Here is a 288358-nt window from a genome sequence, read left to right as displayed (position 1 = left end):
ACAGTCTCTAAAAATCCAAAATGGATGAATCTGATTTTTGGAGGAGAGATCTGGCTGAGCCCACCCACTGGTGTGGCTAAAAATCATAAACACACCCCTCTCCTGCCCTCTCCTAATCTAATCAAGGGGGCACCTAGCTGTCTGGGGTTGCAGGATGTGGGGGTGTTGCTGGGTGCTCCAGATGTCCTTCTCTGCCTTTGAAGACCAGTTTGGCAGCCCTCCCCCTTCCTGCCTCACCATCTGCTGAGGGGAGATTCTCTCCCCCAAGCACATTCCTTTGTGTGAAGCCCGGCCACTTCACACCTCATCAAGGCAGCCTGTCAGAAGCTGCTGCAGGCTGGCCAATCAGAGCACAGCAGCAAAAACAATGCAGAGCTGAAATTGGCAACTTTTTAGGTAAAGTCTAAACTTTTTACCTGGACAAGTTATATTAAATCCAACAACTGGAAGTTGTGGGATTTATTACAACAATCAATTTGATACCAAATTCTTGGTATGTAACATTTAAGGAGACTTTAAAATTTAAAATAAAGTCTGCCCATTCTAGCCTATGAAGGCCATTTACTTCAATGAGGGAAAAACGAATTTGGCTGTTTTTACCTCACCAGGGCTTATAAATCTATTTTTATAAAGTCCCTGCTTATAGTTACATGGCACCCAGCCCTAGGGGCACATAGGGCACACCTTAGGGGTGACTTATATGTAAAAATAAGGTAGTTTAAGACTTTGGAAGTACCTTTAATTCCAAAGTCGAATTTGCATATAACTTTAATTTAAAAGCAGCCAGCAAAGCAGGCCTGCCTTTAAAATGACACTGGGCACCTCAGCAGTGCACCTAGGTGTGCACCACCTATGCTGTGGTCCCTAAACCTACATGCCCTACCATATACTAGGGACTTATAGGTAGGTTAACTTAGCCAATTATAATTAGCCTAATTTGCATATTGATTTTACACAGAGCACAGGCCCTGGGACTGGTTAGCAGTACCCAGGGCACCATCAAAGTCAGGAAAACACCAGCAAAAAGAGGAAAATGGGGGCAAAAAGTTATGGGGCCTCTGCAATCAGCCCTGTTTTCTCACACAACCCCCCCCCCCAGCCCACACGCCCAGGAGACTCAGCCCAACCCTGGGAGAGTCTTCCTGGCTTGTTAGGCGAGGAAGACAGTAAAGAAAACTGGCTGTCCCTTTGCAGGGCCTACTCTGCCTTATATCCTCCTGTCAGGGTCACTCCCTATGGGTAGTGAAGCCATCCCAACAGTAAAAGGACCCAACTCAAACTGAAACTTCCCTCTAGGGGGGTCTTCCTCCTTTCTCTCTGCCAACTTGGGTAGTGAGGTGCCCATCTCCCCTACTCCAAACTTTGCTAGGGCAACACCTAGCTTACCCAAAGAGGTCACCCAACACTTGAGCAACCCCACCATGACCAATAGGGTCAGGGGGCCTACTTTGCTATTGGCTTTGGGGTCTGCCTCCCAGGCCAAGTACAGTGCTGCCAGGAAGGCTAGCACCCAGCAGAGGCTACTGACAGCTGTCAGTACCCAGAACCACACCCTAAGCTCTCCACTGACAGGTGGCTGAGCTGCTTTAGGGGCAACTTTGGGGTCCTGGCACCCCTCTTGCTGTCTAGAGTGGGGGGCTACCACCTCCTGTGGCAGACACCCTCCTTCCACTCTCCCTTCTGTCAGTGCAGGGGCAACACCTTGCATCTGGACAGCTGGCTGACTACTCAGGACTTCCTTGGGGTCAGGTGAGGCCTCACCAGTGCCAACTCTGGGCTCCCCCCCACTGGGGCAGAAGGCCCTTGGCTCCCTGGAACTCTCTTTAAGAGGGGCCTACCCTTCCTTTTCTTGGGGACCCCTGTCTCCTAACTGTAGGGACTGACTCCCCAGGACTTTGGGTTGGGGGGGCGCCCTGGGCGACCACCCCATCTGTGACCAGACTCACCTCTGGGAGGTCATTGCCCAGGATACAATCTAGGGGAAGGTCAGCACTGACTACCACCCTAATCCAGTCAAGGATACCCTCCCTCTCTAGGGGCACTATGGCTACAGGTTTGGAGGTGACCTCCCCTGTGGCTATCCTGACTTTCTTTGTCTTTCCTGGGACATACATGTCTGGGGTCACTAACCGGTCACTCACTATAGTGTGACTGGCACAGGTGTCTCTCAGGCCAGTGGTAGGGATCCCATTCACTTGAATGTGGTGGAAGTGCCTACTCCCACCCTCAGGGATCACCAGCTTACCATCTGGTCCTGTCTCCCAGCACAATGCTAGGAGGACTTCATCATCTGAGGAATCCTCCTCTATGGCTACACTGGACAGCCCAGTGCTAACCACCTTTCTTGGACAGGCTGCATCTCCTCTGAAGTGACCTGTCTGCTGACAGTCAAAGCAAGCCCTACTGTCCAAGAGTTTTTTTAACCCTGGGTCTCCCTGTCTCTGCTTGTCAGAGTGGGAGTGGGATTTACTCTCCTCCTTCTTAGGGTTCTGGGGTACAGAGGGAGTCTCTGTGGTGGGCTTACCACCTCCCTCCTTAGGTTTTTGGGGACCTATCCCCCCCTTCTTGGAGTCTCCCCCCTGGGACTTGACAACCACCCTGGTTCTCAACCACTCATCAGCTGCCTCCCCTAGCTCTCTAGGGTTGGTCTGCTTAGAGTCCACTAGATGCTGGCGTAACCTTTCTTGGATACAATTGGTCAAGATGTGCTCTCTCATGATCAGATTGTATAACCCCTCATAAGTATCTACTTTGTTACCAATAATCCAGCCCTCTAGTGCCTTTAGTGAAATGTCCACAAAGTCAACCCAAGACTGGATACTGACCTTCTGGGTGTCCCTGAACTTCATTCTATATTGCTCTGGGGTCAGACCAAACTTCTTGGCTAAGCACCTCTTCATACTAGGGTATGAATCTGCCTCCTCCCCCCTTAAGGTCAGAAGCCTATCCCTCCCTGAGTTGGGGACCAACTCCCACAAAAGGGAACCCCAGTATTGAGGCCTAACCCTTCTCATTTGGAGTGCCCTCTCAAAGGCCCCCAGTCACTTATCTATGTCATCCCCCTCTACATAAGCAGGAACTACCCCCTTGGGTAATCTGGGGCAAACTCCCCCACCCATGGACACCTCAGCTTCTTTATCGCTGCTTCCATCTCTTTTTTCTTTGTATGCCCACTTTTTCTTTTCTATGGCCAGCTTCTCTGCTTCCAAAGCTATGTATGCTAGCTGGGCCTCCAGCTCTCTTTCTCTGATGGATGGGTTCTCTCCTCCTGAAAGGACCCCCTTCCCACCACTAGCTTTGGGCCTGCCCCTAGTGACTGTATCTACTGAGGACCGTTCCTCCTCTTCCTCACTTAGGCTCGGATGCCTTCCCTCCCCTGAGTGGTTAGAGTTAGCATCTTCCCCCTTTTCTTCTCCCTCTGGAGCTTCCTCTGTGCCTAGCTCTTGGGCCTCAGCCCATGCTGTCAGGGATTTAATCAGGATTTGCTTCCTGAGATCAGTGGTTGCAGGCAACCCTCTTTCAAGACATAACCCCCTAAGCTGGACTACTGTCAGTGTGGGTAGGCTAGCCAGATCAAGCTCCATGGTTCCCTAGTTTTGTGTCAACAAAAACCTTTTGCAAAAATTGGAAACAAGAATTTAGAAAAATTACAAAAATTCAATAATTGAAATTAATCCAAATTAATAAAAAAAAAAAATTCAAAATTAAAAACAATTTTTGCACTAGGACAATTTAAAGGATTTTTAATTTGTTTTACTCAAAACTGTAACGTGATACTGAACACAAGTACAGGATCCCGTCGCTGCTTCCAATTATGTTGGAAAATGGGTTATTGGTAGGGCAGGTAGGTACCTACACCTAGCAACAAGCCACTAACCTCCACATAGGTACAGTTAGGTCTCAGTAAATTAATCCCAGCTCTACCCTTGGTAGCTTGGCATCGAGCGTCAAGGCTTAACTTAGGAGACAAAGTGTAAAGCATTCAAATATCACAAAACAGTAATTAAATAAAACACAGGAAACAGTTTAAAAATCCAAAACCAATTTATAAAAATAGCTTATATTTTTATCTTTAAAATGACACAAAAACGATTAAAATCGTTTCAGGGGAACCGGAGATATGAATTTTTAAAGTATTATTATTTTCTAGCGCTTAGAAACAAAAAGTGCCAATCGGGTCATCTGGTTGCACCAGGACCGGGGCAAAGTCAAACTTTCAGGCCGACCGCGATGGAGCCCTGCTCGGCTACAAGTCGCGGGAGGCCTCGGTTAAAAAGTTGCCTTCTGACTTAGTCTTTATTTTGAAGTTTTTCTTCACCGGGACGAACCTGCCAGTTGAATCCGACCTCCTGGAGCCCTTGTCCGGATACGCGAAGTCGGTTTCCTCGGTGGTGATTTTTACCTTCGGACTTAGTCGTTTTTTCGAGATGAAAATCCTTCGACCGGGGTAAACATGGATCTTGATCCGACGTCCATGGAGCCCTTCTCGGATACGATGGCTGGGAGGTCCCGGTCAACTTTTTACGTTCGGACTTAGTCTCTTTTTTGGATGTTTTTCTTTACCGGGACGAACCACGAAGTCAGGCCGGGTCGCGGTTGAGGCAAGCCGGCTAGAATTTCCGCGTCGGGTCGGTCACTTTATGGAGCTTTTTTTCAAAAATTCTCCAATCTTTTCCAAACTTCTGGGGCTTCACCCAGATGTTCTTTCAAGGTTCTTTTGGGGTCCACAGCTCACCCCAAGGGTCCAGAAGTTCTGTGATGGTCCTTGGGGGTGCGGTCTTCAACTCCCAGAATGCACCTGGCGCAAACTCCTTTTTGGCCACTGGACAGTGGTCAGCTGGTCGCTTTCTTCAGGAGTTGGTGCAGGGGACTCTGGTTTAGCAATTTTTCACCTGTAGCAAACAGGGAGTCCCTCCTTGAACCAGTTGAAGCCAGGCAAAGTCCTTGTGGTGAAGCCCAAGTGTGCAGCTGGTGCAGTCCTTCTGAGTGCAGGGTCCAGGTGCAGGCCAGGGGTCCAGCAGGGCAGTCCTTCTTCTCCTTTAGTTCCTTTCTTGTTGAATTCTGGAGGGGATCTGAGGCGTGGGTGCAGGTCTGCCAGTTTTATCCTTGCTCCTGGGTGAAAAGCAGGGGGGCCCTGGTTCTCCAATCAGGGACAGGGTCGTCCCCCTGTGATGACCACTTCCTGGGAAGTGTGGCAAAAATCCATCCCAGAAGGCAACAGTCTCTAAAAATCCAAAATGGATGAATCTGATTTTTGGAGGAGAGATCTGGCTGAGCCCACCCACTGGTGTGGCTAAAAATCATAAACACACCCCTCTCCTGCCCTCTCCTAATCTAATCAAGGGGGCACCTAGCTGTCTGGGGTTGCAGGATGTGGGGGTGTTGCTGGGTGCTCCAGATGTCCTTCTCTGCCTTTGAAGACCAGTTTGGCAGCCCTCCCCCTTCCTGCCTCACCATCTGCTGAGGGGAGATTCTCTCCCCCAAGCACATTCCTTTGTGTGAAGCCCGGCCACTTCACACCTCATCAAGGCAGCCTGGCAGAAGCTGCTGCAGGCTGGCCAATCAGAGCACAGCAGCAAAAACAATGCAGAGCTGAAATTGGCAACTTTTTAGGTAAAGTCTAAACTTTTTACCTGGACAAGTTATATTAAATCCAACAACTGGAAGTTGTGGGATTTATTACAACAATCAATTTGATACCAAATTCTTGGTATGTAACATTTAAGGAGACTTTAAAATTTAAAATAAAGTCTGCCCATTCTAGCCTATGAAGGCCATTTACTTCAATGAGGGAAAAACGAATTTGGCTGTTTTTACCTCACCAGGGCTTATAAATCTATTTTTATAAAGTCCCTGCTTATAGTTACATGGCACCCAGCCCTAGGGGCACATAGGGCACACCTTAGGGGTGAATTATATGTAAAAATAAGGTAGTTTAAGACTTTGGAAGTACCTTTAATTCCAAAGTCGAATTTGCATATAACTTTAATTTAAAAGCAGCCAGCAAAGCAGGCCAGCCTTAAAAATGACACTGGGCACCTCAGCAGTGCACCTAGGTGTGCACCACCTATGCTGTGGTCCCTAAACCTACATGCCCTACCATATACTAGGGACTTATAGGTACGTTAACTTAGCCAATTATAATTAGCCTAATTTGCATATTGATTTTACACAGAGCACAGGCCCTGGGACTGGTTAGCAGTACCCAGGGCACCATCAAAGTCAGGAAAACACCAGCAAAAAGAGGAAAATGGGGGCAAAAAGTTATGGGGCCTCTGCAATCAGCCCTGTTTTCTCACAGGTAATATCAGTGATACAGGTAGGTGTTTGTACTTACGGTTGCTTTTGTCCACGCCAGCATTGAATTCGTTGTCTTTCGGCGAGCAGGAGCAGCGACATGATGTTTAGAAATGGCTCCATGGTGGCTTTGGATGTTTATGGCTGTATTCAGGTAAGTCCGATTAATCTGTCTGTTTCTGCCTTCTGCTACATGGTGGTTGGACCGCCACAGTCACATTGGTGGTGTACAACCTTCTAAAAGGTCCAGCGGAAACATGGTCTCCACCAGCCTATTTGTGCTTGCAGGGGAACCATGGTAGTCTGTGCTGCCTGGCTGTGGCGGCAGACTGCTGGCAGTCTTCTATTTGCTACACCGGCCAACTAATACTGCGGTCCGCTCCGCCAGCCCTATGGCAGTCCTTGGACCGCCAAACTCATAATGAGGCCTTTAGTGCCTTGCACACTGCCCTACACAAATTATTTAAAACATTTTTACAAGTTGCTTTTGCTTCAAGGTCATTAGATTTCCCCCACCTACGTTCATGGATTTTACAGTGTGTTCTTTCCTTTCTTAACTCAGCAGTAAGCCAAGGACGAGACATGGTTGATATCCATTGGGAAAAGCAATGGTTACTGGAATATGGAGGATTCAGCTGAACATAAACACAGTTGACAACATGGAAGAGTGCAGATTCAGTTGACTGAAAGACTGCAAGAAATTCAAGAGACTTCGAATATGTGTAGTAGGACTGTTAAATAACAGATATTACACACAATGTTCGACCCTGTCACGTGCCACTGTAAGCAACACTACCAGCAGCAAACTGAGCAGAGCTGAATGATTTCCATAGAAAAAATAAAAAACGAATACTAATCTTCTACGCTGCAAATAACTTACTCAAATTATCCCAATGCAAAGCCTGGATGATGGATGGGACCTTCAAAATGTGTCCCAAACCATTCAATCAAATATACACCACACATAGTAAATTTCAGAACACCAACATGCCTTTTATATACAATTTACCTTCGAATAAACAATGAAGTACCTACATGGAACCCCTAACCCAAGTAAAACAAAAACTACTATTACTCCCAAAATTAATCCTAGACTTTGAACAAGCTATGATCCATTCTATCCTAAAAGTATACCCCCCACACAGCCATGTAATGCTGTTACTACCACTTTAACCAAAGTATATGGTGCCACCTACAAAAATCATGCCATGGGCATGGGCAATGCAGGGTCCTCTCTGTGGCCACCTACACTGCGTTTCCACCAGCCTTTCAATGGCGCAGTCCCCTGTCAAGCACTAACCTGTTTTTCCCAAGGAGACACAATGTTGACCAAACTGCTTATTCCCAATCCCTCCTAGACGTTACGTGCCTCCCACTTAAAAGCACATGATCAGCATCGGAATGCCCAGGGGGAAAAGAGATGGATGAGAGAGAGCGAGATGCACTAGAGGTCTGGATCCGATCGAATGGTGATGTTCCTTGAAGAGCTGCAATTTCCTATGACAAATTACATATCAGTCAAACAGCTCATATCTTGTAACCTTGTATATACTAGTCTCTGACTACTATGTGCAAGCTAGGTGTACCTGCTAGGTTTTCCTTTCCTGCTTTAGATAGCTCTCCCTCTCTAGGAATTTTTCGGGAAACAATGTGGATTACCTAAATGTATTTGAAGTTCCATGGATATCTTGTTTGATGACGTTGCTGACATTTCCTAAGATGCGGACTCACTCAACTCCATAGACATTTAAATAGGTAACACATAATGGCAACACATTCTCAGGGAATTAGGTTTGCAGACATTCATGGTTTAATGTATGCACTGTACTTGGAATTCCTAGGAACACACATTCGGTGTCTTTTGATACCACTGAAAACATAAGGTTAATATCAAAGATTACGGTGCAAAGTTTGCATCACTCTAGAAACAGGGTTATAACCAAAAGAACAGGGCAATGTTTGCACCACTCTGGGAACACAGGGTTTAATATCAAAAGATCACAGTGCAATGTTTGTAACACTCTGGGAACAAAGGATTAATATCAATAACACTAGCAATTGGTTTTATTACTGTTCCATCACAGCGTAAGTTGAGCATAGCAATGAAACTTTCAGGCCATTCACAAATGTTTCTTATCGCCAGCAACAATTATGCAAAAGTCATTAAACTTAGCGATAACAAACGTATTCACAATACATAGTTTTTATGATAATTGCATGAAAGAATTTCCTTTCTGCGATATATAGCAAACAATAAGCGTTATTACGTGACTAGCAGCGAGCATCCAAGTGACCTTAAATGCCAAGGATGTGCCTTCTTGGGTGCATAACGCTCTGAAACATCCGACTTCCAAATATCAAGTCAGCAGGTGTCAACTTTTCACTTTAAATGATTTTCGGGAGCACGCAGCACGTTACCACCTTTTTAGTAGTCAATTCTCTTGATATCTTCAGCTTCCCAGAAGCGGCATCCAGGAGACAGCTCTGAACAAGAAGATCAAACATGGAGAAGCAGAGACTCCTTCTCTGCAGCCGGTGACCTTTACAGCAAGCAAATCACTCAGGCCAGGTGTGTTTTAAATATCTGTTGCATCCAGCCACACCCAGTCTGTCATAGGGAGCCACACCCAGTGTGAGTCATAGGGATGCAGGACGCTTGAGCAACACGTGTCCTAAATAAGCATTGGTTCCAGCAAGCATTGGTCTTTATAAACAAGCATTGTTATCTGTAAAACATTCTTATGGGGTTTACAACAAACATTGGTCCCTGCAAAGGCAGATGATTGGTTTAAGAGTTCTTTACTGGAGCACATCCAGGTTTGCAGGCCCAACAGCTATGGAGAGGCTAGTGGAAACAGGAGTGGTGATCAGCACAGCGGCACTGAGTTCAGCGCCGCAGTGGCTGACCACAAGTCTGCCCGCCGTCAGCCCTTCAGGAACCTTATTCCCAGCTGGTCCGACTGGCAGGGTCGCAATGTGGGGGTCAGGCCACCTGTAGTGCAGCAGTCCAACCGTCACCGCAGGGCTGGTGGTCTCAAGCCTGCCAGCCTTGTAATGAGGGCCTAAGTGTGGAATACACCACCAACAGCCAATTTGCCTTTAAGGTTAAGAAAAGAAAAAAAAAAAGGATAGCAATCACCTATATCTCTGTCACAGAAGTAGCCAAACACTAACATCCTAATAGAAAGCCCCTACTATCAACCCAAAATCAATACACCTTGGTGGAATGTTTGACTGCACCTTGGCACAAGAAGCCAAAACAAACAGTGGAAGGATGGCATAATGCATTTCAATCCACTAGGCAAAACTCAACTTACACTACACAAATAAATTGAAGCACTACAAAAAAGAACAAAGCTACCAATAATGAAGACTAGAACAATCTGTTAGCGAAATTGGCCCTAAGCGAACTAAAAAAGACTAAACAAATGTATGAGATGCTAGAAAGCAAAGTCAAAATATTTATAAATAACAAAATTAGACTACTTAGAAGGAATAGCCAAATCTATCCTCTGAGACAGAAACCTCAGAATCCACAACATACTCCACCACAACAAATATAATTTTAAGAATATTAATATAATAATCCTTTTAAGCCCTCAGGTGCCTTGCAGGAGCTGGGCTCATTCTCGGCCATGGTTGCATTGTGCGGAGGACGAGCCCAGCTCATCCTGTACCCGGCCCATTGGGGGAGCGCTAGCACTAGCACTCCCACCCCCCGGGCCTCCCACCCACACCCCCGTCAGGGATGGAAGGGGAATCGCTTTCCCTTCCACCCCTGATCCCCCCCTCCCAGTGACGTCGGCACGCGATCGCGTGCTGACCTCAGAGGTCGCCTCCCATCGCTAAGCATTTCTCTTCCGCTCGGGAGGAGGGGGTAGGCAGAGACATCAAAAAGAAAGGAAATGTTTTTTCCTTTTTTTGGATGTAATTCTGAGCATTTCTGCACCCCGATCGTGATGCGATCCGGCTGCAAAAATGCCCACTAGACCAGGGACTTTTTTGTTTTTTATTTATGTAATAAGGGGAGCAGCCCCTTGGGCAAGGGCCGCTCCACAGGGAGACAAATAATTATTAGACCTCTTCTGCCCCCCCGGGGCCAGATCGGCCTATATTGATTAGGCCGATATGCTCCCAGGGGGAGGGGGCAGAATCCACTAGACACCAGGGATTGTTTTTTTTTTTCTTTCTTGTTTTGTGTCATAAGTGGAGCGACCCCTTAGGCAGGGGTCGCTCCCCTGGGGGCAATAATTTTGTTAGGCCTATTCTGCCCCCTCCCCCCCCGGGGGCAGATCGGCATATATGGATTAGGCCGATCCGGGGAGGCAGAAGCCACTAGACACCAGAGATTTTGTTTTTTATTTTTGTTATGAAATTGGCATAAGGGGAGCAACCCCTTAAGCAAGGGTCACTCCCCAAGGGGCAGTTTTTTTATTAGCCCTTTTCTGCCCCTTCTGGGGCAGATCAGCCGATATTAATCCGATCTGTCCCCGGGGGCAGAAGCCACTAGACACCAGGGATTTTTGAACTTTTTTTACAGTGGTAAGGGGAGCGACCCCTTAAGCAGGGGTCACTCCCTTGGGAGGAAAATTTATTTTAGGCCATTTCTGCCCTCCTTGGGGGGCAGATTGGCCTATTTTTGTAAGGCGCATCTACCCCTCCCACCCACCCCCCCGGGCAAAAACTCAACCAGACACCAGGGAAGAATTTGTTTGGGGACAAAGCTGTTCTGCCCACCAGTAGGCGGATGGGGAAATTACCCTGGATCCACTTCTTGGGGGTGGGGGAGCAAAAGCATACTAGATGTCAGGGAATTAAAAAAAAAATATTGGGGTGGTGGCTACCAACTAATATGGGCCTGGTTATGCCCCCCATCCCAACTGAAGGGGGTAACAGTCTTTCAGCTCTCCCCCGCACACTAAAACATCTTATCCAATGGCAAGCAAGAGGACATTTGATTATTTTGGGTTTTGGTTTTACATTTGGGCCATGAGAGCTTGGCTAACTTTCAAAATCGTCCCACTTGGAATGGTGAGGGCTGCACTTTTTGGCCTTTGGGACGCTGCCATGTAGAAAAATCCACCAGACCTAGACACATCTGAAAACTAAACATCTGGGTGAATCCAGGGTGGTGTGCTTCGCATGCATCGCACACCATTTTCTTACCCACAATGCCCTGCAAACCTCCAACTTTGCGGAAATCACACATTTTGCCCACATTTTGGAGATGGAACCTTCCGGAATCTGCAAGAATCCCCAAAATTCCAACCACCCAGCATTGTCTCACCTATACCGATAAAAATTCCGCCCCACTTGTCAGCCTAAATTTTTTTTTTTCAAACTGCCCTTTCGGACCCGCTTTGGTTCCCCCTCAATATCGACATGTTTTTGGCTCTTCCCTGTCACAGGCACTTGGCCCACCACACAAGTGAGGTATTATTTTTACCCGGAGACTGAGGGGAATGTTGGGTGGTAGGAAGTTTTTCCCGGTGCGGTGATCCCAGACAGAAATTTTGGGAAAAAAGTGATTTTTTCACTAAATTTGAGGTTTGCTGAGAATTCGGGGTAAGAAAACATTGGGGGATCCACACAAGTCACACCTCCCTGGATTCCCTCTGGTGTCTAGTTTTCAGAAATGTTTGGGTTTGGTAGGTTTCCCTACATGGCTGCTGAGCCCAGGACCAAAAACGCAGGTTCACCCCCCCCCACAAGCAAGAACAGGTAGTTTAGTATTTGATAATTTTGATGTGTCCACATAGTGTTTTGGGGCATTTCCTTTCACGGGCACTAGGCCTACCCACACAAGTGAGGTACCATTTTTATCGGTTGACTTGGGGGAACGTTGGGTAGAAGGAAATTTGTAGCTCCTCTCCGATTCCAGAACTTTCTGTCACCGAAATGTGAGGAAAAAGTGTTTTTTTGAGGTTTGCAAAGGATTCGAGGTAACAGAACCTGGTGAGAGCCCCACAAGTCACCCCATCCTGGATTGCCCCAGGTGTCTAGTTTTCAAAAATGCATAGGTTTGGTAGGTTTCCCTGGGTGCCGGCTGATCTAGATGCCAAAATCTACAGCTAGGCACTTTGCAAAAAACAGGTCAGATTTCAATGTAAAAATGTGATGTGCCCATGTTGTGTTTCCTGTCGCGAGCATTAGGCCTACCTATGCAAGTGAGGTTCCATTTTTATCGGGAGACTTGGGGAATACATAATAGCAAAACAAGTGTTATTTCCCTTTGTCTTTCTCTACAATTTTTCCTTCCAAGTGTAAGACAGTGTGTAAAAAATACATCTATTTGAGAAATGCCCTGTAATTCACATGCTAGTATGGGCACCCCAGAATTCAGAGATGTGGAAATATCCACTGCTTTTCAACACCTTATCCTGTGCCCATTTTGGAAATACAAAGGTTTCGTTGATACCTATTTTTCAGTCTTTATATTCACCAAATGAATTGCTGTATACCAGGTATACAATGAAAACCCATTGCAAGGTGCAGCTCATTTATTGGCTCTGGGTACCTAGGGTACTTGATGAACCTACAAGCCCTATAAATCCCCGCAACTAGAAGAGTCCAACAGACGTAATGGTATATTGCTTTCAAAAATCTGACATCGCAGGAAATTTACAGAGGAAAATGTAGAGAAAAATGGCTGCTTTTTTCACCTCAATTTGCATGTTTTTTTATTTCAGCTGTTATTTTCTGTAGGAAAACCTTGTAGGATCTACACATTACCCCTTGCTGAATGCAGAATTTTGTCTATGTTTCAGACATGTTTAGCCTTCTGGGATCCAGCACTGGTTTCACACCCATTTCTATCACTAACTGGAAGGAGGCTGAAAGCACAAAAAACAGTAAAAATGGGGTATGTCCCAGTAAAATGCCAAAATTGTGTTGAAAAATGTGGTTTTCTAATTCAAGTCTGCCTGTCCCTGAAAGCTGGGATGCTGGTGATTTTAGCACCGCTAACCCTTTGTTGATGCCATTTTTTTAAGGAAAAAAACACAAGCCGTCTTCTGCAGCCCCTTTTCAAATTTTTTGGGAGAAAGAAAATGAAATTTTCGCTGTATTTTGACTATTTTTTTTGTCTCCTTCAGGAAAACCCACAGACTCTGGGTACCTCTAGAATCCCTAGGATGTTGGGAAAAAAAGGACGGAAATTTGGCGTGGGTAGCTTATGTGGACAAAAAGCTATGAGGCCTAAGTGTGAACTGCTCCAAATAGCCAAAAAAAGGCCTGGCACCTGAGGGGAAAAAGACCTGGCAGCAACGGCGTTAAGGCAGTGCCAAAACTATACAAAGAGAAATATACTACTCACTGATGATAAAAATATAAAAAATTGAAATAAAAAAATAATATCTAACACTATCAAACCAAGTAAACTCAATCCATAGCATCATATAAATACAGCACATTAACAACAAATTAAGCATAACATTTATAAAATAATGTTACATTATTCCCCACCCACAGTAAAAAAAAAAAAAAAGATTTTGTAGCTGCAGATCTCTGGCCAAATCGCCATACTAAAAATTAGCACTCTACCAAAAAATAATTAAAACAAATTCCAAAAGTCCCCATAAAATGCAAAAATAGAAAATCATTGGAAATCATTCAAAGCAATTCACAGTCCGTAGCTCCCATAAAAAAAATACTAAAAATGATTTTAAAAATGAACCACTACAGGAAGCATGAAAAATAAGGAAATCTATATTAAGATTGGCGTATAACAAACCAAAACAGATTTCCTTTAAAAAATTAAAAAACAGAATCTCCAACTTCCCACTGAAATAGCTCAGTAACACAAACCTCTAACAGAACAAAACACCCTCCCGTACAAAACAGGAGATTCCCAAATAAATACATACCATTTACATTTCAAAACACATTTACCAACCCATATGTTAAAGATAACATAACCATTCATTAACATTTCATAAAAGAACGTAATACAACTTCAAATTCAAAACAGTATAACAAAAATAAAATAGAACACTCCTTAACAACAACACACCCATCTTTTACACAACTATATTATATCCCCCATAACCTAGAAACGCAACTCTAAAAAGTGACTTACCTATTCGGATTAACAGGAGCACCCAACCGCGACCTCTTTCTTCCGAAAACACCCCAAAATAACACAAATAGTGTACAAAATATAGCTAGCGGAAAAAAATGGGCACTCAATAATAGTAAAAAAAAAAAAAGGGGAAAAATAGTAAAAATGTTTAAAAAAATTTATTGTACATGTAAAACAGTGATATAACAAATATTACAAAAATTGTAAAGTATAGAATAGTATGACATGTATACAATTGTATATAATAATTGTTATACAACACTTACTAAATGTATATAAAACAGTTTAAAAAATGTGCAAAAATATGTACAATGCTAAATATGAACATGTATATTATGCAAACAGTAAAACTAATTTTTACTGTGCAATTTGTTCTGTTTTGTACAATTACAAAATTGTGATGTATTTACGTTAAAAAAACCTATTTTAACAAATGTATTTAACTACTAAAAATATGCAATAAATGTCATTGAAAAATGTGTGTGCTTTATTTATCATACTTAATAATAGTACAAAAATAAAACTTAATATTCCCATTCCAATCCAAAGAAACTCTTAGAAGGTATTTGACACTACAAAGATAAAATGTATTATTACCTCTTGACTAAAGACCAACTCAGGAAAGGTGTTGGACACTAAAGGAATGACATTTACTATTCCCACGTCCACTCCAAACAAAGTCAGGGAAGGTATCGAACACTAAAGGGGTGGCATTCACTATTCCCACTCCACTACAAATCCAATCGGGAGAGGTGTTGGACACTCAAAGGGCAACATTTACTATTGCCAAAACAAAATCGCTGCCTGCCAGCTGCACTACAGCCTGCAATCTTTGAGGTGCGCACTCAGTCATCATTATGGCTGCGTGAAACTGCAGAGCCCATTACAAAAATTGAGTCAATGCGGCAGTCTCCCTGCAGTGATCAGCAAAGCAAAAGGCAGGTGGCCATTGGATGGATTCAAAAACAACACTGCTGACATATTTGCCAGTGGACACACCTGCAGAACACACTATAAAACACACTCCTTCTCAGACAATGATTCTTTGGCTCTCCACTGTAAGAAAGACCAGAGCCCACTGTTTTTCACGTCCGTGACAGATAGGCACCCCATTTTTCACCATCCCATTTAACACCTTTAACACACTTTTGTCTGTTTGCTCCCTATATATATATTTTTTAAAGTAATTCCCTGACACCCACTTAATTTTACACCCATGTCACATTCCAAAAATACCTGTTTTGCGGAAGATGAGTTGTCATGGTAGATGAAATAAGAGTAGAGCAACCATTGTTTGGATCTCAAGTCCAGCAAACTCCTCTCAGTAGGAAAATGGAAATGTGGTAAAGGATAGTCAACAGAGTGAATGCTGTAGGCACCACCTTGTGCACCAAGGTGGACATTAGGAGGAGGTGGAACAACCTGAGGGTTAAGATGCATTCCCTGGTCTCCAGGCAACACATGGAGGCCAATAAGACTAGTGGTGGTCCTCCCAGTGCCCCAATACAAATCCTATCTTGGGAGGGGAAGGTCTTGGCCATTCTGCATCCTGAGGGCTTGACAGGAATAGCTGGGGGAGTGAAGTCTGGTAAGTTACAACACAAAACCTGTCACAAATTTTCAGTGTCCTGCATGCTCATATCTCACCTTTTGCCACTGTGTGCCACATCTACTTTCCCAACATGAAATACCCAGAGTTGCAGAGATGTAAGCTCGTCAGTGTGCATTGTCGAACGTAACATGTATCAATCCCCATTACATGCCATATGTTGGAATGTTGTCTAAGTGTTTCAACATCAAATGATCATCCCATGACCCATGATGTGTGTCAACATGTAAATGTGTGGGTGAACTTAACTGCACTGTGGAAACAGATATGCAAGACTAAACATTTGTCAAGTGTTGGGACATACAGAGAGTGACATGACTACAGCTAGCAGGAGGCCCTGATCCTGTACATCTAACCAACAAGATTTCCTGCATTTGTTCACATACACCTGTGTGTCATCTCTTAAATGATGTACCCTCCCATGGGAGTTTAGCATTTGCATACGTTAGGGAGGCAGCAAGTGACATTACTACAACTAGCAGGAGGCTCAGTTTCTGTATCTCTAACCAATAGGCCTTCCTGCACTTGTCCAAATACACCTGTGCTGTCTCTCAAATGATGCACCTTCCCTTGGGAGTTTAGCATTTGTGTAGTGTAGGGAGGCAGCAAGTGATGACTACAAGTAGCAGGAGGCCCTGTTTTTGTATCTCAAACCAACAGGCCTTCCTGCACTTGTCCAAATACACCTGTGTGCCATCCCTCAAATAATGTACCCTCATGTGGGAGTTAGCAATCTACATATCATGCTCAACTAAGAGACGTATCTGTGTGCCTGGCTTTCTCTTGTCCTGGTATCCCAAAATGAAACTGCTGAGGACAGGAATGACACCTTATCAAGTGTGTACATCAAGTATTCCTAAGGCATTAAGCAGCTTTATCAGATTGGTAATGGCAGTTAACACATTGGTTTAGCACTGCTCATATGATGGCTACAGCTACATATACCACACAGTTGTGTGTTTGCCTGTATTTCACACACCTAGGTCTTGGAATGGCCAAATACACATTTCCTCTCCACTGTATTGGTTTAACTGTTTGAGATGTCATGTTCAGTCTCTCATCTGAAGTGCAACTGATCACCATATCTAATGAGCTGCTTGAGTTTAATAGTTTCTGCAAGCTTCAAACAGGTCATGTCAACAAATTCAATACCATGGTAAGATAGCACAATCAGCAAACCTACCACTTAAGAGTGTCCACGGTCTCTACTTACAATCACACAAAACCTTTGGATGGAGATGCCACACCACATTGTACTCTATTTTTCAACAGCTCAAGCTGCCAGAGCACCTAGACAGATATTGTCCACAAACCAGACTCTCAACCCATCTCTGGATGAAGCCTTCAGTGATGACACTTCTGGACCTGTGGACGACGGTACTGGCCCATCTGGGTAACCTGGTCAAACGGCAACAGTGAGTTTCACTGTGCCCACAACATCTCCCACCAAAGTTGCTTTACCATCTTGTGCACCCCTCCCCCCGTCTTGGATCCTGAGGTTCAAGTCAACAATCTTGACACGGAGGGTCCAGAACCTATTTGGAGTGGGCATCCTGTATCAAGGGCACAGGCTCGTGGGGGGTAGGGTTCATTGGAGGGATGCTGTGGGCCACCAGAGTGAGGGCACCATGGCCACTCATGATCAGGATACCATCAGCCAAGTCTTGGGGGTCTATCATGAGTCCCAAGGCGTGATGGGCCAGGTGATAACCAAACTCTGGAAAATCAAGCAGCTGTAGATGGACAAACTCCAACATGTGCACCCTAACAAGGGTTCTGAGGGACATCCATACAACCCTGAGCAGGACTTTTCTCCCCGAACATCTACCCTTTCCTGTGGGCCAAGTGCATCTGCGGCAGACACAGGAAGGGAGGCCGTGCCAAAGAACCAACCACTCTGACTCCCCTGCCTCTGTGCAGCAGCTAAACCTCCCACCCCTGGCCTCACAAGCGGGGACATCCATGTAAACATCCAGGAGATGCAGATGAAGACACCCACCACTGCCAGCAAGAAACCTCATCCTTAATGTCCCTTGTTTGGACTGATCCTGAATCCCATTCCATTTCTGATGGGAGGAGTACTCTGGACTTTGAAATTCTGATGGTGTGGCATCTACTCTTATGATTTTATTCGCCATGAATGACCCCTTCAACTTTCATTTATGTTACTTTTTGCCACAAGTTTGTTTTTACCCATAGCACTATAATACATTCATAAGTCACAAACTCATTGTCTGCTGTCTTAAATTTCCACATTTATCTATGTAGATATGTTAGCACATGTGAGCCATACAATGGAAAAAAAAAAAAAAACTACTTGTGGAAGCTGGGATATGTTGCATGTACACGGTGTCCAGCTCAGAATACAACCATTCTATACAAACATACATAGAAGTGTCTTGTCAAAGAAGAAAATATATTACGTTGTTCGGCTCATAGGCTGGCAATATGTCTGAAACTTAGCAAATCATACATGAGTGAATCATAATGGGTAAATGATCAAATTCACAGATAGAGACCTTCAGACAATGGAAGTAAGGGATATATCAGACATTGTCCTGTAGAATAGGTAGACATGAAATTGGTTGACGCCATCAGCTGGAGCTACATTGCCTACCTCCAAAAGGAATCCAACATCATCTTATGCAAGACTCAGGCAGATAACAGTACAACAATTTCTGATCACAGCGTCATTATGCTCCATTGCTTCTGCATCTGGTGGTATGACAAACAAACGTCAGTGATGTGCGGCAGGCACTTTGGCCTACAATGATGAAACACAAACCACTACATACAGTTCATACAAAATGAATAGTTACCCAATGTGAAGGGAAAGTAACATGAATTTGGCCTAGGACCACATATTTCCTGACCACATGATGCATCAGGGCAATCACACGGCAAGGAACAAGTCCAATGGAGTCTTCCAAAATTCCCTCCAGTCACTCTGCAAGCTGTCTTGCCATAGGTCTTTTACACCCAAAGTCTGTGACCCACATTCCCATGTCCACTTCGTATGTCCAAACAGCCTCATACACCTGCCAATGTCAAAACTCAGAAGTGTCCTAATGATGATGTCATGGTGGAGGTACCAAATCAAATGCAAAAACAAGCAGTATAGTTATGAAACATACATATGACAATTCATATAACAGCGATCTGGAGAATGCAGTCCACTTAAGAACTCTCAAACAAAGCAACATCTCCTAAATGTTATTGTGTCAAACAGTTCCTCATCAGACACACTTTGCCAGTACTTGCCAGAACTTTAGCTTTAGAAAGGTTTAAAAAAATACTCCTCACATCACAACAAAAGTTTATTGTACAGTCATGACATCTCATGACATACATGAATAAGTTGTTGAGATCTTCACAGTTAAACAAAGATTTGTCTGATGGTAAATAACACAGTATATGTATTTGCAATACAGCATGAGCTGTGTATGTATACAGTCTGAATCAGTTGAGGAAGTTGTTAGCAAAGGGTAAAGTCCCACAATCACTCAGTCCAGATCAGGGCTTGGCAAACTGCAGTATGAGACCTGTGTCAAACTCACTGAGCCCTACGGAGTGCCACACAACCCTGAACTCACATATAGGATGGACGAAGGATGTACTGTCATGCATGGAAGGGATGGTACTGTGTTGTTGATGTAGGTTGTGTATGCTCAGCCTGGAAAGAGCAAGGCTGATCAAAACCTTTCCACATTATGGGACAGACTGGCGCACAGTCACTGTGGCTATGCAACAAAGGCACTGGGCCCACTCCCTTTAGACCTTCTGATCTTTGGATGTGGCTAAAATGTGTCTTCTGAAGCATGATTCAGCCTACGTGCTTTTACATTGGCTACATTAAGAATAGGGACTGAGGTACCTCCATGACCTGGTACTCATTTCCATTGACCCTCATTGTCAATGTGCGTCATTGCCTAATGACAGGCCCCTTATTCCCACACGTCTGTGGTCACCTTTTCAGAAGTCATGTTTGTACAGTAGAGGCCTATTGCACAAGTGAAAACCCCACAGTGCAGATAGTTGGTTGATGCAGGGGAGATCATGTCATGTAAATCACTAGCTTTGTTACATGCAGCCAATCAGACCAAACATACTTTGGTATGTTGAATATCAGCTCTGAAGGAGTGACACATATGGTAAGACCAGTCTTCTGTGATACCAGTACATACCATGCAAAGCCACTCAGAATTTGGATGAGATTCCATTATGTAGACCACATTTTCACACATCCACAGAGCAGCAGCTTCCAGTGACTCCCGTGCCAGCCCTTTCATTGTCATCTAAGTCTTAGGATGTACACTACCATGGTAGTTGCCTGTATGGATCGTATGCAGCGAGTCAGTGCACCTGGATGTAGAGGTGTCTGTACAGTCATGCACAAGTGGTTTACCCTCCCACCTGTCTCCATGGGATGATGTCTGATTCCATCACATGTGCATGACAAAATCTCTTGTTAAATAGTTTCATATGATGGGTATGCAGTTCATGTGATACCACATACAGGAGTGTCAACATTGTTTGTTGGGTCACACATATCCTAACCCATTGCTCCTTGTCATTTATCATGAACAATTGCAGAAGCAATGAAGGACATGACAGGTAGACCTGCAGTACTTGTTTGCTCACAATGTGCATTTCCACGCCATTGATGTTAAATCATTTGTCTAAGTGCTTTGCGCATGTAAATTGTTGAATGTTCATTACCTGATGTTGACATGCACCAGCGAGTGACAATCAGAAATGTTGGAATCATATTTGAGTTTGTACTCAGTAATCCAATGGAATCTGTGTTTGCATGGCAGAGGTACAGAGATGTGCCTTCCCACTGAGCAACAGGTTAAAGGCCATATTCAGATTTTGGAGATTCCCTGAGTCATGACAACATTCAATGGACTATTGCCTTTCAATAATGCAATGTTAGAAGGGTGTTCTGAGCAGTACCAATCGAAACAGGTGATTTCCCTAGCCGTAGCTGATTCATTGTGCTGTGGATATTTCTCGACAAATCTCCCAGACATTTGACCAGATTGTCTCCAGTATACTTTTCTGTGCAAGATGTTATCTAGCAAATCAACATTAGTACAGCTTCCATTACACTATTTTGGCAGTGTACATATCATGAAATTACCATTGGTGACTTTACAGTGTGACATAGATGTTTCCATGTCACCTTCTTAGGGCTACTATAATTACTGCAACATGGCTGGATTATTTGCCCATAATTTCATCCTGATGTGGTATTGTGTATATGAACATTTGCTGATTGCTGGACCTTGTGTGGAATCTGTAAGAATGCCCTTGGCTTTGCCATTATATTTGATGCCAACAGGTTGGTAAGGGGTGGTTCAAGAGCCAAATAATTCAAGGTGACAAGGTATCCTACATGATTCATGGGTATTGTGCAGTGCTTAATTTCTAAATAAATACGTGCCGGTGCACAAAGCCCTCTTCTTAAACACTCAGCTGCTGCAATTAAATGTGTGAACACAGAATACTGAGGCAGCATAATCCTGAAGCCATTTCGGGCCTCTTTAATCCATTTACAGCCACTCGCTGCCCATTCATCTCACTCTTGCAAGCTTTCTGCTTTCTCCCTTTGTGACACATTTTCGTTTTTCTCTTCCTCCGTCTTTCCCATATGTGTCTTTTGCTCACAGTAAATGCTTGAGGCAGAAAAATAAGTGCCAGCCCTCAGAAATAAGTGCTGGTGCCCCGCACTGAAAACAACAGCACAAATAGAGCACTGGTATTGTGATTGGATAATGTCACTCATGCAACTAAAGTTGTAATTCTGATTTTCCTCTGTGCAAATGTTTACAGTTCATGTAGCATGCATGCATGTGGTGTTGGAGTCACTTTGGTGGACCTTGAGGGTGCGGCTACTGTACATTATGGTAATGGTTTGTAATCAAAACTGTTCAAGTATGTTCCGGTAATTTCAGCACCGTCACAGGCAAGTGGAGGAGATGGGGCTGACAACCGTGGGGAATCAGCTGGCCACAGTTCCTCTGGTCACGAGACATCCGATATGGAGGGACCCAGTGCACGCTCACCCCCCTCTGCCCCAGGGTGTGAGGAGTGCCAGGGAGACCACCACCTCCACATCATCTTTTTCTGAATCAGCCGCCAGGGGACATTTCCTAGTGGGGGTGGAACACTCAGGACCTGCACCTGCTTCATCTTTGTCTGCCACCCCCAGTTACATCTCTACCCTCCCTGTTGCTCCCGACCCAGTTGGCCAGGCCCCTCCCCCAAGAGGGTCGCCATCTCCTCCATGCCAAGCACCTCACTCCCCTTCCTCAGTCACCCCTGCTGCCCTGAATGAGCAGACCGTTGACCGCATGAGGAGCATCTGTGTGGGTCAGACTGCCATTCTGAATGCCATCCTGGTACAGAACACCCAGCACCAACAGATGGTTGCGTACCTGAAAGGCATTCACAGTTGTATGTCTGGCCTACAGAGATCTTTTCAGGCTTTAGCATCCTACCTCACAGCAGACTTTCATCCCCCATATTCCTTCCCCCGACAACCTTCCGCTTCTCCATCTAATTTCTGCTATTCCCATACCTGTCTAGAGTGCGCAGGCACACAACTCAACAGCCACAAGCAGCAAATAAACAAGACACGTGTGGAAGCACTCACCAGTCACTCAACCTACGTCGTTCATACCCCACCCAACAGACACTTTATGCACCATACCTCCAGACTCCACCCATCCAGACATCCACCACTCCCACCATACCCATCACATCTACATCACAGGCCACCAAGAGACACAAACGCCAATGCACACGCAATAGACACCAAGTAAGCTCAAACATACGTAAGACACACTAACACCCAAAGCCACACCTGAAACAGGCACTTCCTCAAATACCAAACCCTTAATCCCTCCTGTACACTCTCCCCATTTTCCCCAAGAAAGTTTTAGGTTTGTCCTTGCTCCTGTAGAACCTCCCCAAGCAAAAAAGGGCCCAACCACACCTCAACCCATCCAAGTCCTCCCCTGTGGCACCTGCTCCTCCTGCCCCCACAGACCCCACCCATATACTAGAAGAAACCAACCCCCCCTCCCAAGTGAAGCCCACCCTCCCAAAACCAAACCCATCCATCCAAAACCAGACTCGCCACTCTAGGGTGATTATTGAGGTGCCTGGAATGCCTACTAAATGTCCATTCCTGTGGAGGTTTCTGTGAGGCAAGTTGGGCAGCACCACAGTGTGCTCAGCACACCTTTTCCTAATGACTGGCCATTGGCCTGGTCTCCATTTTTGAAGGCTTGTAAATAAAGTTTAATAGTTTGCTTTGCCAATCATTGGTTCTGCCACATTTCCACCTTTTTAATGTTCATGAATATTAGGCGAGGTATGACTATAGTTGTGTTTGTTTCACCCTGATTGATGATCCATTTGCTGAGGTTCGTAATATCCAATTTTGGACCCAGTGCTTGAGTCACGCAGGACAAGGGAAAATGTTCTATGGATGGATATGTGGGATGTGATCCAATTGGGTTGGCATTGCATTGGGTGTTTCATAGGGTAAGTGTTTCTTACTGGCTTGGCTATTCTCAACATCTATTATGTTACATTTCCCCACCGGATGTAGATTGGACTTTTGTTTAATGTTGCTTTCTAGATTTGCACTTACACATTTGCCACTTGGTTATGCTATTGGTTATGCTGGATATTCATCATGGCACAGTTCCTGAGCAAATAGTGTTTTTTGAGGCATGTGAAATGTGTCCCAGGGCATCAGCCTTTCTGGGGTCCCCCTGATGCCACCACACCAATTCTGCAGGGATTGGTTACATTGTGTGCTTTGGATGTTTGTCACACAAATCATTCTGCATCCCATTTACCTTGCATTCTCTTGCAATGTGTGTGAGTTCATTACAAGGATTTTGCAGGGACGTTGTTTGGTTCAATAACATCTATACAAATGTAGGTGTTCTATTGACAGGCCATGGCATGTGCACAATCATCTAGCAGGTGTGATATTGATGTGGCTTTGCTGTTGTGTGACACAATGTTATGAACATATCACTATCCCTGAAACTGGGATGTGTACACAAATTTTGTAGAGTGGGGCTGTGCAGTGTCAGTGACCATGGCCAAAGCAGGTGCCATGGGGCTGTGTTGAGACATATGTTGTATACAACTTGGAACCGGACCACATTAAATATATTTGGGGCACATGCCAGATACCAGGTCATTGGCGGCCCGTCGAGTTGCCGTGGAGTTGGAGGAAACAGGAAGGTGTTTAACTTGCTGTCAGTTGCATCCACAACGTCTATTTTGTGTGCCATCAAGCAGCACGAGCATCAGCAGGACATGTAAGATCAACTCCAGAGCAGCACCATGTGAGTTTTGGCCTTATAACCCTCCATTTCCGCCAGCTCAAATGTGGTTGGACCGCCATGGTCATGTCAGCAGGAAGCAACATCATAATTGGGATGGCAGTTGCACTGGCGAACCCGCCCTCCAGGAGACACTTTGGCCCATCTCGCCAAAACAGCGGTCTAGATTTGCTAGCGGTGTGGGTGGGGACCACAATGGTCTTTCATCTATGGAATCGCATGTATCAACAGTCCACCGACCGCTAAACTCATAATCAGGCCCAAAGTCAGGAAAGGTGTTAAACACTAAAGGGGTTACATTTACTATTCACACTGCAATGTAAACAAATTTGAGACATAACAAAATAAAAGTACCAATTAAATAATTTAAAATCAATACAAAAAATTTCCTTAACTTAGTCTTTAAAAAATACATAATTTATACTACACATTATCCAATTACATCTTTCCAATTTTACTACACTCATCTTATAACACTTTAAAACTATTAAAAATATAGATATAAAATTTAAATTGTATTTTTTTTTAATTTACAAAACTATTTCCCAAATATTTTAAAATTATTTTCTACCACTTATTTTTTAAAATACTACATAAAAAAACGATTTATTCTAATAAAACGAATTCTTTTTTAAATTAATTATAATTGTGTTTCCAAATTCATATTCTTTATACATTTGAACAAAATAATGTAATTTCCCACAAAAATTATTTCATATTTACATACATTTTTATATGGTTTACATTTTACAATAATATTTAATAAAATTGTAGTAATTCCTTAAATACATTTTCTCAAATTAAATATGTTTATTACAATTATAAAATGTATTTTTTCAAATAAATAAAATTCACAGGAAAATATTTAACGTAAAACTGAAATTATGAAGGAATAATATTTAAAAATCTCCCCTCTTTTATTCCCTATGAAGCAAACATCCCTTACTAAAAATTTCTAAAATTCCAAAACATTAACATTTTAAATTAAAAACTAACTACATCCTTTAAAAAAAAAAAATCTCCACCATTTTCCCCTATAAATCTAGCTTCCCCTTTACTAAAAGAAAATATCTAAATATCAAAAACATTAACATTAAAACATTTTAAATTACAAGCTAAACATGTTTATAAATGAAATTTAAAAATGATAAAATACCAAATATTTAATATAAAAAATAAAATATTTATCTAACCATTTACCACTAATGGTATCACCAAAGATGTATACCAGTTGTTCCCAACCTGTGGTCTGGGGACCCCTGGGGCTCCGCGACTGCTTAGGAAAATAAATATTAGGTCCCCAGCTTTAACTAATGACTATCTGGGGGGTCCCCACATTCAAATAATGATTCAGTGAGGGTCCCTTGGTTCCAGTAATGATGAAATGAGGGTCCACAGAAGTCAAAAGGTTGAGAACCACTGATGTATACTACATCAATATTAAAAAAAAAAAAAAAGATTTTAAACAAAAAAATTTTTACGATATTCTAGACACTATTTTTTGTAACAATATTTTTGATTCAGTATTTTGTCCAATTACCAGAAGGAGATGCAACTGTACTGGTAGAACAGGCCTACATTATGTAGTGCTTTAAATGTGTGAGAGGAGTTTAAAATGAATGTTTGTGAGTTGTGTGTGGGATGTGGAGGATGAGTCATGCTGCCAGGTTCTGGATGGTTTGTAGTCTTCTAGTGAGTTGCTTGGTGATCCCACAGCCCAACTCACTGGTGACTACAGCATGAGTGACTTTTTTCTACTTTTGCTTGGGAGCCACTTGAACATTTTCCTCAACGTTTTCAGGGTGTAGACGCATAATTCAGTGATAGCGTTAACTCATGTGCTCATGTCCAATGTGCTGTCTATCATTATTCAAAGGTTTCTGGCTTGGATGATGGATGTGGGTCCAGGTTCAGTCAGCCACCATTTGGAGTCTCCTAGTGTTCTTGCCGAAGATCACTACATCCGTCTTGTCAGTGTTGAACTTGAGACAGTAGGCTTTCATCCAGCTAGTGATTTTCAGTCATGCAGACAGTGAACTTGTTTCTTGTGTTGGGGTTCTTGTCCAAGAAAGAGAGCAAGAGAATACGAGTTATGCGTCACTGGCGTAGGAGAGGATGTTATTGTGTAGCGATTACATTGGCCAGAGTGATCATATATGCTTTTAGAGGTGGGACTGAGCAATGAACATTGAGGTACTCCACAGATGAGTTTGTTGGTTTCCGAGGAATAGGTGCCAGGTTGACAGCTTGTGTTCTATCCATTGAGAAGAAGCATTAAGAAGCACATTTTGCGGTGAGCAGGTCTTTGGATGCTAATCTTCCAGGTGCCTGAAAAAGATGGTGTGTGTGTGTTAAATGCTACAGAGAGGTCCAGGAGAATGAGCGTTGTTGTCTCTCCTCTGTCAAGCTTCATGCGTCTGTTGCAGCAAGGAGTGCTATTTCTCTACTAGCTCAATCCAGACTGTGGCGTCGATATGAGGTAGTCAGTGATTCATTGGTTGATTAGTTTCTATAAGCCCTTTGCCAAGTTTGGTAGGAGGGAGGTGAATCTGTAGTTGGAAAGTGTGTCTGGGATAGCAGATGGTTTCTTGAGCAGGAGCGTGACAATGGCATGTTTTCAGGTATCAGGAAATCTGGTTGATTCGATGGGTAATTGAAGATGGGTGTTAGTGCTTCACTGCTCAGTAGGTGTCTTTTGGTGAAGGCATGGTTGTGGCAATGGTCAGCTGGTGCAGTGCCCAGAGTGGATAGTCTTGATGGTAGCAGCGATTGCGACAGTGGTGACAGCAGGCAACAAGATTATAGTTTGTTCTTTGGCTCTGATGGGAAGTCAAGCTACAGTCAAGCTACAGCAGTAATAGTACAGCAGCCATGTATAGACGTGATTTTGTTACAAAAGAACTGAGAGGGCTTGTTGCAAAGGTCTTGTGATGACAAAGTCTCGAAGGTTTGACTCATCTGACCTTACTTCAGGTAGGCTCCATCGCCATTTTAGATCATCTTTCTCTGTTTATGCAGAATCATTACCATGTCTGCCATTTGACAAAGATGTCGACATACCTTCTCTTTCTAAGGACTCAAAGCGTCAGGTCATCCAAATGATGATAGATATAAAACCTGATGCAACATAAGTCTGGGTCAAGTGTCTACTGATCACCAGGTGTAGGTCAAATAACAAGTCAAGACAATCAAAATAGTGTAGTTTGAATTGATGTTCTCATGGCCAAAATTCCAGTCTGATAAGATGAAGCATATAATGACCACCATTTGATCACTTTTAGAGGGCCTTCACCCAGATTATAACCAGAGATTGCCAGAAGATGGTCTCACCTACTGCTGGCACACTGAAGAATTCAACATCTCGCTCAATGCTGAAAAATCCAAGTTCAGAGGAAGGCTGCATCCACTGCACGTGTGGGCTGTTCACAGGGAACACTGCCTTTAAACCTCCACTGATAACAGCTTTAGCTGTCAACAAGGTATGCCGTGCATCTCTTCACCCTAAAAAAAAAAAAAAACACATTAGATGGCAAGTTGCTCTTCTTCCCATGCTCTGTCAGTGTAGCACATAGTAGTAGGTTTTAAGGTGTTAAATCATAAATGACATTTTAACCATGTTAGATATGATAATTTTATTCTGGTTGCTCGCAAAATAACTTCTTGCTATTTTTATGATATCCTGTGTAGTTGTTTTAGATATACTGAGAAACAGGTTATTCCTATCACAATAAATGTTTTTTATTCAAAGTGTCTTTTCTTATTGCAGTGTGTGTGTGATATTGTGATTAACAAAATACATTTGTTACCACAGTGCCCTTCATAGGGACTGTTAGTAACCCAAAAGCAATAACTATTTCAACAATGTATTGGATAGGGTTCTGCAGGGCTACAGCAGCCAGTCTTTCACATTCAGCACCTGCGCATTGAACCAAGCTCACTGGTGTCACCCGTGAGTGGGCAAGCAAACCTTGTAGAACTACACCAAAGTCATAGTTTATGCAAAGGTTGGCACCCAATGCAGGGCTTATGTCTTTACTGAGATGTATGTAGAAATCATGGGTTTCTCCTACTGGGGATAAGTGAAAACATTTCTGTACATTTGTCAAGCTTGAGCTATCCAATGGGCTATCCGATTTTTTTATTCCATACTCAGTTGGAACTGTTTACTATGGCAGCACCTATTGTGATGTGGCCAATTACAGGGAAGCAGTTACTCAACATCGCCAAGAACAAGGCGCCCTCGGTGTCAGAGCAGTTACATTTGTAACAGCTGCACATGCAGCATATGCCTTTAAACATTTTCCTGATGGGTTGAGTTTGAGCATATCTATGATGCCACAGGGCAGGTTCATACCTACATAGAAGTATACTCACTGGCACATTATAAAGCTTACCAAGATTTGGAAATCCTCTGACCTACCAGGAGCATCAGAACTGGTTTGCTGTCCAATTGCCACACATGCACAGAAATGTCTGCTTGGAACCTCTGAGCAACGATGGGGCTATGTGGCCAGTCTTGGCCGGCCACAGGCCTGTTCTTTGTCCCAGCATCCTATCACTCACTGAGGTGGTTGGGAACTGGACAGTTGACTTACACAGGAGACTCGTACAATGAGCTCCAGACCAGCTCTCAAAGCAGGACCTACTGCTCCTACATAAATTCAAGCCATTCGTCCCCAAACTATTAACTATCATGGGAAAAACATCCACTGAGCATGATGAAATGGCCTTCTGGATTGCCCTCAATATCAACCATGTATCTCTGCACTTCACCCCAAGACAAGCATAGAATACAGAGTAGAACTTTTCCTCTTGGGTTAGTGTCACCCATAGAAGAATGTAACACCTGGGGAAACACCCACCATATATATATATATATGCAATCACCTGTTGTACCATATTGCTTTGTTCCTTTCACTATTGAGTCCGGCCTCGGTCTCCATATGCTCCAATGTCTTTGCCAACTTCATGTACTTTGCATTTCCACTGGTATACAAGAGTATTTTTTTATTTATACTATGCATTTTCATACTCTCCTTACCAATTCTTTACCATCACTTTCCTCCATTATTACACCCACAGGACCCACTTTTCTATCTACTCAATTATTACTCTTGCCTGCTACTACCTTGACTCACTGTACCTAATTACACTCTGCATAACACACCTTACTACCTCAACCTGGAATTACTCTCTAATCTAATCTTTATATAGCCTGCCTTTCTCTCTACCTTTTCTTCATCTTACATTCCGTCACCTGTTGTTTACATTATGCCAGGCCCAGGCTTTCGCCACTTGCCTGGACCTTACTGCAGGCTTCCACTACTTGCCTGGACCTTACAACATGGCCAACACACCCCACCGACCGTCTCGGACGTTCCCACTCTTATGCTTTCGAACCGCCCTTTTATACACTCAAGATGGCCGCCGTTGTGCCCTCTATCTTACTCTCCAGTCCCTCTTCTATCTCTATACCATTCCCATTTACGATCTTATAACGAATGCCATGGTCTCCTTCGACCAGTATACTATCTGACGACTTGGTGCTACACGCTACTACGCGTCTCAACAGGTATGCCTGCGCCACCTTTCTTAGTTTCATCGCCCTTACTGCTAATATTCCAACTGAACTTTTCCGTAGTGTTGCATTATTTGTCTTTATCGCGGGTTTACTATTTGGTATTCCTGTCTTATACTACGGCCTGATTTTTACTTTCCTCACGGTTATACGTAATACTGTTTGGACCATTGTTGATTAGCGCTGTGGACACAACTTTTTACCGCGCGCTCTACTTATATTACTTTTTTCACCTTATCCTCGCCTTTGCCGCTAAATATCCCAACTTAGCTTCACCTTAGCGGTTTCTTATTTGTTTACATCGCGGTTTTGTTAGCTTCTAGTCCTTTCATGTACCACGGCCTGAATTTTACTATCTTTACGGATATACTTTAATGGTTTTTAGACAAATGTTTATTAGCGCTGTGGACACATCATACCGCGCATTTTAACTTACCCCACAGTTTCACCTCACTTTGGTCTCTCTTGCAGCTACATTAGCTTCTTCGCTGTGCAGCATAGCCCTTTACACAAGGGCTCATTTGTAACGTATGCTTCCCCACTCAAGCTGCAGTACGCATATACTTCGCACACTTTTATTATTTTTTCGGACGCAACTTTCCCCAGCCTTTGGGGACGCGCACAGCTTACTTTAACTTCTTGTTCCTAGTGTAGTACTAGGACAAGCTTTACCGGACATGCACGCCTCTCAGCCCCTCAACGAGAGGGTTATAAGCTATCTTTTCGTGACCATCTTGCCCCACATGGTGGCTCCCGATTTCATTACAAATCAACGTTCCCATTTTCCTTCACTTACGATCTACTGGCTCATTTCTCTTTTCTTTTTCCCTTTATCCGGCGCGCACTTAGGTTATCACCACAGGCTTATCAGGGCCTGCTACACCTGCCTTTTCTTTCATATCCATGACCCCACTCTGCCATACTTTTAAATGGCTCACTCCTAGAAGGAATGTATGGTGTGACTCATCTTTTTCGTTTATCTCTCTATTTACTGTCTATATCCCACTCCTCTTAACTTTATTTTCTTTCTTCTTTCTTGCCTCTCTTCCCAGCTCCAATTGACCTTCCAATAGCCCATACAACCGTTTACGGGGCACCCTCACTACTTACCCTCGTTACGTACCACTCTGGCCGAATGGCCCAGGTATGTTCTTACGCATTCGGGCCTCTTCCTTCGTTACAGTTATCAATCTGTCTTCATTGACCTCTCAAATTCTATGTTGTACTCTTTCTCACCTGCCTGTGGAATAGTTTTCTCTCAGCCCTTCGTAAGTCATCCACTTGTCTCACCTCACTTCACAGTCTCCCTTTTTTCTTACACCAATCAAGGTTCAACGTTACTTCTATCAAACCATGGACTATGGGTTTATACCTCTCACTACTTTGGTCCTAGATTATTTAGCACTCGGTTACGGTGACTCACTTCCTCTCTCTCATACTTCACACTATGGGTTTTAATCACGAATACTGTTTGCCGTGCTTTATTGATGCTCACCCACTCATCTGCTAAGGCCCACACAACTCACTTATGAATCATTGGTCACTTAGATCCAATTTTTGGAGTCTTTTTCCACATGCTCATCTTTGATCTTACTTTTGAATATTTACATCTTTCGATGCCACCAACAAAATTCTGTGCTTTGATTACTGTTTTGCAGCCTTGATAAAGTCACTTGTGTGACGAAACACGTGTTGGCTGTATCTCGTTGATGGCACTCTGATTTCTAGTTGCCACAAATAAAGACACCTTCTGCAAACCAGACCTGAGACTCCATTCAACTCTTTCACTTCGACAACACACCACCAGGAATTCCTATCCCTGCAACACTATTGAACTTTATATTCTGTGTGCTGTTGGCCTTCTTGTATAAGTTTGTCCTTGGGTACTCTGTTACCCATTCTTTGTGCCTACTGGGTAGTAAGGCACTGGGCCAGGTTGCACCAGATTCTATGTTTACTTGGACATTTGTCTCAAAATCATTGTTTTACTGTTTAGATGAGCGGCGTCCTTTCACCCTTACTACCCTTGTGTGCTGTTTCTAGATTTTGTTCTGTCTGAATAGGGTGAGCCGCACTCTAATAACATTTACTGTTTCTTTGTACTATTTGTTTATCTTTCAAGCAGAGAGAACCCTCTTTCCTTAGGCTTTATAATATGGCTTCATTTGACGATAACCGAGACACCTTACCTGCTGAGCTCTTCTCTATGAAAACATTAGCAACACGCATCATAGACCACACACCTTCCAAAGAAGGACTGAGACAGAAATTCATAAAACTAGAAAGACTTAGAAAACAAGAACTAGCCCGCTGGTGGGACATCACCACCCTCAAACGCTATCTGGAACTCAAACAAGTCCCCAGGGGACTGCGGGTAATAATATTCCCATCTTTTGAAGACCTTGACCCTGATCTACTTGGGGAATGGGAACACCTTATCTCCTCCACATCTTTCGGCATGATTAACATACTTATCAAGCATGCAGATAGAAAACGTAATAAACTACTCCAGGACATTACGTCTCTGGAGGAAGAGATTAAGAATCTCAAACTCGCTGAAGCTACTGACAAAAACTACACTATTATGAGGGAGATACTCGCAGGGTATCAACTATACATTAAGGATAAGAAAATGCGCAAACTTATCAGAGACGACAACGACTACAAAAATGGCAGGATTTGCACGAAGGTTTGATCAGATTAACAAAGACTCTAACAACAGACCAACTAAGGTCACTACTCCTGCTGGTTCAATCGCAGGCAGTCTATCTGACATTTCCAATCTATCCAGTGACGGCTTAGAGTCACCTGTAGATGGGTCATCTACCAGCACACATCCACAAAACATAACCCAACAATCAAATTCTTTTTTAGAGGAACTTGGTCGATACAGGAAGGGACTTCGACAGAATTACAACAGGTCAGGTACAAACATAAACCCACCCGCAGGGGGGGCAGGAAACACCACAGTAAACACCAGGGAGGGCATGACAACTCGCTCGACCACAAAAATCCAAAGGATATGAGAGTTCCCTCCTTGGATCACAACCTCTTTGCTTCAGAGGATACAGTACAGGTCATGAACCTTTCCAATTTGAAATTGTCTGTACATGAAATAAATGTCTTGAAAAAGGGCTTGGGCTTCTGTCCTACTTCTAAACCGGACTACACCAACATACACATAGATCTCTTCAAGTTCATACGTAATCTCAAATTGAAAACGTTTTTCCAGAACAAACCAGACATCAACAGTACTGCCCGCATCTCACAACCAACCTGCAACCAATCCATTAAGGACATACAAGACATCCATACAATTCTTACCCTTGACAACACATCGTCACCACCACCTAGTTTTGACGAACTACTGACTCAACTTGACATTATACCTAATTTGGACACCAATAGTGGGCTCAAACCCAGCTCCACGTTTATCCCCACTTTGCCACCAGACAATCATATTGATGTCTTCTACAAAGCTGTCAGCACGGAACTACACAAATTTGAAGATAAGAGTAACACCTGCACCCACAGATCACATAAAAATCTTAACCCTAATGAACTCCAAGGGTTGCACAAACTCTCTACCTGCACGGACATAGTCATCAGGGAGGCAGACAAAGAGGGTAACGTTGTCATTATGAACAAAATTGACTACATTGCAGAAATCAACAGACAACTCAATGACACACAGGCCTACTCTGCGCTGCATACTAATCCTCTTTCTGGCATCACTAGTCTTATTGAAAAGAAACTGACGTCTTGGAAGAACCTTTATCTTCTAACCAATCTAGAATACAGATTTTTGTACACCAAGGCTCCCTGTATATACATCCTACCCAAGGTCCACAAACCGGGGGGCTTTCCCCCTGGTAGACCCATTATCTCAGGGATTGGTTCTCCTACGGAACAAATTTCTGAATACATTGATTATTTTCTCCAACCATTGGTACACAACTTACCCTCGTACATACAAGATACTAGGGATTTGTTGTGTCAACTTGAGGACATCGAATGGACTGAAGACTGTGTGTTTGTCTGCCTTGATGTTAGCTCTCTCTATACTTCCATTCCCTTGGAAAAAGGTCTGGAAATGCTCCAACTTACACTCAGTACCCGTGATGCCACACTTTATGAACACACACGTATGCTTCTTGATCTTGCACGATTAGTACTAGAAAACAATGTTTTCCTACATGATGGTAGATGGTTTCGCCAGTGCCAGGGTGTAGCCATGGGAGCCAAATTCTCCCCATCATATGCTAACCTCTACATGGGCCAATTTGAGAAAATCCATCTGTGGTCCAACTGTCCGACAAACATCACAGAACATATCCTGTACTGGGGAAGATATATTGATGATATTCTTGTTATCTGGACTGGCAACATCCCCGACCTTAATAGACTTATTGAACACCTCAACACCAATGAGTTCAATCTAGTGTTCACTCACAAAGTAAATACCACCCAAATTGAGTTTCTGGACTAACTGCTGTATATCACCAACAATAAGATTATGTTGAGACTCTATAGGAAACCCACTGCCTGCAATTCCATATTGCATGCACAGAGCGCACATCCCCACACACAGATCAGGGCCATTCCTTACGGTGAAATGGTCAGGATCAGACGCAACTGTACTGACACTGACGTTTTCAAGCAGGAACTCAGTAATCTGACTCATCGCTTCCGAGCTAGGGGTTACACTATCAAACTCATCTCGGTAGCTAGTAAACGTATCTCTGACAAGAACCAACACACCTTACTGATTAAAAGCCCCAAAGAACCCGCCACCAGGGGTTCCCTTAACAGGAGACGGGTCGCTTTTATCACCCAGTACAGCCCTGCAAGTAAGGCAGTACTGCGTATTCTCAAGAAACATTGGCATTTGTTGATGCTGGACACCTGTCTCAAAAACTCAGTAGGTTTATTACCTACCATCGTGCATACTAGAGGTCGCACGCTCAGGAATATTCTGTGCCCCAGCTTTCTCTGTCCCTCCCCTCTCTCTCGCCCACTGAGTTGGATTCCAGAAAAATCCAATGGTTTTTATAAATGTGGCTGTTGCATATCCTGTCAATTGGCCTTAAACAAAACGTTATCGTTCACCTACAATACTGGGACTACATAACATATCAAGACCTTTATGAACTGCAACACTAAGTTCACTGTCTACTGCCTAATTTGTGTATGCGGTCTGATTTACATTGGAAGCTCCATACGCCCACTCAAGGAACGTATTCAGGAACATGTCAGAGCCATCAGAAATGACAACACCAACTATCCCCTTGCTGTGCACTTCAACACCCTGCACGGGGAAAAAGACCTTTTAAACATCAGATTCCACGGTATCATGCATGTCTCCAACTCACCTAGATGGGGTGACAGAACAAGGGACCTGCGCAGATGCGAGGCCAAATGGATCTTGAAACTCCGTACGGTTGAATTTGGCCTGAACACAGATCATGAACTACATTATTTTCTAACATGATTGCTATTTTCCACTCCTCCTCTGTTTGAATATGACCCACTGGACCCCCTCTAAGGGCAATACTCATGGAATACTGTCTGTCTAAATTTTACGTCACAATGTTTTATTTTCCTACTATGTTGTTTTAACCATGTGTCCAAACACCCACCGCATATACTGTATATATATATATGCAATCACCTGTTGTACCATATTGCTTTGTTCCTTTCACTATTGAGTCCGGCCTCGGTCTCCATATGCTCCAATGTCTTTGCCAACTTCATGTACTTTGCATTTCCACTGGTATACAAGAGTATTTTTTTATTTATACTATGCATTTTCATACTCTCCTTACCAATTCTTTACCATCACTTTCCTCCATTATTACACCCACGGGACCCACTTTTCTATCTACTCAATTATTACTCTTGCCTGCTACTACCTTGACTCACTGTACCTAATTACACTCTGCATAACACACCTTACTACCTCAACCTGGAATTACTCTCTAATCTAATCTTTATATAGCCTGCCTTTCTCTCTACCTTTTCTTCATCTTACATTCCGTCACCTGTTGTTTACATTATGCCAGGCCCAGGCTTTCGCCACTTGCCTGGACCTTACTACAGGCTTCCACTACTTGCCTGGACCTTACAACATGGCCAACACACCCCACCGACCGTCTCGGACGTTCCCACTCTTATGCTTTCGAACCGCCCTTTTATACACTCAAGATGGCCGCCGTTATGCCCTCTATCTTACTCTCCAGTCCCTCTTCTATCTCTATACCATTCCTATTTACGATCTTATAACGAATGCCATGGTCTCCTTCGACCAGTATACTATCTGACGACTTGGTGCTACACGCTACTACGCGTCTCAACAGGTATGCCTGCGCCACCTTTCTTAGTTTCATCGCCCTTACTGCTAATATTCCAACGGAACTTTTCCGTAGTGTTGCATTATTTGTCTTTATCGCGGGTTTACTATTTGGTATTCCTGTCTTATACTACGGCCTGATTTTTACTTTCCTCACAGTTATACGTAATACTGTTTGGACCATTGTTGATTAGCGCTGTGGACACAACTTTTTACCGCGCGCTCTACTTATATGACTTTTTTCACCTTATCCTCGCCTTTACCGCCAAATATCCCAACTTAGCTTCACCTTAGCGGTTTTTTATTTGTTTACATCGCGGTTTTGTTAGCTTCTAGTCCTTTCATGTACCACGGCCTGAATTTTACTATCTTTACGGATATACTTTAATGGTTTTTAGACAAATGTTTATTAGCGCTGTGGACACATCATACCGCGCATTTTAACTTACCCCACAGTTTCACCTCACTTTGGTCTCTCTTGCAGCTACATCAGCTTCTTCGCTGTGCAGCATAGCCCTTTACACAAGGGCTCATTTGTAACGTATGCTTCCCCACTCAAGCTGCAGTACGCATATACTTCGCACACTTTTATTATTTTTTCGGACGCAACTTTCCCCAGCCTTTGGGGACGCGCACAGCTTACTTTAACTTCTTGTTCCTAGTGTAGTACTAGGACAAGCTTTACCGGACATGCACGCCTCTCAGCCCCTCAACGAGAGGTTATAAGCTATCTTTTCGTGACCATCTTGCCCCACATGGTGGCTCCCGATTTCATTACGAATCAACGTTCCCATTTTCCTTCACTTACGATCTACTGGCTCATTTCTCTTTTCTTTTTCCCTTTATCCGGCGCGCACTTAGGTTATCACCACAGGCTTATCACGGCCTGCTACACCTGCCTTTTCTTTCATATCCATGACCCCACTCAGCCATACTTTTAAATGGCTCACTCCTAGAAGGTATGTATGGTGGGACTCATCTTTTTCATTTATCTCTCTATTTACTGTCTATATCCCACTTCTCTTAATATTATTTTCTTTCTTCTTTCTTGCCTCTCTTCCCAGCTCCAATTGACCTTCCAATAGCCCATACAACCGTTTACGGGGCACCCTCACTACTTACCCTCGTTACGTACCACTCTGGCCGAATGGCCCAGGTATGTTCTTACGCATTCAGGCCCCGCTTGCCTCTTCCTTCGTTACAGTTATTAATCTGTCTTCATTGACCTCTCAAATTCTATGTTGTACTCTTTCTCACCTGCCTGTCGAATAGTTTTCTCTCAGCCCTTCGTCAGTCATCCACTTGTCTCACCTCACTTCACAGTCTCCCTTTTTTCTTACACCAATCAAGGTTCAACGTTACTTCTATCAAACCATGGACTATGGGTTTATACCTCTCACTACTTTGGTCCTAGATTATTTAGCACTCGGTTACGGTGACTCACTTCCTCTCTCTCATACTTCACACTATGGGTTTTAATCACGAATACTGTTTGCCGTGCTTTATTGATGCTCACCCACTCATCTGCTAAGACCCACACAACTCACTTATGAATCATTGGTCACTTAGATCCAATTTTTGGAGTCTTTTTCCACATGCTCATCTTTGAGCTTACTTTTGAATATTTACATCTTTCGATGCCACCAACAAAATTCTGTGCTTTGATTACTGTATTGCAGCCTTGATAAAGTCACTTGTGTGACGAAACACGTGTTGGCTGTATCTCGTTGATGGCACTCTGATTTCTAGTTGCCACAAATAAAGACACCTTCTGCAAACCAGACCTGAGACTCCATTCAACTCTTTCACTTCGACAACACACCACCAGGAATACCTATCCCTGCAACACTATTGAACTTTATATTCTGTGTGCTGTTGGCCTTCTTGTATAAACCTGGGGAAACATCTTTGCATGCATTTACAGCAGCATTCATGGCATTCCTTCTTTGGTAGTTTTCCCTGATGTTTTTAGGCAGGTTCAAAATGAACACTGAGCTCCATCAACTCCGGATTTAGGAATAAAATTAAAGGGGCCCACTTCCACGTTTTTCTCTTTCATCGTAAGCAATATGATGGGAGAAGCTTCAGTTCTGGCCATCTGCCAGAGATTAGAAGCAGTTCTAGTTCAAGATCATGAACGGGAACTACCAAACATAATTGTAGAAGTTTATACCCCTGTGGAGAGAATTACCTTGGGTACTCGACTCATTAAACCACATTTAAAATGTAAGGTGGACACTGAGGGTTCCATTAAGGAGAAATGTGCAATGGAAGGGAAGACGAAACAGCGAGACAAAGGAAAAAGATGACCTAAATCATCTGCCTCTCAGAAGTCCTGTGAGGTGGTTACAATTTAAGAGTTCAAGAAAGAAAGAAAAAAAAAAAAACCTGAACAGCATCAGAATTCTGAGAGTTGTTCTTCACTTTCTTTTCAGGGCACAGACATGAAAAGAACAGAGAGTTGATCCTGGGACCAAAGAAAAGAGGAGTACAGTAGGAAAAGTGAAGCAGGACTCAAGACTGATGTCAGTGTAAAGAGAAGAGAAAGGATGAGACTATGAAACCCCAGTTAAGAAGAAAGAAGCAAGACGTTAGGAAACATGCAGATACAGCTACAAGTCCTCTTGCAAAACAGGACTTTGGCTAGAGTGCTTCTAGACGTCACAACAGGGGTCACAATAGTGCATCAGACCCATCAGGGGTTCCTGGATGCAAATCAAACTAATATGAGTTGAGACTCTAGATAAACATTGAAATACTTCAGATTCAGATAGGATTTACAATTTAAACATACAAATTGAAGGGGATATATCCAGTGGGCTGTCTTCTGGTCAAAATTGTCCGATATCCTATCAAGAGAAGGCCAAGCTCTAGTCTATTAGGGAAGTGCCACAGGGATATCATAAGGGTAGCTTTTTTCCCCATAGTATCTGAAGATACAAAGGAGATTTACACCTGTGAATGGGCTGTAAGATTGTCTCACGCCACTTAGTTTCTGTATATGGACAGAGCCTAAGACTCAAATCCACATGTCATTCCCTTACGTAGTCAACCACAGGCATAATACAATTTAAAGCCAGAAGCAAAATGTGATATAAATGCAGTGTTAGATCAATTGCAATATCAGGGCAAAATAGCCCCTTATTTTTCACCAGTAAACAAACCCCTTTTGCCCAGCTCTAAACCAGGCAGCTCCTGTAGAATAGTTTTAGACTATAGGAATCTTAATAAACATACACTAACCTATGTGGTACAAAGCACACCTAGCACATGTTCCGTGATCAACCTGGTGCAGAAAAATTATGACCACTATGAACCTTGATATTTCCAGTACGTTTTTTTAGTTAAAATATAGCACCTGAGAGTGAGTACCTAAATGCCATTAGTTTCGACGGGGTGCAATTCTCATTACAACATTTGTCTATGGGCTTTAAGGAAAGTCCTAGGTTATTTTCCACAAGTGATCAAGATATTACAACCAGATTCAGAGGTATTATAATGCATTGATATGTCTTACCAATGATGATTTAGATCTACACCTAACATGTTAGGAAATCAGTTTCAAGAAATCAAAAATTGCCTACCTGCTGTTGACCTTCCCAGGATGCACATTTCTTAGCGAGGGCAAGGGTGTAGCCCTGGACTTCCTGCAGAAGTGTGCTACCTTCCAGCCTTACAGTACACTGAAAAGTTGTAAAACTTGCGACGGTTTCTTAACTTTGGATGTACTGCCTTGCCTCACTATTGAGTGAGGTAAGCCCTTATGGCCTGATTTTGCTCATGTGTTCCTCTAAACAATGTGCACACTGATATCCTGTGTGTTCTGCAAGTAGACATGTTCAAGACTAATATTTACAGACTAGGAATCAAAACTAGTTATCAGTTATACCCAGTTATGTTTAAACCTATGTGAGTTACAATGAAGGGAAGACCATTCCAGTTGCTTACAAGTCCCACTTCTATGCTTTAGCTGAAGCATGGTTCGCTTTAATTCAAAAGACCCATACAACTGTACAGACCACTATTTTGAAGGAGCACAGTTTGGCTCATGGAAAACTAGAGACTTTCTCCGATACAAGCACTAGAAGTGGCCACCAAGCATTCCCAATGCTCATGCAATACACCCAAGGTAGGTGCAGTGTGCCTCTTATATGCAGTGGATGTAACATTTCAGTATGATTTCACTCTTCGTAATTAAGCTTTTCTTCAATATGAAGAACACGTTGCTCCAACTACCTTGCCTATTGAGTCTTACCAGAGCATATTGTATAAGATGGTTGTGCTCAACCGGTGGTAAAAACAAAATATAAGTACTCTCCAGCTTGTGCGGCAGGGTGTAGTGAAGCGTGGTGAATTCCTTCCACAGCACCCCCACACTAAAATCACAGGTGACAGAACTACACAACATACAGAATTACATGCCCTGTTTTTGCAGTACAAAAGGCGGATTCCTCAGTTCCCACACACCACTTCTCACTCATGTTTTTGTGTGCAGGGCTACAATGTTGATTTGTAGCATTGAAGTACAAATGGACTCAAGGAAAACCTATTAAAAAAACTACTTTAGGGAAAGGTCACTGTTATGATTTATCTGGATCACATTAGTCTCCACTGAGCCAACCGGTAGAAGTACTATTAGAAATTGGGTTTCTGGTTGGCAGAGGTATACACCCTGTCCAAGCAGGAACTACAATCCTAGTCAGGGTAGGTCACGCACACACCCTAAATTAACCTGTACTCACCCCCTGGTAGCTTGGCACAGAGAAGTCAGGCTTAACTTGAGAGGCAATGTGTAAAGTATTTGTACAAAACTTAAAATAGTAAAACAGGGAAAATACCACACAAAAAAATCCACACCAGGTTAGAAGAATAGAGCTTCATTTAATGAACAAAACAAGGCCAAATTAACAATAGTTTGTTAAGTCAAGATATTTTTTAAAGAATATCTGCGAATAAAGTGCTTAGAATCTTAAAGTTACAACCGGGGCACTCTGTTTGCGCTAGACTGGGGTAAATCCAAAAGTTCAGGCAAGCTGTGCTGGAGTGCAGGCTGGCTACAGGGACCAACCTTGTCCTGCTGAAAAATACTTTATGTCAAAGACTCAATGCGCTGAGCAGAGAGGAAGATGCAAAGGTGATGCATCGGACCTGGTCCATGATCCTCGAGCAGTGGTGCAGTATCAAACCTTTTGTGATGAAAGCGAAGAGTCATCGAGCCGAGCAGCTGGCAATGCACAGGTGATGCGTCGGGCTAAGGGTGATGTGCTGGTTTCGAGCCATGCAGTTGGTGCTGTGATGTTTGTCCTCAGCGGCGATGCCCCAGTGTCAGGAAGAGATGCAGCATTTCCGATCTACACAGTGAACGATGCGTGGATTTCTGTAGTGAACCACTGCAGAACCCACCTCCAAGGGCCCAAGACTGGATTGGCACCACTTGGCAGGGTAGAACTCAGTTGGCAGAGTCCAGAAGCTGTAGCAGAGCGAAGTCTGATGTCCAATACTTCAAAACAGGAGCCAAGACCTTGGAGTCTCTTTGGTACTGGGGCTGTAGAGATGCAGGTCCAGTCCTTCTCACTTCTAGGAAAGGAGGGCAGCAGGGCAAGCAAAGCAGGGCAGGCAAAGTAGGAGTTTAGCAAAGTCCAGCAGAGTTCCACCGGAATGGCAGTCCCTTCAGCAGCACAGCAGTAGTTCCTTGCAGAATGTCCACCGGTCCAAAAGTGTACTGATTTGTAGGGTCAAAAGGCCAGCCCTTATACCCAGTGGTGCCTTTGAAGTAGGGAAGACTTCAAAGAGACCTTTGAAGTGCAGAAAGTCCCTGCCTCTCCTGCCCTGGATCCAGACACAGCAGGGAGGTATGCAGCCCTTTATGAGGGCTCAGGATCCAACCCATTCAGGTGAGTCAACTCCTCCCTCCTATTCTCCTAAACTCTATATGTGACAGAGGGAATGCACAAGAGCCCAGCTGTCACCCAGCCAGGCATGTATTCAGTGAGGCAGAAAGCTCTATATGATTTAAAGTAAAAAAATTCCACATTTCTAAAAGTCACTAATGAAAATGTTCTTCGTAAGTGTTATTTATGCACAATTCAACATACTCTGGCGCATTGGTTAAACAAAATCCAGTATCCACAAATAAAAAAATTTAACTGTACATATGTACTGTAAAGAACAAACTTTATTGAAATCAGAATATGCATAAATAATTCAACTCATTACATGAACAATAATGCATTAGTACTTCCATCAACACTGTGCAACCCCGCATAGATCCCACACAATTGGTATTAAGATAAACTCCAAAGATCCTGGGAGTTGTGACCTCCTGACAATTTTATAGTTCAATGTTCAAGATACTGCTTCCTTGTTTCCGTCGTATCAATGGGGAAAAACTGTTGACGTTTGTCTTCAAATGGCCAAGAGGTCTGCAAAGCCCTCATCAGGACTCACTGTTGAGTATACGTCCACCACACGATCACACCTCCACAAAATAAATACATAACTAAGACAGTACGTACAACAAAGTCCAAAAACACCATGTGTACCACCTGTCAACACCCAAATGAGTGTCCAAAAAAGCATGCTACAAATGTGGACACCACAAAACCTAATGGTGAAAAAACACACCTGTGTGTAGTTGCCCCAATACACAACCAAGAAGAATATCAAAAAGCTTTGAATTTAACAGATAGTCCTTACAAAGTGAACTAATTCAAAAGTGCCACAGAAGTAAGACGTGGTAGCATGCTTGCTTCTTATGGTTGTTGATCGTAATTTGGGAAGGTAAGTGATTTCTCTTCTCACTCTATTGGTACACACAATAGTTTGATTTGGCACGAGGGTGAGTGAAGGTTCAGAATGTAAACTTAAGAGATGTCAGAAAAATGAAACTTAATAATTGAAAGGTCAAAAAACTGGCCAGTGACTCAAAGCTCTTGAGCTTTAAAGCTGCGTCAAGGAATCAACCTCTTTACAGTCCATACACACACCTTTCATAAATGACACATATGACACATACAAGACCATTCATTCCACCAGCCATGGGCCCAGCACATTACAATCCACACATCAGACAGTGCCATTGAAGAGCCTATCATTTTCATATGCCCACATGCCTAACACAGCAATCACACAGGCTGACCCTGTGGACTAATGTTTGGCTAGCAGTGTGTGTAGTGACCAGCTGCAAGTCACTACTCTCACCACCAACCAATCACCAGCTCTCACACACCGCCAGCCAAGCACCAGTCCACACACCACCAAGTGCCAGTCCACGCACGCCCACCAGCCAGTCAAGCGCCAGTCCACGCACGCCAGCCAGGCACCAGTCCACACACACCGCCAGCCCACGCATGCACACCAGCCAGCCAAGCGCCAGTCCACGCATGCCCACCAGCCAGCCAAGCGCCAGTCCACGCACACCCACCAGCCAGCCGCCAGTCCACGCACACCCACCAGCCAGACAAGCGCCAGTCCACGCACACCCACCAGCCAGACAAGCGCCAGTCCACGCACGCCAGCCAAGCGCCAGTCCACGCACGCCAGCCAAGCGCCAGTCCACGCACGCCAGCCAAGCGCCAGTCCACACACACCGCCAGCCCACGCATGCACACCAGCCAGTCCATGCATGCCCACCAGCCAGCCAAGCGCCAGTCCACACACACCCACCAGCCAGCCAAGCGCCAGTCCACGCACGCACACCCACCAGCCAGCCAAGCGCCAGTCCACGCACGCACACCCACCAGCCAGCCAAGCGCCAGTCCACGCACACCCAGCCAGCTAAGCACCAGTCCATGCACGCCCACCCGCCAGCCAAGCGCCAGTCCACACGCCCAGCCAGCCAAGTGCCAGTCCACGCACGCCCACAGTCCACACGCCCAGCCAGCCAAGTGCCAGTCCACGCACGCCCACCAGCCAGCCGCCAGTCCACACGCCCAGCCAGCCAAGCGCCAGTCCACCTATGCCTACTAGCCAGCCAAGCGCCAGTCCACGCACACCACCCAGCCAAGCACCAGTCCACACACACTGCCAGCCAAGAGCCAGTCCCCACACACTGCCAGCCAAGCGCCAGTCCACACACACTGCCAGCCAAGCGCCAGTCCACACACACTGCTAGCCAAGCGCCAGTCCACGCATGCACACCAGCCAGCTAAGCGCCAGTCCACGCATGCACACCAGCCAGCCATATGCCAGTCCACACAGCCAGGCAAGCGCCAGTCCACACACACAGCTAAGAGCCAGTAGACTTACACCGCCATTTTTTTTTAAGCAAAAAAGAAACAAACCAAAAGTAAATGCAAAACTACAATCAAAACAGCTCTAACTAAATACATCACGCTAATGTCTGCCATGAAACTGAGCAAAAAAATATAAACTGATACAGACCAGGAAGTTGACCTCTACACTCACGGATGCTCCCAAAAATGTTAGCGTGTGGTACAATGTAAAACATGCGGGGACACAGCCCAGGTTTAGAAGGACACTCAGGTCAGTGCATACAACTCCTTCTGCTTGCCTTCACATACAGATTCTACATCTTTTACAGGGATTTTTGTTTTTGGCTGTGGAAGGAATGTAATCAGCAAAGTGGCAATCTTTCAATCTAGTCACCACTCCAACTCTAGGAACATTTGCCTGCTCCACTACAACAAGGCTGCCTATCACAGACTCCTTTAACTTAACAAATGTCAACGGACTCTGGAGAACAATTCTTGAACATAGCAAAAGCCCACATAACACAAATACCTGTAGTAGTTACCAAACAGTGTAGGTAAGCTATGCCTGTGCTGGTTGGAACATTCCAATCTCTCAGCTGTAAAAACAACTAATTACCTAAAACGTGGACTTTTGACTTTCTTGGACCTCGTCCTAAAAGAAATACAAGAATTAATAGATTTTTGGCTACAGCAATATATGCCATTGATAATGAATTAAGTAAATATTCAGAAGGAAGCTGCAGAAATCAGGCAAATAGATCGAGAAAACGGTTTTTAAAGTTTGACAATGAGATGCATGCGCCCTTTCTAAAAGTGTATTCATGAAATCATTCTGTCCTCAGCCTAATCAATCAGGATTTATAAAATGCGGCAAATTACCTGTGAGGGTCTCAGTGCACTTTAGACCTCAAAAGAGGAGATCTGGTTTTGTTACATGGGAATGTTCAATTAAGAGCTATTATACAATGACATCGAGCATTACAAACACAAGCTTGTTTCGTGCCTTGGCAACTTCATTGAAACAGTCATGTTGACCATATAATATGACACGTACTCAGGAAAAAATGGCAAAGAAAGAATCCGCATACACACCGAGCATAGAACAAACCAAAGATGCACCATTTAGTTACATTCTACCTAGTACCTGGTTAAATCAGGATATAATTTCTTTACCCATTGCAATGTTCCATTTTCACAACTGCCAAAACTACTAATCTATTGATTGGTATGAGACTACGCACAATTGTTCCATTCACGGAATCCCCTTTTTCTACATTTGCTTGAATAAAATGATGACCCTGTGTACAGTAGCACTGCAAACTTCTAAAATCCCCACGGACATTCCCTTCTATGTGACACTCCGTGTCACTACATGGATGGTGTAGCTCTTTGATGGCAGGGTTAAGTTATGTTCTACCCATCCCCTTCCCCACACAGTTTCCTACGCATCAATAATCTCTTGAACAAAGGTTTTCATTTATATCTAACATGTTAATTGCTGTGGATTGTAACCCGGCCTGCCACACTTGATAAATTTCTGAAACAATACAGTGTTTTGGAAGGACCTTGTATCCACCACCTCTAAACAATCAGAAACATACCTTGGCCTGCTATAGATATGAAATCCATGAGCTTTCATGATCTAAACACGATATTGTCTATTTTTTATAATAATAATTTTCTTTTTTTTTTTTTTACAAAAAGGTCCCTTTCACTTCAGGAGTTGAGACCTATAACCCTGCAGATGGCCAAAACAGCCTTGCAAAATCAGAAGCTGTTAAATACTAATACCAGACACATTTTGCCGATATCTTAAACTATATTTAATTCCTATATGATGACTGGTGTACATGTTTTTAAGATCATTGGGTCTGGTGACTGGATTTAAAGCTGTCACCATATTGCTAATCAACTATGGCATCTTTCTCTGGTTCCAACAAGAGAATCTGTTGGAGTATGTGTATCCAGCTGAGCAAAGGTACAGAGAGACTAGCACAATATAAGGGATATGCTTGGCTGCCTGAATACAGAGCACTGAATTCGCACCTTTCGCAAATTGGACAATACCCAAAGTGAAATCTGTTCTGGTGCATAAACTATTAGACTGAAATCATATTGGACTTAGAGGTAGAACAGCCCTCAGTAGCTTATCTCACTATGGATGCAAAAATACAGCTTTTACATGAGCAGCAGAAATAATGTCAAACAATGCACATGTACCTTCTACAGAATACTGCCTAGACAGAGCAATGTAATCAGCGGCACTTAGGCACAGCTCTTGATGAGTGGCTTGATTCACTGTTATAAGAGTCTCATGGAGAAGAGCCACAATCACCTTCAAGTGCCTCAGATGCACAACCAATTGTTAATCCAATATGTGTTAATGACAATGAACATGTCATATGATTTTTAGAATTTCACTAAAGATCAGTATGCACCCAATGATGACCATATTTTCTTTGATGAGAATTGAGCTCACCATATATGCCACAAAGCCTGCATGAAAATGGACTTAAAGAAAGTTTTATTTATCAAGCCCTTGACTTTTTCCAATTTATTATACCACATATTTTAATTCGGCCTAATCCATATCATCACTGGTCCCTCCATGTTAGGTATGTCTTGACGACCTCACATTCAGACGTGCAAGCAGGAGATGATGTAAAGCCCTAAGGTCTGACTCATCTGACTTACTTCAGGTAGGCCAGTCATGATTTGAGATTGTGGAGGTCACCACCTTTCTCCCTTTATGCAGAATCATTGTCATGTCTGCCAATTGACGAAGATGTTATCTGACCTAGTCTTTCTAAGAACTGTGGAAGTGTCAGGTTGTGCAACTGATGATATGCCTGATGTGACATGTCTGGTTTGAGTGTCTACTTATCACTGCGTCAAGATTAAATAAGAACAAGTTCAGACAGTCAAAATAGTGTAGTCTGAATTGATATCATGTCAGAAATTCGACTCCAATAAGATTTAGTATATATGGACCACCATGTGACCACTTAATTGAGATGCCCTTTACCCAGATTATCGCCCAAGATTCTGACAGAAGATGGTCTGACCTACTGCTGGCACACTGATTTATCATCATTGAGCAAGATGTTGCATCTTCAACGTCTCAGAGGAAGGTTGTTACCGCAGCACCTGTACGGCTTTCGCAAGGAACACTGCCTTCACACCTCCACTGATGACCGATTTGCTGTCAATAAGGTATGAAGTGTCTCTCTTCTCCCTAAGAAACACTAGATTGCAAGTTGCTCTGTTTTTCATGCTGTGTGTAGCACATAGAAGTAGGTTTAAGGTGTTAGGTTTTAGATGACATTTTAACCATGTTAGAAATGTTCATTTTATTCTTATTGCTCGCATTGTGCCTTTTTGCTATTTATGACATTCTATGTAGTTGTCTTAGGTGTACTGAGAAACAGGTAATTCGTGTCACAACTAATACGTCTATTCTTAGTGCTACGGGAACAGTCCAGCCCAAACTGCCAGGCCATGGGACCCACATCTGGGCATTCTCTTTTGTTGCCCTAAGTGGGAAGGGTATGCCCAGATGTGGGCCCTGGGCTCACATCAGCCAGGCTAGCTTGAATCCAGTGGTGCAGAGGGGCGATATCACGAAACCAGTCCCAGGATGCTGGTTGCCGGTCCTTGCAAGTTCGGGCTGGACTGTTCACATGGGGAACAGGATCAAGACTGATTTGCACATGGCTGGGACCACACTGGGGTGGCGTGGTGGTCAAAAGATGGATTAAACCCATATCGATGACTGGGGGGAATATTTGCATTGTTCAGCATTCCATCAGTCATCTGTTCTTTTTTGCTCAGGACATTGGAAGGTCAACTTTACTATTCTAACTCCAGTCCTAGAATATTTTGTGAAAGCGCAACTAGCCCTCAAATATTCCAGGAGGCTTATTTACTATTTATCTCCAGTCCGGGAACGCTTTCGGGGAAGTTACAAATTTCCCTAGTATTTTAGGAAGGGTTGAAAAGTAATTTTGAAATACAGGAAGTGCTGCCCTGAGGGCGCAGGGCACAAAACTTGGAATACCAGATGTCCATCTGCACAAGAAGTGACGTTGGATTTCCCATCACCTATTTGCAGGAAGTGACAATGGGATATCTAGTGGCTGAGGGCAGCAGTGAGCGTGAGACATTGGAAGGCCAAACTTACTATTGGAACTCCAGCCCTGGAATATTTTGCAGCAAGCTATAAATTCCCCAAGTATTTTTAAGACTAGAAAAATAGTTAATTTTGAATTGCAAAAAATGCTGCCCCGAAGGGACAGCTCGGGGAAAAACACTAGGAATATAGATTTATGCCACTGCCCTGACTCCAAACACCTGGAACACTCCCCACCCACCCACAGTTCCAACTAGGTCTGAGCTCCACATGCATTTGCATTTCACAGCTCATCCCTTGATCGCTAGGAGCCAAATTGCTACACTGGCTCACAAAGGCCTTGTGCCTAACAACCAGAGACCGAGGAAGTTGAACTAGAACACAGTGTAAGATCTAAGCATATTTTCTTTCAAGAGTCAAGATAATTTCTGTTACTTCGTGTCAGGTTGTGAGATGTGATCCTAAAGTTAGACAAGGCTTGAATAGAGGCTCCTTGAACGACTCACTTTTCAAATGTATTTTTGGGAATTGTAGGCACAGATTCCTTGAAGACTTTCCAATATAACTGCCATTTCAATGCCATCTTCAACCCAGACTCAGCCTGGTGAGCACCCAATTACTGCACTGAGAGAAGCAAGGCATAGGATGTCACTACCAATTTGAAACTTGCTAGATTATGTCTGCCTTGGTATCACCATTTTAGTCAGAGCGTTTGAGATTATCCTCCCACAGTCAGAATAGTGGCTCATCAAGCACATACAGATAGGAGTGTCACCCAAAGTTGATTCAGAACAGACCTTCGGTCAGCATGTTTGACCAATGCCTTGATAAAGTTAGGTATGGAGGTCCATGTGTACTGATAAGTCCTAAAAAAACAATGAACCCAACACCAGACATAATAAACAAAACTTGGGGGTTGGGGGGTGAACTTTAGTCATGTCAATGTTTGAAAGTTGTTTTTTTGGGGGGGAAGGGGTGGGAGGTGTTAGACCTGGCATCCCTGATGTGGTCTCCCCGTCTTGTTTGCCTCTCCTTCCCATGTTTTGACTGTGCTGGACTCTTTTTGGTACTCTGGGCACTTTAACACCTATGACCAGTGCTAAAGTGCAAGTGCTCCTGTGTAAAGTGTATGTGAAATTGGCTTTTCCATGAATGGCATATTTGATTTACTAGTAAGTCCCAAGTAAAGTGCACTAGAGGTGCCCAGGGCCTGTAAATCAAATGCTACTAGTGGGCCTGCAGCACTGGTTGTGCCACCCACATTAGTAGCCCTGTAAACATGGCTCAGACCTGCCACTGCAGCATGTGTGTGTGCAGTTTTAAACTGACAATTTGACTTGGCAAATATTCCTAGTTGCCAGGCCTAAACCTTCCCTTTTTATACATGTAAGGCACCCTTAAGTAGGCTCTAGGTAGCCCATGGGCAGGGGACGGTGTATGTCTAAGGTAGGACATACACTAGTGTGTTTACATGTCCTAACAGTGAAATACTGCCAAATTCAGTTTTAATTTTTACAAGTCCTCTCTCTTAGGTTAACATGGGGGCTGCCTTCAAATAGTCTTAAAGATAGATTCCCTTTGACAGCAGCTAGAAATATGGAGTTTGGTGTCTTAACTCACAATTTAAAAATACATCTTTTAGTAAAGTTGTTTTTTAGATTGGTAGTTTGAAAATGCCACTTTTAGAAAGTAGGCATTTTCTTGCTTAAACCATTCTGTGACTACCCATTTGCGAATTCCCTGTCTGGGTCAGACTGACAGTTGGGCTGTTTGTGAATCTCTTCCAGACAGTAACACAAAGGGAGCTGGGGTGTAGCCTGCATATCCTGATGAGCCATCTGAGCTAGAGTGGAGGGAGGAGTGGTCACTCACACCTGAATGGGCTATGTCTGCCCTCAAACAATGTAGTCCCCAACCCTCTGGTGTGTGTCTGGGGCCTAGCCTTGGCAAGGCAGGATCTTGTAAACAGACTTTAATTTGAAGTTTGCCTACTTCAGAGGCAGAAAGGGGCATAGGTAGTGGACCCCAAGCCCAAGACATAAATCATTCTGGAACCAAAAGGAACCTCTGCTGAGGAGAAGAGCTGAAGAGAAGTGCTGCCCCTGCCTGTGACTGCTTTGTTGGGCTATCCTGCAGTTGCTGCTTCTGCCGGTGAAAGGGGACAAAGACTGGACTTTGTTGTGCATTCCTGCTTGAGAAGAACCTCCAAGGGCTTGAACTGAGCTTGCCTCCTGTTTTGAAGTCTAAGGGCCATCAATGATTTCCTTTGCCAGCACCTGGACTCTGCTGAGACTCCTGCCCTGCCAAGTGGTGCCCTATCCAGTCTCAGGGCCCTTGAAAGGAAGTTGGCAGAGCAAATGCTGAAATCTGTGCACAGAACACCGTGCGGGAAAATGTTTGACGCACCATCTGCAACAGATGATAAATGATGTGCCACCCACTTTGAGGCAAGAATCAACGCCCTACCTGCCATGTGGCTGGGAGATTGATACATCATGGCTGGACAAACGCAGCACCCTCTTGCGGCTGCTGATTACGGCGCAAACCCCACACAGTACGGTTTTCTAACACTGTGCGATTCGATTTCTCACGCACAGTCCCTGGGCATCAGTCATTGTGAATCAGCGCATATCAGAGATGCCCTGTCCTGAAATATAACTCATTGCTCTCTTGTGAGGGAGAAAAAATTATGCATCGTCTACACGACCAGAGAAGAAACAATGCACGGCCTCACTTGCGGGTAAGGAATTGACACATCTGACTTTTCCAATGCACAACGCAAACCAGGTACTTTGGGTAAAATCAATGTTTCCATTGTTTTCTATGGCCGAAGACTTCTTTTGAAATTCATATCTTGACTTGTGTATGTTGGATGCAGTTTTGACCTTGTTTGATTTAGATAAATATTACCTATTTTTCTAAACTGGTGTGGTATCTATTTTGTAGTGTTTTCACTGTATTACTGTGTATGGTGGTACAAATACTTTACACATTGCTCCTGTGATAAGTCTGACTGATTGTGCCAAGCTACCAATGGGGTAAGCAGTGGTTATCTAAGTGTGTATCTCCATTACCCTGACTAGAGTGAGGGTCCCTGCTTGAACAGAGTTCAAACAGACTGCCAACCAGAGACCCCATTTCCAACTAGGGGGTGTTCAGCTGTAGGACAAATAGTATTCTCAAACTTAGGCCCAAATTTACAAGGTATTTGTGCCGCTGTAACAGCAACTTTTGGCGCAACGGTAGGGAAAAAATGTGCACTCTATTTACAAAGTGGAGTTATATATGTTTAGCGCCACTTTTCTGAATCTCGCACCATTTTTTAGTAGGGCTGCCTAACCCTGCTCCGTTTAACGAAAATCATATGCAGGGTAGGTGTTCCCTACACAAAAAAAAAACTCTAGGCACCTAACACCCTATCTACAAGCGTGCTTAAATTGCACGTGAATTGGAAAAACAGCACAAATGCCCATTGGAGTTAAAATTATAAAGCCTGGTCAGGCTCTCATTAAACACTGACAACCACCAGAGAAACATGGACCCATTACTGCTCCAGCTAGGCATGAGGAGAAGACAGCAACACCAAGCACTGCCAGCCTCACTGCAGGACCCTCCATCACCATTACACTAACCACAAAGGCAGCACAGGAGTTCCCCAACACCTAGCATCGGCAGCAGGAGACCAAATAGGGAGTTTATGCAGTTGCCTGCTTCCTACTTGTGCTGGGTGCCATGGACTGCACACGTGCTACTTGCCCCTCCTAATGAAACCAAATACCTGCACATGAACAGGAAGCACATGCACTCAATGTGCAGGCCATTGTGGACCACAAGGGATTATTCATCAATGTGCTGGTAAAGTATCCTGGAAGTGTGCATGATGCCTACATCTTCCGGCATTCCACCATCAACCAACATTTCCAGGATGGACAATATGGAAATGGCCTACTAGTAGGTAAGCAGACAGCTACCACTTAACACCTGCAGCATACACACAACACTCCCCACACAGATAGGGACACAATGCTCAGCAAGCAGCAACACACATGCAACATCCATCACAGCAACCTTCCAGTATGCATCTCAAACACATAAGGACCAGTGTACAAGCCCCTACTGCCACTTGAGTGTCATTGTCAATGACGCTCACATATAGTAGTGCCTGCTCTGCATTCACAAGGGGGTGTTCAGCAACTCATTTGGCTCTAAGCCGGTGTGTCAACATAGCCATATCACATGCATCCCTGGAGTGTGGAAGGGCCTTACATTGTGTCATGTGGGTGTGCCACCAAAATATATTGTGTATTGGCACACATTTACAGCAATACATACACCCGAGGCAAGACCACAAATTAATCCCACCATAGGGGTGCAAACAGTATTGTGCAAAAAGGAGAAACACTCCACACTTAAATTGTTTTTGATCTCCCAATGTGTACAGCAGTGGTTTCCAACCTGTGGTCCGCGGACCCCCTGGGGTCTGTGACATTCCCAGGGGGTCTGCAGGCCTGGGCTGGGAGGAAGGCACTTCTCCAGCTGGGGCCTCTGACAAACATATGCGTGCTTGTTTTCATACTTATTACTTCCTTTATTGACCAGTTTTAAACACACTGCAAAGCTCCTTGTACTGCAAAAATAAAAGCATCAAGCAAACTCAAGTGATTAATGTATCTGCTGGAGAGAGAGATGGGAGTTTTGGGCAGTGGCAGTTTTGACTACAAGGTAGTGCAGTTAGTTAATATACCTGCTGCAAAGAATGTGTATCATGCAAAGAAAAGTATTTTATGTGCATGGCATAGTGGGTTACTGCTTTTGTCACAGATTTTGTTACTATGCAGTTCATAATCGTAATCTAGCACAGTGAGCTGTGAACTGCCATTAAAGAGCTGCATGCAAACCGCATGGCACAAATTAGAAAGTTGTTTTCCTAGTCTTTCATTTTCCATATGCTGCTATAAAAGGTTTGCTTGTGTAGAAACACATTCCTATTGCTAACGTAGTGCTTAATTTGTGCTTGTTATTTTTGAGGACTGGGGCTTATTCTTCTGCCTCAAGCATTTGCTGCGAGCAAAAGACATATGGGAAAGACAGAGGAAGGGAAAAACGAAAAAGCGTCACAAAGGGAGAAAGAAGAAAGCTGCTGAAGTGGCACGGAGTGACTTTATATGGATTGAAGTCACGAGATGGCTTCAGGATTATGCTGCCTCAGTATTCCGTGTGCCCACATTTAATTGCAGCAGCCGCGGGAACCAACACATTTTTATTTACAAATTAAGCACTGTGCTAGCGTCATCGCTAATCACTGTGCGGTGTTCTGAATCCTAAGTTTGTGCTTCTCCAGACCAAACACTCATAGAAAATGCCAACCAGTGTGGATGACGTGTATCCTACACCTTGTAGTCCCCTGTGAAGTGCCCTGACACCCTACAGTGGTATGAGAGGTGCTATAAAACAAATGAAGTACATGTGGCAGAGGCTAGGGAGAGATGAACGGCCCTTATGGTTTACTTCCTTTCCCCTTCACTTATTTATGTGAATCTGGGCTTTGAGAGCTTTCGCAGATTTGCATACCTAAAAAATAAAAACCGAAATCGCTCCGGAAATGTACAATCTGACCTGAGGATTCACCTTTCCTAAATAAAACCAAACATTGAAAAGGTAGTTGCCGATATGCAGCGCCAACCTTCCCAATAAAATGTTTAGATTTTTGCATATTTTTTCATTATAAAATAATTCTCTTTAGTAATTGGAGTATTTGTTTGGTGTGTACTGGTTATATTTTTTGTGCATTACTGTTTTAATGTTTGAAAATTAAATCATACAAAGTGCTGGGGGTCCCCGGCTTCCAGTAATGATTCATTGGGGGTCCTCAGGAGTCAAAAGGTTGGGAACCACTGGTCTACAGCACACATAGAATTAGCTAATTTAACATTGATACGTCATGTGCAGTAAAGGAAACATTCATACACAATAAATCAAGGCTGCAATGCAGGCATCATAGTATCAAGGTGCTAGGGTGCCCATGTTGCAACTTGGCAGCTGAACAAGTGTTAGCACAGTGGCTGAGGACAGCAGTGCTCCATATCTAGCAGTCACAGCACACTGCTATGTCCCAGTGGTGTAGGGAAGCAAGACAATTCCTGTCACATCCTGTGCCACAGGGGCTGCTCCAAAATCCACAAACATGCCAATACATCCCAAGCTACTATGCCACGCTTTGCATGATAACCACACATGCATGTGAGTCAGACAATATGGAAAAAAGATTTTGGGTAGGGGGAAGAGTACCATGACCAAGGGGGTGTGGTTTGCAGGCTATAAACAGGGCACAACACCTGTCTTTTGGCACAGAACACACACAAAGGGGTCAAACTCACAACATGGCACTTTGGTAGGTCAGGTTACAAGAAATTGCATCTAAATACATCTACATAACATCCTTCATGGGCAATCTGTAATGCCATTCAAACAACCCCCATGCCCCAGAGGCTGCACACTCACCTGGAAGGACTGCCACAGCACACCAATATCATTTATGCAAACAAGAACACACAAGGTGAGAAGTCTGATCCCCTAATTTGTGCACCAATACTGTGCCAGGCCAGTCGAAAAGATACACAAGGGCGAGTCTAACACGGTCTCTCCGATTGCAGCGGATCAGGGATATTGCATCCAACTGTGGGGGATGACCCCATTTGCCAATCGAAAAACAGACTGAGAAAGCATATGAGGCACACAAAAAGACCAGGAATGTGGTGGCGAGGACATTTGGCATTCTAAAGGCCTACCTCAGATGTCTTGATTTATCTGGAAGCAAACTGTTGTACTCACCACCACTTGTGTGCAAAATTTGTTGTGTGCCATATTGTACAATGTATGTGTGAGGACCAATGTCCCCTTGGAGGAACAGGTGGTGTTTCCCAGGGAGGAGGATGAGGACAATGATGCCCCACAACACGAGGACTACTTAATACTGCTGTTGGGGCACACAGAAGGGCAGTATTAGTGCAAAATCTTTTTCATGATTACTGCTAACATATAGCCACTAATCACCATTGCTGTAAATAAATCACTTTCCCTCACAGCGGTCTTGGATTAATTTTAGATATTAGTATGCTACAGTAAGTCATCCACAAATCTGAAACCATGAGTAGACCACAACAGTTGGCAGACCAGGACACTCAAAAGTCCCAACATATACACACAATGCACTGAGGAAGGAATGTGCAAGTGAAACGTAAACGCTGCCCTTTGAATATGGTTATCACATAGCTACACTCATGTCACATACATGTCAGAATAAAACATGACAATAGAAAAAATTAGGATCCAAGTGATGAATGCCATCCACAGGATAATCAAAGGTAGGATAGCAGTAGGCAGTGCCAGCATCAGTGGGTCACTGTGAGCTATGTGACAATGTCTGACTGGCACTATCACAGGTGGAACATACCAACACACCCCTCAGTGGCAACCAAGTGTGACAAATAGTGACTGAAATACAAAAGGACAACACCACAATGTCTAGCCCTTTTCACTCAAGTCAGTTGTCATCTTGCACGCAAGTAAAAGTATTAGGTTTCATGTTCAAAATCCTAGGAAATGTGCATGTGGCACACAAGATACAGACATTACCACAGGCATGTTGCATTCATATGTCAGAACTAATACATGCAATCTACACTGTGCATTTGATAAAGGATGTTGGCAGCAGCTGTGTGGTAGTACACATGTGAAACCCACACATTTTGTAGGACATCTGAAAACACTCCTCTACCAAACTGGTAGAGCCATTTTGTGGAGGCCACTCAGACTGGACAAGGGTTGTGGCTGAAGTTTGTAAATGTGTGGGAGTCAGCCACCAATCCTGCATACAATGTAAATGCCACAGCAAATAGTGATAATCCTGAAGCTGAACCAAAGTGTATAAGCAGGTTGTGTTAATCAAATACAGTAACATGCATGAAGGGCTGGACATTGCAGATTTGTAATTAGCTCCTCATCTTACTCATCCTCAAACAGTGGCAACCAAGTGACACCTACAGTATGCAAGGTAGCTGCAACTTGTGTGAACCACAGAATGTCAAATGTAGTCTACAAATGAACATGAGCCCACACACACAAGCTTACACATTGGTTATGCTACTTTACATCACACTGCCACAGTTAGCAATTCCCCAGTGTGATAGCCCAGCCCTAACAAGTATGAGTGAGGCATGTTGGCACTGACTTTGTACCCCAGGTTGCAACACATGTAAATGTCCCAGACATGAAATGCCATCAAGTACATGCCATCCATGGGTGTGACAGGCATTGGAATTTGACAACACAATGTCAGCACATGAAACAAATACCTGTAGTGCACATGTACAATATAACAAAATGTAGCCTAAGCCTGTACATATCCTTGTAAGGCATGTATCATCACCCCTTTAAACAGTTGACACACATTTAACATGTGTAGAGAGCAGTATATGCCATACGTAAGTGTATAAGCAGAACATCAATCCACAAGGCATGGAAAATGTGAACACGTGTACTACATGACACCATACATCTACAAACATTTAACATTTCTAGCCAAAAAATGACATTGGTCATATTGCACGTGAAAAATAGGACCCATCCTATGCGACGTATATGTTCTACCTTATGTTTTACTATTGTGACAACATGGGAAAGTGACTTGAGCCTTGTGTATAAAAAAAAACACAAAACGCATTCACAAAAACGTGTTGCATGTGAACCGTTAAGTGATGTCAGATGTGGCATGATGCAAAACTGGACCTGCAAACATTTTTCATTTTCTACTCTTTTTGTCCGTCATGGAGGGAGGTTCTGGTTTTGTGGAGAGATTGAGCGCATTTGGAGAGGTTTGTTGTGCTGTGTTGTATCACTATTGTTCCTTCTGTCCATTTGGTGTGGAATTGTTTTGTCTACTGTGTGGTCACTATATTGTGGTGTGTTTGTATTGGGGTAGTTAAGTAGCTGTGTCAGGGTAGTGTTTGTATAGTTTGGGGAGCATAAGGTGGTGTGGGAGGATAGAATGTCAGGGAAGGGTAAGATGTGTCATTTTGGAGCTGATCGGGTGGGGGTTTATCTGGTTGGTCCTGCACTACCTCCCCATATGGTGTCCCAAGATGGCAGGGTGATCCAGGGTTACTGCACAGAGGCCAGAAAGCTGCATTGGGGCAAGGGTCTGGCCCATATGAACTGGATCTTTCAAAGTTAGAGGACGGTCTGGCAATTTAAACATCAATGGGCAGACCAGATTGTGTGTGAGCGTGACCTGCTGGACTTAATTGGAACATTTGAGTACAAGTACTTTGTGGGTTACTCTAGTTGTGTGAATGCTACTGCAGGTCTGTTTGACATGACCAAATTTACAAAGTGAAGCATCAGAGCTGCCTAGTGGGTGGAGTCCCATTTGAACATATGCAACCATGAAAAGGCCAGTGAAGCAACATGGTGGCAAATAGCGCACTCACTTTATCCCCAGTAAAGTATGTATTATCTTTGACACAGATAAGAAGTGTTGGCACAACTGGGTCATGAATGTATAGAACACTTACTGGAAGATATGTCCTTGACCAATAAGGAATTGACAGGTCATGTGTTGCATAGTCATGTACATGTGATGGAAGTGATGCAGGTGTAAAGGAAGCATTCCAGAGTGTCCCTTGAGTGGCATATGTGCTGGGTTGACTGTCAATGACTGGCAAATGATGCACTGATGACTTTCACAAAATATGTAAAGGTGGCTGAGACACGTATGTATTGTTCCTGCACACATTAACATGTCAAGCTGGCCTATGCAATTTATGTTCCCTATGTACTTCAGGTAAATCTGTGTGATGTGCAATATGTAACTATGCTATTAAGTGAAAAACATCCACAATGCTAGGTCTCATGCTTACTCTTGCAGGTGGTCCCCCTCCCTATACCATCGGAGAAGTCTCCACTTTTATACCCCAATATTGCCAGTATCAAAATGTTTACATCTTATGTGGTGAGAGTATCGTGAGATGTGTCATGGTCATCTGTGATGCGCTTGAACAATTGCATGTATGCCATTACAGTCCTCATGCAAAACATGGATGTGGACTGATTTGTTGCATGTGTTTGAGATGTAAATCCCTAGTACACAATGCACTGGTGTCTACATTTACTGGTAGAGACTTATAAATATTTGTCATGGTACAAGAGTCCCAATAACAGTGTTGACTGTTGGTAAATGTGCAGGATTATGACATTTGGACAATGTCCATATGTTTTCTGAAGATGTGATTGCACTGTGTGCCCCATGCGGACTCTGTACATGGTGAGATTTTTCAATGTGATTACTACCCACATGATGCTGTATAGTGAGCAGGGTCCAACAATTCAGTACTACCCAGATCTCAACTAGCATGACAGTGTCATCCTCAATACTGTTGTTAGTCACTACATTGCCATCACGTCACTAATAGACCTGTGTGTGGGCTGAGTTGTCCATACAAACTTGTCAGACCAGATTCCATTACATCATGCATTCTCTGTTAGTGCTGTACTTGCAAGTGTCCATGATGTGAATCAAACAGCTTCACACCATGTACAGCATTAGTTGGTGCTGACAACTTCACAGTGAAGACTAGGCCTTTGACATGTGTGCACCCACATATGATAATGTGGCACTGAGTGCTGTAGTGCTACATGCAATTAATATGTTTTTGACCTGTATACAAAGTATGCTAAACTGTGCTAGACCTAAAGGTACTCTTGGACTCTCCCTTAAGTTATGGCACAATGAACCTGGTACAGAGCTGCGTGGATATTTGTATTATGTCATCCTCCTCTGTGTGGCATGTGCAACTACGGTTTCCATCAATCTCCCATATTATACCCGTCAGACCTTTTCCATGCAGCAAGTGGTCAGACACTACCTCTGCCTTGTCAGGCAGTAACTGTTGTGAGCCTACCTGTCGGTAGTGCTTTGCTCAGATGGGTTTTGTACAGGCAATAAGAGCAGGGGTCTATAATACATGAATGAGGGTCAAAGAAGAGCTATCCCACATGAAGAGGCTGACATACCATGGTCATATGGATGTGTATGACAATAGTTGTCAATGGTCTCATGGTCCTTAGGAGATAAAGGACCATGATTTTTTATCTGTCCACAGTGGATAGCTGTGAAACCCTGAACAAGTCCCATTTCTAGAGAGGCTGGAGATGGGTCAAATTGTCAATACCTTGCCCATAAGAGCAAATTTAAATGTGCACATAGTTGTCAGAGCTTTGCAATTGCTGTTTTCACTGCATGTCTGTCTTTTGCCTGACAAACAGTAGCCTAATATGTTCCATTTTTCATGCAGCTACCAACCTAAACTACTGAAAAACACATTTTGGTAAATTGGCAGAATGTTATTGCCACATCAGGCAGGGCTGCAAGGGGTACAGGAAAATGGAGGCCCTCTAGGAACATGAAATGGGCTCGGGTGGAGGGTATTCTCGCTTGACAGAACAGGGAGAGTGGTAGTGCTGCTACCCAACCAGCAGGCAGGTCAGCTACAACCAATGTTAGAGGACCATCAGGAGCAGGACCATCCGACACTTATGCCACCTACTGAACAACCACCACCTGCAGGATACCAGCCAGGGCAGCACCATGTGGAGCTACCATACATCCAGGACCTGCGAACTGAACTGGCAGATCAGAAATACAGGATTGCTCGGCTGGAGCATAAGATGGAACAAATATTGACAATAGTTGAGGACATACAGACCAACCAGAAGACATTGATCTGGAAGATCTGAGATTGTGACAGTTTTCCCTTCCCCTTGTTTCAACTGTTTCTCTTATTTGGGGGTGTCATATGGTATAGTTATGTTAGTTTAGCGTAGGTATTTTTAGGCCATAGTTGTACATTAGTAGGGGGTGGGGTTGGCGGCCATCAGTGTGATAGTGAGGGGTGGGAAGGTGATGTTTTAAAATAAAATAAATACAAATATGAACATTTATGCTAAATATAATGTTTAACTTTAGTCACTGTTGCACTCGTCAATGGATGTACTTAAAGGGGCTGAGGATTGATGTTCAATTGTGGCATCTGATTTTAGAATAGGTTAGGCTAAGATAGTTGTAGTTATAAGGAAGGGTAAGTTGGTGTAGGTTAGCATAGTTTAGTTAGGTAATGTAGTGTGCCCATAGACTTAAGTATGTTCAATAAATCTTGTTGTCCCACACAGCTTCCTCTCCATGTCTATTATGTAAGTGATATCATGTCTATGTAGGATTTTTTTTTTTTTTTTTTTTTTTTAAACACATTCCAGTTACCTGACCAACAGTACTTTGTGACATGTGACAATGTGTATCACCTGTGCTGAGGTTCCGGTCAGGTTGCCAATAGTGTGATGTCCGCTCTTGAAGACACATTTTTGCCAGGTACATGGTTCTCTGGTTGTGGATTGATACGCATCTGGACACTGGTCATCTAATTGAAGACTTTTACGGTATGTGACTTGCCTAGTCAATGGAATATTTGTCAATGATTTCCCCCTACATCAAGGTTTTGGGACAGGGTGACTCATGCCTGGCCCTCAATGTTATACATGCATTAGGTCTTGGTCATATAGATGGTGTGATGTAACTAACAGACTTGCTTAGCTCAGCCACGTGTTATATTCGGTATCTGGTGTCAATGCATGCTCCAGGACACATGAAATGCTTGGATGCCTCATGTCTTCATAATTCTCAGTCACCTTAATCATGTTGCTGTCGGTATATGTGGCATTGTTTCAGACAGACATATCCCTTTGGTAGGTACTCCGTGGCATATGTGCAATGCACTGACACTACCATGCCGTAATTTATTGCGACAATTCAATGGTGATTATTTTACACATATGTACAGATGGGCACTGTGGGTGCCACAACACTTTTACAGATGTAGCTCTCCTGCAGCAAGGTGATGCATTAGAAGAGCATTCAATGGGTGGTGATTTGGCCATTCCAAAGCAAATATCATGACTGACAGCATCAGCCATACCATGATAGGTGTACCTGAGGCAATGGATAATTTACTGACACCAGCCCAGGATGGTGGTTTGCATGGCACATTTCAGTAATAAGATTATTGCTTCGCAGATTAGCTTTCACTATGTGTGCCCATTTTCCAACACACATGGTGTAAAGATGCATTAAGGACTGCTGTCCTTTTGAAAGGGACACATTCCTGCACATACTACGACCTGCAGGCCTGCCACAAATTGCAGCATGGTGCTAGGATTCCTGCATTAGGGCTGGGCTGTAGACCGTACACATCATACTGTAGGCACACACTGACTTTACTCCTTCATATGTCCCCACCCCGCACTTTGTGAATGACACCTCAGGATATTTACTTCACTTGTAGAAACGCACAGCTCCATTTCTATGTACATAGGCCCGCATTGTTTTAGCGTCACATGATGCATTCTGTTCACTTAGTTTTAGCCTAAGATACTGATGGACACAGATCATGTGTAACATGCATTTATTTACATGTGCTATTGTGGGTTATTGATTCAGTTAATTGCACAGGAGATGGACCCCATGAGAGATCTCAGTTAATTGGACGCTCAATGAGCTACAAGAGATGGGGGACCATACAACCAGAGGTGTGGAAGAAGAGTGCTTCAGTCAGGAGGTGGTCACATTGCCATTATGTAGGATGGGGCACGTTGAGAGTCCCTAGGTCTGATTTGTCAACAGTGGGTAAGAGAAATGGAGACCTAGATTGTTCTAGTAAAACTGGCACGATCTTAAATACAGAGTTAAAGAAGAATGGTCCATAGGCCAGACAGCTACCAGGATGTTTTACGGGTGAAATTTAGGTCTTCTACATCTTCATCCTCCGTGTGCAGTGCACCCTGTGCCAAGGATTGTGCTGAAGTTGGAGTTGAGGGAGAGACATCAGGGACAGAAGTTGAATTGTAGGTCCCAGTAGTGGTTCTGTGTAGGAAGATGTGAGGCATCACAGCAGCAAGGAGAAACTGCTTGTTTCTCAACACAGCAGCAACATCCCGGAGGTAGGCAGCCAAGTACTCCTTGATGGATACCAGCTCCTGCTGCATGGACTGCAGGACAGTAAGCATTTCCTCCAGCCTGTTGGCAACCTCGCTGGTGCAACTTTGGTAGGGAATTTGTTCATGCCTCTGCCAAAGAACGACAGCGATTATGGCCAGGGACTGCTTCAGTCCATGCAGTGGGGAGTGTCTGCCTCCAATGGCAGTAGATTTCTCCCTGTTAGGACTGAGGCACCGCTGTACTTCAGCTAAGCTGCCTGCCATGATCGCCATCCCCACCTGCAAATTTTGTGCCAGCTCCCGCTGGACTCCTACCACTCTACTTTCAACAACGATGTCTGGGTCCTGGGAGTCCAGGGCTCAGTGAGAGCTGGCAGGTGGTGTGCGCTCTGTTGGGTGAGCCATCTGGAGACCCCGCATTACTGTGTGTCCTCCCTGCAACCAGTGATGGTGACCAGATGGAACCCAGGATCTGCTGGGTGGTGTCTGAATTGATGGTTGCTAGCTGGTCATCAAGATGGTCTTGGAAGTGAGCTGGCCAGGCAGGATTTCTTCAGTCTCTGCAATGAGATATGTCACTGTTGTCCTGAACTAATTAATCTATTTAGTCCTATGCTTTGACTTTTTTTTGCCTAATTTTAATGGCATTGAGCCATACATCAAGTCCCCCATTCACAGGCCCCGGGCTGCACACAGGACATTAATTTGGATAACCCTCTGTTGACACATTGAGAGGTGACATGATTTGGACATGTGAACTTGGACAGTTTTAATTTGCGTCTACATATGACCCATTTCTTGGTGTACAGTAGATGGCATTTGGACGTCATGGGTGTTTGTGCCTGATTCCATGGGTCTTTCATGGGTACACTACAATCTGTTACATTGCCAGATCTGCATTTTAGGGACTGTTGGGTCCCCACGAGGGGGCGGGGGTACCTGTCAACATGCATCCTCCATGGGATCTTTGTGTGCAATATCCTACACCATTCATAGCAAGACGCACCCACCCTGTGTGTCCATACAAAGTGGTATCTCTTCATGCCCAAAAGGAATCATCCCCTCAACACAGGCCCCCCCCTTGCAGTACGGTGCTGATGTGTCTGCATAGGCAGATGGGCAGCTGCACATTTTTCTGCTAAGTAGTGAGGATAGTGGAGCCCCATCTGTTGTGTGCAAGTTGCATATGTGTCCTTTCCTAGTGGTACAGGCAGACCTCTCCCAGCCCTTGGTGCTCCCCCACCCCTCACCACCAAGCACAACATGCCTGGTCCACGCTTCCCATTGAGTTGGAAATGGGTAGATGGTACAGTTGACAAAAGTAGTGAAGTGGTATGTCCATATATGGGGGTGGAGGGGCCCAGTGGACATTACATGCATTGGATGTTTAGCCATTAATGTGCCCCAATGTCACCCATTAGCATGTATACAGTGCCACCCCCTTATGTCAGTTGTGGGTTACAGTGCCACCCCCTTATGTCAGTTGTGGGTTACATTGTCCCCTCCCCCAATACAACTTACCTTGTGTTTGTTGTAGCTTCTTAATTGCTGCAGTGTCCTGACCTTGGACTCCTTCCACCACCTCATCTGGGATGACCGCTGCCACCTTCTCCAGCTGCTCCTGGAGTGCGGGGCTTCCACCTCCAGTCTGCAGGGCTGCCTTGGTTTCTGGCCACTTTCTCTTTGTAAGAAGCACTGGCATGATTTCAAGCGCAGAACTAGTCTGCTACAGTTCTTCTGACCTCAGCCACACTGTTGACTACTATGGACTGCCAAATGGCCTCCCTACCTATTGGCAATTTAGAGGTGACGGAGCTGGTGTTGGTGCACTGTCACCTCTGATCAGTATTTTATTTTCCTCCTGACAACCTTCCCTTGCTCCTTATGTGACTCTGCATGGGCATCCTGGCTGTACCTGGCTCAAAGGGGGTCTTCCTGTCCAGGATTCAAAATTTTTCAATTTTCAGGCATTTTCGCAAGCTTTTTCTGGATACTTTTAGCCGAAAAGGGACACTATTCGGATTAGCGTCACATAACTTACCACAAATCAGGTTAGCACCACTTTTGCAGCAATAGCGTCCTTTACTTTTGTGACACGTCTCTTAAGTTAGTGCCACTTTGCGCCACGAAGCTTTCCTTGGCACCACGTTGCGCAATACTATAAATATGGCGCTAATGTGACGCAAGGAAATTTAGTACGGCATTACATTTTAGGTAAACCTGGGCTTTAGTTTGCTATGGTGTTTGAGTGAGGAGGAAGAATTCAGTAACGGAAATATGTAGAATGAAAGCAGTCACGTAGGTCCCACAGAAGTGCATTCTAGAAAATGTCATTCCAAATCTGAAGACGAACGGAAAATATAATGCATTCTTTTACAGTATCTGTATAGCACATTATAACTGACAAAGGAGAAAGCATAACGGAGGATGTCGGATGTGCGTTCAAATGATACAATTCCGCCACAGACGTTTGAGAGGGTGTTGTAAATAGCTTAGAGGTAGATTACAGGGCTACGTTTTGGCTTTACCAATAGTTTGTATTCATGCATTATTCTAGGTTTAAAAAATGTTTTCATCCTTGTAGGATTTATAGTAATGTTTTTTTACTACAAGATAGTGCGATATGCTATTTGTGGCAAATGGCAGCGAGCTTGGACTGCCCCATTGACTGGTTCTAAATGAGCTAAGGCGCTCAAGTACAAGAACGTCTCTAGTACTGCTTTTTGCGTGGTTCAATTTCAGAGGTTACACCGGGCACATCTACCCCATAAAGATGCAGTAAATCACATTCAACACAATCAGATGCGTGCCCCACCTGTAGATGTAGCAGGGCAGATTTTACAAACGATTCGGACCTGCTCAGTGGTTTGTGAATATTGGGCAGAGATGGCGGCGGCACTGTGCCATTAGTGCGAGTGGACTGCTCTTACACTGCATATTGGGATTACACCCTCTGCACACAAAAAAAGTAACATTTATTCATCACAAGTTCTCATATTTCACACTATTGCTGGCCAAACGTAAGACTTGATAGACACAAGGTCCCTCCTTAAAACTGATACCAAGATGTTGGAGTGGTGGTTAGCCGACGATAACTGCACAGATGAAAAGCTGCACGCAGATGTGCGAGAGACGACATGTAGAAGGAGAGGCGGAGTATGGGGGAGTCCATGTCGAAGCCTCCCCATGATTTACAAACACGTAACTCCTTATAAATGTAGATCTATGTGTACTTCTGCTTTCTTATAGAGCCGTCAGAAAATGTATTCTTACAGTTATGTTGACATTGTCTCCCCCCGATATTACATTTTTTTCGTGAAGAGTATAAAATGTTTAAAAAGCAATACCCGTGTAGCTGATGAAAAATAAAGTCACTAACGCTTTGAATATGAACCAGTTTATAGTAGTTTAGAAAATACATTTGGGTTCAAATTCATAGCTAAGCTTTAAAACTGTTTCAGCACCACTGAATTTGCCTTTTAAATTCACATGATAAAAAGTCACAAGATGGTTGCTGAATTCAGAGTGTAATCTGAGAATTAATTTAAATAAACTCACTCAAATGGAGCCGAGACCATTTCCTTTAACTACCTTTTTAAGTCTCACAAGACATTGGATGCTGTTGTGTGCTTTTTAGGTTAGGCCAAAAAGGACATTTACTCTGCAGTTCACTTAAGGCTTCTAATGCCAACGAGGGCATTGAATAAGCACATTCAAGGGATGAACGCAAACATACAGCATGGCCATCCCAGCAACAAAAGGTTGTCTTTAAGCCTCTAGGGACAGGTAATGGTTCTGAAATTTGGTGTACGCTTTACAACAGTTCCGAGAGTAATTTTCTGTATAACTTCCTATGATGGGCTTCTTCCACAATAGTTCAAAAGATATCAAAGGTTTTAGTCTTCAGTTGCAAAGACATTTGTTGTGTAGTGGATTCCAGTTTAAAAACAAAGTCTAATCCCAGTAGCAAAAATGGGCACCATCAAAACTCCGCCATGTTTATTCCTTAAGTGAGCCAGATCTAGGCAACCTGTGAAACCCAAAACGTTCTTTTTAAGTAATTATAACATTTAGGAAAATTGTGGGAGAACTTTAAACCCAAATATACTTAACATCTTACCTGTGAGAATTTACAGATGCGAACAGCAATATGAAGAAATGGAATTAAGATACGGGATATAACAGCACTACTAAGTTTTATAAACACTGCTACGTAAAGGGAATAAAAAAAAGTCTACAGATAAAGGTGGCTAGGAAGATTGAAATGATTACCAAAAAATAAAGCTACATAATTTGTAAACAACCACCTTGGTGACTAACTCCTTATCAAGCCATCACTTTCACCTGCCCTGCCACCTTACCCCCGGACATGATTTGTTACATATTTTATTCATCATCCAAACCTTGCATAATTGTACATAACCACATTTTCTTTAAAAAGATTGGAAAATGTAGAGCAACTTGTCCACTTTCCAAAATTCCTTCAAGCACATACATCTTTCCTCATTTTCCCTTTTTACATTATTCTTTGAACAGGCCTGGTTTTGAACTCCTGCTGGCATTTCTGTATTTTGCAGGGTTTGTATTGCTTCCCTCTCTCAGGTACAACTCCTTTTACCAGTTATCAAAGAGGAAACATTTTTAATCTTACTCTTCCTCTCAAATGAAAGGTACAGTATTAAGAGTGTCTACAGTCTTCACAGCCACCTCATTATCCAGTGATGAGCACAAAAACTCAAATTAAATTCATTGTTTTTACCGACTGAGAATCTATACACTGTCCTCCAATGCATTTTAATCTTAAATACACACATTTGGGACAAATTGCATACCATTGTCAGTTAATATGACTCGATTAGTAACCTCTTATGGTTATACAATGACCAGTCCTAACTGTTTCATGTTCCATAGTGCCCCTCAGTGACCAAGGGAAGCTATTTTCCCTTGGTCACTGGACTCACTACACATTTCACGACAAGACCCTCCATAATTCAGAGTATCCATTGTAGGCCACCAAAATCTTTGATCATTTCTTTAGTTGTACTTCAAGTGATAAATTTAACTGACTGCAAATGGCATACCCCAAAGAAAAACTTAACCCAAGAACCACAAGGAATGGACTTCTGTAGAGTAACTAATCATAATCCTTGGTTGCACCTTCTCTTAGCAAAGGGTTGGTTAGAGTCACAATGAAGATGTATCTGGTTGGATGGCTGGATTGAGAATACAATTTTGCAGTTGAAGTTCTGCCTGGGCTCAAATAAAGCAGCTGATTGTCAGGGTTGTCAGTGGAGCAGGACATTGGAGAAAAGATGGAGAATGGTTTGGCTATGTGGGTGTGTAAAGTGGCTTCAGACAAATGGGGAAACTAGGCAAGAAAGCTGTTCGAGAGGATTAAGAGTTTAATTGGTGAAGGATGGTGTGCTAGATCTGCAAAGGGAATATTGAAGGAATTTTTACAGTTTCCTGTTTAACTTTGTATTGAGGGTTGACTGGGCACTTCTTCCACTGTTATTGTAGGAAGTTCACAACTGCAATATTCCAGACAGTATACATAACACCAGAGTAAGTACAAACATTATGCAAAACCTTTTGGCCAGATTAATCTGTAAGCAACTTGCTAATTGTTTTAGATGGTGAAATGATTGAGGTGGTGAAGACCAAAGCTAAGTCCTTTAGTTGAGGACCAGAACAACGAAGACCCCATTTGTGTATAGCCTATACTTCAAGAAAGTGTTTGGATGTCTACTGCAATATGCAAGTAAAGGAGTGATAGACCACACTGGTTGTCCATGAGTAATAATGGCTAGTACCCTCGTTGCCCATATTAAACATTGCAAGGGTGCTTGGTGCAAAACAAGCCTACCTTTGCTGTAAAGCCATTTAAGTCATGTCTTTTAGGCACATTTTAGAAACTAGACCTGATGCTTGTGCCTTTTAGCAGTTATTTTATTCGGCTTCATTTTTATTATTTTAGCCTAGGCCACATTTGTGGTGATGTTTTATTTTCTTTATCTAGTTGTTCTTTCGCTTAGGGAAGCATTCTGTTTGTAGCAAGACATTCTCACTTTGCGATTCCCTCAAGGCTGGAGCAAGAGAGTTACCAGCAAAGTGGTACACTGCGTCTCAAATATTCACAGAAACAAACATTCTTACTTGGGGACATTCTCAGAACAAGCTGTTTTATTATAAAAACAGCTCTGTCCCATACACGTTAGAGGGAGATTCCTGCCTGATGACCATAACTGCATGCTGATTGACTTTGCTACAGCTGCTTGCTGAGACTACAGGTTCCCTGGCCTACATGGGGATGGTGTTTAGACAACAGGCTTCCTTGCTCGGCTATGGAGGTCTTCCTAGGGGGGAAAACCTGAAGGGCAGATTAGGGTTTAGCACACTGTGCTCTAACAGCTTAGGTAGGAACAATATTACGATTAGTGACAGGATGGTGGGGCATTTGTGTTTCACTCGGTCATCATTTTGCTTCTAGTATGTTTCCATCATCCTAATTATTGTATTTAATGCCTTTTTTTTATAAGATGCAGTTGTTTCAATAAATATTTGAACTATTCTTTGCCTCAGTTTGTCCTTGCAGGTGTGAGACTAATTGACTTCAGGGAAATCATGGTATCAGATCTTTTTCTCTGTTAATCTTGACATGTGCCCGGTTGCCACATCTCTCCCCTGCTCTTGGGCAGAGGTGAGGTGCTGTTAGCCAGAAAACCAGATTAGGCTGACAGGTGTCAGTGTGGGATTGGACTCAGTTTCCCACAATTCAGGTGATATTGTCACCCAAATCCAGCAGCCTCATTAGGATGAGTTTATGAGTCATCTTATGCTGATGAGCAACAATGGACTGAAATGCTAGGACCAGTTTTTACCTTCATAATGTTGGAGTGATTTTTTTTGTTTTTAAAATCAAAGATGAAATAGTGGAATACAGACTAATGTCTTCAACTGAGAAGTCTGAGGTCATCCAAGATGGAGGGATTTAGGAAGATTTTAGTGGAAGAGTTTGCACCTAGGCCTATAGGGACGTTGCACAAGGACACTAAGCAATGCCAAATGTTCAGAGTAGGTCCATTGATAAGGTACATTAGCTATAGTCTACTACTCGACTTGCTGATACAACGGAGTATTAAACCATGAGACCTAGTCCCCTACGACTGGACAGTCTTCTGTATGGGCTTAAAAGGCTGCAATCCTCGAAACCGATATTTATTAGTATGGCAACAATCGGTTTCTGAAAGATTGGTCTTGCATATAGTTTTCCCTTATTATGTAATGTGTCCTGGTCAAAGGATTGATGCTGGAATTAAGGCATTATGCACTGGCCTTTGGATAGATCTTGAATCTAAATTAATTCAGCCAAAGCACCGCCAGGGTAATGTGGGTCTGTATAGTTGGGAGTGTTCTACAAACTAAAGGAATTATACAAACTGCTCCAGTCCCAAAGTCAACTGATCTTGGTGTCTAGGAAAAAAAAAAGTCTGCAAATAGCTTTCTTTTTTGCATTATATATTGTCTAGTTTCACATTCTCATAGGATCAAATTTAGAAACTCATTCTCAAGTACAAGAGACAGTTTGTTAATACTGAAGCGATTTCCCATACTGTAGAATGCGAACACAAAAATACAACAAAAATTGCACAGTATTTATATTCATCACTCTTATCAAAACCATTAAACTTCGTCAAGTTCTGTCAACTAAACTTTTTTTGTTTTTACAGATTACATTATCTTAATTAAATTGCACACAAAACAAAATCTTATAATGCATAAATATTTCCTTATTACACATGGTACAAAAATACTTATATTTTTGCTCTGTATTCCCATAAGGATGGCATGATATTTGGCAAGATTGGAATCTCTCCAATCAAAAGGAATTAAATAGTCTGGTGCAAGAATACTGAGCCAGACAAACGAGGAAAGAACCAGTGAATGATACTGAAAGATTTTGGATTTCTGTTATGGCTGGAAATCCAACAACAGTATAGCATAACAGTGTAGACAGGGAACAGTTGAACATACTTAAGCTACGTCTTCACAGAAGCAAGTAAAACAAACTTGGATCAATGACTAGGCCGAGGCCTGCAGCTATGATTACACATTGCACTAGAAAAACCACACAAGTTACGTTTTCTTAATTCATGCCAGAAATTTTAACATGCAAAACGGATTGTCTTTCGTTTCCTTTCAGATTTGCATTTACGTTTCTCAGGACTAAGTTCTGAAACCAGTGCTGTGGTACAAAAGAGCCATCCAGGACAGAGCCTCTGAAGTTAGATCGCATGTTCAACCAACATTGCTGCAACGGAAAAATTTGTCCATTTGAAGAATGATAACTGAAAGTTCACCATGGTTTCAATCCAGTGCCTGAGAGGACAGACACGTGGCACAAGTTACTGTTCTTGGAGGAAATTGATGTTTTGACAGCAAAAATCGGCACCTGTGTACACAAAGATTGATCGTTTCTGTCCTGGCACGTAGCTCCTCCGAGACCAAATGAATAAGGGAACTCAAGGCAAGAAGAGAATCTGTAAAAAAACAAATGACAAAAAAATAAGTTACTTGCATGCAGCCAATCGTAGCACACATTAAGCACAGGCAACAAAATACAGGCTTGTCCTCTTTAAGGCTGCAGATTTTCACAATGCGTTCATTAGTCGGTAGTGATGGTTTCAATGTTTGGTTTCCTACCATTAGAAACACTCAATTTCTGCAGAGACCACAATTACTAAATAGTGATTTTGCCAAATTCTGGTTTCAGATCACCCAGCACCGCCTGACAAAACACTTTGCTGTAACATTTTGCTACATCAAGATAAATCAATCAGGAACCTTAGAGTGCGGCTATTCATCCGTTCGGGCCTCAAGGTGCAGGGGGAGGAGTACCGGGGAGGGGTGGTGATGAGGGATGTACTACAGCTCAGTCCAGGTGCTTGATGGCTGGTTCAGTCAAAGAGCCAGGTCTTAAGGTCCTTTCTGAATTGAGGCAGAGGATTGCCTGAGATGAAGAGGAAAAGAGTTCCAGGTCTTAGTGGAGAGGTAGAAGTCTCTTCCTCCGGCTGTGGTCTTGCAGGTCTGCAGAATGGTGGCCAGGGCCAGATGAGCAGAACAGAGCTGTCTGATGGGCATGTGGAAAGCGAGGTGGTGGTTGAGGTATGCAGGTCTAAGGTTGTAGAGGACCTTGAAGGAGATTCTTTCACTGATAGGGAGCCAGTGGAGTGCTCAGGTGCCTAGCAATGTGGCTGCGGCAAGGGATGTCCAGGGTAAGTCTAGCAGTGGCATTCTGGATTCTTTGCAGCTTCTTTTGGCGCTTCTGGAAGGTGCCGGCGTAGTGTTGCTGTAGTCAAGCTTGCTGCTGATGAGCACCTGGCGGGCTGCTGTTCTGGATTTGACTGGGATCCACTTGAAGACCTTTCAGAGCATGTGGAAGCATGAGGAGAGACCGAGTTGTCTTTTTGGCTCACAGCGAGAAGTTGAGGGTGATGCAGAGGTTAAAAGCGTGGTCAGTGTGGGGGGGCTCCGGACACTGCGGTCCACCAGGAGTTGGCCCAGGCAGAGGGGGTGGTGCCCAAAATGAGGAGCTCTGCCTTGTCGGAGTTGAGCCAGGCAGCGACTACTCTGCAGTCCACAACGTCAGGTGGGGTGTTGCAGTGTAGTCCAAGTCAACCTTAGTGCTCATGTACACTGGTGCTCCAGGGTCTGAGAAACACTTTTGACACTTCTGTTGGCCAGTATGCTGTGCAGGGGGTGGGAGCTGCTAAGTGCAGGTGGTGTAGAAGAACACATTTGCCAGTTTCAAAACTTAAGACAACTTCAATAACTATGAATTAGGCTTTATTTGCCACAATGAACGGCATCTTAATACATTAAACTGCAGTTCATAATGCAAGGTCCCCTCTACAGTTGCAGTTAGAAAGATCTCAAAACAATATACCCAGTTATGGTACAAATTGCCCCTGCATTGTTTGAGGAGCTCCGCAATCTATTTAGAGTCCCCTGGGAAGGAATTGTGCAGACATTCTAGTGCCTGGTAAATCATGGAGGCTTCCACAGTATCTATATCTCAAACTAGCCTCAGTAGAATGTATGAGCAATTTAGCAGAGGATTTTTCCTTTTCTATCCAACAGTTGATTATGTAAGGTCTCCAAGGACATTAAACACCATTTGTTCGTAAGCAGTCCTCTGGAAAGTTACAAAAGGTCTGTGTTCATTGCTATTATAAAACTTATTTTAAAGTGATCACGCAATTTTGTAACAGCCAAACACATACATAAAAAATAGATGTCTCCAACTTGTAGGATATTTAATAGGATATACATTTAATACAATGCCTGTCCTCCGAGGGTTAACACTATGCTATGTAGGTTATTATAGCATATGAATTGTGTTACTGTGCAACTGTAAGTAGTACTCTAATCTCCAATGTGTTATGTATTTGCTTCTACACCAAATAAAATTAATGTTGCTAAATCAACGGGTTGTGGATTAAAAAAAAATAGATGCCACTTTCAACAAAATAATATGGGTTCTGTGAGCACAGAGATTGTTGTGAATAATTTGTCTTCACGTAATCATACTTATGTGCTAATGTGTGAAATAATTAGATTATAAACGTATGTTAACACAAAAATTGTGCTCTTAGTGGCCACCATCAAGCAAAAGGCCTGCATATGTTTTCTAATGTCATTAATATTGCAATGAAAAAATATTCTGGTCTCTAAGAGCATGTTCTCTGCTAAAATAAATGCTGAAATAGAGTATTTCTTGGTCTTTGCCGAGTCTGAAGCAGAGCAAGGCCACTTTGTGATATCTGTATTAAATGTTTCTAGTGTACTGTTATTATGACTTCATGTCCATTGCTTAACAGAGTTCATTTATTGAACTTGCATATTTGTCTGTAGTTTGGTTTCTAACTAATGTTTTTCTGAACTGAATGGTGCGGAAGAAATGTTTCCATGTTTTTGTATTCACTGTCCAGCAACAGCGTATTCGGAAGGTACCAAACAATGGATCTACAGATGAAGCCGGAGAAGGAAGGGTACAAGATACATTTTGTATTAGAGTTTCATCAATAGAGCAATAACCCATGAAACTTTATGGAGCTAACATTTAATATAAGTGACATCCAATAACTGTCTCATTGGTTAAAATATAAGGTGAAAAGAATATATCCAATCACATGAGTTTGGCAAGTTTAATTCAGTTACCATTGGTATGGGCATTTTTACTTTCCTGGGTTCCAGACACTTTACTCCGTACATTAGGTGTGATCTGTCACTTTGACACTTCATGCTTTGCCAGACAGTCTGGCATTCGGGTGTTTTCTTATTTTTAGAGTTTGTCAGTTCAGTACTGAACTTCTGCTTTAATTGTTTAGTGATCTTATAGTCCAAATTCTAAACCATTCCCTTACCTTGTTCCTGTCCAATGCTGATGTTGCTGTCCCCAGGACAAAGTTATAATCTGATTGCTGAGTACCTTAAGGGCAGGTAAATTTATAGATATGTATACTACGTTTTTTTGTTTCTCAGGTACCAACTGTTATTGTTCTAATACTGCCTCTTATTTTGATAGTGCCATAGCTAGGTGTTTTCTAAATGTGTTACTAAACCTTGAAGCCCAACATGTTAATGCTAAGTAGTGGTTAGTGAGGTGTTACTCATACTCCTGAATGGTCGATTATTTTAATTTGTTGATTCAATGTATTCAATTTCTCTTGCTCAAATTCTATTGCTATGGTTGTGAATTTTCTATTGAATGAATACTTTTTGCTGCTTTGAATAAGCTTGGGTTCATTTGCCGATTCAATCAGCCTTTGTTTCTTTACATGTATCAATTGAACTTAATATTCAGGACTTTAGCATTGTTAATATATAGAGAAACAAATATTATAATTTCTTAATAAACTGGTGGGGGTATTAATGTTCGTGTGTTTACTTTGGGTTTATAATGATGTATAGTGTATTTTTTTATATTTAACTATGCTTCTGATGTTTTCTTTAAAGCAAATTCGGTTCATCGACCTGTAGTATGAAATCCGCTATCTAGTCTATTGTGACTAAAATACAGCAGAGATTTCTGCTTTAACAGTTCTAATGACAGTGCGGAATAACCACTTACTGAGTAACGCTTTCCTCCGCCGTAGGAAAATCAAAGCATTCTTCCCCAAAAGTAATTGAACTCTGTCCATTAAAGGCAACCATGAAATCCTTTTGTGCTTAGACTGCTGTACGTTCTGAACAGGGGATTTCCATGCCTATTTGCACAAGCCATATTGGCACTTCTCATTTCCAAGTGGAGTGAATTGTGGCTTTTTATATTTAACTTGCAACAAACCGAAGCCCAAAAGGTACACTAGTGGAATTGTGAATTGGTGCTGTTCTGCCAGTGGTGAAAGTAGCTGCCTTTCACTAACCAATCTAGGTAGGGGGGGCTAATGCATAGCTTTAGCTCGTAGATGCAATTATTTTCTGAACTCTAAATGCCACCTTCATTCTGAAGGGTAACACAAAGATCATGCCCCCTCCCCCAACCACAAACTTGAGTTGTATAGGGTGCATTGATGTGAAAGGTCAAGCTGTCCGTCCAGCATGTTGAATGTGAATACCGAATATGGATTTATGTAGTGCAGCAGTTGCCTGTGCTAGGACTTTAAGGCAATGAGGAGTTTGCCAACTGAAAATTAATCCAATAGGGGAAAATGAAAATGTCACTTACCCAGTGTACATCTGTTCGTGGCATTAGTCGCTGCAGATTCACATGTTTGGCACAGTCCGCTGCCTGGTGTTGGGCTCGGAGTATTACAAGTTGTTTTTCTTCGAAGAAGTCTTTTTGGTCACGGGACCGAAGGACTCCTCCCTCCTCGGCTCCATTGCGCATGGGCGTCGACTCCATCTTAGATTGTTTTCCCCGCAGAGGGTGAGGATGGAGTTGTTTGGTATAAATAGTGCCCATGCAATGGAGTGAATATGTAAGTACGTTAAGAGTTTCTAATAATTATTTACAAATGTTCAGATGTTTAAGATTTATGATCTACTTCTAAACGGCTACAGGCTTCCCGGGGAGGTGGGAGGGTACATGTGAATCTGCAGCGACTAATGCCACGAACAGATGTACACTGGGTAAGTGACATTTTCAGTTCGATGGCATATGTTGCTGCAGATACACATGTTTGGCATAGACTATAAAGCAGTTACCTCCCCTAAAAGCGGTGGTTTAGCCTGTAGGAGTTGAAGTAGTTTGGAATAATGTTCTTAGTACAGCTTGGCCCACTGTAGCTTGTTGTGCATTTAGTACGTCTACACAGTAGTGTTTAGTAAACGTATGAGGCGTAGACCAGGTTGCAGCCTTACATATTTCGCTCATAGGAATGTTTCCTAGAAAGGCCATTGTAGCACCTTTCTTTCTGGTTGAGTGTGCCTTTGGTGTAATAGGCAATTCTCTTTTGGCTTTAAGATAGCATGTTTGAATGCATCTGACTATCCATCTAGCAATGCCTTGTTTAGAGATTGGATTTCCTATGTGTGGTTTTTGAAAAGCTATGAACAGTTGTTTTGTTTTCCTGATTAGCTTTGTTCTGTCAATGTAATACATTAGTGCTCTTTTGATGTCTAATGTATGTAGTGCCCTTTCAGCCACAGAATTTGGTTGTGGGAAGAACACTGGCAATTCTACTGTTTGATTTAAATGGAATGGTGAGATTACTTTTGGCAGAAATTTTGGATTTGTTCTTAGAACTATTTTATTGTTGTGTATTTGAATAAATGGTTCTTGTATGGTAAATGCCTGTATTTCACTTACTCTTCTGAGGGATGTGATTGCAATGAGAAATGCGACCTTCCAGGTTAGATATTGCATTTCACAGGAATGCATGGGTTCGAAAGGTGGACCCATGAGTCTTGTTAAGACGATGTTAAGATTCCATGAAGGAACTGGTGGTGTTCTTGGTGGTATAATTCTTTTTAGCCCTTCCATGAATGCTTTAATAACTGGTATTCTAAATAGAGACGATGAATGAGTAGTTTGTAGGTAAGCAGATATTGCTGCGAGGTGTATTTTTATAGATGAAAAAGCGAGATTTGCTTTTTGCAAATGTAGTAAGTATCCTACTATGTCTTTAGTAGAGGCATGTAATGGTTGTATTTGATTGGCATGGCAGTAGTAAACAAATCTTTTCCACTTAGATGCATAGCAGTGTCTAGTGGAAGGTTTTCTAGCTTGTTTTATGACCTCCATGCATTCTTGTGTGAGGTCTAAGTGTCCGAATTCTAGGATTTCAGGAGCCAAATTGCCAGATTCAATGATGCTGGGTTTGGATGCCTGATCTGTTGTTTGTGTTGTGTTAACAGATCTGGCCTGTTGGGTAGTTTGACATGCGGTACTAGTGAAAGGTCTAGTAGAGTTGTATACCAAGGTTGTCTTGCCCATGTGGGTGCTATCAGTATGAGTTTGAGTTGGTTTTGACTCAACCAGGTCATGGACATTACACTGGCACATGGCTTGCGGGCCTGTAATGGTCGCTCCCGTTCGGACCCTAATCTCCACCCTACATTTAGGCGCGGGTCACAGAAGAGCCAAATAGATTATATCTTGCTCGATATCCGCTTGTGGGGCCATATGGTCGACATGAACATTGTAGAACATGAGGAAAGTGACCACGAACCACTGATTTTATCGCTTAGGAATTTATTACCCCTTCCTGAAGTCTCTTGTCCCAAGACCTACGGACAACAGCTCGCACTGTCCAATAATAGACGTAATGTTAGATGGGAATCCCTGAACACTGACACAACCATTTTGACAACGGCGTATAGGCAGCTGGCAGATCATATGGACCATATATCTCAATTTCCAGAAGATAGTGGTGGGCTTATAGCAGCCCACACACAATTTTTTAACTCCTTAAAAAATCTATTTACCAAAGAGTCGGTGAGAGAACCTAAAAAGAAATGTAATGCAAGATGGTTCAACGCCGCATGTAGAGAAGCACAGCACAAATTGCTGAGAGCTCTAAGAGGAGGTCAGATAGACTTTATAAGGGAAACTAGGAAAGCCTATAAACAGGAACAAGCTAGAGCCCGTAGGAAATGGGACGAATCAAGATGGGTCTCCCTTCTGGAATCTGCTAAAATAAACGACACCTCTAAATTTTGGAAATTGGTGGCTGATGCCAGCGATGAACCTAACTGTTTGCCTGGCGCCTCAATACTCCCTGTAGAGTGGACCGATCATTTTTCCCGATTATATCTTGGGACCATTGGTGCCACCGCCAGGGAACTGACCCACATCATGACCACTGAGACCCCCAAAATTGAATTTTCCCTGGCAGAAACCAAGGCTGCGATTGTCTCACTTAAATGGGGAAAGGCCCCCGGCCTTGACAAAATACCAGGTGATCTCTACAAGACTGACCCAGATGTTTGGGCTCCATATTTAAACCTCATCTCTAATGTGATAGCTGCAGGAGCACCTGTTCCGAGCTCCTGGTTAGGCGCAGAGATGGTTCCCATTTTTAAGAAAGGCAACCCCTCTAACCCTGCTAACTACCGCCCAATCTCCTTACTCGACAACTTCCCAAAAATTTTTGCAAAGCAAACTTTGTCTTGTCTAGAGGAATGGATTTTGGAAAACAATGCCATTTCTGATCTACAAGCAGGGTTTAGACCAGCAATCAGTACCATAGATCAAGTACTAAGATTTCTAACAATAAAATGGAATACTGTAGAAGTAGGAGGGGGCAACCTTTATGTAGTTTTTATCGATCTTAGAGCCGCGTTTGATCTGGTCCCTAGAAATCAGTTATGGCTGACACTAGCCAACATGGGTGTCCCGCATGGCCTTTTGAAACTTATCGCCCGACTACATGAGAATACCTATGCCCAAATTAGGAATGGCAAGAATGGTGATCTTACTGAACCAGTGGCTATCGAGAGAGGAGTCAGACAGGGGTGTGTGTTGGCCCCAACTCTTTTTCTTTTATATATTAATAACTGTATCAAGTACTTAGTAAATTGCACAAATGACTCCCCCATGCAGGCTGGAACCAAAGTCCCTTGCTTACTCTATGCAGACGACACTATTCTTCTGTCTAAATCATCTATGGGAATACAAAATCTGGTCAACCAGTTCGGTGCATACTGCAGAGACTTTGGGTTAGACATTAATCTTAAGAAAACCAAACTCATGATATACAGCGCCAGGAAAAAGAAGCTCAGCGCAAACACAAAGATGGATTCAATCCTTGTGGAGAGAGTAATGGAATATGATTCTCTGGGCATCAGACTATCTGACAAGGGCGGTTGGGATCCAGCTATAAGGAAAGGGGCATTAACAATCAGCCAAAGATGTGGAGTAATAGGACGTAAAGCTAGCACCGCAACAAGCCCCCCTCTGATCCTCATCTCTGAAATTTACAAAGTACAAATCCGTGCTGCGGCCCTGTATGGAGCTGAACTTTGGGGATCCCACAGACAAATGGATACTCTTCAAACCAAAGAAAATAACTTCTTCAGACACATAGCCAGACTGGGGAGGGGTACACCAATGCTCCCCCTCAGACTGGACCTGGGTCTACACAGTATCAAAGACATAGCATATCTAAGACCACTCCTGTACTGGGTCAGACTATGGAAAACGGATGAACTCGAACCCTACAGGGCAGCAGTTAAAGAACTACTGCCACCTCGTCATGGATGGGAAAAAGTATGGTGGCTTAGGGAGATGAAAGCAGCATGGACCAAACTGAGTCTATCCCATTATTGGGAGAATCGCGAGATGATTCCTGGCAATGCTAAACGCCTGATCAAAGACCACTATTGGGAAAAGATCTATGAGGAATCCCTCGGCTCAAATAGTTCAGGTCGGCTGACAGCAGAGTTCCTGCTGGTAAAGCATGTTCCTCTGTCTGAAAGCTTCCTGGACCTCCCTATACCAGCCCACGCTCGCTCCTTATTACTCCAACTTAGGTACGGAACATTGGCAGTCAACAGTTTCACGGCCGGCTGGTCGACCAACAGTTCTCCATCGGACAAATGTATAAACTGTCACCTATGTAAGGAAACTTATGAACACGTTCTATTTTTTTGCCCTCTGTATAAATGTCCTCGAGGGAAGTGGATTACCCCTCTGTGCAGAACACTGCCCTCGCCATCTCGCAATAATGTACTCAGAATATGTAAATATGATACTTCCATACTGACAGTGTGCTCTGTTTCCAAATATTTGGCAGCAGCATGGAAAATTCGCAGCAGGATTATTTCAGATCCCAATCCATCAGTTGAAGAGCGGTCTAGCAGCCAGTAAACCAGCATTCGATCATATTAGTCTGGGACTCTAACGAAAACCGAGACCTATCATGGATATTAGATTGTATCCCCGAGTATGCTGTTTAGTGGGTTACCACAACTATATAATTTTATAAATGCTAAGTTATATCCTATTCTGACCAATCTATTTAATAGAACTGACCAATCATGGGTACCATTCCTTATGGCCCGACCTCTTAACTTTCTTTTTTTTTTAATCTGTGCTATTTTCTGGAGTTTTAATGTCTGATTTTATATAGTGATTGGTCTTAGAACAGTTTTTATCTTTTTAATAATCGATTAGTATTATTTTAGTGTCCAGCATTATGTACAGGGCAAGATCCGGAGACCACCCTGAGTATTCTTTTTACAACTATTTATGGAAATATTTTAGCTATACGACCCCTTTTTATCCTTTCTCTTACTATACATTGGTTTATGGTTTTTATTTCTATGTATGTATGTTTACTTTTAAAAATGGCCTAAATTTGGACCGAATAAACTATTGATTGATTGATTCAACTTGTTTACTAGATATGGAAGGAGAGGGAGAGGGGGAAAAGCGTACGCAAATATCCCTGACCAACTCATCCATAGAGCATTGCCTTGTGATTCGCGGTGTGGGTACCTGGATGCGAAGTTTTGGCATTTTGAGTTTTCTTTTGTTGCGAACAAATCTATCTGGGGTGTTCCCCAAATTTGAAAGTACTTGTTCAGAACTTGGGGGTGAATTTCCCATTCGTGGACTTGTTGGTGGTCTCGCGAAAGGTTGTCTGCTAGTTGGTTTTGTATTCCTGGAATAAATTGTGCTATTAGGCGAATGTTGTTGTGAATCGCCCACTGCCAAATTTTTTGTGTTAGGAGGCACAATTGTGTTGTGTGTTCCTCCTTGTTTGTTTAAATAATACATTGTTGTCATGTTGTCTGTTTTGACAAGAATGTATTTGTGTGTTATTATGGGTTGGAAGGCTTTTAACGCTAGAAATACTGCTAACAGTTCTAGGTAATTGATATGAAATTTTGTTTCGTGTATATCCCATTGTCCTTGAATGCTGTGGTGATTGAGGTGTGCTCCCCACCCTGTCATGGAAGCATCTGTTATAACGTATTGAGGCACTGGGTCCTGAAATGTCCGCCCTTTGTTTAAATTTTTGCTGTTCCACCATAGAAGCGAGAGGTATGTTTGGCGGTCTACCAACACCAGATTTTGAAGTTGACCCTGTGCTTGTGACCATTGTGATGCTAGACACTGTTGTAAGGGTCGCATGTGTAGTCTTGCGTTTGGGACAATGGCTATGCATGATGACATCATGCCTAGAAGTTTTAGCACAAATTTTGCTTGTATCTTTTGGTTTGGAAACATAGCACTTATTACCTTGTGGAATGCCTGCACTCTTTGTGGACTTGGAGTGGCAATTCCTTTTGATGTGTTGATGGTTGCTCCTAGATATTGTTGTGTTTGACACGGTTCTAGGTGTGATTTTGTATAGTTGATGGAAAACCCCAGTTTGTATGACAAATGTGGTGTCGTTTGCGCATTCTTTTACTGTGTTGGTCTTGATTAGCCAATCGTCTAGTTAAGGGAACACATGCATCTGTTGTCTCCTGATGTGTGCTGCTACTACTGCTAGACATTTTGTGAACACTCTTGGTGCAGTTATTCCGAATGGCAACACCTTGAATTGGTAATGTATTCCTTTGAATACGAACCGTATGTACTTTCTGTGAGAAGGGTGTATTGGTATATGAAAGTACGCATCCTTTAGGTCTAATGTGGTCATGTAATCTTGCTGTTTGAGCAGTGGAATGATGTCTTGTAGTGTGACCATGTGAAAATGGTCCGATATGATGTAGGTATTTAGTGTCCTGAGATCTAATATTGGTCTTAATGTTTTGTCTTTTTTTGGAATTAGAAAGTACAGGGAGTAAACTCCTGTGTTTTTTTGTTGTACTGGTACTAACTCTATTGCATCCTTTTGCAGTAGTGCTTGAACTTCTAGTCCTAAAAGTTCTAAATGTTGTGGTGACATTTTGCGTGTTTTGGGGGGGATGTTTGGTGGGAAGTTGTGGAATTCTATGCAATAGCCATGTTGGATTATTGCTAATACCCAATTGTCTGTTGTAATCTGTTGCCAAGATTGGTAGAATTGGCTTAGTCTTCCCCCCCACTGGTGTTGAGTGAAGGGGTTGCGTGACTTGAAAGTCACTGTTTAGGTGGAGGTGTTTTTGGAGTCTGGAATCTTCCCCTACTCCTTGGGAATTGACCCCCCCCGATATCCCCTGAAACCTCCCCTTTGGAAGGAACCCTGATATGGTGTGGTTCTTGTTTGTTGGCTGGTGGTGTCTGTGGGTTGGCCACGAAACCCCCCTCTAAATGGAGTTTTTCTGAAAGAGCCTCTGCTCTGCGGGGAGTAGAGTGCGCCCATGGCCTTGGCCGTGTCTGTGTCCTTTAAGTTTTTCAATGGCTGTATCCACTTCAGAGCCAAAAAGTTGTTTCTCGTTGAAGGGCATATTAAGGACAGCCTGCTGGATTTCAGGTTTGAAGCCTGAAGTGCGTAGCCAAGCGTGTCTCCTTATGGTGACAGCAGTGTTGACTGTTCTTGCTGCAGTATCGGCTGCGTCTAGTGAAGAGCGGATTTGATTGTTTGAGATCGTTTGTCCCTCTTCCACTATTTGCTGCGCCCTTTTTTGGTATTCCTGGGGAAGATGGTCTACGAGAAGTTGCATCTCGTCCCAGTGTGCGCGGTCATATCTGGCCAGCAGCGCTTGTGAATTTGCGATGCGCCACTGGTTGGCTGCCTGTGATGCTACTCTTTTCCCTGCCGCATCAAATTTTCGGCTTTCTTTGTCCGGAGGTGGGGCATCGCCAGATGTATGTGAATTTGCTCTCTTGCGAGCTGCCCCTACTACCACGGAGTCAGGTGGTAACTGCGAAGTAATAAACACTGGGTCTGTGGGTGGTGGTTTGTATTTCTTATCCACCCTTGGGTTGATGGCTCTTGATTTTACGGGCTCTTCAAAAATTTGTTTTGCGTGCCGTAACATCCCTGGTAGCATTGGGAGACATTGATATTGGCTGTGTGTAGCCGAGAGGGTGTTAAATAAAAAATCATCCTCTATAGGATCGGAATGCAGTTGGACATTGTGGAATTCTGCTGCCCTAGCCACCAGTTGCGAGTATGAGGTACTGTCCTCTGGCGGTGACGGCTTTGTGGGGTATGACTCGGGATCATTGTCCGGCACTGGGGTGTCATACAGGTCCCAAGCGTCTTGATCCTGATCGTCATGACTTATGGTAGTTTGCGCTGGTGAGTGCATTTGTGGCGGTGTTTGTGCCGGCGATGCCTGTGGTGGAGAGGGCGGAGGCGTGACTTTTTTAACCACTTTGGCTTGTGGTTGTGCGTCATCCTTTGGAAGTCCGATCCTTCTTTTCCTCATGATTGGGGGAAGGGTTGATATCTTCCCTGTGTCGTGCTGGATGCACAGTCTCTTTTGTGTGTAGTCCGATTCTACACTTTGGAGCTCTTGTCCAAATCTGTGCATTTGGCCACTTATTCCTTGTTCCTCTGAGTAGGATGAAGGTGTGGTATTTTTCGGCGCCGAGAGAGAATCTTTTTTCGGTTTCGGCACCAACAGAATTTTTGTTCCTTTCGGCATGGATTCTCGGTGCCGATGTTTTTCGGTGCCGGTATCTTGTTTTTGTCTCTCGGAGCCGCTTTCTCGGCTCCGAGGTTGCTCCATGGCGGTCCCTCGACCGGAGTCGGGTGTCTTCGCTATGGGCGTGCCCTTTTTCGGCGCCTTCGACGGGTCGCCTGTTTTATGGGTCGAGCCATGGCCTGTTGGCAGTGGCGTCCCCTGGGCTTTCGGTTTGTCGATGGATTTACTTTTCGACGTCTTACTCACAGTTTGTTGCTGTTGTTCGACGTCTGAGTCTCCGGATTCTGATTCCGGAACCGAGAATGTTTCCTCTTCCTCGTCGAAACGTTGTTTTGTCGACGTGGACGCCATTTGTGGACGCCTGGCTCTTCGGTCCCGGAGTGTTTTTCTGGACCGGAAGGCTCGACAGGCTTCACAGGTATCCTCCTTGTGCTCGGGGGACAAGCACAAGTTACAGACCAAGTGCTGATCTGTATAAGGATACTTACTGTGACATTTTGGGCAGAAACGAAACGGGGTCCGTTCCATCGGCTTCGATGTCGCACGCGGTCGGGCCGACCAGGCCCCGATGGGGGATCGAAACTACCCCAAAGTCTTCCGATGATCGGTGTCGATGTACCTAACTATCCCGATACCGAACGGAACAATACCGACGCTTTCTTCCGAGATTCTGACTAACTTTCCGAACCGAAACACGGAGCGAAAAGGAATACGTCCGAACCCGACAGCGGAAAAAAACAATCTAAGATGGAGTCGACGCCCATGCGCAATGGAGCCGAGGAGGGAGGAGTCCTTCGGTCCCGTGACCAAAAAGACTTCTTCGAAGAAAAACAACTTGTAATACTCCGAGCCCAACACCAGGCAGTGGACTGTGCCAAACATGTGTATCTGCAGCAACATATGCCATCGAACATATGTTTTACCATTTGCCTATTTTTCAGTGATGTTGGACTGGACATTGGGCGAGGAAGGACATTCCACTATTTGCCACAAGTTAAAAGACCAACCTCTCCACCTCTGCCCCTCAGTGCGAACCCGCCCCCCCCACCCAGAATGTTTGAACTAAATGATGATCAGTAATATGATATTAGTTAGAATCCTCGAGTTATATAATGGACCAAGGTACTCTACATATTTTGGACCATTTGCTAGTGCACATGGTCAGTACTGAAGTTTTAAAGATTATTCTTTCATGGATGGGCAACCAATGAAGATGAGCTGAAAAGCAATAGATGTCTGTATGTTCAAGATAATTCTGGCTGGAGCATTATGCACAAACTGCAGTTGTTCAATGGAGTATTTAGGGAGTTATGAAAGCAGACTGTAGTTTTGCAGATTAACAGTAAAATGTCAAATGTTTTCCTTGGAGCTTTTAGCAAAGTAAGAAATGTGGTGGCAACTTACAATCTGAACTTTGAAAGACAAAATTAAATGAATACTATTTATTAAATGCACTAATGCCTAAAGGAGTCTAGGCACTGTCAAAACCGAAGGAAAGTTGAAGTTATAAAATCCACTAAAAGACTAAGACGGCTACTAACTGAAAAGTCACGTTTTAAGTTCGTTCCTAGAGGGAAGGAGACCTGTCATCTTCTTCAGATTGGAAGGGAGAGTTCGTTTGTCCATGCATACAGTAAAACTTCTGCTGCCCTGATTATCTCTCTTGAACCTCGAAGCAACTGTTTGCCATGGATGAGCGTAGTGGCCTGGAAGGGTATACCCTGCAAAACATTCAGGATTAGTCAAGAGTGCCCTAAACGCAATGCAGTGCTTTAAAGTCAACTCGCTTCCTCGCCAGAAGCCAGTGAACTGCCATTTGATTAGTACTTGTGAGGCTGACTGATGCCTGGGAATCCCTACCAAAAAACGAGCTGCAGCATTTTGCACAATCTGCAGATGAAGAATTTTTTTGTAACTTAAAAGCATTGCAACAGCCAAGTTTAGACAATACAAGAACAGAGACCAGTCTTCTGCAATTCCCATGGAATCAAGGGAAACACATTTCTAAGGATCCTTAAGGTAAGAAGAGAGGATGAAGTGATAAACTTTTGTTTGAAAATCAGATCAATGTTGTCATTAAAGGTAAGACCCTAGGGATCTCATTCAGTGACAGGTTTTGCAAGGGTGTCAAGGTTCCGTGGCCATGAACTAGGGCACCAGAAAGTTTTTTTTTTTCCCCTGAACAGCACTTCGATTTTCCCCAAAGTTTAGTTTCAGGCAATTCTCACTCATCCACTTGCCAATGTGTGCCATACAGTTGTGGAACTGGCTTGCAGTGTCCTCTGTGTTACTAGCCACTGATATGACAATCACCGTATCAGCATAGCATACCACAGAAAAGCCTTAAGTTTTTATAAGGCTGGCCAGAGGGGTGATGTAAAGATTGAAAAGGGCAGGCCTTAATATGGACCCCTGCAGCACTCCACATGGTAGTGAGAAAGGGGGTGATGTGAAATCATAAAGAGTGATAAATGTTTCACTCTGAAAGAAAGGATTTAAGGAGAGCAAGCGCTGCTCCCTTTATTCCATTTGAGTAAACAGCTAGAAGAGCAGATTCTGTACTAGAAAGTCAAAAACCAGATTGATTTATCTAGTAGTTATTTTGCAGATCGGGTGATATTTTCTGACTGTTCTTTCCAGTATTTTGGAAGCAAGCAGTAAGAGATAGGTCTGAGACAAACTGGAAGCTCATCTCGACTTTAGAGGTGCATATTCTGGGATTCATTTGACTCCATTGGTGTCAAGTAAACAATACACTGCTTGATCCCTCAATTTAAGGGCACCTTTCCTTTTAGGCATGCCTTGACCTCCAAAAGAAGAGAATATGGATTAAGTGCATATAGTTTTATCTTACCTAATGTACGTTTATTAATTAAACACAATTAGCAGAAGCACCCATTGATCTAAGGATATGTAGCCTGATTGGTGGACTTTAGATATCTCCAGACATGTTTTAATGGGTGGAGTGAACACTGGTTTGTGGAGCCTGAGCCCTTGGGGTTCTAGCCTCAATCTAGTCTCTAGCCTGGCAAGATCACCTATTTCAGTGTAGCTTCTCTCCTTAATACCTCCTGAAACAGAAGTTACCATGGTTGCAAAATTGCAATGTATCAGGGCATACCATTGGAAATGTACTTCTCTGCAAAAGGATGGCCAGTGTTGGAGCACTCCATGGTAAATTCACTCCAGGGCACCTGTAATCAGAGGTGTCTCCTTCCCCCTAATATCTTGCATACAAATTACACCAAGTTAACAAAAATAAGCAGCTGAGGGATATTTTCTTCTAAAAAATAAAATACAGGAATATTGTAAAAGTTATATAAAATGACAAACTGCACTTGGCAGTTTGCCCCTTTTCACTTGTCCCCATTACATTGACCCAGTTTGGTGGTAAACCATCATCCCATAGAAAAAGCCTTACAAGTTGTAGTGGCCATGAAGGCTGGGGTCTACCTTTTTAGATTTTGTAAAGAACCACCATTTAACTATTTTTATAGCCAGCAGAAGGCAAAGGATGTAATCCTTTTGTAATCCTGGTGCATTCTCCCAAGATTGAGTCAAAGGACCTTAAAATGCACCATAATTCAGATGGGTTTTAGAAAGATTACCCAACCTTCTAGCATAAGAACTACTAAAATTAGGAGCAATTCTCTGTTGCATGTAGCATGTCAGAATCCTGTTTAGACTGGCACAGGGCTAGCAGGACTTAATGGGCTTGTGGGCTGAGTCCTTTCACTCCTGATGTCCCCAGCCTACTATGGGTCGTGAGCAACTGGCCCAAGTGGCGGTTCAGCACTTAACTCTCAGTAATGGCATGGTTTGAGCAGTCCAATTCTCCCTAAGTGACTTTGGGGCAGGGAGATACACAAGGGGTGAAAACCGGTGCAACTCAAAATACAGGCAGCAATAAGTTGTCCAGGCAAATACTTTTATGAAAGAATAGTATTGTAATTTACTGCTACCAACACAAAGGAAAATAAGACATTCACAAACAACTTCCACAGACTCCAAAGTTAGAGCTTGTGTTTTAGGCAGTTCCCCCATGTCCCATTCCCTCCAGCGATAGTTGTTATTCCTCATTCACCATAGTCAACATCCAGGGTAGTTAGTCTCGAGTTCTACTCTAACTTAGTCACAAAAGTGCTATCTAGCAAGCAAGTTCCCCCCCCGGACGGACTGGCCTGAAATCTTTCTTTCCAATCCAGCAGGTGCAGGGTATGACCAGAGTTAAGCACATCCCCTCTACGGGTGCTGGAATGGCAGCAGATGGTTCAGGCAAGTGGCCTGAGCTCAGCAGTCCTAAAGTTCTTCACGTACGGTTGTGTATCCACAGCAACTGGCAATGCGTGTTGTGGGGAGTGTTGGGAGGGGGGGGGGGGGGGGGAGGGAGTGCAAAGGTCCAGACGCTGATCCTCTGTCAAGGTGCAGGTCCCCAGGAGTCTCTCCTCTGGTGACAATCACAAACAGGATACAATTCTAGCATGGCCCCGGTGAAGCAACTCCCCTCCCTCCCCCTATGTCATACAGAGGTTGTCCCAAAAAGCAAAAGGCATTAATTACAGCCCCTCCTGGCATTCAGGAGTCACTGTAACCACAACACACTGGATATAGCCCAGTCATCACAACAGTCTAACACAGCAGCTCCTCCTGGCATAGGGGAGGGGGGGGGGGGGGGTGTTCAGCTGTCCCACACTGTATACAGGCAGTGGTGACCAGCTTGGCACAGTGATTATCACAATTCACTTCACAGCTGCTCGCATTGGTGTAAGAGGTGCTGAAGGGGAGGGTCTTCAGTTTCTCCCTGTACACAGACAAGTCTTGTTACAGCAACTATCATAGCTTACCTTATGGGAGCCCCCCTCTGGCATACGAGGGTTGCCAACTTTTTCCTGCACAACGGGCAACTATGGTGCAGCAGAGGTCCCCTTATACTTTGCTAGTGGAGTCCATGTGACAGGATTCGTCAACTGGACCTCACTCAAACGCTGTAAAGCTCCCAATTCATAGTTCATTTAGACACCAAATGTGACGGAGTCAGAGTTAAGTTTATGTTGGGGCCAGATTCCTTTTGAAGTACCCATTCCTATGCCCTCTCCCTCTGAAAAGAGGTATGGCACAGCAAGAGCAACTCCAAAGCTGATAGCCCCACAGCAGGACATTGGAGTGAATATAGTTCACACCTGGATTTTAGCCTCAGTTGTGTATCCAAAGGCTAGTTCTGGGCCTCTGCCCTGCTCCTTATGACTCAACAGCCCCATATCCTTCCTGATATGTGCCCAGGACCCTTCCTTGCAACCTCATGGAATCAAAGAGCACCCTTTGAAGTGTACAGAGGGAGCCTGGCGCTCTCTCTCTCTCCCCAGTGTAACACCCAGTTTACAGGAACACAGAAATGCATAAATCTGTCTACCTCCTCCATGTTTCACCACACAGATCTGGATCTTCCAAAATGGAACGCCGAGCACACAATGTAATGTACCATTCACAGGCACACACCCAGCACATGTATACAGCATACACACAGCATTAGATCCTTAATGTACTGTAGCAGTCAGGCAAATACACCAAGCACATGCATACACCATACACTGCAGAGTACTGCATTAGCCCTGTGTTGTAACATTCACAGGCACCATACATCAGTACATGTACAACAATATTATGTACTGTGCAGCACTACACCAAATCGATGAAGGCCAAGGGTGAGTTAAGCACACAACAGCAGAACTTCAACTAAGTGAGCCTATAGGCATCACTCCAGTGACAGGTAAAAAGGACTTGTTCACGCTTACTGATCACTGCATGGTATACTGCCACCACTGCACTTGTGCTGCTAAAGTCCTGGTAAAGGCAGTAGCCTTTCACCACCAAGTGTAGTGCTTTGGGCATCACTTCCAGCCCAACAAGACCATCGAAGAGACCAGCCTGGGCAATGGCATACATGATTCATGTTTACCCTACAACAAAAAGCATTTGGGGCCCAGACATCCGTGCTGTTGGGGCACTCTGGGAAGGAGTGCAATTCCATTACTTTTCTGTAGAAGTAAGTCATCCGCAAGGTAAAGTTGATTCAGTGGAATGAACCACATCACTGGCAAAAAAACATTGTTTAATAGTTGGCATGAGGCAAGAACTTTAGTAGCTAAGGCAGGTCTACATAGATTGTACAAGGTAGGGACAAAACAAAAAAGACAAGGCTATCAACTTTCAGAATGTGGAAAGGTTGAGATGTACAACCAGTGGTAGAGATAATGTGGTATTATTAAAGTTCTCCTACCCACCTGATAAAGCTTGTGTGCTACCAGGTTGAATGGCAACTGGTGGCTGTATTTGTTTTTATACCCCAAAATGGAATATGTTGCTCTACAGTATTGTCAATGAGACCAGAAACAGATCCCAGTAAGCTTAGCTGTTGGCAGGGGGATGTCCATCTCTAGATAAGTTATATGAAATGTCATGAACAGTGATGTTTTAACTATTCAAAAAACCTTACTGAGCAGTACATAATGCAAGAGTGCCCCCTCAATCTAGATTGTGTTAAACATGGAAGAAATGTTGGTTATTCATCAGGAATTTAACCTGAATTCTAAGTTTATGAACTGCAAAAAACGTATTTCCTGCAGCACTGGCCAAGTAAGGAATGGGAATGAGTCCAAAAATCAGCATACACTACTCTTTGGCACACAATATGTAGTAACTCTTGAACTTTTTCACTACGTCCATGTCCTTTGTTGTAGGTGAAAAGATTTGGATGGCGTTTTAAAGGTGTATATCTTGTCACCCATGGGTATTGCACCACAAACATGCAATACCTCTACAGGAAGTCATTTTCGTCTGGTGGCAATCATAACCGTGCGCCAATTTAGAGGGGGCAGCCAAAGATCATCCCTCAGTGATGGTAACTACTGTCCCTTCTACACAGCTTTCAGAGACTGACAGCCGGTGTACCAATCTGTAGTGATGAATATGGACCTTTACCTGTACCAGGAGACTGGCCCCTGCCATGTATTCTGAAATCTCCCATACCTGTGGTCATGTGCCTTTATGTCTGGGATAATAATGGTAACCTACATGTATGTTTTCACATGGGTTTTTGTGCCATGTGCTCATGCAAGTACACATGCATAGATACAAATATGTACACATGCGTGTATCAGGATGGGTAAAGAGGACCATTGGACTCAACATATGCACAAGATGGTAGACTTGTGCAGGCTGTCAATATCCTTTGCGGCACAGTCCCAATCTGCAAAACCATTTGAGTGAGAGCAGCTTGCCTAGTCCCTTCAAAGTAGCCAGTTCTCCTGCCAGAGGAGAACATAACCATGATTGTAGGGGCTCCTTGAAATCCAAAGGTGGTGACCACCTGGTTTTCCAGGTCTAGGCAATGGAATAATACTTGCCCCTTTTGACCAGAACTTCATTCAGCTTAATAGTTCAAGCAAGGAGGTCCTTTCCCCAATCCAAGAGACAATGACAATATTAAGCAGGGTAGGATTTGGACAAATCCATGAAGACTGGGATAGACCCCTTGCCGGAAGCTGTGGAGAAGGAAGAATGCCCCAGCTTGCAAAAAGCTGGTTGTCCTAAGGAGGTACTCTGCTTCATAGACAACTGCCATGGCCCAGGTGTCTAGAAGGACCTGTGTGAGACATGCCGAACAGGTACTGTTCCATAGAAGTCATCCCATCCAGCTGCCCAGGAGAAGCTGAAAGCTAGATTGCACTTGACATTCCATTGCTATTATCCCTTGAGAAGTTGACTATTCCATCCCAGACACAGGTTCTAGTGTGCCTGCACCAGCCTACTAAGCAACCAGTGGTGGCCATGAGAAATTGCTAGACCCTGGCCTTCTGCTGTGGGATGTTATTAAAGTTTCAGAACCATTGTAATTTTAATTAAAACAATCCAGGAGATAGTGGTTTGAAGACCCAGTCTAGATCCCACTGTCCAGACTTTGCCAAGTTGTCATTAACTTTGCATTGCCCAGCATGGGTGCCTTTGTACTTAGAAAAGTATAAAAATATGAAATTGCAAACTTATTTTCTGACCACTCCTCTCCAGCAGAATGGGTGTGCTATACTTCAGATGAAATGTTACCTAGAAAGGATTACATTCTCGCAATTTAACCAACTATTAAGATCAGTAGATTTGTAGAGCTGATCACCTGTGAGGGTATCCAGGCTCTGGCAGGGTTCAGCTGATTAGCTGAAAAGCTAGACCCTAAAGTACTTTTGGAACTTTAAAAGATAGGGAGGTCTGGAGATTAAAGCGTAGGGTGTGACATGTCTGTGGTACCACGTAGAAGGAACAACCTTCTCATCTGCTAGGTCTGATACAGGGGTAAGGATTTGAGAAAGGGAAGCAGAGTCGAGGTGTCTGGTGGGCTGATGGAAATTCAGCCAGTGGTTCAAGTAAGTGGCTCTGCAGTTATGTAGGGCCTTGTATGTATAGGTCAACAGCTTAAACTGGCATATTTTCTGTACAGGGAGCCAGTGGAATTTCAGGTAGGGAGTAATGTGGGTTTGTCTAGGGAGATCCAGGACGGGTCTAGCTGTGGTATTTGGTCTGGTTTGTAGCCATGAGGTGGGTGAGTTGTGTTTGCTGCATACAGAACACTGCTGTAGTTTAGTCAGCTGGAGGGGAGGGCCTAGGTGATGGTGAGTTGGGATTCGGGGCAGCTATTTGAATATCTTTCAAATCATGTGGAGGATGAAGCAGGAGTAGGAGATGGAGTTTACCAGAGTCATCATGGTTAGCTTCTGGTCCAAAATGTGTAGATTCCTGGTGTGACCAGTGGGGGTGGTAGGGGTAAGTCAGTTCTGAGACCAACCAGGATGTGTCCCACAGAGAGCTTTTGTTTCTGAAGATCAATACACCTCAGCCTTGCCAGTGTTGTGCATCAGGCAGTTGTCCTTCATCCAGTTGAAAACTTGTTTTGCAGTGCGTGCAAGTTGGTCTTGGTGGTGTTGTGGGAGGGGGAGAAGTTGTGCGTCAGCATAGGTTATGAGGTTCAGGCCATCAGTTTAGACTATACTGGCCAGAGGTGTCATAAGTGTTGAGGGTGGGGCTGAGCGAGGATCATTGGTACTCCAGAGGTGAAGGGGGAGGTGGAATTGGACAGTTCTTCCAGTGAGGAAAGAGGTGATCTATCAGAGCAGCTCTTTGGATGCCTATGTTGTGCAGCCTGGTGTATGGTGGGAGACGATCAAAGGCTGCGAAGAGGTCTAGGTGGATCAAAGGCGCAATCTCAGTTGAGTAGGGCTCAGATGTCACTGGTAGTTGTCATTGCTATGGAATCCTGATTGGGAGGAGTCGAGAAGGAGTTCCTTTACTGATGTATGTTTGTTGATGGCTTATTCTAATACTTTGGCCTGGAACAGGAGCAGTGCGATCGGTCAGTTGTTGAATTCACTGGGGTCTGAAGATGGTTTCTTTAGAAGGGCATTGACTTATGTAGGTTTCAAATCCTCAGGGAAGGTGGCCATGGCTATTGAGGTATTGAGTATATGTGGTTGATTCTGGCTTCTCCTATATTGAAGATGTAGTGAGGTCATGGGTTGATTGGTGCCCTCAAGTGAACAGTACATGATGGAGGCTGTGTCCTGTGTGGCGAGCTGGCTCCATTCAGTTAGTGGGATGTCTGGTGCTAGGGGGTAATGTTTTATAACTGGAAGTATGTGGCCTTGGGCTGGTGTTTGAAGTTCCTGTAGATGTTGGTGATCTTGTCATGGAAGACTTTTGCAAGGTTGTCGCAGAGTTCTTGTGATGGGGCAATATTTGTTGCAGCTGGAGGGATGGAAAATTCTTTGATTAAGAGTTTTTGCAGTTATTGGAACTTGATTCAATGTGTGAGGTTAAGACCTTTTTCTTCGATTAACCCAACTAACTGTGGTAGAGGTTGACGGCTGTCAAACTACTGGTAAATTGCTTAGGTGTGCTCATCCATAAGCTAGTAGCCCTGAACAATCAGGGTTTATGTCAGCGCTACCTACCATAATCTGTCAACTCTTTGGATGCTTAGAGAGACGCCAGATAAAACTGCCATCATACTGGTGCTTGATACTGACAAGGCAATTGAGACTCTGGAGTGGCCCAACCTATAGGCCATTTTAAAGAAGTTGGGATGTGGATTTTAGTGTCTGGCCTGGGTGTTACAAATTCATTTAGAGCACATGGCTACCCAGAAAGTGGATTCCCCAGAGCGAACAGGACTTGCGAATGGAAGTCGGCTATTTACATGAAAAGGTGGGTTTTCAAATGCTTCCTGAAACTTAAGATTGCAGTTGGTTCTCCAGTAGGTAGTGGGGGTGGTCAAAGCTTGGATACCAGGTATGCAAATGACTGTCCCTCCTGGCCACCCCCTGAATCAAGAGCTGGAAGCAGAGGACAAACTGTTTGGTCTTGGCTCTCACATTGTAATATGGGGGGATAAGATGGCTAAGGATGTGTGGACCGTGAGCATATTCTACCTTGTGTGCAACTGCTGTATACTAACCCTGCTGCCAGAATTGAAAGTAACAAAATACGCTTTGCTGAGTTGGAGATGGGACAGGAGATCAGAAGGGATGTCAGCAGCTCAATGGCTGCCACAAAGAGGAGAGCAGGCAGAGTAGGTGAGAAAACATGCCCTGGTATGGGGAAAATCAGATGCATCTTGACTGGATGGATATAATATCCCTGTATACAGATGACCTACTCCTTAATTTGTCAGATCCACATAATTCCTTCACCAGAGTCCTTGAGCTACTTAACATCTTTGGGTGATTCAGGCATCCAAATAAACTGGCACAAACATACTGTTCTCACTAGCCTGTGGAGAGGCTTGGAGATGTTTTTGATGCATATTGCTACAGAAGGCACTGGAGGGCCTAGAGGGCAAGGGATACTCTATTTAGAAGTTGGGCATGTCTTTTAATGTTTTTTTTTTTATGTACCCTGGTACTGAAAACCCCAGTAAATTAGTTTCACTACTGCAAGGGATACCTCTCCCACAAGTTAACATTGGCGCTACCTTATTACATTTTATAAGTGTAGTTTTCATGTTGTGTCTGGAATTCTAATTTACAATCCTAACTTATGAAGGCTGATTTTAAGTTACAATTCTGAAAATACAGCCTTTAGAAAGTTGGGATTTTTCTTGCCTTTGCCATTTGGTGACAGTTGTGTTTTGGCTGCCTATCGGAATACACACAATGGGGAGCTTAGGTGTGCCTTTATGGGCCATCTCTGGCAGGATGCTAGGGATAAATGGGGCCCAGCCCTACTTACACTTCAATAGGCTGTGTCCAGTCTTCACACAAAGGAATGTATACCCCCAGTAATTCATTTGGAACCAGGAAGGCAGTGCACTTCAAAGGCATGCCTCCAGTGGATTCTCCCCATTTCAAAAGGCACAACTGGGTATAACTACTGGACCTCAAACACCAACTCTTCAGCACAATCGTGGATACTCTGCCACAAAGGACTGCTGTGTTGCTGAAGGACCACAACTCTGCTGGATTGCAGTTTTGAATGGCTGCTGCAATGTTGTGCTAACGTGCTGCCCTCTTGCCTGGGTGAGAAGGACTGGACATGGATCTTTTGAACCCAGAACCCAGAGTGACTCCAAGGGCTAGCAGGCTGGCCTCTTGATCTAAGCCCTCTGGAACATATCCGGCTCCCTCAACCTTGCATCTGCAGGGTAGAGTCACAGATGGCAGCCATAGTACTGTTACCCCAGTCCTTGAACTTTGGAAGTGGGCTTAAGGTGCTCTACCAGCCCATGAATTCAGCAGAACTGAAGCATCACCACCACTAAGTAGATTAGACCCTTCATAAAGGAATGGATCACAGCCTCATTGGAACAGGCACTGCAGAATGCATTCTCAGTGCAGGCCCTCATCCCTTGAGGATAGCAGCCTCAATTAAGAGGCCGAACAGTGAATTACATCCCTTCAGAACAAACAGTTGCCCCGACTGTGAATTGCATCCTCAACACTAGAGTTCACATCACAAGCCCACTCGACAGTATCCTAAACGTCAGGCCCTTGCATCCCAGCCTTGCAGCATCTTGGAACCAATGCATTACTTCAGTTACATGGTGCATCTTTGACAGAGCCTCCCAACACTCAAACTGGGTTTTAAGGTAGCAGTTAGTTGGCCTAACTAAGTCCTAGTAGCCAGCCCATGCTCCATCGCAATCGGCTTGAACTTGTGACTCACTCCAGCACAACCAGCTATTCAGTTGTCCTTTTGTTTTTTGGCACCATGTGGTTCTACTGATTGGATTTTTGTCCTTTTTGGTTTGGATTTATATATTACATTTTACTCTATGTTCTTTACTTGGTCTTGGATCCTTTGTGGTGTTTTGCACTTTGTTACTGCTTGAAGTGTTCCATAAATATTTGTTCACATTGCCTCCATGTTAAGAGGAACTGCTCCATGCCAAGCTACCAGAAGGTTGAGAACTGGTTTATGGTTGGCTTGTGCCAAAGGGGCACCCACCCCCCCAGTGCCCCATCCTCCCTCCCCCACCCCCCCACACAAGGATTGTGCTTGCTCCTTGACCGAGGAACAAACCCCATTCAACCAACAACCCAACTTCACAGGTTGCTATTAGAATGGGGTTCAGTTAATACTACACTGCACCCACAATACAAGCACTAGATTATATAAAATGGTGAAAACAGGTTGATGGCTGTGTCTTGGGCATGTGGAGAAAAGAGGACCTTAGCACATTTTAGAGAGATGCCAATGCCAGCAGATATTTTGATCACAGGTTGAATATATTTGCAATCATGGAGGAACTGCTCACCCTTAAACCACCTATGGCCCTGCTGGAGATCTAAAGAGCAGCAGGGAAGGTGACGATACCCAAACTTGATTTGCTATTTTGCAACAGTCCTGGTGGTGGCGGAGGGGGCGGGGGGGGGGGGGGGGAAACAAAGTGCAAAAAACATGTCAAGCCTGGCCAGTTGGATTACCAACATGGACTGATGCATGCAGGCTGAAGACAGTATCAGGCAAGAGGCTTGTTTGGCAAAGTATGGCCAAGTGGTGGGATTTGTGGGCGAAGGACTGAAAAGAATACAGAGGAACGATAAGTGGGCTATGTAGAAGGATATTAGAATTAGACTGGGAATACGAAAGGATTAAATAAAATAAATAAATAAAAAAAATCACAACTGGAAAGCATTTAACCGATTGATTATACTCATACATTCTATCAGTCTTTGCACCAGGAGAGGTCAGACAGAACACTTCTTGATACCTTTCATATGCAAGGTGGTTGTTTAAAACGGTTAGAAAATTAAAGATTTTTTAAAATCTTCTCTATAAACTATGGTGCAGTCTGCACAAGTTTTCTTCTCCAGAAGAAACTAAAGCTAGATTGTCTCTTGCATCATTGTTTATCAAAGGGTCATTAAGCCCCATCTGGGAAAGCCAAGATGAGGGCTCATTCTACTCATTGGAAAGCAGGCACCATTGCTCTCATGCAGTGTGCACCTCAAGATATTTAACGCAGTACACAAAAGATCAGTTTACACCCTTGCCATATGTACAGGTGGACTCTAGAACCAATACAGCGTCTGAGCCATTTGCTCAGTAATGGTTTTATCTATTCACTGGTGTCCTTCAACTCCTCTGCCAGGAGGAGTAGCCTTAGCCTCTTATTAGTGAGAAATTGTGTTTGTTGCTCAAGAAGGGTTTTCACCACCTCAATCGCAATCCTGGTCATGGTGAACCACAAGCGCTACTAAATTGAACTATGCTGAACACTGTGGTAGCTTATCACAAACACTCAGGCTTATATTAGAGGCAAAGTGTAAGGTATTTACATAGCACACAAAGTGAAAACACAAGAAAATATAAAAATGACAAGCCTATTGAGGAGAACTGAAGTTGCACTGTAAAGGTTTAGATAAGAGCCAAAAGATGCAAAGTACAAATGGAGTATCCAGTTGTGCTGGACTGGGACAAAGTCACAAGTTGAGCCTGACTGCGATGGAGCACCGGCTGGGCACAGGACCAAATTTGGCCTGCTGAGAAATGTGCCTCATCTGCTTGGTGAGAGGTCTGCGTGGCATTGCTTTGAGTAGTCTGGCGTCTCTTCCGATGAAGTTGGCTGGCAAGGCTTTGCATTGCCCATAACCAGTTAAAAAATTTAGCTGTGCAGCAAGGTTGCGTAGATCAGCCTCCCCTGCAATGAAGCTTGCAGCTGTACAGTGAGCAGGGGCAGCTCCTCTGTTATGGGATGAGCGTCAGGCCTCCCCAAACCCCCACTCCCACCCCCAGCCAGCAACAAAAGCAGCTGCAAACCTTTAAAAATAAAAATAAGAAATGTTTGTTTTTCTTAAAGGGGCAGGGCTATGGGGAAGACTGCAATTTAAGGAAGTGCAGAGCACTCCCCTCGTCTCGGGAAAACATGCGCACTGAGCGCTCTCCAACCTGGCACTGTTACTGGGCTGGAGAGAACAGGCAGAGACTTCCACTGCCTTAGAGCAACCAGCCAGGGCGCTCCAGCCAATCCCAACGCTGCTCTCAGCAGCATCAGGATTGGCCGCAAGGCAGGCTGGGAGCCTGTGCCTGCAGTGCAGCAGAGAGCAGCAGTGAAGGTAAGTTTTAATAACTTGTTCATTTGTTTTGTCGCCCCTTCGCAGTGTCGCCAGCTATAACTGGCAGCGATACTGGTGCTTTGCGTCAGATTTGATGGAGCCTTCAGTGAGGCCAGAAGGAGTGCTCCAATCATGAGCAAGGGTCCATAAACTGTAGGGTTTGGGGAAGGGGATGGACAATCACTAACTTACTGCAGCAGAGGCCAAGATGGCGCGGACAGGTACAGGGGTGTAATTAAGGCGGATAGGCCTTTCACAATTCTATTCCAATTGTTTAAGGAACAGAGAATCCTACGACAGATCTGGAATTACAAATTATCAACTTTTCTTTCGGTCAGGAGTATTCAAACAGAATCCATAAACTTCCACTTTTTAAAGTAGGTTTGCAATAAACTACAGTTACATTAGATATTACCTATCTTTCAAAAGAAACTTTCAGACCCTGCACTACATAATGGGGAGATTCTTTGGCTTTGAATTCTTAAAGGTCCAGTGTCTTAATTAGCACAGTTTGTGTGTAGCCTTTTAGAGGTTAAATTTCATCGTTTTGGATTGAAAAAAAAAAAAGTAAAAAGGCCAGGATATTTAGCTAATGTGAACCATTTTTTAAAGCAGAATAAAAAATTAAAAAATCAGAAACCTCTAGGAATATTTATCACTTAAGTTTAAATGGCGTACTGTGAACTCTGCACATTCCAATTTTTCCAGAGAGAATACCCATGACAGAAACCGGATGACACGCATCACGTTTTCCTTTCTGCATATTTGTCAGTCTTTATAGTGATTGCGGAGCTTTGGTGGCAAAGGCTGGCCGTCAGTCAATTTGGACATTGTTTCTTTCTGAAACCCAGTTTTTTGGCACAATAAATTGAAAAAAACTAGATTAATGTTTAGCAAACAAGTTACCTATGCTTCTAGAGAGCCCCCACCAAGTTCAATCTGTGTTGGAGTAGGTCAATTTAACTAGCTCCATTAATTAGAACTCCATATAAGCAAGCGTACCTCAAGTAACAATGTTTTAGATTGCTTCTCCTTCCTTGGCAAAATTCTAATTAGGAAAAAATGTTGCTCTAATAAACTCGTTTAGATACTGCATTTTCATAATACACCGCTGCAGAATTCGTGCACAAATAGGATATCATGCAGTACTGACTCACATGGCCTGAGTTTCACTGAGTGGAGCATTTAACGAAGTATCAAGCACATGTATTTACTCTCAAAAACCACATGTTCGACCTACATGAAGGGTTAGAAATACTGAGGATAGACATTTAAAAAACATTAGTAACAGGATAACTACTGCTGTTCAAACAGTGTTAAGCGCAAGTAATACTCAATTTGTGATGTTTACATTTTTGGCCACCAATTCTGTAATTCAAACAACGTTGCAGCCTCAAAATACTTACTAAAGAGCTTTAACAAAACTGACGAGACTTCCATCCTTGCTGTGAAGCTTCGGATGGAGAAGGATACCAGCGCATCTGTAAGAGACGCAGAAAACGTTAGCAACAGATCACGATTTTAGATTACATCGAACAGAACAGATTTACTTTTAAACTGTATTATAAATCAAGTTGTCTGATTTTGGCACATTGCCATTTGATCAGCAGCGTCTAACCATTTGGATCTTCTCCTGAATATCTCACAATTATCTTAAGCGAGACCAGTGCAATTAAGGGGATTCAGAAAAAAAACCACTTCATTACATTCTACCATGTACTAACCCTTTCCCAAGACGTGACGTGCTAGCACCTACTGGTTGGATTGCAAACTGTTGAATTCATTTTTGCAGACTAATAATTTGCAAGCATGTTGTAGTCTAACGTGTAACATCCCCTGCGTGAGTATGCACGTGTATCACTTTCTGCAGCTCTGTGTATCTGAACAGTTCTTGTACTCAGCTACTTTAAGTAGGACCTTGACACCACCTTTCACAAAACATTCATCTTCATTTGGCACCTTATATTGCAATGGTCTGGCTTAAACCACGCTTCTCACATGCTGCTAACATACAAACCCATTGTCTAGGTTGAGGAACAATCATCTATGGCATGATTTCCCTCAGAGTAATGGTCTTGCATGCAAACTTATTCTTACTTAGTTGGTGCCCATTTATTACTAAGGGGAAAAACGTTGAGGAAATGAAATACAGAATTTCTACCAATAAGTGAGGTATGAGTGCCCTTCCTGGCAGTGTGATTCCTGTTCAGATTGTCTTCCCCCATTCTCTCTCCCCCCCCCCCCCCGCCCCACCCAGGGGGAAAAAATACATTCCTGGTTAGACACATGGGCGTAGGAAGTGTGGGGGACGCGGGGGATATATCCCCCCCAGATTTTGGAGTGAGGGGGACACGGGGGACAAGGGTGGGGGGGACGAGGGGACAAAGGATTTCCCCTTCTATGACCTGATTTGCAGGGCCATGAGCGCGCAAAAGCGCGACCTATACTGGCCCTGCAATTGACCTGTGACCTGCTTCCAGCTACCTGCGACCAATCTGATCATGAGGGTGACATCACAAAGGCCACTCTCCCTCTGCCCTTTTGTTGTGCTGCAAGCACAGGAGGAGTTCTTTCACACCTTGCTGCCAACAGCCCACAGCTGCCTGGAGCCTGCACTTCTGAAAACAAAGGGAGAGAGAGGCCCTTTGTTGATTGCTGTCTGAAATCAGTTCCTGCCACCCTCTAGCCTGAAGATAGCAGCAAGATTTAAATAAGGTAAAGAGGTTTGGGTAATTAAATAAAGTATTTCCCTTACTTTTTAAATAAAGTGCTGTGTTGCCGAGCATCTTCCTTTTTTATACAGTATTGTTGGTTCACTGTAAGATATGAGCAGGGCAGGTTTTAGCGCGCTTGTGTGACAATGTCTGTTAGGGCCCTGTTTCTGTCGCCCTCTGTCTCCCTTTCACCAGGGTCTCCGACTGCCACAGTGCTAATTATTGTCCCCTGAGGTGACTCAGTGCTTGAAAGTGGCTTTGAAAGCGCCTGCTGCGTGTTCCTCGCCCTGGACAGTTTTCAGGCAACAATAAAAATCTCAATCCGGTGATTAATGGTCTTCCTGGAGAGAGATTGAAGTTTTGTCTAGTGGAAGTTTTGAATCATAAAATAGTACTAGCGCAAAGAGATGCATACAAACTGCAAGGTATAGATTAGAACGTTATGGTTGTTCCCCATTTTTTCATTAACTTAATGTTGCAAAAGGGGTTAATTTCAGTGAAAATCAGTTATTATTAAAGAGAACCCCCAACCATGGCGTTATGTTTTAAATTCTGAGCCTGCGCTTCTCCAGACAGGGTACTCTTAAACTATACCTGCTACCAGTATGGATGGCCTGTGACTCCCACACCTTGTAGTCCTCTGTCTTATGTAACATGTCCTATAGACTGAGTTACACACATATGATGATTGTCTCTGTGTAATGTGTGTGATGTAAAGTGCTCTGACACCCTAGACTGGTAGGAGGGATGTATGATGGAACAACACATGTGTACATCACGCATGCCTTAACAACGTGTTCTCAACAACGGCCACGTCTTTATCATGCATGCCTTTACCATGCACACCATTACCATGCAAGCCTTAACAGTGAATTTCGTTGTAAAAGCATGTTTGGTAAAGGAACATGCATGGTAAATTCTTCCCGCCCTGCCCTCTTACACCTGATACCATACTCCACCCCGCCCAAGCACTTAAAACTCCCCCTTCCCCCCCTACCCTGAGCTCTAAAGCCCCCCGCCCTGAGCCCTAAAAGTAACCCTGCCCTGTCCTAAAAACTACCCCGATCCCATCCCCACCCTAAATCCCAAAACCTACCCTGCACTGTCCTAAAAACTACCATGACTCCTCCGCCCCTTCCCTGAACCCTACAACCTACCCTGCCCTGTCCTAAAAACTACCTTACCCCCTGCCCATGCCCTAAACCCTACCCCGCCCTGTCCTAAAAACTACCCGACCTCCCAGTCCTGTACCCTAAAACCTACCCTGCACTGTCCTAAAAACTACCAGACGTCCCTGCCCAGAATTCTAAAACCTGCTCTGCCTGTCCTAAAAAAACCTCTACCTGTCCTAAAAACTACCCGAACCCCCGACCCCACCCTGAATCTTAAAACCTACTCTACCCTTTCCTAAAAACTACCCTGACCCTGCCCCCACCCTGAACCCTAAAACCTACCCACCCTGTCTAAAAAACTACCTGATCCCCTGCCCTTGCCCTGAACCCTAAAACCTAGCCCGTCCTGTCCTATAAACTACCTGATCTCCCCGTCCTGTACCCTAAAACCTACCCTGCACTGTCCTAAAAACTTCCCTGACCCCACCCCTGCCCTGAACCCTAAAACCTACCCTGCACTGTCCTAATAACTACCAGACGCCCCTGCCCTGAATTCTAAAACCTGCTCTGCCTGTCCTAAAGAACTCTGCCCGTCCTAAAAACTACCCAAACCCCGACCCCACCCTCAATCCTAAAACCTACTCTACCCTTTCCTAAAAACTACCCTGAGCCCCGCCCCACTCTGAACCCTAAAACCTACCCGCCCTGTCCTAAAAACTACCTGACCCCCTGCCCTTGCCCTGAACCCTAAAACCTAGGCCGCCCTGTCCTATAAACTACCTGATCTCCCCGTCCTGTACCCTAAAACTACCCGCCCCCACCCTGTATCGTAAAACCTACCCCGCCCTGTTCTAAAACTTACCCCGACCCCACACCCTGAACCCTAAAACCTACCCCGCTCTGCCCTAAAAACTACCTGACCTCCCCGTCCTGTACCCAAAAACCTACCCTGCACTGCCCTAAAAACTACCCTGACCCCCTGCCCTGAACCCTAAAATCTAACCCACCCTGTCCTAAAAACTTCCCGGCGCCCCGTCGTACTCTAAAACCTACCCAGGCCTGTTCTAAAAATTACATCGCCCCCACCCTGAACTCTAAAACCTACCTGGCCCTGTCCTAAAAACTACGTGACCTCCCCGTCCTGTACCCTAAAACCTACCCTTCAAAGGTAAATGCTAGCTTTGTGCCCACTGTGCATGCGCTAGTGGTTGGCCCTAGGGACCAGATGCCAGTGATCATTTGCAACTCCCGCGATCCTGGATGTTGCCACCGATCCCTGCCAGCACACTTTGGAGGGTTCTGTGACCTTGGTGTCCTGCTCAGGCAAGAAAGGTAAGCTGAATTGCCCCACCAATCATGATCTCACCCCAGGGGTGTGGAATTAAATAAAATATCTACTTGTCCATGGGACAGGTTGCTTCTTAAATCTACTTGCCCTGTAAAAAAATCTACTTGTCCCTTTGGTGCCATATAGTCTGCAAACCTACTAACTTGCATGTTTTTAAGTATTTTCACCAGCTCTTCTCTAATCTTTTCCCATAATGAGAAAGGTTGGAAATGTACTCCTGACAATGGCAATAGTAGAAATTCTTCCAGGTTTGGGAAAAAATAGATGGAGGGAAAGTGAACTTGTAAATGCTCAATAGATTTTCACATGAGCAAATCTACACATGTATATTTGCTCGTGCTGAAATACAGTTCACAAATATTTTCTAGGAGTACGATTTCCTGGTCTACTTCTGTCAGCTCTTGTGAATTCATGAAAGCCACAAATTCAAAGACGTATACCATGGGTGCACTTTTGAGACTATTAATAATTGGTGACAGTGTGTGCTTTTTGAGACCAAAACCTTTTTTCTTTCTGTTTGCCACTGTTTTTACAATGGTGAGGGCCTACCAGCTCCTACAACAATACAGTGTTACAAAAGGTATGTCAAAAAAAGCCATGCATTGACAAAACCAAAAGACTCACAAAAAGTGTCAGATCGGTTGGCTTTGCCAGTGCTTGTTGATTTTCATGCGTCCCAAAATGTTGTTGAAAATTGTTACACGCATTTTCTATTAGGAATATATTTTTTTAAATACTAGCATGCATCAACACATTTTACTCAGTGACGCTTCAAAGAAATAACACCTAAAATATCATTGTAGCAAAGCGTTTTTTTCCCTACTTGCATTTTTTCCGAACATTTTATTTTGAAAGCAAAAAATCATCACTCTTGCTTACAAACTTCTGCCAACATTTTGCATATAATCACAGAGCATTCTGGGAGCATTATACTTAGCCTCATATTATTAAGCTTTTCAAACATGTGTACACTCATGTTTTTTACTGGAACCACTGTCATTAGTGCAACGTGACCTTAAAACGTTTATTTACAGCACTCACCCTTATAATGAAGGTTTTTCATTAATGAACCATAAATACAAGTGTGAACAGCATTAACATATGAATACAAATATTACATCCACTGCAGACAGTTCCCATCTTTGTAAACTGGCAGTCAAAGCATTTGTGCTGCAGGGGTTTGGGCCTACTTGTCCCAAGGACAAAAGAAATATGAAAACGTGTTGCCCTTGACCCCAAACAGTATGTCCTCAGCATTGGGTGATAGGAATGCCACATCCCTGCATCCCATCTTAAAATACATAAAAATATGACACAAAGCATACTTTCAAAATCTCATCTGACGTCACCTCAGTGACTTTGGAGGAGATAATGACTGTCCCCAACGGTGAGTTCCTGGCCTGGATCCACCCCTCTGGCTATGAGGCCATGAGGTAGGTCCCTCCATATGGGAGAGCTCCCCCTGCAGCCCTTTTAGGTGCAAACTTTGTGCAGGGTGCCTGCCCGCCAGGATACTTACCTTGGGTGCTCCCACCACCCAAGGGCAAATGCTAGCTTTGTGCCCACTGCGCATGCGCCTGTGGTTGGCCTTCTTTTCTGAAATGTGCCACAATTTAATATCTGAGCAGGACCGTCTTTGTGCCTCCCTTGAGTAACCAGCGCCTCTTCCAACTCCAAGTCCACAGACTCAGCTCTGGCTCACCTGAGCTATTACCTGGTGGTAAGTCTCCAGAGTCCCTGAGCAGAAGGAAACACAGCACCGCACGCCACCAGAACGCAGCATTCAGCCAGACCAACAACCTACAGTCAGTGAGTGGATCAAGATAATTGCAAAAAGGGCCACTGCTACTACTACCGCTTCCAATAAGTAAGTGCACTAGCGAGTTGTCTAGTGTAAAACATGAATAATTTGTACCCAACCTGTTTGGATACTTTTTTTAAGTCAAATTATGATAATGTGCTTCCTTTTTCAGCATCTCAACATTTGTGCATTTTCTCTTTGTATGCTGTGTACAGAACAATTCTGTAGCACTATACTTTTATTACTGTGACCAAAATCAAACGCCTTACAATGTCACATGATGTTCCCCAATAGATTCCTTTTTGCCACAACTACAAAAATACTTCACTTTTGGAGACCTGCTTGATCGCATTATCTGTCATCTTCAGCTTAAGGAACTTTTTCAGCTAAGTTCCCTGCCACTGTTAAGTATATGCTGGAGTGTTATATGAATTGCTGAAACATTCTAGTCAGGTAAATTGCCAAGTAGAGTTGGTGTGGAAACCTAACGGTGTTTTAAAGCAGCTGGATAGACCTTCTAGGAAGCCTTTGCACATGCTAGAATCACTTCCACTCACTGTTGCACAACACTGGGAGAGGATCCTTATGCTGAAGGCAGGTTTTGCTTCTAACACTTCCCATGTTAATTACATATGCGGATACACACAAAAGTCTGTTTGCAACTTTTAAACTGCAGTTAATTAATCTGTATGTTCCAAAATTGCAACTGCTACAAACTTATCTTTTCTGTTTTTTTCCTAGAATGGATATCCGGAAATTCTTTGTAAAGAAACAGCCAAGTAAAGTGACCCTATTTTCAGACAACTCAGAAACTAATACAATTCATTGCAATGATATGCCGGATCTGCAGTCTGCAATTCAATATGGAGTTAGGGTGGCTGATTTCGAAATATCAAGTGATTACGCCCCAGTCCCAGGAACATTTTGTGAAGCTGTCACTTCCTCAGATGAATCAAGCAACAGTTCTTCTGCAACAGCAACCAGTCTTCAGGATAATGAGGAAACACTTGGAAGCACAGTGACACCAAACCAACCGTCTGAGAGCACCATGCCTGTTCAAATCATTGAAACACAGTCACAGACTAAGAAAAAATGTATTCTGCATTTTCAGGGAAGGTGGTTCCAGGATTTTCCCTGGCTACATTACAGCGACAGAGTGGCAGGAGTACTGTGCTTTCACTGTGCAAAAGCTAAGTTGCTGAAATTAACAGAGCTTTCCAAGAACGCAGAGGAAGCATTCTGCAGCACTGGTTATACCAACTGGAAGAAGGCCATAGAAAGGTTCAAAAAGCACCAGAGCAGTTATGCTCATTCTTATGCACTGAATCAATTAGCACATTATAGAGGGTGCCAACCAATCAATCAACAGTTATCACAGCAAATCCAACAACAACAAAACGAAGCCTGGCTTTGTCTTAACAAAATCATTCATACTATTGCTTTTCTGGCAAAGCAAGACCTTGCACTTCGAGGTCATGATGACAGCAATGGGAATTTCCATCAGTTTCTTAGTGCACGAGCAGAGGATGTACCTTCTTTGAAACAGTGGATTACAGCAAATCGAGCAGAATATCTCAGCCCAGACATCCAAAACGAAGTCCTTCAGTTATTATCCCATGCAGTTTTGCACCAGATTCGTAAGAATATTGGTGACAATCCATATGCAGTAATTGTTGATGGCACACAGGATATATCTGGTCAGGAACAAGAAAGCTTTTGTATCCGTTACACTGACCAAGATCTGTACCCTCATGAGCATTTTATTGGACTGTATCAGGCTGATAATACCACTGGTACTGCAATTGTTAAAGATGTTTTATGCCGCCATGGTCTTTCTCTGTCAAAGTTTAGAGCACAAACATATGATGGTGCAGCAAATATGGCAGGGAAATACATTGGTGCACAAGCATTAATACGCCAAGAACAACCTCTTGCTCTTTATGTTCACTGTGGAGCACATTGTACAAATCTGGTTATGCAGGCTGCAGCACATAAATGTTCCATAATGGAAGATGCACTGCTTTATGTCCAAGAACTTGGAAATCTGTTTGGGCAGTCTTTGACATGTCGTACAATATTTTCAGACCTCATCCAGCACAGCATTGAAGGCCCTTCAAATGTGTTAAAAATAAAGCCACTGTGTCCAACACGTTGGACGGTCCGTGTAAAAGCTGTACAAAAAGTAATGGATAATTATGAACCTATTCTGGAAACCCTAGAACAATTATCAACATCCAAGTCCAGTGGTGATGTGTCTGCTCGTGCTTGTGGTTTGCTTGCACACTTTCAGAGAGGAACAACTGTCCTAGGTCTTCAGATTGCTCTCCAAATACTGCAGCTTCTGGAATGTTTGAATATTGCCATGCAAGGCCGCCAGCAAACTATATCTGGGCTACTGGCTGCTGTGAATGTAGCAAAAAGTGCCATACTGAAGCTTCGTAATGATGAGTCATTCAACAGTCTGATCTATTCCACTAACCAGATGACTTCCAAGTACCATCTTAATGCCATTGAAGTGCCACGACTGAGGCGAATCCCTAAAAGAATAGATGGAGCAGCAGAAAGTTTTCATCCTGCAACCATGGGGGACTACTATCGACCTCAGTATTTTGAACTTTTGGATACAGTCTCTGTTCATCTCACTCAGCGTTTTGACCAGGAAGGCATCCAAAGATATGAAAAACTTGAACAGGTGCTTTTAACAGGCAGTGGCATGGACTCTATTTCTCAGTACAAAGAAATTGACCCTTTGCTGCTCAAAGCTCAATTAACTATATTATCAAGTATGTTCAAGTACTCTTCAGTCCCAGAACTGGCAGACATACTCCGAAAAATGCTTCCAAGAGAGAGCTTTCTTTTCACAGGTTGAGAAGCTACTGCAGATTCTTTTAATTATTCCAGTATCTTCTCGTGAGGCTGAGAGAAGCTTCAGTGGTCTCCGCCGCCTGAAAACTTGGCTATGATCAACTATGTCCCAGAAAAGACTGAATCATGTTGCCATATGCAATATACATAAAGAAATGATGGACTCAATTGACCTACAGACAATAGCAAAACAATTTGTCCTCCGCCGTGAACAACGCAAGAAATTATTTGGCTTTTCAAATTCAAGTTCATAATTTTATTATAGATACCTACAGCAAGAAATAATAATTTCTAATTAGGCCAATTGCATGTTGAGGTTTAGGAATCTCGCCAAGAACATTTAGTTTATTTGTCCTTTTGTTGTCCCACCTTTGTTTGCTTGGTGCATGAAGATGCGAGATTTATAAACATTTTTTTGTGCATTTGGTCCAATTACTTTGTGAATGTAAATAACAATAAAGCATACTTGCAAACTGTGACTACAAGCATGCCTTTCTCAATATTTCACCTAAAAACTATGCAATTGTATTTGTTTACCCGGGTGATCTCACACAATGGGTGATTTGTATAGGGTCACTTGAAAGTCCTCAAGGTTGTCCCTGTCCCCCCCAGAAATTTACTGTCTCCTACGCCCCTGGTTAGACACCATAACCAAATTGGTCTGTTAATGTCAAAGGCGACAGTAACTGCTTACAAGAATGCAGTATCACTGGTGATAGACAGCTTGTTTCAGCCAGATCCACTTATTGCATGGAAAGGGAGTCAAGAAACTAGGAGCAGCGGACCATATTAGGCCAAGCCCCTTTTCTCAATCTGGAGATTCCTTTGTACAGCACAAGAGCTGTGCTCGACTAATTGCAACGAGCTACCATAGCAGTCAGTTTCCTACTAGGCACAGTGCATCAGACTCTTTGCAGAGTTCAAAAGACTATCCCTACATTGGCAAAAGTCACTCATTTCTCAGTGGAGACAAACCCTGCTACTCCCGTTTTTGATCAATAAAGCAATAAAACAATTTCCCGATTTCTCAACTGTCACAATGTGGTGGAGCTCACTATTTAAAAAAGGGAAATGTCAGTCAGTAGCTCTAGTGCCTTCTTCCTGCGAGACTAAGTTAAAAACATCAGCAACCTCCCCACCCAAAAAAAACCACAAGCACGAAAACAAGCATTTGCAATGCAATGGGTCTCGTTTGCTCGAGTTACAGCTATTCCTAACTGTACTTTTGTCACATTGAAAATGAAAAGTACGTTGACCTAAGCGAGCAGATTCAAAGCGCCATGGCCACCATGAGCATGAGTGAAAAGGAGACAAAGGGAAAAGTTCTTGCAGTCACTTGTATCGGCAAAAGTGCAATTATCCATGTAATAGGGTCCGTGTCCAATGCAACAACAATACTGCCAAGGAGGGACAAATGCAAAGCATTTACCAGTGATAAAAAGATTTTTGAAAGGCAAGCCCATGAATGATTGAAAGTTATGGGCGTCAGGTTGACATGGTTAAAAAGCTCACAGATACCAAGACGTCAGAAAGCAGCCCTTGTGCACTGCTATGCTCAACCTAAAAAAGCAGAGGCACCAGTCTCTACCAAACTGACCTCTAGATTGGAGTGCACTTCTTGGAAGTCACCACAATACTTAACACACTTGAAATGTGTGACCCAGGCACCATCACGGTCAATCCAGATCTCAGAACATCAGGAGTGTCTTTCTGGCATTACTTCCAGTATTGGAAGTCTGTAGGAAGCTGGCTCTGTATATACTATATCAAAATGAGATGTAGTGTGCAGAGTCCAGGGGTTGCCCAAAGGCTGAAATAGATAATACTAATGCTCTATTTGTGGTAGTGTGGTCGAGCAGATAAGCTTATCAGAGGGTAGTGTTAAGCATTTGTTGCACACAAGCAATAGAAGAAACACTCAATGCCTTAACTATAGACCAATAGGATTTTATATAGAAAAATCACTTTTGTTACTTTACTAGAACCACAAGATTCAGTTCAGAAGTAAATACTGTTGCAGGTAAGTACCTACCATAGACCATGTAACTTTTACTTTACTAAAGTAAACAGCTTTTAGGGAAACAGAATATCTATTTTAAAAGTGGACAGTGCATTTTCTGAACAGTTCCTGGGGAAAGAAAATAAAGTACTTTGAGGTAAGTACACGTCTTACAGTACCAGTCTCTGGGGGTATAGGTAGTCCACCATTGGGGGTTCAATTTTACCACAAACACCCACCACCAGCACGGGGCCGGCCAGGTGCAGAGGTCAAAGTTGATCAATTTTAACATGGGCTCCTATGGAGACCGGGGGTACTCTGAATTCTACCAGCAGGTAAGTACCTGCAGCTCGGAAGGCAGGCCGGGGGGGGGGGGGGGAAGATTAGAGGAGCAATGGAGGGGCCCCAAGTAGGCACCAATCCCACACCCTTAGTGTCACTGGCGGCTGGGTGCAGGGTGCAAACAGCTTCTGGTTTCCAATGTAACTGTGAGGGGACCCCGGGGGTCACTCAGGCTCTGCAGGTGAGATCGTGGGGTGAGAGGCTTGGACACCACTGGTCAGACAGGAAAGAGGGACGCCTGTTGATCATTGTTGCACCGGGTGTCAGTTTCTCCAAAGGCCTGGGAGCTGCGGGTGCAGTGGGTCCTTTAGCGTCAGATATCTACATCTGGGGCTTTCGCAGTCAGGGGGGTCCTCTGGATTCCATCTGCAGGCTTTGTTGTGCAGGGGTCAACCCAGGGTGAGCACTTGCACAAAATCACCTGGGACCCTCTCTGGCTGGGTGGACCACCTGGACACGGGCCGTGGGCATCAGGTGCAGAGTGGTCAGGACTCACTCTTCTGGAGTGAGGTGGGAGTCCTTCATAAGAGGATTCTTCTGTTCTTTGGACAGGGACGCTGTCCATGGGAGTTTTTAATCCTTTGTGATGCAGGCAGTCCTCTGGAGGTTTTTCCAGAGGTTGCTGGACCTGCAAGATGTCGCCTTCCTTGTGCAGGTTCTTTGAAGCAGGAGATAGGCCGGTTGGGCTGGGGCCAAGTCAGTAGTTGTCTCCTTTCCTTCTCTGCTGGGGTTTCAGCTAAGCAGTCCTTGTGAGGTCGTCAGGAATCCAACTAGCTCGGTTCAGGGAGCCCTTAAATACAAGATTTAGGGGCGTTTTCGGGGTCAGAGGGCAGCAGCCAATGGCTACTGTCCCAGAGGGTGGCTACACCTCCTTGCGTCCACTCCCTTTGGGGAGGGGGCACATTCCTATCCCTATTCGTCCCTGAACTTCAAACCAAGATGGAGGATTCTGCAGGGAGGGGGTTACTTCAGCTCTGGACACCTTAGGGGTGGTCCTAGCTGAAGTAGTCACTCTGTTTTTCTTAAGTTTCCTGCTGAACTGGCCGCCCAAAGTGGAGGCTTGTCCGGGGGGTGGGCATCTCCACCAGCTGGAGTGCCCTGGGGCCCAGCACCACAAGGCCTGAGCCTTTGAGGCTCACCGCCAGGTGTTAGTTCCTGTAGGGGGGGTGGAGGAAGTATGAAGCACCTCCACCCAGAGCAGGCTTTGTTTCTGGTCTCAGAACACAAAGGATCTCACCCCAGGGGGTCAGAAACTAGTCTTAGTGGCAGGCTGGCACAAACCAGTCAGTCCTACACTAGAGGATTGCGTAAAATACAGGGGGCATTTCTAAAATGCCCTGTGTGCATTTTTTAATAAATCCAACACTGGCAGTGTGGGTTTATTGTGCTGAGAAGTTTGATACCAAACTTCCCAGTATTCAGTGTAGCCATTACAGAACTGTGGAGTTTGTTTTGGCAAATTCAGACCATATACTTAGACATTGTAAGTGCAGTGTCGTGCTAAGAATAGACTTGGACACTGTATGGGCATATTGCTCATGCAGCTATGCCCTCACCTATAGCAGTGTACATCCTGCCTTAGGGATGCAAGGCTTGCTAGAGGGGTGACTTACATATGCCGCAGGCAGTATTTTGTGGACACGGCCCCCGGAGGGAGGGGGAGGGGGGCAGCGCAATGTCTACTTTGCCTTTTTCTCCTCCCTAGCACGCACAATTTGCACTGGCAGTGTGCATGTGTTCAGTGAGGGGTCCCCTAGGATGGCACAACATGCCACAGCCCTTGGGGACCTTCTCTGGTCACATGGCCCTTGGTACTTATCTGGATACCAGAGGATTGACAATTTTTTAAACAATGGTACATTTTTAGGGAAAGAACACTGGTGCTGGGGCCTGGTTAGCAGTATCCCAGCACACTCAGTCAATGCAGCATCAATTAGGCAAGAAGTGGGGGGTGGGGGGGGGGGGGGGGGGAAGACTGCAACAAGGGCCATTTTCCAACAGAGTTTACCTCTTCAAATCTAATCTTAAATTCTCCCCAGGCTGCACCTGGAGCAGTGGACTTTGGCTGGCAGAGCAGACTTTTACAAGATGCCAAAGGCCTCAAGACTAGAATGCAGACTGCCTCTGTTCTTTGCTCAGACTCCTACTTGGCTGCACAGAGTGCAAATCTGAATGCCAGAGTGTCTGATAACTTGGCCCTTAGTGGAGCTCCTCAATGCCCTGGGGTAGTTCAGGGGGACCAGCCCCATTCTCAGCCACTGGTGTGCCTTGTTCAGTTTACTGAGTGGATCCGGTCAGCATCTTCTGGGCCATCACAGTAGGATGGCCACATCCTAAGGATAATTCCAGTGTATTGTGATACTTGAAGTAAACTTACCAGCATGCAGTGTCTCAAACAGGCAAATTTGTTTCTGCAGAGCTAGCATATGGATGTTCCAAATGCTAGCAATACAGGGCACTGCCTTTCAGTTTTATAAAATCTTCTGTATCAATACCTAAACACCTTCCTTAACCAGTTAGTGTTGCCAAAGCCCAGGAATCACTAAATCATGTGGTCTTTGAACTAGCATTCACATTTGTTTTATAGGACAATCCTGATTGAAAGATTGACAAAGGCCGTCCATCGTCCTCCCAACCCCCCATCCGAGAGGCCAATGTCAATCTGAAGCAGCACTGCCAAACTTGATTTGAGACCTCTGGAGGTATAATCTCCTGTGTAAGGGCTGTTTCCCAAACCAATCTCCACAAGATTTCCAAATGTTAACAGCTGGCAGTCCACTCTGTGGAACTGTTGAGTGACTAAGGCATACCCATTCTAGTCCGGACTTCCTTATTTTAGACCTTGTGATGACATGCTCTCAGCATCTTGGTGCATTTACCTTTCAGCAGGTTGCACTCCGTTGTCTCTCCCATAGTTTTGCTGCACCTAGAGAGCAAATCAAGTTCATTACCTAATTACCTTCGAGTAGAATGCAATCTTATCTGCCACAGAACTCTGAATTCTAAGATCCATAGGATAGCAGAAGAGAAGACAGGCCGGTCTCTTCTAGTCTCCCATTCTAGAAGATGTGTCCCTTTGCTCTGGTAATGTGGATCATTAAACTATGGATGCTTGACACTAGAAAGCTGCAACCAACTTGCCTCCTGGATCTTCTACACCATGTTTTTAACAGGAGTGTTGTGTATGCCTTTCGTTCAACTCAGTGCCATAAGGTCAGATAAAGCAAACAGCTGTCATCCTAGTGACCCAGACTTGGACCCAAATCAGTTTCAGATCAGGCGAATCTGATTTATAGAAACAAGATATGCTACTATGAGACACCAAACAAAAGTACTGCAATCACTACTGTTGCTTAGCTTGAGGGTTATTCTAAAAGAGCTAATATTTCAAAAGACTTCCTCAAAGAAATTAGGCAGCTCCCAAAAACAACTCCACCAGGACTCTACATGACAGATTCTGCCACTAGGCAGCATTAGCCATCCACACTTTCACCTACTTAGTTGCTTCTCTTTGGTCATCTTGTGGATATGATCACATCTTGTTCTGTGGCCACTAGAGTCTACTGAACAGACCTGAGAATCTCAGTGGCATTTGAGGCCATCAAAATACAATATTTTCTGTTGCTTTAGTTTTCAGCATGGTGACATTCTGAAAAATGGAACAGGCCTTGGCCAAACTGATAATGAGCTGTTGACCTTGTGAGAAAGCTTATGTGGAATCTTTCTATGGTGGCAATATCATGTGCTTAAGTAAATTGCTAGCCCCTTAAGATTTCACTGTTTCCAGAATGAAAATATATGTCTCTGCATTGTAGGATTCCTTTAAGTCAAAAGTCTAGCTCCAGATCACACACAGGCTATTTTACATTAGAAACGTTAAGAGATTCTTTCTAGTCTTGATCTCATATCCCCAGTCATTCCCCAAAGCCTAATGCCTTCCCAGTACTATTGGGCAACTAACTGATTTCACTATCCATAACTGTCTGACTGCCCCCCCCACCCACCGATCCACCAAAACACAGACTAAATAGTCAATTATTTGGAGAGAAGAGACTAATCTTAAAGTAAAGCTGCAAAAAACCTCAAGACAGTGGAGAAAACGCATAAAGTGCAAAACTTCAAGATTTGATATGGTGACAAGATTAATCTTGAGAAAGCCAGCTTTCTGCACGACTACAAATATGTTCCAAATGAATGGTTTCATTACAAATCCCTATTATATGGAATTACCCACATGAAAGGACAGCTACATAAAAGCAGCCATTGAAAGCTACTCAAAATTCATAAGAAAGTGCGCTATAGCTAGGGAAAAACAACTACTTTAGAAAACAGTGATTTCCTCTGCAGCTGGGTTGATGAGTGTACAGTCTTAATCCAAGAGTTCTAAAAAAAATGAATCGGTGTCTACAGAATGAGCCCACATAAGAGACTGCAGTTTGCAACTCAAAACAATACCTTCCTCGAAGAAGGTAGGCCTATATGTAATCTGAACGACTGGAAACCTGCACCCTTAAGGGAGATTCCTTAGATTAGAGTCTAATCAGGAGGTCAGCCAACTAGTCCTTGGAGTTAATCTGGTGGTCCTGGGTTCAAGATGCAGGTCCAGTCCTGTTCACTCAGGCAGCAGAATAGCAGTCCTTCTTGCAGCAGAGCCTGCACCCTTAAGGGAGATCCCACAGCAACATTTAGAGTTAAAATATTTGCAAAGACATCTCGTGTTAATTCAAGCCTTTTCTGAGATGAAAGTTTTTATCTAGGATGATCAAAAGACAATTTCCATTTAACTGAGATTGTAGTCACCATCAAGAATTGTACACAAGAAGCAGCAACCAGAATTCCTGTCAGTGTGAAGTCGCAATCAACCCCAGATTAACCTGTGCTCAACCTTCTGGTAGCTTGACACAAAGTAGTCAGGCATAAGTTTGAGTGCAACATACATACTTCACATATTGCCTCCAACAGTATTAAAGTGAAAACCCAACACAAGACAAATCCCACACCAATTTAGAAACCAAGCAGAATTTAATAAATTGACACCAGCACCACAATCCAATCAGTAGAACCAGAGATCTGCAATTTTAAAGATTGAAGTAGAACTTGTGTTTAAAAGCACAAACTTATCTGGTCAGGCCAGGTCAAAGTCACAATTACGGGGCAATCACAATGGAGCACGTGCCAGATAAAAGGACCAGGTTAAGCATACTGAACAAAGTACTTTAAATCCTGGTTGAGGGCCCGTCTGTGTTGCAGGCAACAATGAGGTCCTGTGTCGAGGATGAGTTGCCCAGGACCAGTTCTGTGGAACTGCAGGGCTCTGATGTGTTGTCCCACATCAACGATGCTACACAGCAGCAGCTCAGAGGAGCTACAGTGTTCTTCTGCGTTGGAACTACTGCTTTGTGATGCATCGCAGAGCTGCAAAACCTCTTGCTGCATCTGTTCTGCCCAAAAGACCATAGCTGGGCTGGAAGGGCACCTCTAGGCCCAATCCCAAGGGTCCTGGGCTAGGGTGCAATCAGAGGGTTGGGGGAAGGGGAATTGGGAATCGCAGAAGCAAGAGCCCATGCAGGGTTCGCGGTGTGGAGCTTTTTTCTATCCCTAAGAATCTAATCAGGAGGTCAGCCAACTAGTCCTTGGAGTTAATCTGGTGGTCCTGGGTTCCAGATGCAGGTCCAGTCCTGTTCACTCAGGCAGCAAAATAGCAGTCCTTCTTGCAGCAGAGCAGCACATCAGTTATGAACCTTCCACAGATCATGATATGTACTGAATAGGTCAGTCTGAGAATCCAGTACTTATACCTGGTGCCCACCCCACTCTGTAGGGGGGGGGGGGGGTTAGTACTCTAGAAGCTTTTCCCACTTCAGAGGTGTCTGAAATTACTTGCCTCTCTGCCCTGGTCCCAGCTTCTCTAGGGGCACAAGACAAATGTGAAACTGACTGTGCTCAGGCAGAGTCAATCTGATGTGCAAGTGTGGTAGGTGATAGGTGGGTGAAGCTATCAAGTCAGATGGCCCGTCCTGCCAACACCTATTCTCCTTTGTCTCACTGACTAGGAGAAACAAGAACCAACTGGCAGCTACACCCAGTCATGTAACCCAGGATACAAGAAGCAGGCACCAAATGGTTGTTGCAAGAAAGAGGTCAATGTTTTAAAAGTGTCATTTTCAAAATAGTGACTTAAAACTCAACTTTACTGTTCAAATTACAGTTCTTTAGAGACAACTCAAAATTCCTACCTGTTGCCAATTAAACGTTATTCCTTATTAAAAGTAATAAGGTAACCCAATGTAATTCTGTGGGACAGGCAGGTTTGCAGTAGTTTAATATGTTTTCATCACTACCAGGACATGTATTTATAAAGTTTGACATGTATGCTTAACATTTACCCTACACCCTGCCCTATGGGCTGTATAGGGCATACCCTAGGGGTGACGTGTATTAAAGGTTTAGGCTTGGCAGAAGGTTAATTTTGCCAGGTCAAAATGGCAGTTTAAAACTGCACACTGGCTGCAATAGCAGGTCTGAGATTTAAAGGTCTACTTTAGTGTAGAATGAATGCTGCAGGCCAACTAGTAGCATTTAATTTGCAGGCCATTTTGCACATGTAGTGACACTTTATTAAGGACTTACAAGTAAATGAATGTGCCAATTGAGTACGCCAACCTCACCATGTTTAAAGGAGCGAGCACAAGCAGTGGTAAAGAGTCCTAAGAGCTAACAGACTGGTTGAGAAAACAGGGATAACCAAAAAGGTTTTGGGGTACCCTGCAGAGAGGACCATCTTCCATACCCTGGTTCAGTACTACTTAGAGAAAAAAAATCTCCAAGACTCAGTACAGCACAAGAGCCTTCACCATTTGTAACAGTACACCAAGAGAAGCTATTTGAACAACCAGCATGTCTGGCCTTGCTATTTGGCTACATGTCAGAGGATTACAGCACCAATCAATTTTCAGGTGTTGTAAAAATCCCAAAGCCAGACTCCAATATGAGCATTTTAGGTTAACACGCCTACTTTTGCCCTATATTCCAATTGTGAAAGTGTTAATTCATATTAAAAAAATAAGGTGACAAGTTTGCATCAAGTTCCCGGACATCTACATTTCAAATTCTAATGGTGAAGGTATAAAAATAAACATTGTCAGAGCTGACCTATTTTCACCATGCTGGTTCATACGGGTTATGTCGTGGACTAAATGTAAAGTCCTAGTGTAAGGTATAAGTTAGTGGTCAACCCTATAAAAACCACATGAATTTCTGCTGAGGCAAAGAGGCCTTCACCCCAGGTTATTGCAAGAAGTCCTGTCAGACTGCCATACTGAAGTAGATGAGAGGAGCTGAGCCCAGCTGATGAGTTTTCCTTCCGAGGTAACTCCCACCTGAAGTCTGATAACCCCAGCTTCTCTGAACAGGTAGGTGTGCTGAATCCCAGGAAACTATAGGGGCAAGTTACCCTCTCCATGCTTTCACATTTTAGCACATAGAAGTATCCTTTAGGCTGACAAACATTTCAGCCATGTAAAAAGTTCACATTATTCTTGTTTGTGACCAGCCTTAGTGCTGCTGTAATTATATTTTGTGGTGATCTAATTTACAAAGCAAAAATAGGACTTAAATATATAGTACCTTTTTAGTGTAATACATGTGTGCAATTCTAAAGAAATTGACTTAAATCACTGCTGAATCCCTCTTTTCTTTTACAGGACTTAGTAACCCAGAAATTATGGCCACCTCATCTACAGGTATGTAGAGTGAGTTTGCAAGGGAGTACAATAACCTAGACTCATGTTCAATCGCCAGTGCACTAAACCAGGTTCAGATACTCGTGGGAGGGAGATCCACGTCTTCTACAACTAGGTCAGAGCCCTGGTTTATGAAACATGGCTCCAGAAGTCAGCATTCACATTTAATTTTACTTTAAAGTATTCTTTGAATGTGCACACTCAAAGAACCATCATTACAAGTAAAGAGACATCTGTAGTAATTCTAGTTACCTCCTATAGGGCGGAACGAAGCACCCATTGCAGGTTTTTCAAGCTGGACTCTTAAAAGGTTATTCTCCATCTGTTTTTTGTTTTACATTTTTGAATCTCATGTTTTATTGAATTTATTCAGTTAAATAGGTGGCTCCTCCAATAGTGATGGGAGCAAATTACTAAGCAGCAGCTACACATCAAGAATCTAGCTGTCCCCAAAGCGGGGCTGGGGAGGCAGTTATGTTTGTAATAGCTGCACATGCAGCATATTGCTTTGAAACATTTTACTCATGGGTATAGTTTGAAGCTATATATGTTGCCTCAGGGCAGCTTCAGACTTAAAGCAGCAGCACTGTCTGCACACAGTAGGAAACATCTGTAAATCCCTTTAACTTACCAAAAGCTCCAAAATTGCTGATTTACCATACACATAGGAATATAAGAGTGGGTTCTCCCCCACCCCCCCCAAAGAAAAGGGGCACTATGGCTAGTACTAGCTGGATATATACCCTTTCCATGTCTTGAGTCCCTCCCACTCAGGGATGTTGTAGAAATCTTAAATTGCATAGGAAACTCATTCAATATGTAGTATGAACCGTGAACTCTGGACCAGCTCTAGCAAGAGCTATAGTACAAGGTTAGGTTTCCATACAAGCAAACCGTACACAAACTCATGGGAAAGACACCCACAAATCGTGCTAAATTGCCTTCTTGATTGCTTGCAAGTCCAACCAGTTGCCCTCACAGAACACCCCTAGACCACACAAAACCAACAAAGTCTTCCTTGGAATGGTGCCACACAGAAGAGTGCAACACCTGGAAAAGTATATTTGCATACATTTACAGTAACTCATGGCACACCCTTGCTAGCAGTATTCTCTAAAGCATTAAAGTACAAATTATGGGCTTCACTGGCTGTGGACTTTGATATTAAGTTAATAGAAATTTCTCTACAATTTGCTATCATCCTATGCAACATTAACCGAAGCTCCAGCTCTGGCCACATGCCAGAGGCTTGCAGTAGTTCTAGTTTAAGGCTGTGAATGGGAATTATAGAATAATTTAATTTATTCATAATGGGCAAACAAGCATTTAAATCCAAGTGAAATTGAGGGTTCCATTAAGAAAAATTGTAATAGAGGGCAAGAACTGGAAGGGGGTGAGGTGGAGAGAATATACAACCCAGATCTCCAATAATTCAGAGTCCACCCATGGTGATAATTTGAGGGACCATGACAAAAAAAACAGAACATTTAGTATTCTGGTAGCTGCTCTCCCTGTTCTCTTGCACCTCATTTACCATCCATCCTGAAAAGGTGTGGGGGGGTGAGGTAAAATTAGTTCAATTACTAAAGAAAAGAAGCAGACAAAGGTGAAACCGGGTGAGAAACTGAGGTTAGCATGAAGTAAGACTTACCAAGTAACATGCCATACCAGCTATGGATATTTCTGTGGAACGACTTGGGCAACAGTGCTTCTAAACCGTGCAGCTTAACCAACGACCAAGCATCAGACTTGGTCTCGGGTGGAGAGGCCCACTGAAGGTTTAATAAATTAGTTTGTCTAACTTGTTTAAATTTCTCTGGTGTCCTCGGGTAGTAGAAGAAAAGTCTACTCATTAACTCTTCAGGGGGCACCCCTAATGAAGACTGGGGGGCCAGCCATCTTCAACTACATCATACTCTTCAGAGTAATGTAATTTTGTACAGTGAATCCCCTCAATTTTTAAATCTAAGGTAAACCCTATTGGGAAGATTTAAATGTTTACCGGGAGTTGCAATTTGTACTATCTCATCTTTTTTGGGGGAAACCGAAATTACATTTAAAGCTACTCACCCACACATACAAAGCTCTAAACATCAGACATGCATACTTCAGTTATGGTCTTCACTTCCACAAGCCTTCCAGGCCACTACACATCTCTCCCTGGCACAAGTTGTCCGCATCCACAAAAGCTGCACTGGTGCAGTCAGTCCTACATCACAGCAAAAGTCCTAGAAAAGCCTCCCTTTAAGCACATAAGGACGTCCCCATCTCTTATAGACGTTCAGAGGACACTAAAGATCTGACTGTTTGACTAGGAGTTGCATAAGACCTACATTCCTACTTTGGCTAATCACTGGCCAGGGTAAGCTCTCTACAAACAGACATAAGAGATCACTCATGCCGCCTGTGATGCTGCTATTTTGGAAATGTCTTCAGCCAATAACTAGATAATGGTCTCCTAATATAACCAAGGGTAAACTGACTCCAGTATCAACTACAAAGACTGTCATGAAAAAGAAAAGTAATCAGACTATTTTTGCTTTCTTTCAAGCTGCATTATGTTTTCTAATACATCAGCATATTCAATATGCCTAGTCTATGTATTTTTAGGTTATTCTGGTAAAATAGAATCCCTAGAATGAGGTCAGAATATGCATTTAAATCAATTAAGCCACTCCGAAGTACATATATGCATACCAAAATTATAATGCATGTATTCCACACAAAAGTTTGTATTTTCAGAACTCACTGATATTTGGAGAAAAGCTTTTTTTTTTTCCAGTTGGAAAGACTACTCACTTCTACCTCTGAGCCACTTGGGTTGCAGCTATGGCGTATGTATTATCTAGGTAATTTAAATGCAAATTGTGGCAGGCTTTTTTTTCCCCCCACACTATTGCTGGAAACCCTGCCTAATGTACGGTTCTGATAACAATCTTGGATGGAGTGGTGTTAAACTCGTCTGCCTTGGTGTGGTCTTCCATGCCATTTTGCTTTTGCCCTATTTTGCGGATTTCTTTTTTTAATACTATGAGCACTTTACCACTGGTTACCAGTGCTAGAGTACCAAAGTGCTCACTCCCTAAAACATTGTAAAATTGACTTCCACCTAAAATCGCATACTTAATTTACTTGTAGGTCCCTAGCAAAGTGGTATACTATATACCCAGATGCTATAAATTATGTGGCACTAGTAGACCCGCAGCACTTATTGTGCCACCCACTTAAATAGCCCCTTAAACTATGCTCTAGCTCTGCCATTGCCGTCTGAATGCAGCTTTTAATTACCGATTCGACTTGGCAAAATAACCCACTTACCAAGGCCTAAACTCCCCTTTTATTACATATGTCACCCCAGGATAGCCCAAAGGGCATAGTGCTGTGTATTTAAAAAGGTTAGACATGTACTTTAAGTTCTACATGTCCGGTTAGTGAAAACACTAACTCATTGAACACTACTGTGAGGCCTACCTTCCCCATAGGATAACATTAAATGTAATAAGACAACCCAATAAGTGCATTTTTGATTGGAACATGTAAAGTTTGCATCTTGTGTCCAAGAAATTGTAATTTAAAATCCTTTTTAATGGTGGTGAAGTTGGATTTTAAGTTACAATTTTGAAAAATTGCACTTTTAGGACGTTGCCAGTTTCCTGCCCCATTTGGTGCCTGAAGCCTGTTCAGCGATCACATGAATGGGTATAGTTGGAAGTTTAACTTTGTCTATTTCTCCTAGAAAGCCACACAATAGTGGAATTTGGTGTGCCTGGATGGGCCAACAATGGCAGAATGGGGAGTCTGGAGTTGGGCACAGCCCCATTTACAGATGATTAGGCTGCGCCCTGCCTTCACACAAGACTGGTCACTGCATTGTTCATGCAGACAGCCTGAAGCCAGGGGAGACAGGAAACTTCAAGCACTTACAAGGGAATGCTCTACAAACCTACTTCAAAGGCAGCACCAGGTATAAAATTAGGACCTTGAGATCCCACTCTTGAATTCACTTTCTGGACCCACAGAGGGACTGAGGACTGCCTGCTACAATGGTCTGTGCATACTTCAAAAGACTGCTGTGCTGCATCTGTAAGGTCTGTTCTGCTGCCTGAAGCCTGCTTGAACCTTGTTCCACTTCTTGAACTCAGGACTACTAGAGTTGCTCCAAGGGCTAGTTGGCGGACCTGATCAGAGCCTCAGGAGGCTTTGCCAAGTAAGTGATTCTTGCGAGCACATCATGATCCAAAACACTTCCATATATAAATCTATAACTGAATACATCTGGGGTTTTACAGAGTTAAAAGGCAGTCCAAATTTTCTTTATTCATTTAACAGTGCATAAAACCACAAACCTCAACCTTGTGGTGTTAGAGCACAAGACAGACATGTAGTGACAGAAAATGCAGTCGGATAGCCAGCATCCATAAGGAAGTGAAACTCAAACTGCCCCTTTAAGGAGGCAGTAGCTTATGTCTAGGCATACCTTACTGGTAGTTGCACCAAAGTCTTCTGGATGAAATTATTGGATCACTACTGTACCCATAACATGCTTGTTTTAACTTACAAGTGTTGATTAGCCCGGGGAGTTTGGTACAGGTTTGACTTCTGCATCGTAGGACCTTTATAGGTGGTCAAACAGAAGCATGTCCCAACAGTCTGCCTTGCATAGAACAGTGAAATGGAAGAACTGAAAATGGATCACTTGCTAAATAAGTTCTAATGTAGAGATGTGTGCAGCACACAAACTAAAAGTGAAAAATCCCACACCAATTTATAAAACCTTAAATTTTAATGGACACCAAAACAACAAATCTGAGTCATGAATTTTTGAAGTTTAAAAGGAAAAACTAGCACCTAAAAGATCAAAGCGTCAATCACAGCCATCTGGTCGTGTGAGACTGGGTCAAAGTTGAAAAATATGGCTGAACGTGACAAAGCAAGTATGATACAAGTGGAGTGGGCCTGAAGTCAGTTTACATTCAGACTTCAAAGAAATTTTCACAATGTGTCTGAGAAGGTAGAGGTTCAGTGGAGCAGGGCATCAGGCTGTATCTGAGAATGAAGTGTTGGAAAGCCAGTGGACAAAAATGAGGTGAAAATTTCCACGTTCCAAATTTGTCTCTTTTGGAAGTCAAAAACCTCCAGCAGGACAAAGCTCAAGATTGTAGCAGACCGCTCCATGAGGCCGGATACCCGTTCTGTGAAGGATCGCTGGGACAGGATTTGCTGTTGCAGCGAAAAATCAAGTGTGGGCTCACACAAAGTCAAGCCGACCAGTGATGCTCCTTGGGCAGGCAGAAAAGCAGGTTGGTCCCAGTCTTCAGATTTCAAAGTCCCAAGTTTTGGATTTTGTTATCTGGGCACCTTTAGCACCACTTCCAAGGGCCCGGGACTAAGGTGGCACTTTTTGGAAGGCTCATGCTTGATACGGGTTCAAAATGACTGGAGTCTTTTCTGTCCCAGAGACTGATCAGGAGGCCAGCTATCTCTTGCAGTCACTCTGGTGGTCCTGGCCTCAATATGCAGGCCTAGTCCTTTTCACTCAGCAGCAGAGTCACAGGGCAACAAAGTAGCAGTACTGGCAACAGCGCACACAGCAGTCTTTGGTCTTCCACAGGGCCAGGGGTGTACTGAAGAGTTGGGTCTGAGGGTCCAATATTTATACTTGGTGCCAGCCTTGCAGGAGCAGGTTCTTACCTCCAGAGATGTTTTGATTTTCCTTCCTCCCTTGTCAGGGGGGACACAAGACTGGTGTGAACCTGCTGAGGGTACCAAACCAAAGCCTTCTTGATATGAAAGTGTGGTAGGTGACCACTCCTCCCCTCACATCAGATGGCCCATCCTGCCAACATCTAGTCCCCTTTTGTCTCACTGTCTGGGAGTAATACAGAAGAATCAACTGTCAAGTATACCTAGTCATGTGACCGAAAATATAGGCTGCAGGAAGCAAATGATTGGGACAAATAAGTTACAATTTTAAAAGTGGCATTTTCAGAACCGCCTTAAATTCAGACTAACATTAAAGATTTTAAATTACAATTCTTTAGACATGGAACTCTACTTTCCTACTTGCTCCCATTTAAAGTTATCACGTAATAAATGTAATAAGGTAACAAAATATGTGAGTGGTAGGCCTTGCAGTAGTGAAAACAAATAAGTCTCACTACCAGGACATAAAATTTTAAAAACCCTGCACCCTGCCCTGGTGTAACATGTATTAAAATGATGATTTAGGCCTGCAAAATGTTTATTTTGGCAGGTCGAAACGGCAAGTTTACAATAAAAGCAATGGCAGACCGGAGACTTGTTTGATGGGCTATTTAACTGTGTGTCACAAAGTTGCAGACCCACTAGTAAAATTACATTTACAGGCCCTGGTAGTACCCCTTTACTAGAGATTTAAGTAAATTAAGTGTGCCAAATGGGTGTACGCCAATGTTATGTTTAAAGGAGAGCACACAACCACTTTAGGACAGGTTAGTAAAGTGTGTAGTGGGAAAGGAAAACAAAAACCGGTTCAGAAAACAGGAGGATTAATGCACAACGTTTGGGAAATTATCCTGCCAGGAGGGCCAAGTCCAACACTTGCGTAACCAGTTATTTTAAAACGTAGGATTTCCACTTATTCTCTTATTTACTTCCTGGACATTTCACACTAGAAAGCGCTTTGTCAGTCGAAAAAGCTCTTAACAGTGAGAAAGTTGATCAACATTCATAAATGTTGATAAAAGAAATACTAATATTTCTATCTTCAAAGAGACTGCTTATTCATTCGACCTGCATAATGTTACATGCCACAACACTTTTCTCCCCTCGCGGAAGAAAAAGTTGTGGGGAGACAACAAGTAGCAGCAGTGGTGGTCTATGGTCCTCTGTGGACTACGTGGAGAAAGCAGTACAGAAGTAGCGATGGGAAGTGTGAAATACTTGTAATGACTAGAAGCTCATTCAGTGCTTACCTTGAGCCAATGGCGTCCAGTGGCATTAATTCTTTGGGGACCTACACTACTTTTTCCCTAACTGATCCGTGGCAAAAGACAACAAAAGGGGAAAGGAGGATCAGATGCACAGAAAAAATTATGGCAAGAGGAGAAAGACACGAGACCTTGTAAGATCGAGATAAAGATGCAGGGGGGCCTCTGGTGATGAAAGCAATGAGGTGGAATCATTCGTGTTCTGCCTCCCGTCATTTGACAGCAGCTGCCCTGGGCTTCTGCCCAAAACGTTGGGCCCTGCACTTATTTTTACAGATTACTGGAGTTCATGAGTGAAAGGGGGCAGCAAGAGAAGAGCGGTTGTGTGCGGTCATCGGTTCCTAGATAAGCGGGCAAAATCAAATCGCTTTCTAGCGTCGCCATTGGGAAGCTGCAACGCAACCACTCGGGGAGCTTAGAGAAATAATGCTCCAAAACAGCGTACAGGTTGATTTTCTTACTAATAAAAAGAAAGAAACCGAGGCAGGCAGCCAGTTGTGAGGAATGGGCTGAATCGGTTAGCGAGACTGGGGAAAAAACAAAAACCCACGAATAAAGGCGCGTGTTAAACCACTAGATGGCAGAAGAATGCAGGGCATTTTAATCAAAGGTTTCACGGGTGGGGCGTGTTTTCGCTCGAAAAACTCAAAATACTTCTGACCATTCGGTAGATTAAAACAGACTATTGTGGATTTGTTGCGTACATTCCTTTCTAAAGGCTTCTTTAAATCCTAGCGTGGGCACTTATACAAAACATGATTCTCAGTGCTTCAAATGACCAATCAAGTCATCCATCCACATCACATCTTTTTCTGTAGCCTGTTTCAAAGCATGTAAGGTAAGCAGCTAATGTTCCAGACGATCTCAGTGCAAAAGGGATGTTTATATAACATTTCCGATAGCTAAAATTAACCCCCACCTAGGCACAATGTCTTCATATGGAATTGCAACAACGGGGCGGGAAAGGGGTGTAGTGTTGGGGGGCCCCCCTAGGCCCTCATGCTACGGAAATCAAAGAGGCAGACAGTAGCTGGGTGATATGAACTGGCCTCTGGCACGTGTGCCTGGCCCCTTTTATTGGCAGAGTCACCTGACTGTTGACGCCTGTGTTGGGTGGGTGTGGGGTGTACATGTAAGACCAGCCCTCAGCAGAGTGGCTGGCAGAAACACTAGAACGAGTTCAGCTGGACTCTACATCCCTCCCAAACTTTGAGGAACCAAAGTCCAAACTATAAAAGAAAACAAAGCACCACAGTCTCGGCCTCAAAAAGGCAGACTGCAGAATTGCAATGGACATTGTGCAGCTGGGAGCACCCGGACATCTCGGCATGAGTCCATGATTTAACCAGGTACAGCTGGGCACGAATACTGAATGAAATCCGGATACTTCAGTCGCTTGTCCACGACCTCAGTTCACTGGATATTGACGATCTGGCACCGCCTGGGCTCACGTTGTCAAAGTCTATTTACAGTTTCTGATGCGGGTGCATCTTGAGCAGTGGGGAGTCCACTGTACACAGTTCTGGATGGCATTCTGGCTCTGGAGATGGTCTACCTCCTAAGGCTGCAGATGACATGACTGCCTGGTGCACCTGGGAGTCCAGCGGCAGTCTTCCCTCTCATGCCAGACCTCCATCAAGCAGGAGACTGAGGCCTTTTCGTGGGCTTCCGCTGGAATGTGTGGACTGTGCCGGCCTATAGCAGGCCCAGCAAAGATGTCTCAGAGGACTACCATACAGGACCACATCAAAGTCTTGCACGGAGCCACAAGGGTGGTTGATGCAGGGTCAGCTTGCTCGAGCCATCTGAATTCAGGTGCTCTGGCCATAGTGCAAAGTCTTCAGGTGACAATCTCAATATAAGACCTCCGTGCTTCCGGATGCCTGATGTGGAGCGGTCTCAGATGCATTCTCTCATTAAGATTCTGCTCTCAGAGGAATTTGTTGAGGCCCTTGCTCCTAGATTGCTATGGGACAGCGTGGGCTGTGCAGGCCAACGTAGGCCACACCAATGGAGTCTCTGAACTCCCAACAGGGCCCGTCCAAGTTTGGTGCAACCCCAAGAGTGGATGGTCCAAATGATCTGCTCTCACCGGCAGGTGTCTGGTTCATGGGGCTCATGGCAGGTGTTCAGATGGTATGTTTCTATGTTGACAGACATGCCGTGTCAGCATCGGTTCTGGTTACTGACTGGCTCCACTCAGGTGGTGCTGTGCTCCTTTGGTGTTTGGGCGATGCACCTCATCATAATCTGTTTTCCATCCTTCTACAGATCAAACCGGTGGCGGTGTCTTCGTCAGCAGAAGGACCACTTGGACGTTGTGGCCACTGACTGGTCTCGTGTGACCTGTGTAGTTGGCGACAGGGATGAGCAAAGCAAAACACAAACGCTGTGGGATAGCGTAACTGGATGGACGGAATGCGGAACCAATCAAACATTCACCCCCCAGTCACAGATCTGGGTTTAATCCATCCATTATTTTGCTCACCATGCCACCCCAGTTTGAACCCAGCCATATGCAAATCAGTCTTGACCCTGTTCCTCATGGGAACAGTCCAGCCCGAACTGCCAGGCCAGGTTCTCCCTGGACCGGAAACCAGCATTCTGGGACCGGTTTCGGGGTTTCACCCCTCATCAGCCAGGCTAGCTTGAACCCAGTGGCACAGTGAGCCCGGGACCCACGTCTGGGCATACCCGGCGCACTTAGGGCGGCAAAGGCAAAGCAAAACAAACGCTGTGGGATAGCGTAACTGGATGGACGGAATGCGGAACCAATCAAACATTCACCCCCAGTCACAGATCTGGGTTTAATCCATCCATTATTTTGCTCACCATGCCACACCCAGTTTGAACCCAGCCATATGCAAATCAGTCTTGACCCTGTTCCTCATGGGATGCCACTGTAGCCAAGCAGCCGGTGATAAGTGACAGGACTGTTGCACTGAGAAGTGTGGGGGACCACCCGCATCGTTATCTTCAGTGACATCTGCTCACCCCGGTGACTGTCATGTGCTGATGGATATCTTTCCATCTGCTCTCACAAGTCCTCAGTTGTATCACTACTTCCTTCCGCTTGCACACCTGTGATGGAGTCGATCTGTGGTGTGACCGGTCTGTCACTCCTCTTCTCATTTGTTGTAGCGTCGTGCCACTTCTTTTCCTCCTTGGTGTGGTGTTGTGCCACAGGTCTCGTGTTGCGTCACATGGACCTATCACTGCACCTCCGCTGGTGCATCTTCCTCTTTATTCTCTATGTGGTGTCGTGCCACAGGTCGCATGGTGCGTCACATGGACCTATCACTGCACCTCCTCTGGTGCATCTTGCTCGGTCGCAGCGTCTCGCAGGCTGAGTCCTGCGGGTAGAACATGATCTGCTCATCTGGCAGACCTCTCCTGGTCTGGTCCGTTTCTGGATCTTCTTGGTGGACCTTTCCTTGGCAGAAGGGTCACTGCTCTCTTCCTCCAGCTCTTCACTTGAGGGAGTCACTCTTGCGCCTCTAGGCTGCGCTGTTGTGGCGCTCACTCCTGCCTCCATCTGCTTTGGTAGGGTCGGTCAGTTCAGATGACCTGCTAACTGATGGGCCAACAGTGGCCATCTTCTGTCATGTGGCCAGCTGACATGGCCTCTTGTCCCGTGCGTTACGTCACACTCTTGGGTACTCTCTCTGCGGGCTTTGCCCTTGTCACGTTCTCTGGCGCAGCTCTCTGCGCACGTGACAGTCTTTCATCTCTGGGCGTCCTTTGGTAACACCTGGCATGTCCCTTTCTTGTCCTGCGGTGATGTCATCGCTGCTGGGGCATGTGGCGTTCTTTTGGCGGTTGATATCTGCCAGGGGCGGCGCAGGCCAGGGGCTTTCTCTTCATGCCTCACGTGGCACTTAAGTCCATTGCTCACCGTTGAAGCTTGGCTGGGACAGCTGCAGTTCTCTCCTTCCCTTTTCAGTGTTGTCCGCGTCGTTTCCATCTTCTGTGCCATTTCCGTCTTCTGCGCCGTTTGTCCGCGGACGTGCTGGTGGACCGGTACAGTCACTCTGGGGTGTAGCTGTAGACTTTAACACAGCTGGTTTCCCTGGTAAAGAAGAAACAAGGGTGCAGTACCAAGTTTGGCCACTGGATGCCACTAGTGCACTTCTTTCCAGCTGGAAAGACTGTTCCTCTGGTGCCTCCTTTGTTGGAGACACACCGGAGAGGAACCAGGCTGGAGGGGGCTGCAGGTAAGTGTCCTTTTCTCACTTTTCCACCTTTTTTTTTTCCTTGTAGAATGTTGTCCATTTTCCTGCACAGCCTTATTTGAAGAGGCAGGAAGACGGCATGAAGTTCGGTGAGGGTGGGGGGCTCCGGGCATTTTTTCCAGGTGCTTGTAAGCACCTCATCCCTTCATTACACACATTTTTCCTGTAGTTTGTTGGGGTGGCCCTTGGTAATTCACTACTTTGGTGCATGTTTGCACCGTGGTAATTCAATTTGTTTCGGTGTGTCTGCACCTCTCGCAGTTTCTTGTGGCCGCGGCAGTCTTGATTTGCTGCGGCCCATGTCAGGGCATTTCTGAGGTATGGGCGGCCCTGGGCATAACTTCAGTGCGCAACAGCACCATTCCGTGAAAATAGGGAACAACCACCCCAGGGCATTTTTCATTAGTCTTGGTGCACTATCGCACCATTATCTTAAAGCGCGGCCGCATTGCCTACTTGAGGGCGGGGCGGGGCAGCTGGTCCTGGCCATTGTTCGGTGTTTTCATTTTTATACTTCACGGTGCGCAACAGCACCATTACATCTTACGTCGAGGCAGCTTTACTTGAGGCTGCTGGGCATTTTCTCATTTTTCCTGGTGCAGGAAAGCACCATTACAACTCTCGATGAGACCGGCTGCGGTGACGCTCTGGTCGCTAGCACCTACCCCTTCTCAGAACAGTGGGGCTGCGACTGCCTCCTTTCACCAACTGCTCTTCCTGCGCCGGTTGTGCTGGCAGGAGACCTAGGGGTACCTTAAGCAGAGGCATTCTTCCACCCCATGGGCACCAAAGTTTGTGTCTGCAGCCACGTGGGGATGCAGATCCCACTAGTTGCCAATGTAGTGTTGGGGGCCCTAGGCCCTCATGCTATGGAAATCAGATGCAGACAGTAGCTGGGTGGTATGAACTGGCCTCGGGCAAGTGTACCTGGCTCCTTTTATTGGCAGGGTCACCTGACTGGTGACACCTGTGTTGGGTGGGTGTGGGGTGTACATGTAAGACCAGCCCTCAGCAGAGTGGCTGGCAGAAACACTAGAACGGGTCCAGCTGGACTCTACAGGGGGCAGCCCATCTTTTTACTTAAGGCTTCAGTGGCATAAGGCAAGAGGCTAGCACAGTAATATCCTAGGATTAGGAACCCTTAGGTGAAAATTGCGGACAACTGGAATTTAAATACCAGTTGAGTACACGTTTATATGCTATATAAAAAAAAAAAAATAAAAAAAAAAAAAAAAAAAAAAAAAAAAAAAAAGCAAATCATTTTGCCTCTTGCATGGTTACCCATCTTATTTCTAGTTTGTGTTTTCATGTTACGCCAAACTCCTGAAGGCTCAAGAGATGGTATGGCAAGTAAATTATAATCTTAAGTCAAATGCCCCAGGTATTCGCAACACCACCGTAAAACAGGAAGGATTACAGAGATGCGCACATCCGTCTTGCAATATTCAGACAGATTTCCACTTAGGATTGAAAAAAATCCTAAAGACAAAAGTGCACATCAGTAGACAGAATAAGGTCCACGAAATAAAACAAACTGCTTATTCTATGGCGCCTATTAAGATGACTTCATGCTTTGCTCATCTTTAGACAGAGAAAGTGGTACGGCGTCCCCTAGTACAGTTCCTCTAGCAACAGTACACGTCTGTGGACTCCCACCATGCTAGAAATTAGTTGTATATCTTTAAATTTGCTCATAATTCGTGACACAATCAAGGTATTTAAGCACTCATCTGCATTATTTGCTTTGGGTGTCAAACCGCAAACAGCAAATCACCTACAGGGTGGTGTGAGCCCAGTGTAACATTTTATTGATTCAGAACTGAAGAGTTCAAGTGCTACTAGTCAAAATCAGCCCAGGGCAGATGTTTGCGCCTCCTCATGGTGTTGGATCTAAATTTTAAATATCCCTACCACCATATAATCTCTTGGATGCTTTTTGTATCCTTTGATTTACATTCAGAACAGTCGCAAAACTGCTCATTTGAGGACAACTTTGAGGCATTAAGACCTCCTTTACATGAAAAAACGTTTACTTCTATGTAATGGATAAAACTCATGTTGGTTGCTTCCATTTTTATGCCTGTATTTGAATAGAATGTTTCAAACCAAATCAATTAACTACCAACTGTAGCTGTAAGTAGTGTAACCGGATACCAAATGCAACATTCATTGTAATTCTTACATTTGTTGGCCACAAAGTCAAGTTAAGCACCCATTATATAGTATCTCAAATATCCCAATATTTATAGGACATTAGTAGGTACACAATTCTAGATTGTTGCTTGTACAGACCGAACCACCATTGAGGAAGACCCAATAAATCAAAGATAGTAATTTCAGTTGATGGCTAGGAGAAATCACTGCTCAATGTAAGATAGTCTCCAAAAGAGAGCTTGGCATAACAACTCACCCTCTATTCTTCCTGGGGAACACCTAGAATGGCTATATCTCCCTCTCCATTACCATTCAGGTCAGGCTGTCCTCCATCTGATCTCAGTAGCCTCAACGTGTTTGCATTCTCCAAGAAATCTCCTCAGACTGACTCAAAGGTTATCTACATCCACACAGGGAAAACAGAATGCCTTTTTGGATCAGGCTTTACAATCAACTGTTGCTATTGATACTAATCTACCACCTAAGCCTTAGAGACCCATCATGTATTTTAGAGCGCACTACTCACCCATAGGGACTCAAGGAGCGGAGGGGTGTGTCCTCAGATCATTTGAAGAGCCAGGTCTTGAGGTCCTTCCTGAACTGAGGCAGTGATGGTAATGATCTGAGGTGAGGTAAGGTGTTTCAACCTTTTGCTGCCAGGTATGAGAAAGATCTTCCTCCAGCCAAGGACTTCATGTGAGGTACGTTGGCTAGCAACTGCTGGGATGAGCAGAGTGGTCTGGGAGAGGAGTACCAGGTGATGCAGTGGTTGAAGTAGCTGGGTCCAATGTGGTGGAGGCCACTGTAGGTGTGTACACGGAGTTTGAAGTTTAATCTCTCCGGTGGTGAGCCAGTGGAGGTTTTTCATGCGTTCCGTGATGTGTTCTCAGCTGGGGATTTCTAGGACGAGTCTGGCTACAGTGTTCTGAATTTGTTGCAGCTTGTTCAGGTACTTCTTGGAGTTCTGGCATAGATGGCATTGCTGTAGTCCAGTCTGCACATGATTAGGGTGCATGTCACTTGTAGATACCAGTGAGATGTCATGGGCAGCACATGATAATCATGGACAATTTGCAAAAGCATTGGGAACAAGACTTTTCAGAAACTAAGTTCTCAGGTTGACAGTCAGGTAATCAGTGCAGCTGTCTATTCAGACTGAGCTAGCTTGCACTGCTAATTGCCATGGGATTTCGATTAGATCTGCCTGGCTCCCCTAACCACCCCCTCTACACCATCCTTTAACCTGTTCTGTGCCGCGGACGTAATGGTTACGTCCTGCGGCACAGTGCTGCTGTGCCCAGGACGTAACCATTACGTCCTGGGCACACAGCCCAGAGGGAGCGCTAGCGCTCCCTCTGTGGGGTACCCCCTCACCCCCCCTAGTCAGGGATGGAAGGGGAAGCCCTTCCCCCTTCCACCCCTGACCCCCCCCCCCCCCAACCCCCCCTGTGACATCAGCGCGCAAGCTGACAATCACAGAGCCTCCCCCATCGCGCTGGTGCTAACGGAAGAGAAATGCTTTGCATTTCTCTTCCGATCACGTGGGGGAGGCCGAGAGAGGCTTCAAAGGGAAGGAAATGTATTTCCTTCCCTTTGAAGTCTCTCTGCGTTTTGGCAGCCGGATTGAAAGCAATCCGGCCGTCAAAACGCCCACTAGACACCAGGGATGTCTTATTTTTGTAAATGATGTAAGAGAGCGACCCCTTGGGCAAGGGTCGCTCCCAGGGGGGGCATTTTTTTTTTTTTTTAAGGCCTTTTCTGCCCCCCGGGGGCAGGAACCTCTAGGCACCAGGGATAAAAAAAAAAATCTTTGGTTTGTTTATTTTTTGGTTTTAGGTGTGGGGAGCGAGCCATTAGGCAAGGGTCGCTCCCATAGGGGGCAAATTATATTTAGGCCATTTCTGCCCCCAAGGCCTATTTTTATGAGGCCAATCCACTAGACACCGGGGATTTTTTTTTTGTTCGTGAATTTCACGTAAGGGGAGCGACCCCTTAGGCAAGGGTCGTTCCCCTGGGGGGCAAATTTATTTTAGGCCATTTCTGCCTCCCGGGGGGCAGATCAGCCTATTTTAATTAAGCCGATCTTTTTTTGTTGTTGTACAGATGGGGAGCGACCCCTTAGGCAAGGGTCGCTCCCCTGGAGGGGCAAATTGTATTTAGGCCATTTCTGCCCGCTTTGGGGGCAGATCGGCCGATTTTAGGTCAATCTGCCCCCAAGGGGGGTAGAAACCACTAGGGATCTTTTTTGCGCCGTCACACAAGGGGAGCGACCCCGTAGGCAAGGGTCGCTCCCCGGGGGGGAGGTGGGGGCTTGGCAAATTAATTTTAGGCCATTTCTGCTCCCCCTAGGGGCAGATCGGCCTATTGTTATTAGGCAATATGCCCCAGGGGGGCAGAAACCTCTAGGCGCCAGGGTTAAAAAAAAAATTAAAAACAAAAAATTAAGAGATGGGGAGCGACCCCTTAGGCAAGGGTCACTCCCCTGGAGGGGCAACTTGTATTTAGACCTTTTCTGCCCCCCTTGGAGGCAAAACGGCCGATTTTAGGACAATCTGCCCCCAAGGGGGGCAGAAACCACTAGGCACTGGGGATCTTTTTTTTGCACCGTCACGCAAGGGGAGCGACCCCGTAGGCAAGGGTCACTCCCCGGGGGTGGGTGTGGGGGGGCAAATTTATTTTAGGCCATTTCTGCCCCCCCCCTAGGGCCGGCTGAGCTAGAGGCCAAAATCCACAGGTAGGCACTTTACAAAAAATACCTGTTTTCTGTGAAAAATGTGATGTGTCCACGTTGTGTTTTGGGCCATTTCCTTTCGTGGGCGCTAGGCCCACACAAGTGAGGTACCATTTTCATCTGGAGACTTGGGGGAACGCTGGGTGGAAGGACATTGGTGGCTCCTCTCAGATTCCAGAACTTTGTCACCGAAATGAGGAAAGTGTTTTTTTTGGCCAAATTGAGGTTTGCAAAGGATTCTGGGTAACAGAACCTGGTCAGAGCCCCACAAGTCACCCCATCTTGGATTCCCCTAGGTCTAGTTTTCAAAAATGCATAGGTTTGGTAGGTTTCCCTAGGTGCCGGCTGAGCTAGAGGCCAAAATCTACAGGTAGGCACTTTGCAAAAAACACCTGTTTTCTGTCAAAAAATGGGATGTGTCCACGTTGTGTTTTGGGGCATTTCCTGTCACGGGCGCTCGGCCTACCCACACAAGTGAGGTATCATTTTTATCGGGAGACTTGGGGGAACATAGAATAGCAAAACAAATGTTATTGCCCCTTGTCCTTCTCTACATTTTTTCCTTCCAAATATAAGAGTGTGTAAAAAAGAAGTCTATTTGAGAAATGCCCTATAATTCACATGCTAGTATGGGCACCCCGGAATTCAGAGATGTGCAAATAACCACTGCTCCTCAACACCTTATCTTGTGCCCATTTTGGAAATACAAAGGTTTTCTTGATAGCAATTTTTTACTCTTTATATTTCAGCAAATGAATTGCTGTATACCCGGTATAGAATGAAAACCCTAGGCAGGGTGTAGGTCATTTATTGGCTCTGGGTACCTAGAGTTCTTGATGAACCTACAAGTCCTATATATCCCCGCAACCAGAAGAGTCCAGTAGACGTAACGATATATTGCTTTATAAAGATCTGGCATTGCAGGAAAAAGTTAGAGTAAAACGTAGAGAAAAATTGCAGATTTCTTCACCTCAATTTCAATTTTTTTTTTCCCCAGTTATTTTCGGTAGGAAACCCTGGTAGGATCTACACAAATTACCCCTTGCTGAATTCAGAATTTTGTCTACTTTTCAGGAATGTTTCGGTTTCTGGGATCCAGCATTGGTTTCATGCCCATTTCTGTCACTGACTGGAAGGAGGCTGAAAGCACAAAAAAAAAAAATCGTAAAAATGGGGTATGTCCCAGTAAAATGGCAAAATTGTGTTGAAAAATTGGGTTTTCTGATTCAAGTCTGCCTGTTCCTGAAAGCTGTTGATTTTAGCACTGCAAACCTTTTGTTGATGCCATTTTCAGGGAGAAAACCACAAGCCTTCTTCTGCAGCCCCTTTTTCAATTTTTTTTTTAAAAACTCGACATTTTCACTGTATTTTGGCTAATTTCTTGGCCTCCTTCTGGGGAACCCACAAAGTCTGGGTACCTCTAGAATCCCTAGCATGTTGGAAAAAAAGGACGCAAATTTGGCGTGGGTAGCTTATGGGAACAAAAAGTTATGAGGGCCTAAGCGCGAACTGCCCCAAATAGTCAAAAAAAGGCCCAGCACAGGAGGGGGGAAAAGGCCCGGCAGCGAAGGGGTTAAGCTAGAAGCCAGAGTTAAGGTCATGAACCTTTTTTTCAGGGTCATCCATTTAATCATGGGAATTCATTTTTACTGTTTTATCTGTGCAAAGGTGAGACCCTAAAAGTAGTGGGATTGAAAGAAAAAACTCCTCCAGCAACAGTACAAGTCTGTGGAATGCAGACACTACCAATAGAGGGTTCAGTCCCCTCACTGGCAGTTAAAGCAGGGCTAGGGATATCCATACCAAAGAAGACTATCCAAATCCAAGACTGCGTCAAAACCAACAACTGTAGAAGTCATTCTTCAGGGGGGAGAAAATGGCAACCTTAAACCGCCCATCAGGATCGCACTTCCATGACAAGCAGTTTTTTTTTTGCATCTGGACTAGTGGATTGCAATCACAGAAGACAAATGGCTAAATATTTATTTCATGGAATTTATCATTCTCCCACCAGTTCCTTCAAAAGCTTCAACTTTCAAACCTAATGAAAGAAACATTTGTCCTACTTAAAAAAATAAATAAAAAAAAAGCAATAGAGGTAGTATCACACCAACAATAAGGCTAGGTGATATACTCCAGGTATTTCCCAGTGCAAAAGAAGGTACCAATGCAATAGTTCAGAAAGATCTGCAATTCACAAATTCAAAAGACTATCTGAATTCTCACTGTCCGTCAAATAATTCCACATCCAAGACTAAATCATTGGATGAGAGACACCTTTGAGGTGTGCATTTTATCCTGATATTTCCAGAAACCAGAAGTACTTCAGATTTTGTAGTGGTTGATTATCAGCAATACACAAACTCCACTACTTGTTCTGATGTCATCTTCACAACTTGATAACTATGGTAGGGGTAGAAGCCCACTCAAGGACAAAAAGCCATCTTCAGCTCAGTCTACCTTATGGTTGGCTGTTGGTTCCCAACTGTCAGCTAAAACTTAGACAAAACCCCATTGTATCATCCAGCTTGTTGTGCAAATAAGGTGCAACTCAATTTCCACAAATCTACCCTCTCCAGTACAATGGTGGTCTTACCTTGGGGGCAATTATATACACTGTAAAAGGTAAAACAGTTTTATTCAGGGGAGTGAGTCATCTTTATAGGCCGAGTGCAATCCAACAGCCAGGCAAGATCATTGCTTCTGGTTCTTAGGCATCTTGTATTTACATTGTTCCAAATGCAACCCCTACAGCAGTTGCTGGAGGTGGTGTCAAGTGATTGGGAGGACAGCTATATACTGACTGCATCATAACAGTCTCTAGCATGGTGGGGCAACAGTTAAAATCTTCAGCAAGGAACTCATTCTCAGAGAATGGATTGTCTTCATATATTAGTCAGTGATGCATGACAGGATAGGGTGCTCACTTGAAACAATTGGATCAAAGAGTGGACAGATGAGACCAAATCACTTCAAGCAAACAGTATTTCATCTGACCCTCAAAACATTCTTCCATTCCCTGCAGAAAAAGAACTGGGATTCAGACAGCCACCACCATACATTATATTAATGAAGGAGGCAACAAGTCAGTTGTCACTAACCAAGAAAGCTGTCAGTTTGGCACTGGTATTCTGGCAAAGGATCAACCCCCAACTGCTATCTACAGTCTTAATCACTATCACAAGGAGGCCCACAAGTGGGTCATGTACAACAGTTACAAGACATCTTCAAGCAGTAGGCAGCATCTTTAGAAGTCTTTGCAACAGCACTGAAAAATGCTCAAACTCTGCATCTAGACAACTAGAATAGGAATAAAGCGTCAAAGCCTTTTTGATGACTTGGCAATACGATTTTCTATTTACCTTTACTCAGTTTGTGATCTAAAAACAATGGACACAATCCTACTGCCTGTTAAGAGGACATGGTCTCAACTTACATTTAGTTCAATTCAAGCTATAATTCATAAGGGAAATCAAAATCAGGTTTGCTTTTGGTAAGACTAAATACTTTTAAAAAAGTATTTAAAGTGTTCAGGCCAATCAGAAGACAGCCTTGGGTGGGAATTAAATCTAGTTCGGTCAATCAAGGAATTTGTAAAGCGCACTACTCACCCATGAGGGTTTCAAGGCGCTGAGGGGGGTTCGCTGCTACTGCTTGACAGCCAAGTCTTGAGAAGTCTCCTGAAGGTAAGGCGGTCCTTGGTCTGGTGCAGGTGGGTGGGAAGAGTGTTCCACGTCTTGGCTGCAAGGTGAGAGAATGATCTGCAGCCGGTTGTAGTTCTGAGGATGCATGGGATGGTTGCGAGGGTGAGGTAGGCGGAGCGGAGCTGTCGGGTCAGGTCGTAGGAGAGCTGTCTGTGGAGTTATTCTGGTCCAGTGTTGTGCAGTGCTTTGTGATTGTGGGTGAGGATTTTAAAGGTGATTCTTGGCAGGGAGCCAGTGCAGGTGTCTCAGGTGGCCTGTGATGTGGCAGGGGCGGTGGTGGGGGAAGGGGGATGTCAAAACTGAGCCTGCATTTTACCCACTCAACACATTGCATTATCTTTCCTGGAAAGCAGCCTTCTTTAAAGTACTCACTTCTGTTCAGAGTGAGTGCGATACAGTCTGTCATCCATTGAGCCTTACACAATATTCTACTCATTAATATGAAAATCAGAAATTGATATTCTGTTAAATACCCATCTTCTCCTAATCATCTGCAGAGGGCCAGTCACTAATTAAACTTAAGTGTATTTAGATTCTACTGTGACAAGGTTAAAAGTGAGAAGATCAAACAACCCTGAAGCATGGCCATCTTAGACCAGGATTAACAGCCTCAGTCTATTGCTAGACAGCTATTAGCTTTCATTACTTAGGCTTGTCTGGAAGGGGTTTGGGCCTGTCAGTAGCACTAAAGCAAACTGAACTAGAGCTAGAGCTAAAGCAGCAAAAACATGGTTTAGGAATTGGGGAATCAGATTTGTAAAGCAACAACTTGGAAATAAGCCCATATTTACTAAATATTGCATAGACTCATGGTTTGATGAGGCTGGGTCAAGACAAAACACCTTTGCAGACGATATTTCCATGTTCACCTGAAAACAGCTTTTCATTACAATAGTCAGACCTTTCCTGCTGACCAACAACAGCTTTCAACAACTTGAATTAGCTTGCTACTCTATTCAAGCGTTTATGACCATCAATGAAGCTCCTATAATGCAGAAGAAAAGTTGCCCTGTAGTCCTGGTTATACTTTGTAGGAATCTTCATTCACGTCAAGCTGGCTAGGTATGGCTGTGCATTTAAAAAAAAACTAGAAATCAAATCCGTCAGCTGAGGAAGCCACCAGTACAATGCATTTTCGGGGTAGGAGAAGCTGCTGGACTCTCTTCTATTTCAATGTAAGCCTAACCACCTGAACTTTCCTTCTTTGAAGCACCTTTCTTGCACATAATATGTTGCAGTGAAGGCTTGAAAGTACACATTATGGTTCTAAGTATTAAAATTAAAAATTTAGCCCCCGATATGCTACTATGGGATGTGGCTTATAAGGACTTCTGGACACCAACACCATACCCTCCATCCCAATACAATGAAAGCCAGAAGTAGATTGCTTGGCAGTTTTTTTTTTTTTTTTAAACAAACCAGGTTTGATGCAGTCAAATTGCATCCATTAGAATGCTGCTTCCCACAACTATCCTCACTCAACACAAGTATTAGTGAATTGTGAGTATGGCATGCTGCCTTCCATAGCAGAAAAAACAAGCAAGTTTATAGTATGCACATAAGGTTCTACTGTACTGCGACATTAATACAGGATACATTTGGCTAGAGAAATTTTAATTACGATATTCTGGGCTTCCAGGCAACTAAGTACTATTAGGAAAGTGTTTTTAAAGTCCTAAGTAGCTGTCAATTTTACGTGCAGCGTTTGTTCGGGAACAGGTGGGTGAATTTAATTAGATTTTTTCCTATTTAATGAAATTTAAAGAAATGGAATTAATCCTTCTTGAATTTGATTAGAATTTGTTGGATGAGCTGAAGTGCAATATTAGACAAATTGTGAGTATCACAGTGGAAGCCACATTGGCTTTGAGAACCACAAAGCAGCCATTTTCACTCATGAACTGTACTACTATCAACCGCCATTTTGGTTAGCTTGCTAGTTCAGATGTGCAGGCAAGACACTGCCTATTTGAGACATAATACTGCATGGCCACACCAAACACTAGCCTGTCTGTTAACTGACAGCACACAGTGCCAGCCATGCTGCTGGCTTTAGCCCTACTCTCTCGCTTGAGAGCTACTCTAACATTTATATGTCCCCACCCGGGCAGAATTATTGAGCCACATGGACTATCTCTAGTATCCTATGCGGCTGATACTCAGTTGGGCTACTCCTCTGCTAAGAATAGCCAAGAACAGGCTACTTTATTTTCCGGTCTCTCAGATATTGCCAGATGGATGAGAGATAGCAAGCTTAAGCTAAACGATGGGAAAACAGTTATGATTGTCAGGAATTCTTCCCTACTCTGGTCTTCATCTTTGGCAGTGGACCTGTTAAGGCTCTACCTCCGCCCAAAGAATCCATAAAAAGGTTTGGGTTTTTGGTTATATCCTCACCTTCCAATGAAATGGCACTAAAATTGGCAGCTACCTGTTTCGGTTTTCTACGAACCCTTAGGAAAATCTTTAAACTACTTCCATTCTCAGCCAAAAGACCTTACTCAGGCTCCGATACTTTCACGACTGGACTATGGGAATGTACAGTTCCTGAGCTCTCCTTTGCATGTCCTAAAAAGACTTCAGGTGGTGCAGAACGCTGCTGCTCACTTACTCAGACACCCCGTGTCATTCTCCTGCCACTCCAACAGTAAGCCAATGGAGGGAAGCAAAGGCTGAACAACGCATTATCTTTAAAGCTATGTGTTTCATTCACCCAGCCCTCCGAAACAAGGGTCCAGTCTTCCCCAGACGAATGATCACCCCCTATACCCCCCGGTGATAACTCCAATCTTCAGCTTTTCTAATCAACTCCTTTCGTGCTAAGAGATTCAGATGGGGTAGATCCTCCACCTGCAGAGCAGCTAAGATCTGGAACTCCTCCCTCCCCTTGGAACGTCGTCATGATTTGTCAGAAGCTTCTTTTCGTAGAAAATTGAACTGTATTGTTCCCTGTATCTAGTGACCTTCAGCGCTGGGAGGCCTTCGGGTAGCCATGCGCTCTACAAATTCTGTAAACTATGCGTGGAAAAAAAAATACAAAAAAGTGGTAGGCAGGCATGACTGCAGGTATTCCATGGAGTTTCTACTGGCTTGGAATGAAAGGGAGTGTAGCATCTTGTCAAACATTGAGGGAAGCGATTTTTACTAAAAGTTGTATAATTTGTGAACTGTTGCAAAAGAGGGAGGAATGGCAAGTTACTCAGGACGAACGCCTGTATCAGGTGGAGGAGAAAATGGAGTTATGCAAATCTCTTTATATAAAGAATACACAACAGACTACACTGTGCCGTAACACACTTTCTAATGAGTCGATCAAAATATATGTAGTTTTGAGGAACAAATTAGATAACTTTTAATAAAAGAATCTTAGACTATGCAGGACTGACTTTGAGCTGGCATGCCCAACAGGTTACAAAGACATACACCTTCCATGTGCTGTTGGCTGTGGTGTGATATTAGCAATCATATTTAGGAAGGATCTGGAACCAAGGAAGATAAACAGTCCTCAACTGAAGCTGAATTTTTGGGCTTATTAGTTTGCTGGGTTCTGCAACCTAATGGCCCGGACCTCGTTACAGGCCCCAGATTCTCTGGGACACGAGAGAAGAATCCTTGGAATTTCTCAAAGGTCTGCATCTCTTCTGTGATAAACTATTGGTCTTAGGTGACTAATCTATAGACAGACTTAGCCAAGAATACACAGGCAAGAGACTGTTCATTCACTGGAGTCAAACATTTAATGCAACATTACCTAGCCAACACTCAGCAGTCCACACTTTGGAACTGATTTGTGGGTCACAAGACATGAAAGGGGAGATAATACCTCAATACCGGACAGACCATTTTCTGATCCTCTGGAACCAGTGGGGGTACATGACAGGACAGAATGGTGCAGGGATACAACCCGAAACTATGAAGTGCCCAAGGGGGAAGAAAGTCTAAAGGTGGTTGGTAGCAAGCTAAAACCATATCTTCCTCAGTTAACATGCCAGGTGATACAATGGTGGCATCCTATAATAACTGGACAACCAGGATAATAGGCAAGATGGTGCCAGTGAAGCCAACCCGCCTTCAAAATCAGCCAACCGCACCCTGGGTAGTGAGGAGCTAAGAGGGCATGTAAGGAACTAGAACATTGTTGGCGATCCAACTATGCATCTCATGCCAAGTCTGAACTTAAAAGAATTCAGATATGGGAAGCTCAACTACAAATGCCTGCCACTCCCCTGATAAGATTCCCTGCTACTAATACCTCAAAGAAAATTACTAACATCACGAGCTCCAACAAATTAACCTAGTGTCACTCCTTCAATAACTCATACATAATTAATTTAGCAATATTTTTGAGAACAAAACTGCAGACATTATGCAAAGCAACTCAACCTTATAAAGAGGGACAGCAGAACAGCCTCACCTGACTGGGATCAGCAGGTCAGGATTGGACAAGGAAATGAGGATTCACTGACTGGAGTTAAGGGAGATGGAGTAAGTAGAGTATGCGAATTTAAACAGGTCTGATATTTAGTATAAGAATTTTATTCATTCTATCAAATCAGGTTCATCTTATTTGATGCTAAAGTTCAACTCCAGTTGGCAGACTATCAGAAGTCCTACAGCCCATTTGTAATAAATGTAACTCCAGGAGTCGCCCCCCTGGTTTTGAAAAAAGCATGTGGAAGACCGCTTTTAAAGAAACAGCTGCTCCAAATATTCCTAGCAACTACCAATCCCACTCCTTCCAGTACTAGTGAAGTTATTAATTCTGTTCTAGTAAATTACTTTTAGAGCAACAAGCTACTGTACCCAGCTCAGTCGGGTCTCTGTCCCAAGCATGGGACAGAAACAGCAAAGGTATCTATTGTAGATGATCCAAGAATGGCAATCGACAAGGGCAACTCTGTTGCTCAGTTATCAGACTTATTGGCTGCCTTTAACAGTTTCCCATAGGATGCTAGCAGAAGGAATATTGGAAACAAGAGTGGAGGACACTGCATGGTATGTGTTGTATTCGAAGTAGGCAGTTTTTCTTCCACCATACCATTCAGAGCCCAATGTTGTAGCACAGGGAATACCACAAAGATCACCATTAAGGTTCAACTTTATTTAATATATACTTGAGGCACTTGGCAAAGCTGTTGTGCCACAAAAGGTCTGTCTTTATAAATTACACTGAAAATACTCCACTTATCCCCTTCGCTGCCAGGCCTTTTCCCCCTCCTGTGCAAGGCCTTTTTTTGGCTATTTGGGGCAGTTCGCACTTAGGCCCTCATAACTTTTCGTTCACATAAGCTACCCATGCCAAATTTACATCCTTTTTTTCCCCCCAACATCCTAGGGATTCTAGAGGTACCCAGACTTTGTGGGTTCCCCAGAAGGAGGCCAAGAAATTAGCCAAAATACAGTGAAAATTTCGTTTTTTTCAAAAAAAATTGAAAAAAGGGGCTGCAGAAGGCTTGTGGTTTTTCCCCCTGAAAATGGCATCAACAAAGGGTTTGCGGAGCTAAAATCACCAGCTTCCCAGCTTTCAGGAACAGGCAGACATGATTCAGAAAACCCAATTTTGGCATTTTACTGGGACATACCCCATTTTTACGATTTTTTGTGCTTTCATCCTCCTTCGTCAGTGACAGAAATGGGCATGAAACCAATGCTGGATCCCAGAAACCGAAACATTTCTGCAAAGTAGACAAAATTCTGAATTCAGCAAGGGGTAATTTGTGTAGATCCTACAAGGGTTTCCTACAGAAAAACTGGAAAAAATATATATATTGAAATTGAGGTGAACAAATTAGCAATTTCTCTACGTTTTACTCTAACTTTTTCCTGCAATGTCAGATTTTTGAAAGCAATATACCGTTACGTCTTCTGGACTCTTCTGGTTGCGGGGATATATAGGGCTTGTAGGTTCATCAAGAACTCTAGGTACCCAGAGCCAATAAATGACCTGCACCCTGCAGTGGGTTTTCATTCTATACCGGGTATACAGCAATTCATTTGCTGAAATATAAAAAGTGAAAAATAGCTATCAAGAAAACCTTTGTATTTCCAAAATGGGCACAAGATAAGATGTTGAGGAGCAGTGGTTATTTGCACATCTCTGAATTCTGGGGTGCCCATACTGGCATGTGAATTTCAGGGCATTTCTCAAATAGACTTTTTTTACACTCTAATATTGGGAAGGAAAAAAATTTAGAGAGACAAGGGGCAATAACACTGGTTTGCTATTCTATGTTCCCCCAAGTCTCCCGATAAAAATGATACCTCACTTGTGTGGGTAGGCCTAGCGCCCGCGACAGGAAATGCCCCAAAACACAACGTGGACACATCCCATTTTTTGACAGAAAACAGGTGTTTTTTGCAAAGTGCCTACCTGTAGATTTTGGCCTCTAGCTCAGCCGGCACCTAGGGAAACCTACCAAACCAGCACATTTTTGAAAACTAGAGACCTAGGGGAATCCAAGATGGGGTGACTTGTGGGGCTCTGACCAGGTTCTGCTACCCAGAATCCTTTGCAAACCTAAACATTTGGCCAAAAGAACACCTTTTCCTCACATTTCGGTGACAAAGTTCTGGAATCTGAGAGGAGCCACAAATTTCCTTCCACCTAGCGTTCCCCCAAGTCTCCCGATAAAAATGGTACCTCACTTGTGTGGGTAGGCCTAGCGCCCACGAAAGGAAATGGCCCAAAACGCAACATGGACACATCCCATTTTTTCCACAGAAGAGGTGTTTTTTGCAAAGTGCCTACCTATTGGATTTTGGCCTCTAGCTCAGCCGGCCCTAGGGGGGGCAAAAATGGCCTAAAATAAGCTGCCTTGGGGGGGGTGGGGGAACCCCACAGAGGGAGCGCTAGCGCTCCCTCTGGGCTGTGTGCCCAGGACGTGATGCTTACGTCCTGGGCACAGCAGCACTGTGCCGCAGGACGTAACCATTATGTCCGCGGCACAGAAGGGGTTATAATATCTTTGGATCCAACAGTTTCCACCAATATATGAGGGAGGTTATTAGCTGGCTAACATTGAGTTCTCAAATTCAATGAAGATACTGTGTTGCTCAGCAAATAAGGCTCCACTGCCATTGCTAGGTGAATTCTGGCCTCCACAAACCAATTTTCCACAGTCCGCATCCTCAGTTTTAGAACCTCTTTATATAAAGAGAAGGATCCATCTTTAACCTCACGTTAATAGGTTATCTTCAACTTGCTTCCCTCTCCTAAAAATACTAAGGAAACTGCCCTTTCTTCCTACATAAGATTATTGTTCAGAATATACTTCGCCACCTAGATTACTGTAACATTTTTATTGGGTGCATCTGACATGCTCATCAAACGACTGACGTCCAAAGTACAGGAGCTTTGCAGGCATTGCATCGTTCAAGAACGTCCTCGATTTCTGCCATTTAATAAGCTGTGCTGAATACCAGTCTGATTTTTTAATTACTTTGTATGGTTTATAAGGTGGCATATTTGATGGGTCCAGTATACTTCAGAAATAAGCTTAGGAATTACCATCCAGGCCACCAATTATGATCATCCAAAGCAGATGTCATGCTTACGAAAAGATCTTTCCGTGTTCAGAGTCAGGGTGTTCTCAGTGCAGGCATGCTCGTGGAACAATTTACGAAGTGTACCGCGAAAATCATCTGATCTTTGTCAGTTTAAGAAATCTCTTAAAATTGGGCGTTCTACTAGATGGTGCTGAGATAGTAAACAACTGACCAGGTTAGGATGTTTAGTGCCAGGATGTGTTTTAGGCAATCATCTGCTTTAAAAATATAAGTTACTACATCAGATTAACAAATTAGCTAGGTATACACCCTATATGTGAAGGAGGTACTTCGCATATAGAAAAAGCATTGGCTAAGTCAATAGGTCTCGCCTATGCAAGAGCTATTGGATTTACCAATATGTTTTAGCCACATTGTGGCATGACTGTTCAGCATGACTAAAAGATAGTGGAGTATTAGGTCAGAGTGGAGTGCCAAAGTATAGTGCTGTAGAGTGGATTAGAGTGGAATGGCAAATAGTGGAGCTGAGTGCTGTAGAGTGAAATATAATGGAGTAGAGTACTATATTGAAGAATGGAGTAGAGTGCTGTGGAGTGGAATGGTGAAGAGTAGGGTAGAATTAGAGTGTGGAATGGCAAAGCGGGGAGTAATGTCGCAGAGTGGGGTTGGGGAAAGTGGCATGCACTGGAGTGGCAGAGTGTAAGGTAGAGTGGTGTAGAGTGCATTGGTGTAATGTTAGAGTATTGTAGCATGAATTGCAGTGGCATTGAATTCAGCAGCGTGGAGCAGAGCAAAGTGGGGTACAGTGTGATGCAGGGTAGAGTGCAGCTGCGTAGAGAAACATCGTATGTGGCATAAAGTGTGGAGTACAGTGGCAGAGGGCAATGTAGATTGGCATACAGTGGATTGCTATAGAGTACGACCCATAGAGTTGTGTTCGGGTGAAGTGCATTGGCACAGAGTGTATTGGCATAGACTGCAGTGGCGAGTGCAGTGTTGCAAAGTGGAGCTGTGCAGAGTAGATTGGTGGGACGTAGACTGGAGGTGTAGTGTGCAGTGCCGAAGTGTGCATTGGCACAGAGTGGTATAGGGTAAAGGCATAGCATGAAGTGGCACATAATGCAGTGGAGTGTGTTAAGTGGAGAGGTGTAGAATGGAGTAGTCATGGTGTAGTAGTATACTGCCTTTTCATACAACACATTTTCAATTGAAATGACCATTCCTTTTGCACAAACATTTAATTTTAGTAACAAAACTATATAGTGTGCAGACGAAACTGTGGAAATGGCATACTGTAATGTTTTTGATTTTAAAAAAAAATTGTTTCCAACACTTCAGAAAACAAAAAAGTGCTTGATTTGTGTTCCTAATTCTGACACTCTGAAATACTTCCACAGCTCATTTAAATGTTGTATGCTACAGCAAGATGGTCACAAATCCTCTCACTTTGATGTCAGAAAGTAACCAAGCGCCTTTGGGAAGACAGTGACTGACATTTGACCTCAGTCTTGAATGCACGGCAAATGTGACTGGACAAAAACAAGATTTACAGGCCCGTTTGGAGAAAGGGAGCACTCAAAAGCATACTGTAAGTACGGTTTGAGAGTTGAAAATAAAGCCAGCAAATGGAAAGCAAGAAAGTTACAAACCACAAAGCCATTGGCAAGCACTGGGCAGAATGCATTCCTAGGTCAGCTTTCTGAATGTCAGATGTCTTTAGCAAGAAAGCATCCTTTACAACGAAGGCTTGATCACGCATGCTTCTTTACAACACAAGCCTTTACAATACAGAATTTCACAGCGAATATGCCTCTATCATGGATGCCTTAACGATTTTCCTTGTAAAGGAATGAATGATAAAGGCATATGCGTTTTAAATGATGGTAAGAAAAAGTCTGTCCAGGTCATCTGCTAGTGTGACATTCCAATGGTGTGCTCACACTTAAGCTTGCAGACAAAAATGTTAGTTTTAAGGAATTGGGATCAGTTTAAGGGGTGTGTTTTATTTTTATTTAGTTTAGCTACTTTTAGAATTTGTCTAGTTTAGGGTTTTTGGGCTAGTTTATGCTTAAATTTGGTGTGGGTTAGGATTCCTGTGTTTTAGGGCTCTGGGCATGTGTTTTTGTCCATATAGGCACTGGCTCGGGTGTGATTTGGTGTTTTGTGCATACATTGGCTCGTTTCTGAAAAAGTGGAGTGTTTTTGGAGTGAAAGCCATGTGTTCAAGCAATGGCATCAGGATGTGTCTGCAGGAAGGTGTTGGGTAGAAGTGGAACTTGCACCAGCGCTTTCTCATGTACTCGCTTTCCGTTAAGAAAACTTCATACCAGCACTTCAGTGTTGTTTCCTTGGAATTAGTTGCGTGGAATCGTGCCCTATACGCAACATAGCTTTTCACAAATTTGTAACAGTTTTTCATTTGCCATTTCCTGGTTGTTGGTGATTGGATCATGTGTGATGCAGGACACCCATTGGTTACTGCTGGGCAAATCAGTACGTGCAGTTTATGGCTGGCAGAAAGGCCATCAGCTTTCACAGTAATGATGCATAGTCATACTCAAGTGTGGAGATATCACAGTGCTAGGTCTGGGTGAGTGCTATTTTGACACTACTAGCTTCCTTTAAAAATTGTAATTGTTTGTTCTAAAAGCATGCATGCTAAAGATGCATGCGTTGTAATGGCATGCATTATTCCTCCATACAAACCTTTAGCAAACTAGGCAGCTAGGCTGTCTGATACAGATGTAAAAAGGATCATTCTTTTAAATAGATTACGGCTAAAATAGTCAATTTTTCTAGGGTACTTTCTAAATTAACCAGAAGGTATAACAAGGCAATGAATTTAAAGCGAGGCAAAACTTAGGTGTGTAGGGTGGACTGATTAAACCCGTCTCTGCTTTCTCCTGATGAAGACCCTGGGGCGCAACACCAACTGTGCCTGTGGAATGATTAGAAAGAGGTAATTGCCAGTCTTATTTGCTGTACCTTTAAAGTAGTCTGCCCAGATGCCTCTCCAACACTCTGGTTACTTGTTATGTGCTTTTTCCGTAGATGCATTTGCAGTTATTCACACTTAATTGACTGTCCTATGTAACATTGTGTGATATGTTATGTCTTTAAATACATTACAGATGTAGAAAGCTCAACTCCTTGATCTATATTGCATAGAACCTAGGTGTTGCTTCAGCTAGTTCCAAAATTAAGAACATTTTTTAAAAAATCATTTCTCTAGAGCCAATGTTTTTCTGCTTGGAAAATGTGTGTAAAACTTCATAAAGCTACAATGCCACAAGAGGCAAGAACATGTAAATTACTGTCCATTTTAAAGTTACAGTATTTCTGGATTCACCAGTTGTAGCATTTCTTAAATTTAGAGCTCCCTGCCTCGAGGGCACCCACATATTGCAGTCCTGCAAACGTATCCTACGTTGCCCGACTAATTTGTATAAAAAAGGTAATGTGCAAGATACGACTACCCTAAATGTGGAGACAGTCAAAAGCTTTGTAATGTCATCCAGCACATGACGAATATTAGCATAATTTGCAGCATTCACACTGCAGTCTACAAATTCAGACAAGTCCATTTCTTCTACGAAAGAAACTGAACTAAAATCAACTGAGAAGAAATGTATAGTCCAATACCAGCATTTTATTTCACCTAGGCATATGTACATGACCAACGCAACAAAACTCGTCTGGATATTGATTCTCCAGAACCTCCCTCGGCCCCCCCAATACAACCTTGAACCCAAAAACAAAATATACGACTCCTGGATACTTGAGAACATCAGCTGCAAGCAGGTAACCAAATAATAGTAAAAAGCAAAGAGTTTAAGAAGCTTAATGAACACTGACCTACCAAACTCCATCGCTTACAGGTACTTTACGTGAGAAAACAGAACTAGGGGAAATGTGTAAATTGGACTACTGCAGCAAAAAGCGTAATCCAAGGCGGCTGCAGAGAGCAAATATGCAGTAAAGAAATGTCAGCCAGTAGATTTAACTGTAGTGGCTCACACAATTTACATATGTAGAACGTTAGACCCCTGAATCTGCAGATACCACGTTCTGTCCCAAATCTTCCGTCCGTTGGCACCCAACTGCCACTACAGACACGCTGGCTGCACAATTCTATGTCAACAGCTTATTTACTCTCAAAGTCTGCAATTCAATGAGCAAAGCCAGGAAATGCCTTTAGAGCAAGCTTCCATGGTAGGGCTTGTGTGGTGGGTTACTGCTTTAACAGTAGATCTGCAGGAGTAAAAGGGTCTGGGTGTAAGCCTGTTAAACACAAGGTCAGACTGACCCTGCAAAAGCAGAATCCAAATGAAGACCTGTGCTGTGGGCTCGCTGGCAGCAGGGAGTGAACTCACCTTACACATTCAATACTCTGGTTCAATCTGACTAACCCCGTGCCCCCAACTCACAGAACCCCCAAGTGAAACAAAACCAAGCTTTTCTGTGGCACATCGAAGTGACCTATCCACTTGGAGGTAGCTCACTACGATTTGGAACGTGCAACACCTATGACATTACCTTGCTATTGCGTGGTCAACAAATCATGTCTGCAGCCCTTTTCTGTAGTATTTATCCCTAAAACCAAATTAATTCTCCTACCTCGGTCTCATGAGAGATGGGGAAATGGGTCTGTAACATGGTACAGTTTAATCTATCAGCCACAGTAAATTGCGTCATCAGCATTCACATGTTTTTGTAACATTTAACTCCCACACCTCCCCACTACTCTGGAAAACAAAGCTCAAGATTATTTTGGAATGTTGCTTAGTGGGCTGGGTCATGTTATTAGCATGCTAATTGTCTTACCGGTGAATGCCATTAAGTGAAAAAAGTGAGGACAGCAACAATAAATAGCATTCAGAACCAGTTTCAACAAGATTGCTTCTCAGATTGGAGTACAAGCTACCAGGACGACCTAGTCTCACAAGTCAACCTACACAAGGGTGAACAAACGTTGCACAGGAGTTTGCCACCTCAAAACCGTGCATAACTGCAGAAATGGTTGAGATGTCTGAAAGGTAGTGCACCAGTGGCAATGGCAAGAACTCCAGTCTAACCAAAGAAGCTGCACTGCGATTTGGGCAAACTGCCTCTTGAAAAAAAAGTTAATTTGGATGTTTTGCATGTAGCCATTCGGTTACTTTAAATGTTTCCTTGTGAACCACAATGCAGTGATTTTAGCAAAAAGGGGTACGATTAAGTCAGTTGGATGGGTCAGTAACATTCTACAATGTCCTTTGATCGCAGCCAGGCTGCATCGTTATGTTCAGTGGTTTCGTGAACTCCCCGTAGTTGTATTTTGACTTCATATTACGGTTGAGGGTGTGCTACAGACTAGGTCCCTGAAATTGCTGGGATCTATCACTGCTCGTAAAGTAAATGGTCACTCCAATGGATGGATGGTTCCTCACCGGTGCAGAGGGACCAAGTACTCTAGGCCTTTGCTACACTTACCTTTGTGAATTGCCAAGGGCTTTGGAAGTCAGCAAGTTCTGGACGAGTTTGAGGTGGTTGTGTTTGAAGGTTTAGGCATATTCTTGCCCTCTGGTTGTGCAGCTCGGATAAGGGTTTTGTTCTGTTTTTTTGGAAAAGCTATAAATGTTGCAATCAAGCATGCCAAAGCTATGATCAACTTCACGCTCTGCTCCTTTTGGAGTAGTGACACAATTTTACACATTAAGGGGGGAGATTAACTACTTGGAACATATGAACGTTTAGTATGAAGCTATCTGAAAAGTAGCAGCTCTAAACAATATTGAACCGCTTCATTTTCAAACCGGGGCTGCAGAATCACATACCTTAGTCCCGACAGCATAACTTAGTCCATGGACCATCCAGCCCTTGTTCCACAAGAGCTTACCATGCAACAAACTGCTTTTAACATAAGACATACCCAGTGCTTTAAATGGAAAAATAGAAGTGCAGGTACTCTCTATCAGAGTACCTGCTTGTTTCTGAGAAGTGCCGGTACTCTCCAATTAAAAGTATTACGTTTTTCTTGAGATATGCCGGTACTCTCCCTCTCAAAGTAAAAAAGTGCCGGTACTCAGTACCGGAGAGTACCGGCCCATTTAAAGCACTGGACATACCCTTACCCCCAGTTCTCCTCAATTTTATCTGTTCAAATATAATTCATCGACAAGTACAAAAGTTAAAACATTAAATTACAGGACATAGCATTGTTGACTTCTATCCAAAATGCGAGCTGTCTATAGAAGACTTTCTGCACATTATTAAGTAACCTAATAGGCCGATAGTTTGGAGATTAGGTCACCCGTTTTTATGGATAGGCACACTTTCTGCCTTTACACGTTGAAGGCATAGGTGTGCCTGTGGAAATAGTTTGAAACTGTTGAAATATGTGAGCCAGATTGGAAGGTTTGAGCGAAACATGGGGTCTTGACCTTCCAGTGAGAACAAATTGCAGGCAACATGTTTTCAAGGGAAAAGCGCTCATGATTGGGGGCTGCTGTGAACCAGTCAAGTTAAGCTGCTTGACAGAATTTTAATAAAACGATTTGAAGTGGTATTGCGATGTACGTGGCTGAATGAATGTCTGGCTGAGTAGTCCAGTCTTTAGTGCCCTGGCTCACTCTGCCAGAATGCCTTAGAGCCATTTTTGGTAGAGGCCTCTAAGACATCCCCAAACTGCATGTTTCCAAAGTGGCGAGCTGATCTATTGGTTTCCCCCGTATGAGATTTTGAACTCCCTGATAGCCAACCTATCACCTTGCTTTAAGATGATCACAAAATTGTTTTTCAGCAGAGGAGTGAAAACTATTGCTGGAATTTTGAGTTCTTGACCGGTCTGCTTGAATCCCTTTGTGAAATGTTTTGAGGTTCAAGAATGGGGAACTTTGGTTCGAGAAAGTCTGGGGAATCCCGGTTATGAAGCATCCTATCCATACATTCTTAAATGCTAAGAATCATGTCCTCAGATAAGGAGACTGCGTTCCACTTACATTCCTACGATTATCGGCCACAGCCAAGGTGTGGCCATTAGACACTGCAGCTTTCAAAGTAGAGTGGAACACGATTACAAACTGTTAGAAACAAGGGTTCATGATCACGGTCGCCTGAGTAACCACCATTACCCCCCCCCCCCCCACTCCCTTAAAGTACGCAAGTCTAAGAGGATGTAGTCTGTGGTCTGAGTAGTAATCTCTGAAAAGTTGGAAACCGGGTTTAGATATAAAGGACCACAACAATTGAATGCACATCGAACATAAGAAAGAATGATCCACCACCTGTATAGCAGCCCTGGTCATGTAACTAAGAGGGAGTGGTATTGGACATTTCAAAACACATCCTTGTCAGTATCCAAATGTAAAAAAAAAAAACCCACTGGCTCTAAAGTTTAGGTCCAGTGAAATAATGTTGTGGGTAGCCACAAATAAGGATATTATCTCAAAGCTTGGTGAGTGTTCTGAATTCATCCTGTAGGTATGTGCTTCTGTTAGATGTTAGTTAATAGAATGGGAGTGCCAAAAGATTGCTTTATAACAAGCCCTTGGATAACCGGTAAGTGTAATGACCGCTCTAGAACAGTAGTCTTATTCATCCAGACTAAAACTTCCTGAGGGTCACTCTGCAGGAGTATCACTGGAACAAAGCAGTTTATAGCAATTTCTGTAAATATTTTGCACTGCCCAGGTCTCTTAAAGACGCAAACCTTGTTAATGATTTTATCCCACTCATGATCTCCTAATGTACTTTTTATTCCTGCTGAATGCCAACTAAGTAACAATACTAATATTTGGCATTAAGCAGTGACTTCAGGGGGTGTTACTATAATAAAAGGCGGGCAAATTGGGAGGATAGGACGAGTTAAGGAGGGCCAGTACAAGGTCTATACAGTTCGCGGCTAGCGTATGGGGTGAAGTTGGGTCCATCTGAACCCCAGGAGGGTCAACCCACATGTAGGGCTCTAAATAGATCATTGTCTGGTCTACAAATGGATGGAACGGGGAACATTGCCCCGACTCCAGTTGTCTCCCCTCCTTGGAATTTGGCACCATCCCCCCACCTGATAGCATTTAACACAATTGTTAACTAAGGGTCACTCTGTTAAGAGAAGGAGCCGTTCAGTGATTAGTGGAGATTTGGAAATAACTTGGCATCAAGCCATAAGTGTAGGGATTGATCATTGCCATATTCTGAAGCCTACGATAAAAGTAACTTAAGGGGAATAACTAAGCTCCTGTGTGTATTTGACGATATTTAGAAAAATGATGTACAAGTTGTTGGTACCTGAAATTAATTAGCACATTCCCACCAATGATTTCAGTAGCAGGTCCACCTGTGCTACCCTGAAAACTATCAAAACATCCTGACCCATTTTGAGACAAGATGAGCCAATGCAGAACCTTGTTCCTGATCTGCAAAAAGGATTCTGTTTCATGCTTGGTTAAGCGAGGGATGGCAGTCAGTACCGCCACATATGGGCAAGCAGGGGGTAAGAGAATGATGTCCCTACATGAAGACTGAGGTTTTACAGCCCTGCTACCATGGTTCACGACCATCACACTCACCCCAATCCCAAGTAGGCTGTCATATGTGGTGTGAAGCCACATTAGACAGACAAGTGGTGTGGCAAAGGTCCCAGGCTCTCCACATAGAAGTTGCCCCTGTGCTAATTTAAAGGATATTCCCTGAAGCGAGTGGAGAGCAAATGTCGAACCCTGACCTTTCAAGGAAAGTTGGTGTAGCTGGAGGGGGCCACAGGTGGAGGAGGGGCAGACACGGGGGTGGGGGGGGGGGGGAAGATGAGAAAAATTACTCCACACTGCTTTGATCAGATGGTAGTTCGTCATGTGAAGTTCCAGAGTGGAGACCAGTTAGTGGTATGGACATATTGGAGATAAATTGCAGTTTGTTCTATGTTCTATAGTCTCTAACGGCCCTTCAATTGGTGAGAAGAGCAATTTGACTGATGCCATGTTTGCCTAGTAGACTTTTGCAAAAAGGCATGAATCTGGTAGCTGAAGTAAATGGTCAATGACTTATTTCCAAGCAGTTAATGGGATCCTGCATGTGGTGCTTTGGTTTTAGCCACATGGACGTGCCAAATGAGTTTGTTGAATTTGGCTTGGGGGGGCTGCTTCAGAAAGAATGCTGGTGTTCTAGCCCTGGTTTGGGGTAGTATGGATGTTGGATAAATTGGTGGTGACTGGTGAATCTGCCACTGATAGGTTTGATGATGTCAAGAACTATGCCCATTCCTCATGGGAATTTATCAACTCCTCAAACTTTACCCCAGGCTAAGTCCGAGATATGCTCAAAGATGTATGAAGGGTGGCATTTGGTCAGTTCATTTTCCTTGTTAATTACTCCCAAAGCCTGTGGAGTAAACCCATGAAGTGAGGAGTTGGATGCTGGCTTAGACAAAGATAATGCCTTACTTTTGTACACCAAGTGGAAACGTAAAGTTTGATGTACAACAAATTGCACGTGGGACTGGGGGAAATAGATTGGAAAAAGTACAATAGCTGCAGTCAAACGTTAAGAGGCTTCCAGGTTGGATGAAGTATAAGGAAATTGCTTTAGTGCTTAGCAGTGGCTCAAGGCCAATTCTGCTCTGGGTGCAAGATTTTAAATCCTTTGGGATTTGACTGGTGTTGACGGGCCTGCCATTTGCCCTGGCGCACCCCAGGAGGGTGTCAAGTGATTTAGTAAAACTAATTGCCTTGAAGCAGTTTCTACTCCAAGGCCTCTTGGATTGTAAGTGATTTAGTCCCTACACAGATCAGCAATACCAACATCCCCAGTTTACTTGCTTTGAGAGGTTGGGGCATGTTTGGACTCCAGTCACATAGGTCAGGCTTTGTCCATGCCACGATTGGAACCTCCGTATTCGCAACATTTTCCTCCTTCCAAAAGAGAATGTTGTTTAATGAGATTGGAGTAGTTCTCTGGTTTGTAGGTCATTTAGAAGTCTATTTAGGTTGCATCAGTATAAAATTTGAAGGTTACGAAATTGAACGTTATGTCAAGGGGCTCGAGTGCATAGTCAATAGAAAACTAAAGGTTTTTTTTTTTTTTTAGCACAACACAAAGTAGTAGGTATGCAGATTTGGCCAGCCCAGTCTCGATTTTTGAATAACTAAATCCAAGGTGGTCCAGATTTGTGGTTGGTTGGCAGGTCCAGTAAGTTTTAGTGATCGAGCCAAAGCCATTGTTTCCAGAGTTGTCCTTCAAATGAGGATTCAGAATATACTGACCATTCAATCTAGAACACCAAATTTGCTTCAAGTTACTCATAAGCTGTCAATGGTATAGAAAAACTAGCATTGGTAAAAGCAATAGTTCTGGTGTTGGCTGCCAGCCTTTATGCTTTATCACAGCTTATTTTGTTTTGGCATTAATTTGCCAGTATTTTAAAAAAATAAACATAAAAACACAAGCTTTGGCTTCAGGCAAAAATATTTGAGGTCTCAAAAAGCATGTTTTGCTATAGTAGTCCCAGATAGTGAAGGGAACCATTTTGTGCGAGAATGTTATTTGTTGAGGAGCAGAATGGCATCTCGGAGGTTATCCAGTGGATAAAGGTGATGCCCTTCTGCTCCATACTGAATGCGGTAGTGGACTGAAGAAAAATTAACATATCAACGGATGAGAGCCCCAGTAAATGTCTGTTATGTATAATTTTAGTAAAGCAGAAAAAGGTCTGGGGGTAAAAGCAGACCAACATTGAAACGCAGGGGAATGGGAATCTGGTAGCAAAAACAAATAATCTCCACAGACTACCAGAAATATAAATGTATTACAGTACTGTATCACTGTCATTGAGTCACATTCATCCAAAGCGGGTAAAAAAACAAAAGAAAAACACAAACCTTTCTAACAAGAGAAGCTCTTTTCGCTAAACCTCGACATCACCTGTGGCCTTTTGAATTTGAGAGCGCCCTGCATCTTCAGCGTTATACCATAACTCAGTTATGAGCAACACTACCATCGTCACACCTTCGATTAAAACCTATCAGGATAGCAAATGGTTTAGATGTCTGTCAATCACATCAGCAACCCTGCTAAAATTTGGAATCGCATTTGCATCGAGGGCAGCCCAGATCCGGATATCTAGAAACCGCTCCAGTTCACTTTCTTTATTAAGCCTAGTTCCTCTAAAGTCCGCTTGAATTTGCCACTAATCATATTCTATAAATTATACACACACACTATACTTGTGGACAAAGCAAACGTTAATGACATTATGGATGTAGATGAAAACTAACGTTTAATTACCAAAAACACTGACATTCACAGAAGGGTTTACTGAGCTAGCTATAACTTGCGCCCCTGCCATACATGGCTTAGGACCTCACATATTCCATCAGTCGTGACAAACGGCCCCTGCAGCCAAATTTGGTTTTAATTTCAATACTCCTGTTGAGGTGGGGGTGCCCTCTGTGTCCCTCACCTCCAGCCACACAAGTTTTTGCGGGTTAGGGTAACCCCACAGGGCGTTGGAATAAAGGGAGTTTGGACATTAACGTTTGTTTTCACCACAGGACTGCTTCCCAGCAGACATTTATATGCTCATGCTAAACATAAGTAGCAGGGCAGCTTACCGTTTCTTCTAAGAAAATTATATTGAGCTTCACCGCTCTTTTCTGCCAAACGTGGCTGGCCCATTCAAAGTCTTGGGTTTACAAACTAAGTAGTTCATTACCAGACTAATTAGGGGGCAAAGGTGTGCCAACGGTAAGGTGTGTTTAGCATTAAATTAGAAGTAATTGGCTCAGTGAAAACTAAGTCAAAAGATGCCTGTGTGTTTACAATCGCTATGAAAATATGCAAAGACTCCAGGTAATCTGAAAGACTGCATACCAAAATGCAGCGCAAAGAATCCGATCGTGCAAGTTACATAAATAGCAATACGTTGTCTTGCCAGAAGCCAAGAGCCTCAAAAACGGACCACACGACTGGAAACGTGAAAGATAAAATGAGGCAACGGACCTGAACCACAACAACTGGTAGTAGATTGGACAAAAAGGTGGTTCACGCTTATAATTGCAACCATTTTCAGTATATTCGATTGCAGTCATGTCTAGTGAAGCTCAAAGCTTCCACGATTTTTTCCTTCGGCTGTTTGTGGATTTTTGTAGCCCAATGTAGGCCTATCAAACTAAATCAGAGCAAGTACGTAACAATCAACAGTTTAGAAGTAGGAATTCAGGAGAACTACAAGATTAACTGCAAAATTCTTATCAATCAGCCCAGGTCTGTATTTAGCCAATAAGGGAGTGAGCAAAGCAAAGTGGGGTTAAGCAGTGCAAAACTCACCTGAGCGTGAAGTGCGGCAGCAGCTGCAGCAGCCGCTGGGTAAGTGAACGCAGCATGGGGAATGGCTGGGGCCAGTTCTGTGGCATATAGTGGATAGGGAGCCCAGCCCTCTGGGGATGCAGGGATCAGAGCTGCTCCCGTCAGGTCATCTAGACATTAAACGAAAACAAAATTGCAAATTGAATGGGTCTAGAAATGGGCCCTCTTAACCAAGCTGATCAAAATAGTGCATGCAAAGGTGAGCATTAGATTAGTGATTTCTTGTCAGGGGGGGCACTACAACACTTGTGATTTACCACTGCCCTCATTACATGATCTAAACCGGACATCCAAGTGAGTGACTTATAACTGATTTCTGAAAGACCTCCGTGATGGAGTGTTTGATGTGCATGTTCTAGGAACTTAGGGTGAGACTATAAAATTAGGAGACCGGCAGTGTACAATATTAGAATAGTGATGCAGACATCTAGTGGAATCCATTGGACTGCACAAGACCAGTGAGGGTGATCATGTGGGACTTTGGTTTCTCATAAGCCAGTGATATGGACAGTCAGACTGCAAGCCACACTTAATGTGACCATGGCACTTTTGAAGCCACTCAAGCTGCAACAAAGAATACAGTCTCCCACAGACAGGCAAGGCTATATTCCAGGCGTATGGCTTGACAGGCTCCTATGCCCCTTTATGCTTACACCTCACTCTTTCCACTCCAAAACTCAATGTCTCGTCTTCAGTGAGACACTGGTTAGTCTTTCCATTAGGTTGTAGACCAAGATGAAGTGTGCTTGTCATAGTTCATTACCCAGACTTTAGGCTTATTTAAATAACTTTAGCAATTCTTTGGTTGGCCAAGAGGACTGAAGACCATTTCTACTGAAGGGTCCTATGCATGTGCAGCCCTAATTGAGGCTATGGACATAATTACCCTGTGGTGTAGGAAGATCAAAACGTCCTATGCATTTTGCATCCTACAGGAAGCAAAGTCATGGGAGTTTAGCAATCTGAGTCGATTGCAACCAAGTCGTGCCTCCATTCATACCCCCTTGCAACAAACTGAAGCAGCCATTAAGCTGGTTGAGTGCAATACAAAATACACTTAAAGATGGAGCTTTACAAAGTTCAGTTAGGAGCCACTTTGTTCGTTCAGTAGCTTTTGGTGATCTAGGGCAGACTGCAAGAAATTTGAAAAGTTGCCTCCGGGTTAGGCAGCCTACACAAGCATGTCCCTCAGACTATCGTATCAATTTAAGTGTCAGTAAAGGAATGTTTCTTTCTCAAAAAGAATTCCCCATGGAGATGTATCTGGGGGCTGCTATATTAGAATTTGTGCCTCACTAACAGAAGTTAAGTTCACTGTGACCACTAGATCACATACTGTGGCATTTCAATGCTAATGAAGTTTTTTGACCAGAAGGGTGCATAGCTGCATAGAAAGTCTGCAAATCCATACATTTCATATAACATGCTTGGAAATATCTACAAAAAATATTTACTGTCTGAAGACCAGGACTGAGCAAAAATAGACTTCAAAGCCTTCGGTGCCTGGTATAGGGCTTAAGGCTCCTCCAGACAGGACCCTGCCATTTAAGGCAGTTACATGCAGAATACAGGCTGTTTGTTCTTTGGGTTGTTAAGTAACCAGAAGTGGCTTCTACTTTGGGGATCTGGCCCAACACTGAGGCACAGGGACCAAGCTATTTGCAAGGGCAGTCAGCCCAAGCTCTGAATGGTTACCTGTGTAGAACTGCAAAGCTACACTTCCAACAGTCACGTGGACTTAAGCTAGTCTGAGTTCACAATGGCAGAACGTGTTCATAATGCTGCTGAATTAGAGGAATATGGCTGAAGATCTCCATGCCATTTCCTCCCCACCCTGAAAACATAATGTAAGTCTTTAATGCCCAAAAACCCATCTAGAATAGGAACTAATCTTTGAATAAGAAATTGACAGAATACCAACTTGCTTGCTGCAGCAACTACATCTTCCACCCAAGATTCTGCTAAGTAATCCTGATGCCTCTTCAGGAAATGCAGTCCTCAACATCAGAGGATAGATCCAAAGTAGGATCATCTTCCTAAACATTAGTGTCAATAAGGGTAATTAAGATACAATGTTCTATCAGAATTTTAAATAGGACATTAACTCAAGTGATTTATTGCCGTTTTGGGTTGCTTCATATCTAGTCCCCAAATCTGCATAGACTTTCAGAAAGCTCCTTAGTAAATTATTTTCCTCAGACTATGCGGATAGAAAATCGCATTCAGGAGAGGCTAGCCCATGCGCACAAATCTGAGGATTGCACCTTTGGAGATGGAACCTCTAAAGACACTATATTTAGTTTATACCCTGACAATTTAACCTATTCCTCACTAGACTTGGATTTAGACCTCAAGCAGTCAATGCATACTTTAAATGTATGCCTATGATGTTTACCTACTCCTGTGCAAGACTGGATTTCTAGTTGTAATTATGTTTTGGTGTCAGTAAAATCCCTATATTGCCTTACTTATGGACAAAGTTATCATTTTAACCAAGCGTTAGTCTCAGAAGTTGCTAAAACTCCATTTGTGCCATAAAGTTCAGTCTTAACCCAAACCTACTGCTTTGACAGAGCAAACATTGCACAACTTGAAGGCACCTAAAGATTTAAGTGTCTTTCAGAAACTCCCTAATCATGGAGAATGAGTTACTGTAGTCCTCACAAAAAAACTGCATGGTGGACATACCACCAAATCGCGTTACAGATGAATTTAAGCCTTTTTACTTAGGCAAGGGCATCTTTAGGGCTGGATTGTGCACCCTGGCATCATTCAAACAAACAGCGTTTTAGAGTTGTACCAGGGCAGGATGCAGGCAATTTAATAGATGTGAAGTAGGGACAGTAAAGGCCTGCGCTTTGGAATCACAACCATCTGTTTACCGCTTTCCCTTACCTCCCCAAATTAGATAATTTTATCAAAATGTTAAGGCCCTAAAGCGTCACATTGTGCACCCATGTCTTAAATGAGGATTGATATGTGGTCTAGTAACCATGTTGGTAACTTTGGAACATGTGTGTGAACCCTGGCTCTAGCACTAAACTGCAAATCTCAAGAGCCTTGACAAGTCATTCAATATACCTTTGCCTATCATTTTAAATGTCTTAAGTGTTCAACAATTGTAAACGTGAAATGCAATGTAATTGTGAAAGTAAATTCCAAAATCAGGGAATTTAAGGAGCTTAGGGACCGTGGTTCAAGCGGATTTTGAGGGCCCCTGTTCAGAACAGCTTTGCATCATAAATTCAATGTCAGCTCATTATGCCCTGTTTGCTCAGATCACTCGATACACTCGTCGATTTTTATTTTTTTATTGTATTTAAATCGGTTATTCAGGGCTAGTGACTTGTCTTCATTATTTAAGACTGCATCAGCTCAAATATTACTGAGCATCTGTGACACCGTCTTATTTCATGTGTGAGGGCCTGTTGTGATCTTAAAGAAACTTTATGGATGTTGCATGAAACAAACAGCATGTCTCGTCCAAACGTCCACAATAGACTCACACATCATGCACATTAAAATTAAGTTAAAGGAAAGCTGTATTTAAACCAATTTGTTGAGTAGTTACTCAAGGCAATCCGTGCAAGACTCGGCCAAACAGAGCTGGCTCCATCAGGGGAGGCTTTAAAAGTCTGAGGCCATGGGACACTTTACCCATGCCTTGAAACATGTAAGCCCAAATTGTTGTACAGTGCTGTTTCTACCCATGTACTAGATGTATACATAGGTACGCAATTTCCTCCCTTCATACTTTAGAGCCCTCCAGACCCTCAACTCAGCTGCCTTCACCATATTTAATCTATCTAGTGAAGACTTGCCTTCGATGTCTTTCAATGAGATTATGTACAAACAGTACCCCTTTTAAGTACTTCCATGAAAGGATTAAAATACTCATTAACAAAGATTGCCGGTTCAGGAGGATTGTGCAGAACAGGAGGGGATTAATTTGGGCCTATGGACATGAGCAGCGGTACCTTGCCTGAAAGGTAGCCTCCATTAGCACTGGTACGGTATGAAATCTAACATTTGACAGTTACATTTGTTTTCTCCTATGTTTTTAGCTGATCAGGCTTGCAACCTTCAGAGGAAGCCTTTTTCACGACTTAAACTTGTCACTGCAAAACTACTTGAACAGTTTGCAACTTGTCGGTGCCAAAAATAAAAGCAAGGAATTCTGCAGAGTCCATTCCAAGAGCATTGGCATCCAAACCTTAACTCATACCCATGGCAGAGTGGGATTTGTGCCAGATACTTAACTCAATTTAGGGATGCAGCATGTGTCTTGCTACAAGAAAGTTCGAATATCCCAGAGAATAACCCCTTGAAAGCATGCAATGGAGGCACCATCTACTTTTAGCTAAAACCGGAAATGGGAATGAGAGAAATACAAAAGGCAGAGCTAGAAGTGCATAGAGAGGCTGCACGTGCACAGGCACCTTAAGTGTCAAAAGGTAAGCACAATGTCTAGTCCCCTTGCAGCAAATTTCTCCTAAACTGGGCAAGTGTGAATGGGCCAAATATCCAATTATCACGGAGTGCTGCAGCTAAAAACAATTCTAGAGGTATTGTTACCAGCCATCAGTAGGAAAGTTGTGGGGTGTTTGCATTCTTCCAAAGCGAGGTCTGCAAAAGCTTCCACTGCAGCACCGGCAGCGGAAAAGGAGCCTGAACTAGTTAGTGTCACAAACATTCTCATACGTACTAACCACTGTGCAATCACATTGGACAGACCCGACGGTGACAATTCTGCAAAATCACACAAAATGTATCAATATTAAATTTAGCATTAACGAGCTTGTTTATATGTAAAGCAATTTGAGTAAACACATTGTACTTTAGGGGTTTACAGGTACAGTGCTTATAGAAGAGATTACGTTCAGACCACCCTGACGTCTGTGTACCAAGACGGCTATTAAATCAAACAGACATGAAAGTGTGTGCTTGAGGCCCTTACCTTAGGTCTTACAATATGACCAGCTTCAATAACTTGCTGCACCCCTTTACCTCCAACATTCAAATCAATTCTATTTCCTGCTAGGTCTCACATCTGTATAGCAGTCATTCGAATCTTTGCATTACAAAAGCGTTGAAGGCACCATAAAAACTATATTTAAAATTATAGAAGCCACCCAAGCAAACCCTCCATGTTATTTACCTAGGTGTGTCAATTCCTCAAGTCAACATTTCACATGCCAACACCGAACATTGCAGATCTTACTTCCAAACTGTACATTTGTTGCCATTTACGAAATGTAGAGCTCACGTTCTGAAAATAGGAGCAAGTCATTGGTATGTCTGTAGGCAAACTCATACTGACCAGGAGGTGTCTTGTGTGCTCTGGCTTCGGTGCTTAATGCTACAGTTGAGGCCTAAATTACAAAGGTATCCGGCCACAAAACATTGGACTGAGGATCTTTTCAGAAGCCACATTCAAATCTTAACGGCCATTTATGACCATAGAAAAAGTTTACCTTACTTTTAGATTGTTAGTTTTCACACCTGTACCTTCTTGAAACTATACCAAATTATATACTTAGTGTAGTGTGGATACACTGGTTACTGGATCTTCTGTCAGACTTAAGTCTATTCCATGATCTAACTGCATGCAGACAATACTCATTGGTACTCTGGGATAACAAATCTTTAGTGGTATGTGCATGCTTTCACATGATAGAATTGATTGGAAACAAATCTGAAACTTAATTATTGGTAACGTGGTGAACACAAAATAGGTAGAACTTTTGTGCTAAAGAAAGCTAAACTAAGAAAAAGCAATGGAGAAAGTTTGTCACTTAGCGTGCCAACTAGGTATAAAAAGTGTTCTATTTTAAGCGGTTTAGACCCAAGAAGGTTTTAGTGCATCTTAAAAGGTGATTTCCAGTTTTGAAACTGGATACTTGAAGGCCTACAGAGAAGCCTACACCTACAGTTTAATAAAGGTAGTTTTTTTTTTTTTTTTTAGGTAAGCTGCACCTATCAAGTGTGCCAATTACACCACACCTAAATCTGTTGGAGACTTGCACATTACCTACTCCACAATACGATGACTACTTTAATCCAAAAACGAGATACAGCACTTAATATTCTTAGCACTAGGGTCACTATTTATCAATGCTATAAGCCTGTATGTGCAGGGGAACAAGAGCAAATTATACTTACATGGGTCCCGTGCAATAAAGTGCGCGCCAAGGGCAGGGTGCATATTGGTGGGATTTGGAGTAGCCATTAGCTTGTTCTTGGCCATCTTGGTGTTAGCTTTTGCAAACTCTAAACGCAGGGTTTGTGGGTTCTCTGGATCAAAGCGGATGCCCTGAAAAAAAAAATACGATCATTTCAGTGACCACTCATAGCTCTTTGCTGCTCCTTTTAGGTATGATGCAACACCCTCACTTCTACTGCAGTTTTATAATGTCAATGAGGAGCTTTTAGTATTCACTAGAAAAGTTGTAACTTTCACAGACAAACTTTGGTGCATGACAACCAGCACAGTTTATTCATCTTTTAAAACAAGCTTTAACCTGAACCTTAGGTCTGTTTAGAATAAGGATCCTAATACATGCCCTAGGCTTCCTGCATGGAGGTTTAATAACATCTTTGAAAGGTGTGGAGGCATCTTTCACAAGACTCAAACTTTATAGCTGCAGGGCTCCCAGCTTGCATTGAAACACCCCTAGAAGTACTCACATTTAAGGAATTCTTGGCCGCTTCTGCACCAGCACGGTTGTCAAAGGTAACAAATCCAACAGGCTACAAAACAAAACATTAAGTTCACTTTCACTGCGCAATATTACTGAAAGATTTCAAAATGTTTTAAGCATTGGGTCAAGGCACGTTTTATATGATGTCTCACCACATTTCATGCAGCCACTCAATAACTGGCCAGAGAAACGTCATGCCTTGAAACGTCAATTTGACCAAAAGACTTCAGTTATTCTACATTAGACTTGCTATTAACCCACACATGACTCCCACCATGATGCTCATGACTACAGTGTTATGATTTTACATGGTTAACCACATGGCAAGCCTATAGCAAATGCTGGAAGCATGCTAAAGCAAGTATTCTAATAAGAATATTCATGTTTTGAGTAATGGATTTGCATAGAAAATATATTAATGTAGCAAAAGATAATGCACACATTTGAAAATGTGTCCATGTGAGTGGCTGCCAATGTTCATGAAGTGTACTTAATAGCTTATTGATAAGCAATATGGAGCTTAGGTTTGATTAATGTAGTAATGTCATATTAAGCATTATGTATTAGCTTTATTAATCGTATGCCTTAACTTAGCAAGGTCTTGGCCTACTTGCACGGCCTCATGTCAACCTGTATTTCTGAACAAATAAAATGTTTGCTTAGAGAATTAAATTGTCATATTCCAATGTGCTGACCAAATATGCTCATATCTGAAAGTCTCTCATGAGAACCACCTGCTAGAAGGTAGTTAGATTTGACAAGAACAGCATAAGTGTAATGTGTGTGTAAGAGACTTTTAGGCGGAGAACAAAAACTGCACTGACTGGGAGCGTTAAGTTGCAACAATATTGTTACCTGATGAGCTGGATGATGAGAACATTACAAGAGAAACCAATCAGCGACATGTGAACTGTGTACTAGTGGAAATTATAGATTTGATATTTTAGTTTTTTTGGACAAAGTGTGAACATTTGACCCCTTGGCCAATAGGGACATGGAATGTAATTTTAGGAAATCTAACTTAGCCTGACTGCACCAAGGTGAGATGTGCCATTATCCCCATTCTTTGAGGGTTTATCTGTATTCTTTCGAATTGCTTAAAGACTTTGCATTTTTCTGAACTTTAACGCTGAATCCTGATGCCCTGCTGACCAAACTGATATCCTGATGACGAAGACCATCTTAGCCTGCCGATCCAATTGAGGCGAGGCATACTGTTACACATGTGTTTTGTTATGCCTATTTGCTTTTTCTTTCTAGGTACCAACCACACTATTTGGATACAGCCATAGTTAGATGTTTTCTAAATTTGTGTTGACTACATTTTTTTGCATGAAGCCCAACATGCTAATGCTAATCTGGTGTTAGATAAGGACCCTCACTAATGAAAGTCTGCTATAGGAAGTAATAGTCAATGTCTTTCCTTTGCTGAATAAATGGGATATCGTTTGTGCAATTGTTCTAGTTATTAATTGGCACTGTAGCCTTAGAATGTTTAATTATTCAAGCTTTGATTAAATTACATTTGTCGCCGCTTTGGGCAGCCAGTGACGTTTCTGTAGGTTTATCATTTGGTATTGAGATTTTTACGTGACATTAGCATTGTTAATAAAAGGAATTTAATATTCTAACTTATTAAAAGGTGTGGTTATTCATGACTATCATGGTGCGTGATAATTACTGACTCCCCTTGATGGATTCATTATTGACTATTGATCTGCATGTGCTGGATCTATGGTTGGACCATCGTAAATGCAGTTAAAATGGTTCGACCTAGTCGCATCCCCTTGTAAGTTTACTTACGGTCGGACGCGCTAACAAGCACACACCATTGCCCTTTGTAATACACTTTCTGAAGTTTTGGACCTCCCAAAATTGCCATCCACCTTGCCATAAAAATGCATTTTGAATTCTTCAAATGCTGCTTTGATGGAAAGTTTGTGGGTATCTTATGGGGCTCGGACCCAGTTGACAGTAGTAGGATGCTTGACAGTAACCTGGCTATAAACCTCTTGAATGCTTTGTGTAGAGTATTTTCAGAAAAAAAAAAAATATTCCAAAACACTGAAGTGCGTTATCAAGCACACACTGCAAAGCACATGCCGCTATGTGCAATAATGGTGATGCAGTGTGCAGAAGGTGAAGTTATTGGAGATAAAATGTTCGAACGTATTAAATGGCAAACAATTTCTATTTCAAATCTATTTTTAGAAACTAGTTCAAGGGTATAATAACTATTCTGTGCAGGCATTTAGGCCACTGGGACACTCCGTGTTTTGTACTGTATGCTTTCATTTAATAGGTACATCAACACTTTATTCACTTGCCCCCGACCCCCTTTTTTGGGGGGCCCATTTAATAGTGGGAAAGAGGTTTCAAGGAGTTTTTAAAATGCTAGTTGTACAGTCCCAAATACGTGTTGGCTGAAAAAGGTTGGAGTTTTCCCTCTTAAGGGAGAATGGCAAATATCCATCTTCACTCAAGGATTGGACAGCAAGTGTACGACCCATCTCGGACCAGCATATTCATCCTCTCACTGTAGTTTGTTCTCAAACACATGCCATCAATCATTCAAAGTATTAAAAACCTACCTGTTTTGAGGTAAGCTTGATTAATGATCCTTCATAACCCTGTAAAAAAGAACAGAGGTTACCAAAAACAAACAGAACAAGGAAAGCAAAAGGCAACACGGTCATTTCTGGTCAGACTGTAGTACTTCCTTGGCTACATTTACACTATTTTAGACATGTAAACTAAGAATATTGCATACTAGTACAGTGACCTAGATGCTTTTGAAAGCTACTTCAGTGGAAGTGCTCCACCAAAGGCAAGTATTCCACATGGGACAGTGCAGCTCTTTTCGGTGTAACATTAACTACTGTTAAATCCTCCTGTTTAAATAGGTTGAATACACAAAATAAATGGAGTCCGGCTTTTATTTTACACATGGCAAGAAGTGTAACCACTGAAGCCCAAAAACTAATATATTAATGTATAAAAATACCCAATAAGGGGCTGGGGGGAGAATTAGAAGTTAGGCAAACCATGCTAATGTTATTTGAACAGGATAAGGCCATTCTTCAGTTAATTAGGCTTTCAGAAGGGGTTGGCATGCCTTCAGAATGTAGGTAATTATGAGACTGCACTATGACTGTTCTTTACTACAATTTAGGTTTAGTAGATACCCAAAGACTGCTCACACATACTCAACAGAATATATATATAAAAAAAAAAAAAAAAAAAAAAAAAAGTAAATACACAGCTGTCTGGCAATTGTGAATAATACACAGTAAGTCTTGCTTCTAAAGTTAAGGCACCTATAATTGGCCATACCCAGATTAGTGCACCTTTTTGCTTTATTGCAGACTAAGAGCATATCACATTTTGCAAATAAAGTGGACCTCAATTTTGACTGGAGGAGTGTCTTCACCTCCAGTGGCCAGATAGCAGATCGTACTACAGAAGTAGGGTTAAAGCAAAGGCATGCACTACATTTAAAATGTAAGGGAGAGGAGGTCTGCTTTTGCGATTGCATGAACAAAGATTATACAAATGGTGATTTAGGACCTGCCATCAACCACAAAGCTACCCTTCCTCAATGAAAGGAGTGTTAAAAAAAAGTTTATATTTAGATCTTTCTCCAGAGTGGCACTCCACATTGCTGATGTTCCCTGGCGGTTGGACCAACTCCAAATATTTTAAACTAAAAAAAGATGGGAAACACTCCGTAGCAAAATCTGTTTTTTCCACAAACAGTCAACGTGTTTTGACACAATGGCCTTTTTCACAACTGTTAGTCCTTCCATGTTGGCAATAAATGCATTCTTTTGCCCCGATACATTATGGATCTCATATTTCTAATTCATTTCTAAATGAAAGTCTTACAATAACACAATCACTTAAGGAAAAAAAAAGAAAAAAAAAATCAATAGCACATTCTTAATTTACATTCTTACATGATTATATACTCATTGAATTTTATTTTTTCCACTTTTAGTGACTCATCACATCAAAACCAAATAAGTAGGAAGATAAGAATACCATCCTCAGTGGGCATCTTAACATTAATGCTCTTTATATCTCATTGAATCCTTGTTACACCATCTGTCAAATTATATATGTGTGCATATAATTCCTCATCAAGGTTCAAACCTCCTGGGTGTTTTATTTTCAGTGTCATAAGGTACCTAGATTCTTTTCGCCTTAATGTTCAAATCCTATCTCCCCCTCTGGGTAAATGAAGTACTGTGTCTATCCCATAATATTGTAGACTTTTCCATGTGGAATCTTCGTGTACCCTATTCATTTGTCTTACTATGGCTTCCGTTATATCCGTTTTCTATGACCCTTATATATGTTCAAGTATTCTCTTTAGTTGACAAATGGTAGCAAGACTCATGAATAGGGTACACGAAGATTGTAAAATTAGCTAAAAAATAAAACAATTTTCCTACATTTCTGTGTGGGAATCACCTCACTGGCACAAATTTCCTACCACCCAATGTTCCCTTCGGTCTCCGGATAAAAAGGATCTCACTTGTGTAGGTGGGACAAGTGCCTGTATGCTGACATCAGATGTCACACTTTGGGGCGGGGGGAGTCAACACTTCTTACCTTCTCTTCCCCCCCCCCCCCCCATGAGCCAGGTCCAAGACAACAATTACGTCCTTGGCACCTCAGCCAAGGAGGCAACCGTTACATCGGTGGCAGGGAAAGTAACAGCTTCTAGCGAGCAACCTTTCCTTTAGGTTAATTTGGCTAGTACAACACTGATCGAGACCAACGAGTGTAAATCACCCTCAGAATTAACTTTGAGAACCATAGAGAGTTTATCCAAATGTGTATGGCAGTAGACTTTGGGAAAGAATTTTGAGAGGAAACTGCAGCAGTAGACAGTTGCCATTACAAGCTACAAATAAAGTAGATCCTGAAGCTTAGTATGCATTTAACCTAGGTTTTGTATCCAATCCTGCCCTTTAAGCCATTACTCCATTACTATATTAATAATTGGAACGGGAATTTGTCAAGTGTCGCCACCTCATCCCCCCCCCAAAAAAATAAGCATTTGCAATGCACCAGGTCTTGCATTTGCTAGAGTTAGAGCTATTAGCGTTGTAAACTCCTAACCAGACATTTCTTGCCACATAAGTTGAAAGAAAAAAAAACTAGCACGATTGCCGTATGTAAAACTCGCCCTGCGTGGAAAATAAGAGTGCAAAAACCAGGCTGAAAATGGAGCCATGTATGTTTTTGGTAGTTTACCGGTGCTGTGTAGGTGGGCTAAACATCAGAAAAGGCATGACGTATGCATGCCTCACTAATGAAAGCAAGCAGATTCAAAAAGACAAGCCCATGAACCAATGAAAGTGACAGGCATGACATGGGCGTGGTTAAAAGCCTAAAGAGATTACAACAGGGACGTTTGTGCACTCGACCCTAAGAGGTGACTAGGCAATGTGGTGGTTTGACACCCCATACATCCCCCGCCCCCTTTAACTTAAGTGTGGATTCTGCAAATCAAAAATTCAAATTTCCTGTCTTGGCCTGTCATCCCTTCGAGATCCATAAAAGTACTACTGAGTAGAGTAATAGTTTGTATTATTCAGGAGTCAAGAGACTTCTAGGTAACTCCCCCCACAAAGAAGATGCAAAACTCTATCACCTGAATATGCCTTTACAAATACACACTGCATTCAATGAATCTTAAATATGTGAAACACCTTTTCAACTGAGAATGTTTACAACAGTTAAAATCCAAACCTCCACAGTCCTTAAGATAAAAGGCAAAACATGCGATTACGACAGTGCAAGTCAGAAACATTCTTCCCTTTAAATTTCGGCAGATGCTGTCTGGAACCGTAATCAAGGGCTGATTGCATAATACTGCACCATTCACTGCTGCCCCGCCCCCCCCCTCCCCGCATAAACCAACACTGAGCAATTCTGTCAGAAGTGTGCACGAACTCCCAGACGGCATCGATCACCTGTGCTGCAACAAACGCAATCGTGTGATCCTGGGCAAAATCTCTGCTTTTAGTTCAGAAAATGCTTTCTAGAAATGTCACCTCTAAGTGTGTGCAAAGTATTTAGCTTAGTGGCAGATGGATGTGCAGGCAGTGGAACCGTGAATCCTGGGTTTTGGTTAGGGCAGAGGTCTCCAAACTTTAATGCCCCCCCCATTGAAAAAAAACAAATCATTGACCCCCCCCCCTCAGAATTTCACAATTATTTTATAAAGGTGGCAATGTTTAAATTTGTCTAGACCTATTTAAACATTGCAGTTAAGTGCTGTTACCTTTTTAAAAATGCAATAACATGCTTCTGCTTAAAACAAAGGCCTGGTATCTGTATAATGACCAGATTTTGAGCAGCAAAAACCGGGACAGGTCAGACACAAAAGGAGGACTAACGATTTTACACTTGTATCTGGCCTGGCCAGTGTTTTTTGTGTAGCTTTGTGAATACCTATAGGTATACATATATAATCACATATCAAAACAAATCCCTTTCAGGGTTAGAGTGATGCATAAATTATGCAAAAAAGAATAGAGAACTCTGGGTAGTTCCCAAGTTATGTGATAACAGCTCTAGTAAGGAGCACCCTGCAACACTCTGGATTTGCTCACCTCAAATGTCTGTTTATCTTACAAGTCTTTAAGCATAGGTTTGACAGTGTCAACCTTGCCGAGCTGTAAAATGACAAGCCATACACCTAAACTTGGGAACTACCCAGAGTTCTCTATTCTTGTGTGTACACACACACATATATACATACACAAGTTTACAAGACTATACATATAAAATTAGCTATGGCTTGACCCCACATCCACCCACCTCTGCCCTTTTCCCCTTCCCCCCCATTCCATATCTCTGCTGGGAGTAGACAGGGGACTGTGTTGCCTGACAGTAATAGATAAATTATTGCATAGGTTGTAGGCTTCTGTTAAAGGAAGAGCATACCTTTAACTTCTGCTTCCCTAGATAATTTGACATTTGTCCCAAAAACCGGGACATTTGAAATTAAGAGAAGCATCAGGAAACCGGATAGTCTTCTAAAAACCAGGACTGTCCGGGGAAATCAAGGACGTCTGGTCACCCTAGGTTTGGTCTCCACTTGATAGCAAAACGAGAGCTTCTGGGCACAGTTAGATCTCCCAGAGATTTGCTTGCATTATCTGCCAAACTTGTCAGTGCTATGAAAGTTTAGGGACTACTAAGCACTATGAAAACAAGTTAAAGTTATTAGTGTTGTAAACTCCTAACCAGACTTTTCTTGCCACATAAAATAAAAAGTAAAACAGTTTCACATTAGCGAGCCGCTGGCCGCCATTAGCACAAAGCAAACACAAGGAAACATAAGTTCACTTGCAGTGAAACGTATCGGCAAAAGTGAAACTATCCATGTAACCGGCAAAAGTGCAATTATCCATGTAACCGTGTTGATGTTATACAATGTGCTCTACTAATAGACAGCAAGATCTCGCAGCCTGCGAAAAGAGAAAAAAATAGAGCAGAAACCATATGGAAAACATGGATCCTTTTATGTTTTCAGTAGTTGGCCGGTGCACTCGAAGCGGGCTAAACCCAGAAAAGGCATGACATATGCATGCCTTTCACCAATTACATCAAGCTAATTTTAAAAGGCAAGCCCATGAACCAACCAAACTGATGGGCTTGCCATGGGTGAGGTTAAAAGCCCTGAGGTATTACACCAAGGACAGAGAGCTTTGCGTGCTCAACCCTAAAAGCTGCAAGAGACCTACTTGAGTAATAAACCCACAAAACTACTAAGATTAACAATACTTTACAAAGCATAATGAAAATAGGATTCTATCAAATTTCCGTAAACATTTACCTGGGAGTAGGGCCAATAATATGGGTGTAAAATTCTGAAAATGAGACGTTCATAAATCTGAATGCAAATAATTTGTTATGTTACTTTGATAGATTAAGAGTGTTTAGGGACATAATGATTTGAGATATTGTACGAAATCGTAGACACGTCTCATATTATGCATCTGTAGACCTCCACTCACGCACTTCTGGCAGCAGTCATTATGAAATTAAAAACTAAGCCTGGATTCTCCTTGTATGCCCAGCTGGTAAACTGAAGGCATAGGCTTTCAAGTGCACGTGTATCGTTGGCTTTTTCTGCCCATGGTTATATAGTTTGTAGATATTCGTGCTACCAATGCCACTAGGACATTGAGCAGTGAGGGGCATATGTTTAGTGCAGGCAGGCATCCCATACTGTGCCAGTCAGTATTTATTCAAATATGCGAAGCAGGTATGACAGTGGACAGACGCAAGGCTTTAAACGCCAGTAGACTGGCCAAAAAAAAACCAATGAAATCACTGCTGGATTCTTGGAGTTAGCGGCTTGAGAGGGCATGTGCAAAGAGGTATACGTGATGTATCAAATAGTGTGACATGAAGTAAACAAAAATCCAGTTCAAACCGCATGTGGTAATTTCAGCCACATCGGTGTGACTTAATGGAGTTTAAATTTAGGACCGTGTAATCTGGGAAGACTGACGGTATATGCTTGGAAACAATCCTCTGCAGCTGGCTAATAGGTTGATGTACAGTGGCATTTGGATATGCTTGCCAGGTATAAGGTCACTCGTTGTCTGTCCTCGTTGGTCAGTGGTCCTGTAAATTTGGGGTTGAGGGAATCAGACTTACACAATAGATGTGTGGGGTCTTCCTCCACGAGTTCCTGGGCAGACTACACTGAACCCAGCTTGTGACAAGCAGCTTTTTAACTACGGGCATCCTTCGGTTTTCCATCACTATGTAGCCCAAAACTAAGCACCAAGAACACAACCATATCACTTAAACCTCAGTAGTGAGGTTGACCAGTCAAAAACTTACTCAGGGAGGGTGGTTTGGGGTTGAAGCTTGCAACTCAAGCAAGTGTCCAGCCAGTACTTTTACTTACAGTATTCTGTTGAGGGCCAAATTAGACTTTTCGTAAGGGGACACTTCGACTAGTATACTGATTGCCAGCATGACAGTCCTGGTAATCTTACTAAAAAGCCATGCTGTTGCTCTAGGAAAGATATTCAATGGTGTCTCAATAGAGACCTGTAGCCCTTTTGATGGGGTTTTAGAACAAACTGTTTACACGGCCGGCCACCTTTTTGCACAAGTTTTCCTTATGCAGTTCGTTTGCCTTTCAATGCCAGAGTTGTATTGTGTGCCGGTTCTTTTTGGCGTATTGAGTGACCATTCCCTTGCCAACCACACACCTGCAGGCTGGAACTCAAAGCCTAGCACCTAGCAGTCACCAGGTGGTCAGGTTATCAACTGTGCCAATACCCATAGCAGAGCGACTTATTATAGGTTGCTCCTTGGCAGGCTTTTTCCTCTGGTAGCTTCCCTTGTGCCCAGAAAAATCCAGCACCAAAGCTAGGATCAGCCCCACGTTGCAGCACTGATGGCAACGCATGGATTGATTTATTCAACTCCAGGAAATGCTGTGAGGTTATCATGTGCAACAGCTAAGGAATCAGGAGGCAGATTCATCCAGAAGTGAAGGAAAAGCTTTTGATGTGGTGAAGCCAGAAGAACGAGAAGTGGGAACGGAGTGGAGGCAGTAAAATCAAAACAGCCGATGTGAAAGGAAGCAAGGGTTCCTGTCTGAAAGTGTACACTTACAGGAAGAGGTGAGAGCGTGTTGAGAATATAGTGGTACACTGAAGGTGGAGGCCCACCAGCATCTAAATAATCAAGACCATACTTGTTTCGAAGAGTAAAGGCCACCATTTTTTGGCTCCTTACACCTACAAACTATCCTTGCAATTCGCTTTGCTTTAAGTAAATAAAAAAAAGTTGCATTATAATATTTCTATTCCATGAACGTTCCTGGACTGGCGCACCTTTCTCTACCAGCTTCACTGAACCAATGCCATCTGATGCTTCCAACAATCAAGCAGCCATGAGATTGAGTGTGGGCATGCTTTATCATTCAGGACAAACCAACAGACTAGACTTGTCAGATGCCTGCAGTTACTCAGGCATGACAAATGGTTGTCCGCCATCAGCTGTGCTTCATTCAGTCAAGCACAGAGTACCCCTTCACTTCTGGTGGCTGTGCTTCAACGGTCACAATTGTACACCAGACATGTTTTATTACCTTCACTCTACCAGGCTTGCTGGGTGGCTGTCCACTTCCAGCAGCCATGCCTTAATCATACAGGCCCACCGTGTGATCATTCACTTACAGTGGCCGTGCTTAAACAGTCCCCTGCAATCATACACTTGGCTTCAGTCACGTGGGCATACTGAGTGGCCATCCACTTCTGGCAGCAGTTTCAGGACAGGTGGTCTAGGTGGCCTACTTCCAGTGGCTAGCCTTTACTCACCTCCACTTCAGAGAGGACTACACTATGGTTGTACCACTATCCACGCTTGCCCTTACAGATTAATGTTCATTGCGGACATAAACTTTGCCCCACTGTACTGTTGTCACCTTGGCTTGGTCAGTGAATCATTGTATGGCTGTGGTTCCTTCGGACTCTAATCCCAAATTGAGTTCCACTAAGCTGGTGTGGGGGGGGGGGGTCTACATACCATGTAGATCCACCTTCATCCTGGCAAGGACGCAGAAAAAGGCCTATGAAGTTGCCAGATCTGTAGCTGGGTCGTAGTTAAGCCCTGCCCCGGATTTTTTTGGTTTTGGGGGGGGGGGAGGGGGGGAGGGGGGGAGGGGAAGCATCCTCCTGGCTGGCATCATTCACAGCAAGTTTTGCTATTGTCTGACATGAAGTTGTTATAATCCAAATTAAGAACAAATGCAAATAACCTGTAGGTCTTCCCACCACACTTTCATGGCTTGTGTTGTACGTAAAAGGCAATTATAATTACTACATCTCAAATTATGTACGTTGGCTGGATGGAAGAAAGCAGGCCTTGCATTCGACGTCGGAAGATTAGAGATTTAGAGATATTGAGAGAGCTATTGAGAGAGAGAGTAAGAGATATTAAGAGAAATAGAGAGTTAGAGAGATATTGAGAGATCTATATAGATATACAGATATATCTGTATATTGCAATCACTTACCATATAGTGAGCGAGATGAACCCATGAGCAAAGTGTGGCAGGATTTACTCCAGTGCAGGTGTGAGTGTTTACATTTTGCTGGGGCACATTTTTATATGCTAACAATGTACTCCGAGTGAGCTTGGTCTTTAGGCAAAATGCAAATAAAATTGTTGCATAGCTTATTAATGGATAGGCAGATGGTAGGATAAAATATGATTACCACTTTGCGTGCCAGCAAATTTACTTATTGATATTTACAGAGATGTACTGCATGTGCAGTGCAGCACAGAAGCTCACGCCAGTGTCTGAGGTGAGGATGGAAAGTACAGTTTCTGGGGATGAGGGAGAAGGCATAGTCTTTTCAATGAAGACTGTTAGTAGTGGGGTCTCTAGTTGGCAGTCGGGTTGCACCCTGTCCAAGTAGGGACCCTCACTCTAGTCAGGATAAGGGAGATGCCCGCTCAGATATCCTCTGCTCACTCCCTTGGTAGCTTGGCACAAGCAGTCAGGCTTATCTCAGAAGCAATGTGTAAAGCATTTGCACATAACATGCAGTAATAAGTGAAACCACTACAAAAAGGACACCACACCAGTTTTGGAATAGCCAATATTTCTGTGTGAAACAAGATACAAATAAATATCCAATTTACAGTTGGAAAGATTAATTTTGCAAGATTTACTCAAAAAACAGTTCCTTATATAGTCGTTAGCTCCACCTGGGACTATCACAGCATTGTGATCAACAAATCCAACAGTTCAGGCCAGCCGCTGCGTTTTGGGCCAGCTAAGGTGTCAGGAAGACCTGCAAAACAGTGCCTTTGGAATTGCAGGGCATTGAGATCCTCGCGGTGAGCTCAGGAGTGAGTCGCTGATGTCACGTTGATTCCAGAGTCAATGCAGGGGTCATAGGGCCCTTGAAGTCACATGCATTGCAGATCGAACTCTGGGCTGATGAAGTCAGGAGCTCTGGCGTGGATGGCGCCAGGGCTGTGGTGCAAAGTGGGACGATGCAATATGCGGTCCCCCAGAGGTCACGGTGGGCTTGGTGACTGCATCCAACAGAGACTTAGACCAGGATGTGGTGTGAAGTGGGGTGGTGGGACATCACCAGGTCATGGTGCAGGCAGCGGCATAGTTGTTTTTCGGTACATGGACAGCCGAAATAAGAACATCCTTCCAGACCACAAAATACTCAATGAAAGCCTGTCTCCAAATTTTCTAAGTTTTAGGTCTGAAGTAAAGACAGCCTACCTCATTTGGTCCAAAAAGACAGTTTTAGAAGCAATTCTGGACACAGATGCTTACAAAGCCTTTCCAACGCAAGAAATAATCACACTAGCTCTCTCAAGAAGAAAGTCTATTTCTGTAAGAAATTGTTCCTGGGAATGAGGTCTAGCATAGCCCAGCTGATGTCAAGTCCTTTCATACATATAAGACTTTAAACACCTTCCGTGGCAAAGTGCCATACTTCAGGAAGTAACTTTGGGTAGAAGAATTAGTGACATTCAAGCCTTTACTATCAAACATCCATATCTTCGGTTCGAGGTCAAACTTAAATTTGAAAACCAAGTATTGAAGATGGACTTCAGAAATCAGTGCAACATGGGGGAAATAGCTCTTAATACTCTGGAAGACGAGATGTTTGACATTCTACATTGACCAAACTAAATCATTTGTCAAATCTGATCAACTTCGCCTTTGTGCCTCCAAGACTAGTTCAAGCTCCATCAAGTAGTACAGCTTAATGGGTCTGAGGCCACAGCCTGCTGCCACAAGACAGCAAGAAGATTATTAACTGCCAGGATTTCATCTCACTTTACTGGCAATCTCGGTCTTGTTTGTTTGGGGGGGGGTCTCAAATAAATGCAGGGCTGTCACATGGAAAACTAGCTATGCTCCCTAGACACTGTCTAAATACCCCCATGAACCGAGATGCAGCAGTAGCACAAGCAGTTTGACATCCATTCTGAGGCGAGCTACCTTTATGAATATACAAGTATGCACTTAGAAAGTTTAAGTTACCTTCCTTTAAATGCTTCTCACCTCCATGTTTTAAGCTCTAAAATGTATTACTGCTTACTATTCAGATAAAAGCATGCGTTTTGAATCTTTCATTGAATTTGGAGAGGAAAAAAAAGTTACTTTAAAAAGGTAACACTCTTCAATATTGACACCTTTCATAGATTTTCACACGAACCTCCATCATCCTCTTCCATGGGTACTCATCTCGGATACCTCATTTATACTGCCTTCACCCTTGTGCACATAAAGCAGAGGTATGCTGGCCCTGTAGTGCATGAGCGATGCAGCACCTGCCTGCTGATTACTCCAGAAAGAGTGCAGCTCCCCCCCAATGTGAATTGGTTAACCATGGCACCCATTTATGATGTAAGGCTTTTTTTTACACTACTTCTAAATTACTGTGGGACTCCCAGCTAGGCAACATAGAAGAGAAAAGCATGTGAATCTATAAAAGATCTCTATACTGGAGAACCACGGTGTTCAGTTGAGTAATATTTTGTTCCAAGGTTGCACACAGCTGATGTATTCCAAAATTCTAGTTCCAAAGCTGGTTTAAGGAAGGTATTGCCTCTTAATTAGTTCTCCTAGACAATAATATCCAAAGAGTAGGCCTTCCGGTGTCAGCAGGAAGCTGAATGAGGTTGGGAAAATATAAGGTAAGACCCAAAACTATCATACAATAGGGAAAGGTTGCCCATACTTAACCATCTGTTAACCTGTGTGGGGGTATCCCCGGGAAAGGTAGGGGGGCATTTCCCTATTCTTCAAGGACCCCGTCTGCTCTCCCCCATAGTGGAATTTGGTCCCCTACAAAGGAACTCCACATCATGAATGAACAAAACACTTCAAATTACTAGTTGTTGCTCTCAAAACTCCACCTTAATTACCATTTGGGGTTCAGCAATTTAAAATGGAGTCCTGTACAGCCACATGTAAGGCGGTTATACATACATATGTAAATGACGCATATGCAGGGTACTGGCAAACCAATATAATCCTTTGGGCTAGTAAGCAACTCCACCTAGCAGGTGACCAATATTTGTTTCTACATCTCAATTCTCTGGAGCCTGGTGAGCAGACTATAGCAATGCTCAAGATACGGAAGGTGCATAAATGTTGCCCCCTAGACCAGGACTCCCACTCTAGGTGAAATTCATTGTTACATGATTGCATGTGCCGATGTGAAATCAAACTATAGGACTTGTTTAGCTAGAGGCAAACACTCAAGAGCCAAGTAGGTGATTCCTTTTCTTCCAACATTATGGCAGTCCGTGCTATTGCTTTATTTATGAATGAATTAAGGGGAAGATAAGTGTGATTTTATACTGCCCCAGAAATAAGCTGAGCTGCATGTAAACAACCCCCGTGTGCTCACGTCTGTTCCTTTCTGCACACTTTGAGACAGATCTAGATCTCCCATCCCAACATCTGCTTTTAAATGACCAAAAAATAGTGTGCACTAGGGAACTGTCCCCATTGAAAAGAACTAGGCTCAAACTGCACCAAGACTGCAGGGTGCCAATTATGGATCTGCACAAGGTGTCTGCAGTGCTTGGGCCAAACTCCAAATCGTGTAAGTGTCCTTCCCCCCCCACCCCCCGCAAAAAAGCAAAAACTGCATCACTTGGTAATTTGGGAAAGGGAGATGAAACCAGGTCAGCAAGCACAAGATGGCTGCTATCAAAGCCCTGCTCCAAAACAGAAGCCTACCACCAATCCATCTCGAGACCACTCCTATACAGATGAAGAAATCAAATTAAGCCTACACCTACCCCTCCACTCCATCAAGTCTTGCAAAAAAGGTGAAAGTCAAATTACAAATCACACCCCTCATGGTCTCCTGCATGCAAACTGATCTTGCAATTGGTCCCTGGCACACCCAGAGTTTCCCAGGACATCATAAACCCCACAGCAAAAAGCAGCATTTAAAGAGGCCATGCTGACGATCTTTGGCCTTTTGGCGTCCCTTCAGACAACATGGACACCTAGGTATCTATCTCAACTTCTTCCAGTGTGTCCTCACCAAACACTATACAGAGTCAGTGCCATATACAGCCAGATTCCAATCTACTCACACTGTACAAGTAGAGTATGCACACACCATTTTTCAATCTGATTCGGATCTAGCGCAAGAATCTCAGTGTGTCTCTAGACATATTTATACGGGACAGGTTCTGCCCCCCCCCAATAACTGGGAAATGTTTTTATTTAGGCTTACAAAATGCCAGTGAGCTAGATACCTGAAACAGACGCACCTTCAGGGCCACCACAGAAGTAAACTGTTAGCTTAGTGGTAGTTCGGAAGTCAGCAGAAGAACTGAGTTGCACACCACAGAAACAAACCTATTAACAGATATTTAACCTGGGTCATCTTCATCGGAATGAAGCAAGGGCAACGGCACTCCGTGCTCGTGCCTATTCATCCTTTGACCAGTCAAAGTCATTATGAACCAAAAAAAAAAACAATCTGCAGAATGTCCTGCCTTAACAAAAAAGTGATCTATTGTTTGTGTAGAATTCAACCGTTCTATAAATATTGTTTTAATTCCTGGTGTTTGGATCCTGTATACGCATTGTCATTACTGGTAAAGAGTCCTACCCAGATATCGCCAGAAAACCACATACTCCAAATAAACAATCCTATTTGAATAACTAATTTAGGCTACTAAGTTGGAGTGCAAGATTCCACGGGTCCCTCTATTCCTTTCTGGTTCCACTTCAAGGGACCTGCATCGGAGTCTCCCAAACCTACACATCCATGCATGGATATTGAAAAGTGGCAACTAAGTTTCACGTGCCGCCTGAGGCAATTGATATGCGTGTGGTCAGACAACATCCACTAATTTACGTACGCACCGTGCTGGGAAAGGTGTGGTGCACGAAGCTCAGACCCATTACAAGCCAAACTTTCCAATATTTCTCTTTAGCACAACAAGAACTTGAGCGTTCATGCAATTTATGTCCAAGTATTAGATGTACCTAACGCAATGTTTAACCTGCAAACATTTTGTCTGCCCTTGTTAAACCAAGAGCCTCGAGTTAGCTCTTTACCTGCACAGACCTAGGTTTACGTCTGGCACATGATCAATGCAAGAAATCTCAATCACACAAACGTGTATGAGAACATCCGTTTCATTATTTTTCAAGCTCTTTTGCCCTCTCATGAAAGGGCTGCACCTGTGAATAAAACCACCTAAAAACGTGTTTTCCGCCACTTGTATCCACTGACCGTGTACAAAACGTATTAAGGCGGGAGAAATGTGAGGCATTAACATTAGTTGCTCAGCTGGTTAAGGGGGTGATATGACCCTCCTATTGAAATAGGAATTTTTATCTTTTTTACATGATAAACGTTTTGCATTATGTCTTAAAGGCTTGCGGTAGACACAAAGGTTATTCATCTGCCTTTACAGTTTGTTTTTGCCTGACCAACCTTCTAGATCGGATGGATAGGAGCTCCATTAATGGTTTACTTTATGCCTCAATCAGATCTGTACTGATCATGAAATTCCTAATGCCCTGGTCCTTCAAGCCTTTGTACAGTTCTTCCTCAAGGATTTAAACAATTAACAGTCTTCCTCTTTGAAATTATGTGAGCTCACCGCATGAGTGAACTGTCGGCCTTCTGTATAGCAAAAAATTAGCACCAAGGACTCCAGCAGCCTTCCCATCCAAAGTCTCAACTGCCTTCCATGCTGGCCAGTGTCACACTTCGTGTTTTTGCTCGGCTTTATTCCTAAAAGGAAAAAAGAGGACTTGCCTACTTCTTAACAGGGCACTCTGCTTTTACATCGACTGCACAAACAACAACTGCAGGTATGGTCAATCTTTTGCACACTGGCCAATAAACTACTCCATGAAGATCTGAGGGCCCATTCCACTGGGGCCCAAAGAAGCTACAATGGCATTACCAATTGGGCAGGGGATGTACCTGTAAGCTCCATCTGTTCTGGGGCAGTAGAGTCACTGTAAATACACATGCAGCATCCTGCCAGCACACATGAACATTGAAGATTTGTCCAGATACTCTGGTCCTGGGGGACTAAAGGGTATTCTAAAAGGGAATAATTGGCTGTTAGAGTATCCATCCGAAAGAGCACTACCAAAAATAGGTAACTGTTTTTATGGTAAATAGTTCCAAAACAACAGAAGTGAAAAACCTATGGTAGGTTTGACCACTTTCATAAATCGGAGCAAGCATAGAAAAATGTCCCAATACAATTAGGATTTTGGTTTTCAGATAAAACTGATAATAACTGCTATAGTGGAGAGCATCAACCCTTTCACAAGGAAAGGATAATTAACTGTTTATCATCCTTTCCTTGTGAAAGTGGCAGGCATTGGGGTGACTGAGGGAAGTTCACAAAGCACTCTCCTCAGAGAGGATGTGTGTGGCTTGCCATCTCAGGCTGGCTCAACATGCACAGTAGGCTTTGTCGAGCCTGGCAAAACAGTTGCCAGGCTGGAGAGCCTACACAGGCTCCTAGTCTGCCTGGGTGCTCCGATCTAGTCCTGACAATGCTCTGAGCAGCATCAGGATTGGCTGCAGGGCAGGCTGGAGCCTATGCCTGCCTGGCCCAGAGATTCAGGATCAGCAGCTTGCAGGTAAGTTATTTTTTTTATTTTTTTTTTTAAATGTTGTTAATCCCTCCCCCAAACACCACCAGCCCCCCTCTGTGCACGGCCCCACCATCAATCCCTGCAAGCCGCAACTGGTGTAGAAGTTAGCTGATTTGCAGTTTAACTCTGTAGTGTCAGTCTCGGGCAAGCAGCACCTCCAAGAGTTCATCCTCTTTCAGTGAGCATCAGTTTGGCTTTTTCCAAAGTCTGGTATCATTCAAGATTATTCAAAGATGATTTTATACACATGCCTCCAGGATCAGTGTTCTCGCACACAACACCAAGCACTCCTGTTCATTTAATGGTCCTGAAACGCATTCCTGCACAAGTCACATCTCCCTCAGGTAAGAAGATTATGGCATGTCTTGAACATCTTCAGTGGCCATGCGGAGTCCCAGGAGGGCTACATACCGTCTTGATGAAAATGTGCTGCTTCTTTCACATACCTTAGCTCAAGACACCTACTAGTTATAGGCCATAGAAATATGAAGAGGCAACAACTGCACTGTTTTCTAGCTTTTGCTGCAGACAGCACAGTTTAAGGAAACCGGTGCATAGGCCCGATCTTCGCCTACCTAAGTAGGGCACTTAATACAGCCCCAGGATTGAAGAGTTCAAATTTAATTCCTACTTCCTCCATGTGAAAACTAATCTTTGAACGTTTGGTGCTGACCCTTCGCACCATCTTGTGTACAACTGCTGCGATGTCATTTTGTAGAGACTCCAACATGGAAAATGCAGTACAAGTGTGCATGCTGAGGTAAAGTGCCTTGCTCAATTTTGTCCAATTCTCACATGGCCAGTGTGCCTCATTTCTTTCAAATAAATGAAGGTCTGCTTAATTCTTATTAGAAAAAAAATCCAAAAAACAATGCTACGTTTTCTATATGCGGATTTTAAATGAACAGAACAGCCCATAAAATTCAGGGCCAAATTTAACGACCCAAAAGATCTGCAGGCTATAACACAGATCACCAAAAAAAAAACATAGCCAACATGAATATTAATCCTTTAGTGGTCTGACCGGCCAGAGGACGATTAGGCCCAGATCTGGTAGTGTAAAAAAAAAAAAAAAAAAAAAAAAACAACTATTATTCACCCAGTTCTTTCTTGGAATCGGTATCTTGGGACAACCAGCAGTGCGATGGTGTTTTGCAAGATCATGTAGAACATGAAATATTTATATTGAATGATGCCAAGTAGGTCATATTCATTCAACCAATCTGTGCCATCTAAAAGCCACAAGAACTTGTATTAAATGTCTACCATCAACCTTTTCTTCTACAAACAAAACCTTAAAATGTGCATGGATGGAGATTTTTTTTTACCTGATTAAGTGAGGAAGGAAATGACTTGAAAAAAGGGATTTTACATCTAATAAAATCGGGCAATAAGGTGAAATAATGGTTGCTCGTAAGAGTATATTCAAGGAAAGGGTACATAGAATTATATGAGCAAAAAAGAAGGAATCAATGTACAATACAATTGAAATGAGAAGGAATTCAGTGCAAATTTCTTAAAAAACACCAACATCTTCATTTTGAATGGAGCACAAAAAAATAGCTCAGATGACCGATTATCACACTTTGAAAAAAATATTCAAAACTTGAAGCCCACCAGAATTCAAAAGAAATAGAAACTGAAAACAGGGACCTTAAATAGAATATACAACATTTCAGTGAGATCACATCCTCAAGTTGCATACTATTCTCAAATGAAATCAAATTATATGTATTTATTTTTTTCCCTCCACACACACACCTCTAAACAAACTCAACCAAGGATACTTGAAAAAAAATATCCCTTAACACACCAAGAGTGAAATACAAAAAGCTTTTGCACCAATTCAGTGAAAATGTCTAAGTAGGACTAAGTTTGCATTCAGCAGCTAAGCACAATTGCTTACTATGTAGAAGCAATTTTAAGTAACTCAAATCAGTAGAACCGAGACTATCGATTTGCCATCCCCTTCCCACAACCCTGGTAACTTCTGCCGGTATACCAATCACAAAGTACATTTAGCTGAATTTCCTTAAAGTAGCATGGAGCCTGCAGAGCCACAAATCAAGACAGCCCTTTTACATAATGGAACAACCTGCCACAACCACTGAAGAAAGGATCAAATTAAATTTACTGAGCTTGCAATTGCTGGCTAGACAGTTCAAAGAAAGAATTCAGAGGATCCACACCATCCAGATAATAAATTATCCACAAACTGGATAGTGCTCATAAGCAAATAAAAGACATTGAATACTTATAGATTCTTTCACTACGCCATTAAGATTGAAGGCTGTCCAGAAAAGATTATGCACTGCTTGATAGCCATGCGTCTAGATCACAGGCCATTAACAGCAACACAATTTGGGTAAAGAGTCATGCTATTGGATCATTTTTGAACAGATAAAAACTCTTCAATGCCTTGCAACAGAAAGTTACAACCAGTGAAATACGGTATAGACAAGGTCCACAAATACCTACAACATTAGGTTAAAAGCCTCTCAGGAGTATTGATCAAGGTTCACAGCCCTAGAAATTCCAGGAGATCTAAACAGCACTAAGGTAAAGGCCAACTATGTTGATGGTACCTACAAAGGAACAGTGTCTGTGTGCATGAGTTGTCTAATGGATATCTGTGAGGTGTGTTGCCCTATAGGGTTAATATTTGGACTATGAAGCTGGCCACAGGGGGACAAATACAAAACCTTTCAAACAAGAATATGCAATTTAGTATTGACTCGTATCTTTTCAATACTTTCACTAAAATAATCCCAGCAGTGTGTAGAAAGATTCAAACCAATAGTTATTCCACATGTACCAAAACCAACCAAGTACTATTTTTGTATATGCAGTTCCTTATAATGTAATTGACAGCCGAATATGTACAGTCCAGCTTTTTTGGTCAGTGTATAAGTTAGTATGTATTCTCATGACCTTGTTGCCGTGTGTGTGTGTGTGTGTGTGTGACACACACAGGATACTGGCTGACGGTTTTGTAATTGTTTTACAATGAGTCTTGGCTTTTCAGTACGGACTCTGTATGCTGAAGAAGGTGTTGACATTTTCAGCCCAGTGGCCTCTTTAGGATGATAAGTGTGTGTGTGTGTGTGTGTGTGTGTGTGTGTGTGTGTGTGTGTGTGTGTGTGTGTGTGTGTGTGTGTGTGTGTGTGTGTGTGTGTGTGTGTGTGTGTGTGTGTGTGTGTGTGTGTGTGTGTGTACCTATTAATTAAAAATACCCAACCAAATCTATCAACCTCACACATCCACTGAATATGAATTACCATATAACTACCACTTCGTGTTTGGTCACACTATTCTATAAATGTGTCTAAAAGCAGGCTGCCAGCAGGCTAATATGTCCATGTAACAGAGAAACAAAAAAAACAGTCATTCACATGCATGGTGTGAGACCTTTAAAATGTATCCAGTCCAAGATGCAGAGATCCTGAGAGGTCAGTGTCCCACTAGCGTCTATGCCACCATTAAGTGGAAAGGAAAGATCAGAAAGTCACCACTTCATTCTCAGGGAGGCCTCCTAACTTGCCACCACTTCACATGGGCACAACCTCATGTAATGGCATGGCCTGTGCCTCACAGTGCAAGCTTCCCTTTTAAAATCAATTATTACCTCTCTAAAAACTGAAGTGCGTGTCATATGGTTAAACTCGCACATAACCAACAGCAAGGGCAAACGGAAATGCCAAAAGCAAACAAAGGATAAAATCCCCCGTTTACTCCATTTTGGTCTATTCCTTTAAAGCTTTCGACCGTATGAATAAGGATCTCATCATCATCATTAGCTTTATTTCGGTAAATATAAATCCCATAAAAGCACATCACATAAAAAAGGAACGGCAAGCTACATGATAAACAATTTAAGTCATAAAAGATTAAAAAGGAGAGAAAAAAGAAGAAATATTTACACATAAACAGTTCCCTACTGGAAAATCGCACCTTATAGTTATACGTAAAAACACATTGTGGGTAAAAGAATAAAATACAAGCCTGGCAAACCATATCAGATAAAAAGGATGTTTCTATTTAAAAAGTATCTAAGAACAAAACGAGATAAAAACAACAGGTAGGGAATACGTCTGAACCAATAAAAGTAATATGTGCATACAATGATAAGTCCATCAATTGTTGCTTGCCACATTCATTGTTAAATAAGGATCTCTATGGTGCTCCCTGCTCTGCTGGTGGCTTCTCAAAACTTCTTGCACCTGACGCACTTGCGTGTGCTCCTATACATCTAAACTTGTGTGCTCACTCGACTTATCTCCTCTATGAGGACTTCTCGGCTTTTACCAGGTATTTTCTGCCATATTAAGTTGTGTGCATTACTTTGGCATAGGGCTGGGGGATAAAGTTGAAGTTTATATTTACCCATCTCCAAATCCCGCCTTTCGGGAAAGGGTCAGTCTGCGCTTACCTTATTCCCAGTTATATAAATCTTTGACACATCTAGGACTGGACCAGTCTTTCCAATATCTCATAATGAAACTTCGAAGGGAAGATAGTAATGTAAATAAGGCACTGTGAATGGGAACATAAAATCTAACAATGTACGTTTCTCTAATACTGCGCACACATTAATTACAAATCTAATCATTACTGCTTAACACTATGCACACGTATCTTGTCACAAATCTAGTCAGTCTATTGCTTAACATACCACAATGAGCACACGTATTGTATTAACTCCCCGTCAAACCTATGTTCCAGATTGGCATTGTTAAAAATCACCAATTAACCCTTACTGTGCAAAATTGTCTAACTGTGCCAATCGTGAATTCACACGACCATGTTTACAGTCAGGCATGTAATTTAGAAATGCCAAAATTTCTTCATGATTATTCAGTCCTTGGGCTGCTGTATAGAATCTTGTGATTCATGCACTTCCTTCGATGTCACATGTAGTACAGTCTATTCTATCATTGGTATGTTCTGTTTCAGTATAGTGCTGTACGAAAGGAGCCCCTTGTGTTTTACATGTTGAGGGACCTGTGCTGCAGAATCCTATTCTTCACTGGCAAGGCAGTCTGACCTATATATATTTTGTTGCAAGGACAATTAACATAGTATACCACATTTCTGGTATTACAATTCAAAAAGACGGTCATATCTGTCCTCCCACCTCCACTTCTTTACTCTTAGTAAAATTACAGGCAAAGCATTTAATAAACCTGTAATGTCCCGATACCGGGGGCAATCCTAGCATGTGTAAGGGTAGGTTCCAGACTTATGAGTAGCCCTCACCAAAAGTTGGAGTAAGTTGGTCTTTTCTGAATGTAAACAAATGCCTGGAAATCTTAATGGTTTTAATTAATTCCGTGTTGACATTAATAATTCTTTTAATTTTGTTGGCTACTGATAAATAGGTCAAAACGTGTTAATGGTGTCATGTGATTTCTCTTTAGGGGATAGTAAACATTCCCTAGGTGTGTACCATGCCCTTTTTAAATGCTCACCTTACTAATTTGTGGGGGTATTAACCTATTTTTCAAAACTTCTCTTTTCTCAAAAGTCTTTCCGAGTGCAATTACCCCGGATCCTCAAATTGTCCATAAGGAAGGTTATTTTTAATGCACATGGGCGATTACTTGGAAAGTGAAGGGTATTCCTGACTGTTTAGTGAACAAATTCACTAAACGTTTATTGTTCTGTAACAATCCATAGGTATAGAAAATTGAGTTCCTCTCAGCTGTTCAACATGGTGAAATGTAAATCACTACACCTGTTAAGCCACTGGTGGAATTTTTAGCGCCTCCAAACCTCTGAGAAAAAATATTGTCAATATATCTTCGTCATGTTCTATTATGTTCTTTGTGGATATAAATCATAATTTTTTTTTTTTTAAAGTCTTCCAAGTAAGAACTATTTGCTATTTGAGGCAAATATACACTCCTTTATCTGCAACAGCACCTCCTGCATAAACATACAAGTTTTTTTTTTTTTAGACAAACCAATGCATGTTCCATAAGGAACTCTGTAGGAACCTGATGGGAAGTGACTTATTCAAGATTTCCTTCATCACTGCCAACGCCTCATCTCGAAATATGTTGTATACAATGTCCAATGACACCTATATTTCCTCAGCAGGATTATATGAATTTTCGTACTTCCCTATAAAGTCCATTGAGTCCCGGATGTAGGCCTTTGTTTCCACTACAGAGGGCTTAAGAAAAAAAATATATATATATCTATCAACTAGTTCTAGAATTGATCCACACCTCGATATAATGGGACAACCCAAAGGGTCTTCATATTTTTATGAGTTATTTGTAAAATATAGAAGACTTACCTTTTTTTGTAATCAGTTCCGTTGCCTCCTGTCCACCCCATCTCTAGGGCTTGTTGGGTAGCCTCATTTAGCCAATGTTTTAGGTATACTATTGGATTTTAACCCAATCTCAAATAATGCTTCGTGTTAAATTGTCTCAAGACTTATTCCTCGCTGTCCATTACTATCCCACCCTCGGTCTGCTGGTCTAATCACTATATGCAGATCTGATAGTGATTTTAATGCTAATGTCTTCTCTTTGTATGTTCTTCTTTACATATTGTTGCCCTTCACATAGTCAATCCACTTAGTATGGTTTCTTCAAATATCAATATTTGTGGAGGCATATCCTTTGGCGGGGGAGCAGTTTGATTTATTTTTCAAAAACTTAATACTTTTGTTTCTCTATTTTGGAAATCTGCAGTTTTATTTTCCTTCGAAAAGGTAGAATTTGTCACAATAGGGCATTTTTTTTTTTTAGTGAAGTGCCCCATATGTAGGAGAAATGGCAAACCGACCCTCAGGTTTTTGTCCCTTCTTGAAACACATGGTATGTCCTGCAAATTGTACAAGAGGTCGAGGAGAAAATAAGGCCGAGCTGCACGGCCTTCAAGAGGCTACTGTGTTAGAGCTGTCTGAAAGACTGGAGGGGCAAGGAAGATGCAGCAGCCCTACCTCTCCTGTCCTCTGCCGTTCACAAAGAACCCCTCATACCACGAGGGGGGGGTGGGGGGGGGGGGGGGGGGGGGGAGTATTGCGGAAAGGTTAAAAAGACAAAGATGTATCCAGCTGACAAGACTAAAAATCGAAAGGTAGGGTCTGTCTCTACCGGTACACTGTTGAGCTGGCTTGATTGACGGGAGGCTGACAGAGGACAAATTTAAGATGTAGACATCAAGGAGAAACACAGAATTGGTCTGCAGACTTGGGAAAACATTTCCAACTATTACTAAATATCGACAGAAAATACTTTTCTACCAGAAAATGTACAGAGGGGACCCTATACACTTCAGCTCGTTCAGTATCACCGGAACATAGTCCCTCACCACTACCTTCTCAGCCTTTACGGCCTCCTGTGCCTCCAGTAGTTTCCCTGCCCATGAGGCATGCACCACCAATTGCACCTCCAAATATACTGTCACTGCACTTCAGTCAGCTAAATCAGTTTCACAGCAGTTACAAGGCCATGGTTTTCAAAAGGCAGATCGAGTCCCCAGAAGGCATTAAGAGTGCTCATTGCAGGACATCTGCACCAACATAACCTCACTCAAGATATACACTGTTCCAGATCAACGAGGCAATCTAGATTTTCTAAGTGTTCAAAGTCTACCCATACATGCTTGGGTACTTCATTAGTATTTTCCAACACTTACAGAATTGCCACCAGCAACGGTCTCCATTATTAAGGGCATCAAAAACTTACGTTTTGCCAAGCGAGGCTACCAACCTCAATATCCAATTTGTGTAACTCAGTCATCTGAGACCTTGCCAAGACTGCTTTAATTGGTGATGGAATTATTTTACTCTGAGACATAAGCCTCCAAAACAAGAGTCTTCCTGAAGTCGGACTCTTCCACACAGATATAGTAGTTGCTGCAAAAGTACCATTCTACAATACCATCTTCTACAGTAACACCAGAAATAATATTTTAAAAAAAGTTCTGTGGTACTTCAGTAACTGAAGAAAACACCGAGTGCGGTGTTAGAAATGGGGTCTCCAGTAGGCAGTGGTGTGCACCCCGAGTAGGGACCCTCACTAGTCTGGGTAGGGGGTTTACAGCTGAGATAAGCTACCAAGGGGGTGAGCAAGGGTTAACACTAGCAGTCAGGCGTATCTCAGAGACAATATGTAAAGTATTTGTATACACAATAACAGTGAAAATCATACCCACATAAGTTCAGAAAATAGCTGTTGGAAGTGGCCCCTCTGCAGGGTCACCCCAAAACCTTTTGGCTTCCTCCTCTTTTTCTGACATTGTTGCTGGCTTTAGGACTCTGGACACTTTACCACTGCTAACCAGTGCTAACGTGCATGTGCTCTCTCCCTAAAAACATGGTAACATTGGCTAATACCCAATTGGCATATTTAACTTGTAAGTCCCTAGTAAAGTGCACTACATGTGCCCAGGGCCTGTAAATTAAATACTACTAGTGGGTCTGCAGCACTGATTGTGCCACCCACATAAGTAGCCCCTTAACCATCTCAGGCCTGCCATTGCATGGCCTGTGTGTGCAGTTTCACTGCCAATTCGACCTGACATGTAAAAGGATAGCCAAGCCTTAACCCCTCCCCCCCTTTTTCTACATACATGTCACCCTAAGGTAAACCCTAGGTAACCCATAGGGCAAGATGCTACGTAGGTAAAAGGAAGACTTGAACATGAGTCTTCTACATGTCCCGGTAGTGGTAAACTCCCAAATTCTTTTTCCACTGCTGTGAGGTCTGCTCCTTTCATAGGATAGCATTGGGGCTACCCTCATACTGTGTGAGGTGGTAGATTCTGGTCAGAAAGGGGTAAACAGGTCATGTTTAGTATGACCAGAATGGTAATAGAAACTCCTGCTTATTGGTGAAGCTGGATTTGATATTACGGTTTTGGAAATGCCACTTCTTGAAAGTGAGCATTTCTTGGCACAAAAGTCATCTGTCGCTCACAGCACTTCTCCAATCCACATCTGGGTTGGGCTGGTTGACCGCTCCCTTGTGCATTTCACTCGGACAACCACAAACGCAGGACACTTCTGGACCAGATTCTGCAACCTGTCAAGAGGAGCTGCCTGGCTGCCCAAAAGACTCACCTGGACTGCTTTGCTGTGAAGGGCTGCTGTCTTGCTGTTGCCCTGCTGCCCTCTGACTTTGTTGAGAAGCAGTCTCCAAGAGCTTGGATTGAGCTTGCCTTCCGTTCGTCTCAGGGGCCAAAAAGGGTTCCTCTCTTCAAGTAAACTCCTAGTGCGTCGAAAATAGATGCACAACCTGCCGGAAACGACCCAGCCTGGCCAGTGACAAGAAAACTGCTGCACAGCTGAGCCAGAATGACAGAGCCCGACTTCCTGGGTGAAGAATCAACCGCGCCAGCGGTGCGACAAACTGACGCATCATCCACCTGATCAACACAGTGCCTGTTACTTTGACCGGCACGCTCAGGATTTCTACACATCGTCCCTAGGGGTCAGAAGAACCCCGCATCACAGTAAGGTCCCGAGCCTGTGTGTTGGAAATTGACGTAAAGCCCTTGCAGTGTGTGAAGAAATGACACATCGTCTGTGCCGTATCAGGAAATCCGACGCACGCTTCCTTTTTCCACACATCTCCTCTGTGGTCTCTGTGCATGTAATTGACACAAACCGGGTACTTTATGCACACAAGAGACAATTGTTGATTTTTTAAAGCCTTAAGACTTAACACAGCAAAAAGTGATATTGCAACTTGCGCTTATCAAATCATGATAGTTTTGACCTTAATTTAAGATATCTTAATTTTTTCTAAACCGGTTGTATATTTTTGTTGTGTTTTTACTGGGTATTGCATGAATACTTTACACATTGCCTTTCAAGTTAAGCCTGGCTGCTCAGTGCCAAACTACCCAATGGTGGGCACAGGATATTTGGATTGTGTGAGACTTACCAGACTAGGATTGTGGTCCCTACTTGGACAAGGGTGTATACCTCCAACTAAAGATCCCATTTATAACAATAGCCATATTTATTGGAGTAAAACAAGACCAAAAACCCAACATACATAAGTAGAGTAACACATTTTCAAATATTAAATCTTAAAGTGCTTAGAAACACAAAAGCACCAACTGGGGGGTATCACTTGCGAAGGAGTGTGGGGCCAGTCAGTTGAATGGACCACAGTACAGTACCTTGGAAAACAATGAGGAAAAAGACATTGCATGAGTCAGGGAGGTAAGGCATCACTGGTGCAGTGTGTGTTCTTACTGCTAGGCAAGGGAGAGGAGTCAGTTTCTTATGGTTCGAGGGAGGTGATGCAGTGTCAGTGGTGACAAGTCTGTTCCTTGCAACTCGGTGGAGTTGATGAATCCAGCACATCAAGCTGCAAAGCGTTGACTTTGCAGTGTCAAGATCACATCATGGGACTACAGGTGCTGTGGTGAAGTCAGGTGTCAGGTGTCAGATGTCCGACAGCACTTGGGGCTCACGTTGTGGCAGGACTGGAGGTACTGAGCGGCATCAGGCCTGCATTTTAAGTCAGTTGCACTCAGCAGGGACCATGGCTCTGGTGCAGGCAGCAGCTGGTGGTGGTGGTCAAAGAGCAGCACCGGTTCTGGAAGTTGGTGCACTAGTTTCTTCCTTGTTGCACCAGCACTCTCCCAAGGCCCAGGAACTGGATTTGGCACCACTTGGCAAGTCAGGACTCTCAACAAGAGAGCCAGAGGGTGGCAAGTGAAGTCTTTAATGTCCTGAGACTTAAGAGGCAAGCTCCGTCCAAGCCCCCCTGAAGAACCTTTGGAAGCAAGCTATAGAAAAACCAAGTCCAGTCCTTTTGGAGCACCAAGCACGAGGCCAGCACAACAAAGCAACAGGCAGAGTGGCAGTCCCTCTTACAACATCAAGCTCCTCTTTCTGGCAGAATTTCCTCAGTCCAGAAAGATTCTAACTATTTGGTGTCAGCGGTCCCAGTACTTCCACCCATTTCGATCTTTGAATTAGGCAAATTTCAATGGAGTCTTTGTAGTGCAGAAGACTGCCTCTCCCTGCCCTGACCACAGACACTCCAAAGGGTTGGAGACTGCTTTGTGTGAGGACAGGTACAGCCCCTATTCAGGTGCAGGTGTCCATTCCTCCCACCACTCTAGCTCAGGAAGGTGCATCAGCCTGGTGATAGAGCAGAGGTGTGCCCTGCATATCCTGATGGCCTATTTGCACTACTGTCTAGAGTGAATACACAAACAACCCAACTGTCATCCTGACCCAGACATGTATTCAGACAGGAAGAGACCAAATGATTAATAAAATGCATACTTTGTAAAATAAGCAGTACCAAAGTTCAAATTTAAAGACCAACTTCACCAAAAATAGTTTTTTTAATTGGGAGTTCAGAGACACCCCCGAACTCCATATCTCTATCTGCTCCCAATGGGAAATTACATTTAAAGAGATATTTCAAGGCAATCCCCATGTTACCTAATGGGAGAGATGGGCCTTGCAACAGTGAAAACCGAATTTGGCAGTATTTCACTATCCGGACATGTATAACACCAGTATGTGCTACCTTTTAAATAAACTGCATTCTGCCCATGGGCTGCCTCGGGCCTACAGTAGGAGTGACTTACATGTTGTAAAAGGGAAGGTTTGGTCGTGGTAAGTGGGTGCACTTGCTAGGTCGAAATAATTTAGAACTGCACACTGACAATGCAGTGGCAGGATTTGAGACCTGTTTGCAGGGCTCCTCGTGTGGGTGGCACAATTTCTGCTGCAAGCCCACTAGTAGCATTCGCTTACAGGCCATGGGCACACTGCACTGTAGTAGGGACACACTAGAAAAACAAATATGCCAATCATGAGAAACCAATCACCAATACATTTTAGACAGCATTTGCACTTTACCACTGCTAACCAGTGCTAAAGTGCCCAGAGTCCTAAAGCCAACAGGCCAGAAAAAAAACAATAGGAGGAAGGAGGCAAAATGTTTGGGGATAACTCTGCACAAAGGGCTAGGTCCAACAGGTGTTTGTGGGATTGTTCCTTCCAGGAGAAGCTGCACCCAAGAAGATACAGGATTTTGATGAGGTCATATAAGAGGAGATGGTCTGGAAGCAGGCTAGGAGTGCTGCTATAAATTAAGCAGACATGCTGTGTATAGCTATTGCCACGGTCTCTCCCTTTGCTCCGTCATTCTTATGTCTGTTGTACTAGTCTGAAACTTGAAGTCCAGTAGTGGATCTTAAGCCAATTTTCTAGAACCATTCTGCGATTTCCTCCCCCCCCAACCACCAAGATACTTTCAGGTTTAAAAAGAAAGGATCAAAATTGAAGTGACCCTACCCCTAAGCACAATGGGAAAAAAACAAAAGAAACCTGCAGGCATGTCAAATGTTGCCACTTCACAAGATTTACTCTGATTCAATGAGATTGGATAAGAGTCAGAGGCTTATTTTCACATCGTCCATGATCCAAAAGCATAAGAAATACTTAGGCAAGCTATATATAGGACCTGGAAGCAGCAATAAACACCATCAGCTAAGGGAGTATTCTTTGGAGCAGAGACTTATGTTAATCTCAAGTGTCAAACTGACAGCCCATTAGGTATCCGCTTCTGGGCTCAATTGTGACCTTTTCATATTTCCAAATGCAAACCAGCAAGAAGGATATTTCAACAGTGCCAGACGATCAGAAGAGTAGGCTCTCCGGTAACTGGGGAGGCATGTTGACTCCGAGGCTGCAGTTGTCTCCCTTCCTGTATGCAGTGCTTTACATGAACAAGCAGGGAGGCATGATGCAGACTGGCCTAGATTATTAATCTGAAGAAGTCAGATCAAGGAGCCCTGCACATCACTGCACCTGTAGGGTATCCACAGGAGTAGAAGCAGATTCTCACAACACACAAAAGCATCATAAATGAGTGCTAAACTAGTTTCTGCATAACATTTTGCAAATGGGCTAAACTGGTTTGCAAACTCAGACAGAAAATGTCCAAACCAAACTTCTATCAATTAGAACTCTGAGAAACACTTTTGATCAACTGTTCAAAAAGTTAGTCTATGGGCTTCCTGTGATCAGGCATTGCAATGTGTTCACCAAGCTGAAGAAACAGGATGCTTGTTGCACCAAAATTACCACAGCATTGGTGGTACAGTCAGACTATCGGATAACCACATAAAAGACACCAAGCAAACTGATGTCCTATTAAAGGTCAAATCCTGCAACCCAACCTTCCATTGTTGAACTTGGCAGCTGGCTTTTAAATTGTAGTAGGGACATTTGGACCTTTAAGATTGCTTGAAGATCTTGACAAAAACCAGACGTCCTTCCACAAGAAAGTGCTATTACTTTAAATGGAAGAGGTTCTGCATGTGGTGCCAACAGAAGAACTTAGACATTAGAAGTCAGGAAGAATCAGTACTTCCACACCTTTTTGATTTGCTAAAGTCTGGACTGTAGTTTTCCACAATAAAAGGAGCATTTAGTAGCCATTAAAGTTTACGGATATTCCTTCACAAATTGAGGTTTTTGAAAAGGTTTATCCTCCCTCCATGGGAACTTAATATTGTTTTATCCAAGTTACTGCACTCCCTGTTTGAGCCTGCTCATAAGGTTTCTTTTCAGCTTTACAAGTAACCATAATTTCAGCACAAGATTTGTGAGATTCAGCTCTGCTGCAAGGAGCTTTATATTGTGTTCCATGAACAAAGTACTGATGAACTCATCTGTGCTTCCTACCCAAGGTAGGTAGCAGGGTTCCATTTTAAATCAGAGCTTATTTTCCAACTTTCCTTCAGGAACCCTTCCCCAGCAGGATTTTTAGATTCGCTGGTATTGAACAGGTTTTGAAATTCTATTTGGATAAATATATCATACGTTTGTTAACTACAATCCAATACGAGCAGGGTTAGTCATTTCACAAGTCCATTTTTAACCTTTTACAGTCTAATTTACAGTAAACAAAAATCTTCTCGGGCACGGAGCCCACTGAGGTAGAACAGCTACTTCAGCATTCGAGAAATTTCCATTCCAGACATTTTATGAGCCTCCTGGAGATCAGAACATCAGTGGTGGCCACCTTCAACCTCAAGGTGGGGGGAAGAGGGGGCGAGAGAGAGAGACAAAGACAGACGAGAGACACCGAGAGAGAGACACGAGAGAGAGAGACACCGAGAGAGAGAGACACGAGAGAGAGACACCGAGAGAGAGACACGAGAGAGAGAGACACGAAGAGAGAGAGAGAGAGACACGAGAGAGAGAGAGAGAGACACGAGAGAGAGAGAGAGAGACACGAGAGGAGGAGAGAGAGAGAGAGAGAGACAGACACGAGAGAGAGAGAGGAGAGAGAGAGACAGACACGAGAGAGAGAGAGAGAGAGAGAGACAGACACGAGAGAGAGAGAGAGAGAGAGAGACAGACACGAGAGAGAGAGAGAGAGAGAGAGACAGACACGAGAGAGAGAGAGAGAGAGAGAGAGAGAGACGAGAGAGAGAGAGACAGACACGAGAGAGAGAGAGAGACACGAGAGAGAGAGAGACAGACACGAGAGAGAGAGAGAGACACGAGAGAGAGAGAGACAGACACGGAGAGAGAGAGACAGACAGAGAGAGAGAGAGAGACAGACACGAGAGAGAGAGAGACAGACACGAGAGAGAGAGAGAGAGACACGAGAGAGAGAGACACGAGAGAGAGAGAGAGAGAGAGACACGAGAGAGAGAGAGAGAGAGAGGAGACACGAGAGAGAGAGAGAGAGAGAGAGACACGAGAGAGAGAGAGAGAGAGACACGAGAGAAGAGAGAGCGAGAGAGAGAGACGAGAGAGACACGAGAGAGAGAAGAGAGACACGAGAGAGAGAGAGAGAGACACGAGAGAGAGAGAGAGAGACACGAGGAGAGAGAGAGAGAGACACGAGAGAGAGAGAGAGAGACACGAGAGAGAGAGAGAGAGACACGAGAGAGAGAGAGAGAGACACGAGAGAGAGAGAGAGAGACACGAGAGAGAGAGAGAGAGACACGAGAGAGAGAGAGAGAGACACGAGAGAGAGAGAGAGAGACACGAGAGAGAGAGAGAGAGAGACACGAGAGGAGAGAGAGAGAGACACGAGAGAGAGAGAGAGAGACAACGAGAAGAGAGAGAGAGACACGAGAGAGAGAGAGAGAGACACGAGGAGAGAGAGAGAGACGACAGAGAGAGAGAGAGAGACACGAGAGAGAGAGAGAGAGCACGAGAGAGAGAGACACGAGAGAGAGAGAGACACGAAGAGAGAGAGAGAGACACGAGAGAGAGAGAGAGACACGAGAGAGAGAGAGACAGACACGAGAGAGAGAGAGACAGACACGAGAGAGAGAGAGACAGACACGAGAGAGCGAGAGAGAGAGAGACGAGAGAGAGAGACACGAGAGAGAGAGAGACACGAGAGAGAGAGAGAGACACGAGAGGAGAGAGACAGACACGAGAGAGAGAGACAGACACGAGAGAGAGAGACAGACACGAGAGAGAGAGAGACAGACACGAGAGAGACAGACACGAGAGAGAGACAGACACGAGAGAGAGAGAGAGAGACAGACACGAGAGAGAGGAGACGAGACACGAGAGAGAGAGAGACAGAGAGAGAGACACGAGAGAGAGAGAGACAGAGAGAGAGACCACGAGAGAGAGAAGAGAGAGAGACCACGAGAGAGAGAGAAGAGAGAGAGACACGAGAGAGAGAGAGAGAGACACGAGAGAGAGAGAGAGAAGAGAGACAGACACGAGAGAGAGAGAAGAGAGACAGACACGAGAGAGAGAGAGACAGACACGAGAGAGAGAGAGAGAGACAGACACGAGAGAGAGAGACACGAGAGAGAGAGACACGAGAGAGAGGACACGAAGAGAGAGGAAGAGAGACACGAGAGAGAGAGAGAGAGAGACACGAGAGAGAGAGAGAAGAGACACGAGAGAGAGAGACACGAGAGAGAGAGAGAGAACACGAGAGAGCGAGAGACAGACACGAGAGAGAGAGAGAGAGAGAGAGACACGAGAGAGAGAGAGAGAGAGAGGAGAGAGAGAGACAGGAGAGAGAGAGACACGAGAGAGAGAGAGAGAGAGAGGAGAGAGAGAGACACGAGAGAGAGAGAGAGAGAGGAGAGAGAGAGACACGAGAGAGAGACGACAGAGAGAGAGAGAAGAGAGACAGACACGAGAGAGAGAGAGACAGACACGAGAGAGAGAGAGAGAGACAGACACGAGAGAGGAGAGACAACGAGAGAGAGAGACACGAGAGAGAGAGACACGAGAGAGAGAGACACGAGAGAGAGAGAGAGACACGAGAGAGAGAGAGAGAGAGAGACACGAGAGAGAGAGAGAGAGGACACGAGAGAGAGAGACACGAGAGAGAGAGAGAGAGACGACGAGAGGAGAGACAGACACGATGAGAGAGAGAGGAGAGAGAGAGACACGAGAGAGAGAAGAGAGAGAGACACGAAGGAAGAGAGAAGAGAGACACGAGAGAGAGAGAGAAGAGAGACACGAGAGAGAGACACGAGAGAGAGAGACACGAGAGAGAGAGAGAGAGACACGAGAGGGGAGAGGAGAGGAGACAGACACGAAGAGAGAGAGGAGGAGAGGAGAGAGACCACGAGAGAGAGAAGAGAGAGAGACACGAGAGAGAGAGAGAAGAGACAGACACGAGAGAGAGAGAGAGAGGACAGACACGAGAGAGAGAGACACGAGAGAGAGAGACACGAGGAGAGAGAGACACGAGAGAGAGAGAGAGAGACACGAGAGAGAGGAGAGAGAGACACGAGAGAGAGAGAGGAGAGACACGAGGAGAGAGAGAGAAGAGCAACGAGAGAGAGAGACACGAGGAGAGAGAGAGAGCGACGAGAGAGGGAGAGACAGGACACGAGAGAGAGAGAGAGGAGAGAGAGAGACAACGAGAGAGAGAGAGAGAGGAGAGAGAGAGACAGGAGAGAGAGAGACACGGAGAGAGAGAGAGAGAGAGGAGAGAGAGAGACCACGAGAGAGAGAGAGAGAGAGGAGAGAGAGAGACACGAGAGAGAGAGAGAGAGAGGAGAAGAGAGAGAGACACGAAGAGAGAGACACGAGAGAGAGAGAGAGACACGAGAGAGAGAGAGAGAGAGGAGAGAGAGAGAGACACGAGAGGAGGAGAGAGAGAGAGAGGAGAGAGAGACACGGAGAGAGAGAGAGAGAGAGAGACGAGAGAGAGAGACGAGAGAGACAGACACGAGAGAGAGAGACAGACACGAGAGAGAGAGACAGACACGAGAGCGAGAGAGAGAGAGAGAGCAGACGAGACAGACGAGAGAGAGAGAGAGAGAGACAGACGAACGAGAGGAGAGAGAGAGGAGAGAGAGAGAGCACACGAGCGAGAGAGAGACACGAGAGAGAGGAGACACGAGAGAGAGAGACACGAGAGGAGGGAGAGACACGAGAGAGAGAGAGACACGAGAGAGAGACGAGAGAGACCGAGAGAGAGGAGAGACACGAGAGAGAGACGAGAGGAGGACACGAGAGAGAGAGAGACACGAGAGAGAGACGAGAGAGACAGCGGAGAGAGAGAGAGAGAGACGACGAGAGAGAGACGAGAGAGACACGAAGGAGAGGAGACGCGAGAGAGACAGAAGCGAGACGAGAGACGAGACCAGGACGCGAGAGAGAGCAGAGAGACAGACGCGAAGAGAGACAGAGAGACAGACGCGAGAGAGAGAGAGAGAGACAGACGCGAGAAGAGAGAGAGAGACAGAGAGAGAAGAGACGAGAGAGAGAGACAGACGCGGAGAGAGAGAGAGACAGACGCGAGAGAGAGAGAGAGACAGACCGCGAGAGAAGAGAGAGACAGACGCGAGAGAGCACGCGAGAGCGAGAGACAGACGCGAGAGAGAGAGAGACAGACGCGAGAGAGAGAGAGACAGACGCGAGAGAGAGAGGAGACAGACGCGAGAGAGAGAGAGACAGACGCGAGAGGAGAGAGAGACAGCGAGAGAGAGAGAGAGACAGACGCTAGAGAGAGAGAGACAGGACGCGAGAGAAGAACCACCGAGAGACAGACGCGAGAGAGAGAGAGAGACAGACGCGAGAGAGAGAGAGAGACAGACGCGAGAGAGAGAGAGAGAGACAGACACGAGAGAGAGAGAGAGACAGACACGAGAGAGAGAGAGAGACAGACACGAGAGAGAGAGAGAGAGAGACAGACACGAGAGAGAGAGAGAGAGAGACACGAGAGAGAGAGAGAGAGAGACAGGAGAGAGAGAGAGAGACAGACACGAGAGAGAGAAGAGAGAGAGACAGACACGAGAGAGAGAAGAGAGAGAGAGAGACACGAGAGAGAGACGAGAGAGACACGAGACACGAGAGAGAGACGAGAGAGACACGAGACACGAGAGAGAGACGAGAGACACGAGACAGACGCGAGAGAGACGAGAGACGAGAGACAGACGCGAGAGAGACGAGAGACAGACGCGAGAGAGAGAGACGAGAGACAGACGCGAGAGAGAGAGAGACAGACGCGAGAGAGAGAGAGAGACAGACGCGAGAGAGAGAGAGAGACAGACGCGAGAGAGAGAGAGAGACAGACGCGAGAGAGAGAGAGAGACAGACGCGAGAGAGAGAGAGAGACAGACGCGAGAGAGAGAGAGAGACAGACGCGAGAGAGAGAGAGAGACAGACGCGAGAGAGAGAGAGAGACAGACGCGAGAGAGAGAGAGACAGACGCGAGAGAGAGAGAGACAGACGCGAGAGAGAGAGAGACAGACGCGAGAGAGAGAGAGACAGACGCGAGAGAGAGAGAGACAGACGCGAGAGAGAGAGAGACAGACGCGAGAGAGAGAGAGAGACAGACGCGAGAGAGAGAGAGAGACAGACGCGAGAGAGAGAGAGAGACAGACGCGAGAGAGAGAGAGAGACAGACGCGAGAGAGAGAGAGAGACAGACGCGAGAGAGAGAGAGAGACAGACGCGAGAGAGAGAGAGACAGACGCGAGAGAGAGAGAGACAGACACGAGAGAGAGAGAGAGAGACAGACACGAGAGAGAGAGAGAGAGACAGACACGAGAGAGAGAGAGAGAGACAGACACGAGAGAGAGAGAGAGAGACAGACACGAGAGAGAGAGAGAGAGACAGACACGAGAGAGAGAGAGAGAGACAGACACGAGAGAGAGAGAGAGAGACAGACACGAGAGAGAGAGAGACAGACACGAGAGAGAGAGAGACAGACACGAGAGAGAGAGAGACAGACACGAGAGAGAGAGAGACAGACACGAGAGAGAGAGAGACAGACACACGAGAGAGAGAGAGAGACAGACACACGAGAGAGAGAGAGAGACAGACACACGAGAGAGAGAGAGAGACAGACACACGAGAGAGAGAGAGAGAGACAGACACACGAGAGAGAGAGAGACAGACACACGAGAGAGAGAGAGACAGACACACGAGAGAGAGAGAGACAGACACACGAGAGAGAGAGAGACAGACACACGAGAGAGAGAGAGAGACAGACACACGAGAGAGAGAGAGAGACAGACACACGAGAGAGAGAGAGAGACAGACACACGAGAGAGAGAGAGAGACAGACACACGAGAGAGAGAGAGAGACAGACACACGAGAGAGAGAGAGAGACAGACACACGAGAGAGAGAGAGAGACAGACACACGAGAGAGAGAGAGACAGACACGAGAGAGAGAGAGACAGACACGAGAGAGAGAGAGACAGACACGAGAGAGAGAGAGACAGACACGAGAGAGAGAGAGACAGACACGAGAGAGAGAGAGACAGACACGAGAGAGAGAGAGACAGACACGAGAGAGAGAGAGACAGACACGAGAGAGAGAGAGACAGACACGAGAGAGAGAGAGAGACACGAGAGAGAGAGAGACAGACACGAGAGAGAGAGAGACAGACACGAGAGAGAGAGACAGACACGAGAGAGAGAGACAGACACGAGAGAGAGAGAGACAGACACGAGAGAGAGAGAGACAGACACGAGAGAGAGAGAGACAGACACGAGAGAGAGAGACAGACACGAGAGAGAGAGACAGACACGAGAGAGAGAGACAGACACGAGAGAGAGAGAGACAGACACGAGAGAGAGACACGAGAGAGAGAGAGAGACACGAGAGAGAGAGACGAGAGACACGAGAGAGAGAGACGAGAGACACGAGAGAGAGAGACGAGAGACAGAGACAGAGACAGAGACAGAGACAGAGAGCGAGAGAGAGAGACGAGAGAGAGAGACGAGAGAGAGAGAGACGAGAGAGAGAGACGAGAGAGAGAGACGAGAGAGAGAGAGAGAGACGAGAGAGACGAGAGAGAGAAAGACGAGAGAGAGAGAGAGAAAGACGAGAGAGAGAGAGAGAAAGACGAGAGAGAGAGAAAGAGAGAGAAAGAAAACCTACCTGTCCTGCTGGCACCTCACTCCAGAAGAGGTCACAGCAGTTCTACCAGCACCAGCTCCCCCACCAAATCCCGGTGCTGCTCATGCTATAGCTGGCATGAGTGCAGGGCCAGGATTGATGTGAGTGGCTTGGTCTGCCGCTTAGGAGCACAGACTCCAATGCACTGTCTAAGTGCACGTCAGTTTGGCTGGTCTAAGAAGGCCATCCAAACTGACATGCAGACTTAAGTGCACTCCACTCCTCCGCACTCCCATAGCCCAGCCCCACCCCTCCCTGCACATGATGGCCAAGCCAGCAGCTGAAAAATAGATGTAGTTTTATTTTTCAGCTGCTGGTTCTTAGCCAGTGGGGCGATGCTCCTTCCCCATAGCGGAAGAGACATTGTAGCAGTACATATGTTTACAAAACAGTCTTGACAGATCCCAGATCAGTGACCCATGTTGAGCCAAGTCGCTCTGCAAAATCTTTGATATATAGTAGATTGTCACCTTTGACCATATGCACTACGCTAGTAAGTGATGGGCTTGCTATCATTTCAGTGCTTTTGACTAAAAGCGAATCTCCTGGAAGATAATACAATAGGTCTCATCAATAATCCTAGTTTTTCAGGGGAATCTATAATAAGTAACTGAGGGGAAAAAAGCTGCAACCACTTAAGTGTGGTGTATAAACTGTCTGGAATAGACCCCTTCCCCTTAATGTTTGCTTTTGTATATGCTAAGTGGGAGCTTTGAGACATTGAGATCAAGATTATAGCAAGACCCCTAAAACCACATGACCCTTATTTCTCCCCATAAAAACAAAAGGAATTATCCTCAGGTCTACCACAAACCTCGAACTTTGTATAAAACTGACTCAGCTACCACCAACCAGGCATGATGGGCTACTGGTGGAATGCGGTTCCTTAAAGTCAGTGCAGTTCTCCCAGCCTCCAAGGCTGGAGTCTACTATGCTGCGTGGTCCGCATTTTCTCTCCCCTTCCCCTTAAAAAATGTGCTGAATGTTTTCTAGTCATTAGGTTATTCTAGAGACTTAAAATTACTTTTAAGTACATACACAATTGGGCAATATAGACTTTCATAGGCCGTTTTAAAACACCTCATTTGTAATGAAAATTAAAGCATATACACTTTGAATACGTTTTATAAAATGTGCTCAGGGATCCTACAAAGGCAAAGACATTTATCTTATGACCACAATGAAAACTCCCTTAACGTAGAGCAAGCGTTACTGATTTTCCAATTTCTCTTCACCATGGCTGGTAGTAAAATATCCAGTTATTTGCAGTGACTACATGCAATGTGCGTGGCAGCTGTCCATTCAATGGAAATCTGAACGCTTACTTTAGGACTAGCAGGCCAATAAAGCATGCCCCTGAAATGCAACCTAAATGACTACAAAATAGATCAAAACAATTGGAGGCAATACTTAAAAGCTTGAGGTTTAATTCGTTTACATTGAGTACTAATTACAGTATGGGTATAGGTATTTTCCACACCCAGCTCACCCACTTTGCTGAAGTTACTCTAATAGCCCATTGTAGATATCCACAAAAAACATACAGGCTACGAGTCTCCTGAATACCCCTAAAGCAATTCTGTCAACAAAATATCAATATTGAGAATTCTTGAAACTGTATCCAAATAGGTATTACATTACTCTACACCAAGAAGACTGAATACAAATCATGATAGTTGGTTTTCCACTACTCATAAGTGCAGCTTTTCCTTATAACACTCAAAACAGACTATACTTTTAGTGATTGAATTAGAGGCCTGATTAGTACAATCACCGTTGCACGTAAAAAATAAAAAAAATAAGAAAACCAAAGGACATTGTCAGTGTAGCCCACATGCACAATATCTGTAAATCTGGATTTTAGCATAGGCAGCATAAAACATGTTAGTTATGTACACTTGCAGTTGAATAGAGTTCATCCGAGCAAAAGGGTGTTACAGCTACCTTGAATGGTCTGAAGAGTAGGTACAACTCTCTTGGCTTGATGTCAACTGGAAGTCCACTCACAAATAATGTTCGTACCTGGAAATGGTAAAAGCAATACATTAGGAGTGAAAAAAAACCTCATGCAGACAACAACAAAGTCAAGCACCCGAACGGAGTTACCCATCACCCAGGACACTGGACTGCTTCTGCCGGTCTTTAGCCTGGAGTAAAAGTAACAAATGCCTAATATGATCCTGGCACAGATTGGTACTGTGAAAATTCGTCTAATGGACAATCAGCCTGGAAAGGTAGTCCTCACCTCATATCCTCTTTATAGATCCAGTTAAGTGTACTGAAAAACAGTAAAGCAGTTGCATGCCCTTCTTCAGTACCCTTTCTTTTCCAATCCGGATTGAATCACAATAACCGCAGCTGCACTTGTCTAACTTTGTTTTCAATTAAATGTATTGTTTTAATGAAACAAGATAAAATCGTATGCATAACAGTGTCTGCTTAGGCATTATGTTTTAAAAGTTTTTTTTATTTTATATAGGTTATACAACAGAAGGAGAAGTAATGAACGCATTGCAGGTAAGAGTTTAAATAAAGTAGGGAGGATAGAAAGATGAGTTTTGGCGAGAGATGTGAGAAGGTGGGAAACGGCGTTAGTCAAAAAATGGAACGTCAGCATTCACTACCAGAGTGTGGTGGGTTCTGTGACAGGAGTCAAGGTTGTTGACAAACATGGGGTGCAGACCGGGATTAGTGGGTGAGCGTTCAGGAGTGTGGTAGGAAGAGTGGCAGATTGTCACGAGTTTAGCATTTCTGGATGTACAAGTCAAGTTAGTTCCATAATTTGAGAGCCTTGGTTATGAGACTTTAGCACTTTGTCTGTATTCCTATTAAAAGCACTCATGACCACCAAGTGGGGTAATAGAAGTTCGTTTTATAAGATACATTCACATAATATATTTGACAGCAATAATTAAGAGAAGGTTTAGGAGGAACAGGATGTGATGGTTCATATTGAATGGGGGCGCACAGATTACATGAACCTAAAATAGGATTTAGTGAAATTGTATGAAAGGCCTAATTAATGGTATTTCCAGTTTGACCCAAAGGGTCACAAATCTTATGCAATGGAGAAGCAGGTGATCAAGGGAGCCCGATACAGCTCTGCAATTCCTTCACTTAAGGGAAACTATAAATCCCATTTTTAATAGTTTTTCTGGGGTCCAAAATGCTCCATGTAGAGTTAAAATTTTACATTGTATTCGTACAGGAGTTATTCTTCATTGAAGCATCCCGTTTAAAGAACCATTGTTTGACATAGGAGCCGAGGATACAGGGGTGTAATGAGCCAATTACTTCTGAGTTGCTTAACTTTGTTAGGGGTCAGTAATGTTTAAAGTTCTGTAGATTTTAGCAGCTGCAGTGGTTTGCTTGGAGAGTTTGGCGAGAAGATCAGTGAGATCAGGGAGAAATTTATCAAGTTGGCCTACAGCAACTTTCAGGTTCAGGAAGTCATTGAAGTCTGTTTAGGATGTGTGCTCTTTACAGGTAAGCAAGTGTTTTGGAACGTTGTATGAAGCCTAGGTCTTTAATATGTAAGAAACCTATTAACCCCAGCAGCCCTAGTTTTAGAGGAACCTTTGATCCCAATTCTCATGTTACCCTTAAAGTGAAGCATAATAGGAGCCATTACTTCTGTTCTTTAGATTTATTTATTTTTAATCTACGTTTTGAAAGCCAATACGGTATCTCATGATGCAATGTATGTTGAATTTTTAGTTTGTCAGGTTTGAGACTAGGAAATCTGGTTTAGCTAGGAGGTTTCAATTGGGGCCCCATAGTGGCGTGTCAGAATGGTTTGTTGGATGAAGGCACCATACAGCTTGTCTGCACAGAAGAGCTATTTGGTAGTTAAGATTCGGTAGACTGACTCTTAAGATTATTTATTCTTAGTTTTTTTTTTTTTTTTAAACATGGATTTTTGTCCTTTACTTTTCATATATAGTTAGAAATTGACTTGTCAAATTGTTAGATTTTGGAAGAGTTAAGCAAGCATTAAAGTAAGAGCATACTTGGGAGTGGGGGCATCTTTTAGATACGTTTCTAATCTACCCCACCAGGTCATGAATTTGGGGGAACGATGCAGAGACAAGATTTAGGGTACCCTAGTACTGCTCCTCATGTTGGTCAAAATGAGTCCAAGCACCCCGATAGGATTAACAGTGTTGAGTGGAGGGTAGAGGACACAAGTGGCATTTGCTTGATTCCAACAGAAAATTACTTTCAGCTGAAATAAGGTGGCTGCCTGTTAGCCATCCAATTATTAGAGGCAAGGAGACATTGATCAAAGGGTGATAGTCACACCTCAAGCTGCCAAAAGTGAGCAGCTTGTCTGAAGACAAGTGTAAAGAGCTTTAGGTTGAAATCACAAAAAGACCCAGGAACATGGTGAGAGCAAAAAATGAGAATTGAACGTTATAGAACACATCTACAAGAAGGTAGCCAAAGTAATTTAAGGCTATGCCAGACGAGATGTGTACTTGCCCTTTACCTCAATCATCAAATTCACAAGCAGTTTCATTAGCCACCTAAATCATTCTTCAGACCACGTGAAAAGGATTTTACCCCATGACCTGGTTTAAAAACCACTGAAAAGGTAGTCTGATCTTGGTGTTTTCATAGGTCGTACAGTGGGAGCGGACACGCCTGTCAGCTTGGCCAAAGGAAAGAATTGCAATGGGATATAGTAGTCTGCAGATCCGCTGCTTGATTTAACTGCAGAAGATTTGAATTATTCAGTTGCACAACGTTTAATTGTGATTAAAGTCACTAGTAGGGGTGTAGTCTCGAGTCACCAGGGAAATTAACTGGTACAAGCTGGTTTTACAAAGAACTTTGGCTACAACCATAGGGTAATAAGGGATCTTACTACAAGGTGACTTGAGGCAGCAGTTGTCAAGAGCTAAAGTGCTCAATGATCTGGCCAGCGTTTGTTTAAATAAAGCTTTTGGGGCCAAAGGAGGAGGGAGAGAGGTAGGGAGAGGGGGCAGAGAGAAGGGGGGAGGCAGAGAGAAGGGCAGTTGAACCATGGAAGGACTACAGATTAATTTCCACTAAGAATCTTCTCTGCAGTTTCTTGCATTCACTGTATAGCTTGTACTAATTGTGAAAGTGATTAATGCAGAGTTAATGCATAGGGCCCATCATCTAGGAAATAACGTCTCTGAACAGTTTTGTCTTTTAGCCTGGAGTATAGTAGCTCCAACCCATGAAATATTAAGCAACTGCACGACTTGTTTTATACTCAAATGTCCTTTGAGTTACCAGAACCCTCCCAGTAAGGGTGACCGCTATTCAACTTGAACATTCAGTGATCGCTCTCCATTCAGCAAATGTCATGACATTGTTGCTGTTTAATACACGCATCTGTCGGAGTGAAACCTTTTCAACCAAAAAACTGCATAGTGTCAAACACTAAAAATTGCACGTTTACTGACCAAAACCTCAAATAGCACTAGGTACACCATTTACACCCCCACACAAAAGTTAACTACACAGACTAGTAATTGCTTTTCAAACTTAGATAAAAAGCATGAATTGCTTTTATTAATCCATAGTAACAATCACCTTGGTTTGGTAATATGCTCGAGTCACTTATCAATGAAGCTTCATGACTTGTGAACACGTATAATCTTGCTCCAAGAATAAGACAGCTGAAACGTGCATTTAATTCTAGGTTTTGGTGGTAAAAAAAGCTTTATAAAGGATGCCCGGACTGCAAAGATATGGGAGCAGTTGCGACAAACTGGTCTGGTGGCTGTCAGTACTATGCCACACAGACTTCAATTACTAGTGAAGAAATGACTCCCAACTTCATAGCTTATAGCATCCCTGCATCACAATTTGCCATAGTCTGCACAGGGTAGCAGAGCAAACCAGTCTGTCGGCAGCAGAATGGAACGCAGTGATGCACAAGTGTCCTTGACGAAGTACTTGTATGGCACTAAATATGAAGCCGGCAAAACAAACCAGACCACATTGCAGAGATAAGCTTAAGAGCTCTGCGTACTTCGACATGAGCAAGCGGTTAGGAAAAGCAAGAAAAGCACACTGCCTAGCCCAAAACAGCCTATTTAAACACTGCTAATACAATGCAATAGGTTCTGTGCAAACATAGTATATTGCTTGCAGAACTAAAAGTTCTAGGCGAGTTGGGCTAGTGCATACTTTACGATATAATCATTTATACACTACAAGCTTAGTCGAAATGTTCATGCTTGGTGCGGCAGGGCATTTACTTATGGGATTTGTTTTTTATGATGAGGGTATAGTTCGTTTGCATTGCAGGGTTATGAACAGATTGTACAGAAACAACTGTCAAAAATCACTGCCAAGGAAAGTGTACGCTTGGGCAGACTAAAGCTTCCATTAAGGCGGGGTAATGCGGGTTAAAGCCTGGAGCGTGTCAGCCATCTTTGCCTTTGGAGGGATACCTAAAGCATACACAGCTCTTCCTAGCTAGAGGGTGTTTAAAAGCATGTCAATTGGTGTAAAGTACCAGGTCATCAGAATTACTTACTAGGAATGCATACCATACCTTCGTACAAGAACAAGCCAAAGAAAGCCCTGGAAAGTTGTGGCAACAGTAGTTGATTGTGTCGGGCATTGCCATGGTCACTCAAACTAGGTTCACCTTCAGAAACAGCACTTTATGCAATTTATCACTTCGGCTCAGAAGGGCGTGCCATCTGAGGGCTTCTGAAAGCCACACTTTCAATCCACTATCGTTCTTCAGACAATAGCACTTCCTAGAATACTCCCCAGTGGCAAACGCTACAGATGCTTCTGTACATACCGCCAAGAAAAACTGTGCCACTTCAAGTTTCTTAAAAATTGGTTTTCCACTGCACAAATGTATCAGTGAAATCCCAATAAGATCATATCACACCCCCAACCATACCCCATTCCATAAGTGTCTCATGGTGGGCCTTCAGAGGCTGTACTATTCCCACCATCAGCCCAATATCTTGCAGTATTTTGGGGACAGCCTCTGGCTAGGTGTACAAGTTCTTCCCGTTTAGCACACCAGTCCATTCCTGACCTTCATTCGGATAGCATTGGTGGGCGCTGGGAATTTAATTTGTGTGTAATGTCTTTTGGGACCATTGTTGTCAGACCCACGACTGATCTGTGTGCACCCCAAATATCCTCCAGACCAGGTATACCTAGTTTTTGATACAGCTCAAAAGGTCTCAAACCTCGGGGAGAGTTTGTGATTAGCTTCCAATAGCGTGCCACACTAACATACCATATGTAAGACATCTGCCTCCAAGAGTGAATAGCTGGTGTATCTAGGCTCCGGGAGTAGGCCTGCATGTCAGACATCGTGATGCGAGATAAGTTAATAGTGCATTGGTATAAACCGACTTCGATTCAATTTTGTGGGTGCCATACATGTCTTGCCGGTCAGTGTCTCTAGGGTACCTACTCACTGCTCCCAACTGTGCCAGATTCGAGCATTTCAGGGGTGTTACGAATCAGGGAGCAGTAAATCTCAGATTCCACCATGGCCCAGGCAGCCCCTTAATATATTTGCCTCAAGTGGCCTGAATTCAGGTAGATCATCAAGTTCCGATCTGTACCTCGTAACAGCATGTCAGAGCTGTAAATATTAATGAAATTGGGTGTCTGATAATGAGGTGAAGCTATAGATCTTGTTTAGGTGCGATGTACCACAGACTTCTCTCAGTGTAGTGACTCCCGATTATGTCCCATTAGCTATCTCCCCCCACCCCCATCAGTTGTGCAACACATCTAGCTTCCTCCCCCAGCCCATAAATCAGTCCCTCGTCAGGTGAGAAGAATTCTTAGTAACCTTTATAGTTAAAGATGGTATGGGTCAGCCAAGCAAAACTCAAAATTGTCAAGTCACATGTGGGCTAGTTATCACTAGTATGCCAGGTCTCTCCACCCTCCATTCATCCAGTCTTTTAGCAAGGAGTTGGGATACCCAAAAGTACAACTGATTATCCGGCTTACCAAGCCCGCCATCATAGACAATGGATGGCACTTGCTGAAGGCTGTATGTGGGGCAACCACTCCATTGCGGTTGGTAGAGCAACACTTTGACTCTCCTCCCCCCGCCCCTCCCATCAACCAGGAATGGGGATTGGACAGATGTGTAGAAAATGTGGGAGTACCATCATTTTTATGAGCGCCACATGTCCCATTATATTCAAAGGGAGTTTGTTCCAACCATGTAAGCTATTGTTAGTTGTGGTTAGAAAAGGGGTGAGGTTGAGGCCACGTGGACACCCAGGTATTTGAAGCTGATACAGTTGATTGGGGCAAATCACTTCTGGCCTCTCTAAAAGGGGGATAAAGCCACAAACTGACAAGTATTCCAGTTTGCGCAGAGGCCTCTTCATGTACCCTCAGTATTTCCAGGAGACAATGACCAGATGTTTCAGGATCGACAGAAAGATGGGAATGTTGTCTGCATACAGGGAAATCTTATCTTCTGGTGCCCCGCACCAATCCCATCCCACACCTAGGAGTTGAAGTGAATGATTTTGGCTAGGGGGTTGATGATCAGAGCAAAGAATGGCGACAGTGGGCATCCCTGCCTTTTCCCATGCCTGATCAGGCAGATGTGAGAGTTCCTGATTTATAAGAACTTGCACCAAAGGCTCTTTGTAGAGAAGTTTGATGTACCTTCACAAGGTAGGCACAAATCTCATGGCTCAGAACTAGTTTGAAGTAAGCCCAGTTGGCTAAGTCAAACACTTTCTCAAACTCCACAAGCAGGAGTGCTTTGGAGTCAGCTATCATGAACACGGCTTAGTGCAGTATGGATGCGTCTGATGCAGTGATGGCTACTGCAGTTGAGCTAGAGGCACATTGGTCAGGCTGAAATAGGGTATCGAGAACTCGCTAGAGCCTATTCACCAATGCCTTGGCAAATATTTTTATGTCCGTGTTTATCAAGGAAATGGGGTGGCATAAGGCATAATCTGTTAGTTTTTCCACTTTGGGAAATACCACTATAGTAGCCAAGTCTAGGTGAGATGAGGAGGAGCCTTTTTGTGCAGCTTGTGTTTAACTTTAGCAAGTGTGCAGCAATAAGATAACAGGATTTCTCTTGAATACTGCTGTAAATTCAATCAGGTCGGGAGTCTTGCAGGTTTCCAATCCATGTATTGCAGACATTTCATCTGCTGTAAAGGGAGGTGGGGTGGGAGATGTTTTTGTGGAGATCATGCGAGGTGTAGAAGGGGTATCTGAGGGCGACTGGCTGGTTTCTGGCAATGCCTTGGTTGGCTGGCATATAACAGTTTATAATAGTCAGCAAGGACTACTGCCGTCTGTGTGCAGTTGGTGCCCTGATGGTTCTATCGTAAAGTTGATCAATTTGGAACCATCTTCTCTGGTTGCCAACCAGAGTAGGAGTTTACCACTTATCGATTTGATCATATATGCAGTGGGTGGATTCCCTCCAGCATAGGCAAACCTTGTTAAACACAAGTTGTCACAGCAAAGTTCAGTAGCTTGAGCTGTCAGCCGATGCAATGACGCGTTGGAAACACCCCTGGTCTCCAACTATAAGATGCAGGTTTCAAGTTCCATCATTTGGCTACATTAGTCCCGCTTCACGCATTTGAGAAGGTTTTGGCAAAGCAAGCGATTGTGGCTTTACTTGCGGTCTATAAGTTGCTGGTTTTGGTGATGGACCCATCACTTCTCAAAGTTCCATGGCTTGTCGGTCTGTAAACCAGTCAAGACACCAGAGTGGTAGGTTATGGTGCACAGGCGTCCCCCACATGGAGCGACTGATGAGCTGTTGGAAATTCCACAAGGAAATTGTTTGCAGCCATAGGGTGCATCTGGTCAGTGGCAGGGAGAAGCAGGTCTATATGCAAAAGGGTTTGACTGAGGCAGATGTATGTGTAGCTCCTCCCTCGAGTGCCACACCTGCCAAGCATCGCACAGTTCCAGGTAGTCGAACCATGAGACAACCACCTTGGACTTATCTAGGCAGTGTCTTTGGGGGTGGTTGGGGGTGGCTACGTCTGGCACATCTTCATCTGGTTTCAGAGTGTCATTGAAGTCACTGCCAAGGATAGTTCTCAGGTGGCAGCTCCGTAGTCACTTCTGTAAGTTCAAGGGTCTGCTCTTGTTGCTGGGTGGTACATAGATGCCAAGGATATTGTGTGCTTTTTCATTCTAGTGTCCCAGCCACCCCAATATAGCTCCCTTGTGGGTCACTGATGTGTGACCATCCATTGGAAGTGCTTGGGGAGCAGTATGGCCACCCCGCTGTATCCCCTACTAAAACCATGGGAAAGACCATCATAACCAAATCTTCACAGAAAAGGAGTCGTTGGAGCCTAATATGTGGGTTTCTTGCAGGAAGACCATGCCAGGCAAGAGCTGTTTGACCAAAGGACTGCTGTTTAATGCAATCCAAGATGCAGTCAAGGTTCCAAGACATTACCTGAAAGTCATACATGGGACATGTAGTTTATGGTCATGGGTGCATTTGAAGGTAACTATGAAATAAATTACAATAAATGACAACTTGGCACAGTTCAGTCCCTACCCACCAATAACACCCTCACCAAACCCTTCCACCCTAGAAGTATTGGTCACCTTGAAACTCCCAAATACAACACATTTTGGGGTATTAGGATCTCCTGTGCATAATTGCATGCCTATTGCTGCTGGACACTCATGGTACAGGGTGTGAGAGTGGACTCCAAGTGGGTCTTTGGATTTGCTTTAGCCACTGTATCCATCACCACAGGGACCTCTCAGAGGTAGCTGCATGCAGGGTTTCCTGAGCCAGAGTGCCGAGGGCTGGAATGCACTGTCCTCCTTTCATAGGAGAGTTTGAGGGTTCAGGAGAGTATTTACATGGTTCAGGCACCCTCCAGGATTTTAACAGTCTGTAGGGTTTGGGCAATTTAGAGGTATTTGCCTTCAGCAGAAGGTCTTTCACGTTGGCCAACCATGGAGTCATGGCATCAGAGTGCTCCTTTTTCTATGGCCAACTCCCAGGACAGCCAGGGACCGGGGGTGTTCAAAATAGCTGATTTATAGATCACTTTCAGCTTTGCCTGGAAGATCAGACTCAAAAAATATGTCCTTCAGTTTTATTTTGACCATACCACTGTCTATGTAATCTGGAAAGATCATATTGTGGGCCAGCTGGTGGAACAACTTCCCTTGGTTGTGTGCCACCTGCAGCATGCTGCCTGGATCCAGATAGTTTAGGATTTTAGCCATCATAGGGTGTGGGGGTGCACCCATAGGATGGCACTTCACCAGGGCCCAGTGCACTTCACAACAAATCACTGGGAAATTGCTCCTTCTGTGACGCAGAACTGGATCCAGTGGTCTATGAAGGTCTCTGGGTGGGGACTTTCATTGCCTTCCGGGAACCCCATAAATCTGAGATTCTTGCATCTAGATCTGTTTGGCATCTTCTACTCTGGCTTCCAGGGTAGACAGTGGGGGATCAGGGTAGTCACCCCAGGTCTACCACATCCTCCTCTAGGGTGAAACACCCCCTCCCCAGGTGATCATACCAGTTAAGCTACCACTCTGGTATACAATTTATTGAGTGCCTCCCCCGACCTCTCCCAACCCTCCCACCCTACTTCCTCAGCCCCTCAACCACAAGAATAAAAATAAGATGGAGGTTATTCTTACATCCCCATGTGTGTCAACAGGTTTGTGCCATCCATAGTACGAAAATTATCAGGACTATTGCATGCCAAGGATACTGTGTACAAGATGGACTTGTTTGCTTCACTGCACTATCCCTCTTATTTAGAAGTGTCCGAGCGCTGCCTATGTGTCAAACAATTGGTTATGAAACTACTATGGGATAATTTAGACTCAACAGGCACAGGTAAACCATTCTAGTTGCCTTGCACCTGCAAAATTGTGCATAGCAAGTGTTCAGCCAGGTATTTGGAAGTTTTACACCACTTGCCAAACTGCCATGCGGATAGCAGGAATGGGGCTAGGGAGCATCAGAGGCATGAATAAATCCAGTGCAGTAAACCACCACTCAGTTTAAGCTGAACATGGTCCATCACACACACAGTCTCCTACTACTACTACTACTACTAGAAAGCCTACCATGAAGTCGAACACAAAGTTAATCACACAAACTTTTCAAATCTTGATAGGAAACCTGGTTAAGCTTGCCACAATAGGTGGGGAGGATTGATCATTCGAAGGTAACAATAGAAGTAATCATATTGAACACTAATACACTGTAATGGTTCCAAGACCCTTAAATCGAGGACAGTTAGTGTGTGGTGTCATTTAATGAACCTAAACAATGAAATTAATTTATTGCAGTTTTGTGCTGACGCAGCATAGAGTGCATGATTGAAAATGTACATTTTACAGTATAGGATAGACCAAACATACAGCCTGAAAACTTCAGGTCTTACTAAGGCTGGTCACTGTCACCCTAAAGTGTGTGACTCAGTCTGAATACGAACAGATAATGTACATATTCCATTCAGCCACTGTTCTTATACTGCAAGATAATTGTGCAACTAAAACAATGAAAATACCGAGATTGACAAGGCATTTGATAGCAAGTGTGCAGCTAGCAGTAGCTAGCCAGTGTTTCCTGGGCCCTAGTGCAAGGAAGGAAACATCCTACCATGCAGCTTGAATTATAAAAAAACAGTAATAATCAGGGTTCAATGTGCCCTTCAGGCCTCTGGGACCTGGTGCCACAGCACCTACAATGGAAGCTACGTCCTCGCTTGCTGGTACAGCATCTCCTCAGGATTGAAGTTTTAATCTGGTAGTTACCACAACGGTGGTCAAAACACTGACGGCTCAATGCAGCCAAGCCAAATGCCTGGCTTGGCTCTAGTTACACCTGGGCCCTCAAACCAAAAACAAGCGGAGCCTTCTTTAATCATGAAGCAACAATTAAGCAGCATTAACCTTTGTATAATGGAAGAGTGAAAGATACCCATTATTGCTGAACTATAGACTGTAAATCCACACTGGATGAATGTAGCATCTTTACATGATCCAACTTGTGTGATCCTAAGCAGTTATTCACTGTGCCACCTTTTTTTTCCATTAGCACATAGGAGAGCACCCTGAAATAAATGAGTGGCACATGTGTACTGTACACTAGTATGATGCTGTCTATGACGTTCCTACACTACCATAGGCTATGTATACGGTGCACATGACAATTTATTTGCTTCACCAATGGGTCACCCTTGTTGGGGGCCAAAGGGGAGTAAATGAAGTGATTCCAAGTTCATGTTTAAAAACTATCACTTCTAATGAATACCATTCAATGCAGAGATCGAGATATGATATATTAAGGCAAGATGCCTCTGCAAGTTAAGGACAGACTATCATAACTTACATGAGTCATATTTATATGCCATACGCGGTCACAGCTCAACCATGGGTCCACTCTCCCTGTAAAACTGATGGCTTGCCCACATCTAAACAGTCACAAGCAGTACAATTCAAGAAGTTTTTTTTTTTTTTTTTTTTATAGTTTAACTTAAATAGGATGAGTTCTACCCACTAGCAGTGCCCAACTGTTGCCGTATAGCCAAGCTGCTTAAATAGAATAATTTTGGGAAAAAAGGTGGAAAGATCAGAAGTTAAGATTCCATGACAAAAACAGCTCTCCACTGGATAGCTACAAGGCAGACTGAAAAGAAGCCAGCCAAAGAACATCTGGAGGTGAACTGTGGAAACAAATGACCATCCTAAACAGCTGCGGCACTGCAGAAACTTTCCCAAAAGACCGGTCCTTCATAGCTAAGGAATAAGGGGAAGTACTATGCGGAAATAGAGTAAATTCAAGCAACTTCTGTGATCAAATTGTTCAGTTTTAGTCTAGGTATTTGTTTTAAAGATTCACTAATCAGACTCCAGCAAAATCTATACTTTTAATGTATAAAGTTTAGTCCAGTTTAATAAAACCATATTTTGCACTGACAACTTGCTAAATCTAGAGTAGCTTCCTGTATGCCAGTTTCTCTAAAACCTCTATATCTCCATTACCTGCTAGAGTAATCCTGCTATCCGAAAGACATTTGGTTACTCTGTGCAGCAGAATATACTGCCCAGGTTAACCAGATGCACATACTGAAACCAACTACTGCTTTCACCTAACCTAGAGTACCAGAACAGGGCCAATGTATATTGCCCTTACAAGTTGTTAACACCTTCCAGAGACGTACTGGAAACGTAACTGCAGAAAGCTTGTTGCACTTTTCTAGTAGAACTTAAAACCAAAAGGAAGAGGCCAATACTCCAACACCAGGAATGATGTTGGTATGATTGCCAATAGAGGCAGACACAGGGAAACAATTAGGATTTTAGTTAAAAAAAAAAAAAAAAAAAAAAAAAAAAAAAAAAAAAAAAAAAAAAAAAACACCCCACACCCCTTGATCCCTGTACTGGTTGTCAAAACAAATCTAGACAGTTTGTGCTGAAACGTTTAATCAATGGTTCAGCCTTTCTTCCAGTTTTAGCAGTGTACATGGCAATGAGGGAATTCAACCAACCAATATTATAGCCGAATACTCATGGACTATTGTGAAGCATGCTGAGCCCTGGTGAAAATGTCATTGTTCCGACAGGATTTTAAAGTCACCTAGCGAGAAGGGGATTTTATGGGGGCACAGAGTAGCCTAGCACAGTTCAGTCAGGTACTGGATCACAAATCTTTCTACAGTTGACCAGATATTTGAGTCTGAAGTGTCCCAAATTCAAAATTTATATTTGAGAGGATCCAACTAGCAGCAATTGGTTTTAATTGTACAGAGGCAATTTGAGCAACATCCCTGCTCCTTTTAGGGAAATATTGTGACTCAAACTACATCTTACAGGACACTTCTTTCCAGTGATCATCTCGTAACCGTTTGGCTAAAGTTAGTGTAATTAGAAGGGAGATTGCCGATTATAGTGAAGGCTCGGCACAAGAGCTATCACGTTCAAATTATGTTTAAGGAAAACCTTCAAATGGGCGATTATGTAACAAATAGGATCCTCAACACAAGAGTGAATTGCTCATTGAGTTTTGGGGTAGGTTAGTTTGCTGCATCTAGTTTGGGTAGAGTTATGCAGCGCATTAGAGCCCTCTTTCCGTAGTAAGATATATTGCATTTAAAGATTTAGTAAACTCAGATTGCACACTTTTCTGAAAAGTTCGATGTAGAGAAATCAGGCTCCTTTATTTGGTATTTATAAGAGCTGCAAAGCCAATTACCCATCAGGTCTGTGCATATAGCTAGCAATTCAGTGCTTTAGCATTTGTAAAAAACGTACATCCTTTCGATTTACAACTGGTAAAAGTAAAGCAATTAGATAGTTTCTGGAGAAATAACCTGTCAAGGTTTAAGCGGTCCTGTGTTTTTACAGGACGGGAGATTACATGTACAATACAAGGTCCTCCTTAGGGCTGCATAGAGTCCAGTTGATCTGAGAGAGCAGATTCAGAATGATTTGAGAGCCATTGTTCCATCAGAGACTATTCCAAACTCTGGCGGCCACTTGTCAATGGGGGAGGGGAGTTATTTAAAAAAAAAAAATTATATATATATATACACACACACACATATATACATACATCCATATACACACACACACATACATACACACATATACAAAAAGAAAAAACCTCTATGTTGAGAGACTGTTCCATCTCCCACTCCGTCCTCCTCGGACTCCCAAAAGCACATGGGCTCCAGACTCCCTGCCAATCAAGACGCTATTAACAGCATGTCTGCAACATCGCAATTGGTCTGAGCGCCCTGCTTTGGCGCTCACAGGGAGTAAGTTCCTGTGTGCTTTATCCTCCCGGATGTTCATTACAGTGGAGAAATGCAAAGTGTGCATGACTGTTTGGCCAGCCGAACACAGCAAAGCATTATGCTCAATTATGTGCACTCACCACTGCCTTCAGCCCTCCTCCTCCAGCCATGCCCTAACCTGGCTCACAGAGGAAAAAAAAAAAAATGTTACAATATTTTATTTTTTCCCTTTCCTCCCCTACAGAAAGCAGCGGGTGAAGGTCCTCTGCCCTAGTGGAGCCGCTGCTGATTCCATACCCTAAAATCAGTTTAAGAAGCACAAGGAATTACAATAATTGGATTGCACATTGGTCTTTCAGTGCTTTTTACTACGCAAGCGAGATCAGTAACTTCATATTCACGGTTCATCCAAACATAAGTTAAGCTTTCCCTGAATGTGAAAGGGCTAAACAGGGGAAATGAAGCAAGCACCTAGAATATTGCAGGCATACTGTGGGAGGTCGAATCACAACATACCTACAGAAGGTAAGAATTTGAGTCAAGGATGTCTGGAAAATGCAAAAAGGTTGCACTGTGAAATTTGACCGTAGCTTCCAAGAAAAACAAGCATTGGCAAAACCAATAGGTCTGCGGTATGCAAGATCTAATGGCTTTGTCAATGTCTGTTTAAGCCATGTTTTACAGGAGCGCAGCTGCTGTGTAGTATGACAAAGTAAGAACATGGCTATGACAAGGTAAATGCTGACCATGTCATATTACTGCTTTTTTTAATAAATAATTTTCAACAATGCTGAAAACACATTGACCAAGCCAACAGATCTCACAGGTGGGATTTATTGACTGTTAAAGCCTACGGAAAAGAAAAAATAAAAAAAAAAAATAAAAAAAAAAAATAAAGATATACTACAACTTACCCAGCACTGGCCGTGTCATGGAACTTTATTTCTGGCAAGTAGGAAAAGAGGCAAGTTACAGGGAAAGAGAGCAGATGGGATGGGGAAAGCAACGAAAGTGAGCAGGCAGGGCAAGCAACAACTGAGTGTTAAAGGCCATGGGAAGCAATGATTGGTTGAGGTATGTGGGGTGGCAGGATGGCTCCTACCAGTGTGTAGTGGTAACAGGGACAGGCCTAGTTTTGCTTTACATCAACTGAAAAATCCAGACTTTACAAATGACACAGGCTATTAAGCTTGGACTGTCTAAGTACTGGAGGGAGGAGGCGCCTGGCAGCTATGAAGTCTTATATATGTATAGCTTTCTGTGCAGTAATTTAACTACTAGACCTCTATCCCACATGCTTGCAACCAACAAGTCTGCTACCAAGTCAGTCAACACAAATGTACAATACCGTAGTTTCAAACGCACACTGCCGACCTTGTTCAAGACTATCCAGCAGTAGTGAGCAGCTTTTAAAGAATCCTTGGGGCAGTTACGTTGTGTGCATCAGAAGCTTGCACAACGTAACATGACAGGCATTTGATTTTCCAGTCACTCCTGCACTCTACAACCAAACTAGTATGAGTAAATAAGCATTGGCAAAGTCAATACAACGCCACTTGCTTAAGGACTTGTTGTTTTGATACTATAAAATGTATGCCTACACAAGTGGCCGCATCATGCCCATTAATTTATTTTATCAGAGATGGATCAGTAAATTAGACTTGCAACATGCTTTAAAGATGCCAAACCTAAATCCTCCCAAAGCTGCATGGAGGAACTTGTGAAACCAGATGCTAATGCACGAAAACAAAAGAAACTAGTGATGAGGAAGCCAAATGGTTAGTGGGTGGGGCCTTTAGATGTTTGTTTTTAAAAAGATGCGCCAGCAACAGCACATGTGTAATCTCAGGCGAAACCTAATGAAATTATTAAAACTAACCCAGGAAAAAAAAAGCAAGGGTAGATTGGTCATACCTCTTTGCAGGAGAGAAAAGCTGTGCTCTATCCGTTTTTATGGGCCAACTGGATTCTCTGCAACAAGATTTGCCTTTGAACCCAGGGACAGTTGATTCCTTACTGGCTAAACAGCCTGGCCAAAAACAAAATGCCCAAAGAGGACAACTCTCGCAAGTGTATGTACATCTGGATCTCAAAGTTTCAGAAAACTAAGTAAAATCAAACAAATCTAAAAATTAACTTAATACCCAAATCAGTACTATTCCTGTTTAGATTAGGAGCTAAATAATCAATCTAGATCTTCTCCTGTGAGAAAATCTCCAGCTACCCCTAAGTAGCTGTGTGCAGCCTGGATTATTATATTAGGCGTTTTTCCTTGGTTGAATTAACATATGTATACAAAAAACTGAAACACTTAGTCGTGTTCAATGTGTATTTTCAAAACGTATGCTCATGTTGACAAATGGCATAATTTCCCCCCAGAAAATTCGATATTTGAAAGATACATCAGGAGGTGAGACTTCGTGTTGCCAGGGGAATTGCATTTTTGGCTATTATGCATCAAAGATATGCTATATATAATGAAGCATTTTTTAAATAAACTTTATGCTGGCAACTGTGCCTGTTGGTCTGCGGTGATCACTACTATTCCTCTTACCTATGGGGCAACTAATGTAATCTTTTCTAATGTGATAGTGTAACAATATTAGTAGCTCGGGACGATTTCCATTGATCAGTAACTCTTACTACAGAAAAAGCTGGACATCTGAAGTAGATTAAGAACTCCAGCAACCAAAACAATCTGCATCCTGAACTGTGCCTACGTCCAACAGGTCAGTGACGTGATTCTGCAACAAAGTCCAACTGATTTCAGCTAACACTAAATACCTGAAAGACCTATGTAATGTGCTTTTCCCCACCCGAAGGAAACAAAAATATTAAGTTATTTTTGTGAACGTAGTGGGTTTCCAGAACTCTAATGACAATTGCGCTAAGATTGCTGCCGCATAAGTCTCAGTAGTGCAAATGCCAAAAATACAAAGGCATCCATACTCCTTCCTAAAGGCATGGAAATAAACAGGGCGAGTAGATTTTAGCCCAGACTAAGTAGGGCTAAAATGAAGACTAATGTTTATGCTAGTTCTCAATAAACACCTTGTATAAACATACATTTAAACTGAAAAGATCTCACTTTCAACACACCAGCTGCATCAGATTGACGTTTTTAGTTTTGTCACGCAGACAAGGCTCTTCAGGCAATGTGAAATTTAACCCAAATCACACCTTAGTAAGAGTGAAACAACCAGGCTAACAATTGGTTTCTCTCACTCAAGAGCAGAAGACCAAGCTACCCAGTTCCAACCAACCACTTTCTCTTTGCAGGCCATTTTAGTGCACTGGCAAAAGATTTGAAAGAATGGGTAAACTGGAGGACTTACTAATAGCCGCTTACACACGTTTATTTCAGAGGTTTGAGCTTCGATATTAGCTACGCGGACTGATGTTGGACTTTCAAATGTGTGTGATTTATACCCTTAATAAAAAAGTCAGAATGCATGCCTTGGACCAGAACCAGGTTACAATATATGCAGGACCACTGAAATATGCAGATTCTGCCACCTATAAATTACGCTGAGATGTGTTCTGATAAAAAAAAAAGTTTTAAAATACCAATTTTGATACTCTATTACCGTCACCCAATTTTAGGAAATTAATTCAACTCGTTTGGTTTCCTGAGTAGATTTTTAAAGATCACATTCGTTCCCATTTTTATCTAGACAACCTGCCTCCTAAGCTGCATATCTATCCATTTATCAAAATAAATCTCGCATATTGAGGCTCAACAACAAACCAAAACAGTGAGGGGATACATTTTGTATTAAAACCTCCACACCTCATCAAAAACGTCACCCTTCTTAGTTTGCCCCCTTTTTTTAATTTTTTTTAAATTTTATATGAGGACTCTTTCTGCTGAAATTTGTCTGCCTGTGGTTTTACCTCCACTTGCCACCCCTTTACCAGTTTATTTAGCCATTTGCCTCATGTGCTACCAGATGGTCTCTTTTGTGATCGAAAGAGGCACAAGCACTAGCAAAGCGAGATCGGCCTTGCTTGTATTTTGAGTCCAGACTAAAATTGAAACACTGCAGTAAGAAGTGATGGATTTCCGAATACAAATATGAAATCAAGAATACAGCTTCATTGTAATTTATATGCACAATTTCCCCTAATGTCAGCTTTGTTCTCAAGCCAGACAAACAGGAAGACTAGAATGGATAAACAAAACAGTCAAGAGTATTAAACAAGTCATTCCATTCTGTTAGAAACTGATCTTTGCATCTCGAAGAAAAAAAGGTTGTAATTCTCCATACCAGGTCTACGATGTTCCTCGCTTTACAAGAAATTTGATGTATTCAAAAAAGTGTTTAAATATTTTGTATTCTCATGGTTTAGGTACAGTTGTGTCCATTAAACTACGTGATACAGGAACAGCCAGTATAAATAAGTCAGTAAGATAGTGGATCGTATATAGAAACTGTACCTCAAATACTTGCCTTTTAAAATATTGCTTATAACTTCGAGAGACTACAATGAATGGGTTTGAGCTTTTTTGTTTTTAAAACAAATATGGTGTATAAATGGTTCCTTGCTGAAGAGAATATACATCTATAACTAATGAATGCAAGAAGAGACCTGGTTAACCAGACTGCCCTGAGCTTCTAAAATACTAAACTAGAATACAGCAGCTGAACTGCTGAAGAGCAACCCAAATAAAACTTGATCTTATGCTATCAGGGAAGGTATGTAATGGAAATCTTAAGGAACTCTACTAGACAGATCTTCGATGAAGACTACATCATAATTTGTCCAAATGGCCATCCAGATACAGCCATCACATGGAGCATCAAATTCCTTATTCTCAAAATCAATATTAAACTTGGGTCTTCTTAAAGTCTTGTGGCGAGTAGCAGTTCGTGTGCCCACCATATGTAGAATTTATCCTCCCTACACCCCCCAAAAAAAAATTAAAAAAAATATAAGATTGAACTGGGATTTGAGTTGGAACATATACAAAACCAAAATTTAAGAACCCTTTCATCACATTACACGTGCTCCATATACACTACATATAATGCTGGCCTATTGGAATTGTAGCATTGTAGGAAGACAAGAAATATGTGGAAAAATGCAGATCTGGTCAGGTCAGTAAGCAATATGAAATCTTAGAGGGAACCACCTTGAACCCTCCTGGCCTTGTTTATTCTATTACATAACCAAAATAATTTACTTATGGAACTTCCTACCAACATTTATACCTTTGCAACTCTACAACTGTTGACTAACCAGTAGTCCACAGTGCCTGAGCAGAAGTATTAACCATACATGGGTTTATAGATGTAGGATGCTGGGAAAACTTTGAATAAAGACCTCTTTTTACCTATTCACGCAACACAACATCCTGATCTGGAGTTTAGCCATGCACGATCATGGGATTTGTTCTAATGACGTGCACACTTAAGCATGCTTTATTTGTGCAGGTAATGACTGCTGTCCAAATTTACAAAGCTAATGTATTTCTAGGATTAAGGTGCAAGAACCTTATAAAGCAAAACAAGTTAATTTTGACCCTCCCTCTTTTCCCTTAATACACATTATCTATTTCCATCATGGTTTCCTCAGAACTAACATTTTAGAATGCAGTCAGCCTACAAGATTAACATACTTTGATGAATGACCCACTTGTTCAGTCTCCAGGGACTGACTTCGTTTTAACCGAAAGTGAAAACGTTTTTGTGATCAATCTGCTGGCTTCCCAGTAGTGTAACCAGGTCTTATCCCAAAGTCTTGATCACATCCCCAGAATTGATAGCTACTTGAATAACTATTGTGTATAAGAAAAGTGCTTCATAAAGCACATGGATGATGCCCACATTGTAGTTCTTTCGGTATCATTCAGGACACTGGATAATTACCAGAAGTACAGTTTTAAAGAACCTAGCAGCATTTAAGAAGCTTTCCTTATAAGCCTTACAAAACAAACAATCCTATTGCCAAAAGATCTTGCTTTGGTCAAGAAGATATGTATTGAATAGAATAGTGTCTCCTACCAAAAACATCTAAAAGCACAGGCATTGTTACCGTACCAATGTGTTTTCATCCCCCCCGCCCCCTCTCCCCCAAACCCCATCTACACACTATCACCAAACAGAACATAGAAAGCCAGATGTTTTAACAATTTTATGAATGGGACAAACTAAATCAAAACTTTGGCGACTTAAATGCTTTTTCTTTCGTGTTGGTGCCAGGGTAAAAAAAAAGCGTAATGTAATTACTTCAACCCATCCATTCCCAATGCACTGACAATTGCCTCTTCAAGTGTCCATTAGTACTCTTTGCAGATGTCCACCAGGTTCAAGCCCTCTACAAAATATTGGTTTAAAATGATTGATCGTTTCGCATAGAAAATGTTAAATTCAAACACATCTGTCATCTTGGAATCTGGATACCAAGTGGAATGCCATTTTGTAAGTGGATCTCGTATCTCACTATGCTTTAACAGCTACCAAGAAAAGTCATCAGAAATGAAGCAATCTATTGCTAAAAGCATACTAAAATGCACCACGTAGCAATGCTTGGCCTTCACAAATATACAGCTATTAAGTTTGTAAGCTGTTAATGTGCAGACAGGACAAAGATCCAGGCAAGATCCAACACAAACATTCAAGCCAACTCATTCTATCATCACAAAACTGTATACATTTTGAAAGGGACAAAACATCCTTCAACCCGATTACTTCTCCTTTCTAGTAGTAACAGTACTGCCTCTGGGGTAAATCTGGATTGTTTTCCTAAACTGAATTGCACCCAACTGCAGTCACTTCATTCACAATTCCAGTGATTCGTTATCCAAAAGGAATATTAGATTGCACGCAAAAGAAAATATGTATGCTTCCATGCCCATCATACACTCTTGCAACCTGCAATAGCCTGTGCCTGATCGCCTCAGAGCCATCCTGGCTGCTTGATTCCTCAGCCTTTCAAGCCTTCCCATGTGCATGTCTCCAGTTTCACATGCTGATCTCGGAGGAGGACTTCATCCATTCTTGAATGGTTCACCTGGTAAACAATCTCCCCCCCCCCCCCCCCCACCTCCAGTTTGACCCCCCCCCCCCCAACCCACTCCGAGGGGCACATTTGCCACACCGGGACTCTTGGTGGAAAGGGCACAAAGTGCCAACACAACACCCACCTCTTGGAGCACCCCCAGACCTATTGTGGCATGCATTTGTAATTTCAGGGACCGGGGCACTGTTACAGAAAGCCAGGAAGAATGCACTGATCATTTTTAATAACTCAAACATAGCCCTAGACCTTCCCCCCCCCCCCCCCCCAACTACACCTTGGTGGTGTAGACTAGGAAGGAATTGTTTGCCACAAAGAAACTGTGTTGAAGGTCTAACATAAGGGTTAAAGTTTCTGGGGTGTTTGAGTGGTCCATACCAGCAAACTTTGTTCTTTGATACTCAGGATGTATGGGATTGGTTGGAAAAACATCCCCAAATGCCAGTCTTCCCACCCCCCCACCCCCGCTCCCCCTCCTCCCTCTCAACTATCTCAGAACACAAAACAACATCCCCTCCAGGAACCGTTACCTCATTCTGACTAATGCCAGCATGGCTCTTCCCCTCTGACACCACAAATAGGGGACATTGTAATTTGTCACTGTAGGTCAGATTACTCACATCATTTCCTGCCCCTCTGGCTTGCACTTCACTGATGACTCCCTTATGGTGCATGATGTTACTAGCCCCTTGAGGTACAAGTATTTTATACATAATGCTATGCTACATTAACATGCTTTCTATGTCACCCTGAGTGATGCAATTTCCTGCACCATTGCTTTCACGGTTCTCCACTGACTGCCTTGCTGGTCTACCCCCAAAGCAGTTATGCAATATGACCCTGAGGCAAATATTCACATTACTTCTTTAAGTCCTACTGGCTCGCACTTCACTGAAGAGGATCGGCTGTAGTCTATGATGTATACAGCACTTACCACTAAAAGTATGACCGACACTATCGTATGCTGCAGTACTAGGTTTGCCTGTTGCACTGTATGAGCGCTGCAATTTCTTGCATCATCATTTGACACTGTTTTTTGCTGATGGCCATTCTGTTCTACCCCCCAAAGTAGTTGCTCAAGTTCATACTCAGTTGAGAAGTTTTCAGTTTTGGTTGAACCAGTGTTCATCATTGAACTAAACATTGGGGTATTGTCTTTACTTTAGGCCATCGGCTGTGCACACTTGACTCAGAAGACATGGGGTACTGAGGGAGTGATCCTGTACGATAGTCCACCTAAGAGACCAGCATGAGGCCTGTTACAAGTACTTATAAAAATTCAACATGCAATGTCCAGGGGCATGGGCTTAGTCCATAAGTGTCACTGTATTCCGTCCCAATGTAACTGGCACAAGGTTGTTTATTTTTTTTTTTTACATAAAACTACTCTCCCCTACCGAGCCATTTAAATTCTGTATGAAGTGGTGAGGGCAGTTTGCCATCACATACTCTGCCTTTGCTCATGGGGCGCTGGTTTGGGTGCAGTCACAAACCGAATTAAATGGCCAGAATGTATGTCAGAGGGGCCCCGTATGGTAGACCGCTATTGATAGGCAGTGTTTGTGCTTCCAATATAGAGCGGGATGTCTGACACTTATCCTCCATACTGGCTGACAGCTTCCACCTCCCATGCATGATCAGTGGAGATATCAATGCGGTGCTGGCTACACGTCTTGATCGCTCCCACTCCCCTCTCCCAAGTGCTTCATCAGTCAAACAGGTGAAAGCATTACGAGACCTGGTGTCAGGGTGGACATTGACTGATGCATGGAGTGATGAGGGAATTCTCCTCATACTCCCCACCACATACACATTCGACTGGAGTGAATCGTATGCGCCACAGACAGGCAAGTGAACTTTACTGAATCCACCTACCAGAGTAAAACCTTGCACAATCATAACCCTCTTGAACTCACAAAGTGATGGGCTGAATTCCCTCCCCAGTTCCTACTTGGCATACATCCGGCAGCTAGAGGATATTGTTTTTAAAGCTACCCTAGCCACTACCACCATTTAGTTTGCCAAAAACTGATACTGCTTCCTCCTTGCTGATAGAGACCTTTAAGTTCCAATACAGTGAGTGTCTATATTTACATTGGCAGGGCAAATGTTTTTGCATGATCTCACATGCTGAATACCAGTTGGGGGTACTGAAGCTGGGGGGTGGTACACGAGGATACCTGTGCAGATGACATGCAGGAGTGCCTCATCCATTAGGCAGAACTCTGAGCACCTGCAGGCCATAGGCCACAATACTTAAACACAAGGTACATACCGAAGGTGACAAAGCAGGTGCACTGCTGGCTTGTATGATCTGGACACCTATCCACCACCCCTATCCTTTTGGTACTTACACCCACCAATGACCACTTTACCGCTCAAGTGGATATTAATACTGCATTTCAGGAATATTAGGCTGAACTGTATGGACCCTGCCCAGTTCGATCTCCCACCTCCATCAACACCACTGTGTTCTATAGCTGCCCCCCAAGTTCCAACACTGCAAAGTGGAGCTGAAAGCCCCCTCACACAGGACACTCAGTCATGCAATCAGTGAACTTCCATGTAATAAGACACCTGGTATGAATAGACTACACAGTTATGACACCTTTACATGCCAACTACTTCCACACCTCGAAACACTCTAGAAAGCTTCTCTGGAAGTTGGCTCTCCCACCTGCCATGTGGCATGCTCTGGTTACCTCCTTGCTTAAACCTGGCTGTGCCCCGGAAGACATTCTACAGATCAATAACTACCAAATACAAAATACTGAGAAAATTGCTAGCAATGCAATTACTCCTTTTGCTCTCAAGGTTAATTCATGCAGATGTGTGGAGTTATCCTATGTTGCAGCACCTCACTGAATATTAGATGCCTTTACCAGGTCATGGAGGTTGCTAGAGTTCCTTACCCTGCAGCAGGATACCCCTCTTGCTCTTCGGCAGGCATTCAACATGGAGAATACCAAATCTGCCTAGTGTTACGAACAGATAATCCAATCCCAGCAACAGATGGGCCAGGATGCTGTATACCAAACCCACAGCGAGAACATGGACAGGTTCCCATATAGCTCCTCCATACTCTAGATACTGCGGTACTAGACAGGGATGTCCTTTATCCCCGCTCGTGTTAGCCATGGAGCGCCTGGCATAAGGCGGATGGCTGGTGTATGGGCCACACCACACTTTCCATGTATGCAGATGACATGATACTGTATATCTGCCATCTCATTATGGATTATACACCCATAGCCACCTTACTTACGTCATTTGGCAACGTATCTGGTCTCCACATCAACCGTGCCAAGTCCCATTCACTCATTTCAGAGACCACTAGTTGTGGATACACTGCCCATGGGTTCACATAGTATCTCGTTAGCAACATTGTTATCTAGGTATAGAGACCTATAGAACTACCATGTAACCAGCAGATGGCAACCTCAAACCCATCACAAATATTCTGGATCACTATCCCCTCAGTAGCAGGCCACCTGGCGTTCAAAATTGTTATGCTACCCCCATCTGTTGTACTTAGATTTGCTAGTAGTCGTTCCCACTGCTTGTGTTAAACTATTCAATTTGTTATTGATCGAGTGGATATGGGGCTTGGGAGTATGTGGAGTGGGGATTCCTTATCTGCAGTTACCATAGAAGGAGGGCGAGATGGTTGGTCCAGACTTCAAAGTATATTTTTTTAGGGCAGTTGCAATGGACGCTGGGTTTCCATTTAACTGAGATTGGCTATACATAACGGCTGTGGTAGCTTGGCACACTACATTCATTACTGCTACCAGGTACAGTGAGACCCCACTAGCCTACCATTATCACTTAAAAAACAATTTGCATAGTGGAAACATGCCAAAGTCCCCCTGCATTATGCCCTTGAGATACCACTGAGGCATGCCCATACCTAGAGCAGGTTAGAACCGTGGGAAACTGTGTTGCATTATGAGGACATGTGTGTAGATTGTAAATTAATGTCATACAAAGTGTTTGCTCAGATCTTTTTTGGTACACGCCCATTTCACCAGTTCTGTCCACACAATGGGTGCAAGCAGGGTCAGAACTGTAAACAGTGGGTGCTGACATCTAGTCAAATTGCTCTAGAAAGGTCTACATACACCTTCACACTTCTTTGGCACCCCTACAAGCCTGTTGGTAAGATCTGGGTTGTGCTCTACATAAGGAACGGCACTTTCTCATCTAATAATCTGGCATAATTCTCCATAACTCACGATTTAAATGAAATATTCATTTCTACATAGGGTCTTTTTGACAGCATTAAAGTTACACAATGTCTTGCAGCTTCCTCAAACTGCCCCAGGTTGACCCTGCAGATTTATTACACATGCTGTGTGGCGTGTCCCTCCAACACCCTTCTGGGTGTATGTTCACACTGCTCTTGCCAAGGTTACCCACTCAAACACTGTAAAGCAGTATCGCCTGGTTTTGTATCCCAGTTCCAAAAATTCAAAAGCCATAATGTGCCTTGTGGACCTTTTACTCCTAGCCAATTGTCAGATTACCAGACTGAAAATCCACCATAGAACCCCACCCACCTCATATCCAGCTGGTGGGATGAGGTCACACTGCAATTTAGGTCTTCTATAGAGAATATTGTGGTCCCCAACAGCCTCTAGCAGTGGTTCAACCTTTTGACATCTGTGAACGCCCCCCCCCCCCACCCCCACACTATTACTGGATTACCTACTCCCTCCCCCTGAATCAATACTGGAAGCCGGGGACCCCAGCCTAAACTATGATTTAAACCACAAAACACAACAAAAATACAGAAACAAGCATTCAAACATGACATTTAATTTGCAAACAAATCTGAATAAAAACTTTTAATTGGGAGTTTGGAGCTTTACTAAATTCAATTAGAGCCATACATTGTCCATACTATCATACTAAATTGTGTGATGCACCTGCACTGCTTTCACGAATCGATGGTGGGATGAAATGGCCAGAAAAATAATCCTGTGCTGGTCTGTCCTTAAAAATGCAGCCATCTTATGTGGCTGAGCCTGCCCCTTGGGCACATATTTTGCTTCTTTATTAGTCCTGGAGTGACACCTTACTTAATGGTAAGCAAGCACTCCAATTTGCTAATGTGTAAGGAATGCCAAACCCATAATCCATCATTCATAATCCAACTGATAAGAGTTTGAATCAACAAACGCAACTTTGACAAGGGAAACTATTCTGCCTCAATTTGGCTTTGCTATATGCACAACATCCCTTTGGCATCCCATGGGACTATTATTGACCATGTGGTGTGTGGAGCTAGGAGCCTCACTTAAAATCATCCATCATAGGTATGAAATATCCCTTAAAGACATCTGCTGGAGAACCACCACACGTTTACAACCAGCTTTGACATACTCATAACACCTCCAGCATAATCAAATCATAAGGCTATGACTAAATTTCTCACTTATTCATGCACGATTAGTGTTTCAAGCAATAGTCCAGTTTCAGAACGTGGGAGTTACTGCAACATTTGGTTGAAATATTCTTTTAATTGAGGAGTTGCATGTATTTCTGTAACTAATAAATTGAAGCCTTTGGGGAATAAAGGCTTATCCTTCGGTAAACGCTCAGATACACCCCCCCACAATTGCTGTTGTAACTCCCTACTTTTTTTTAAATCCATGTAGACAGTCATTTGTGACACGAAGCATGAAGGATACACCACGATTGACACTACGGACTCAGTTGCTTTTTTCACGAAAATTGCAGTTGTGATGTGTGCTTTTGGTATTTAATTCTTGTACAGCTGGACTAGGAGTGTTTCTGGATCCAACGATCAAACCCCGGGTGGCAGGGTGTTTACCAGGATAGCACCAACACTAATTGCGATCCGTTGACTCATGGAATTTCCCACAACTTGGGATGCGCAAGCTTGAGGCATTGCCACCAGCGCTATTTGTTATAGTATTTCATTGTTCAAATGGTGCAAGATGTTCGACATGCTTCTAATTTGCCATCTTGGCATGTTAATGACCATTGTGCATAACTGTTTTCATTCCAAGAAGGGTGGCCAAGTTTAGAAGTACTAACTACGTGAAATCCAGTGAACTGCAGAAGCAATGAGCAACAAACGACTGCAGTGGTGGCATCATCCAGTGAGCTGCGGCAAACGCAATACATTTAAGAGACCTATAATTGGAGCAAATGATAAACAAAAAGGTCTGGCCAACTAGACTCGTCTGGCAGTGAAGTGTTTGTTTCAGGTGAATGAATATGCACCTAATCAGGCAAAAGACCATCTCGCAGGGCAACAGAGCCAACAGAATAGAAATGTTATCTACTGCCTCGTGCTTCATACTGGTACGGGCAGAAATATCTGATTTGTGGTTGACCTCTTCAGTCATATGCATTTATGTATGTACTCATTTTGTTTACAAGAGCCTGGTAGACGCTAAAGCAGTCTGACCAGATTTAAAAAGTACATTAACAGCTAAATACTGCATACAGAATTACAAATATGTACAAAAGTGCAGTTAGCAAAACTGCCTCTTGAGCGGACTTGACAAGGATTCCTGGAGTGCACATCTTCTACACCTCCCTCCACGTGTTTCTATGAGGGGTCACCAGCACAAGAACCCTTGCCTACCAAGGTCATCTGTGCATTTCATAGTACAGATATCTACAGACTTGACCACAGTGTAACAAAGACGACTTAAGGTATATTGGTTTAACAAACTTTTAAATCACTCAGACTACCACCTTTGTGATACTTCATAATGCAATCGGACATGCACTGTAGCATTGCCTTATCCCTAAAAACTCTAGCCTGGGCTAGATTTAGCATCTGCCTTAGTCAATTTGAATCCCCCCCCCCAGGCTAACCTATAATTCCAAGTATCAAAATATCTGTATACCGTCTTTACCACAGGATAATAAACCCCCCCCCCTTTTTAAAGACCTATTGGCTTTAGAGTGTGCTTTGTATTAGGGCCTTCTTCCTTTGAAATAACTTTTCATAAGCAGGTGAGATCTATGGCATCTGACATGGCCTAGCTGGCTGGTGATCATAACCACCTCAGGTCTATGGTATTGAACATAATCTTCCCAACATGGTATGATATGCAACAGTTTCAGTTGACTTACTCTGCCTTCTTTCCTACAGACGTTTAGGTGAACAAGTAGCCCAAACTCTGCTCAGTAGCGCTTTTTAAAAGGGTCGATCAAATGGGGTCAGTGTAGCAGATAAAAGATGGGTGACCCAGATACCTTCTAAGAATGTACATACTTCTGTATTTGTTAATATCTATGGCCAGCAAAACAGCTAATGATGGGTCACTTCAAGGGCACTCCGCTCCATGGATGTCAAAGTTGTTGAAACAGGCCAAAGCAGAAAATGAATATGCGCTGCAGCGCAGGATTGCAGTCCGAATTGGGATACCTTTTTACTGAGCCTTGCTCCTAAATCAGAGGATTCATTTTGTAGTGACAAATACTGTTCTTTATATTTTCATGCGACTGAATTTCCGTCTCCAGGAGACTTTCATTCCACATGTTCTTTAGCGAAGGCTTTAAGTGATGCACTCCTACATGTGCTCTGTAACCTTCAGTTCATCACAGTGCACGGAGTATGCTGTTGAACTGGTAGTTTCCTTGAATGTCGTATTACAGCACTAGTATCTTGATCAGATGACTCGCAAAGCTAGTCACCTCTTCATAACTATTTCCTCATTTTTTTTCTCCATTTTCCATATTGCTACCTGATGCTCTAGATAAATGCTACAATTAATGTAATGCTTTGCATTATGGGGAATATTTTTCCACTTTAACTCACTTACTAAAGATCCTAGACAAACAATTTATCATGACTAAATCCCGACGGTGGTAGTTTGCCACTTGATACTATGGCGGGATGATCTGTTACATTTAAGGCTGCAGACAGTTCACGGATAGGAGTATGGGTACATTGTCAATTAGTAGAAGTTGTGTAATTTAGGATTAAGAAAAGTCGTTCTGTCAGGAGAAGGCTTGAATGTACTTCAAAATTGAGATTAGCTGTGTACAGCTGCTTTTTAGAATCTTTATTCGCACTGTGGTTTTCGCCACAACAGCTACGGAATAAAATAGTTCTTGACTAATTGTTTTACTGGGTAATGTCAAATTACTTCATATGGAAAGTAGTGCATGCAGTTTCAGTATTTTACTAGTTTGCAGTGACTAGGCAAAAGAAATTACAACATACGACACAAATTAGGCTTGGTAAACACTGGTGGGAAAGCAAGTTCTGAAATTGTGGTCGTCTGGGATGGTGCAGGTAATGTTGGGTGTGCTGATCTAGTTAACAGGGAATACGGACTGTAAGGCTTGGAATCCGTGTTCACTGTATTGCAAAGTTAAAGGTCTAGGACACAAGACTCCTAGGTGCCTCTCCAGTAGAGGTCAGATTGACTAGAACACTGATCCACGTAATAGTGCAGCAATCCATCCAAGTTCCCATTTAATCTGTGGTGTAGCTTTGCTCTTGTGACGCCTCCAAAATCGTTGCCCATGCACACTCCCCATACTGCCCCCATTCATGGCTTACCCTTTCATAAATGGGGTTCAAGTTCAGTCCTAGTCTGGATTCTGCAACCACCAGTGAAGCCGCATAAACGTTTTCCTACCCACTTTCCAGCTCTTAGTACAAAACTTTGCCCTACTTGAATCAATGAAAAATTATTTCCTGTTGAAGGATGAATGACAAGCCAGTCGCCAATTACTTGGGCAAATAATGAAAGTGAACATGCTGAATCCCAAAATGAGATCTGGGCAGTGATTTTAACCAGCAACAAACACCAGAGTGATGCATCATTTATTTTATGCAGTGAAGAACTCAATGGTCGGGGAATGCTGGCTATTGACATAGCTTACCTTCTTAGATGTAGTAATTCGAAGGCATTGTCAGACAATATAGTGCACCTTGCATTGGGATTATATACTTTGGTTTGACGAGGTGTGACTACATTTTCAAAGGTTACACAAAGAAAATTGAAGTGTCAAAGAAAGGGGAAAGGATTGAAAGCACAGACTACAAATAATGCTAAAATGTTGGTATGCCCACAGAAGATGTGACATTAAGGAACGCAGAAGTCTGACGACACTCAAGTTTACATACTGAACGTGGGCTACGCTAATCAGGTCAGTTCACCAGGGTGTAGGAGGAAACAGGCACAACTGGGCAGTGCTTGCTTAGTTTCACCACTTTCTAAGGAACCTCAACATTCTATTTTTCACGAACTACCAAGCCCCTCCGCGCCCCCCCCCCACCCCCCCCACCCCCACATAAGACGTTCATTTTCATGTGCTAGTGCGGTCAAGCAGTTATGGCTCAACTCCTGTAGAGTAACAAAAATTGTGTTGACAACGTCTTGTCGTTTAAGACTTATTCACCATTAGGTTCACTAGCACAGTAAGAGTAGCTTCACAGGTACATGGATTTCTAACTAGATGTAGCAAAACATCTACCCTTGTTACAACTCTGGCAAAATGGCAAGTTTTCAAATGAGCACATGAGAACCGCCGTGTGGCTAAAACGTTATGGCTGCCTTTCTTTGTGCCAACAAGTCCAGTTCTTTTCAGTTGAACTGCCGTTAGTATGGGTTGTCTGATGAGTCTCCAATACAAAGGGAACAACTTACTGCCTGAAAAGTCCAAAGATTTGATTTTTATTGTTCAATTTTTTTTTTTAAGTTGGAATGGGGCAGTAAGTCTCATGGAAGCATTGTAGTACTGATTGCAGGTCGACACACCAGTCTGCCACAACCTGCAGTTAGTCAGTGTTCCCGGAATTTGCTGCACTCCGTCTGCTGGGCACAGGGCATGACCTTTCATAATTTTCAATGTTTAGTCTCCCGGCTCATTCCAACTTAGAAGACAATCTGCTCAGTGTACCCAAGAGGGCACCCAGCAGAGTTTGAATTCTGCGGACCCTGCTTGGATCTGTGTCTAGCAATGCACAAAGTGCTTTTCCAGGCAGGATCGGATATTCTGCCAGAACCACATTCGCCTTTGGACGAAGGAATGTTTACTCTGCCAGTTATACCAATCCTGATTTACACGTGTTACTGGGTCTATAATTATAAGTGTACCCCGTCATTACATAATGACAGTCAACAAAAAATAAGGCATTCGAAGCCAACGAGATTGCTCCGTTCTGCAGATGCTTCGTTACTGAAGTGAAACTAGGACAAAAATGACCCTCATCCAGTTTGATTAAAAACAAATTTACAAACTTAATCCAGATCCTTTTCAGATGCTGAAGGAGGCGCAAACCAAGTCTAATGAAACTTTAGTAGTCAAGAGTTTTTCGATGTAAATCGCCAAAACACTAGTTAAGCCAAACCGCAAATAAGTGTGCCATCTTCTTGTAGGTTTAATGCAGTTCTTTTCTGCAATTTGTTGTAACAGATAGAATTGAGGCCGAATGCTTGCTATTTTTAGTGGACTTCTGATAACTGTATCCCATGATTAGTACGAGATTAAAGTTCTTAATCTGTGCCAAGTGTCTTGTGCCGTATAATAAACCTGTATGAACAATTGGAAAAAAAAGAATTAAAGCTTGCCTCCTATGGAAAAACACAACCGTAACGAATAGTTTTTGCAAGCGGTGCATTTCCTCAAGGCACACAAAGGTGGAGCTCATGGTTACCCGGCAGAGCAAAACATTCTATTACCTAAATGATCACATTCAAATTGTGGGGAAATGTTGGTGTTTAACAGAGCGCAGTGGCGCTGGCTTTACATTCAGACTTTAGACAGTAGCTGGAAGAGGAAGAACTGATCTTCCGGTGATATCCATTCAGGGTTTGATGAACCTCTGCATCTCCAGGTGTCCCCTGGCTCATGGTTACAATTGTGCAGTCAAATACATCATTCAACTACAGGAACACATTTTCTATTCTAGTGAGTAGGAAGTGTCCATAAGGGAAAAAATTCCGCAATCAAAAGTTAATATCGGAAAGGAGCAAAGTGCACAAGCAGTTTCATATTCGGGACTTTATTTCTCCACAGACGATAGGTGTTCAGACTGCTTCATATCGGAGGTGCAATAAGAACAACAAAATATTAAGATAGGTCAGTGCTTCAAGTGCATGATGTTGAAGGTACGATCAATTTTGCAATGTAAGGGCAGAAGGTGAGTGTGTAAACATAATGGCTAATCTAGGAGCCTAGTACTCAATGGAGAGGACATGGAACATGTGTTCAAGAATCTGGTATTGTAAGGATAGGATATAATTATAGAGGGTATTCTGGAATAGACATTGAGCTAGTGAATGGTTATGACTGTATTAAAGTTTAAAAATTGAGTTAACTATTTAGGGAGTATTTGATCAGGATAGGGGTCTTCTGGGTTGTCACAATAGAGCATGTTGGAAATGGCTCGCACTCCCAAACATCTTGATTATTGCTGAATGCATATGTGAAAAATTATCTGAATGGATTAAAAAAAAATATATATCTTCTGTGATGTAAAGGTAAGTTCATAAAGTGTTCTGCAAAGGTTGTTGGCTGCTAGAAAGATGCAAACAATTATCAAAGATGGAGCAGTACTAAAAAGGTTCACAAGGTGAGGCTGCAGCCCATTCCTTTGACAGACTAGTTTGACAGTTACACATTACACAAGAACGAGATGATTGAAGGTGTCAATGCATTGAATGGTTTGCGCCACTGGCGATAGCATGGAAGACCAGTGGTAAGGTAGATGTGTGTAGACCCGCACAATATTAAGAGATCAAAGTGGATCAGCATCTGTTGCCAATTATTCATGAGATGTTAACACTCAAAATGATTGTTTTCTATTAACTTGTACTTGAAGTATCAAATAGCACTTCATAAGAATTCCAGACCTTTATCATTCATAACTCCAGAGGGAATTTACATTCAAATGCCTGTATTTTAGGTTAGTGACGTCCCAGAAAGCTATGCATTAGCTCTTAACAGGACTTACTTGCAAGGCAACATGGAAATATCTGAAAGTTTTTTTTTTTATTTTTTTATTTTTTTAAAAAGGTTAACGGCATGATGATTCAGTGAGTAAAGTGCAATTTGGAGGCATCTAGAGTTAAATAGGACATCCCATTGACATGGAAGGGGTGAAACCATTAGGGAGAACACCTTCCAAGCACAAAGAAAGGCTATATACCAAGTTAGAGTACCAGGCTAAATCTATAAATGGATTTTATAAAGATGGAAATAAATGAGCAAGTCTTAGATTGGTAAGAAGCAGGAAATGCAAGAGATTATGACCAACTTGCAGCACAACATGTGGTTTCTCCCACTTAATGGTTTTGAACCGGTTATCCAACAACTTATCTTTATGGATGTGATTATACACAATATATGTACTGTTTTGATGCAGAAAAGCCAGAAACTGAGGTGCTCAAAGTATATGCTTCAAAGATACAACAGCTGAAAGCAGTTACTCAGTGGTAAGGAAAGCATTGGGTTGGTGGGCAATGTAATGTTTGACAGCATTTGTGAGGTTTGGAATTCACTGTTTGAAATGGCCCTTTTTGCAGGGTTATCCCCAAACTTTACCTTCTTCCTACTTTTTTTCGGGTCTGTTTTTGCTGGTTTCTGCACACTTTACCACTGTTATTCAGTGCTAAAGTGCCAGTGCTCACCATATAAATTGTTCTGTGGATTGGTTTATCCATGATTTGCATATTTGATTTACTAGTAAGTCCCTAGTAAAGTGCACTAGAGGTGCCCAGGACCTGTAAATCAAATGCTACTAGTGGGCCTGCAGCACTGGTTGTGCCACCCACATGAGTAGCCCTGTAAACAGGTCTCAGACCTGCCAATGCAGTGTCCGTGTGTACATTTTTAAACTGCCAATTAGACTTGGCAATTGTACCCCCCTTGCCAGGCCTAAAACCTTTTACTACATGTAAGGCACCCCTAAGGTAGGCCCTAGGTAGCCCCAGGGGCGGGTGCAGTGTCTGTTCAACGTAGGACATATAGTGTGTTTTATATGTCCTGACAATGAAATACTGCCAAATTCGGTTTTCACTGTGCAAGGCCTCTCATAGGTTAACATGGGGGCTGCCTTTAAATAGCCTTAACCCCTTTGCTGCCAGGCCCTTTCCCCCTCCTGTGCCAGGACTTTTTTTGGCTATTTGGGGTAGTTCGCGCTTAGGCCCTCATAACTTTGTCCAAATAAGCTACCAAAGCCAAATTTGCGTCCTTTTTTCCAACATCCCAGGGATTCTAGAGGTACCCAGACTTTGTGGGTTCCCCTTAAGGAGGCCAAGAAATTAGCCAAAATACAGTAAAGATTTAGTTTTTTTTCAAAAAATGGGAAAAAGTGGCTGCAGAAGAAGGCTTTTGTTTTTTTTCCCCTGAAAATGGCATCAAAGGGTTTGTGGTGCTAAAATCACCAGCTTCCCAGCTTTCAGGAACAGGCAGACTGGAATCAGAAAACCCAATTTTTCAACACAAACTTGGCATTTTACTGGGAAATACCGCATTTTAACGATCTTTTGTGCTTTCAGCCTCCTTCCAGTCAGTGACAAATGGGCATGAAACCAATGCTGGATCCCAGAAACCTAAACATTTATGAAAAGTAGACAGAATTCTGAATTCAGCAAGGGGTCATTTGTGTAGATCCTACAAGGGTTTCCTACAGAAAATAACTGAAAAACAAATATTGAAATTGAGGTGAAAAAAACAGCAATTTTGCTCTACGTTTTACTCTACCTTTTTCCTGCAATGTCAGATTTCTGAAAGCAATATATTGTTACGTCTGCTGGACTCTTCTGGTTGCAGGGATATATAGGGCTTGTAGGTTCACCAAGAACCCTAGGTACCCAGAGCCAATAAATGAGCTGCACCCTGCAGTGCGTTTTCATTCTATACCAGGTATACAGCAATTCATTTGCTGAAATATAAAGAGTGAAAAATAGCTATCAAGTAAACCTTTGTATTTCCAAAATGGGCACAAGATAAGGTGTTGAGGAGCAGTGGTTATTTGCACATCTCTGAATTCCGGGGTGACCATACTAGCATGTGAATTACAGGGCATTTCTCAAATAGACTTTTTTTGCACACTCTTATATTTGGAAATAAAAAATGTAGCGAAAGACAAGGAGCAATAACTGGTTTTGCTATTCTAGGTTTCCCCAAGTCTCCCGATAAAAAAAAGATACCTCACTTGTGTGGGTAGGCCTAGCGCCCGCGACAGGAAATGCCCCAAAACACAACGTGGACACATCACATTTTTTGAAAGCAAACCGGTGTTTTTTGCAAAGTGCCTACCTGTAGATTTTGGCCTCTAGCTCAGCTGGCACCTAGGAAAACCTACCAAACCTGTGCATCTCTTAAAACTAGAGACCTAGGGGAATCCAAGATGGGGTGACTTGTGGGACTCTGACCAGGTTCTGTTACACAGAATCCTGTGCAAACCTCAAAATTCGGCTAAAAAACACATTTTCCTCACATTTTGGTGACAGAAAGTTCTGGAATCTGAGAGGAGCCACAAATTTCCTTCCACCCAGCAAACCGGTGCCTTGGACGAGATTACCTCGTCCAGGGCACCGTAGGGGTTAAAGCGCAAATAAACTGGAGTTTAGGGTGTCTGAACTCAATTTAAAAATGTATCTTTTAGTGAAGTTGGTTTTTAAATTGTTAGTTTGAAAATGCCACTTTTAGAAAGTAGGCATTTTCTTGCATAAACCATTCTGTGACTGCCTGTTTGTGGATGGTCTGTCTGGGTCAGTTTGACAGTTGGGCTGTTTTGCACCTCTAGATGGACACAAAGGGGGATGGGGTGTAGTCTGCATATCCTGATGAGCCATCTGAGCTAGAGGGGAGGGAGGAGTTGTCACTCGCTTGAAAGGACTGCCTGCCCTCACACAATGCAGTCTCCAACCCCTTGGTGTGTGCCTGGGTCCTGGCCTGGCCAAAGAAGGATCTCACAAACACTTGACTTTGATTTAAAGTTTGCCAACTTCAAAAGGTAGAAAGGGGGATTACTGTCCCTTTGCGGTGTTGCTTTTCTGTTCTGCAGATGCTGCTTCTGCCTGAAAAGAGTTCAAAGGGTGAACTTTGCTGTGAATCCTGCTTGAGAAAGTTCTCCAAGGGCTTGGAGTAGAGCTTGCCTCCTGTTGGAAGTCTCAGGGACAAAGACTTTGGATTTCTTCACCTGCAGCACTGGGAATTGCGTTTTTTGTGCTGTTCAAAAGGAAAACTGGCCCGCACTGTAACCTGCTGATGCTACACGGAGCTGCACTGTCCTGATTCCCACCATGACCCTGGTCTCACCAACGCAGTCATCAGGCAACTTCACAGAGCTGCTGCTCACACCGCGACCTGTGGGCCATGCACTCCAGCATCGCCTGCTCACACCACAGCCTGGGCCTCCCAGACGATGCTCCTGCTGACACCAGCACTTCTGCCTGCAACGTGGCCTGTGGACACTGCTCTTGGGGGCGCGAAGCACCGTTTCCCCACCACAGCCCAGGTCCACCAGCACCATCAACTCCAGTGTAGTCACCAAGCATCACTGCCTGCACCATAGCCTGTGGACACTGCAGGCCACACCGCAGCCCTGGTCTCACTGACACCGCTGGATACAGTCACTAAGCCGCTGCCTGCACTGATCTGTGGGCACCACACGTTGCATCGGCCCACTTTGCACTGCAGCCCAAACACCATCCACACCGGCACACCAGACTTAATCAGCCCAGATATCGATCCGCAATGCGTGTGAACTTCAAGGGCCTGACGACTCCTGCACTGACTCCAGAACAGACACAGCAAAACACTGCTCTACGGAGCTCACCATGAGGATCAAAACGCCCTGCAAATCCAAGGTACTGTTTACGGGTCTTACCAACATCATTGCTGGCCCACGACTGGCCTGAACCATTGGTTTTGTTGATCACGATGCCATGATAGCCCCAAGTGGAGCTATCAACTTCAAGGAACTGTATGAGTAAATCTTGCAAAATTCATATCTTTAGCACTGTATGTTGGATTATCGTTTTGGTCTTGTTTACACAGATAAATATTGGCCATTTCTAAAACTGTTGTGGGGTTTTTGTAGTTTTCACTTATTACTGTGTGCTATGTGCAAATGCTTTACACATTGCTTGTGCGATCAGCCTGACTGCTCGTGCCAAGCTACCAAGGGAGCAAGCATGGGTTATCTGAGCAGTTATCTCCCTTATCCTGACTAGGGAGAGGGTCCCTACTTGGACAGGGTGCAAACCAACTGCCAACTAGAGACACCATTTCTAACAACTGTGCATACAGACAGTAAAATATTCCTTAATGTATTCACCAGAGATGCAGGAAGAGTGACATCAATAGCTAAGCGGTTGCTCCAGAAAGGTATTCTAGTGCTAAAAACAGAAACTGCTTGCAACATATAAGAGGATACAGTGTGGGTCAAAAAAAGGCGAAACAAATTTATCAATGGATGCAGATCAACTAGTACAGAGGAAATGATTAACAGGTTGTCCACTGTAGACTGGGAAGAGGAGTGTTTAGAAGGCAAGATGGTGAAAAGGATTGAAAAGCATGCTATGAATGGGTGACCTAATACTATATTGGATAAAACCAGATGTAAATCAATACGTTTTGTAAAGTACAACTTCTAACCCAAAGGGTCTCAATGCTCTGGAGAGGGGGCACTGATCAGTTGAAAAGCCAGGTCTTGAGGTCCTTCTTGAACTGATTGAGCAAGGGGGAGGGGGGGGGGGGGGGGGGGGGGGGGGGAGGATGGACTGCCTGAGGTGGAGTGGCCGCATGTTCCAAGTCTGTGCGATGAGGTAAGAGAAGGATGTTCCTCCTGCAGGGTTTTCTGATTCTAGGGGTGGCAGCAAGGGCCAGATAAGCAGAGCGGAGTGGTCTGGAGGGGCGTAGGACAGACTGAGTTTGAGGGTGATGCGTTTATTGATTGGGAGCCAGTGCAGGTTTCTCAGGTGAGTCGAGAGACGTGGCTGTGGTGGTGTGGGGGGCGGCTGTCCAGGATGAGCCTGACCTCTGTGTTCAGTATGCTCTGGAGTATTGTTTGAAGTTTCTTTGTGATGCCAGCATAGAGTGCATAGCCATAGGAGTTTGCTGCCCACAAGTGCGTGGGTGACCGTTCTTGTCACAATAGGGATGTACTTGAAAATCTTTAGAACAGGTGAATTGTGTGGAAGCACGATGACAGCACTCACTTGGCAGGGGATTAACAAGGAGTCTAGGATGATGCCAAGGTGGTGTGTGTGGAATTGGCAGTTCCAAGGGCTGTTGGCCACCAGGAGTCGTCCCAAGTTGTGGGAGTGAGGCTCAGGATGTCGATCTGTCTTGTTTGAGTAGAGCTCGAGGAAGCAGTCTTTCATCCTGTCAGCGACTGCCCTCATTCTGTTGATGGTTCATCTGTAAGGGATAGATTTTGCTGTGTGCCCTTGGTGTAGGAGACAATGTTGAGGCTGTGGTGTGATGATCTTGGAAGAACGGCAATGTAGATATTGAAGAGGGTGGGGTTCAGAGAGGAGCCCTGGGAGACTCCAGAGCTTGTTTCTGTATGTACCGAGATGAATGGTAGGAGTCGGACTCTGGGTTCTTCCGGTGAGGAAGGAGCAGATCCACCCCAAGGCCTTGCCGCGGATACCTGCATCCGCTAGTCTGGTGCCTAAGGTGGTGTGGGAGACCGTCGAAGGTGGCAGAGAGGTCAAGGAGGGTGGCTGTTCGTGGTCCAGCAGAGTGTGAACGTCATCCGTAGCTGCTTTGAGAGCAGTTCTGGTGCTATGGATGCTCCTGAATCCAGTTAGGGAGGATCTGGAAGGTGGTTAGTCTTAAGGAACTCTGCTGATAGCTTTTTCAATAACCTTGGCCCAGAATTAGCGCAATGGGATTTGTCTGTAGTGTTTTATTTTTTTAACGTTTTTTTTTTTTTTTTTTTTATAAACCTTGGGTCAGAGGGTTTCTTCAGTCGAGGGTTGATATCTGGGTGTTTCACCATCATCTGGGAAGGTGACTGTCTCAATGGAACAGTTGATCGTCCGGCACAGTTTGGGTGTGATGGTGGTGCTGGCTCAGTTAAAATGTGGTGCGGGCATGGGTCTGAAGGTGTGCCCAAGTGGATAGAGCTTATGAGTTTTTGGATGTCTTCTGTGGTGGTGAGGGTCCAGTGGCTCAGGGTTGGCTGGGGTGGGCTAAGCCATCGAATCCTTCAGACACGTCCTGGATTGTTTGGTATTAATAAAAAAATAAAAATAAATGAAAATGATGTCTGGTGTCTGTTTCGGGGTCCTGAATTCCTCAACTATGGTGAGGAGCTCCTTGCTGGTGTGTGCATTGGTGTTGATGTGCTCCTGAACAGAAGACTTTCTGGAGGATTTAATGCGCTGGTGGTGTGAGGTAACTTCATCTTTGTAGGCTTTGCAGTCCGTTATGCTCTTGCTCTTTTGTTCTAGTCATCTACTTTGTTTCTTGGAGATAGCGAGAACCAACAGTTTCCCATGGTGCTGATTGCCAGCCAGTTTCTTAGGAGGAGCTAGGGTGCAGGTGCAATTGGCGACCCAGTGGTGAAGGTTTCGGGGCAAGGCATTTGAGTCCATGGTGTCTGGAGGTGGGGAATGGCTGAGTGCATCAATGAGCTGGGCTTCCATAACCTTGCTCCAGTTCCTGTAGGAGGGTGGAGTGAGGTGGGCTTGGTGAATGAGAAGTGTGCGTAGTGGTGGTCAGTCCAGTGGTGTTTAGAGATGTGTGGGATGAAGATGTTTCCAGATGAGAAGACAAGGTCGATGGTGTGTCCTGCTGACTGTGGGGCGGTTGACCGCTTGTTTGAATCAAAGGGTGAGGAGAGTCTCCAAAAGGGATGAGGTGTTTGGGTCATTGCAGTTGCAGAGGTTAAAGTTAAGGTCACCGAGGAGGATGTCATTTGTGTAGATGACGGCATGGGGAGTAATGAGGTCAGCAAGGGCTTTGCTGAACGGGAGAGTGATGTCTGGGTGGTCTGCAGAGGAGGGTGCCATGGAGAGTGGTGTTCGGGTCAGTCTGGATTTGGAACTTTAGGTGTTCAGCAGCAGAGGCCTGGTCAACAATGCTGGTCGTGAGGCACAGTGAGTTCTTGTAGACTACGGCGATGCCTCCTTGCCTGACACAATCTTTATGGATAATCTTCTAGCAGTCTGGAATGGCGGGGCGATGTCTGGGGCTAAGATGGGGGTAATCCAGATCTCTGCGAGGAAGGCAACATAGGGGGTGAAGGAGTTGAGTAGATCCCATAATTCTGTGTGTTGAGGGCGTGTAGGGTGCTGGCGTCCTATCAATGGAGGGTGCAGAAACCAGGATCCGTGGGGCTGGGCACAGTTTTGCTTGCCTTTGGTGCACCAGCTGCACTTGGCCACCATGAGAATGGTGGGAGGGTGGGAAGCTCCGTGCTAAGGGGGGGGAGGGGGGGGCAGGGGCAGCAGCTGCAGGGGACGTGGGAAACAGCAAGTGGATAGAGAAGGAGGCAAGAGGAGAAAAGTGAAAAAGCAAAAATGCAGAAAAGGGGTACAGAAAGGCAGTAGAGAGAAAGACCGAAGGCCACCAGGGATGAGGTGCAGGTGGGTGCCTGAGGTGGAGGAGGGCCTCAAACCCAGAGCCAGGTAGGCTCACAGGACGCAGGGCAGCAGCAACAGGTGGTGCTGTGCGGCGGAGCAATGCAAAACACGGACCAGAGGTCAGTGAAGTCACCTATGTGACGTACTAGATGTGGCCTCAGTTCTGACAGAATAGTGTTTTGAGGTGGAATAAAGTGTTTGTGAAGCCTGTAGACTTGCAAAGCACAATTTTCTTACGTGAACGGAAAGTTCAAATGAGTGCTATAAAAAGAAGGTGAGTCCATTTTTTGTGGTCTTCTCTCAGAGTTCAAACTGAATGTATACATGTGCATGGAGTATGAGAAATGGCAAGATTCAGGACAGTAAAACCACTTGTGAAAGTATTTAAGCCAGTAGCCCTGTAGACAATGATTGGTCTGAATATTTCAGGGCTTTTTGGAACTCTAGGTAATGTTAAACTATTTTTGTTGTGAACTATTTCTGATCAAATACAGATTTTTGATAAGCCAATTTTAATACATTGGAGACCGCTACATGAAAGCTAATTATCTTTTGTTTTATCATTGCAGGTTAAGAAGCACAGAGCCATCATGGGTTGGTAAAATGACAATGCCATTCAAAATATAGCTGCCTGATAAACTGGCCATCTTGAAATATTAAGCATACTCCATCATTGTTATAGCATGCTAAGATGGCCAACCTGTTGCTGCTAAACCTGGTGGCCACATTGGAGCAGTAAAATAAATGTATAAAACATTACAATTCAAAGGTGGTTGTCCAGTTTTAGAGCAGTCTTATGATGCTGTGCACTACATAAAAAAAAAAAAAAAAAAAAAAAAAAAACGCACCAGCATACCAAGAGCTGCCTGACCGCACTATCGAATGGTCTTTCCTTAAAAAAAATAAGTTATTAATAATTAAATGGAGTAACCGGCCCAAAAAAAAAAAAAGTGAAAAAGCCCTGCCCCATAAATAATCCTTTTAAGGTAGGAAAAATGCCACCATTCACAGTACCAAGCCAATGGATAAAAGGGCTCGCTGAAAGGTCATACTACCTAGTGGCAGTCACCACCAGGTAGTTTTAGTTAGGACCATGTTTCCATAGAAAAACATTTTCTTGCCTACATCTTTGGCACCATTTGATGAATTGAATCTTCATGAATTTTCCCAAAATGTGCCCTTGTGATTCTTGTGCACAGAAAGATTTTGGGTGATTTGTCAGGCAGGGCTGAGAAAAGGGGGAGGTGGGGGCTAGGGGAGGGAGGGTTAAAAAAAAAAAGAAAAAAAAATTGTTTCCCCATAGGACCTTTAGATACAACTACAGCCCGAACCACTGGATGGAATTACACCAAATTTGTCAAAAAGCTAGCTTTTGGTACACAGATTGTGCTTTTGCTTATTTGGTGTAAATCCGTTCAGTAAATTGAGATATTAAAGGGAAAACCAGCAGCCCAAGGACCACCACCTCCCTGGGGTTTAATGAACTATGATGCATGTGAGGGACATGTGCATGCTGCCCCCTCCCACAGCCCCAGGGACCATCACCTTCCCAGTGCTGTGTAACATTGGAGGGAGACTGCAAGCTCCCTCGAGGAGCCAATGAGGGCCCTGGGGACCACCACCCCCAAGGGCCTGCTCCTGCTATGTCCCTGGGTGCCAACCCCTGGGACATAGCTGTTTGCCGACAGCCCCCCACCCAGCAAAAGCAGAGTCCACTTTCTGGCAGCGGGAGCTGCCAAACAGCTCCTGCTGTTAGAAAGCAGCGTTTTTAATCGGTCATCCTTGCATGAGATGAGCACATTGCTTGCACAAGCAAGGTGCTGCTATTAAAAGCAGCTCCTGTTCGTGAGAGCAATGTCAGCTCCTGCAGGAAGCCAGCTAGGACTGTGGGGACCTTGAGGCTCCCCCGTGGTCCTCTCACGCTTTCATCCCATAATGGGATTGAGAGAGATATGGTCATTGCATGGTCTCTCCATGCAATGACAGACTAGCAAGATGTGTGGTTCAAATGCTAGTTAAGTTTTGATGCAAAGCAGAACAGTCTTCTGACCTACTGTAAAGTTCTTGGAATGTCACTCAGTAGTTTTCTAGTTCAAAGCCTAGTATCTCAGAGCAGTGGGTCAGTTTATTTACTAGTGTTTATACTTTTAAACCTTCCTAGTAATGGAAGGTTCAGGTCTCTTTCCTCTCGAGTGTGTGGGCTGAATGTCAGTTCTGTCTGGATAAAGCACAATAAGGAGTAATCTATGGCCTAACGGTTAAGGTCGCCGACTCTCACACTGACAGTTGAGGGTTCTACTCCCGGGGTGTCTGAATAATTTCTGGACAAATTGAAAAGAAAAATGGAGGGAAATAATAAAAGTATATCCTCCAATTAAAAACTCCCTCTCAATCTTTTCTCCCACTCACGCACCCATACAGACCCCACTCAGACCGTTGTGCACCCACTATTAGCCCCACTCAGACCCCAACACCCACTCACACCCTAATGCACACACTCAGACACTGAGTCACCCACTAATACACTGATGCAGGCACTGTCACACCCAGAGACTCAGCCACTCATTCCCCCCCTCCCCAGATACACCCTCTCACCCCTATTTTCACGCCCAGAGACATGCTGTGGCCAACTCTTGCTGCACAGTCAAAGGGCCGTGCGCAGTGTAACGCTGGGGGGGGGGGGGGGGGGGGGGTTGGCTGCAGGCCAGGAGTCTAACCCCCTGTGGCACATGGGCCAAGGCCGTGCAAGGTTGGGTGCTTATAGAGGGTTGGCCTCCAGGCATTGCTGCAGGCCAGGCCCTGTGGCCAAGCACCACCCCTCCTGGTCCAAGGTTGTATAACATTAGAGCTGTTCGGGTCGAACAACCCTCACTACCAAACAGGGTAAAATTCTAAAGCTCAAACTCTTATTATTGGCACCGTTCTCAGGAGACTCGAATGAATCCACATTTTAGTCCTTGCCACCACAGTATTCAAGAGCATTATCTATTTATTTACATTGATACTCAAAAGAATAATTGCTAGTGAAATACTGGGTGTATAGAAGAAGGTTACAGAAAAGACCGCAAGAGGACTCAAATCAACTCATGCTGCAGACATCAGGTGTGATGTGCAATTCGTAAGTTCAAATCCTGGCAATACCACGTTAGCCTTTCAATGTCAATAAAAGGAGTCCCATGAAGATTGATTCTAGTAATGCCAGTTATATACAATACTGAGAAAGGACAAACTGTATTAGCGTGAAAATAGCAATCTACTTGAAAGGATGTCCACATCTGATAATTAATCAACTATTGTGTATGGTTAGCCATCACTGAGGCTCAGCATACCAGTCGCGTGGCAAAACTCAAACTGTTAAGCAGCCTGCAGAGAGAATGAGGCAACGTGAAGAGAACAATTTCACAGAATGTTCAAAAGAGGCCAGTGGCGGCCTGTCCTTTAGGGCGGAGGGGCCACGTCCCCCCACCTTTTGCCCCTCATGAAGAGTGTGTCAGGCTGAACAAAGGTCAGCCTGACAGACACTCCATGTTCAGCTCAGGCAGCCAGGAGCAGACATGTGCGATTTGCGCACACTCCTGGCTGCCTGAGCTGAACTGTGCTGGGCTGAGGTCACAGCTCCTATGGGCGTGACCTCCTCGGCTCAGCAAAAGGTGCCTCGAGGCCCTGCCCCAGGGTGACGAGGAAAGCGTCACCAATTGATACACTCCCTGGGCGCTTCAGGTTTAAGCTCTGAAGTGCCCAGGGCGAATGTCAATCAGTGACACTTCGTCAGAGAGTGGGGTGGGGTCAGCAGTCTCACTGACCCCATCCAACTCTGACGAGGCTGGGACTGCTGCCTTCCCTCATTGGCTGACCTAAGGTGCCTCTGGACATTGAGGCTGATTAAACATCTGTACTGAAAATCAGCAAGTGGGCTTTGAGGGTTGCTGGGCTTTGCAAGTGGAAGCGATTATGGTAATCAGGGTGAAAGTTAGTGGTGATCAGGGTCGAGGATGTTATGGCGACTATTGAGGACACAATTTTAGCAGCAGTGGTGGTGGTAACGTCTGTGGTAATAGTAATCAAATTATGGTGCAATGAAAAGAAACCTTTGGTGGCAGCCGGTCCACACAAAGAAAGGGGACCTGCAGATCATAGTTCAGAATATAAAAAGAGAAGCAGATACTTAAGTTTGACAGGAGACATCAACGAATAATAGTAGAGGTTCAGAGCTCAAGGCTTAAACTGTAGGTCGTCGAATTAAGGAATCTAATCTTTGCATTAGATACAGGAGATAAGGGCAGACATAAGTTTATTTATGTCTACTACTATCTTGGAAAGGAGGAATAGTTAGATTTGTATGTTTTGGGTGACAAGTGAAACTATTCTTCCCTTGTGATTTATGTGGTGCAAAAAAAATGTCCCCTTTAATCTGTCTGCATAGCAGCCGGGAAAGGAGGGGGGGGGGTATTGTGGTGGGGGTGGACACTCAACTGGCTTCATTCATGGATTAAGTCTCGTTTGGCAGCTCCTTGGCCGTCTCTTGCTATTTTGCAATCATCCTTTGAATGCCGTAGAATTTAAAAAAAAACTTCCTAGCCAGATTTAAGCAGGTGTGCATTTATAATTCAAACAATTCTGAACGCTAGTTCCTTGCAGTTATTTAACAGATGGCGCACAAGTGTGAGAATCGTTTAACAGTACTCTATGGTGGTCAACAGCCAGAATTTTAGCTCTGAAAGTACTTCTGTATATAGATAAACAATTATGCAACATAAAAGGAGACGATCGGTTGGTTGATTCCATGAAGCTGTAGTTAGATTAGGAACAGTTAAGAGTACCCAACTATGCATATTAGAGGTCAGACTAGAACAAAACAAAAAAACAGGAGCGGACAGGGAGAAAAAAAAAATAATAATAATCACCGACAGTCAAACTTGGTTGTTTTGAACTATAAAAACAAAATTCAAGGTAATTGAAGCCATTTATCTGGAAAGAGATTGTTGCCAATTTTACAAACCAAATAATCTAAAATATCGATTCTTTACTTCTCTTTAGCCTTCGGCCCAGAAAATTGTTAACTCGCATTTTTTTTTTTAGTTTAATAAAATATTGTATCTGGACTTTCCATGGCCACGGCTTTTATTAACTTTCTGATAAATGACTAATTCTACAGACATCCCAATCTGCTTTGCGATTTTGATCCTTACCCCACAATTAACCATAAAGCTTGCGTTTTCAGTTAAACTCTGATTTTCATACAAAATGTCCTCTGATAACTTACTGTAGCCATGATCAGTCGTGTTCCACTGATTATAGAACTATTTAATGCAACTGTCCAACATTATGGCGACTTTCTCGCCCCCAAATTCAAGGCTACGCAGAAGGATTAGATTGTAATGGTTAGAATTACTAATTAGTGTAAATACCATCTAAAAAAAAAAACATCAAAATACATGGAGTTTAGAAGAGGACTTCCAGCAAGAATCCACCGCTATTTGCATGTAAACGTAAAAATTGTGCGCAAGTGTGTCAGGAGCTCAGAGAGACCAGCAACCATCTGGTATCAGGTCATTATGGGGTTTGCCTGCACTATTGCGACACTTCAAATTTGGCATCTGCCAAGTTTGGAAATTCACAATGAATACCAAGGGGGAGATTTGGGCAATGCCTATGGCTCTCAGATTGTCGAGACCTATTGCCAATGCTAGCTATCTTTTTTCCCCCACCCAGCTCAGGTACCTATGGCAACAAGATCCAGTTTCCAGCCATGTGGATCATATTACCAGCAATGCAATTAGTTGGCCCAGACAACCTCTATTGCCTGTGGGGTAAACTGCGAACCAGTGTGCTGTTATGTTGTGTGCACCACTATTAGAATGGCATGCCTACAGTACAGTCTGGTACGAACACAAAGAAGGCATGATCATGCAGGAATCCAATCATTAAAAGACGAGTCAATCGTTTCATGTCCAGAGCAACGTGAACTTTGAGAGACCCACAGGAACCCCATTGCCCCATGGTTCAGTAAACTTCCAAAAAGACGGATTCTTTTTAGGATCCAGTTCCTTAAAACCATTTTGGGCTGTAAAATTTAAAGTATAGTGATAGGCTTAACAAGGTTTGCTCATACCCTTCTGGCTTAAGGCCTTGTACAACTTTTTTTGAACCAATTTTTCCAGTTTTGATACATAGACAGGCCATTAATATCAGTGCTTTACATTTCAAATGATAATTTCACATTGTAGGAGCGGCAACACACATGCATCACTGGTAAGATAGGAGTCGCTGGTTCAATAATTAACGTTAAAAAGTGAATGTTAATGTCAAACACAATTGGAAGTATTGTGCCAGATTGTGGTAACAAATACAAATAAGCACATTGCGTGGTTTAATAATAGATTAACAGACCAGTGCATTAATATGCTGCAATTGGCAGAGTATATATATATATATATATATATATATATATATATATATATATATATATATTTACGATAGTGGCTTTGGCAGTTCATTTCCAATGATTTTTTTAGGCTGGAGTAATCGCCACTTATGAGCTATATAACAGAGGGTAAAAATTTGATTCTGAAATGGGGCTCCAGGAAGGGGGGCACAGTTCTTGCTATGTTCGGCTACTTAAAGTGTAGTCTGACATTACAGTTGCATTCGCTCGTGATATGAATGCAATTCCTGCATATACATGCCCCAACCACTTGCCATTGGGATTTTGCTCAATCCTCTTGCATCTTCCCCACCTAAGTGCAATCATCACAGCTTTATCCCATTTTAACAGTGCGGCGCACCAATGGGAAAGTGTTGGGAAATGTAGGTGGCTTCCAATTCAGGGAAAAATCGCTTGTCTATAATACGCAAAGTCAATAAAGCAATTAATTACCCTCGCACACTTGGGGCGGCGAAAGAGGTACAGTTGGGCACTTTCAGCAGTATGTAGGTCTGTGTGCTCAGTCAACTGAGGGTTTCCATTACTTGATGCCAAAAGTGGCTCAGTTCCAGGCACGACCAGAACATGTGGATCATATTGGCAGCCGGGTCACGACAGCAGGGGCATTTTGAAGGGGATCCAAACATTTTGTGGATTCTATCTGGTGTAAGGTAGGCTTTATGAAATGTTATATTGTATATATTGAGATCTGGCATGCCTCAACACTTTCATATCAGTATCCTGTCCCACTCTTTATCCAGAAATTCTGCCCACATCCTGCTCTCAACTATCATGTGGGTTGCAGGGGGGTCTTGCATCATGTCAATGCTGGGTAAACCACGTGATTAGGTGCTTTCCACCGCCCATAACATGTAAGGCGTGTACTAATGGTTGAGGGTCTGGTTCTGAATCAGTTATCTGCCACAGATCAGCTGTTATGTTGAGGAGTCTAGTATGTGCCAGAAGATACCCGGCGTATACCCCCCACTAAAAATCGTGTAAATGGTCAAAGGTTTCAAGTACCTTGTCGCAGAATAGAGCTCTCACTGTTTCCCCCACCACATCCCAACATTGAAGACCCGCTTGTCCCAGAATTATCTAGAGCAGCTTGAAGGCAGTTAGCTTAATTTCTGGTCTATGTGTCGGAATTTGGGGGCATGATTTGGATACTACGTTTGTAGCTAGCATGGGCTACTGTCAGTGTACTGCAGTGCATGGGTGGTGAGGCTGACTGGAGAAAGGCTTCTTAAAGTGCACTGAGCATCTGTCATTTCTTCTGGCAGTTCGCCCAATAGCCACCAAACTGGCCACCGAAGTTGTGCTGTCAAGTAACAGTGTTCGAAATTCAGGGTTCCCAAAGCCCCCTTTCTCAATTGGGAGCTGCAATTTGCGTAGCCCCACCTGACACCTGCCTTTGTTCCAGAGAAAGATACCCAGCACAGCATGAAGCACACAAGACCCTCCTAGGGATGGATAGTGGGAGGTTGTGGCGCAGGAGTACAAACATTTTAGTCAAAGCAATTCTACCTTTAACAGTGAGGGAAAGGGTGCTCCAGAAGATCTGAGAGCACATGCAGTAATGGTTCTGGTGAGGTTAGCATCCAGCAGATGGTGTGTGGCATGGTAGAAATGTATACCTAATTAGTGAAAGATATTGGGTTCCTACCTAATTGCCTGGTGAATCTACTAGCAGCCACTGTGGAGGACAATGTGAGTGTAAGGGATACAGGTAGGACTTAGACCAGTTTACCGCCAGTCCAGACACTGCTCAGACTTCCGATAGGATGTCAGTTATGCCATTCCTAGTGTCACAGATATAAATCAGTATGTCGTCTGCATACAGTGAACCAGCATACAGTGTTCCTTCCAAGGGGGGCACCCAATCTTCACCCTGCTGGCGGAGTTTCTAGGCCACCGGCTCCATAGCCAGGATGAAGAACGGGGGTGGGGTGGGAGATAAGGACACCCCTGCCTCTCTTCACTGGGAAAGAAAGGGGACTTACATTGTCCAACCTCCACTCGGGCAATGGGATCCACATATAGGAATACACAGGTGGCCTGCGATACCAAAGGCTGCTATAATGAGAACATAATTCAGTCTAGCTTGTTAAATGCTTTGTCAAGATTTACAACTAAACATGAAGCATAAATTCATTGGGCTGGGGCTCGCTCAGTTATACTGTGCAGTCGGCGGATATTAAGCATCATGGATCTGCCCAGGAGAACACTATTGGATTTTTGCCTGGTTTGGGAAGGGATATTAGAGATCCCTACATGGGATTTTGAATGGGAGCTGGAGGAAGGGGCGTGGAGTCTACTTTCCTCCAATGCTGTTTGATAAACCTAGTACCTTGGGAGCCAATATCAGCAAGTAGGTTTTATAAAAACTCAATAGGGTACCCATCCAGTCCTGGGTTTTCCCTGTAGCAGACTCACATATGTTTTGGGTTTTAAAGGGCACATTAAATTCCTCTACACTTTGTGCGTAGTGTTGGTACGGTCACTCCCTGAAGGAAGGACTGTATCTTTTGAATTCTATCTAGTGTCCGGGATTGTACAGACTATGGTAAGCAGTGGAAGCATCATGATTTCCATCTAACTGGTAAGCAGGCTTGTGGGGGATATTCTTATCACAGTGATAGGTGGCATTGGGGCAGAGCTGTGTAACAACCATGCCGTAACAACCACACCAGTAGATGCCCTGATCTTCGCCTGATAGGCTTTAAAGTCGATGAATCTGAGCTGTTCTATTAATCAGTCATGTGTCTCCGTGGCAGCAAGTAATTGGTGTTTTCCTTTTATTTTGGGGGGAGGGTGTGTGGGGAGTATGTGACTGGAGTTCCATGTCCCCAAGTTTGGTTTCCAAGTGTGTTACTTCCCTGTGTATTGTTACTCCAACCCCAACCAGTGGGTATACAGTGCCCACATATTGCTTTTAGCACCTCCCAGTCTACCACTCAAGTCCTTGCAGTGCCCCAGTTATCGGCCAAGTAATGTACCAGTGCTTACCATGTGGTTCCCCTGAACCCTTGGTCCCCCAGTGCTACAGGCTGCAACTTCCACATGGGGACTAGCAGGTGTGGTTGCCACTATTGGAAGTGTACCACTAGGGGATTATGGTCAGAAAGTTTTCTGAAGATATTCTGCATCTGTAAACAATTGTAAGGGGGACCGACAGTGAATAGTCTAACCTGACATGTAGGTCATGTGACAGACTAGTGTGAGAACTCTTTGGCTACAGATTAAGTGTGCACCAACAGTTGCGCAAAACCCACTGCTTCAGCCATTGGGAGAAATGAGTAGCTGCAGACACCATGGGTGAGGTTGGTAGAGATGGATATGAACAATCTTGGTCTACATTAAGTAGACTATTAAAGTCCCCACCTATTATTCATGGGAGTTGTGTCCATTTAACCCAAACAGTTGATAGCCATGTGAAGAATGAGATTTGAGAAATGTTGGGGCCCGTAGACACTGCCTAGCAGTACGGCCTTCCTTCTTGGGGCTCTTCAACAAAAACATTGACCTTCTGGGTCCATTTGTGTGCATAGTATGAAACGGGACCCCCGCACAGATCCAAACCATGGCTCCACATGAAAATGCAGAATACGTGTTGCAGTAGCATTGTCCAGGCCATGTATGCTGCAGCTTGGCGTTCTCACCACCAGGTATTTGTGTTTCCTGTAATAGCACTATCTGCTCTCCCCAGGGCCTTGCACAACTTGATGCTGTTGTTGGAATAAGCAACAGCACCCACTAGAACCTCAAAGCATTCATAAGATGCATTGTAAATGCACCAACAACAGTATTCCTCTGGGATCAAGTGGTACTGTTGCCTTCTCCGCTTTTCATCACAGAAAGCAAGTTTCATCTTCATGACATCATTGCACCCTGCATTTTATGCTCCTGTATGCTTCTGATGAAGCAAAGCCTGCACAACCTCCATGTCAGGCACACGTTACATTTATCTGGGATAGAAGCCCCAGCTGTGTTCTACCACATCTGTAACATTTGGGAGATAGTGAAACCTGCTAAGCAGGGCTAAGGGAGAATTTTCAAATGTATTATGCTTTACTGTGTAGTCACCCCACCATTGCTGGACCCTATTTTTGTTTGATAGCTTCACAGTTCTGTGCACTTTACACCTGCTAATTAGTAGTGCTTGTACTCCCACTTTAAACATGGTTGAATTGGCCCGTTCGTAATTGGTATGTTTGACTTGCCTATAAGTCCCTAGTATATGGTGTAAAAAGCGCACCCAGGCCCTGGAAGCTAAAGGTCATGTGTAGCACGTATTTTGCCATCTACTAGTGTGACAAAGCACACATTGCATCAGGCCTAGCCTGTGTAGCCTCACTGCTGCAGTGTGACCTATGAAAAGAACTGCCAGGTAAGAACCTCCCTTTTAAATATTAGCAAGTCATCCCTATGTAAGCCTGGTAGCCAACAAGGTATGATGGATAGTATTTGAAAGTGAGACAAGTAGAAAATAATATACCATGTACCTACAGTAACAAGGCCCAAAAAGCGTGTTTCACTGTGGCAGGCCAAGCGATTCTACGTGTAAATATAGTAAAAAAAGAAAACAGTTCAGATTAAAATACTTCATGTCAAGGACTGAAAGCTAGAATTAGCCCACTTTAGTTATTAAAAATCCAAACCAATGGCAAGGTCAGATTTATCATGACTATTAAGGAAAAGTAACTTCGAAAGTTATGTGCCTGAACTGTCAGAAGGTAGTCAGTGTAAGTTATGCCAGCTCACAGTCTGTGCTCTACTTTGAGTAGGTGTGAACTGCCTCCCTGGGCAAACAATTTGGGGGTGGGGGCCCGAATGGGGAGAGATTAGCTTTTTCGAACTTCATAGAATTTGCAGAGGTGGTTCTGGGCATCCTTTTTGACACTAGTGTCAAATCCAGCTTGACAGGTCTGTTGAGCCACATGTAACACCTGGGAAACTGTAAAGGGAAAGAACAGTATGCCAAGACACTTCTTGTAGATGCTCCCACTTGATTGCTGAAAGATGCTCCTTTTGTCCTGCCAGACTTCTGTCTTCAGGTTTATTGAGAGTAGAGGGCCTGCCTCAACGGGAGGTTAGTGTTCATGGGAGGACACCAAGTACTACACTTCACACACACCCAGCTGCCAACTTTCAGCACTTATGCCGAGACATTTTGGGCTTGACTGCAGTAAAGCAAGCATAACTACTGCAAACATAGGTATGTCAGGACCTGGGAACTTTAATGTCTAGTGCATATTTAGTAGTCAATCCCACCCCCTATCTAGTTCCAGGCATAAAGGTGGCATCTAAGGCACCCATATAAGAACATTTTCTGGAATTTGTTGAAGATCAGAAGAGGACTGGACTTGCTGTCTGACCCAAGAGGAGCTTTGAACTGGACCTGCTTCTTATTGTGCGGAGAACAAAGACTCCAGAGGTCAGTTGTGTTTCTTTCTGTATGACTCCAAGGAGAGAACAAACTGCAAGGGCCTTTTTCCTGGAAGGACCCAGCTGACTAGAGGCAACTGGACCATACCTGGAGATGCCCCTGCTGTTTGCCTCTGCCTGACACCCTGTGAGCGTAAGTGCCTCCCTGAGGTCCTGGGGGCTTACAAAGAGTACTCCTGTGGATGGTTAGAATTTAAGACTAAGTCAGAAAGTAAAATCTTATCAGGATTAATCTGGTTGCTGTATCCGACCCACACTCCATCGTGGTTAGACCCCCCAAAAAAAAATTACAAAAAAAAGGGAGACTCCTTAACCCCGGTCTTCTGCAACTATTGTCTATCATTAGCACTGTGCTTTTTGGTATCATTCCTACTAAAAACTAAAAATTTATCTCTGGTCTTCCAGCTTGGAGTTTTGCCATTTGACTAAGTTTACCTCTACTTTGGTCAGGAGATTGGACTTTTTAGCAGGAAAGTAGCCATAAATTGATATAGGAAACTAATCACTGGCTAGTGCCCAGAATAAGATAAGTCACCTCACTACCATCTCCTAACAATCCTTGAATAATATCTGGTAAAGAATGAAGGACCCCGGATATGCTGGAACTCGGGAACTGTGCTCCAAGGGAGGTATTGTTGGTGACCATCTGCTCTAAATGGGTGCCAACTCAGATGCGCGTGACTTCTAAAGATTCCCTCTCCTCCCCCCCCCCCCCCCCCCCCCCCCCCCCCCCCCCCCAACACACCTTTTCGCTTACAGTCCCCAGAAGATCAACAATAGCATTTAAATTACTGGAGTGTGACAATGGATGTTTACGAACTCCCTGAACTCTCAGCAGAAGCGCTTGCTGGTAACTTTTATCCTAGTCTCAACTTTAGCACAAGAGCGACCTCTGGTAGCGGTTTGCCGGTAATACACAGTTTAAACAGCAATTTTCCACTTCAGGGGGATTTTTAGGATTCCTCGATTTTTTTTAAATCCAATTTCAACCATTTGTGTTTTCGGTTATTAAATTGGGCTTGATTTATCAGTCATTGTGGGAATATTATAGTTTTAACCATTCGGTACTGTTTTACCTTAGCACACAATTATCCTGGGAGCTGCCTATGCCAAGTTAGTCCAGGCTTGAGCAAGTTAGGCACGGGTACACATTCACTGAGAACGGTATGAGGATATCGTCGCATTTAATTTAAGTTCATAAAAGTACTGCATTCACAAATTAACGTAGTTGGACAGCAACCCCTCTGCCATTGGCCATAGAAGAAGACATCCTGAATTTTTGATTTAAGGAAAAAACTGGTAAGGGTGTGTAACGAAGTGTAGGGGAGCACACCTGAATACTGAGCTTGCAACACATCGACTATGTGCGCAATTTCTGGTCTTGCTACTAAGAGGGGCAAGCTTAAGGACTGAGCAATCAAATGCAACTAGACTTTCTAGTTAATAAAACGTGCATTTGAATCTCTGAAAAACAATTCTTAAAGACTATTTTGAAGTGGTGGGGCCACTGGCACTTATTTCTGGGGACCTGCACTTATTTTGCCACATTGGATAAATACCCAACGCAAGGGGGAGAAATCATTGTAAAGTGAGCAAGAGGAAGACGGCAAACCCGTCACAAGGTTAGAAAGAAGGAACCCGCAGGCGTAAGAAAGGGGCAGAGAGTGTCTGGTAGTGTGAGAGATATGAACTGGATTGAAGACTACCAGCCTTGGTATTCGGCGAGCCAACGTTTAATTGCTTTGGCCGGGGGCTGAGCAGAGTTTGGGCACCGGCGGCACTTTCTTTTAAAAATTAAACACTGCCAATACGTTTAGTGACAACCTGGTGTATACGTTTACTTCAGTGAATGAGTTACGGGAAGCAAACAATCGCACCTTGTGAATTAATTACATATTTTTTTTTTTTTTTTAAAGTACTATCTAACTCTTTCCTGAGACAGAGGTTCAATTTTGCTTAAAGGACGACAGATTAGAAACTGAATGCTATTTTTAATACGAGAATTATGCAGTTATGATTTCGATGAGGTTTGCTGTTAGTGGGTGTTACACAATACCAATACCGTTTCATTTTCTGAGCAGTGTGGCTTACAGAAAGAATCAACAAATTCACTCACTTCAATAGCCAACTAACATTACATTTAAGTGCATGCACGCCATTAAAAACACGTTCAGGTAAAAGTACCATTGTAAAATGCATCTACCCCATTTACTTGCATCTCGGCTATTCTACAATTGCAAAGTGCACTTGCAAATAGGTTTAAATGTTATTTGTTTGGCAAGATTATTTTCAAAGTTATGATCCGAGAAGTGCATAAAAAAAACAAAAAAAACACACCTTTGGCAAAGCCATTATTTCCGTTTCTGGTTTTAATGAGCCAGTGCATGCACATGTGCTGTACAGCATAGTAAAGACCGACTTGGTGGCTTTACTACTACTGGAAAATATAGTAGGAAACACGGGATTGCCTTCTGTATAAAATATGTAGGAGAGAATAATTGAATGCGACAAACAAGGTGATGACTGAATACTTTATACAGGTGTGCAGTCAAACCAAACCTAAAAAGTATATTTAATCACCCAAGTGTTTTATAAGGAAGAAAAGTTCTAGAGCAGCATCACAATGGTACGACTTACAAGTCATCTCCTGACGCAACCATTCACTATTGTTTAAAAACATATTACAAGGTGGTACCTCAATTATCCAAGAGCAACAGGTATTTCTTCAGTAAAGAATGTTCTAATGTAAGAATTAAGGACATATCCACCTGGACAAGCACACCAGTTACTCGATCTTTATTGTTTAGCGTCTGTAGCCTATCCACTTTCATAAAATCCTAAAGTTGCAGATATCCAACAAATCAAAACAGAGGCACATTGCTTCCGGGATCACGTTTGAACAAAGACCTATGATAATATCGTACAGCTCAGAAGTAAATGGCCGATTCAAAGGTCCCACCAATGTTACTAGGATTGTTCTTGCTTTGGAGACTATAGCATTAATAAAGTCATGCCCTATTGAACAGAAAACGTCCCGATCACCCAGTTGCCAGTAAGTCATGGTGTTACTAATTAAACGCGGGAGTCAAAATGGTATTGCTGAACACAGTTACTGCCCATGCCCCGACTTCAATGGACCAAGTAATGCCTAGACAATACAATTAAAGAACCCGGGAATACTATTAAAAAAGTGTACTCCGGGAAGTTCCATGTTCTACTGCTTTGACATCAAGACAATTAGGACAAGGCTAGTAGTTTGTAAATCTACAGAAATCACACTATTTTCCAGCACGAGGAGCCATCTATAAAGGAGAAGGGTAAACTTTCTGGGCTTATTTGATGGCAACTGACAAACAGTTTTAGGGAAATCGAACCATGCATGGAGCCCACACTTCATGTCTACAGCATGCTTAGAGGTCCAATCTGCTTTCAACGGTTTCATATGGTTTAAGTTCTTCATATAACACCTCTGCATTTGTTACGAGCTGGATTACCAAAATCCTTTTCTCCGAGTTGAGCACACCAGATTGTAATTAAATGCCAATTGAAATGTTCATATTTATACAATCACTTTATTCGGTTTAACTATATAGCCATACAAAAAGAACACATTCATCACAAAAAATGCATATACATAAAGAAAAAGAAAGATACACAAAGCATTAAGACATTAAAATCATAGCATTGCACCAACATATTACCTTTAAAAACATTTTTTTTTAAAAAACACACTCCCACCACGAAACACACTGAAGCATCAGCCACCATACGGAGAAAATAAAAGAAAACCCATGCTTAAAAAAAAAAAAAAAAAAAAAAAAAAAAAAAAAAAAAGGTTAAAAATCTACATGTGAAAGGTACATAAAAATTTGCTCAACAGGGTAAAGTGCAGTAGAGGTTTAAAGGAAACATCACAAAGATACAAGAATGCTGTTTGGATCAAACGGTCTTAAAGGGTCGTGTAAGTTACACCTAATACTCCCCAAGACCCCTCTCCCACACATTGGGCCGTGAGCTCTACCTTACCCTGATTGCCAAACATGCCTTAACTAAAAAGTAATCTCACACAATCGACTTCAAAAGCTCCTTGGATTCCCTTGCAGCCCCTGCCAAAAATTGTAAACTATTTTGGCCCAAAACCTATTCCCTGTATTCAACAACTGGAGAGAAATAGCTCTGGTCGACCCAGGCTTTCGGCCATGTATCCAATATATTTCAACCATGGTATTTTTAGTCCCAGATAGCAGGACAAACAGTAGCGAAAATAATTTCCCTTCTGAGCTCAGCATGTGTCTAGGCGGTGTGCTTGTTTTAATGCTGCTGCTGTCGGCTCAGTTTTGAGCTCCCAGCTAGAGTTGGTAACAAGCCTATTTTACCCTTGCTGGAGCTGTACAAACACAAGTATTTCAGTCTTAACCTGATGGGCTTCCATTTGGGGATTTCAGAAGAGCCATGCTCTGCACCAGGAAGAAAATCGGTTTTGCAGGCGTTTACTTGGAGTTGGGACCAATAGTCCTTGTTTTACTAGGAATTTTGTTTAGAGTATGTGGAGGATCAGATTACGCTTGACGCCTTGCTTCTATGCACTTTGATATGGGCCAACAAGCATGCTGAGCTCAAAAGGGAAATATGTACACAAGTTAAGATCAAACATTTAGTTTTACCTGATCAGTTTAGATTACTGCCTTTGAGGATCATCATCAAGATTAGATTTGTTCTGTGAAATTAATTCAATAAAAACTAATACTTTAAAGCCATACATAATTGGCAGTCAGATTTATTGGTACAATTGTAATTTAGGCAAAGACTGTAAAATGTAAGAAATTCCAAAACCTGTTTAATTTTACAGGTAAACGAATCAAGTATTCTTGCATTAAAGTCTATAGTACAAGTTGTGACATGGGGAGCTTTTGCATTCTCCCCATGTCATCAGCCCATGTGTTACCTGTAGTGGTGTACCCCTATACCCACATTTAAAAAGTGGGTACTTTTTTATATACAACTACATTTTGAATTCATAAACAGAACTTTTAAGTGAAACAAATAGGTTTCGCAATACTCTTTAAAAAGGTATGAAGTTGTGTTAAGATTATCATCTAGGCATGGATTGCTACACATTTGAAAGCACCTATCAAATGTAAGTCTTTAGGATAATTTTCACATTTATCTGCGTACAGCGAGCCAATGGCAACTCGTGACAAATTAAAATTGCAGCAGTTTCACAGGTGATACCTGACTACACAAATCTTTTGATAGTCTTTTTGCAATAGCATGCAACTGAATGTTCATACCAAATAAGAACAGATTTATTTGGACTTGTAGGCTCTCTTTAGTGTGCACGCACATTAGTCTTTCCTGTTACCACCCTCCTCATAAATAAATAAAAATATATATACAATGCTGTCAAACTACTTTATTGCAATCCACAAAGACAGCCATTTATATTTTATGTTAATAGTGCACACTCAAGTAAGAGAAGTCAAACTATTGGGACTTCATGGCTGAAAGAGGCATTTTTGGTTTCCGGAGCGTTAGTTAAAAATTAGATTGGAATACTTTATATACATCTTAGATTGGAATACCTTATGTACAATTTATACTCCTCTTCAGTCTGATTGATGGAAAGGCTTGATTATAACTTGAATCCCAAATTATTTCAAGTCTTCAGTCCAAAATATTTGTTAGTTCTTAAGGGTGCCAAACACAGACTCCCATATGCAGTGGGAAATTCGAAATCAAACATCCTAGAGAACCATTGCAGCAGCGTGTGCACCAATATGTTGGGGCTAATCAAGCCCCGCTTTGCAAATGATAAAAAGTTTAATTTCAAAATTAAAGGGCAGGAGAGGGTGCTGTGTAACGGTCAGAGTTGCCGACTTTGGAGCAGGAGATCTGGGTTTAAAACTTTGCCTCAGCTCAACATCCTGTGATTCTGGGCAAATCACTTCATCTCCCCTTGCCTATGGACAGCATCTGGCTACACTTGCGGGTGATTAGCTGCGCTATACAAATCCGTATATTTCCAAGAAAGTTCCATTAATCAATACTGATCATATATTAGGATTAGTGTTCGATTTTGTGCTATTTATGTATAAAACCGCCATAAGATTGGATTCAGTATAGTTTCTCATGAGGAATTTGAGCCTATATTTTGGTATGGAAACAAATATTTTGAATAGCACTTTAAAAAACTGAGCGGTCTGTAAAATCCGGCAAATGAATGAGTTGCAATGTTTTGCTGAAAGCCCATCAAAAAATGTATGAGTGGATTTGCATTCAAGTCAGCTGACACCAATCTTGGCTATATTATGCATACAATTCACTGCAGACTAGTAATCAATAATGACCAAGTGTACCAGTTGTCTTAGAAATATTTTTTGCACAATTATATCTAGCATTAACAGGTTACTTTGAATCTGGTTTCTTCTAAAAACCAAATAACGGTCAGAAATTCCATTCTTTACCCAAACCTAAAAAGGTGGCCTAAACAAGCTATTACAGAACAATTTACCAATAGTGACAAAAAAGTTAATACCTTGCATTTTTCTAGTTTTGTACCATCATCCTATTTGAAAACTGGGATTGCAGCATGTACTTTTCAAGACATGGAAAAGGACTCTAAAAGCAGTCTTCAAATAGTGGTTGCAAAAGGCTGGCCTGTTGCTGTATTGGAAAAAAATGTATATTGTGCCAACAGCCCGAGAACTTCAAGCAGCAGATAATACGGTTGATAGTTCTTATACTAATATAACATCCATTTGAGGAGAACTCATTGAGAGCTCTACGCATTAAAGCGCTGTGTGCAGCAAGATTCTCTTTGAAAATATTTAATCGAGAGTAGTAGATGCATAGCAGTTTGGGGGTGGGAGATCATGCTTGATAAGTTACACTTCCAAAGATGGTATAAAATGTACTTGATACCACCTATGCGTCGGTTACAGTGAGGTGGTATAATGTCTAGGTTAGCCCTACCCGAGGCACTGCAGATATCATGCACCAAGTAATGCATTTTAAACTTCCAATACCTTAATCACTGTTTGCGCCAGTATTTACATTTCTGGCTGCGGGTAGATCTGTAGTTGATTGAAAAACGTCAGCTAGTCTGCTGTTCTTACTGCCAGCACCAATAAAACTATTTCTAAATATGCACAAGTTATCTTAACATTTAATAAGCATCGATATTGCTACTACAGGGTACTTAATACAAGTAATTACCTAAGGCGGTGTCAAATAATTATTTACTTCGGGATACATGTCAGTTCGCAATAACTGACAAATGAGACGTGGTGCAGTTTTTAGCTTGCCCGGTCCTCTAACAAGAGGTGGGATTTGTTAGCAGGCAAAAAAAGGAAAGAACGGCCTTAAATTAACCAGGATAAGTATTCTAGCGGAGCCTCACCAAACAATTTTGGTGGATAGAAAAAAAGACCTAGGTATAATTTAGTGCAGAGGTCACAAGAAAGCATAGTGGAAGGCCTCTGGAGATGGTTACGAAAGAAGTGAATTGAATTGCCTTTAGAAAGAACTCGCCAGGTTAGGCAGTGTGGTGAAGCTTGAGGGGTGAATGTGTTGCAGCAGGTAGAGTGCATGCACAATAAAGGGGGATCATGTTGCCCAAGGAAAACAACACTATGGCTTTTAGAGGGAAACTAAAAAACAAACCTGGTGCGCAAATTATTTTTTGCTCTTGATAAGGATTATAGGTAGATTTTACAATGGGAGTTAGGGAGAGAAGGCGAAGAAAAAACGGAAGTCACAGACATTAACATCTCAAGGTTGCCAGCAGAAAGTGCATTTAGAAAATGCAGGCACAAGGTGATTAGACAGAGGAGGCAGGGTAGAGTTTGTGCTTTAAGTCATCAGCTGTGAAAGATCCTTTTAGATCTCAGCCACAATTAACCACAAAGTGCTCAATGAAGGACTACATCAGCGGAACAGCGTTGTCCTAACACCTTCCGCAGAACTGTACCCATAATGTACAATTGGGCCCTTTCCTCTATGGAATATCAAATGTGTACTCAGAGCATTGCAGCCCCAGTCTGACGTGAAGCAAGCCCAATGATGATACATGAGGGCCTCTGCTTCTGAATTTACCCATACCTGAAACACCTGAAATTCTTTGGTGTTGTGGTTGTTCTGGAACAGTGTACTTTGTTAATTGACTGTTAAACACTTACCTTGCTGCTCTGGTTGACAGTAAGATTGGATTTCCAATGTATGCATGCAGTAGTTTCACCTCAAACTTCAAATCAAGTCTGGCAACCTTCCCAAATTCAGTTTCACTGGGTTAGTGAAACCAAAACAGTTGCCTCTCCAAAACTACTGAATATGTGAAATCCTACTCCATGTAGTGTCAGTCCAGACCCATTACTTCTTCCTTGACCAGAAAAATAGTATACTACTCAACCAACCATTAGACATCCTTCTCTTCAAGGCTTTATAAAATCAGGTTAGGGATGGGACATTTGATGGTCTAACTCTGGATGTTGTCCATTTCAGCCAGATGATCAACCTGTTCACCACGTTGTTGTATGCTTACTGCATTACAGCACAACACTCCCCGTTTGCACTCCACTAAAGTGTCCTCGTCTTTGTGCTTTAGGAAAATCATAAATACAATACATACGATCAACCAAGCACTGGACTATCAGGCTTCTATGGGCTGCAAGTTTGCTTGTATTTTTGTTCACCTGAAATCACCATAAGCCAACAGCATTTTTTAATTATGAATTTAAGTGCATGTGGACTTTAATTCAGCAGGAGGTTTAGAGTTTCTCCTAAAATCGTGGAAACTGGACCGCTGCATGACTGGTGTCAGTTTAAGGAAAGACATGCTTCGGGAGCATACTTACACCTTAAAAACATGGAAAGGTGGTTCGAATTTTCTAGTTTTGATGAGAGTTTAAAATGCAACAGAAAAAAATCCACATAAATGTACGAACATATCAAAATACCTTCACAGACTCATTTCCAAACCAAGGACATCATGATTGGTACAGATCCCAAGGCTGTGCTTGTATATAGTTTCTTACATCAGAGAAACTGGGCACCAAATTAGAAGAAAAAAAACAGAAAGAAAACACTTGTCGTCAGCGCTTATGGCTACGTTGCAAGTCATCCTGGGCACTAGCAATTTAGTACTATGAAAACACTGGGGACAAGGACGCGATTATGCCAAGGAACCAAAAGCACAATTTACTGTAACCAAAATACTAACTGGTTCCCAACAAGCCCAATGCCAGAAATATCCCGAGCCCTGCTGCTATCAAGCAACCTTAACCCACTCAAAAAGATGTGGGAATGAGCAGAGCCTGCTAATGAATGCACAAACTGTCCCGTTGCCTCCTTTTAAACAACCATTGGTGCATTCCTTAATTGCTAGCAAGGAAATAATCCAATACTAAAAGAACCAAGTATTCATTTGACACTTAATGCAACCTTTTCATAACCTCAGATGGATGAGATCCGACTTACCCAGTAATAAGAGGAGTAGCTTCAAGGTGGTGTTGCCCCCCCCCCCCTCTTTAATACATTTATCTACTGGCAAATGGTTGGCTACAGGTGCTTTCAGTCTGGTATGGCAAGGTGTGTTGGGTTTCACCATGAATTTTACATACACACAAAGAAGCACACTCCCTCTTTTTTGGAATTCCTCAAAAATGCTTATTTATTTTACAAAATACTGTGTTCTTAGTTTTTGCCCCTACAAATCTGCATTCCTCTCCCTTTCTACTTACTCTTAGGCCAGTCTAATGCACCCTGCTTGCCATTTTTTAACCTACGGCAGCGTGATTTTGGAAAATCTGACGCTCCACCCCTCGCCCCCCTCAACCCCCCCCAGTCTTATTGGGCAAGCTACGCTCCTGTAAGTAATACCAAGTAAAGGGAATACTCTAGCCACCACTCACTCCTTCATGTCCAGGTTGAGGGTATAGTCTACCTCCAGTAAGTAAACGTGGAATCCGTTGGCAGGACTACCTATGCAAATTGAAAAATTAATTGCTAATCCACAACCCATTTAACAACAACTCATTCCGTTACTTTTGATGTGATGTTTGAGCCATCATTCAGGTACTTCCACCATGCAAGGAGGGTCCCTCTTGTTGGATCAGCAAAGAGTACATCATCTAAGATTATGGTGTTGCATGGAAACTGTATGGTCAAGATACAAAAATACCTCTTAATCCTAGCCTAATAGAATGCTATTGACCAATAACTCCTTCCAGACCTTACTAAAATCATGACAGCTCAGTTGTCAATTAACTGAGAATAATGTAATCTTTAACATTAACAGTAAGGTTTTCACCAGGGAAGAGGAAGTGAATCTGCACTAGCTCTAGCCATGGTCTAATTATTAGGTTTGTGTGCCAACCAGATTCTGCAGTCCTATTGTTAGACCTACAAGTGGTCTTCAACACCATGGACCACAATAACCTTAGACACCATAAAGAGCTTGTGATGGAAGGATCCACCTCAGCCTGGTTCTTTTCTTACAGAACGTTCTCAACCAGTTATACTGGATATCCCACAAGGTAGCCCCGCAGGAAGTTAGTTGCGAACACCGCAGAGCTCAATGTGGTCGCCTATCTTATTTAATATTTACATTAGTCCCTGCATACATTTAGTAAGGTCCTTAAGCTGCTCTGTCATTTCTTATGTGGATATCAGATAATCTTCCGGCTAGAGAATTATATAGCAATGTGTTTTGGCAGTACAAAACCGGATGTTGCACAATATTGTGCAACTTAATGCAAGCAAAACAGATTTTATTGTCAGATGATGAGGGGTTCATACGGGCCTATAGCCATGGGGACTATCACAATACCTGCTTTGGAGGTAAAAATCATTGGCCATCTATTTATTTAGATAATCATTTACCATCGGAACCGCAAGTAAAAAGTTCTGCTCTTTAGACTGAAAAGCATTAAGGGACGTACCGCCCTACATGCCAACTAAATTACGTACCCAAGTAATAGTAGCCAGTATTTTACCTAAAAATGACAACTGCAGTATTTATTTCTGCATTTGATAGGCCGTTACAAAAAATTGCAAAGATGCAAAATGTTGCCTTTATGGTCACATAGGGACTGAGAAAGTATCACGACTCTGAAGCCAGGAAGCTGCTGCTGCTCTGGCTCCCTGTCAAACAAAGGGTATTCTTCCAAGACCTCTGCCTCGTGCGCAAATATTATAATGTAATTGAATTTCCACCTCTAGCTTAATGCTTTATACAGCAGCACAAGAGGGTCACAAGTCTCCTTTCCTACACAGGGATTGTTTAACTTTCCCAAAGTCGGGAAAGCTAAAAAGAACTTGGTCTCTCTCCTACCTAGGATGTAGGATTGTCTTCCCAAGAACTAGAGTCTATCACATCTCATCTTTCTTTTAGAACGAAACTGAAGAACTTTGTTCTGTTGACCCAGATCACACGAACTCTCCACTCAACTGCTATTGTTCAAGCCAATTATCGCTATGATAAATATATGCACTTCAACCTAACAAAGCTTAAGAACAGATTCGGTTGCAATGTGGTTGTATGCTAGCTAGTTTAGATTGCATATAGGACCTTGATTAACGGTTTTAAAAGTATTCTACATGTGTGAAAGGATCATATAGCTCTCCCAGACTTCCTGTCTTTAGCAGCGAGTGACAATCCATTTTTTAAAATTTATTTACGGTTAGCGCAGCCTTATATGCGATGTTGTGGTTAATGAAACGGTAGCGTATTCAAAATTATGATTGTCTATTAATTCACAATAGAACAATTGAAAAAATTAAGATTCATTCTGTTAGCAAATATGACAAATTAAGAAAGGGGAAATTAGGTTAGTCATCACTTAATATCCTCATTTGTGAAAAACTAGCACATTTTAAGACCGTGTCAATTGACAGAAATTGCACACGTGCCTTAAAAGTCAAATCTGTTTAAAAGGACCCCTCGCCATACTTAGTTTGGGTACTCGCTCTGTTAGCCTTGTTTCTAGGGTGAAGTCTCTTGGAGAATGTGTAGTGACTCAGTGCTGCCGTGCACGGTTTCTGGGGCTGTAGAACTGCACTGCGTGGTTTGCAGGGCTTGGGGGCAGGAAGTGCAATATTTACATCGGTAAAAGTCAAAGTAATAGACCCTGGTGCCCGTCACACGCAGTGACCGTAGTGAAGGGTAGTGCGGATGCAGGCCAACTGCACCGAGAAAGCCATGTGCTTCACGGCGACCATAGATGGACTGCCTGTTTCCTTAAATTCCAAGAACATCCTGCTCCTTAACCCTAAACAAAACGTACTTCTAAAAACTGACGGATCCCATCTGGGGATCCGGCCTGCCAAGAATTTCTCATCTCTTTTAGAGCCGAAAGGTCATTTGTTATGGGGAAAGAGCTGCAGAGGACGTCGAGGCTCGTGTAACGCAAACCTACACTCCAAGACACTCCGTGCACACCCGTCTAACGCACCTCATAGTAAACAACCACCAACGCCACACATTAAAGATGGAACCTTCCCGGGAGCAATGCCACGGGAGTATCAAGGAATAGTACCACCGGAGCGGGCGCTGCATCCACGAGGGCGCGCGCGCTAACCTCGGAGCCGGTCTGGCAGCGCCGTCCTGGCTCAATGACCTGCTGGAAGGGCATGCCCTTGCTTTCTGGGCTCCGAGTACGCGGACCCCACGGAAAGCCCTCGGTGCAGCGGTATCCAAGCAGGGCCGTTCCCCAGCACGACGAGCCTCACAGTTGGCTAGGGACAGAGGCTCATCCGGAGCCCGGCGCCCCACAGCTGCGCCCTCATTCGCACCTGGTGCGCAGAGCCGCGGGCACCGGCCCTCGAGCGCACCAATGAACGGCCTCGCGGGTACTCGGAGGCGCTCGTGCGTTACAGTGTGGGCTGCACGGGGTCCCTCTTACCCGGGCCCCGCACGAACAGCTCCGCAGGGAGCACCACGAATACTGCTCAAAAAGACAACGAAGAACTTCCATCCACCCCTCCATACCACTAACATTTTAAAAAGTAAATCAAGTAACTGCTCCAAAACACCCGCAGGTTTATCCACCCAACTGCCCTCACGGGAGTCCGTTTCCTGAGCACTGAGGTACCAGAGCCCCTCGACGACTCACACGCTGCGGGTTACATTACATTTTTTTAGGCAATCTGAGAAACATGTATTGCAAGTAGTAAGGTGGGGTACGAACTCACTCCTAGGTACTGACAAACACCTGCGAAGTTTTCCGAATAAGTGCAGTGAACGCTGCCACTAGTTGACTAAATAAACAATCTTAGAAACAAAGAACAGAATGGGAAACGTTTTCCAACATTTAGGCAACAAAACGGGGGGTACTTGGCCGTGAAGGATGCAGTTGTGCAGCCTGGGAGCTCAAGCGCAGTTCATACCTGGGCGCCGAGAGGTCAAGTCAGCTGTACGGAAGGGACGGCAGCGGCCACCTCTATCTGGAAAAGTGGACAAACTGCCCCCCAGAACAAGCGTAGGGGGCAAGCGAGCCTCCCCTAGCTGCGAAGTGCTCAGGTGAACGCTAAAAAACTGAGGTGAGGGGAGCGGCTGAGAGCTCCTGACGGAAAGAGAAAGCAAACCCGATCCCGACAGGAAAACAATGGAAGAGTAAAAAGCGAGAGGCAGGTCTCTCTCTCACTGGTCTAAACACGGAAGAGATTGTCAAATTAAGTAAAGCAGCACCGCGCCGGGCACAAAAGAGCTCAAACAAAGGGTCACCAACAGTACGGCCCAGCGGCTGACAAACAGCCGAGGACGCCTCACCTCCTCCTCGACGCTGCTCAGGTGCTCCCCGTCCTGCTTGTGGCTGCTCATGGTGCAGATGTCGACGGCCGCTGCCTCCAGAGTGCCCACGGTGCTCGGGCTCGTCCTTGGTTTCGGTGCGGTGTTCTCCCCACCCCTTGGGGCAGCAGCTTTAGTACTTGTGTCGGTTTCACGTTGAGAGGTGAGACTTGTGCGGGCAGGAGTGTGCGGTGCTGAAGACTTAGTGTGCCCCGAATGTCGCTCCAAAGGGTGGCTTGTTTTATTACCCCTTTTCCCTTCTTTTTTGGAAATAGGGTGGGGAGAAAGAAAAAGTTAAGTGTGCTTTTAGTGTGTGAAAGTGCGCTGTGAAGGTGCAGAAGAGGAGTGGGAGGGAGGTTGCTTTATACCCTCTGGGCTCACATGGAGTTGGCTGAGGCACTAACCCCAATGGAGCGGGGGAAAAAAAAAAGTGCTAATCAGCAACGAGGGGGAAGGTCGAGTCTCGTTTCTGCTGCTTTTCAATTTGACCATCAATTAGAGGGAGAGGGAGGAAGGGGCAAGGAAATGTGCCGCTTGTGTTGGAAATGCAGCTCAGCTGGGCTGGGATCCAGGCCCTCCCCACTGCATCACTGTCTCCCTGGGAACCTCCAGCCCAATCACAGGAAGCGGCTGCAACTTTTTTTTTCCACGAAAACTTTTTAAACTTTGATGAACTTGCATGATTGAACTTTCTTAAAGCAGCAGGGTTAGACGACCCCTTCCCGTAAACCCCGAAAGGCAAGTTCCCAGTCACACGCTGTTGTGTTTGATGACATGTTTCGTGAACAGTTTCTCCACATTTAGGCTTTCAACCACCGTGAAAGCTACAGTAGGCCCGTTTTATTAATACAAGACACTAGTTACTTTGTTACTAGTTACTTTGTTACTAGTTACTTTGTTTACATTGTTGCGTTGTGGTAGGGATTCGGGGTTAGTAAATGCTACACCAGACGGGTGCATAGGAAGTTTTGAAATTCTTGTTGACAGCAATGGTAATCTTTAACATTTGTATACACAAAACTGGGGATGCAGTGCCCTGACGCCTATAGTGGTTGGTACCTTCAGCCAGCCTTGGCCTTTTAAAAGCGGCACACTTGTATTTTATATTGCGGACTTTTGTATAGAGCTCTTGTGCTATCGGTATGGCATCGCAGAGCTTCGGACCCTAGCTGCTTTGCCTTTATGGATCAGGGTTTTTCATGTACCTGAGCCGTGGTTACCTGCTGACGTTTTGTTTGGCCGATGAAGATCCGCCTGTTGAGTGCAGTGTTTGCTGAATTTCCATACTGGACATTGAGGCCCACACAGCTAATGGGAAGGAAGAAACGACAAGTCCCAGCCTGCAGGCGCAGTGCACTAAAAAGCTAGACCGAGCTGAAATATCAGAAACCATGGAGTCAATCGACTGCATTTAGCGCGAAATACCATGCAATGCAACTTTAAGATTTTAATCATTAACCATTTACCTCTGTTTAGATCGCAGTTCTTTTTGAGAAGCCACTTGTGCAGGCCACATAATCGTGGTCATATTTGCTGTGCGTTCAAACATAGAAGTCAAATGTCAACCTACCTCACCTGACCAATTAATGCTTCTTCTTTTAACATGGAGACTGGTGTTTGCTTCTCTTGCCCTGCAAATTGAGAGGATTTTGTAACGTGAAGTATGTGGCAATGTTGCTGGGGCACAGGAGTGTGAAAGGAAAGGGTCTACCATACCAGTGCTCAACAGAAGTTAAATATCTGTAACTGAAATGTGCAAATATCTCAAGATGTATCTGCACTGAGGAAAATGCAGATGAAGCACTTTTCTTGCTAATTCTGAATTGTGATGGAATCAACGATTTTGATGGGGTCAAAACACTTGACTTGGTGCTATACAAATGATAAATATTCACTGTCTAGGAATTTGACACATTATCGTTTGTGTGCTATAAAGTTTTATCCGTAGAATTGAAGGTCTGTACAAATTGTGGGCCAGATGTACGAAATGATTTTACCCATTCTGTGTCTATGGGAAAATCCTTTCGTATATCTGGCCCTTAGTGTCCAACTGACAGCGTGCTATTACACCATGCTTTAGAATTCTTTTGCAACAGAGTGCTCCAAAGTGCAACATCGGATGCATACTGCACGCTTAACATTCTCCTTCTGAATGGGCGTGGCTGGTTTGCTCAGTATATGAGAAGTCCTGAAATTTCATCAGAATATTTATGTTATGTACACCATTCTTTTACGCTTTTAGAGGTGCTCCCATGGTGTGTTTTCTGTCCAACAAACACTGCAATCAACCAAAAATACTGGTTCCAGATACCAATAACCAGTCCCAGGGCTCACTCGCAAGGGTGCTGCATAATGGTTAGTTCGTGTTTAAACAGAAATAAACCAACCTACTCATAGTGTTGTTTTTCATAATCCTTTAAAGAAGTCTTAAAAATTCTCCACTCCAAGTATAAATACATTTATCTAATGAATGATTCCACGAACAATGTTGTTCAAACTCATTACTTAACAGCTGGTGCATTGTTAGCCCCAATTGAACGTCCATGAATCACGAAACTGAATGCATTTATGGTCACTAGGACCCTTCGTCAGGGAAAAGCTATGAACAAACAAAAAAGAAATACGCTATTCAAATACTGAAATACTGAAGGGAAACCCGCCATACCCTGCAGGGTGATAACCAATACATGTGTACCAAATAAAATCAGAATAGTGAAAGCACATCTGCATACCACGAAGTCGTAACAAAAATGCTGAAAATTACAACATGACAGAAATCGGCTCATTTGCTACACTTATCCTTTGTGTGACCCTTGGATTTTTCACAATCACTATGACTTCAATGATATAACATTGATGCAGCACCCCCCACTCCGAGAATTGTTCCAGATCCATTGCATTTTATGTCAAAAACATATCGGATTCAACATGCACGCAGCAAATAACTCTGTGAAGCATTTCATTTAGACCGCATGAGCTATCGTTATGTATGCCTGCAGTTTGGCATTATTCCTGGTAAACCACCTCTCGATTCCTCTTCCAGAATTTGGGAGCCAGTGGTATATTTAGAGGGGGCAGATGGGGCCACAGCCCAGGCTATGTTTGCCCTGACCCTCCTTTAACCCCTGCAGGGACAGTACCCAGGCTGAGTAGCACAGGACACCCGCTCGACTGGGGCCCCCAACTCTTCAGTGGACTCCCATTAAGCCTGTGGCAAATTAATATTTGTGGGATACGTGAGACAAAGGGGCCCCTCTGCAAATTCAGCAAGGAGGCCCATCATTTGATATATGTCACTGCCCACCTCCGCAGCCACTGAAGGTACTAGGAGGAGACACCGAAAAAACTAATGGATGCTGCACCTTGACACACACATCCAATAGTCCATCCACCTTTCATTGTAAAGCAGGTTTGTTTAAAATATTTATATCTGACATTGTATGCAAATGTGTATGGATATATTTGCATTTGAATATAGCTATAAATATACACACACACACACATATATATATATATAATAATCTTCAACAGATGGAACGATGACCATCTGACGGCTGCACCGATCCCGTTAATCAGATCCCAATCATTGGAACAAAGTCATATTCAACAAAGCCAAATTCAGTTCATTGAATTTATTTCTTGTAAAGGTTACACAGAGTCCTGAAGTGAAATGTCAACGCGTTTCGGCAGAACGCCTTCTACTGGACAAATCCGGCTATCTAGCCGGCACCATATAAATACAAGTTAAAATCCTTCATTTGTTTTCATAGCATTCTAGTGTGATCTAAAGCAGCGGCCATCTTAAAACATGCAAAAACCTAAAATTTTAAATCTACAATTTATACATGAATCGCTTTCAATAATTTAAATAATTTAAACATAAATGCATCATATATGTCACATAGGTATCCTAAATACATAATACATATCATTGATTCAATCTTGTGATAATCATCAGTTGACTATTCTACACATAAAATTACGTGTTGATGCATCATTTAAGCCAATGTCATCAATTGTTCTAGTCAAACTCCATAAATCAAATTGGTCAAATATTTGTAGAATATGTTTTTTTGGATATATTTTTCAATGTGAATATATAAATATTTATAGTTCTTTCAATTGTTAAAATTAATCAAATTATCACAAATATTGTAAATATTGCAAAATACTGTAAAATGTTATAGATAGTTTGTTTTATGAGAAATTCATTAATGCATAAAAAACAATCAACACAATAACTATCAATAATGTTATAGTTTATAATATATTCAATCTTGTTCATTATTGAATTCAAAATTTGAAACCAATTGTATACTATCAAATCAATCTCACATACATAACGAATTGCAATATCAAACTAGACTCCAGTGAAGTATGATCATTTAATATAGTTTCCCACTTCACTATCAACCTACACTTTGTCTCCTGTATCTAATCAATAAATACATTGGACCTGAAGTATGTCTAATTCTATCATGGTACATAAATAAATATTTAAAGGGCAATACATGTATTTTGTAGATTAGATCATCTCTATCATGATCTATATTCTAGGTTACTTGATATATGCATGTATTCAATGTGAAGTTGGGAAGAGGCCTCGGCCTGAAGTGCAAAGTGCTATGTGATCTAAAATATTTCTATGTTAAAAAAGAGTCTATAACAGGTGCACATTAGTGATAAAAAGTTATTGTGTAATGAAAAAATTCATATATATATATATGTATTCACTCTTCTATATTTGTTAGATTCTAAGGAAGAAAATGTATAGTTAAATCTTAAGCATATGCGCCTCATGGAATTCACTTTCAGAGACTTCACCGTTGGGCGCATTGGAGAGTTAATTCAGCAATGTATCAATCAAAGCATTAGATGTGGTGCACATCACTGGTGTAACTTTTCTAAGACATGTACTCTATTTAGAGACGCAAGGACTGAGGAGTCCTTTGAGTGTTGGTACAAAAATGTGAATTCAAATTTTATTCCAAGACCGGAGACTCATATTAAGCACTTTCTCTTCTAACTGTTTATTTCCGCTGCATTTCGACACACTACCATCAGTACCCATAATCCTGCTCACCCAGGCAGTAAATTACAGAAAACAAAGCAATTAAAGATAGTATAAATTGTGTCAATCACAATCAAGTTCCTATTTTCTTGCTATTTTCTTGCTGATAAGATAAGTTTTTCGTAAAAGTAAAGGTGATTGATGCAGTGCTTGAATTCATCTCAGCCACTGGCAATCGCTTGAGGCTGCATCCCAGTCCAATGTATTTCATCCATTATGCCACCTCAGTTTGGACCCAGCCATAGGCAAATCAGTCTTGACCCTGCTCCTTATGGGAACAGTTCAGCCAGGTATAACTTGTTTCTAGTGGCACATTTAGCCCAGAACCCATGTCTGGTTATACCCAACACACATATGGTGCCAAATGCAAAAGTAACAAGGTGGATGGATGGAATGCTTGAAACAATGGATTGAGATGAGGACCCAAGTAATTGCCAGTGCCTGAGATTAGTTCAAGCATTCCATCCATCACTTTGGGCCTGATTACGACCTTGGTGGTTGGGATTACTCTGTCCCAAATGTGACAGATGTCTCGTCCGTCGTATTACATGTTCCAAAGGATATAATGGAACTTGTAATACGGCGGGCGGGATATCCGTCACATTTGGAATGGAGTAATCCCCTCTGCAAGGCCATAATCAGGCCCTTGGTTTTTTGAAGATACGTTTTTCTGTGCGTGGTGTTGTTGCTGAGTATTTATGGAAGAGTATGTTGCTATTTGTAGTTTAAACTTTATTTGTTAATTTAAAAGCATTTGCTCTGAGAAGCATTGTTGTCGGATTTTACCGCTTTTCAGGAAAGGAGCAACAGAGCACTGCTCCAGACATTCTAGAGGTTTAATTAGCAATATTTTTCTGGTCCAAAAATAAAACAAAAACAGCAGCGTTTCAACCGCAGTCAGAATGTGGCGGATCGGACCGCCACTACCGCAGTAGTCCGATGGCCACCCCGAGTCTGGCGGTCTCAAGATCGCCAGACTCTGAATGACCCCCGCAGTCTTTTACTCTGTGTCAGGTGGCAATGACACCATTAATTTGACTCCCGAAATGGTACCAAAGAATGTGAAGCACAGGAGCTTTCTAATCAGAAGGTCCCATCTTCAGATATAGAGACAATTCGGCACCTTTCAGAGCATTTTATTTTCATTTCTAGAAGGGAGTTTAGTATCCCTGTGTTGGTGCAGCAAGTGCACCACAAACTTAATTAACCCAAGCTATGGCAAAGCCAACGGGCCTGCCACAACACCATCCTTGAAGGAGAACACAATGTATCCCTTTCTATTCTGAACAGACTGGCACATTGGTCGGGAGGTCTGAGATATACGTGGACCTGATGTTGATTTATTCCTCTCTGCCAGATGCAACAGGACTTTAATGAGCTTGTTAGACACACGTAGACTTGACGGTGATTCATTGGGCTTCTAACATATGTAACGTTTAAGGAAAAATTACAGCAGTTAGGGAACGCTTGACCCATAGATCATACAAGTGCCCCGGTTGATTAGGACAGCGTTTCCCAACCTGTGGTCCACGGACCTCCAGGGGTCCATGACACATTCCCAGGGGTCCGCAGGCCTGGACCGGCATGAAGGCACTTCGCCAGCTGAGCCCTCTGTAGAAAAATGTGCATGCTTCTTTATCTGGTTATTCATTTGTGCCACAGCTTTAAAAGCACTGCAAAGTTCAGTGTAAGCTTTCCGACAAAAATAAAAGTGTCAACTCTGGTGATTAATATACCTGCTGGAGAGATGGGAGTTTGTCTATTGGCAGATTTGACTCATTGGAGGTAGTGCAAATGGTTAATATGCCAGATGCAAAGACCATGTATCATGCAATGAACCACATTTTCTGTGCACAGCACAGTGGGTTACCACTTTTGTCACAGAGATTGTTTTGTTATTGTGCAGTTCATAAGTCACAATCATAATCTAGCACAGTGAGTTATGAACTGCCAACAAAGAACTACATGGAACAAATTAGAAAATTATATATTTTTTTCAATTCTTTCATTACTGCTAATAAAAAGGTTTGCTTGCATAGGAGTACGCTATTATTAAAGTCAAGGCTAGCCACTGTTATGTTCTGAATCCTGAGTTTGTGTTTCTCCAGACCAAGCGCTCTTAGAAAATGCTTAATAGTATGGATGAGGTGAATCTTACACCTTGTAGTCCCCTTTAAAGTGTTTTGACACCCTACACTGGTATGAGAGGTGCTATAAATCAAATTAAATCCATGTGACAGAGAGGCTATGGAGAAATGAGAAGCCTTTATGGTTTTACTTCCTTTGCCCATCACACATTAAATAAAAAAGTTTATGTATCTAAAAAAGTAAAAACAAAAATTGCTTGGGAAATGTAGAATGTGACTTGAGGATTCAGCTTTCCTAAATAAAACCAATCATTGAAAAGTTAGTCGCCAAGATGCAGCACCAACTTTCCCATTAAAGTTTTCCAATTTTTGCAATTTTTTCCAATATGAAATAATTATATGTTTCTTAATTTGAGTATTTGTTTGGCATGTACTTGTTTGTGTATTTTTTGCGAATTACTGTTTTAATGTTTGAAATTTAAATCGTACATATTTGTTGGGAGTCTCCGCTTCCAGTAGCGATTCAGTGGTCTGACAAGAGGATCCTGGGCTTCGAACCTTATGTATAGGTGGATAAACTGCCCGCATGCAGACTGATAACGTATATCTCCTTCCTTTGAGATACTGAGGTGCTCTCGGAGTAACCATCCACTCAGCTCCATTATTGGGAGTCTCCAAACATATCTGTTATCCGGGGTAAGAGCGTTTGAGTCAGATGACTTTTTTAATCTTGTTGTGACACAGTGACAAATGGGTTGAAACGTCAACGCGCATCCCTGCTCGCAACAGGAGTGAGTTTCCATCAGGCTTACTGTTAGGAACACAAGGTTTTCCCATCTTCTATTGTAGATACACTAGCTGATGTTTGTGTTTTTATGAACATTTATGAACTTTCAAACCACAATGAGCATTGCGCCCTCTTCACCTTGTTTATTTGTTGAGTACATTCAATTTGTTTTGGAATCAGTGACCTTGTGATTTGTTTCATCAAAACATCGAGTGCGTCATATGATTAGAATACATATATTGATGTATTCAGGCAGGAGCCATAGAAGTACACCTGAAAATGAGTCCCACTGGACAATTGTGTTTAGTAAGTTTGATTAATAGGTGGAACATGTGAATGACACAACAGACCAATGGATAAAGAAGTCCTTATAACTGCTCTGGCCCGTGCAGCCCTGTGAGGATACACACCCAAAGAAGACTCACAGTTTGTATGTGACCCTCTCACGCAAACACTGACGCTGTCATGTTCTTGATCTGTTCGGATACTTACACGGAGGGATTTTTACCTTCATTTCCTGTGTGCTCGCTTCGCGCTCTGTCGTGACAGTGTATGTTTTTTACCCTGCATCACGCCACACTTTCTCAAAAGATGACCGCCACCCTCATTCAGCTGGCCACATTTCAGGCGAGGCCGCCTTTAGATGTTAATGTTATTTTGTCGCTGCTGCGTAAACGACTGTGTCTACTCGAAAGAAAGTGCGCACACCACTGGCGCAGCGACACTTGACCCACCTCCCCGCCCCCGCAAAGTACCCGGAGGAGCCCCCTCCCCCTTGGATTCAGTTAGGGGTCTCTCCCCCCCCCCCATCCCCCCGTGCACAGTGTTCTGTGCTGCGCCCCCTTCCCCAGCGCTGCGAGGGCCTTTGTTAGGCCACTGGTGCACATCCCTAGCTCTTGACCATTCCTTGTAGTTATTGTACCAGTGACGTTGCAAGGTGCCCTAGGTCCTCAAACAAGGAAGCAACATGCTCCTCCCCAAAACACGTTTTCGTAGCAAAATACAGCTAAAACGGGATCGCAGAGCTCAGGCCGCTGTGCCCCAGGACATAATGTGCTCTGCCCAGAATATTATTCCACTTATTCATATATATATTTTTTTAATTCGAGGAAGATTCGAAGGGTTCTTTTGACGGGTGCTCTCTTGTATGGCCAACTTCCAATGTAGTGCGATTACTAGCAACAGCCAGGCGAATTTACCTGTCAAGCTACAACGCTATCCAAGTGAGCTAGTGACAGGAAACTGATTTAGACGCATCATATCTGTGAAGGAGTGCAGTTTGTATATTAAAAGAAAGTCCTGGTGACAGTCGTGTGCATCCGATCATCAGAAGTGAAACATTTCTCTGTCGCATCTTTGCAGATTGTTTAAGGAACACAGTCTCAGGCGAAATACGTAATGTACTGTATGTAGTTGCATTTACATAGCGCTTCATACCTCTGATGAGGTGCTAGTTCATTAGTGGGAAGACAGCAGTAGCAGGCAACATTATAGAGGAGGGATTTATTGAAAGTGTGATGAACTGCAGTGTCAATGGACTTAACACAGACCCCTGCGGCGCAAGAGGGCCCGCCTCCCCGGGGGTGGGGGGTGGGGCTGGGGGTATTTCAGTCTAAAGCCTACGTAAATCGGTGAGATATGGAAGTATCAGCAGCCCTGCATCACATTCTGCAGGATCCCCCTCTTATGCACTGTGGTGTGCCCTACCTGGGAAGCGTTTTGACATGATGGGTAACTGACCAGAGTAGTGGCCTTAACTTGACATTGAATTCTGTGACTAAGTGTGTAGATGGACAAAGAGGGATGCTGTATAACAGTCATGCACATTACAGTTATGTATTGTTGTTCTGGTTGAAAGGGTGTGAGTTATGAGTGTGGCCTATGTGGGAAGTGTTTTGGTCTAATGTGTGATGAGTAGTAGAATGTGCTCCTTATTGTTTTTCGATTGTTTGTCTTGAGTGGAATGAAACTGAGTGAGAGGTAGGCATGCATGGGGTCTTGCCTAACTTCAATAAGTTCCCCTTCCTGGGTGGTTTTGAGTGGCAGAAGCAGCTCTCACGAATGCACTGTTTACTTGCAGTCAGTGTAAATGCTTTGTGGAGTCAATCATGAAGCAGTAGAGGAGTCAACCATAGGAATGCTCTGGCTACAGACATCCGTGGTAGATGCTTTACCCGCTCAGATAACCCCTGCTCACCCCCTTGATAGCTTGGCATGAGCAGTCAGGCTTATCTCAGAAGCAATGTGTAAAGTGAAAACACTACAAAAGGACACAGGTTTTAGAAAAATAGCCAATATTTATCTATATAAAACAAGACCAGATACGATAAAAATCCAACATACAGTAATAAAAATATGAATGCTGCAAGATGTACTTAACAATATAGTTCCTTGAAGTTGATAACTCCACCTGGGACTATCACGGCGTCGTGAACAACAAAACCAAAAGTTCAGGCTGGCCTCGGCGTCGCGGGCCAGCTTCGGTGTCGGGAAGACCCGCAAACAGTACCTTGGATTCGCAGGGCGTCGTGATCTTCGTGGTGAGCTCCGGAGAGTGGCGTATCTGGCGTCGGTTCCGGAGTCGGTGCAAGAGTCGTCGGGCCCTTGAAGTCACGCACCTTGGGGATCAAACTCTGGGCGGATGAAATCAGGTGCGCTGGCGTGGATGGCGTCGGGGCTGCGGTGCGAAGTGGGACGATACGACGTGCGGTGCCCACAGGTCACTGTGCAAGCAGTGGATCGGGGACGGCGTCCAGCGGCATCGGTGAGACCAGGGCTGCGATGTGAAGCGGGGTGGTGCAGGCAGCCGCATTGTCGTTGCGGAAGCGCTGTCGTCGGTAGGCCCAAGCCAGCGGTGTGTGATGGGACGGTGCTTCGTGACCCTCACAAGCGGTGTCCACAGGCCACGGTGCAGGCAAGGATGCCAGGTGCCGACACTGGAGCCGATGGTGCTGGGGTCAGTGGACCTGGGCTGCGGCACTGGACGGGACGGTGCTTCGTGCTCCTCACGAGCGACGTCCACAGGCCACGGGCAGGCAGCGGCGCCGGTGTCAGCAGGAGTGACGTCATCGGGGCTGCCCAGGCTGCGGTGTGAGCAGGTGACACCAGAGTGCGGGGCCCACAGGTCGTGGTGCGAGCAGCGGCTCGGTGAAGTCATCCGATGACGGCGTCTGTGAGACCAGGGTTGGGGGGCAAAGTGACTCCGTGCAGTGTCGACAGCTCATGGTGCAGGCCAGCGTCATCGTTGGCGGTGTCGCAATGGTTTCTCCTCTTGAGCAGCACAAAACACACAGTTCCCAGTGCTGCAGGTCGAGGAAACTGAAGTCTTTGGTGTCCCTGAGACTTCCAACAGGAGGAAAGCTCTATTCCAAATCCTTGGATAACTTCCTCAAGCAGGACACACAACAAAGTTCACCCTTTGCACTCTTTTCAGGTAGAAGCAGCAACTGCAGGCCAGTCCAGCAAAGCAACACAGCAAAGGGACAGTACTCCTCCTTCAGCTCTTCTCCTGGGCAGAGGTTCCTCTTGATTCTAGAAAGATTCTAAAAGTCTGGGGTTTTGGGTCTTCTTCTTATACCCTGTTCTGCCTTTGAAGATGGCAAACTTCAAAGCAAAATCTCAAGTGTTTGCAAGATCCCTTCTTGTCCAGGCCAGGCCCCAGACGCACACCAGCGGGTCGGAGACTGCATTGTGTCAGGGCAGGCACAGTCCTTTCAGGTGTGAACGACCACGCCTTCCTTCCCCTCCAGCACAGATGGCTAATCAAGATATGCAGGCTACACCCCAGACCCCTTTGTGTCACTGTCTAGAGGAGAGGTGTGAACAGCTCAACTGTAAAACTGACCCAGACAGGGAATCCACAAACAGACAGAGTCACAGAAATGGTACAAGCAAGAAAATGCTCACTTTCTAAAAGTGGCATTTTCAAACATTCAATCTTAAAATCAACTTTACTAAAAGATGTATTTTAAAATTGTGAGCTCAGAGACCCCAAACTCCACATGTCCATCCGCTCCCAAAGGGAATCTACACTTTAATCAGATTTAAAGGTAGCCCCCATGTTAACCTATGAGAGGGACAGGCCTTGCAACAGTGAAAAACGAATTTAGCAATATTTCACTGTCAGGACATATAAAATACATTACTATATGTCCTACCTAAACCATACACTGCACCCTGCCCTTGGGGCTACCTAGGGCCTTCCTTAGGGGTGTCTGACATGTAAGAAAAGGGAAGGTTTAGGCCTGGCAAGTGGGTACACTTGCCAAGTCGAATTGACAGTTTAAAACTGCACACACAGACACTGCAATGGCAGGTCTGAGTTATGTTTACAGGGCTACCAATGTGGGTGGCACAACCACTAGTAGCATTTGATTCACAGGCCCTGGGCACCTCTAGGGCATGTTACTAGGGACTTATTAGTAAATCAAATATGCCAATTATGGATAAACCAATCCACAGTACAATTTATTTGCGGAGAACTTGCACTTTAGCACTGATTAGCAGTGGTAAAGTGAGCAGAGACAATGAACCAGCAAAAACAGACCTAAAAAAATAGGAGGAAGAAGGCACAAAGTTTGGGGATAACCCTGCAAAAAGGGCCATTTCCAACAGCAGTCTTTTGGGCTAATGTGCATTGGCCCTTGGCCCTATGTGGGGATGTCAATGGTAATATCGAGGAAGTACTGGCAAGGTTGGTTTAAAAAAAAAAAAAAAAATTCCTCACTAGATCAAGGTTTTACTCTACCTTCCTTGGATAGATTCACACTCTCACCTGTTTCAGGTACAATACCTCTGTGATGTGCAGTTTGTGCTGTTTTTTTAAGCAGGCTGCACCTGCAGGCACTGTTGTCAGTGGGAGCCGACCAAACCTTGGTTGTGCGAGCTCTGCATGGCTCACCATATATCAATGTCAGTGTCCTTGCTCCGGTCCAGGTGACACGATTAATCTTCATCTACAAGAATTTGTGCCCACAACCTCAGGTAAGTCACAGCAGCACCAGCAATGGTCTCAAGGAGGTTGCTTTCAGTTCTTGAGAACTTCCAGCGTGGGTCTTCCTCAAACTGCTGCAGTGAACATGTCTTGCAGGTGCAGTCTGTTTTGTGATAGTGTCAACCTTTGTTGTTTCTTTGCACTTTGACCACTTTTGGTGATCTGTATTTCTCCAATGCTTTGGACACTTCTTGGTGCTAGTTGACACAGTGGTACTCTTCTGTAGAGTTCTAAGAAGCTCTTGCCTTACCTCTCAGTTCAGTCACCTATGCTGTGGGGACAGCTCGGGGTCCGTGCACCTCACCTTTAGTGCAGAGGCGCAGATCTCTGCCCTTGTGACAGAAGTGGTGCTGATTCGCCTCACCAGGGCAGGGTCAGCTTTGTGCAGGCGCACTTCCTTAAGCAGTCAGTCTGCTCTTTTCCTCAAAGCAGGGACCAAGCAGCTTCTCCTGGTGGGCTAGTCGAATTGTTCCTAGGTTATTGGTCCCAAGCCTGGCAAGGGGAGTTGGTGGTCAATACCCCAGGCTTAAGTGCACATGCATGATCATCATGTGTGGTGAGATGGGGACCGGGGGTCAAAAATACTACAGCTTGCTAGGAAGCACTTGAGACATGGGCACATGTTTTTCAGAACCCCTTCTCAAGCAGCAACTACAGTTCTTCTCAGGGTAAGAATTAGCCTGTGCTCAATCCTCAGATAACTTGACACAGAGCAGTAAGGCTTAACTCAGAGACAATGTGTAAAGTATTTGTGCAACACTTTAAAGAGTAAAACAGTGAAAACACACCATGAAATGATCCAACACCAGTTCAGAAAAATAGAGCCATTTAACAATAAATAGAACAAGATCAAAATGACAAAAATCCAATCAGTAGAACCAGAGACATTAAATTTTTAAGATTTTAGTTAAAATAGCGTCAGAAAGAACAAAGTGCTAACTGTGGATATCTGGGCATAGCCAAAGAGATGCGGTTTTGAGGTGCGGCGAGGTTGCAATCCAAGTCTTGCATCGTTGTCAGGGATCCCATTGACAAGAGCTTTTGATGTGTAGTCCAGAGTCGAGAATGCGTTGTGCAGATGCATGAGGTTCCGAGGAGCTGAAAGGCTGCCATGCAGAGTCTAACATAGTTATTGAGGCCTTGGTTGATGAGGAATGCAAGGGCCTGCACAGAGGATGCAGCAGTGGTTCCTATGAGGCAACGGGCTGCGATGTGGGCCTTTGTGACAATTCCGATCCATGTGGCAGTGGCGATACGTCTGTTTGTTGGTTCTGCTTGGTGTTGCACCGTGCAGCGGAGGAGATATGTCGGTTCCGCAGGATCCATAGAGGCTGGCTGAGCACTGTAGGCCCACTTCCAAGGGTCCAGGTCCAGGGTGGCACTGCCTGGCAGGGTAGACTCACAGATGGCAGAGTCTAGGTGCTGGTTTAAAGTTGTTGGAGGCTTCTGTCCCAGAGTCCCTGGTCAGGAGGCCAGCCAACTAGCCCTTGGAGTCACTCCGGGTCCTTAGGCTGAACAGATGCAGGTGCAGTCCTTCTCTCCCAGGCAAGAGGGCAGCATGCAGCAGTTCAGCACAGCAAGGCAGCAGTACAGCATGGCAGAAGCCCAGCAGGGCAGCAGTCCAGTAGAGTGGCATTCCTTCAGAAGCACAGCATTCTTTCTTCATGGCAGAGTATCCACAGGTCTAGAAGTGTACTGACGAGATGGTGTCTGAGGTCCAATATTTATACCTGGTGCCCTCCATCTGGATCATGGAAGGCGCTTCTAGAAATTCCCTGCCCTGGCTCCAGCCTAACTACATGGGGTATGCAGTCCTTTGTGTGGAGGCAGGGCACAGCATATTCAAGAGTAAGTAGGGCTGGGTCCAGCTCCACCCTTCCATTCTGCCCATGATGGCCAATCCAGGCACACTTCAGCTCTCTATTGTGTGTTTCTGTCTAGAAGGAATACTCAAAGCCCAGTTGTCGGCTACATCCCAGTCATGTGACCCAGGTGCAGTCACCAGGCACTAAATAGCTAACACAGGAAAATGCCAACTTTCTAAAAGTGGCATTTTCAAAATTGTAACTTAAAATTCAACTTCACCATAAGTTAGGATTTTTTCATTACTATTCCAACAACCCCAAACATGAACTGGTTACTTGCTCCCATTTGGAAACTGCAGCTTATTAAGGAAACCTCAGTGTTAGTCTGTGGAAGAGGTAGGCCTTGCAGTAGTGGAAAACTAATTTAGGCTGTTTTCACTACCAGGGCATGTAAAACTTAAAATTACATGTCCCACATTTTGAATACACTGCATCCTGCCACATTGACTGTTCAGGGCTACCATAGGGGTGACATGCGTATTGAAAATGAATGTTTGGGTCTGGCAAAAGGTTAATTTTACCAGGTTGAAATAGCAGTTTTTAAATAGCACATCTAGGCTGCAATGGCAGGCCCAGGAGATGCTTAAAGGGCTACTTACGTGGGTGGCACAATCAGTGCTGCAGGTCCACTGATAGCATTTAAGTTCTGGTCACATGTAGTACCACTTTACTAGGGACTTACAAGTAAGTAATATGCCAATTGGGGATAGGCCAATGTTACCATGTTTAAGGAATGAGCACATGCATTTTAACACTGGCTGGCAGTGGTAAATGGTGCAGTCTCCAAAGCCAACAAAAGTGAGATAAGCAAAATGTGGTGGAGAAAGGCAAAATGTTTGGGGTAAGACCACCTTAAGGCTGACCGGTCTAACACAAACCAGTCCAGAAGGCCTTTTTCAGGCCAGGTAGATCGCAACTTGCCTGTAGAATTGTTCTGCATCTTAATAACAAGCCATGTTTCATAGGCAACCTACATAATTGGGAGGAGGGACCTGCTGTACATTAAGGCTAGCCTTTGTTCCAGAGTAAATTTCAATTGGTACTTTTTGGCACTTGAGCAAGTAGTATCACTTCAGAAGCCATGGAGAGAACCACTTTAACCATTACATTTATACTTAGTCTCTGACAACTGATTCACCAGAAGCCAAGACCACAAGGACACTTATGAATTGTCAAGTCACTTCTTGTAAAGTATCCACTTGTATCTAGCCTTCTGGAACACTTTGGAAGTTAGGGTACATGTTCCAAGTCACTGCTCATTAATCAGGTCTAGATAATTTAATTACTTTTCAGTAACGATAATGGGGGTTACTCAATAAACTGACAAAGGGACATGCACAATGTGTTCTGAACCATGTCTTTGACAGTGCACATTTAACACATTCACCAGTCTTAGTCCACCCACTTCCAGTCCATGTTCATTCATCTATTCAAGCTTCTATTGGAATAGGTCACATTTGATTGACACCTCTATTTTGGAGTACCCGCAGCTCAGTCCAGTGCCATCAGCTTGGGGGAGTCTGAACTCCTTCTAGAGAATTGTCTGTTCCTTGTATTTTGTTTTAGCTTCACTCAGTTTTATGATATCTGTAATAAAGGACTAATGTTTGTGATACTTGATTGCCAACTCCAAAATATTGTTTGATCACAATATCATGAGCAGAGTTTCATGACCACAATATTTTGTCCAACAATATTTTTGAAGGCATATGTATTTTTTTACTGGTGACAGTAACGTTGATGTTTAAAATATAGTGTATTAAAATACTGTAGCGCATAATATCATGTACTGCAAACGCAAAGGTACACAGTGACTTTATGGTTAGGTGACAGTGTCAGTTGCAACATAACATTTTAAAGTAAACAAAAACACTGACCAAAAACAAATTATAGTTAACTGAAGTAATTGTAACTTAGGCCCCTGCCATGGACTGAGTTGTAAACAATGATGTAATTTCATATGTTGCATCGATGTTATCAATGATGTCATTGAACATGTCATGAATGATGTAATATGTGAAAGTAAAAGCAGTGCATGGCGAGGGCTTGAGTTATAGTTTAGTTAGCTACATATGTGGTGAATTTCAGTGTTTTTATTTAGTTTCCAATGTTATGTTGCAACTGACATTGTCACCTTAACCTTTGTTTTTTTCAGTGAATTTCTAGGGTTTTCTACGTTTTCTTTTTTTTTATGTAAGTCAATGTTATTTTGTAAAAGGCAGACCTGTTGGTTTTGTTTTTTGCAAGTGGTCATTGCAATGTTTACCAATAAACATTTAAATATAGAATTTGTAGTCAAAACAAGATTGAACAGGTGTTAAGGTCTTTTACGCTCCTTAAGTCACTTAGGGGGTGATTCTTACCTTGGCGGGCGGCGGAGGCCGCCCGCCAAAGTACCCCCGCCAGAACACCGCACCGCGGTCGTCAGACCGCTGCGGTGATTCTGGGTTTTCCACTGGGCTGGCGGGCGACCGCCAAAAGGCCGCCCGCCAGCCCAGTGGAAAACAACCTTCCCACGAGGACGCCGGCTCTGAATGGAGCCGGCGGAGTGGGAAGGTGCGACGGGTGCAGTTGCACCAGTCGCGAATTTCACTGTCTGCAATGCAGACAGTGAAATTCAAAGTGGGGCCCTCTTACGGGGGCCCCTGCAGTGCCCATGCCATTGGCATGGGCACTGCAGGGGCCCACAGGGGCCCCACGACACCCCATACCACCGAACAGGATGGTGGTATGGGGTGTCAGAATCCCCATGGCGGCGCAGCGAGCTGCGCCGCCATGGAGGATTCTTTTGGGCAGCGGAAAACCGGCAGGAGACCGCCGGTTTTCCACTTCTGACCGCGGCAAAACTGCCGCGGTCAGAATGCCCTGCGGGGCACCGCCAGACTGTTGGCGGTGCTCCCGCCAACCCTGGCCCCGGCTGTCAGAATGACCCCCTTAATGCAGCAATAAGACCAACCACAAGGTGTTCCTGTATTCCCAAACTGAAGAGCAAAAGCTCCAGCTTTGGGGACGCTTAAATATATCATC

At 43.5% G+C, this 288358-nt stretch overlaps 1 protein-coding gene across 2 annotated transcripts; it reads right to left on the bottom strand.

The window, feature by feature from the left end:
* Positions 1-70171: 70171 nt before the first annotated feature.
* On the bottom strand, positions 70172-271091 carry RBPMS2 (RNA binding protein, mRNA processing factor 2). 2 transcript variants are annotated; one of them, XM_069222325.1, is made up of 8 exons: positions 270511-271091; positions 204487-204564; positions 167090-167128; positions 164485-164547; positions 163960-164110; positions 157759-157907; positions 99647-99721; positions 70172-71210 (listed from the first exon to the last, which is right to left on the bottom strand). In XM_069222325.1, exons 1-7 carry the CDS (start codon positions 270559-270561, stop codon positions 99656-99658), a joined length of 597 nt encoding a protein of 198 aa, XP_069078426.1. In that variant the 5' UTR covers positions 270562-271091; the 3' UTR covers positions 70172-71210; positions 99647-99655. The 2 variants fall into 2 exon arrangements, with proteins under 2 accessions (XP_069078426.1, XP_069078425.1); XM_069222324.1 differs by lacking the exon at positions 157759-157907 and having other exon boundaries at positions 270511-270864.
* Between the last annotated feature and the right edge of the window lie 17267 nt (positions 271092-288358).

This window comes from Pleurodeles waltl, chromosome 3_1, assembly GCF_031143425.1.
Source record: "Pleurodeles waltl isolate 20211129_DDA chromosome 3_1, aPleWal1.hap1.20221129, whole genome shotgun sequence".
NCBI classification, from domain to species: domain Eukaryota; kingdom Metazoa; phylum Chordata; class Amphibia; order Caudata; family Salamandridae; genus Pleurodeles; species Pleurodeles waltl.
The sequence above is the reverse complement of the archived record's forward strand: the minus strand, read 5'-3'. Positions and strand labels throughout refer to the sequence as shown.

Coding starts and splice junctions, on each gene's coding strand:
- RBPMS2 (XM_069222324.1), bottom strand. CDS start 270,561: ATGAGCAGCCACAAGCAGGACGGGGAGCACCTGAGCAGCGTCGAGGAG. Junction 164,111..164,484: donor CGGCCAAGAATTCCTTAAAT/GTGAGTACTTCT, acceptor TTTTTTTTTCAG/GGCATCCGCTTTGATCCAGA. Junction 71,211..99,646: donor AGTTTTGTTAAAGCTCTTTA/GTAAGTATTTTG, acceptor GTTTTTTTACAG/ATTCTCTTCTTGCCTTGAGT.